The following is a 287335-nucleotide window of genomic DNA, read 5'->3' as shown; positions in this document are numbered from 1 at the left end:
CGAGTACATATATGTGGGTCCGTCCATAAGAGAACTTTCCGTCGTAAAAACTATAAAACTTAAGACTTGGGACAAATATAACGATTTAAAACCGAAAGAAGTTTTGAAAAAAGTGCCACTTCTCTGTTTTCTCAGTTTTGGCGTCAAAGCATTTTTGATTAATTGTAAACAGGTATTAAATACGAAGCTAATGCCGTTTTTAAAACTTTGCCACGCCTACGCTATCGCCTCTTTCTGCACCCACAAGACCATTTGAGGTTTCAGCTCTGCTGTCGGTATGAACGTACAGATTTAAAAGTTGAAACGCCTACTGGCATTGTTTATCTAAGAATGGGTATTCAATGGTCGAAGCACTCGACTGTAGCGTTCCTTCTTGCTTTATATATGTTTTTCGCTACGCAATTTAAGTGGTACAGCATTTAAGACCGTCGATTTGGAATTAAAATACACAGTAAAAAATACACAGAGAATGGCGCAAATCTATGTTAACAATATTTTTGTGGGTCGAATGGTCAATACCATCAGCATAAGTTGTCGTACTTCATTGGTACTTTCGACATTGCCACTTCTGACTTAAATTATAATACGCTCTGAAAAAGAATAAATATAATATAATAACATATTCGATGACTGCAAGGGTATCTTATATATAGCTTCCTTTTTTGTTTAATCACAACTCTTGTTTTCGTGATACTTAATATTTTATCCATAACCAACTGTTAACAGAAGGTTGTATAATTTAAATCGTATCTATTGCTCTCGGGGAACAAATTAAATTATTGTATAACAAATGTTTCGTCAATTTTCATGAATTCAAAACCATTGAGATGAAATAATGAAAATCCCAAAAAACAATCAAAGAGATACCCATACCCAACTCGCAACCCTGTCTATGGTCCCTTGTCCTGTTTCTTTTCTTCCACCAGAAATACAACCCTGGCCCTACAAATATATTTCGGTCTGCCCCTGACCCTTTTGTGTGTTTGACTTGGGGTTGGGGTTGGGGTTGTCGTCTATGGACGCGTGCGTGATTGTTGGTGAGCCACACACATTTGCGTCACTTCAGCATTAAAATGAAAAGTAGGCGTATCTCGTCTGATGAAGTTAAATTAGCGAACTCTTATTTTATCGGAGTTTCGAGATTTCTGCTTTTGGCAGTTGCGATATAATTTTTAAGTTCGGTGACTATCAGTACTTATCTTAGCTTCGCAGAAAGCGAATTCGGAGGTTGAACAGTTCAAAATTAATAGAATCTATTTAATTATTTTGTTTAAGGAAAATTTAGTTTTTTTTATAATGTAAGATCTGTAATAAACAGAGCTTTATTACTTTTAAAACGAATGCAATAATAAAAAAAAGCAACACCGAACTAATTTAAGCAACAATGCGATGCGATGCGCCCTAACTTGTCCCATGGACGAAGACGATGACAATTACAATGAGGATTTAGCCGTGGCTGCGGTGGATGGTCGTCCTCATCAGGGGCAGACTGAGACTGAGGCACAAATCGCTTGGTTGTAGCCGGAGCTGCCACTTCACTGAGCAATTAGCTATCCGACCGGAAAAGGAAAAGGGGAGCTTCAGCTTCAGCAGCAGCATCAAGCAGAAATGATCAAACTAAATTTGTGAGCTCTGAACCCCAGCTTTAGCAATTGGATTTAGTATTAACGTAAGAAGCTGTCAGTCCCTTTTTGTTACTCAAAACTCCGTCGGCAATATATGTATATTTTTCCTTTTATAAAATAGTCCATAGTTATATAAGATTTTTCGTAACAAAGTGATAAATGTGCTAAATACGTGAATATTCAATTATAAAGAAGTTATGAAGATTTTGTTTTAACGTCTCCGATTGTTCCTTTGGCAGCTATATAGTGTATTTTGCTCGACATTTGCGTTGAGTATATAAGCATAAGCATAGTTTATTATAATTTCAGACCTGATAGGGTATATATATTCTTAATCAGCATTTAAATCAATCTAGACAGGTACGTCCGTTCGTTTTCCCGTTGGTCCGTCTTCCTGTTTCTATATAATGATAATAAAATATATAATGATGATACATAATGATATAAAACGGAATGGGCAGGATCGGAAGACAATCTCGGATATCTCCCGTAGGAGAGACCGAAAAAACATCGCAAAAAAACTTATAACCCCGATGTTTTTTATCAAACGGGCATAGTTGATTTTTCGTTGATTGATTTCTAAAGACTCTTGAGTTTCGAACTGGATTTCAGAAAAACATATAGCTAGTTTTTTTTTTAATCAAACAAGCATGATTTTTCAAGTTTCTAGTTTTTATAGTCTAATGAGTCTTCAATTTCGGATTAATTTTCATAAAAATCGGACAAGTATATACATACATATATAGGTCTCGCAGGACAATTGTTGTAATAACCGCTCGGCATTTATGAATTTTGCTCGATATTAAGCCGTTCCTTCCGGTAATTGATATTAAAAAGTTATTTATATAAACCCGCAACCAAGGTATATAGCTGTCATAGAAAAAAAGTTTAACATTTAATGGAAAAATCACAAAACTAGAAATAAACTATAAGTAACTTTTTTTGTGAGATATAAACAAAAGAGGGTACATACATAATATTCTTAAAGGATTGGTGGATTCTATGCCGGATCGCCTTAACAAAGTTATAATACCAAAAGGAAAGCATATAAACTATTAAAATAACTAAAAAGATAAAAAATACTTACATAGATATTGATATTATAGGAAATACTGAAAATGTATATATACTTATTTCCTATGAACTATTATTAATTAATTCAGTTCTTTAATAAGTTGAAGAAAATAAAAGTTGGATTGATTTGTTTTGTTTAAATCGTTTTTTTGTTAAAAATATCAATGTACATATACTTATTTCCCTGAGGTACATGCCCTTATTGACGATTATGTTTTATAAAAATATTATATGGCCCTCGAGACAAAGCAACTAGCCCCCAGCCCCAGTTCCAGTCGCAAAACAACAAGTGTTGTTGACAGCCTCACTTTCCGCATTTCATTTTATGTCATTAGGTTTGGAGTCGCAGAAACCACATTGTGAAAAATAACAGCTGATTCCCCCTTCCTTTTTGGTTTTGAGCTCGACATGCTTGTTCAAATCGTCGACTGGAACTAAATTGTGACATTTGATAAGAATTTTTCAGATAAATCTCGATCACCCAGACATAGTGGTGGGCCAATGTGCCAAATGCTTTGGTATTACGACGGTATTTAGATACCCAAAAATTAATTTGCTCTAGGAACTTCGTTCGTATATTTGCCACCCTGTTTCACAGCCAATTGTTATATTTTAACATTTCTTGTCTACAAATCGTGCATGGGAGTTTTAGCACTTGTTTCGAATTAATAAGTTGTTTAGTAGCGAGTTAATCAATTTTATGTTATCACAAAAATGTTGCAAATGTTACAACGTCAGCAACAAGGTGATCTTTATAGTAGTCTTCTAACTATGCCGAATATTCCGTAAATCTTTATATCCTTGTAGAGGTGATCTTTATAGTACTCTTCTAACTATGCCGAATATTCCGAATATCTTTATACCCTTGTAGAGGGAACTAAAATAACAGTCAGAAGTCTGCAACGCAGGGAAGAAGACCTCCCGACATCTTCTGAAATTAATAGAAAAAAAAAAAAAAATATAGAGCATCGTTGTTTTTAATCATACAAGCATCATTTGTTGTATATTGTCGAATTGTTGTCGAATTAAGTTTCATGGAAATCGGATAGCTATATCATATAGTTGGCTTAGGAACAATCGGTGAAAATATAGATAGTTAATAGAAAAAGTCGATGTGTTTTATCCTAATGCAATTATGTATGATCGACATCTATGATGACTGAAAGGGTTTATAAGCTGCTGATATAATAGTTTGATCTCTACAAAAACAATTGTTCAATACCTATTATCTTAGCAATGTGATAATAAATATGAAATGAATAAATAAATGTCATCAAAGCTATGACATTTTTTTGGCAACCCCACCGCTAGGATAAGTCGCTACTGGCTTATCATCAGTACGATCGAAAACCAAAAGATAAATGAATCCTCTCCAAAAAAAACTGTAGAGGCTCTATGCTCCCGGGTGGAGTTAAAGAATGTAATTTTTTTTTTTTTTTTTTTTTTATTACTTCTGTGGTAGCTCAATGATAATGTGGTCTGGACCCGGTCTTAAAACTGCTTTACGTAAGGTATTTAATTGATTTTAGGGAAAAAGAAAAAAATATATTGACCTTAAGACAACCCGAAATTTAAAATGAAATCGCCTGTACGCCTGTACTTGTTCTACAATTTTCACACCACAAAGTATGAAATAAATTAACGATTCTTTCACACATTCCAGGAAAATCAGATTCGTCACCTTCACAATGCGCCGTGAAATTTTTGGCACACGCAATAGGAATGACAAAAAGTCGATTCGGGAATGTTTCCCTTTGAAGAACCCCAGCGAACTGAATGCCAGCACTGACATAATGCAAGATATACGGTGGAGGAGAACGTTTCGAGATTCGTTGGTGCGTGTGACTTCAAAAATCCTAAAAACGTGTCGGACAGGATGTTGAAGGCAAGTAAGCTCAGTGGTTGCTATTGGGGGTTGTTGGGATCTGTGTATGCTGTAAGTTGGTGGTTCGATTTCTGTGAATAATAGATGGATAAGTCTGTAAAAGCTACATGCACGCGAACGTATTTATTTTGCATACTTCTTTGTTTTTAATCTTACAACATGATGCACTTAAATTTCAGTGCATCTTTGATAAATGTATTGGGTGCAACTCAAATACTTAGACACTTTAATGCGGCAATCGAAAATTAGTATAGAAAATCTTTTAGTGAGGCTGATTTAGAATGCCTTACAGGGTAGGATAAGTCGCGTTCACCACAATTTAATGCTGCTGAAACCCTGAAATTTTTTTATTCATTTTTTTACAATAGATATAATTGAATTCGAAAAACTTAAATGTGATCATCTTAATATTTAAGACAAGATGTTTTTTGAAGCCAATAAATGCAGTTAGTTTACAAAGGATCCTCATAAGTAAGCATATGCATACGCAGACAGATGAATGCGTATGTATACACATCTAAGTTTAAACGAATTCTGTTTTATTTGCCACCGTTATTATCACAGAATTCATAAAGTTAAAGTTGCCTACGTTTTAATAACCAACCAACACTTCAACAAGATTTCTGAAGGGATGGGGTGGATTTCTTTCTTCAGTAGTCGTCTCTTTCTAACCGAACTCTTATTGGCCCGCACCCTTGCGATGTGCTTCTATTTCCTCATTCAGTTGATGTCTCTACAGCTATCTCACTCCGGGACATGGAAAACAACGGAACCTTGTGCTCTTGATGACTACTAAGTGAAGGAGACAGCCAGAGCCGGTCTGTCAAAATGGCTGGCCGATGTTTTCGCTGTTGCTCTTGCGAGTGTTTTTTCGCATGAGAGCTCATTAACGTTTCGCTTGGCTAAGTGCGCGCCTCGTCACTGAAACCAGTTAGTAAAAGAAATTTTCGTTAAAACTAAAACCAATAGCTATAGCTACGTCACGATTTGATTATTTTGAATGCAAATTATACCCAGATTAACAAACTAGGTCGCCTTTCGTGGCGCTGCCGCCGCGCTGCGGACTCGTACCTACGGAGGATTATATCGGGACCATCGAATAAACGTTTCAAATCCATTATAATATATTCGCTGCAATATTCGGTTCCAAATGTGCAAAGCAAAGCGCCTGAAGTGATAATTATTAAGCTGATAACCCATAAAAATGAGCTAAAAAAAAAGCTAAGAGCCCACCGATGTTGACGAACTAAGAATCAATAGATATGCATTGTAAAGTGATAGTCTACAGTTTGGTTAGTGTGTGAGGATAAAACTCACGTACATAAACACTAATTCGACGACGGATTCCTTCTTCTAATGATTCGACTTGCGCCTAACAAATTTTAAGCATATGTAGGTTTCCCATCGGCGTCATTGTGTAATAACCGATCCATCATGATGCTCACAACTGAACATATAATGCATGGGCACCCCCACTCTTCGGTGGGGCAAAGTGCCCTATTTGGGTGCTCGACGGCGGGTCACAGTGGCATTAATCAGCTGGGCGGTGTCTATGTCAACGGCCGGCCCCTGCCCGACTCAACGCGCCAGAAAATAGTCGAACTGGCTCACTCTGGGGCTCGTCCTTGTGATATTTCAAGAATACTACAAGTTTCCAACGGTTGCGTAAGCAAAATTTTGGGCAGGTGAGATGCAATACCTACTAAACAAATATATTTTCTATATCGAACAATACGGATGGGTCCACAAAACAAATAAAAAACAAAAAAAAAAAAACACTTTTTTAATGGCTTCTACTTGATGTTACAATATCGGGTACATTTTTGTAATTGAAAGTTAGTGTTTAATAAAGTTAAAAAAACCAATAATGTAATTTAACCATTAAAAATGCTGCATAGATTCGGCAAACCCAAGCAGTATAAACGGATAAACGCTGCAGTTAGAACTAAAATCTAAAAAGTTAAAACATTTTTAACAAAACTTCTTTAAGAAATACCGAACCCAACGACTATTTCTCACATGTTTATTCGTATATAATATTTAATATAATATTATAAAAGTTCACAAAGCTATTATAAATCAAAAGAACCTATAGTCCTAGCTGCTATTTTCATTAAATAGTCAACTAGGGATTTTTTTAAAAATCGGTTTATAGTTTTCTAACGAATCTTACAGTTCGAATTAATGTTCATAAAAATGTCATTGGAACATTTGTTAAAATTAAAAAAAATATATAGTGCAAAATCGTCATAGCTTCTATGTTGTTAGGCTTTCATTGATTTTGCTCGACATTAATGCCGAGCTTACAATACGAACAAATCTTGTTACTATATATTTTGTGTGAGTCTAGTCGTTTTTTCATTAACGTTCTAAGAAGAATTTAATTGAGATACAGTCGAATCCCGATAATTCGTACCCCGCTAAATCGAAAATCGAGATAATTCGTAAAAAATTCTGTTCCCTTGAAAAAAAAACCGTTGAAAAAAATCTCGATAAATCGAATTCCCGTCTCATTCGTAAAAAAAAGTGATCCCCTTGCCATTTCGAATTATCGGGACTCGACTGTATAATGTATTTTTACGCGTTTGTTCTGTTGAGAGTTTAGTCTGTGTTTTAGGTAACTAGACAATTTCGTTAGGCATGGGACAGAGTTAAGAGGTGATCCACATCCAGGTGTTTGTGATAAGGTTTGGTGAGACTTAATCTTCGTCAGATAAATTGTATTTGGCCATAGTAATCGGATGTATCTGTGTAAATCGTGTTGATGAAGTTTGTTTTCGATCATCCAAAGATAATTTTTGGAATAAAGAGTTTTTTATGAACTATGCAATTATGAATTAAATTATACAAAATTCGAATACGAAATTAGATATGGAAAAAATAATATTATATTATATTATATTGTTTGTGATTTTTTACCATGTATCAATTATTTTTGGAAAATAAAGATTATTATTATTACAGTTCTATAAAGTTACGAATTCAATTTTATAAGACAGACTAAAAATCCATAGAAAATTATTACAAACAAAATTATACCGTCGTTAATTTGAATAATTTTTTTTTTTTTTTTTTGAATACGACATAACTTATGAAATAAGTGGCGTAGCATTTTTGGCGATTTTCTCACCACGATCCAAATTGTGGTGATGAAAAACAACTATGCTATCATTTTATTTCCGTTGATTCTATATAGGTTTTCAATCTTTCCTATGAAATTAAAAAAAAAAATTTTTTTAATTCAAGGGTAGTTAAAAAACTTCATATTCTAAAAATGATTGTGGAATAAAAAACGATTATAATTTTTTTTATTATTCTTATGCATATTTTCCTATCTTTCCTATAGCAGCTATATACTATAGTTATCCGGCTTTAATCAAAATCGAAATCAATAGTAGTAAGAAAACCCCATCTGAAAGAAATGAAGTCGATTCAGATCGCGATGCTAATCAAGAATATATTATATATATCTTATGAGGTCTGAGGTGTCTCCTTCACTGCAATGTGAATCAATACAATGATTCAAAACAAGGGCAACATAGTTCTGGTAATTCCATTTGGCAGCTCCGTGAATGAGTTTACCAATTATACCAGACTTATGAAGTAAATAAAGATCTTGTACCACCTTTGAATATATACAGGAACTTCAGTTTTGGGTCCAGACGGACGCCAAGGTCATCAACATTATTGATTCTTGTCAACCCATGACCATATATATATAGTATATGTGGCTTTCTGTACTTTTCTTAAAACTACTTTCATTGTGTATTCATCATTAGATGCATGTCAAAACCCACTATTTTAGCTAACCCCATTAAGTAGGGGAGAGTGGTCCCATACCGACCGGTCGTACCATACCGACCCCCCCATGTTTCTCAGAGATGGCGATGCTAGCCGAATTGTCGGTAACTTCAGTGAAAAGCTGTTATAACACAGACATTTTGGAGATAGATAGCCAATTTGACTTCTTTTGTTTCACTGCAATTTTTCCGTTTGTTTTGTTTCAACGCCTGTGACATTCATTTTTTTTCTTTACTGAACTTGAGCTTAAATATTTTTAAAGTTTTTTTTCTCCGCTCAAAAATCGGAGGGTAAGGTTTTCTGATAGTTGATAGTCCTAGCTGTCATTCACGCTATTAGAACTACATCGCTCTTTGCGTCATTAGATAATGGCGAGCAGTTAATTAGAAAAGGTTGTGGTGGTCCGAAACCGACCGCGAAGTGATGGTCCGAAACCGACCCCCATTTATTGGCAGCTTAATATGTCATAGCGTATTTTTGAGGGAAAATATGAAAAAGTAAACAAGATTCAGTAAAGAAAAGTAACAGAAACATCAAAAACATCAGAAGAAAGCGAAGAGACAGTCATCAACGAGCGGCTTTCGAAAAACAACGCGAAAACAACGCGAAAACTTACTATGAGAAAGAGGACAACTCAGACTTCATCAATTGACTACAGTGCCCTTTATTTCATACATTAATTTTTATTTTCTGGAAAGAACCTTCAATATATTTCTTTATAAACGTCAAAATCATTAAATTTTATTTTATGTTATTAAATTTTTCTGTTAAGAAATAGGGGGTCGGTTTCGGACCACTACTTTTGAGTACGACCAAAAAGTGGAGTTTTATATATGCCTGAATATCTGACGCTTCAAAGCACCTACGCACTTACTAATCATTTAGATGTATAGTAAACTGATCCCTCTACATAGTACATTTTTGAACTGAGCTGAAAAATTGATTTTTCTCACCTTTATCGCCTTTGCCATTTAGGGGGTCGGTATCGGGCCACCCTCCCCTACCTTTACTCTTGATAAGCAATACCATCTGAATTGATCTGTCTGTATGTTTGTTTCTATGCAAACTAGTCTCTCAGTTTTCATTTTGCTGCAACTTTATAGCTGAAAATTATTTAAAATTAATAGAAAAATTGACATAGATTTCAAGTTGTTAGCCTTGTAGCATTGTGCTCCTTATCTATCAATTCGATACGAAAAAGTTATTTGTTTAAAGAATCTTTAACTATATCATACAGCTGCCTTAGAAATGAAAAATTATTTACAAACAGCAATATTTTACAATGGAAACATTGGTACTACAGACTTATACTGCAAGCAATTTAATCTTTTTTGTTATGTATACAATTTAAATGCAAAATTGACTTAGTTTTGAATATTAAAAACAATAAATGTTTAAAATAAAAAAAAAAATTTTATATTGCCTTAAAATACGGCTTTTTTTCGTTTCCCAAACCAACCAACTTTTCTAATATTCTTGTAATGCCTCAAATCTAGGTTAAAATTTGCCTGGGTTCCTTTTTACTTAATGCTAAATGTTTAAATTGCAGGCAAATGTGATACTTTTTGTGAACATTTTCTGGTCGTTTTATAGCCCTAAGTTGTAACTGCAAGGGTATAAAAGCTAAGGCTTGTCCAAATTGAACTAAATTCTGAATTTAAAAAAAAAATTGTTTTTCTTTTTAAAAAATAGAAAATGTTGTACATTCAAACTGTGGCTGTCACTTTTACGTGGAAAACCGCGGAATTACTCCACTTAAAGCAAAATAAATCTGTTTATGGAAAAGTCGACGTCTCAAAAACTATAAAAATATTGGAGTTAAACATGCATCCCAAAAAATTTTAAAAAAGTTGCCACATCAACTTAAATTTGTATCTGAGAAACAGGTGTTTGAAACTTTGACTTGCCTAGGTTAGGCCATACAAAGCCAAGACCTTTAGTTAGCCTTAGCTTCTATTAATTATTGATTATTTCATTACAAATTACAATAACGTCTTTATTATTAAAGAAATAATATTTAATTAAATATTGCAATTCTTACAAACCATACGAATAACCTATAAACATGTTTTTTATTTGCAGATATTACGAAACAGGATCAATTAAACCTCGAGCGATCGGTGGTTCTAAACCACGAGTAGCCACAACCCCTGTCGTACAAAAAATTGCTGACTATAAACGCGAGTGTCCCAGCATATTTGCGTGGGAAATCCGAGATCGACTGCTGTCGGAACAAGTTTGCAATAGTGATAACATTCCAAGTGTAAGTTTTTATTTTTTCAACATAACAATAACGATTTTGTGTATGAATATTCTAGAACATTTGCAGTTTGTGTGTTTTTATAAGTTTCCAAAGCAGTGAAGGAACAACTCAGGAATTAGAAATATTTTTATATAATATATACCTCTCTCTCTTATATATAATATGTATATACCTTTCAATTGTAAAGCTACCTAGCTGTGACTTTTCCAAAAGTCTTATTGCTATTGCAGGTAGTATAAAGTAAGAACGGCTACCAATATACATTTTTAGAAGGTTACTTTTAACTCTTGAACCCTTAATAATTTTATAATTTTCAATATAAACTTTAGGGGAAAAAAAACCAATTGAAAACCAGAAAGGAAGCTTGGTCTCACCGAAGCTTATCTGCCATCAGTAAAACATTAAATCTACAAAACCACCACAGCATAACGGTAAAATTACTTCTCTAGTTATGTGGACTATTTCATTGGTTTATGAAATTACTTTTTTTGACTCATGGTGTGGAAAACTTAATAACATAAACATAAAGCCATAGTCTGGAACATTGCCCTTTCAAAACGCAATGGAGCATTGTCGTTTGCCATCTTTGCATTTTCAATTAAATTGGAAATATTTATCTTGCTGAAACTTTCCCAAAAGGTGTGGAGTTATTGCACGCAGTATATAAGTCGGAACGGGCCAGATCGGCCGACTATATCGGATAGCTCCTATACGAGAGAATGAAATAAAAAATTCTCACGCAGTTGTTTTTTATCAGATCGACTTGAATTCTGCAAGATGGCGTTTTCTAACTGTTATTGAATTTCGGATTAAATTTGATAAAAATCGAATAACTCTATCATATAGCTGTCATAGGAGAGATCGAAAAATATATATAGAATTAATGGAAATAAATTTGATAACATCGTTGTTTTTTAACCCACGAGCATGATTTTTTGAATATCAAGTTTTTTAACAACCCTTATATTGAGAAAAAAGTTTCATAAAAATCGGACAACTATATCTTATAGCTGCCATAGGAAAGATCGAAAAATCTATATAGAAATAACGGAAATAAAATTGTAACATCGTTGGATTTTATTAGATAAGCATGATTTTTGGAATATAAAGGTTTCTTACGACTCTTGAATTACGAATTAAATTTGATCAAAATCGGACAACTATATCATATAGCACCCATACGATCTATAGTCGAAAATATGGAAAATGAATAGAAAAATCGTCTTAGCTTCAATGTTGTTTACCCTTTATGTATTTTGTTCGACATATTTGATGACTGCAAGGGTATATAAGCTTCGGATTGCCGAAGCTAGCTTCCTTTCTTGTTTTTTTTAATACGACGCAAAAAAAAAGAACCTTCTGCACTCCACCTGGGAGTAAAGGGCCTCACAACTTGTGGAGGATTCATTAATCTTTGGTGTTTTCGATCGAACTGGTGATTAGTCGGAAGCAACTTATTCTAGTGGTGGGGCTGCCACCTGGCGCCATCTAGGAGTGGCGAAAAGTTTTATGGTCGTGTCCATAGTACCCGGGCGGACACCATGAGCGGAGTCGATATAAAAGGATTCTAATGTAATTGGAAATAAACTAGTTTTTGGTATAAAATTGTTTCCTAAGTTTTTATTAATAGCAGGCCCAGAAGGAGTTCGTCAAAACGCAATTTTGGAGGCGGGGGTCTGTAATAGTTGGGGGCTGGACTTTTGCCACTTCCGAAACAAAGTATTGAAAGAATGTTAGCTTGGGTATCAACATATCGCCAAATAAAGATTTGGCAACATCAAATATTATATCTTAAAAGAATTTTTAAATGGAAAAAACTTAAGACGCTGCTACTTTGCTTAACTTTTAACCGTTATTAACTTTAAAATTATTAATAATAATTAATTCTATGAACCAATATACTTGTCAAACTGACCCAAGCGGTGTATCGCGAGAAGTTGGACACTGTATTAAGGGAAAAAGTTAAATATTAGTAAGCGGAAACTACGAAGGACCTAAATATGTGCTAAAAATGGAGAGGCAGAGAGTCAGTTTTAAATATTATAGAATACAGTCACTTACAGTCGCAAAATAGTACTCTGAAAGATCATATTTATATCTACATTAATTTAAAGAAAGAGCGTGAGTTTCTTTTATTTTATGTACATACTATCATTTAAGTTGAGGCGGCGATATGAATACTCGCTATGTATACTCTGCATTTCGGATAATAATATCCCATAACTGAATAAATTGAATGGTAACATCCTAGGTTAGTAAGTCTAAGCAGTCAGTCACATGCTTTATTCATCAGGTTCGAAATTTAACACGACAATTTAAGTTCAACAAGCGCTATTTTTTTACAGGACGATTTACATTTAGCGTAAAAGTGGCAACTTGTGGATTAACTTGACAAAAAGTCATCGACTTGAATTCAGAGCGGTTTAAATTTAGTTATTAAAGGCCATCAAATTGTAAAGTATCTCATATCGGATCTCTGGCCCATTTTTATTGAATTTGGCTCTTTTTTGCTAATAGCGATACAAAATATTTTAAATTTGAAAAAAACGAATTCATTTTTTTATTTATGCATTTTTTGTGCAATTATAAAAGTGATTAATGTCTGAAATCCAAAAGTGCCAGATCGAAACTAAATTGTTCCGCTGGTAAGGTAGCTCTGATCATATTATACCTATGTCAGAATGACTTAAATTACCAAGTAATCCTTAGTTGCATTGCAGAAAAATGTGTTGTGATGTTTTTTTTTATTTTTTATATGACTTTTTTATGATACAAGTTAAACAAAGAAAATTAAAAAAAATAATAAATACAAATTTGGCTCTTTTTTATTCAAATTGGCTCATTTTTAATCTTTTTTTGGCTCATTAAAAATTTTTGAAATGGCAACCGTGATGTTAGTACAGAGGTCTGAACTGATCGGTCCAGGCAAATATAAATCGTATAGCTCCCATAGGAGAGATCAGTGGCGTATCTAAGGTAACTGGCGTCTGGGGCAAAGCAGAATTTGCGCCCCTCAACCCCTCTGCCCTCTGAACGTGAATAAAATGAATAACATTTAAAGTTTTTTATGTATTTGAAGGTTTATCAATTATCTTATGCTCTATAAAATATTACTTATGAAACAAAATTTTTTTGGCTGTGCTGGATTTTCTAGGTTTGATCCAGAAACCGAAGGATTATGGCTTTTCATGTAATTCAACATGAAATTTTTTGACAAGCCTTCGGTCAATTGTTTGTCCCTTTATATAAACAAGAAAGGAAGCTAGCTTCGGCAAGCCGAAGCTTATTCAGTGGCTCACAGCTTTTTTGACCCACCTTATATATTCAAATTTAAGTGAGAATAACTTTTAAGCTAAAGCAGGTATTATAGGAATAACAAAGAACTTAAATTTCATTAAAATATCAAAAGGTTTTATAATTATTCAACTAACAAGAAAGGAAGCTAGCTTCGGCAATCCGAAGCGTATACCCTTGCAGTTATCAAATATGTCGAACAAAACGCATAAAGGCTAGACAACATCGAAGCTAAGACGATTTTTCTATTCATTTTCCATATTTTCGACTATAGATCATATGGGAGCTATATGATATAGTTGTCCGATTTTGATCAAATTTAATTCGTAATTCAAGAGTCGTAAGAAAACTCTATATTCCAAAAATCATGCTTGTCTGATAAAAACAACGATGTTATAATTTTATTTCCATTATTTCTATATAGATTTTTCGATCTTTCCTATGGGAGCTATAAGATATAGATGACCAATTTTTATGAAACTTTTTTCCCAATTTTATATCGTTGTTAAAAAACTTGATATTCAAAAAATCATGCTCGTGGGATAAAAAACAACGATGTTATCAATTTTTTTCCATTAATTCTATATATCATTTTCGATCTCTCCTATGCCAGCTATATGATAGAGTTATCCGATTTTGTTTAAATTTAATCCGAAATTCAATAACAGTTAGAAAACGCCATCTTGAAGAAATCAAGTCGATCTGATCAAAAACAACAGAGTGAGAATTTTTTATTTCATTCTCTTGTATTGGAGCTATCCGATATAGTCGGCCGATCCGGCCCGTTCCGACTTATATACTGCGTGCAACAACTACACAACTTTTGGGAAAGTTTCAGCACGATAGCTTTAAAACTGAGAGACTAGTTTGCGCGGAAACGGACAGACGGACAGACGTACATACATATTTCGGTTCTGCTCGTGATGCTGATCAAGAATATATAAACTTTATGGGGTCTGAGGTGTCTCCTTCACTGCGTTGCCAACTTCTGACTGAAATTATAATACCCTTTTGCTCTGCAAGGGTATAAAAAGAAACAAGAAAGGAAGCTAGCTTCGGCAAGCCGAAGCTTATATACCCTTGCAGTTACTAAATATGTCGAACAAAATACATAAAAGCTAAAGAGCATCGAAGCTATGAGGATTTTTCTATTAATTTTCCATATTGTTCATATGACAGCTATATAATATAGTCGTCCGATTTTAATGAAATTTAATTTGTAACTCAAGACTCATTAGAAAACTCTATATCCCAAAAATCATTTATTGTCTGATGAAAAACAACGAGGTTATAATTATATTTCCGTTATTTCTATATAGATTTTTCGATCTTTCCTATGGCAGCTCTATGATATAGTACTCCGATTTTTATGAAATTTTTTTCTCAACTTAAGAGTATTTAAAAAACTTTATGTTCCAAAAATCATGCTCGTGGCATTTAAAACAACGACATTATAATTTTTTTCCATTATTTATATATATATACAGTGGTGGCCATAAGCATTTTGTCAAAATAAAAGTGAAATATACTCGAAACCTGAACTTGCTTCTTTTAACTTTTGGTATCAATGGAAAGGTAATTCAAATGCCTTTTGAATGATACCATACTTTTCTCAACTCATTCGATATTTATTGAACAGGGCCATTTTTAAAAAAAGTCAAAAAAAAACTTTTTCCCTCGGCTTCAAAACTAAAATTTTTGGATGCAAAAAGTTTCTTTAATCAAAAATAATAGGAACTGCAAAAAGAATTTTTCAAAAATAATTTTTCTTCTATTTTTTATGATTTTTTGAAAATGACTAGAAATACGCATTTCAGCCATATTTTTCTCTTTTCCATACAAACTTTTTCCGACATTGTCACCATCAAAAAATCATAAAAAATAGAAGAAAAATTATTTTTGAAAAATTCTTTTTGCAGTTCCTATTATTTTTGATTAAAGAAACTTTTTGCATCCAAAAATTTTAGTTTTGAAGCCGAGGGAAAAAGATTTTTTTTGACTTTTTTTAAAAATGGCCCTGTTCAATAAATATCGAATGAGTTGAGAAAAGTATGGTATCATTCAAAAGGCATTTGAATTACCTTTCCATTGATACCAAAAGTTAAAAGAAGCAAGTTCAGGTTTCGAGTATATTTCACTTTTATTTTGACAAAATACTTATGGCCACCATTGTATTTTGATCTCTCCTATGGCAGCTATATGATAGAGTTATCCGATTTTGATCAAATTTAATCCGAAATTCAATAGCAGTTAGAAAACGCCATCTGGATGGAATCAAGCCGATCTGATCAAAAACAACGGTGTAAAATTTGTTTATTTCATTCTCTTGTATGGGGGCTATCCGATATAGTCGCCCGATCCGGCTCGTTCCGACATATATACTGCGTGCAACAACTACACAACTTTTGGGAAAGTTTCAGCGAGATAGCTTTAAAACTGAGAGACTAGTTTGCGCGGAAACGGACAGACGGACAGACGGACAGACGGACAGACGGACAGACGGACAGACGGACAGACGTACATACATATTTCGATTCAGATGGTGATGCTGATCAAGAATATATATACTTTATGGGGTCTGAGGTGTCTCCTTCACTGCGTTGCAAACTTCTGACTGAAATTATAATACCCTTTGCTCTGCAAGGGTATAAAAATACTGCAGTTTTCTATGGCACAGCTTGTTTCATTTCATATAATTTTTTATTTTTATTCTACCGAATTCAAAGTTCTACGACACTTTGGAGCAAATTGGCTTTAATATTTCAAGATATGCCGACATACAGGCCCTACCTCAGCCATGCTCACCTGTAGTCGGTGTATTCTTGCTTTGGAGCCCAGTATTTAGCTTAGGCCAAACATATGTGGCTCCATCAGACCCGGAATAGTTTCATAAATTTGGACTCGTCTGCAAAAACAACGTTGTTCACGCCAAAATTGCTGAGTCCTTGTTCAAGCGGTCCTTGGCAAATTTTAGCCGCGCAATTCATCCGTTGAAACCTTGGGGTTTCGGAGAACCCGTCAAACTATTTCGGGATGGCTTGACTTGCCCAACCAATTCTCCAGTTTTCTTTTCATGAAAGTCACTTTTTATAATGACGGATTACGTCCTCCCGCTTTTCCTTTGTTGTAAAGTGGGCCCACTATCTATACCTTATGTAGGTTTTCTTCCGAATCAACTTCTAAAAGTCGGCAAATATGACGGCGAAGTTAGCTTCCTTTCTTTGAATGTTATTTTAATATACATACATACAAATGTATGTATGCTTCAGGATTTAATTCTTTTTGTATTTCTGTTATTTGATGTTCTTTGATGTTTTTGTGTAAAAGTATAACAGGCAGGCATTGCATAATGGCAATGGCATGTACCTATATATATGCAAAATAAAAACACAAATAATTAAAGAAGTGTTTGGCCCATGGTTGACGCACGTGCAGGCACTTAAGTGAAATGCCAAAGTGGCATTTTCCATGTTTGTTAATGACGCTGTGCACATTTAAGCATTACCGTTTTAAAAAAATTCTCTTTTTTTAAAGATAATTTGAGAAAGCCAAAAATAAATTTCTGGTCAAACATACCAAGAAGGTCGAGTGACTTTGACCCAACAAATTTTTAAAACAAGAAAGGAAGCTAACTTCTGCAAACTGAAGCCTTGCAGCCATCAAATATTTCGGACAAAATCGAAGCGACGTCGATTTTTTTATGATGTACTCGTATATACTCGATACCAAAAATTATGCTTGTCCGATGAAAAGCAACGATGTTAGGGAATTTTTTCCGTAATACCATATATGATATAGTTGTCGGCTTTTTATGAATATCGTTATGCATAAACATACTTTTCGATCTTACCGACTGCAGCTATATGATATAGTCATCCTATTTTGATCAAATTTAATTGCAAATTCAACAAGAAAGGAAGCTAGCTTTGGCAAGCCGAAGCTTATATACCCTTGCAGTCATCAAATACGTCAAACAAAATACATAAAGGCTAACAACATCGAAGCTATGACGACTTTTCTATTAATTTTCCATATTTTCGACTATAGATGAAACTTTTTTCTCAAGGGTTGTTAAAAAACTTGATATTCAAAAAATCATGCTCGTGGGAAAAAAACAGCGATATATATATATTTTTCGATCTCTCCTATGGCAGATATAAGATCCGATTTTAATAAAATTTAATCAGAAATTCAATAGAAGTTTGAAAACGCTATCTTGAAGAAATCAAGTCGATCTGATCAAAAACAACGGCGTTAGAATTTTGTATTTCAATTTCTTGTATGGGAGCTATCCGATATAGTCGGCCGATCCGGCCCGTTCCGATTTATATACTGCGTGCAATAACTACACACATTTTGGGAAAGTTTCAGCAAGATAGCTTTAAAACTAAGAGACTAGTTTGCGTAGAAACGGACAAACGGACAGATGGACAGATGGACAGATGGACAGATGGACAGACGGACAAACGTACAGACGTATTTCGATTCAGATTGCTGATCAAGAATATATATTCTACTTTTGGGAAGGTTTCGGAAAGATAACTTTTAAAATGAGACCCAAGTTTTCATAGAAACGGACAGACGGACGGATGGACAGACGGACAGACGTTCTCCGATTCTGCTCGTGATGCTGATCAAGAATATATATACTTTATGGGGTCTCTGCAAGGGTATAAAAACATAAATTCACTGTACACTCTTCAAAGGGTATTCTGTGGCGCTGGTACCAAAATCGATAATATAATGAGTAAACTTTAGTAGTCGAATGTGTATATATATCTTTCTCTCTCTCAGAAGCGGATTGGCTGGAATAGTGGTTAACCAATCGAGTGGCAGTTAGGGTGCAAGAGGGTTGGTTTAAAAGTGCCGTGGGCATAGGGTTCGCTTAGAACAACTGAATAAAAGAGCTTATTTTCCGTCACATCTCGGCTTGGTTCCATCCTAGAGCGTTGGACGCTCCAGGATCGTTGCCAGTATATTCTAGGACTCAAAAGTCTCGTTCTCGCATGCGTCAGAGTACAACACGATGTTTCGGTGTAATTATGTTTTAGTACAGACACAAAATGAATTATAATTTTGTACTTGTGTAAGCGCTTTCCCATGTAGGTGCGTATATACGTGTGTTTATGTATTTTATTGTACACAGTGAACTGGAATTAATTGCAGGTTTCATCCATTAACCGAGTATTGCGCAACCTGGCCTCACAGAAGGAGCAGCAGGCGCAGCAGCAAAACGAATCTGTTTATGAAAAGCTTCGCATGTTCAATGGCCAAACAGGGGGCTGGGCGTGGTACCCGAGCAATACAACGACGGCACATTTGGCCCTGCCACCAGCAGCTTCAGTTGTGTCGACTCCAGCAAACTTATCAGGACAAGTTAACCGAGACGATGTTCAAAAACGTGGCAAGTAGAAATTTATACATTTTTTGCACTACTTCAAGGGTTCTGTGGTAGCCACAGATGGTACAGCATTTTGGATTGAATATTCTAGATGTAAACTTAAACAGGTCCTCGACTGTTGGACTGTGGGACGATGATGTCTTTGAGAGTATAACTCTCATCTGTCTAACGGTTATTTGACAGTTGAGGCACTCGACAGGTCCACCAATTTTGATACAAACATTTCTGTAAATATATATATTTCTGTTTACCAACACTAGGCTAATTGAGTTGAGCATATGATTTTTTCCTATTGTAAAAACGCTCCTTACAGCGTAAGCGATATTGTGTACTGCTTTATTTATTATTTGCTCTTAGTTTTTTTATGACAGCTATTTACTCATTCAATAATTCATAGAAATAACTTTTAAAAATATAATATCCTAACAAATTGCCAAACAACGTGCTAACTGCACGAATGTTTAACAACGTCAAAGAAATCACGGTTCTTTATAATTTCTCCGATTGCTCCTATAGCCGCTATGTAACACATACAATTAAAAATTATTTAAAACTTAATTTGAAAGAAATCCTGCCGAAGCTTATATCCCCTTACAGACATCAAATATTTCGAACACAATAAATCTTATCTTATAATTTGTAAAAAATACGTTAAAAATTCTAATTTCCAAGTACATATGTATATAATGGAAAAAAAAAACGATTTTATCATTTTTTTTCCGTTACAAAAACGATTTTATCATTTTTTTTCCGTTACTCCTATATAGATACATATTTAAATCTTTCCTATGCCGCTATATGATGTAGCTGTCCGATTTTTATGAAATATTAATTAATATGAAATATTATTATTAATTTTTTTGTCATTATTCATAACAAGAATAAAAAAAAAACACGTATTCATTTTTGTTTCATTTTTTATACCCTTGCAGAGCAAAAGGGTATTATAATTTCAGTCAGAAGTCTGCAACGCAGTGAAGGAGACACCTCAGACCCCATAAAGTATATATATTCTTGATCAGCATCACGAGTAGAATCGGAATACGTCTGTACGTCTGTCCGTCTGTCCATCTGTCCGTCTGTCCATCTGTCCGTCTGTCCGTTTCCGCGCAAACTAGTCTCTCAGTTTTAAAGCTATCTTGATTAAACTTTCCCAAAATGTGTGTAGTTATTGCACGCAGTATATAAGTCAGGAGCGGATACAGGTATCTGCCTGGGGGGGGCGATCAAAATTTTTTTTAAATAATGCAAGTAGCAGGGGTAAATAATCAAAAATTATACGCAGTTTTATTCAAAAAACACTGTACAAATAAATTAATTAATTTTAATCTAAATGGCGAATTCCATTTTTCTTTTCCCTCTTTTTAAAAACTTTTCTATAACTCTCTCGATGTCAATACTGATTTCGGAATGCGTATGTAGCAATGCTAGGCCAATTAGTCTTAGGAGGAGGGATAGATAAGGGAAGAAGTAGGGCAAGGAAGGACTGGCGACACGCTGTAACACGCAGGTTTCCGAAGTTCACGCCAGTTCACTCGGTTTACGCGTTTTCTGAGGAGTGATCGCCCCTATCCCCCCCCCCCCTGTATCCGCCACTGATATAAGTCGGAACGGGCAGAATCGGCCGACTATATCGAGCTATCCGATACGAGAGAATGAAATGAAAAATTTTCAAGCCGTTGTTTTTCATCAGATCGACTTCAATTCTTCAAGATGGCGTTTTCTAACTATTATTGAATTTCGGATTAAATTTGATCAAAATCGGATAACTCTTTCATATAGCTGCCATAGGAGAGATCGAAAATTATATATAGAATTAATGGAAGTAAATTGATAACATCGTTGTTTTTATCCCACGAGCATGATTTTTGAATATCAAGTTTTTAACAACGTTTATATTGAGAAAAAAGTTTTATAAAATCTATATCTATAGCTAATCTATCTATATCTATATCTATAATCTAATCATCTATATCTTATAGCTGCCATAGGAAAGATCGAAAAATCTGTATAGAAATAATGGAAATAAAATTATAACATCGTGGTTTTTCACCAGACAAGTATGATTTTTGGCATATAGAGTTTTCTTACGACTCTTGGATTACGAATTAAATTTGATCAAAATCGGACAACCATGTGATCTGTAGTCAAAAATCTGGAAAACGAATAGAAAAATCGTCTTAGCTTCGATGTTGTCTAGCCTTTATGCGTTTTGTTCGACATATTTGATGACTGTAAGGGTAAATAAGCTTCGGCTTGCCGAAGCTAGCTTCCTTTCTTGTTTTTCGATCTTTCCTATCAGAAAACACCTGCGATCCCTTATAGGGTATTGATTAGGATCATTAGACGAGATGTTTTATTGAAAGAAGGTAGTTTCTAGTTATTTGAACGTAGCGCATGTTCGTTATTTTTTACCGACCGCTGTATTATGTGTACAACAAATTTATGTTGTGTTTTTCCAAACTAAACTACATATATTTTCAAGCACAAAAAAAAACGAATTATTTAATCTTTAAAAGCAATATATAATATAAACCATACCAATTGGTAAACAGCGATATGCTCCGAGTTTTGATGTCGGTCAACTAGTTGCAAAATCCGCCAACTGCTGGAAGAGGGGTAATAATGTCAAAGCTGGAATTGCCCTCTTCAGAAATTGTTTTATATAGCTGTGCTTGTATTAAAATAAAGGGGCCTCTGTTAAGTAAAATTCAACCCCCTTTAGTGCACAATCAAACAATTGCAAGTATTTTGTCACAGATGATCAAACATCACGACAAACAAATAGTTAATTTGTTGGTCATTTGACGATTGCCATTAAGTCCCATTGAATCAGCTATTCAGCTCCATGTACGGATGCTTAGGATTGTTTTTGTTATTCTTCAATCAATAAACAGAGCTAACATATGTCTCCATTGCCAGCAAATATCCCTTTTATATCATTCAATTTAATCTAGTTGCGTCCCTTTTACATGAATACAACTCCAAGCAAGCATTCAAACAACAAATATTTATGGGCATAGAAATCTATGGAAGAACTATCTAAGAAGTGTTAGTCTCATCATCTAAGTACCAGCTCAGAACCGAATACCAAGTTTGCATAAGAAAGGGGAGCTGGGCAGACACTATGTACTGTTATTACGAGATCGACTCTCCCGGTTATACATATAAAGATTATACATATACCTAACTAGGGAACTAGTGAACACAAATTGGGCGAACCTGGACCCAAAAGATATTTGATATTCTTCATAACCCGTTGAATAAAATAGTAACTTTTATTATAACAAAAACAATCATTCTTAAAAGAGTCGAAGATTTCTGCACCCCAACAAAAATGTTTTTGAAAGCAAACTCTTATGTTACTGTGTGTGGCAAAGTAATTAAAATAACCATAATTTTCCTATGTTTTGTAATGTTTTTACCATTTTTAGTACATTTCTCTTAACGTGTGAAAAAAATTTGCATACTTCCTAAAAATAATTAAAACTACATATAATATAACAGATAGAATTTAGATTAAATTTACAGATTTATTTACAAAGTCTTATTTGGTTAAAACACTTACTTCGCCGATTAATTCCTTTTTATAATTTTAACATTTCAAGATCTGAGGCTCTAAATTAGCAAAGTGGCTATTAAAAAACTTTTAAAACAAAATTTTAAAAAGCTTACAATATTGATTTTTTACAATAACTACAGAAAATAATTTACCTTCACTACCTGGCTAACATTTGTGGAACGACAAAGATACTCTGATACTAAGATATTCTGAGGTGTCCTCAATAAATAAACAAGAAAGAAAAAATCGAAGTTTGCTTAGTGTTAAAAAATTGAGTCAAATTCGTTTTGGTAGGCAAAAAATATAAAAATATAAATATAAAATATTCGGATGGGGTAATCATCCGTTGTGAAACACTAAACACAAAACCAACCATATTTAATTATGAATATAATAATAAGTAAATCAAATAAATAAAATTAAACTATTTTTTCAGACTTGCAATATTCAGCAGACGTTTCGCATCCAAACTCGCACGATAGCACATCGGATGGCAATTCTGAACACAATTCATCTGGAGATGAAGACTCGCAAATGCGTTTGCGTTTAAAAAGAAAGTTGCAGCGCAATCGGACTTCATTTTCAAATGAACAAATCGACAGTCTTGAAAAAGGTAACATATACTTAAAGCTTAACCGAAATATATCAAAACTTAAGTAGTTTTCTCAACTCAAACTAAGGTTTGCATAATATGAAAACCACTAAAATTGAGTTAAAATGCTAGGGTAGCGTGTGTTTGTCAATGTGATAAGGTAGTAACTCACTTTAAATGCGATTTTTGGTATGTCCGTCGGACTAAAACTATCCTATGTCCTATGGTTCTCACCTTGTGGCGAAAAAAATCGATTTTTTTGGCTTTTCGTATAGATATATGTTATCAATTAATTACCTATCCATCTATTGTATTTTAAAATTTATTTGTTGTACATTACAGAATTTGAACGAACTCACTACCCGGATGTATTTGCGCGAGAAAGACTTGCAGATAAAATTGGTTTGCCAGAGGCACGTATTCAGGTTTGTCTTTCAGTTTCGTTTAATTATTTTCTGTTTGTAGCCTTATGTTGGAAAAGAATTTTTTGGCTTAATTTGTTTTTATAAAATAACGAAAAATGTTGATGTTTATTATGAAATGTAAATGTAATATAAAATTTGAAAGGTGAATGAATGAATCACATTACTTATATTATAGAATCTGAAATTCAATTTCAATATAGGGTAAGATGGGGTAAAACCGCCAAAAATGTATATTTGACGATGTCAAACTATCATTTATAAAATGATCAATGAACCAAACCATATTTCTGAAAGTTTAATCCCTTGGCTACATAATTCATTTAGAAAGTTTTTATGTAGCTTTTATTTTAAAACAATTGTGATCGTTCAGAAGAAAAGTTAAAAACGGCGGTTTTACCCCACCCAGTGGGATAAAAACGCCATTCTGGTTTCAGTGTAGTTAAGTACCCAAATAATGTCAATAACAAGTAGATTATTATCATAAAATATTGAAATCTTAGATATTGATACCTAATAGAAGAAAATCTTCAATTTCAAAATTTCCAACATGTGGATTCAGAAGTTTTTTAATTATAAACTATATCCATTGAAATGTTGCAAAAACTTTTTATTTAACAATTTCAACAATCAATTTACAATTATTAAGTGCCTAGTGAATTTCCAAAGTGTCGGCTTCAATATTATAGAAAAGTAAAATATTATGAAGTTTAAAAAATTAAAAATTCTGAGCAATACCTTTCCGCGGCGTTTTTACCCCACGCGCCAATTTTTTGTCGAGGTTACTTAGTTTGTACAATTTTGGAAATATTGGCTAACTTGATACATGTACATCAGTATCAAGGTTCGTTCTATAAGCGGACACTTACCTCTTTTTTTTCAAGCCGTTCATTTACACTTAATTGAGCAATGTTAATAACAACAAGAAAGGAAGCTAGCTTCGGCAAGCCGAAGCTTATATACCCTTGCAGTCATCAAATATTTCGAACAGAATACACAAAGGCTAAACAACATCGAAGCTACGACGACTTTTCTATTAACTTTCCATATTTTTTACTATTGTTCATATGGCAGCTATATGATATAGTCGTCCGATTTTGATCAATTTATTATCAATTTATTTTCATTAATTCTATATATATTTTTCTATCTTTCATATGGCAGCTATATGATAGAGTTGTCCGATTTTGATAAAATTTAATCCGAAATTTAATAGTAGTTAGAAAATGCCATATGGAAGAATTCAAGTCGATCTGATAAATAACAACGGAGTAAGATTTTTTTATTTCATTCTCTTGTATTGGAGCTATCCGATATAGTCGGCCGATCCGGCCCGATCCGACTTATATACTGCGTGCAATAGCTACACAACTTTTGGGAAAGTTTCAACAAGATAGCTTTAAAACTGAGAGACTAGTTTACATAGAAACAGACAGACGGACAGACGGACCGACGGACAGACGGACAGACGTACATACATATTTCGATTCAGATGGTGATGCTGATCAAGAATATATATACTTTATGGGGTCTAAGGTGTCTCCTTCACTGCGTTGCAAACTTCTGACTGAAATTATAATACCCTTTTGCTCTGCAAGGGTATAAAAATTTTTTGCTGCCGTCGAGTGAAACAAAAATGAAGCAATAGAAATTGTCACGACAAAGCTGCAGTATTCCGACCGACTTCAAAAACCGCACGTTATCGATCAGAATCTACATTATCAACGGTTACTCGTTTCGGCGCTTCATTTGAATTTGAAAATTTTTTCAATGTCCGGATCGGGCGACTATATCGGATAGCTCCCATACGAGAGATAGAAAAAAAATTATCATGCCAAATGGTGTTTTTAACATCGACTTGTTTAACTTCTCTTGAATCGATCCTTAAATCCTTAAAATTTCACAAAAATCGGACAACTATATCATATAGCTGCCATAGGAAAGATCGAAAAATCTATATAGAATTAATGTAAAATTAACGTAAAAAAAATACATCGTTGTTTTTCATTGGACAATCATTATTTCTGAAATACAGAATTTTTTTTAAAGACTCTTGAATTTCGAATTAAATTTCATAAAAATCGGACAACTATATCATATGTATATGTAGTTGTCATATGAAAATTTATAGAAAAATCGTCACAGATTCGATGTTGTTTAGCCTTTAAGTATTTTGTTCGACATAAAGAAAATCAATTTGTTGATATAGATTTGCAATGCGTAATTTAAAAGTTTGGACTCGCCGAGCATTTTTGTTCTGCTGAAGATACATGCATAACCGATTGAGTGATAGAGAGTTTTCTCTATAAAGTTTATAACGAAACAAATTAAAAAAACCCTTACAGTCTAATGAACCTATTAGGTTGGTCACGCAGTCGAGTCTGAAGGCAGACACACACCCTTTGTTTGTGGTTTTTCTTGTAACATCACTCAAGGAAACTGAATAAAGCTAACTCAGACTGAGGCGTGAAGACAAAAGGGTGCAAGCGGATTACAATACTTTTATGCTTTAATAATTTTTCACCATGACATTTATTGCTGAAAGTTATTGTCGCAGCTCCCTCTTCAGCTGACATGTTTCCCTTTGGTCCTTTAGTCCATTGCAAATCGCCCCCGTCAGTAGTGCTCAGCTCATTGAGAAAAATCGCAATGAGTTTCAAGTATTTTTACAGTCAAATTGTTTTTTTTCACTTAAACAAACAGTCAAGGGCGTAACGATGAATATTTCATCTCGGACGACAAAAGCATTTTGTAATAAAAAGCACCATAGCCGCAGGGGTGAATATAAACTTCGAGGGATGACTTTCCTGGAGTTAAAACGCTTAGCAATTTCGTTACGTAACAGAGTTATCAAAATCAATAGGCTTAGCAAATGAACTTTGTGAGCTGAAACAGTTGTAATGACTTAGAACCGCATCGTAAAGTCCACTTGGGTATTATTTTACTTAAAAAGAAAAGCTCAAAACTGATCAAACATTTTTTGCACTGCTCAGATTGGACGTGTATATCATACACCTCATATAAGCCAGAACAAGAGTCTTAAAAAATCACTATCTGGAGGAAACCATGCCAATATGATAAAAAAAAAAAGTGTTATAGTGGGGTTTGAGGTGTCTCCTTTAATTCGTTGCAGGTGTAGGAAAAATCCAAAAGTCTAGATAAACTTAATGGCATAAAACAACATTTTTCGGACATATAATTTATGACAACTGTTGAAATACGAATAAGAATGAGAATATTAAGTTTTTTTATCGAAACTGATATTTCTGTTTTTTATTAAAACTATATTTTAGTTCCGTGTGTTTCCTATGCTTCGTCTTAATCAAAAAATAAATTAATAAATTTAATATTCGAAATTTTAAAAACAGGTTTGGTTCTCGAACCGACGTGCCAAATGGCGCCGAGAGGAGAAGATGCGGACTCAGAGACGGTCGGCCGATAATGTGTGCAGCAGTGGTCGTGCTCCCACGGCAAATAATTCTTCAAGTACGGCTGCATCCTCCTCCGTCGCCACGTCGAACAACTCGACACCCGGAATCGCCAGTTCCGCCATAAATGGGTCGGAGCGAGCATCGTCGGCTATTCTGAGCAATAGTCTTCCCGAGGCACCTACCGGACCAACCGTAAGAAGATTTCTTGTTGATCTTGGGTTAAAATTATATATTTTAAAAAATTTACTTAAAAGGTTCTGGGGGAGACGCTAGTGCGGCGCACACGAGTTCTGAAAGCCCACCTCTACAGGCTGTGGCACCGCGGCTTCCCTTGAACAATGGCTTCAACACCATGTACTCATCTATCCCGCAACCCATAGCTACGATGGCGGAAAATTACAAGTAAGATTCCCAAAGTAATTATAGTTAATGGTTGGATGTACCCAAGTAAAGTTGGTATAGGGAGGTAATAGTATTCAGTCTGAGGTTTGCAAGGCAGTAGAGGAAATACCTCAAACCTTATAAAGTATACACATATTCTTGATGTTCATTACTCCGAAACTATTCACCGTTTTACCTGAAATTTTCAGATAATATTCTCAAATATATATATATTCAAAATAGGCAAAAAATTTTGATTTTTTCAAAATTCCAACTGGATAAAATCCCTAATTTAAGTAATCGTCTCTCGACGTCGCGGCACTACTTATGTGAATCTTGCGGGTTAAATGTAGTCACAACAAAATTATTTTTGAATAATTTGTCAACACTATTGTGCTTCTTACCTCTTGCGGTCAATTTCTTTGTATTTATTATTTTTGCAGCAAATTCAAATCCAGTTGATTTTTGGACACATCTTTTTACTATTGAGAATGCCCCTCTACGATAAGAAAAAATTAAATTAAATAATATTGAATGTATTCTTCAGTTAATTTTCACTTACTTTCCGAGCTTTTCTTTGATGTCGTAATTGGCAGCACTGAAATGTTTCTATATTTATACCCTTGCAGAGCAAAAGGGTATTATAATTTCAGTCAGAAGTTTGCAACGCAGTGAAGGAGACACCTCAGACCCCATAAAGTATATATATTTTTGATCAGCATCACCATCTGAATGCAAATCCGTCTGTACGTCTGTCTGTCTGTCTGTCTGTCCTCCTGTCGGTTTCTATGTAAACTAGTCTCTTAGCTTTAAAGATATCTGGCTGAAACTTTCCCAAAAGTTGTCTAGTTGTTGCACGCAGTATATAGGTCGGAACGAGCCAGATCGGCCGACTATATCGGATAGCTCCCATACGAGAGAATGAAATTAAAAATTCTTACTCCGTTGTTTTTGATCAGATCGACTTGATTCCTTCCAGATGGCGTTTTCTAACCACTATTAAATTTCGGATTAAATTTTATCAAAATCGGATAACTCTATCATATAGCTGCCATAGGAGAGATCAGAAAATATATATAATGGAAAAAAAATTATACGTCGTTGTTTTTAATCCCACGAGCATGATTTTGCCATAGGAAAGATCCATAGGAAAGATCGAAAAATCTATATAGAAATAACGGAAATAAAATTATTACCTCGATGTTTTTCATCAGACAATCATGATTTTTGGAATATAGAGTTTTCTTATGAGTCTTGAGTTACAAATTAAATTTTATCAAAATCGGACGACTATATCATATAGCGGTCATATAAACAATATGGAAAATTAATAGAAAAATCGTCATAGATTTGATGCTGTTTAGCCTTTTTGTATTTTGTTCGACATATTTAATGACTGCAAGGGTATATAAGCTTCGGCTTGCCGAAGCTAGCTTCCTTTCTTGTTTTATGCATATTTGCATATGTTAGTTGTATAGTTATAATATACAAACTCACTGACTATTTTTTCCCTGCTTCTCAAAGTCTTGACTTTAAGTGACTAAAATTTGGGATGCATTTATACCCTGCAGTTCTGGCTGTCACCCGGTGTCTTTTGGCATTCAAGCAATCAATGTGTAGGAAAGGAAAAGGGATATTCCTAAGTTTCCCCCTCTTTCTCACTCTTCGAATACGATGTCGTTGCTTGGCAACGACGGCGGCCCGACACCAAATTTGTCTTCTATTCTTTCGTTTTTCTAATTGCACTGTTGTCATTCTCCGTTAGAAACAAAAAATTTGTTTTCGATGGAAAATACGGCTAAGGGGCGCTCGACTTATGTATACTCTTTTGATGTTAAAGTTCTTAAAATATTAAATATAATATATATATAAAGTTATATACAGATATAATATATTTTATATATACAACATTATTTAAATTATTGAACCAGGATAACCATAACATAACATTGATTGCAAATATAGATATAATATAACTCGCGTGTCATTTATGGTCGGTTATACCGAAAAAAGAAGGGTATACTAAAAGGGTGCAAAATAAAATTGAACTGCTCATTCTTTTGCGTTGTGCGTTGACAGTAAGTTGTGAAATTACTTAATTTGCGCAACGGGCAGCGGAATTGTTTAAAAATCATGTAAGTGTCGTTAATATTACAAAAATATTATGTCTTTTACTACAAACTTATTTAAATCTTTTTAGGATTCAGCCTGTATGTACGATAAATTCGTTTGAAAGGTAAGTTTGCTTTAAATTAAAAAAATTAATACATATATAATATGTAATAATAAAAAAATTTTTACCATAGATGGACGCAAAACAACCGATGTCCTGCAAATATTCCACATAAATGGTAAACAAAAACGTTCTAATTTCATATTATTTATGTACTTATCTCTTATGTTTCAAAATAAGATTAATTAATAAAATAAAAAAAAATATATATATATTGTTTTTCATATGAATTTGGGGATGACATTTTAGACATTGGGCTAGATGACAACATCGCCTCCACGTCAGCAACGAAAGCATCAATAGCTTATACGAATTTTCTCCATACAAAATTCGTATAAGCCATCGATGCCACGTTCGATGAATCGGACAAAATGGTCATCGAGAGCGGCATGCATGTCAAATCCTTAAATGCTATACAAGAGCTTTATATGAAATGGCACCAGTGCGGCTCCAGGTGCTTCGGACACTCGCATCAGTGGGTAGTCGTACATGTCATCCACGACAAGGCACTTTTGGAACTGCAGGGTATATGTTGCTTATGTTTACGATCAATAGAAGACAAACATTCACATGTGCACAATATTTGGACTTAAAAGGATTCCAGATAGCAATTACGGCCGGCGTTTTCCCGCTTTTATTAACGATAATCACGTTTAGAAACCGAAATCTTCTCAGCTATTACACTTAAATAACTTGCAACTTGAATTTTATTGAATATAATAAACAAAACTGTTTTTATACGAGCTATTTCTGAATTTGGTTAACCGTTAACCGACGTTCCATAGAGATGCTAGAGAGCAGTGCTGCCAACTTTTGTCCAGCAAAAAAAGCTGTTTTTGACGGAAAGAATGGACGAAAAAGCTAAAAAAAAAAAATGTTAAATATATGATTATATAAAAAAAAAACAAAAACATTTTTTGAATACATTTCGATGGACCAAACTATTTAATTTAAACTGTTAAAATTAAAATAATGGAAGTTATTAATTTGGGTATTTTTTTGACAGACTAAAATTGCAACTGCGTTGCAAACTTCTGACTGCAATTATAATACCCTTTGCTCTGCAAGGGTATAAAAATACACCATTTTTGAAAAGAATTTAAATTTGAAATTATATTATCGTATTGAACGTTATTTGTAATTCTTATTGTTGTTAACAGCTCATCCTTAGGATCGATGACACCATCATGCTTACAGCAACGAGACGGCTATCCCTACATGTTTCACGATCCATTATCATTAGGATCCCCATACGTACCGCCCCATCACCGAAATGCAGCCTGCAATCCTGCCGCTGCGCATCAACAGCCACCTCAGCATGGTGTTTATACCAACAGTTCTCCAATGCCATCTTCAAACACAGGTATAGTGTGCCCAAACTTTCTTCAAGCACATATAACGGCAATTCTTTCCCAGGTGTGATTTCCGCTGGCGTGTCGGTGCCTGTCCAAATTTCAACGCAAAACGTATCTGACCTTACCGGAAGTAATTACTGGCCACGTCTTCAGTGATCTTCAATATTTCATTTGCCATCGGATCTTCTGTCAAAGGCGACTGCCGCTGCAATCGCTGCCGCACATGCAACTGAAAAGAAGCAAAAACACCAAAAATCACATTCAGTTGTTAGTATGCAAACAACAAGTAGCAAAAACAACCCACCTAGTTTGAAAAGTCAAACAATGTGCTGTTCGTATTTAAACATGAACAACGGGGCAGGGAAGGATGTTGATGTTGTCATAGGCCAAGGTCTCCTAGTTCCCATTAATACACGTATTTCAACCCAATCGGAATTGTTTAGTTGCCCCAATGCGAGTTACCATCGGGGTTTTCAAATTATTTAAAAGAGCAAATAAACGAGCCATACCCGATTTATCGTACATTCAAAAAGAAAAAAATCACAAAGCAACTACAAATTTAAAAACTGCATCAATTGCCAAAAATGTTTGAAAACTTTTTCTACAGTTTTATAATTTTTTTTTTTTTTTTTATCCTCATTATAAACTTTTAATTTATTCCTAAACAAAAAATAGTAACACAAGCATACGCAATAAAAGAATACATTTTTGATGATCAATCAAGGCAAATGCCAAGCATGCAGACTGAGAAGGAAATCGGCTTTTTAAACCATTTAATAAGAATAAATTGAATGATAATTAAACTATCTGTTTTAGTCTGGATTAAAAAACTGATTCTTTATTCTTTTAAGTTTTGTAACAATTGCAATTTACCTACATATCCGCTAGTATCTGGAGAACGGAATTCTTAACATCTATTTAATGTTCGTTTTTGGAATAGGGAAAATTAATTTCTTCACTCTTATCAACTACCAAAAATAGATTCCAAAAATCAAAGAAATTTTATCAATAATTTTTAAATTACACTCAAATTTATTAAAGCCTGAATCACCAGGGTTTTATCTTTAATTAATCTAAAAGCGGGACTGTGACAACGGAAAATAAGGCAAAGGGAATGGCCGGAAGTTCCATATATGAACGGAAAATAAAGACCAAAGAGCAGCGAATAGTTCGACGAACATATAATGCAAAGGTCAATATATTTTTAGTTAGTAGTTTGCATATATGTACATATATTCTTGATCAGCATCACCAGCTGAGTTAATCTAGATACTCGTCTGTCTGTTTTTACGGAAATACTCTATGCGTTTCAGTCACAAAGCTATCTCGCTAAAACTTTTCCAAAATTCATTTAGCTTTTGCAGGTAGTATATCGGAATCGGAAGTCTATATTATATAGCCCCCATATTGAAGATCTCAAAAATAATAGGAAAAAAATTACTATATCTTTGCTTTGAACCTGTTTAAGAATTCCTTCAACTGACTTACTTTTCAACAAATTCGGTATCCTTTTCCTGTACGCTTTTGGCTTTTATAATTTCATTTCATTTGTTCATTTTTATCGACACCCAAATTGCGAATCAAAATTTTTTTTAAATTCGGAAGATTATATGATATAGTTGCCGTGTAAAAATCGTCTAATTACAAAAAATCAATAGAAAAACTAGACGACTTTGATAATGCAAACAAGTCATGCGTTTATATCGATATTTAACAATTTGTTTCGGTAGGAAATTTAAAAGAGTTTTTTCTAAAAGGATCGCACTACCTTTTTATATAGTTGCCATATATAATTTTGATATATAATATTATAAGAAGTTACGGGGATACATTTTCTGCAGTCCGATATTTCCAATAAATCGTTTAACGTTTCTTTGGCTTTGCAGTTTAATTCCAATATCATAACTTCTATAATATCCAAGCTCTCGACGTTCTTTGGGATTTTTGAAAACATAATGCATTAATGTGAAATTCATCGAGGCTATGATTTGTATCCAAACTTTGTACCATTTTTATATATATGTATACATATTTATATACTTATTTATACCCTTGCAGTGCACAGGATATTATAATTTCAGTCAGAACTTTGTCTATGACGACTAGCCGTGTGATGCTGGTTAAAATATGGATGCTTCATATAGAAGAAATATTCTTCGCTGCCTTTTACACCCTAATTAAAATTCAGCAAGTGTGTAAAAAACAATTATATTGACAGATCGTAATACATGCACATATAACTATTTACTAATATTGTAAAGAACTTTTAAAAAACACACTGTAGGTGTTATAGCAATTTATTTTACTGAATGTCTCGATTTGAAATAAATAAAATGGTAACATGTTTTGTAAATTTTTAATATTTTTGAAATCCATTAAAATTTTCAGAAGCCCATAAGGGAATACTGTTATATATATATATGGTTTACAGAAATATCAAATTCTTAAGTAATTGCTAAATAGTTATTATCATTTGTATACTGTTTGTAAGAGAAATCTTAAGTTATGCATTTAAATATAAAAACGTAAAATCGAAAATAATTGCAACGAACTTGATTCCAGTTAACGAAGAACGCCAACATCTCATCCAGATAAATACACCACCCCAACAAAAAGCCTTCAGGTTTATATAATACAATTCCGTATATATGGTTCAAATTTATATTAAAAACAAACTAATGTAATATTTTAGAATATACAGATGTGTCTGATGTTCTTAAGAAAGATTTAATAAAATCGTACATCAATGTAAAAGTGTTGTTTTATACCCTTTCAGAGGATATTATTACTTTGGTCTAAAAGTTGCATAAAGTATAGATCTTCTCATCAGCAACATCGTCTGAATCCTCATCAGCAACATTGTCTGCTTCTCTAAAACAAGTATCTCAGTTGTAAATCTATATCTGTATCTATAGGACGACTATATCGAACAGCTCCCATAGGATTACGCCGCTGTTTTTTTATTGGCATAATTTCTTCCGGTCGAATGTCTTTATCATATAGCTGCCATAAGAATGATCGAAAACCTTACAGAGTTAATGGAAAAACATAAAATTACCATAATGGGAAAAAAATATGACGTTGATTGAAAATTTGTGAGGTCATCACCCCACTCAAAACTGTTTCTCCGGCCCTGCATATAGAGTATATCGAAGAAAAACGAAGAGAAATCCCGCCTTTACCACGGCCCAATTAAATCAGTTTCTATTTAAATAGATAAATAATAACTCTCCCAAATACTTCCCAAGTTAAGCATTTTCCAACTTAATGTAACAACTACTTAAATAATTATGAGATTATCATAAATAAATCTTTTCAGATTGGTACTTACCCAGTTAGCTCCTCGATCTGCACTGCAATCTTTTATCTTCTTGACGTAAGATAATCACCGCAACCACTTTATTCGCAACATTTACACTTAACACTTTACCCTGAAATTAAATAAGAAAAAAAATAATAATAAATAATTTGTAACAAATAATAATAGTTAGAATAAATTTGTTAGTAAAAAAGGTATTAGTAAAAAAGGTATTAGTAAAAAAGGTATTAGTAAAAAAGGTATTAGTAAAAAAGGTATTTACCTCGTTGGGTTATTGATTCACTGCATCTTGAAGTACACTCCAAGTAGAAAGGTATAGTCATCACCTGTAATGAGAAGAAGCATTCCAAAATATTAGTTAAATTATTTTATACAAATCGGTTGTTTAAAAAATACACACCCCAATGAGGTGATGCACTGCATCCTGGAGTGGAGTTCAATAGAAGATCACGCCATTCATAATTGATCCTGCAGCCTGTTGTCCAGTCCATTTATGTGGTGTCAGCATACTATATATCTCCGGTAACCGCATTCTTACAACTATTCTTACTATATATATTTATATTATATGTCCCTACTTGTTTACAATTATTAATTGTGTTTGATTTTCATGTACTTCAAGTTCAATATTTGATAAAATTTACCTTTCAAATTTCTTTCATGTTCTTGAAAACTTTCAGATCTTTATCTGTTGCTTTTAGTTTCTTTGTCAAAATATTTATGATTTCTTAAAATATATAACTTAATTATTTATTGTCTAAAGGATGTGCTCACTGCGTAATAACCTTGGTGCAGTGCATCCTGATGTCGAACTTCAAGTTACAAGTTGGATGGTGTCACCAATTATTTTCTGCAATCAGCCAAATACACAACCAAAAACCTGAAAAAAAATATAAAAAAAATTGAATTAATTAACTGCATTTTTTTACAAAAGCCACGTCATCACATAATTAAAAAAAAACTGCAACTCACCTTTTCCGGTTTGGATGCCCTGCATCCTGGAGTCCACTACATGCAGGAAGGGATCGGGCACCTTTAAGTTCATGCCAAGTCAGGTCATGATGCAGTGGGTCAGGTCACATGCAGGAACGGATCGGGCACCTTTAAGTTCATGCCAAGTCAGGTCATGATGCATGATGCAAGTCAGGTCCTAGGAGGAGTCGACCCATGATGCACTGCATCCGAGAGTGGACTCCAGTAGGAGGAGTCGACCCATGGTGCACTGCATCCGGGAGTGGACTCCAGTAGGAGGAGTTGGCCAGATACTCTCTCCCACTCTGGAACCACGTCACTAACACACTAACACACACGCACACACACACACTTCCAGAGACCGAAAAAAGTTTCTTAGAGAAACTGCCGGTCATCCCGGAGAACTGAGAAATTGGCCAAAATCAAGGGGTATCCCACCACGAATCAGCCAGAACCACTTGGGAATTATAGGTGCAAGGAAACGAAAAAAATAATTATTTATCATTGTAGCTGACGTGGCCATATTAATTTAATTAACATTTACATTATATTAAATGAACATTATTTTAACATTATATTAATATTAAATGGATTTTAATTAACATTTTACATTTAAAATAGTTTTTTTTACCTGTTGCATTTTGATTGATTGGTGTTGTTGTTTTATTAAAATAGCTTTTAAAAAATATATTCTGTTCAATTCAGGATCCATCATATATCGTGCCACAAACAACTTCATTTGCGACCACCGTGGAAAGCACAACTCAAACGGGGTATATTGAAAATTTGTGAGGTCATCACCCCACTCAAAACTGTTTCTCCGGCCCTGGTAAGAACTCCTGATGCTCCACGCCATGGCCACGATATCGCTTTATATACCCTTGCAGTCGATCAAAATGCATAAGGGCGATATGCCTCTTGTAAATCGAATAAAAATTAAACAAGAAAGGAAGCTAGCTTCGGCAAGCCGAAGCTTATATACCCTTGCAGTCATCAAATATGTCGAACAAAACGCATAAAGGCTAGACAACATCGAAGCTAAGACGATTTTTCTATTTATTTCCCATATTTTTGACTCTAGATCATATGGGAGCTATACGATATAGGTGTCCGATTTTGATCAAATTTAATTCGTAATTCAAGAGTCGTAAGAAAACTCTATACTCCAAAAATCATACTTGTCTGATGAAAAACAACGATATTATAATTTTATTTCCATTATTTCTATATAGATTTTTCGATCTTTCCTATGGCAGCTATAAGATATAGATGACCGATTTTTATGAAACTTTTTTTCCAATATAAACGTTGTTAAAAAACTTGATATTCAAAAAATCATGCTCGTGGGATAAAAAACAACGATGTTATCAATTTATTTCCATTAATTCTATATATAATTTTCGATCTCTCCTATGGCAGCTATATGATAGAGTTATCCGATTTTGATCAAATTTAATCCGAAATTCAATAACAGTTAGAAAACGCCATCTTGAAGAATTCAAGTCGATCTGATTAAAAACAACGGCGTGAGAATTTTTTATTTCATTCTCTCATATGGGAGCTATCCGATATAGTCAGCCGATCCGGCTCGTTCCGACTTATATACTGCGTGCAATAACTACACACCTTTTGGGAAAGTTTCATCAAGATAGCTTCAAAACTGAGAGACTAGTTTGCGCGGAAACGGACAGACGGACAGACGGACAGATGGACAGACGTACATGCACATTTGGATTCTGATCGTGATGCTGATCAAGAATATATATACTTTATGGGGTCTGAGGTGTCTCCTTCACTGCGTTGCAAACTTCTGACTGAAATTATAATACCCTTTTGCTCTGCAAGGGTATAAAAAGTTATGCGCCTAAAAGTGCTGGGATCTGATAATTTTTCTGCAAATCCATTTTGTGCAAATTTCGAAAGGGGCGAAAAAATAGAAAATCCGATTTTTCAAAAATTAAAAGTGGGGAGCCCATAAAAATTTTGAAAAAATTTATTTTCTGAAGAAGCTTGCAAAATTGTTGAACGATATTCGCTGCAATTTGTTGTTCAGTCCCAATATTACAGCTCTTCGAACCCCAAAAACCCCTCCGTAAATCCGCCACTGTATAAAACCCTCTGCAGGGGTAGAAATTAGAAATTGTACGATTTCATAGCAAGTTAGTTGAAAATGTTAATATTAAAAACAGTTTTCGTCTTAGTTTACAATTGTATATTTTTTCAAATATATTACACGCACGTATACACACATAGATTTAAATACCATAGTTATTTTTATAAATGTTACTTAAAGTATACAGATAGTAAGACTGACGCAACGTTTTGCTACCAGAGTTAGACCGACATTCTTAAGTATAAATTTATTTATTTTATATATGTATGTATACCCTTGCAAAATATTTAGAGCCATTAAAACCAGATGTTAGATTTTCATCTTAAAAATTCTTTTTATGAAAATAATATAATATACTTCAACGTTCGACTTAGCTTATTGAATATATGATTTTTTGCATCACCTTTATTATTATATGTTATAATTCAGTACACTTATACGCAACCCCTAGTCTTTGTAATTTTATTTATTTTTTTAAATACTTATTTAAAAGAATCCTTTACCATAGGCTTCTAGCAACATAATGTGTTTTGTAATCAACATATTTGCAGGCCAAATATAAACATCAATAATTATACTTTTATTAAAAAATAAAACTTTTTTTCTAAAATTTCCTGCATTTTTAAATTAGTTAGGATATGTTTATTATGCTGAGCTATTTCAATCAAAAAGTTTTTTAATATTCGTTTAACACTAAAACAATTCATTTATGATTTTTTCTGCACAACCATAATTACTCATATGGTACGTGATAAAAACAATGCAAAAAATTGGTATTTACTTGTTAAATCTTAAATGAAAAGCAAGAATGGAAGCTAACTTCGGCAATCGAAGCTAATATACCCTTGCAGTCATCGAATATATCGAAAAAAATACATAAACAATAAGAAGCTATGCCGATTTTTCTACTCATATGACAGCTATACGTCCGATTTTTATGAAATGTAATTCGAAATTCGTCAAATTTCTTCCTAGATACTTTAAAAAAAATCAAAAAAGAAGGATTACTACGGCATTCAAAACCTTTAAAACTTTTGCAACTATAAAATATCTTTTGTAACAGGGACTAGTTAAAATAATAATTTTTAGAATTGTCCATTTATTACTTTTACTGGCAGTTCTATGACAGGATATAGTATTACTGGTGTAAAATATGTGGTGAAGACGAATGGCACATTGGACATTTTCGGAAAGCTAGACCGCTGAGAAGGAACCCTAAAGTTTTTTTTAAACCACTTAAATACTTAACCAATATTATTTAAAATAAAACGGCCCGAACAACACAAGAAAATTTAAAAATTTTTTAAATAAAAAAACCGATATAAGATTCATTTTTGATAGCCACAACCTCATCGGTGGTTTTGAAGCCTAATCTTATTATTCTTTATAGGAAATTCTCAAAAAATGAAAAAAAGTCTTGTTATACGATACGATTCCTTGGAATTTATGCTAAATCACTCCGACAATATAAATTTGCTTTTTAGTATATTACGTAGATCATTTTGTTGAAATAGTGCCACCATATATGGGTCTGTCATAAACGTATTTAAAATGTTTGTACTAACTTTCGTTTTAATTATGAAGTCGTACGCAAATTGTTAAATGTTCTTGTTATAAAAGGTTTATAATTATTTCAGTTGTGATTGGCAGGTCATCATTTAATTATTCCGCTTGCCAAATTCTTGTTTCAACAATTATTTTGAAAACTTTTTTATAAAACTATTTATATAACTTGCTGAATCAAAGCAAATTTAGTATAAATATTATACACTTTGGGGAAACTTAACCAACATATTGAAATTCGAAAAACCGAAAAGAGGTCTATAGTTACGGTTGTTTTTTTTCCGTTTGGAAAAGCGTGCTTAGATTTTCACTTTAAATACCACTGCCCTAAAGGATGAGCTGAAGAAAATTGGTCGTGAAGTAATTTAAGTCAATACAATAACGCAAGGAGTGTTTTACTTTTTAATTTCTATACATTTCTTGAACTTTCCAAAATCGTTCATCAGTTTTTATTACTTTACAAAGACTATTTCCCAAAAGTTAAAAAATAAGTTTAAAAGATTATTTTAAACAAAACAAACGATAGAGCTATCATTTTAGTTACTTGGTGTTAACTTGTCTTGCAATTTTTTAATTAATTATTATTATTTTTTTTTTAATTGTAGTTTATGTGATAGACAGTTAGCTATTTGATTTTATTAGGCAAATATATTATACACCTATATAAAAAAAAATAAAATAACTTGGTATAAAAAAATTAATAAAAAAAATTTATACAAAGCACTCTCCATATAGCTTTGCAAGGGTATTATCGTCGGCTATCCGAAGTTTGTATTTGGAATGATTACTGGGGGTAAGCGATTTGGTGGGAATTTTTGTGCATAGTATTCGAATGTTAAAATTCTTTTTCGCGCTAGCGGTATTCAGCTATATAGCTTGGTACAAATTTGGATGTCGGGTGTATGTATGATGACACATAACCATTATGCTTTCAGCGTAATCGAATAAGTATGTACAAGTAATCTATTAATAGTGTTTATATTGTTATTATTTTTATAATTTATACATACATACACAGATATTTGAAATATAGTCTAAAACATTTATGTACTATAATTGTATTCTTTTATTATCATAAGTAATATTAGTATTAAATTGACCAGATAAAATGCTGAATAAAAAAATATTTACCACATATACCGACTTTTTATTGTTATCAAATCGAACATAATCATGTTTACTTTAAGAAACTCTTTAAGTACTACATTGTTTTATTGATGCTTTTTACAGTAGTACAATTATTAAAAACATTCACATAAGTTCAATCACGACGAGAAATAAGTTGTAAAATAGAAAAGACAAATAATACAGCATAATTACGATACAAAAGATAAGTCATGAACTTTTTTTATTGCAAAGGTATGAACTAATATTAAATAGTTTATAAAACATAAGGTTTGGCTTTACAATTTTTACAAAAATTAATATAGATTTTGATGTGATTTTGGTGGGTTTACAGTGAGATAACTTTCTAGCAAAATTACAAATGCAAACGGGACCATAAAAGTTTAAAAAATACTTACAAGACCAATTACCTTAACGTTTATGAAATGACAATATTATTGTTTATGTGTATATTAAGAGTTAGTTTACAGTTTCTTTTGAATATAGGAGATAACCGAGATAGCGTTTCCCGTTACAATTAAACTTACATTTAAAGTGTGCTTACTTTATCGTGTTTATAGGAATGTAAATTATAACCATGAACTAAACATCCCTAAAATTTAACATAGGTACAAAACTATATAAATATTGATAATAAGATTTATTTTATGTTAAAATTAAAATCAGTCAGTCGATTTTTTAGTTATATTACTTTATCTTGAATATTAAATCTAAGATCATTAAACTTATATCATATACATACATACAATACCATTCTAGTTACATTAAATGAGCAAATACGACATTTACAAATGATTTTCGTAAATCTGCATCTGGAAGAAAAAAAAGATTTATTATAACCATTTGTTCAATTTTTTTGTGTTCTAAAAAAAATTATAACAAGCTAAAATAATCCTTGGTTTATACATACTCAAAAGTAAAGTAAAGTAAGTTTGGCAAGCTAAAGTTTTAAAACTTCTGTAGACACTCAAACTACATGATCTGGCGATCTTTTTTTTTTAATTAAAATTTGTTTAAATTTTAACATTTCAACTTATGCTTAGTATCGGTAAACGTACACAGAAGAAGGCAGACGGACATAGAGCATAAACAACTCTTACAAAAGGAAAAAAAGAGGTGGGTTAGCATTCAGATTCAGTTTCTGACCAATAAGCTGGCAGAAACTAGTATCTTAGATAAATTTCCTCCCTTAGGCACGAAAAAGAAAAATGTACAGAGAAAATATTTGGCCACGAAAGATAAATAAACTAAAATGTTGATCCTTTTGAATAGACGAAATCACCATGGATACAGATTTTTCAAAGCAGGGAAATGGTATCTTACATAAGTATGTATCTTGAGAATCTTCAACTGTAAGAGTATTTCTATAGCTTTTATAGCCCTAAAACTAAAAATTTAATTTCCAAAAAAAAAAAAAAAAATATTAAAAATATGTTAGTTGTCAAAAAAGTGAGCAAAAGTAAAAGTAAATTGTCAGTTAAGTTATATATATAATTTAAACGTACAGCTTTAAACAAGACTTTTTAGATTCCAAAAAATACATTATATTGGCTGGTAAATTAAGACGTTCCTTTTTAATGGATCATGATTTAATAAACTGGAAGCTTATAATTAAGTCCACTTGTAATTTGTTCTTCAGCTCTTATTCTGCCGACATAATATTGTGGACTTGCTCTAATTTAAATGCCAATCTCTGTTTTTGCGAAAATTCATCCTCCTCCAGGGTGACAGTAAGCTGTTCGTTATACTTAACAGCATATGTGTACAGCTCATGTAGAGCACAATTTGTATTAAATTCTGTTGTGTGCAACTGAAATAGAAGAATGTAAAATCGTATTAACTTCATTTACTATAATATAATCATCTTTGCACTAACCCTTGATTCTTCTGCAAGCATGGCATTCATGTCCTGATCTGATATTGGGGACATATCTCGAATATCTCTATAATAGCGATCGACCCATTTTCGGTACTCTGGTATATCTTTAGCATATAAAAGTTTTGAGCTTGGTGAGTCTTTACCTAAAATATAAATGAAAAGTAAAATGTTTGTCATTTTAGTTAAATTGTTTTAAATTATAGCTGAAATTGCTTAATATATTTACCCAATCGATGGTCAGAGGTTGAACAAGAGTCCATAAATGTTTGAGCTACAACTGACAAGCAGGAATCCACTATATTCGACTTATGTATGTCAAAGACAAAATTTGGATTTTTAATTAAGTTTACCCAAAACCTGGAAATTCAAAAAAATAAGCATTTTTATAACCGTGTAGTTCAGAAGAAAAAAAATACTAACCGCAATGGTAAGCTGTTACTTTTCCAAGTATGCACAACTTCTGGATCAGTTATGCCATGCAACTGAGCTTGATCGTCAAGAAAGTCGAACATGTATTTTATAGCTAATGGCAGGGCCGATCCACGGTGCGCGGTACTAAATATTGTTTCAAAAAGATCATCTACAAATTTTTGAAGTGTGCCCTTGGTAGCCAATAATCGGGTTAAGTAAATCTCAGATACCAATTTGTTAACCCGTTCTCCTTCTTTCTGCATATCACTGTCGTGGTGTTTAACGAGATGCCAGTATCTTAGGCCGTTATCATGCATATCATTGTTAAGAGGGCTGCCGGCGCGGCTAAATGTCGGAGAGGAGGAGGTGTATTTCGATATATTTAGAGTTTCATACCTAAGATTGGTAATAGAATATTTGAATTTCTTGTTGGGAAATGTATATGACTTTTATGCAAAAAATATCTTACTTGTGAGATTTCTCATTTTTATCCGACAATATACTGAAGTTATAAATGGAGCTTTGCTTTGGTACTAAGCTTAGCCCAGCACCATCTGGAACATTGTAGTGTTGCAAAGTGTTAAGTTTCTTCCATTCACTTTCCGTTTTCGATGTTACATCCTCATCGTACAAAATCACCCGACCTGAATTGCCGGTACGCCACTCTAGAGTATAAAATATTTATTACACATTAATCCGTTTACCATAGGTTTTATTGATTTGAATTTTGCCAGCAATTTATGCAGCGCTACTTACCTAGATCTAAGTCATCCTTGCGAGGCCTTTGGCTAGATGGAATATTTTTATAAATTGTTTCCAAGCATTTTTCCTTTACTTGTCCAATTGTATCGCAGTCTAAAACCTTTACAGATACGTTTTCGGTTTGAGATGGCATCATATCCAAGTTATTGCAAAACATGGGCTGCTGTATAATGCTGGCATAGACGTTCATTGGTCGAAAATCAATAGACTGGCGAATAAGTTTTTCTTCACTAAGCGAGTATCTTGCCTCATGCGTACAAGCATCGACAGGACCCTTGTCAACTTGTCCTTTAACAGCACGAAAAAGCATGTATAAAGGCTCCCCAGCACACTCCTTCAAAAACTTGTAAAGAAGAAAGGTAAACCAGGCACTTAACATTTTTTCTGCCACACTTTCAGTTCGTCGTAACAAGAGCTTCGGATGACTCTTTCCTTCTATGCATTTTTCAATCAAGTCTCCCAATAAGGTTTTCAATATGTCTGTACAGTATTCTAGTTTTGACTGTAGTGTGACCATTATTAATGAGGCCACATTTACTCGTTCTCGCATAGAAAAGTATCGATTTGATTCCAGCGTTCGAATAAAAAGTAGTAGGAAAGTTTTATTCATTATAAGCTGTCCGAAAATACGCAAGCCCTTTTCTTTGCGTAGAAGCTCAGGTCGTTCCCATTGCAACACTATGTGATCTTCGTGATTGGGAAATAGAATCTTCATTGCATATGATCGATAATCCAAAAACGGAATGCCTCCAGACGTAAGATCTCCTGTAAGGTCAGTCATCTCTGTTTGAAGTTCGGCAAATGCCTCTTTACATTCAGCTGCGACCCGCAACTCTAAAATGTCCATCTGTTCCTGCATGTTTCGAAGCACCCGGTTAGATTCAGAGCTCTTCTTTTTGTATGCCACGAGCAGAGCAACAAAAATCAACAGTAAGATAACAATGGTAGCTATTACAGCGAAAATTACATTTTCTCCCCAATCCAAAATGATATTTGATGACTCGTAGCTAAGTATACCAATACGATACTCTAGCGAAGTTCCTATACGAACAATAACTTCTGGTCCATTAATACTTTTAATTGCTGCTGCTTCAGGTGGGGGTCTGCATGTTAGCTGTTGTCTTGAAAGAGACGTAATATTACAAAAACCATTTCCAATTTTAACTTCCACATCAGTCTCCTTGCAAGCACGATCTAAATTTCGACCATTTATAGTTAAGTATTCGCTTTTAAAATACTTAACTCTTTCTTCAAATACAAAATACTCGGGATTCGGATAGAGTTCAAAATGGTTGTTGTGAACCTTTGATAAATTTTGTACACGCAACACATTATCCATTAGAAAGCCATATTCAAGAAGCATTGGTCTTTCCGCCTCAATAATGTTGCTATCGACTTCAATTACTGGAGATGTACATTCCATTTCTGTATCCGATTGCACCCTGCATGGGCTTGCATATAGCTCACCATTATATACCACATAAATGTTGGGAGTTTGTATACTTGTGAATTGGGTACCAGTTACTGAAATGCGAATTCCTCCAGCCGGTATTCCTTTTGGTACTTTTATTTGCCCACTTGGCCCTGAACTAACGTGTTCAACTGTTGGGTCCAGAACGTATTTGAAGTTGTAATCATTAAATTCTCGGGGGCCATTATCAAACGACATTTTCAGCCTTCCTTCGATTATACCTGGGGAAGGGGACGTCCGACATATGGCTTGTGAAGATTCTGTACTCAGTATTTTGCACGGCAAATGATCGTTAATGGATGCTTGTATACGAGAACCGGCATTTAAGTGCTTTCCAGTTATATGTATTTCAGTTCCGCCCGAGGTAGGGCCAAATTTTGGATTAAAATCCAAAATTTTCGGATCAACAAACTCATAGTCCTCCTTAGACTCACCGCGATAGTCTCCGATTTGTACCACAATTTTGCCATTTCTGTACATTTGCTCCCCAGGGCTATCCACTGTACACACTATTTGTTTCGTGTCGATGTAAAATTGTGGAAATGGCATACAGTTTATGCCAGCTATTCGAACACCAGAATAAATGTCGTTATAATTTTTTCCCAAATTAATGCCACGTATTGTTATGTTCGTTCCTCCTTCCCATGGACCCGTTTTTGGTTCAAACGTATGAATCTCAGGATTAGGACAGATTTCACTGCGATTTAACCAATCGGTTTTTCCTTCCTTGTTCTTGTTACATTGTTCTTCAACTTCGCATGTATTCGTAGACGAACACCATCCGCAATTGTACTTTTCGGCAAGAGCCAGACAAATACCACAGCTGTCAGCCATTTCCCGACATCGATAAATAACCACTAAAAATTTTGAAAGAAAAATATTAATAAATACAAAAAGCTTTATATTTGAACTTACCATGTATGTTATGAGGATTATCAAGAGGCTTAGAACCACCCCATATTACCGCGAAAGTTGCCGTCAAATTTGGCGATCTTGAAGTATACTGAAATTCCATGCTATCGCAGTAAATTGTGTCACCCAACAATTGAGCATTCAAGCTCGTTACACGTCCCTCGATGTTAAATTGACAAACAAATCGAGTTTGAACTATAAACTGTCCAATTATATGAACTTTCACTTTTATGGATTTGCTTGTGCCACCAGCAACGAGTACTTCACTTCCATCACCTGTGGCGTTGATCGTTGGACAAAATCCAGGACCCGATCTATAACTTGGACCTATCCGGCTGACCCCTGTTACCAAAATATCATTGCGACAATTCTCAGCAGTGTCGTGAGTGCATCGGTGTGCCTCAACACACCAATCACAGGGAAATTCTGAGGACACACAACGAGTACACGACGAATGTGTGCTACAATCGAAAAATGTAAAATCTGTGGACACTAAGTCGGGGCCATTTCTGGTGCGTACAGATAATTTTGCTGTAAAATGATGTTTTCCTTGCTCAATTTGGGGCAGCATATCAGTCCGAGGTGTTGTGCAGTTTACACCATTTCTTTTTTTGTAGCATTAGTGAAGAGCGCTTTATCCTCTGTAGTAAAAGCGCAAATTAAATTCTCCTTTAGCTGCGGTAAGTGATCTATAATAAGCTCCAAGGTTCGTGCGGTAGTCCGTTGCAGCTGGTGAGGCACAACACTTGTTATTGTAGTGCATTTCCCAGTTTTATAGCTGACCCAATATAGAGGGTCGTTGGCGTCGTCCTGGCAGTTGGAACGAGGGCTACATTTGTTCTCCAATGAACACCACCCACAATATGGGTCTCTAGCGCCTAAGCACTCCCCACATGTCTTATAATCAGAGCAATCAAAAACCTTTACCTTGGAAACTTTAGTCTCAGACATAACATACATAAAAAGGTTTTGGTTGTCAAACTGCATATCCTGATTAATGGCTGAGCCCAAGTCTACAGCAAAACTAGCATACTCATTTGCAATTGATAATGATTCAACTACAACTTTCTTAAGGTATCCATCTGTTGTGCCCACAAAGACAACAGTATATCCGCTTGTGCTCGTAGCAGCTACTGAAGTTAGTTTTGTGTTGAACATAGCCACCGGAACTGAAGTAATGGGATTTTCTCCTCCTAGGGGTGAATTTACATCTAGTCCACAGAAATCCTCTCCAATTGTTTGCAGTTTCTGAAAAAATATTAATTAAAATTGAAACACTTTAGGTGCATTTGCATCTTACGCAAATCTTCATATTTTTCACGTTTATCAGAAGAACGTCACAGTTATTTTTAGAATATAGAGTTTTCTAATTACTCTTGAATTTCGAATTAAATTCCGATATAGTAGCCCGATCCGGCCCGTTCCAACTTACATACTGCGTGCAATAACTACAGAACTTTTGGTAAAGTTTTTTTTTTAAGTTTTTTAAGATTCAACTAGAAGAGATAAATTCTCTTCCTGAACACAATCAATTTTGTCTCGTTTTAATAGGACGTTAAGTTTTTCTGTTCCGCCGATAAAAAAAAACGACGAGATATCGCTCACTACTATTTCTGTAACTCCGAAAATAATTTGTATTTGTTTCTGAAATTTTAGGGACACATTCTTGGATAGTTTACAAAACATTTATGCAAAAAAATCGATTTTTTTTAGCCTCTAAAGAGTGCTTTCCCCTTAAAGTTTCTAAGATTTTTTTTTGCCCGAAGATGGAAGTACAAATTACAGACGATAAAAAAATGTACTTATGTTTCATAGTATTTTTATACATATATATATTTAGATATTTAAATAAATAGTAAATTAGCTTTTTACAACATGGAGACATTTAGTTCTTACTCACCGTTAAAACACATGGCATGCTGGGCGATATAAAGTCCAGTCCTCTCATTCCATTGCCGTTGAAACAGGACTTTATGTTTTGCATAAATTTACGTCGGATGGACTTTAATGAGTATATGCAAAGGGCAGAATTATTAGTTGGTGTGTTTCCATCGCCCTTTGAGAAAACAGCAAAAAGAACATCATCTTGAATGGATATACCCAGGCTTTGAGCCAAATCAGAGCTGGGTTTGCCCAAAAAACCAGCCTGAACCAAGTTGAATTTAGTGCCACCCTGGGCATCGCTAATACACTCAACTGGAATTTCGGTGTACGAATAATAGTTTGAGTCTTCCTGGCATATTCGCACCAGCTTGGTTATATACTCTTTGGGGGAAGAATGGTGACTGTGCTTCAACTGTGTGGTAAGGAAGTATGAAAACCGTTCAGAACTAAATCCATAAACGTAGTTCACAAAATAGGTTTCACGAGCGTAAGAATTGATAAAGGTTCTCGTTCCTGTTGTAACCGCCGAGGAGGCAATCTGGAACATTTTCGTCTTTTCAAGGGAGCGTGATGCAACGGCAGGAATTTCACTTCGGTATGGCGAGTTATTTGTGTAGGTTACTCCAACATACATTACGTTTGTGACTGGGTGCTGTGGAGGTCCTGGTGCTATAAACGCCACGGTCGAGGAATTGGCATCGTTTGCAACGACCGCATCAGGCACTTCGTGCTCAATTATACTGACATTCTGAAGATTACGCACTGTGCACGTGCCCTGAAATAATGATCCACAGGCAATGAGTCGAGAAGTTGCACGATCTATGAGCAGGACTTTATTATAATTATCCGTCGGACTGCGAACAGCATTTAACGGGCAGTCGAGTATGCTGCACTCCACCGAATCATTTTGAGGTCCCGTTATCACCTTTTCGGAAAGCTCCAAATCAGGCGATAACTGATACAATCGATTAACACCACCGACAAAGACTCGTCCGGTAATTGTGTCCACTAAAAGGTGATTTAATTTCGTATCAAACTTAGCTACGTTTGTGATTGTGGTACTAAGGTTTTTTGGCTCTTTCATTGTCACATTTGCATCAGACAAATAAATGGGATCATTTTGCGTAAAAGTCTTGTCAGACCAAATATTTGCTGCCAGTGTCTGAGAGCCTGCACTTGAGTACAGCCAGTAGTCATATTTATCTCCCAGTGTTGCTATCAGCAGCAAACTAAGAATATAATTCATCTCCAAATTCGCTCCTTCAACAGGGCGATCCGATCTCCTAAATTTAGTTAAATTTTTTTCGTTGATCGTTTGTGTCACTTAAATGAATACAGTGTTATAAAATGACTCAGGATTTTGTTTAAATTGGTGAGGCATTCCTGGGATTTAAAGTATTCGATTTATAAGACTTCCTTTACAGAATTGTAGCAATATTTTTAACTGGTGTAATTAAAAGCATTGTTGGATCTGAAAATAAAAGCAAATTAGTAACTCGTTTTTTTTAAAGATTTTTTAACGGTAACGGCCTAAAAAATAAGTGATTTTTGGGAATTTACGAAGAAGTCTTGGCTTATCTGGAACTGCCCGCATGTCATTATAACGCCAGCACAGTCTTCAGATTTAAATGTGATCGAAAATGTATGGGATATATTGGACACAGCTATAAGGAAGAGGAAGATTTCGACCAAAAACGATATGAAAACTGTTCTTATGGAAGAATGGCTAAAAATTCCAGTGGAAACCACAAAACAGTTAGTTTGCTCCATGGAAAATCGTCTCAAAGCTGTCCTGAACCAGAACGAAGGACATACAAAATTTTAGCTGTTAAATTACTAATAATAAGTTAAGTAGGAATCTGCTGCACGAAATAAGCTGCGGCATGGAAAAAGCCTGTACATTTTGTTTTTGTTAAATATTTTTTTTTTTTTTATGATTAAGAAAATCGATTTCGTTCAATAAATAAGTTAATATTCCATATTAAAATCCTGCATTTTAATTTCTCTGATATCTTTCTTAGTTTAGCAGGAATAACAGTTATAACTTTTTTTAGGTAACTGCACGAAATAAGCTGCGAGCCCTGCATCTTTCAACAAATACAATAACGGGTAAATTTTTGTTTTTCAATTTAGGCTTCTTTTTGATAAATTTGCCTTAAAAATATTAGATATCGATAAAAAAAAAAAACTATTATCACGATTTTTTCCCAATGTTGTATCTAGGTATGTATACCGTTAATGGGTGCAAATGTTAATCTAGAGAATCTTAAAACACTTTAAACTCTTGTTTTTAATATACAACGATGCACACACATACGTGCATACATACATGGCTACATGTACATACAGATGGCTATGTTACAGGAGTCACAGTCCACACATTTTTCTTTTCGTACATACATATATTTGTATGTACCACGCCCCTTACAATAATAAATTCCAGTAAAACGAATTTACAAATGCAATTTATGTAAAGATTTTGGGTTATTCGTTAATTGATTTTTAGATGAAAGAAGATCAATACTTAAAAGTATAATATATAGTTCAGTTCACTTAATACTTAATACTTATTAATATTCACAAATGCCACTAAACACAATGCTTTACAAACCTAATTTTGTTGAACATAATATAATGAAAACCGCAAATATACAAATTCACAAAAGTTAAATTTGCGTTTGAAATTTCTAAAATAATTATTTAACAAAGGAGACTCCAAGATGTTTTAAAGCGGGGTCGGATTTTGATTCTGTATGTATATCTGAATTGTTGGGCGAGAAGAACATATTTTGTTCTAATCCAGAAGCACTCCTTACAATACTCTTGGAAATAAAACATTCGATAAGTACCAATTCATAAAAAACTCTTGACACAACTTCTTTTTATTTTTTTATAACACTAAACATTATTTTCCACATTATTGTATGAAAATATTATCGATAATACGATGCTCGATAAGTGACAATTAGAGATGGGGGTTGAAGTAACGATAGACCTTATGGATTTTTAAGGCCAATAAATAGTCTGTTCAGACAAGCGGCGCAACTGCAGGTAATTGTTTACAAGTGCGGTGCACGGTAAATACAGCTTAAAAAAATAAAGTAAAATATGGAAACGATGTGTTTTTTATTAAAACTTCGAAATCCGTTGGCGGAGATTGAAAATTATGCACCGTTTTTTTGTTATTAACAATAAAAGATGCGATTTGTAGTACAAATTCGGATCTGAGTGACCGTATTTGCATGTGATGTGCCGATTATTAGAGTCGTCTGGTGGCGGAAGTATGTATAAAGTATGTATAAAAATGCTGACTTAACTCTCTCGGGCATTGTTGTATCCATGGTACAATTATACAAGGTAGTCCCGTCGGCTGCTTCACTCCCCTATTGGACACTACAATGAGTGCGAGAGAGAGGTTGTTTTCTCATAAGTGCGAAAGAAACAGAAACAGAGTGTGTTGTTTAACCCATATACTGTGCATAGGGTTTTAAAAGACTGTTATATGACAATGAGTATTAATTGTTCCGTAATTTTTGGTTTTTACCCAGAACTGCCCTTTAGGACTCGCTCCCATAGTGTTACCCTTTCAAAAAATTTCTGTGCAATATTACATGTTACGCATTGTATGTGCTTGCTGCAATAATTGCAACAAGTATTTTTCATAAGCACACAAGGGTTAATGTTTTCAGAAAAATTTCGTCCGCGCACAACCTCTCTCTACGAAAACCCGAGCGTACTGGTCGATAGGGGAGTGAACCCGAACAATTCTGCAGCCGACGGGACTACCTTGTATAATTGTACCATGGTTGTATCAGTGTGTGATTGATTAAAATAACATTTTATCTCTTTTTGATCCCCATTCTATTATAAATAACATAGTTCAACTGTTTATAGAATACCCATAATTTATTTTTAAACGCATGAAAAAAGTTTTAGTATTTTATTGAGTTGAGATGGTGTATTTTAAAAGTTCGTCTAGGGTCACACTGAATGCGTATATTCAGTACACATACTTCCACAACTTAGTCCGGGAAAAATGTTCGCGTTACGTGCTGCTTCTAAAGCCGATAAGAATTTGCTGCCATTTTTGGGGCAATTGTGTAAGTAGCATAAAAGTAATGGACATACTTGGGCGAAACTAGGTTGAAATGCATAAAGGCGAACAATATAAAAGTCGTTTTTCAAAATAATTTACCCGATGACGAACATAACCTAGACTTGCGAGATGGTGTTACGAATGAAGAAAACTTATTACATAACTTCAATTTTTAGTAATTTAAGGTTACTTAAATGTTATAACATATACGTGAGCAAGTTCTAATTATATTAAACAAAATTTTGAATTAAAAGAAATGATTATCATGTTATTTGTGTGAAAAAATGTACTCTAAATCAAATTTCTATATTGTTACATATGTATGTATGTATGTTAAAGTCTTTTTGAAATAGAAAAGAAATTTATTGGAATACGCGGTTTTAAATGTTTTGAAATCCTTTGCACTTTAAAATACCTTATAATTTAGTAAAATAAAAAAAAACGGTATTCTTCGAGCAGTCCAAAAAAATTTGGTATTGTTTGCATCATTATTTTATTAATATAGCAAATTTCTATTAGCAATCCAATGTTATTTTGATCAGATCGTATTCAATATTTTTAAACCAAAATAAATATGAAATATTTTAAACCTTTATAACGCATGTTCTCCGTTTTTAGCTCGTGGCCATGCTGCAAAGGCTGCTAAGGCTGCGGCTGCCGCCAATGGAAAGATCGTGGCCGTAATTGGTGCTGTGGTTGACGTGCAGTTCGATGATAACTTGCCACCGATTTTAAACGCACTGGAAGTTGACAATCGGTCTCCTCGATTGGTACTGGAAGTGGCTCAGCACTTGGGAGAAAATACCGTACGCACCATTGCTATGGACGGTACTGAGGGCTTGGTTCGTGGACAAAAGGTTCTCGATACTGGGTACCCAATCCGTATTCCAGTTGGTGCTGAAACCTTGGGCCGCATCATTAATGTTATTGGTAAATAATAATTTTGAAGCCATATAAGACCATTCTTACCTTTTTATAAAACAGGCGAACCCATCGATGAGCGCGGCCCAATTGAAACCGACAAGACCGCTGCTATTCACGCCGAGGCTCCTGAATTTGTTCAGATGTCCGTTGAGCAGGAGATTCTTGTCACTGGAATCAAAGTGGTTGATCTCTTGGCTCCTTATGCCAAAGGCGGTAAAATCGGTCTGTTTGGCGGAGCTGGCGTCGGCAAAACTGTGCTGATTATGGAGCTGATTAACAACGTGGCTAAGGCTCACGGTGGATACTCCGTTTTCGCGGGGGTCGGCGAACGCACCCGCGAAGGAAACGATTTGTACAATGAAATGATTGAGGGTGGCGTAATTTCCCTTAAGGACAAAACGTCCAAGGTGGCTCTGGTTTACGGACAAATGAACGAGCCCCCAGGTGCCCGTGCCCGTGTTGCTCTGACTGGATTGACCGTTGCTGAGTATTTCCGTGATCAAGAAGGACAAGATGTCTTACTTTTCATCGACAACATTTTCCGGTTCACTCAAGCTGGCTCTGAGGTGTCCGCGTTGCTGGGTCGTATTCCTTCAGCCGTCGGTTACCAACCAACTTTGGCCACTGACATGGGTTCTATGCAGGAGCGTATTACCACCACTAAAAAGGGATCCATTACTTCTGTACAGGCTATTTATGTGCCAGCTGATGACTTGACCGATCCTGCTCCAGCCACCACTTTCGCTCATTTGGACGCAACCACTGTCCTGTCGCGTGCGATTGCAGAGTTGGGTATCTACCCTGCTGTGGATCCCCTTGATTCCACATCTCGAATCATGGACCCTAACATCATCGGACAAGAGCATTATAACGTTGCCCGTGGCGTACAGAAAATCCTGCAGGACTACAAGTCCCTTCAGGATATTATTGCCATCCTGGGCATGGACGAGTTGTCGGAGGAAGACAAGCTTACAGTGGCACGCGCTCGCAAGATTCAGCGTTTCTTGTCGCAGCCATTCCAAGTTGCTGAAGTTTTCACTGGTCATGCTGGTAAACTTGTTCCGCTTGAACAAACCATTAAGGGCTTCTCACAGATTCTATCTGGGGAATACGACCATCTCCCTGAAGTGGCGTTCTACATGGTTGGCCCAATCGAAGAAGTCGTGGAGAAAGCTGACCGTCTAGCAAAGGAAGCTGCCTAAATTGTAATATTGGCCAGTTCTTCAAAGCCGTAGTACTAGCAATTAATCAATTAAATTATGCATTGAATTGTAATGAAGTTTGTAACATCAACTTTGGAATCTACACGCGAGAAGAACTCAATAAAATCTATTTAAACCTTAAAGCCCTTTCATTTTTGATTTAACATCCTTGGAACACCTTAGTTTAAACAAGATCCATTTTTCACTATTTTAGGAACTCGCTAGTTATCCGCGGTAATATCGAAATAAGATAATTTGAAAAGTCCAAACATTTTAAGGGGTTATATCCAGTTGCGAGGCCAAAAAAATGAACTTTTTTGAAAATTATTTTTGGAGAGGCTATTTATTGTATGTATACGTGTTGTATATGAAAAGATGGGTAATTTTTTCTAGTTTTAGAATACATTTTTAACAAAAAAAATTTTTGGACTCCGTCGGTCCTGTAGAGGATCTCCCGAGGGTCCACTTTAAAAAAGGGTTTTGCGGTGAGGAAAATATCTCCGGTCCAAATGATCAGAAATACAAAAAACCAGAAGGATTACGTAAAGAATAGACAAATGCTGGTAATGAGACTTGGGATTTTCAAAATTTTGATTTTTGACAAAATGGCGGCTTCCCAAACATAAAACTTTGTTTTTGGCACAAAAATTTCAACTTTGAAGTGGCTAAAAAAATCGAAATTTTTGTCGGAGCCAAAATTCCAAGTCTCATTACCTGAAAAAAATATCTAAGAAGAGAATGTGAAAGTTTCAAGTCAATCGGTCAAGCCGTCTCTGAGAAATTTTCCTCACCGACTTTGAAGACATAGTTTCGAGAAAAACGCATTTAAAGTTTTGGCTACTAGTTGAACTACATGGGAGACGTCTTTACAAATACACTGATTACTCCAATACTATTTACCGGAATACTTTGAAATTTTCAGATATTCTTCTTAGATATATATACATTCAAAATAGGCAAAAAAAAATTTTCAATTTTTTCAAAATCGCAACTGGATATAACCCCTTAAGGCAAATAAAATAACATGGACTTGCTAAAAACGCCTTTTGAAGGCTGAGAACTGTGCCTTGCCATAATTTCTAAAGAAATAGTTAAGATACTTTAGTCAAAGATCATTTCTGTTCACACATTTCAGTAATTATTTTTTAAATGAACCCCTAGCTTTCTTTCTTGTTTTTTTGTTAAAGAACAGGGGCGGACGCAGGGGTCCGGATTTTTTTTTTTTACGTCTGACCCTGTTAAAGTACCTTTCTATTTCCTAAAGAAGAAAGTTCGATAGTGATGACCAGGTTTACCTGGAGCCAAAAAAGACAATGCTATACTATACAACCAAAATCCAACCTGGAAATGTAGAAAAAGCTATTCAATGCTGATCGACATCTTAACGATCTGTAGGTTGTTGTTTGGGATGAATTTGAAAGATATTTGTGTTATTATTTTATTCTCTTAGATTTTCAACAAACACCTCCCATAGTTCCTCGAGGAATAAAGTCATTTATTTTTTGAAAAAAAATTATTGAAATTTAATTTTTTTAAAGTTGATGCACCAACGAACAAAAACCTGTAACTTTATGATGGTCTAAAATTGAGCAATTAATGTTTATATTGGTGGTACCAAACTCTAGGGCAAGCGGAAGCTACAAGATCTATTGATCTATGAACTTAATTACCTCAATTTAACTTCAATTTTTTCACCAAAAATCTGATCTGATATTGTCACCTGCAGAGGGTATTATAATTTTGGTCAAAAGTCTTGCAACGCAGTGATATATATGGGTGATTCCATATCAGATTTACAGTCCATATTGGGAAATTCGATGAGATATTTTTTTCATGTTCTTTATCGAAAATAAATCGACACGTATTTTTTATATGGCTCAGAAAATTTTTTGACAAAGTTATGATTTTTTGAATTTTTGATAAACTGCCTTTTTTTGATGACAGTCGCGTTTTACAGCCCCAATAACTCGAAAACCGTACGTCGCAGGAAAAAATCTATAGGAAGTAAAAATTTCATCCTTCCTTCTTCTTTGCAAAACTTTCGTGAAAAATTTTTTTAAACAATTTTTCACCACAAAAAGTTCAAATGTTTATAACAAATTAATTTTTCTCCAACTTGGACCATTTTGATTTTTGTTTTTTTTTCACAGTAAATCCTTCAAATTCTTCTGATGAACATACTAAAATTTCAGAATGGTATCAAAATTAGTTTTTGAGTTATAGAATTAAATAGCATTAAAAATTCATTTTATTGACCCTTACTATGCGCGCGCGAAGCGAATTGACGCTCGTTAGAGTCGTTGGTCGGCGCACGCCCTGAGACCGAGCGCGCGGACCGTGCATGATAATCTTTAAAATTCTTTAACTCAAAATCTACTTTTGATACCATTCTGAAATTTTAGTATGTTCATCAGAAGTATACAGAAATACTGTGAAAAAAAATCAAAATGGTCCAAGTTGGAGAAAAATAAATTTGTTATAAACATTTGAACTTTTTGTGGTGAAAAATTGTTTAAAAAAATTTTTCAAGAAAGTTTTGCAAAGAAGAAGGAAGGATGAAATTTTTACTTCCTATAGATTTTTTCCTGCGGCGTACGGTTTTCGAGTTATTGGGGCTGTAAAACGCGACTGTCATCAAAAAAAGGCAGTTTATCAAAAATTCAAAAAATCATAACTTTGTCAAAAAATTTTCTGAGCCATATAAAAAAATACGTGTCGATTTATTTTCGATAAAGAACATGAAAAAAAATATCTCATCGAATTTCCCAATATGGACTGTAAATCTGATATGGAATCACCCATATATATATTTTTGATCTGCATCACGATAAAATTTCGGGTATTACGACGTTCGTATTCAAACCAAAGGAGGACACTATCAGTAAATTTTTATAATCATTTTTATTAAGTATTTATTTGTATTTAATAAATCATATAAATTGAATATTTTATTTAATGGTTGGATTTATTAAATTGTGTTGTGGACTTTGCAATATGGGCTTTAAATTGCGTTAAGCTTTTAATTTGCTTAAAATATAAGTGATATTCACTAAAAAAACAAATTGTAGATCCAAGTTCTATTCCTTGTTTCATTCATATTAGTTTTGGATTTAAATTCTCAAGAATATAACATGGTTAACTTATTAGTTATAGTTCTAGCGGCCTTTACACGATTGATCAATATAATTCTTCAAAATCCTTTTTTTCCTGTTTAGTAAATAATAAACATTTTTTTCATAAATTAGAGGTTTGCAATCAAGAAGTTTTTATAAAGAAATTTAGGCGCACCAATAAAAATGTTTAATAACGTTTATTAAAAAATAGTTGTGGACCTTTAGATGAAATCTAAATAATCTGTGCCAAAGTATTTTAATGTATTTCATTTCACATTGTTTATACATATATGAGCAGGGAAAAGTTGTAGTAGTTATACGATGATACAGTCTCATACACACAATAGATTTTTGCATTTATGCTTAGAAAAACGGATATGGAGTTAAGACATACATAAGATTATTTATTTATAAGCGGCTTAACCTAAAAACCTTTAATTTATATAATTTTTGTAAAGAGGAAAATAACGAGAACTGCTGTTTATTACTTGTGCCTTTTATTAAGGGATGAATAATTTTCGATTTTGTTTTTATTACCTTTGCATTGCAAAATGGCTATTTTTAATAGAATGCTTAAAAATAAAGTATACAAAATTATAGCGGAAATAGTTTGATATAATGTGTATATATATATAACCATTATGTTGCGTATTTGATTGCACACATTTAGTAAGTTATTTTTAGGTACATATATCCCAAGCATTATTTTGACTGTGCCACCGCCTAAACCACTTTAAATAACTAGAACAAATACTCCAACGTTATTGTATGACAAGTTATTTAAATATAAATTTTAAAAAAACTTATAAGTTTTTTAGCGTTGTCATTTTTGTCAATTTCTTTGTGTTTGATTTTAATGTGGCACCCACAATAAATATAAAACGCGGTTGTAGTTGGATGTAGCACTGTTACAATTTTTGCTTGTAACATTATTAAATTTAATATATTAATAATGTTAATATATTTGCTTGCACAGTCAAAATCCTATTCTTGGGACACCTGTATATACCTTTAAGAGAGTATATGTAGACAGAGCGGCAAAGTAGATGTATATAGTTTTCATCTACCATTTTTTTTTTTTGTATTCCCACACTCTCAATTAATTCAGCTTAATTTTTAAAAATTCAATTAGCTAATTTTTTACTTGGATTATAAATACTTAATCTTTCGAAAATTTTAAATGCTACATTGTAATTACCTAATGCTTTACAGTTAGTTCGTTAATGCTAACTTGAGTATTTTGTATTTGCATGTATCCACACAATTTAGTAAGCTTTTTTATGTGTGAATTGTTTTACGAACGAGAACAAGCTTCAAGGACTTCACAAACCAATGATTATTCGTATCCTAGTAGGTTATACATGCTTTAAATTTTTTGCAATTATTGTGAGAATATTAAGTAAAGTGTTTGGAATTTTATCTTTTGTATTCCATTAGATACAAGGATTCAAATTTAATTTTAAGATTCGTATCAATAAAGGTTAAATAATAATCTCTTTTTTTCTTTCTCTTGACAACATTTAAAATGTACAATCTTATGGATTGGTACGACATCAAATATTCCACGTACCAATATTATTTAAATTGTTTTATTTTTGTGTGTTACTCTTTGTAATTTATAGTGTTTTATATCTGTTGGATATCTGAAATGCGGTATACGCTTTTTATTTTTTATTGTATATTTTAACAAAGAATATCTGGGGACATAAAACACTTAATAAAAAACCAAGAAAATCTGAAATTCGCACTAACAACTTTATTTGCAAAAAGATTTTTTCGCCCACTAAATATGAATATAGCACTTTCATTTACATGTGCATAATGACAGTTTATATCCCATTGACTGACGGCCACTACTTTTGTGGTATAAAATCGAATGTGGTGGCTCCGCTTATCTTAGCAGATGCACTTCGATGGAAGTGCACATTCTGCCATTTGTTGTCGCGTTTATGCCAGACGCGAGTTTCCTCAGATTGATGGGTGTGTGCGTGTCCTTGCCTGCAAATTCAGAGAAAACAATTTTAAGCAGTGTTGGAGAGTTGGGCATCGCCTTCTAACGGTAAAGTTCTCCATACTTACTTATCAATATATTGTGTAAGTCTGACATAGGCAATGCAAGCGGATTCTTCGCCCAATAAGTGCACATGAGGATTTAATATGGTTGTATTAATGGCTTTGCAGTTCTTACCAAGGACTAAAATTGCAGGTAATTAAATTGATGTTTTGGAATACATTAGAGTAGATTAACGCTCACCATTTTCGAAGTAGAACTTGTGAAAATCAATTCCTTCAACAAGGTTCCCTAATGCTTCTGGCTCAAAGGCAGTTAGGTGCGGATCACATATTTTGCTAAAAAAAATTGTAAAAGTGTATTAATAATACTGTAATTTTAGCATATTTAGCATACTATTAGCAAATATTCTAGTTCAGAATCTTATTTATTTATATTATATTTTAAACTTACGTGTATCCGTCAAAGTCGCCACTGTTAATCGCTTCTATTAACTGCTCAGTAATCTTTATTATTTCTTGTCGTCTAGCTGCTGATAGAAAAACGTGTATTTAGTTTATTTAGTGTGTAATCATTTAAGACATCTTTATAAAAGAAGATGAAATTTGCTGTCTTCATTAGGGCTAATGAGCATAATAGCCTTGCAATGGGAAAAGGGCAGTTAACCACTTAAATATACTTTCCTAAGACAACCCAATGCTGTTTATTAAAAACGTATAGGGTTTCAAACCCGAAAAATGTATAATATGAAAAATTTATTTAGGCACTTACAATTAAATACGAAACTTTTTAAGACTATAATGATTTACTACTATTAAACGACCAACAAACTATATGGAAGTTATAGAATAACAATAAAAATCAACGACAAAAAAACAAGTAAAACGCTAGCTTCGGCAAGCCGAAGCTTATATACCCTTGCAGTTATCGAATATAATATGGTCGTCCGAATTGTATTTGAAATTCAAAAGTCATGAGAAAACTCTACACATATTTTAAAAATTTAGCTTTTCTGATGGAAAACAACGATGTTATCATTTTTATACCCTTGCAGAGCAAAGGGTATTATAATTTCAGTCAGAAGTTTGCAACGCAGTGAAGGAGGCACCTCAGACCCTATAAAGTATATATATTTTTGATCAGCATGACGTTCTGAATCGAAATCCGTTTGTACGTCTGTCCGTCTGTCCGTCTGTCCGTCGGTCCGTCGGTCCGTCTGTCCGTCTGTCCGTCTGTCCGTCTGTCTGTTTCTATGTAAACTAGTCTCTCAGTTTTGAAGCTATCTTGCTGAAACTTTCTCAAAAGTTGTGTAGTTATTGCACGCAGTATATAAGTCGGAATGGGCCGGATCGGCCGACTATATCGGATAGCTCCCATACGAGGGAATGAAATGAAAAATTCTCACTCCGTTGTTTTTCATCAAATCGACTTGAATTCTTCAAGATGGCGTTTTCTAACTGTTATTGAATTTCGGATTAAATTTGAACAAAATCGGATAACTCTATCATATAGCTGCCATAGGAGAGATCGAAAAATATATATAGAATTAATGGAAATAAATTGATAGCATCGTTGTTTTTTATCCCATTAGCATGATTTTTTGAGTATCAAGTTTTTTAACTAGCCTTGATTTATAAAAAAAATTTCATAAAAATCGGACAACTATATCATATAGCTGCCATAGGAAAGATCGAAAAATCTATATAGAATCAACGGAAATAAAATGATAACATCGTTATTTCTCATCAGAAAATCATGATTTTTGGAATATAGAGTTTTCTAACGACTCTTGAATAACAAATAAAATTGCATCGAATTCGGACGACTATGTCATATAGATGCCATATGAACAATAGTCAAAAATATGGAAAATTAATAGAAAAGTCGTCGTAGCTTCGATGTTGTTTAGCCTTTGTGTATTCTGTTCGAAATATTTGATGACTGCAAGGGTATATAAGCTTCGGCTTGCCGAAGCTAGCTTCCTTTCTTGTTTATCCGTTAATTCTATATAGATTTTTCGGTTTTTCCTATGGCAGCTATAGTATATAGTTGTCCGATTTTTATGAAACTTTTTTCTCAATATAAGGGTATAAAAGCTTCGGCTTGCCGAAGCTAGCTTTCTTTCTTGTTCATCATAGCTTCGATGTTGTTATGCATTCAGGTACTAAACTCGAAATTTAACCATTTGTTGAGAACTACAAACTTGAGTTTTAGTAATACTAAGCAGCTGTGTACTATGAAAAACATTGAATTACGAGGACATTTATTGTTTGTTCTTTTTAGCCGCAACCTCTTAAGAATTAAAAAAAATTTGAGTGATTGTTTTTAATTTTTATTTGTATTTCCGTTTAGTAAAGGGTTATGTTGTTTTTTTTAAAAACTTTGTAACAAAACTTGACGAATTCCTCAGATTATTCGATCTAACCATTTTTGCTGAGATCTTAAGAACCCTAAGAGCTAAAATTTTGGAATAAAAATGTAGATTCCCCTATTTGTACGCAGCAGAAAAACAGAAAAATAAAAAAAGCTTTGTCCTAAATAACGTCGGTATCTTGAAAACTATAAAAGCTTCATTAAGCAATTTCCTCGCCCAAAAAACATCTGTAGTATTAATTCGCAGCAAAATTAGTTTTTAAAAATTTGCAGCGACCACTTTTACATACACAATCCGCCCCATTATTTAAAGGAACTTCAAAATCATGGAATCTTTAGGAGGTAAATACTAACTTGCGATGCCTAATCTAATTGTTCGTTTCAGTAACTGATATTTGACTGGAAACTGGTATAGTAGATATATGTAGGTCAAAAAAGATTCGTTTTTACCCAGACAGGAAACTTTTTGATCAATTTTTTAACATTTATACATATTATAAGAAATGATTGTCAGATCTCATGTACTTTACCAATCTTAACGTTCTTATTTAGAAGACTTAGTTGTAAAAATAGGTTTCGTTCGATTTCTAAAGAAATATATGCATACTTATTTAAAAAAAAAAAAATGTAAAGGGAGTGTCAAAATGAAAAGTAAAGTAAGGGATTTCTTGAAGTGATACTCATGAGAAAAGTGCTAGTAACTTGCATATTTAGCTTGTTGCATATGTTTTTAAAATGTTCAGCATGCATTTATACAAGTAAAAGTACGACTTTGAGTTGGTAATTTACAAAAACAGATTATTTTTGGTGTGTGTTTATGTTTAGGTTTCCATTTTATTAAAGATTCTATTAGCGAAAATGAATTATGACTGCATCAATCACTTTTAGACCATTTACTCTGAGTAGTTTAAATTGTCTATACAAAACCTCGACCAATTTTTTCTCTTAAAACTGAAAACTTTTTTTGGCATACATACATACCTGACGAGCACTGCGAGTTCCCTGTAATTTGCTGGCAAGTTTTTGCAGGACACAGTATCCTTAAATCTAAAACGCACATTTTGAATTTGCTTACAAATCAATGCTTTAAACAAATCAAGTTTTTGATTAAATAATCATCAAGGGTCTTTGTGATGTGATTAATGAAAACTATTTTCTATTTTTTAAGAAAACGGGATGCATGTTTGAAGCCTGCCAAGTGTGCAAGAAATGTTTATGAGCGAAGTAAATATAAAAAGATGAAATAGGGCTGCCTTTACAATATGTAGGAAAGCTCTTTCAAAGAATGCAACATATGCAGCCATTGCACACCCACGTGTCCATTTTATATAAAAGAACCCCAAAAAAAAAAATAGAACACGACTTTAAAAAATTTGGGATTTGGGAAAAAGAAGAATGACCTACATACATACTTACCAAGAAGTTTGTTTGTTTGTTCCCTTGAATTATTTTGGAGCGGACATTTAATTTCCTATTTACCTTAAGGACCCTGAATCCTACTTATATTAGTATTATGCAATCCTTAGCGGAAAGCAGTTTTCTATATATTAGCCTTACAGCAGGACTGAAACCATTTTTTTTTTTGTATCAATTACACTTCTTAAATGCAAAAAAAAAACAGCATTGTAAATTATGTGTGTTAATACATATCTCTCTCTCTCTCTTTTACAATTGCTAGGTCCCACAAGGACTAGCTTTTGTAATCCCGTTATCTTAAAATTAAGAAAACGATACGCATGTGTGTGTGCCAACCGCATGTACCCAGCGGGAAAGTGCGAAGGAGGTTTTAAGAGTACTGGAAAACCTGCTTCTTTTTTTATTACAAATAATAAAAACTGGATAGAGCAACATAAAGCTTTGTAGTTTTGTTTTAAATAAAGATAGGCTAACTTTTGTGAAAATTATTTCTGTTTTTACGAACAAGTCTGCAGAAACGTTAATGTACAGTTAAAATAACATCGTAAATAGAATAAAACGTTAATGTAATTACAGTAGTCCGTGTGTATTTTAGAGTTGCCAGAGTTTTAGAGTTTTGCGGCTTATAGCGTGGAAGCGTGCATTCCAAATTTTGTAAAGTTTCTTATATTTAGATATTTAAATTCTTTATATAGATTGTAGGTCTTTCCTATTACAGCTATATTACATAGTCGTCCGATCCCAGTCTTTAGGTTTATATACTAGGGACTTAGCTAGTTATAAACTGAGAGACTAGTTTCCGTAATATCAGACAGACGAACAGACTGGCATGTCAAAATAAAAAAAAAAAATTATGAAACCCTCTGCAATGCTATAACCAGTGTTATATGTATATAAAATTAAAATTACAACAATTTCTGATCCCTTAGCAGGTAATTCTCCATATATTTGTATTTTGTAAAAGTGAAGGTCCTTTAGATACATGCGCACATACATAGTAAAAAACAATGCTACGAAACAAACATATTATAGTCCCGGATTGAGGATGTATCTCATTTTGTATAACAATTATAAGTATAATTTATTAAACGACAAGACATTATACATATTTTTAAAATTAGTTTTTCTACTGTTGCCCTTAGCTCTTAGTAGGTTTTTTTATTTAGTTAAACTAAAAAAAATTAGTTTGTATTAAAAATGTATATATTTCAAGCTATATTCGAAGGCATTTCTGTTCAAGAGATTTTTAAATTAATGTTTTTCACTATATCGGTCGTATAATTTATATAGCAGCTACATTGTGACGTCACATATCTTGTACAGTAAACGATCTTTTTCTATTCATAAATTGTGATATATGTACATCATTCTAAAATATAAACTGTTGTTGGGATTTTATTTATAAAAATAGTAATTTAGATATTTTGCAAAGGTTGCTATCGCAAGTTGATCCACACGGTTAGTCAAATACGTCAAAGTAGAAAAAAAAAATGTGGTTTTCTAAAGATCTGTTTAAGTACAAATAAGTTAATAATATAGCGGTAACAGCGATATGGATCTATATATCATATTTTCGGTTTGTGGTTTTAGGGATTTAAGTTTCCGTTATTAGACTAAAAAAATACGTGGAATCTTAAATAGATGACCGTAAATGTTAATAATAATCCCATATGATTTTTTTAGATAAATATTTTTTAGATAAATATAACTCAAAATGTAAAAATAAGAATCTCCGAAGCCTATTTATGCAAAGAGTTTAGCTAAACGTTTAAAAAATCCAAAAGGACTTAATCCTTTTTCAGTTTTAAAAAGTTTTCCCTTTAGTTGTACAAAATTGTTTTACTGTTCCCTTGATTTAAAATGGTTTTCATAATATAACTACATTATTAACTGTTTACTACTCGGCTGACTCAAAAAACGACTTATAAAATTGTATTACACATACTTAAGTTCCTTATACCTAGGATTATATCATTATGATATATTGTTGCATTCAAGTTTCAATCCAAATGCAGAAGACTCAAAGCTGAAATAAAGATCAAAATAAAACTTTTGGAAAACAAAAGCAAACTTTTAAAGAAGAAGTTGATTTTTTAATATCGTTTAGGGTTGCACGCTGGCAAGAAAACTTGGTTCTACATATAAAAAGACATACGCAATTAAGTTTATAGTAAATAATTTGGCTGGCTGCCGAGCTTTTTATCGGAAAAAGGTCATGATGGTGAAAATGTGTGAAATATGTTGGTATGTAATGCTTCTTATAGAACTAAGCAAACAATAAACCTGGTTGTACCAACAAAAAAATGCATTTTGACATTTACCTTCAGGCTCTTTTGAAATGACTGTGGTACTGCGATCAACGATTCCTTTTTTATCTTCTAGGAGAAATAAAAACAAAATTTACAAAAATGTCTTGTTTAAAAATGCAAATGTTCCATTAGTTCCTACTGGTTTCCTACTCAGTTTGGTTTTTGATTAAAATGATTTAAATAAAACACAATATTGTGTTATTCTTAGGGATCTTTAAAGTAGCCGTGGTTAAGTTAAATCAAAATAAAAAAGGGAAAGAAAGCTAGCTGCGGCGATCCAAAGCTAATATACCCATGCTGTTAAAAGTTCTTTAAAACGTCAGACTTATTTTAATCCCTACCATTAATTATCCATGTCCAATTTTGAAGTACATATTTATTATTTTAGGGGCGACTAAAACGACTATTCTCTTTTAAAGTTTTTCAGGTTGATGTAATGTCAGCTGTATTATCATACAGACTATATCTAGTCTCCCGATTTTAATGAAATATGAATTCGTAATTCAAAAATCGATAGCCGAGATATCCTATGTTTCAAAAATCGTTGCCGTACGATAAAAGCAGTGCTGCTATATTTTCAATAATTTAGTTGACTCTCCTAGTTCGTAGTTTGTAAATTTAATATCCTCAAAATCATGCTTTTGTGATAAAAAACAATTTTAACATTAATTTTTAATTATACCCTTGGAAAGGGTTGCAAACTTCTGACTGAACCCCTTTGCAAGAGTATAAAAAACGCTAGGCCCTGAATTTTTAACATTTCTCTAACAAAGTAAAATCCCAGTTTATGTAAAATATTTTTTAGCTATGAAAATTAACCTATTCTTAGGTGTATTTTAGTAACCAATTCATTTTGGTATTTATAGAATCATATTGATAACAGAAATCGTGCAACAGTACATGAATTTAACTTTTATAAAAGGAATAAAAATAGAAAAATGTATCAAAGGTAAATCAAAATGTTGAATTCTAAAACATTTACAAAATTAAAATTTTGCTTAAAGATATTAAAGATGCTTTAATAAACTGTTGTCCTTAGTATATGTGGAGAAAAATAAAAAATTTTATTTGTATTTCTGAACTTACTTATTTAAAATTAAGTGTGGATGACATATTTAAAAAAGACATGCAAGCATAAGAAAAAAATGTGTTTTTTTTGGAACACAAAAAAAAATTAAACGAATAACAGAACGTAAATAACTCCATTTTTGCCCAACTACCAAAGTTAGAAGTTTTAATAAAATTCATGACTTTCGTCCTCTTATAAGCTTCATGTAAAATAATGAAAATGTATCTTTACGAATTGATTACAATACTTTAAATACTAAAATAGCCCAGTTCTATGTCTTGGTGAAAGGCTTAGGCGGTTGGACATGGTCCCTGTCTTATAATTAGTCTCGAGCAAAGATATTCAAATTGGCGAAATTTAAACTATATTAGTTTACTATAATACCAAATGTGAAATCTATTATTAATTCAAATATTTACCTTTTATATCATCGTCTTCAAGGGTGGTACTTGAAGAATCAGTAGACTCCTTAACTTGAGATCCATCGCCTTTTTTGGTAATCATACTTCTGCCTGTAAAATACAAAAGTAGATTTTCATTAAAAATACAAAAGGCTTTATTACTAAATCAATATTTATACATATTAACATTTCCTTTAACTCGTTTTATAGGCTTTTGATCAAAACCGTCATTGTATATACTGTAGTCTAGATTAATATGTAAAACAAGTCCTTTAAAAAACGGAAAGACATCAAATTAAACAAAAAATAAATAAAAACAAGAAAGGAAGCTAGCTTCGGCAGGCCGAATTTTTATTTTATTATTATTTTTTTTTAAAGATTTTTTTCTTCTAAATATTACTTACTCGAAAAATTTCTGGTGGCCAACATTGTCGTAAGTATTGCTCCCTTTAGTTTGCGGCGTGCATTAAACTTCTTCAGACAGTCTACGGTTTCTTGGCGGTGCACAACGGAAGCAACACGTTCTCTTTGCTGCAAGTACGGGTATAATATATATATTTTATATATATATAATATATTCCATATTTTCTTTTGTAATTACTTAATTTTTTGTCTCAACTTACACAAATCCATGGGTGTTTTAAAGCCTCGGAAGCTGTTATTCGTTTATTTGGATTTACCGTTAGCATTTGATTAATAAGGTTTTTCGCTTCTGGTGTGACCGTATCCCATTCTGGTGATGGGTACTAAAATAATATTGAAATAAAAACTTTTTGAAAAATAATACACCTAGATAAATCTTTTAAAATATCTTACATCATAAGCTCCTGCCTTAATCTGCGAGTATAATCGGTGTTGATCTTCATCCCAGAATGGTGGATAGCCGACAAGAAGAATGTAAAGAATAACTCCTGTGAAAAAAAAAACTGAATTAGTTGCTGAATTCAGTAGTTGACAGTAGATTGTCAAGCAATAAATACACTTAGTACAAAAATTATAGTTGCTTACCACATGCCCATATATCTACTGATTTGCCATAAGGCTCCTTTTTCAATACCTCTGGCGACAGATATCCTGGAGTGCCAGCAAATCCAAACCAAGCCTGATGATCGCCTTGAACTTCAATGGCTAGACCAAAGTCAGCGAGTTTCACTGCTGCACCCTTTGCCTTACTAGCTAATAGTAAATTCTCTGGTTTTAGATCTCGATGCACCACACCATTTTGGTGGCAGTGATTGACCGATTCCAATATTTGTTGAATACAATGTGATGCATCAGCCTCTGAATAAAATTCGCGTGCAACAATATCTTCGAAAAGTTCACCACCAGTTACACTGCAAATGTATGTATTGTATTGATCGTAAAATTTTGTGGATGGTTGCTTAATTTAATTTATGTACTATTTTGATTAACAAAAGCTTTAGAAACTCATTTATCATTAACAAGTGTTCATTTTTGTATTCATACATATGCATGAATAATCTGAGGGAAAAGGATGAAGTATGAATCTCAATAAACAATAGTCAAGTCATTGCAACATTTATGAGCGTTTGTTAGAAATTCATAACATAGACATTTTTTAAAATAGAAAACTGTAATATTTTAGAAAAACGTTTATGAATTTTATTGCTTACAGATCAAAAACAAGGTAGTGATAGTTTTCCTCCTGTATACTGTCATGCAATCGAACTGAAATAAAAAAGTTCAACAATAAATTATTTTTAGTAGGACCTCGAGGTTATCATTTTTTCTATTAGAGTATAATATATAAATTCTATGTAATATTATTAATATTTATTCTTGAGTTATTAAAATATTATAATTTATACATATAATATATATTTATAATATATAAAGTATGTATTTTAACTTGTTCAACTGTTGGAGTAGAACACATATCTATTTTAAAGTTTTTTTTTATTTTTATTTTCTATTACAACCAGACCCAATTCAGAGTGAAGCCTCATTCACGATTAGCACATCCCAAATACTAATAAAATGAGTTTTTTTCAGTTATAACCGATTCGAAATTTTTAGTGATAACCACTCATTCATCAAGAAAAACTGTAGTTAATATTTAAAAAAATTTTATTTATTTTAATTTTTCGAAATATATTTTATATTGGTTATTTATACTACCTTTTGAAAATGCAAATCATAACATACCTATATTAGGATGGTGTAGTTTTCTGCAGATCCTTGCTTCCCGTTCCAGTTTTTGAAAGTCTTGAAAGTATTTAAGATTAGGTTTAAAGTAAAATTAATAGGTTTGTATACCAGCAGTAAAGAAATGTGTTATAAGCAACGGAAATTTTCATTGAAACCCTTCTTTAAAAACATAGTATAAATATTAAAAGTTAAAATTTTTATGTAGTGAGGAAGATATCTCTGACCGAAGGAATAGTCAAAATTTTGATTTTGGACGCAATGGCTTCCCAAAAACAAACATTTTTTTGAATAATTTGTGAACACATGATGTGATACACAATGTACTAATGCAATGCAACAATTTATGACAATAGATACTAGATAACGCTGTGCTTCTTACCTCTTGCGGTCAATTTCTTTGTATTTATAATTTTTGCAGCAAATTCAAATCCAGTGGATTTTTGGACACATCTTTTTACTATTGAGAATGCCCCTCTACGATAAGAAAAAATTATTAATAATATTGAATGTATTCTTCAGTTTATTTTCACTTACTTTCCGAGCTCTTCTTTGATGTCGTAATTGTCCGAAAAACGCGTACAGGCTGCTGGTGCAGCCATCGCGATGGCACACTTAAGAAAATCTATTGCGACTGTAAATCCTTAACAAGTCTGCAGAAGTGGCTTCTTTGGAGTTATAACGTCTTCTTTCTGAATTTATTAAATATATATATAAAAATTTAGTTAGTAAAAGGTAAGGTTTGTGTCCTTACTGTACTGTTGTGTCCGTACAGTACTGAAATGTTCCTATATTTTTATGTACAAATATATGTACATAGTTGCATATGTTAGTTGCATAGTTATAAATTATAACTTATAATATACAAACTCACTGACTATCTTTTTCCTGCTTCTCAAAGTCTTGACTTTAAGTGACTAAAATTTGGGATGCATTTATATATGTTGCTTATGTTTACGATCAATAGAAGACAAACATTCACAGGTGCACAATATTTGGACTTAAAAGGATTCCAGATAGCAATTAAGGCCGGCGTTTTCCAGCTTTCATTAACGATAATCACATTAAGAAACCAAAATCTTCTCAGCTGTTACATTTAAATAACTTGCAACTTGAATTTTATTGAATATAATAAACAAAACAGTTTTTATACCAGTTATTTCTGAATTTGGTTAACCGACGCCGCTCTACACGAACTTCCATAGAGATGCTAGAGAGCAGTGCTGCCAACTTTTTTCCAGCAAAAAAGCTGTTTTTGACGGAAAGAATGGACAAAAAAGCTAAAAAAAATTGTTAAATATATGATTATATATAAAAAAAAAAAAAAAACATTTTTTGAACACATTTAGATGGACCAAACTATTAAATTTAAACTGTTAAAATTAAAATAATGGAAGTTATTAATTTGGGTATTTTTTCCACAGACTAAAATTTTATGTTACATGAAAATGATAAATGATGACAAAGGAAGAAAATCATGAAATCTGAGCCTAATACAGTACAGTACTCAGATAGACGAAAAATTTCAAGAATGTTAGGTTGGTTAGGCTTTTGAATCTTTATGAACAGAATTTAAAATTAAACTTTTTTAAGAACTTGCAATTGAGAAAACCCGTACAATTTTGTTAAATTGACTGCAGAGATTCAGTTCCCAAGGCAACACCCTCTTATATACTTTTTTAAAAAGAAAAATAAGCAACAATGTGCATTTGTAATTTAATTAATTAATTTCTTTGCACACAGGCAAATTCATTTTATCAAGGAAATTCAGAATATCGTATTTTACACTACCGTGTAGATATTCTCTTTTGTTTTTTCGGGTCTAGTCAGTTAGCAAATTGTTACATATGTATATACATATATCCTGCATCAAAGGTATATATTGAATCCCGTTAGTTAAATATGTTTATTAAATATTTGAAACAAAAATATGGTGATTGATAGTAGGACCATGTTACATATTCATAACAAAAACCAGGTGATCGAGAAAAATACTAGAATAGTGAAAGGCCTTGCCAACAATAAGAAATGAACAGCTGATGAACACTTGTTAGGTTCTAAAAACAAGATTAAAACAATCGTTTGTAGTTTGTGAAGGATTCAAGTTTTGGCGCTCAAAATAGATGGAAGTAATCACTAACTCCAAAGAATAGCCTGAAGGTACATATAATTTGTGGAGGATTGTCCAGTTATATGGGAAATGGCGGAAGAATTGCCATTAACGTCTCTGGTTTTCACCTTTTTTTGTTGTAAGTTTTCAAATTTATTTGAATTTCGTAAACACATGATTAATAGTCAACCCACAGTACATGCATTGCCGAGGAAATCGAAAAACTGGATCACACTGGAAGGTTTCAATTTTTTAGCATGGCAAACATGTTTTTCAATCAGCGTACCAGGAACTTAAATTGAACATACATATGTAGATGGTGGACAAATTTTGTCGGCGCTGTTTTGCAATATGGTACTAAAAAAAACTAAGGATGTCTCACGAAAAGGACTGAAATTCTATCCAGGTATTTTGCATCTATTAAATTTTTAAGCTTTATCATCAGCGGAAATAAACCAAACTCTCAAACTAAAATAACAAAACAGTTAATTTAAGCAAAAAATAAGACCATAAATTAAAGTATGTGAAGTGTTCTTATGTTACAGCTCATTAAACAGTTTCCCTTTATATATGTTTAAAAAATATGAAATATCAAAATGTGTGGTTTTTTTGCAATACCAAAAACACTGTTGGTAAAACCATATTCAAAAAGATTTTTTACTGAACGTACAGTTGCGATTGGAATTGTATTAATTTTAATAGAACACAATACACTATATACTCATGGCTTAAAAGTTCCGTTAGTTGTTCCTATAAGATAATACATTATTTGTTAACATCTTGCATTTTGAACTCGATTCTAAGCAACTAAAACAAATATGCTGGTTATGTTGTCCAGGGCTTAAAAATGAATTTTTAAGGTTTAAGGGAAGCTTGAAAGAAATGTGAGTTTGCTTGTACCGGACACTGCTTTGAGCTTTTGGTGCCAATCGATACAAATCTTCAGCTGAGAATAGTTCGCTTCCAAACAATTTATTTCTGTTAGGGTCCTACAAACAGTTTCTCGAGCACTAGTTAGGGTCCGAATTAGTATTCTGCCTGATAATGCCAGCAATTCATATAGGTTTTAGATGTACATTTCACATTTCACCTCACTTAGAAGCACTAATACACAATTAATGTGGTGTATAGTTCAAGTATATAGCTTCGATTATTAAAAAAGTTGATTTTTTCAGAAAAAAAAACCTCGTAGGCCATATGCTGATATGGTTTTAAATGAGTTTTTTATCGACTTGTCACTTTAATTTATTTTCTTTTAAAAGTATTTTATTTGGTTACTTAAGTAACTCACTTGATAGGTTAAAAACATTTTCTTTTACCAAAGAGTAGATAAAATCATATTAAATTGTAACAACTTCTAATAATTTTCTTTAATTTGAAGAAAAGCGACAGGTGGGTTTTCTTGATAATAATATTCCACTTCATCTTAAAATCTTGCCTAGGAGAATGTATCTGGGGACAGTGCCAGACATGTACATAAATATGTATCCTTTGGAGACTTTATATACTGGAGCTTTTTTTGATTGAGCTTAATGATAAAACGCCCCTCCCCATTTTACAAGGATATGCCTGTTTATTTAGTAAAACTTGTTGCAAATAATCTACCTTTGCAAAAAATATGAGTTTTTATGCCAGATACAAAACTATTTGCAGCAACTTTAAGAGCTTTATTATCAACGGACAACGGATAATATTGTATATATACAAGGCTGCCGTAAGACTGAATATATTATAAAATAAATTTTTTATTAACATAAAGATAAGCATAACCTTTTGATATAAAGATATAATAATACTTAATATTGCTATTGTGTAAATGTATGAGTACACACATATGCACATAAATGGATACATACAAATGTTGACTAAAGGACCTACAAAGCTTGGAGGAATGTACTTTTTAACTTAATTAAACCTGGTGCACCCTTTTGTATGCGCAAAATTGCTTTACTACACATACCTATGTATGTAGTGCACAATTATGTACATAAAAAATAAAAAATTAAATCGAAAAAGAATCTTTTTGAATCATTGTTGACCCAGAATTGTATCTGAAGATTAATATACTGGTGTAGATATGTGTTTATGCACATATATATATATATATATATATCTATCTAATATATATATATAAAATGTATATATATATATATATAAATGTATATGTATATATACATATGTGTAAATAATATTTTTATCAATGGTATACCTATTTTATTTGTCAATATACGCAATCACCAAAATCAATGTTTTCAACGATTTTGCATCCCAAGAGATATGTCTGAATTTTTCGATATCTTTTGGAATGACAATATGGTAAATTAAAGTTCCGAAATACACATAAAAATATCTATATATAAGTATATATATATATATGTTTTTAACGAACTGGGAGAACACGACGCGTTCGACTCAGATATAGAAATTTTTAGAACGTCTGTTTGCTTGAAAATCGAATTCAATACTGACTAACAAGATTTTGCGGTCGCGTTTGATTCGATGAAGTCCCGAAACGAAAAGCTTTTTGCCGACTTTTCTCAGACTGTCGTTCGATAAAAACTCATGCTCACGAATGCCTTATTCGATGTAGACCATGCCCAGGAGTCTGCGCACTGAAATGAACGTGTATCAGTATCCCGAACTATCTCAACATTGGACAATAATTTGGTTGCACGAAGTATGTTTAACAACAATGCTCTAATAGATTGTTTACAAATGCTATTGCATTTATATTACTTCAATAAATCTATTCGCACTTTGCTAACCTGGTTGGCAATCATTGAAATAAAATAATCATCTTGTTTTTTTAACAAAACTATATTACTTTGCTTTTCCCGCTTGCCTATTCTTGAAAAAAAAGTAGAAACAACAATAAAACAAAACGTTTAAGAACTGAGGGCCGGCTGTATACAAAATAGGAATTTAAAAACAAAAACTGATGTAAAATTTAATTTTATATTTGGTGTTTCTACTATGACTGGTACTAATAAAAAAGTTGTTAAAGGACAACAAGAAAGGAATATAGCCTTCGAAAGCGGAAGCTTACATATATACCCTTGAAGTTAAATGTCGAACCATTAATACTATTGTATTTATCATACAAACATACTTACAATGTTTGCTATTAGGTAAACTAAATGAAACACCCCAAGTTCTATATGTTGAAAACAAAAGTTATTTTTTTTTGTGGTAGGAACCACAAGACAAAAAGACTGTGTGATATCATTAGACAGATAAACAACTTTTATGGGCGTGACTACTTTTTGAAAACTTTTGCTGCGAACTTATCACTAAAATCATCTACTAGTTAAGTCCCAAATTCCTCGACTTGTTGGTGTTTTTACCCATTTTGCAGAGTATATATATTTTTTGGTTTGATTTGAATTTGTTTACCTTTTTTTGTGAGAAGCTGAAAACTTAAAAAAATTCACAATGTCCAAATAGTTTTAAATACATTTGGTCCCAAGGAAAGGGGTACCATCATAAGGCAGCCTTCTTTTTTCTAACTCAATTTAATGAACTAGCGGATTTGATTGAAATCAATACCTCATTGCTCCCTTTGTTTCAGAGTGTTACGGAGCCGCAGTTAAAGTGGACAAATTACTTAACATTGGGAGTCCTTTCTCAACCAAGCCATCTGGCTGTTGGAAAATTTGCAATGAGCTCATGTATTCAGCAAGCCTTTTGGAAAAGGTTCAGGATGTAAATATATAATTTTTCAAAAAATTGTCTTCAACATATATTTCGATTTTTATATATGGTATAATCAATATAGTCAGCCGATCCGGCCCGTTCAGCAAGATGGGGGCTGAGGTGTCTCCTTCACTGACTGAAGTTCTAATATCCTTTGCTCCGCAAGGGTATAACATATAACATATTTCCAACCCGTTACCCTTTAAAAAGGACGCCATAGTTATGTTAATGAAATTCTAAGATGCTATGCGTTTTTTTTTTACCAAAACTCTAAAACTACATGATTATCTTTAAATACATATTTGAATATTAAAAAAAGTTAATATGCAGAATATGTGTGTTGTTCGCTAATTAAGTTTCCGATGTCATGCGGTTTGTCAGGGCCTGAACACGTTGGGCATTGCAGCTTTTGCACAGAACGTGATCATCTAAGGGATAACATCCGCGTCCTTCAGCTTCTGATGACAGTAAGAGCCCGCAGTCCTATTATTTCAAATAAATATTTTCAATATAAATATTATTTCAATATAAATATAAATATGTTCAAAAGTTAGAACATGTATTGTTTGCTTTGTAGAACAAAAAATATAAGGTTACCTCGCATTTATAGCACTCTAGATGAAAACTTCGATCTAATGCCACCACTCTGATCGTTTCTTCTTGTCCTGGATCTGGCATAATTGGTTGCTTGCAGACACAACACCGAGGAGCAAATTTTCTTCGATTTAAAACAATTAGTATAAGGCCGCAACAACCAACTTATTTACTTACTTATGAAAATCTGTAATGCAATAGTTTTGATTAGTGGCATCTACTGTAAATAGTAACCCATCTAGGCTTTTACCACACACAATGCATGTGAAGCATTGTGGATGGTAGGGCTTGCCAGTAGCTCTGAGAATTCTCTCCAAAATAGGCTCCATGCAAACTGAGCATTTTTCAAGTGTTTGCAAATAATCAAATTCACAATATGGCTTGTTCTCTAACGCATAAAATGGTTTGCCCTGCAAGTTAATTTGGCATTCCGTGCATGTAAAGCATGATATGTGGTATATTTGATCCATAGCCGTACACCCACTGCTTTCTCCAAGGACACGAGATTTGCATTTAACGCACCTACCTAAAAACAGAATATTAACATTTTTATTGAAACGTATTTGTATATACTATTAACTTACCATAGTTTTCAAGTTCTTGTATTGATTCAGGAGCTATTGAGATGTAGTTACTTAGACCTTGCCCTGTATTTTTTTGAGTGCTTTCTGTGAAACAATCTGCTTTACCGAGAGCATATAACGACTTGCTTGCCTCGATGGGATTCATAATACTCAAATTTGAAGAAGTTCTTGGCATAATATTATCGTTAGCGTATGAACCATATGGGTTACAACTTTCTCGAGGCATCATATCTCCGGCAGGGCGAGGGTTGATGGGCTCATATATGGAATCATAAGTAGAAGAGCTCTGTAATAAAAAACACATGGAACATATTATGGTTTTCGGCACTTAACTACTTTTCCTAAATTCCTCCGAAACTCTGACGAGCATGATTATAAAATATAGAGCTCATATAGTTCACAGACAGGCGTACTTATAGATTGACTTAATTTTCAAAAATTTTTAATTTCCGAGATCTCGACGTTCCTACGGACGAACAGACGTATATATATATACTTTACAGGGTCGTATGTGCTACATATACTCTATTTCAACAAATGCAGTTTACCTTTTACTCTATGAGTTCCGGGAAGAAATTTGTATGTCAGAACTAACCAACACTAATTCTAAAATTCTGGTAATAATATTCACTTTTGATGAGCCCATTATAATTAGATCATCACGAACAGAGAGATGTTGATAGTCCTGCTGAATGTTGTAAATGGAAGCCAGAGAATAGGCACCATAGGAGGGAATGAACGACGCCACGATAAGCACTGTAACCGAAACTTGGTCAAAAGGTAGTCTTTATGCAGAAGACTAATCAATAAGAAGCGACGAAGAGTCTCTTCTCTTTACAAAACATTTAAATAATTTGTAGTCGAAGGACTCTGACCGGTCATGCCCTCTGACACAAGCCCAGCATTTGATAATTAGTTAGCTAAGCACCACCAAAAGCTGCAGACAAATCACAGAAGCTCAATAAACTCGCTAAAAGATATTCAAAACCAGATTTTAACTGAAACTGTTTCGTCCAACTCGGAATAACGTGATTACTTGTTTGGAAGACTGATTTCAAGTCGTTTATTGATCGGTAAAAAATAGTTCTCGAGCCGAAGATAAAAGTCTTCGCACTCTACAAAGAGAGATACAAGTTCTGCATTTCGCGAAAAGGAAAATTAACAAAGCTGATAAGGACGTCCAAATGGTTGAAGTGTTTTTCTGCCCACAGCCTTTGCAAACTCAATTAAAAAGTTTTGTCATTGTACAATGCGAAAAAGGTTTGAGAATTCGTGCTAAAAAAAATGTAATCCAAGGCATTGAGGCATTATTAATATCTGAAAATAATAGAAAACTCAACAAGTAAAAAAAAAAAAATTTAAGGAAATTCCCAGCTTAGTTTTTTTAATGACGTTATAGAAGTATTCTATACCTTAATTGTTGCACTATTTCGCAGCGCATACTGATTAGCATATATTTGTAATAAAGAACTTGGTACTTCTTTATTTTGCACAGAATCAATTTGTTTGTTAAAGGCGCTAGTCGAGGCTCGTCGAAGCTCGCTATATGAAGAGCTCACAGCGCTTTCGGGGCTAGGAGGTGGCGGAACGTCGTCCTCTACATTGTTCTCTAAAGATAAGTTAGTGCAGACGGAAAGCATCTGTTGAGGCGAACTCAAGGTAGGACGAAAATGTTTGACATCTACATAAATTTATTATTAGTTCATTTTCGAATGTCTTAATTAATGTTTACGTACCTTTATGAATGCTTAAATAGGTATTTCTTGAATCCTTCGGGAAAAGTTTCGAGTTCTCTGTATTGTTAGGCATGGTCTCTAAGAAGCTGATCGCAGATTTTTCAGGCTGGCTCTGTACTCCTAAAAGACCTTTTTTTTCCATTTGAAGTTTGTGGTAGGCCAGAGCTTCTAATTGTTGTTCTAGTATTGCTGGATTGTCCAATGTGGTTTTATTATTCATTTGAATTTCAGACTTTTCCCAATCAGTACTGGCGGGCTTCCTAAGGGGAATTGGCCCATTTATTGTCTTATCCACTCCCATTAAGGGCTGGGAATATAGAGGTTCCCGTGAACAAGAAACCTGCTTACTTGATGGAACCTGTAACCAATATATATATTAATAGTAAAATGTTATTCTAAACAATAATAACTGATTTATCTAAATTAAATACTGAATCGAAGCGTTATACGTGTCTGTGTATTATCAGTTTCATTGAAGTGCTCTTTGGTAAACCACATTTTTTGTTCTTGGTCTGAACGCATGGCGAACTGGAAAGTTCCATCGTTTGAAGTCAAACGGAAGATCAGTCGGAATCATTGGTATTCCAGGAATACAAACATTTTCACCTGCGCACTTCCCGTTAATAATGTCCTGTTAACTTTTGGAAATTAACTGTAACAATTAGATCATTTGTTCTCTTACGTTGACAGTGCTTGCCACGTGTTCTTCTACTATTTGATTTAATCGACGGAATAGGGATGCTCGGAATAGGATGATCATGATGGAATTGCAGAACCTAATGCTCGCGATGGCACTTGCAAAACAGACATATCGTCTGTTGCGTCCGTTAAGATCTTACAATCCATTAAAACTTTGCATTCAATTATCAAACTTCCTAAAATCAAGTCAGTCTGTAATAAAATCACTATTATTTCCGTATCGTATCTTGACACGAAGCTCAGGCTAATAGGTAACATAGTGGAGGAATGCAATGGGGTATTCCACACGGTAAAGAATTTCTCCATAACACCAGGGGCTACATTTTGCCAGCTGGCGCTAAAAAGACGTGAGCCCAGGAGCTCCACGCTGAAAGCACCGGACATTGCGAGATCTAGCAAAGCGATCTGCATCCCGTTACCTACGTTGACGAAACTCGATTTGTCAATCATGACACAACCCGGAAAAGGGCTCCAGGAGTAGCCGATTCGCCCAACATGAACATCACAATAGAACAACATCCTTAGCCTTCCATACCTTCGCCGTTTGAGTGAGCGCAACTTGAAACATATTTAAAAGGTTTGGGGAGAATGTCAACCACTATCGGTCACATCAGATGGTGCAAATTGCAGGAGCAATATGTTGCGCGTTGATCTGCGTTGGCTTGACCTATCGCGAAGTCACCCAAGGCAGGAGATCTGCGGTCCAACTAAGAGAGCTGATCTCCCAAATAGGGTCGGCCGAGGGCGGGTCAAGATTTCGACCATCGGAAAATGGAAAATTTTGAATGGGGTTGTACCAAGGATGCGATTACAAACGTTTCGAGGTATGCCTCTTTGGAATCAGAGTGAAATTGACAAAGTTATGGGTTCTGGAAGTCAGGTTTTGGGTAACTAAATTGAAAACTATCGGACACTTGGAAAAATCTGACTCGAACAGGTTTCCTTTGTTTCCCAGCTATATTTTTAAGTAAATTAATACATTAGTACGTAAGTTAAGGTGTGCATAGGTACCTGCGGCATTTCGAAATTTTTCTTCGACGGCTTTGGAGGTACAGATGGAGCAATTTTTTTATTCAGAGATTCGCATTGTTTTTGTCGTAGTTTTCCGACCAACTCTGAAACTTTTCCATGGTCGATGCATCCATACGCCGAACTAGTATGTTTCTCATCTTTTAAAACCAAGAACTCTTTTAGTTGCTCATCCAAGGACTCCATTGCAACTATCAACAAAAACATAACAAATATATATACTAAAAAATATACTAATACTAATTATAATATTCTGTCTTACCTATGTTATGGTCGATTTTTTCACGCCTCTAACGCTTTCTTTCGTGCGTATACTGTCTTGAATATATACAAATATCAACACACCATGAAATTATCGATCAATACTATGACTGTCACAAAACGTTCGTGAAATAGCGTGTATTTTAGAACGGTGGAAAGGAACACGAAGGTTTTAATATCTAGTTCTATCTATCTATCTATATACAATTTCATTAAAATATTATACACAGTTAACGGCTTTTCGCTTTTTTAAATTTCAGAAAATAAATTTTTTTTTGAAATTTTTATGGTTTCCTCCCTTACGTTTTTTGCAAAATCGGATTTTCCATTTTTTTCGCACCTTTTTTTGGTAAAACCTGCATAAAATGGCCAAAAATTTGTGAGGTCATCTCCCCACTCAAAACTGTTTCTCCGGCCCTGCATATAGAGTATATCGAAGAAAAACGAATAGAAATCCCGCCTTTACCACGGCCCAATTAAATCAGTTTATATTTAAATAGATAGATAGTAACTCTCCCAAATACTTCCCAAGTTAAGCATTTTCCAACTTAATGTAACAACTACTTAAATAATTATGATATATCTTTTCAGATTGGTACTTACTCAGTTAGCTCCTTGATCTGCACTGCAATCTTTCGTCTTCTTGAAGTAAGATAATCACCGCAACCACTTTATTCGCAACATTTACACTTAACACTTTACCCTGAAATTAAATAAAAAAACAAACAAAATATAATAAATAATTTGTTACAAATAATAATAGTTAGAATTATTTTGTTAGTAAAAAAGGTATTTACCTCTTTGGGTTTTTTATTCACTGCATCTTGAAGTTCACTCCAAGAAGAAAGGAATAGTCATCACCTGTAATGAAAAGAAAATTTGAAAATATGTATTAGTTTAATTATTTTATACAAATCGATTGTTTAAAAAAATACATACCCCAATGAGGTGATGCACTGCATCCTGGAGTGGAGTTCAATAAGATAACCACTGCAACCACTTTATCCGCAACATGTACACTTTACACTTTACCCTGAAATTAAATAAGAAAAAAAAAATAATAAATAATTTGTAACAAATAGTAATAGTTAGAATAAATTTGTTAGTAAAAAGGTATTTACCTCTTTGGGTTATTGATTCACTGCATCTTGAAGTACACTCCAAGTAGAAAGGTATAGTCATCACCTGGTATGAAAAGAAGCATTCCAAAATATTAGTTAAATTATTTTATACAAATCGGTTGTTTAAAAAATACATACCCCAATGAGGTGATGCACTGCATCCTGGAGTGGAGTTCAATAGAAGATCACGCCATTCATAATTGATCCTGCAGCCTGTTGTCCAGTCCATTTTTGTGGTGTCAGCATACTATATATCTCCGGTAACCGCATTCTTACAACTATTCTTACTATATATATTTATATTATATGTCCCTACTTGTTTACAATTATTAATTGTGTTTGATTTTCATGTACTTCAAGTTCAATATTTGATAAAATTTACTTTTAAAATTTCTTTCATGTTCTTTAAAACTTTCAGATCTGTTGCTTTTAGTTTCTTTGTCAAAATATATATGATTTCTTAAAATATATAACTTAATTATTTATTGTCTAAAGGATGTACTCACTGCGTAATAACCTTGGTGCAGTGCATCCTGATGTCGAACTTAAAGTTACAAGTTGGATGGTGTCACCAATTATTTTCTGCAATCATCCAAATACACAACCAAAAACCTGAAAAAAATATAAAAAAAAATTGAATTAATTAACTGCATTTTTTTTTACAAAAGCCACGTCATCACATAATTAAAAAAAAACTGCAACTCACCTTTTCCGGTTTGGATGCCCTGCATTCTGGAGTCCACTACATGCAGGAAGGGATCGGGCACCTTTAAGTTCATGCCAAGTCAGGTCATGATGCAGTGCATCCTAGGAGGAGTCGACCCATGGTCCACTGCATCCGGGAGTGGACTCCAGTAGGAGGAGTCGACCCAAGATGCACTGCATCCGGGAGTGGACTCCAGTAGGAGGAGTCGACCCATGATGCACTGCATCCGGGAGTGGACTCCAGTAGGAGGAGTCGACCCATGGTGCACTGCATCCGGGAGTGGACTCCAGTAGGAGGAGGAGTTGGCCAGATACTCTCTCCCACTCTGGAACCACGACACTAACACACACGCACACACACACACTTCCAGAGACCGGAAAAAGTTTCTTAGAGAAACTGCCGGTCATCCCGGAGAAATGAGAAATTGGCCAAAATCAAGGGGTATCCCACTACGAATCTGCCAGAACCACTTGGGAATTATATTTTAACATTAAATTAACATTATATTAATATTAAATGGATTTTAATTAACATTTTACATTTAAAATAGTTTTTTTACCTGTTGCATTTTGATTGATTGGTGTTGTTGTCCGTTTTTTTCGTCCGGATATCCGTCGAGGTATCTGAAATCTATAAAACTTAGAATATTGGAATTTATATGTAAATTCCTGTTATAAGGAACACTTTTGTATAAAGAACACTTTTGAATAGGGCCACAGACCCAAAGAAATTTAAAACGAGTGGAGGTTCAAAAGATTTGCCGGTACGAAAATTATTTGTCTCATACGATACTGAAATGTATGTTTTTGTCAACCTTATAATCATTGTGTTTTCCCAGGAAACCATGGAAAAATTAGTTACAGCAAGTTATAGCTTTCCACTGGGATGATAACATTTTTTAAGAATACGAGCACTCATACAGATGTGCATGGGTTTATACTTAATAACAGATCCTATTTTTCAAATCTTTTTGGTTGTATAAATTCAGCAGCTACATGCATATGTTAATTTGTGATTTTCTTGATCTTAACTAACCAAAAGGAAATCATCATTATAAAAGTAACATTCTTTCGAACTGTAATTTTTTCTGTCTACATACAGCCAGTAATTTTGCGTGCCTATCGAGCAGGGGTTTGCTTTCAAGCCACATTTAGAGATTAAAGTTCTTATCAGGCATTAACTGCAATTCATGACTTATAAAGCATCTTTATCAAATGTTCGGGGTTCGCTTTCAAACATACTTATATGTATATTTTCAAACTACATAAACAATAAAATATGTATTTAATTTATATATGCATAAATATTAAATATTTTTTGATTAATATAATAACAATATATTTTATATATGTGTACGTGCATATATATAAATACATACCAGCTATCCGAAAATGTAGGTCAATAAAAAAAAATTTAACATAAAATACAATGTGTTACATATTTACTTTGCTTATGCAGAGTAATATATTTTTAAATTAAATGTTTGTACATAGATTACTACAGGTACTTGTCTGAAAAACACAACGGAAATTTCTTCTTTGCACTAAAAGTTTTACAACGATGACAACATATTAAACAGAACAATATTAAATCATGAACACAATATATACATTGTACACATGGGTCTATAGATTAAGTCTATGTACTATAATAATTTTCATATACACAAATGAGCGAGAGAAAGTTCTAAGCTGGGATCGAAAGTGTCGAAGTCCGATGATTACGAGATAACACCAAGTACTTGGCTCCAGTCTCAGCACCCTTCGCTAGTGATAAAGAATTGTTCGCTCACATTTCTTTTGTTGTGTGTTTATTTACATGGCATACTATTAAATATATTTAAATACCATGTACCGCGACTATGTACTATATGTTCGTACATATGTGTACTCAATGTGTGAGTTCTTGAATTATTCGAGGTATTTAAAGTGAGTGTTTTCACTTATTCCTGCTTAATTCGTAGTCGGCGGTCATCATATTCGTAACGAGTTCAATTTGCGGTCGGTTTACATAGTTATCAGTAAAAAAAATAGAGTGAATAACTACCAGTGCTGTTGAGGTAAAATTGGAAATTTTGCACTAGACAAAAAATTATTTGCCAAGGTTTTTACGAATTGTGTTGTTCGCTTTTCCTAGGAAATCCCTAAGGGGCCAACGCAATGGCTAAACTAAAGCACAATTGCGTTTTTATTGGAATCCTTTTGTATGTGTTATTAATTGAAGCTGCTAATGCCGGTAAGTTTTATAGTATGTAAATACGACCGGAAGCAAATACGGATATATTACACTGTGCGACAAAAAAATGTTTAAGTTGATTTTTTCTTATTTTTCACTTCTACTAGTCAAAATAAGAATATAAGTTTTTGGATTTGTTAATATCAATAGCCAATCAGCTTCTACGCACACTCAAATGTCCCAAAAACGCGTGTTTTTGCATATTTCACAGCCTTATAATCACATATTGGGAAAATATTTTTTCACTGTTATAAGCGTTTTATGCAAGTTCAATATCTATTAATTAAAATATATTAATATACCGTTAGGCTTTTATAAAAATGCTTTAAAATTTTTTTAACCCAGCTCTATACTCTTGGCGACTACGTATGGAACTTGTAACGCGAGGATACCTTTAAAAAAGCCAAAAAAAATCAGGAAAAAACGTCACTTTTAAAAAAAATAATAGTTTATTGAAAGTACAAAAAAAAAAAAAAAAATTTTGTGTTAATTATTTTCATAATAATAATTTCATAAAATTTATCATAAAAAAAGAAATCCTATCACTTAGAAGGTGGCATAGATATTTTTGTGCATAATTTATGCATCTTAACCGAAAACAATCAAAAAAGTAACTTAAACAAACATTTCGTTAAATTTTGTCGCACAGTGTTATATATATATATACATATATATATATACTTAAATCTTGATTTTGATCGACAAGAATAAAAATTGACTATTAAAGTTAGAGCTAAGTCCTGTGGAAAGTCGAACTTTTTACTATCTTTTATAACATAGTTGTTCCAATAAGCATTTTGTTGTATATTAATTTAATCGGAGAGTCTTTACCACAATACTGGTTGCTATTGGAGATATTATTTATTTTTTTCGTAGAATATTAACTTCTTGTACAAAACTTAATTTTTTATTAAAAAACAAGAAGGCAAGCTAGCTTTGGCAAACCGTAGCTTATATACCCTTGCAGTCATCAAATAAGTCAAACAAAAAACATAAAAGCTAAACAACATCGAAGCTTTGACAATTTTTCTATTAATTTTCCATATTTTCGACTATTGTTCATACGACAGCTATATGATATAGTTGTCCGATTTTGATAAAATTTAATTTGCAATTCAAGAGTCGATAGTCTGTCTTGTCTGATTAAAAAAAATCGATGTTAAAATTTTATTTCCGTTATTTCTGTATAGATTTTTCGATCTTTCCTATGGAAGCTATATGATAACGCTGTCGGATTTTAATGAAATTTTTTTCTCGATTCAAGGGTTATTAAAAAACTCAATATTTTGAAAATAATGCTCTTGGCCTTTAAAACAACGACGTTATAATTTATTTTTCCATTATTTATTGTTTTTTTTTGTTTTGATCTTTCCTATGAGAGCTATATGATACAGTTTAATCCTAAATTCAATAGTAGTTAGAAAACGCCACTTGGAAGACCTATTTCGATTCTGAAGTTTTTATAAAATTTTATTTGCGAATCAGGGATAGTTAAGAAACTCGATTTTCCAAAATTCATGTCCTTGGGACAAAAAACAACGTCAGTATATTTTTTTTCCATAATTTATATATATATTTTTCGATCATTCCTTTGGCAGGTAAATGATAAATTATTCCGATTTTGATAAAATTTGATTCGATTTTTCAATCTCTCTTATGGCTATCCGATATAGTCGGATATAGTCACTGCTTTGCAAACTTCTGGCCTAATTTATAATACCCTTTGCTCTGCAAGGGTAAAACAACGGAGTAATTATTATTATTAGGTGGCACTACAACCCGATTCGGGGTTTGGCTGGCCTCAGCGCCTCCATCCAGGCGCCTCTGCTCTTCCAATCGGAAATACCCAGTGAAGTCAGGTTCTCTCTCAGTATGGGAGATGGGAGGAATGAGCTTAAAAGATAGACTTTGATTTAATGCCACATAAAGATATTTAAACAACTAAATACTTAAAATGTATGTCTTTTTTATTTTTGACACAGAAAACATTTGCAATGCAGGATGCCCAACATGTAAGTGCCGAAAAATACAAAAATTAATTTTTTCTTATTAGTTGATGTTGATGATGATTTTTATAGCTGATAATGGACTATTAAAATACACTCCTGGAAACTTCTATGAATACTCCTTTGACAGTATTTTAACTGTTGGGTTGAGTAGCGGTGTTCTAAGTGAGTCTGATGATACCAGTCTCAAAGTAACCGGATCCGCCAAAGTTTTTTCGAAAGGAAACTGTGGATACACGTTACAGCTTAGTGCTGTAAAAGTATCAAATACAAAAGAGTCTGTTGAGAAGAAAATTTTGAACAGCATCCAGAAACCTGTGCATTTTACACTAGTAAGCGGAATTTTGGATCCACAAATTTGCTCGGACCCCAGCGACTCAAATTACTCTCTGAACATAAAGCGTGCGTTTGTTTCATTGCTGCAGTCAGGAGAAAAGGCGGAAAATGAGGTTGATGTGTTTGGCCAGTGCCCTACGCATACCTCAACGTCTAATGTTGGCAATGCGAACATTATTACAAAGGTGCGCAATTTAAACAGCTGTACACACCGCGAGCAGATCAACAGTGGGCTGGTGTTCGGAAGGGTAAATGAAAAGGCCGGTGTCAAGTCAAATCTGCTTCTGCAGGCAAATTACATAAAGGAGTCGAGGATTGTGAACAGTCTTATTGAAAATGTTCAGTTGACAGAAACATACAAGTTCATTGGAACTACCAAAGGAAATTCGGATGTCAATGCAAAGGTGGTCACAACAATTACTCTTAAAAATCCAACTGGAAGCAATGCAACGCCGCCGTCAACCGGATCCACTGTTAAAAGCGTTATATTCCAAAACCCAGAAACATACTCTGCAAAAAATATTAACGCGCTAAAAGCAGTATTATCTGATTTAGTGGACTCAACTGGCGATTATGTGAAAAAAGAAAGCGCCAAAAAGTTTGTGGAGTTCATAAGGTTGCTCCGTCAATCGGATAGTGATACTCTATTGGAACTGGCTGCATTTCCACACCCAAACAAAGTCTTGGCGCGCAAGGTATATTTGGATGGCCTTTTCCGAACCAGCACCGCTGAGTCAGCTAGAGTTATTTTGAAACAGCTTGCTAAGTTTAATGATAAGGAGAAGTTACTGGCAATACTATCCCTAAACTTAGTCAAAAATGTTGACAAAGAAACTCTTAATCAAGCGGCTGCTCAGCTGTCACCCAGCGCGCCTAAGGAACTCTACCTATCTGTTGGTAGCTTGGTTTCTAAATTTTGTGCAGGAAAGAATTGTCAGGGACCAGAATTCGAGGCTATTTCTAAAAAATTCTCGGATGGCCTTAAGCACTGCAAGCCAAACACTAAAAAGGAAGAAGAGCGCATTGTATATATTTTAAAGGGAATAGGAAACGCAAAGAGCTTGGGTGGCAATACGGCTGCTTCCCTCAGTGAGTGTGCCTCTACAGGCCGAGCCAATCGGATACGCGTAGCAGCCTTGCAGGCGTTTTCAACTGTGGAATGCGATAAGACACTACAAACCAAATCGCTGGAATTACTTAAGAACCATAACGAAGATTCTGAGTTACGAATTGAAGCTTATCTTGCGGCAATATCGTGTCCCAATGCAGAGGTAGCTAACCAAATTGCAGAAATAGTTAATTCGGAGACCGTTAACCAGGTCGGTGGCTTCATTTCATCGAATTTAAAAGCCATCAGGGATTCGACAGATGCCGCACGTGAGAACCAAAGGTACCATTTGGCCAACATTCGAGTGACTAAAAAATTCCCAACGGACTACAGACGCTATAGTTTCAACAATGAGGTTTCCTACAAAATTGATCATCTTGGCATTGGAGCGAGCTCGGATTACAAATTAATATATTCGCAACATGGTTTCTTGCCCAGATCATCTCGTCTCAATGTAACTACTGAAATTTTTGGCACTAATTTTAACGTATTTGAGGCAAGCCTTCGGCAAGAAAATGTTGAGAATGTTTTGGAATACTATCTGGGGCCTAAAGGTTTGCTAAACAAAGACTTTGACGAAATTGTAAAGCTTATTGAAGGTGGAAACAACGGAGCTGCTGGACCTGCTGGTGGTCGAGCAAGACGCTCGGTTATTGACGATGCTGCAAAGACTTCAAAGAAATATAAAACGTATGGAAGTAAAAATGACCACGATATTAATTTGGATATATCATTAAAACTTTTTGGTTCAGAATTAGCGTTTTTGAGCCTTGGTGATAACATACCGGGCACATTGGATGACATTATAAATTACTTCTCAGTTTCGTTTGAAAATGCCAAACAAAAATTATCTTCATTTGAACAACAATTTTCCGGTCACTACCTATTTCTTGATACAGACCTCGCATATCCAACTAGCATTGGAGTACCTCTAGAGCTCGTAGCTCAGGGCTTTGCAGCTACCAAACTTGATCTGGCTGTAAATCTTGACATCAATGCAATTCTGGAACAGAACTGGCAGAAAGCAAAATATAGGTTGAAAGTGGTCCCTAGTGTTGATGTCATCGTTAACCTTCAAGTAGGATTCAATGCCCAAGTGTTGTCCACTGGCCTCCGTGTGGTATCAACTGCACACTCTGCGACAGGCAACGATGTAACCGTGTCAGTTATTAAGGATGGTGATGGTTTCAATGCCGATATCGAGCTGCCTCGTGAAAAACTTGAGCTGGTTAATATTAAAATCGAGACAGAACTGTATGTGGCCGAGCAAGATAAGCAGAGAGCAGTTGCCCTGAAGGGAAACAAGAAAAATAAGAATTCCCCACCCACCGAGATGTGCTTTAGTCAACTGGAATTCATTGGCTTAAATATATGCCTTGAGAGTTCGACGAGCTTAAGTGAACTTCAAACTGGCAATGAAAGAGAAGTAGCTGTTGCAGACCAATTTCATTTCTCTAAACCATTTATTTTCGCCATACACCTTAAGGCCGAACGCAAATTTACATTCTCCGGAATTCATACAAATGAGCCTTCCGGCAGCCAGAAGTGGAAGTTAGACTATTCCACTCCTGGGTCAAAAGTTTCTCATGATACAAGTGTTGGTTTCGAACTGGGATCTAAGCCAAAATCCTTTGCAAGATTATATTTCGACAATTCTCAATACCACTTTGCAGTCGAAGCTGGAATAAACAATGACAATAAAGAATTAGTTTTATACGGTCAATACGAACAAAATAAAGACATTAAAAAAAGTAAAATTGGCCTCAGCAAGAATGGAAATGTATATCAACCTTTAATCCAAATACAGGACAATAATGGCATCTCAAACAGTTTAAATGGGTATCGAGCTGATGGAAAAATCACGGTTCAAAAAATCGGTGATAAACTAGAAAGATATAACTTTGATAACTTCCAAGTTTCTAACGCGAATAACGACCGCATAGTTGTCAATGGGTGGACAGATGTTGGTCAAAGTTCTTTTAATTCTGAGCTTCGTATCGCGTCGGACCAACAATCGTTTTTGATAAAGGGAAATATTAAAGTTGAAAATGGTCAGTATGCCGCAGGTTTCTTTATAAATGACGAAAAAACTCCAGAAAATATCTATGGCAGCTCCGTACACTTAACAGTCGCTGACCAGTCGTATGCTCTTAAGGCAAATGGCAAAGCTGCTTCTTGGGCAATTAGCAGTGATATTGGATTTGATTTCCAAAAGGATAGTAACTCCAAATTACGTACAGGATCATATGCGCAAAGTATAGAGGCTCAGCATAAAGGCAAGCAAGTGGGAGCAGTAAAGATTAAGTCTTCTTTTGACATTGATAAATTGGATTTCGATGTAGAACTATTACGAGAACAAAAAGTTGGTTCTCTTAAAGTTAAATACAACAAAAATCAGCGACACGTACAAGACTATTCCCTAGAGGCAACTGCAACTCTTAACAAGCACTCTATCGATGTCGTATCCAAGTGCGATTTCAACGGCAATGTTTTTGTAGTCGACAATGCTGTAACAACCAGTTGGGGAACGTTATTATCTGCCAAGGGTGAATTGGGCCAACGCTTCACGGCGCAAGATATCCGGATTGACCTTCAAGGCCAAATTCAAATAAGCGGAAAGGACAAATCTTCTCAATGGTTACTGAAGGTCATTGGCACACCAGATAAAACCAACAGCGAGCTCAAGATAAGCCAAGATACGACAGAGCTTGTCAAATTTACCAGTGAATCCCAGCATCCCCAGGAAAAAATATCAGCGGCTAAGATTAACCTTATTGTGAAAAATCTATTAACTGCTAAGAGCGAGTTTCGGGTAGCAAAGAATGGAAAGGGAGATTTAACAGCCACATTTGAGACCCAGAAGACTGAGCCGAAGCACAAGCTCGAATTGGAATCCAAATTTCACGTCCAGGCTCCTAAGTACGATTTGGACACGACACTAACGCTTGATGGAGAGAAAAAAATACATTTGAAGTCTGAAAACGTTATAGAAAAGTTAAAGTTCTCAACCAAAAGTATTGGCGAGTCGAAGGACAAAAAATTAGTTTTCGAGGCTAATGGCAGTGTTAAGGGCGAATTGCGCACAAATGGAGAAGTACAAGGTGCATTTACATTAACCACTCCTGATGGGCGAATTATCGATGGCAGTGTCAATCGTAAGGTTACAACAAACGCCAAAACCGGTCTAACTCAAGGAAATATGGATGCCCAGATTAGTGACACTCCACCTGGCAGTAACAAAAAGCGATCAATTGTACTTAAGGGAAAGCTTGATCGACTGAATTCCAAAACCAAAGAATTTTCAGCCAACAGTAATTTGTTGTACACGGCATTGGATGGAGAAAAGTCTGAGCTGAACCTTCAAATTAAGCAGCAACCTAATGGTGAATCTAAGAATTTAGATTTTAACCTCAAAGCTAATGGAAATCCACTAAGTCAACCCGTTGAAGTCGCCATCACAGTGGGCGAGTTTAGTGCGCAGGGTGTTGTACTTAATATTAAAACCAAATACGGAGAGCTTTTTTTCAGTTAGCGCAAATGGAAATTACAATAACCATCAAGGCCAACCGACTTCATACAATTTGCAAACTAACATTGAAATTCCAAAGTCGGCTCTAAAGTTTGTGGAAGTTAAGAGTCATGGAAAACTACTAAAACCATCAAAGGGAAATGACAATGGCGCTTACAATCTTGAGTTTTTCGTGGAATCCAAAACTGGGCAGGGACAATTTGCTCGCGTCAACACAGTATGGAACGGCACACCAAATGATGGAAGTTATGAATTTGAAAGTCAAGTAAATAGTATGGAGTCTCCATTTAAATTAAATGGCAACTATAAGCGTGAGCAAACTGGAAGCCTGAAAGAAGGTGACCTTCACGGTAAGCAAAAGTATGTTTTTAACGCTCAGTACGGAAAACAATACCTGAAGACGGATGCATCCCTTTCTTATGGTGTCGAGAACGTTGATATAGTATACGTAATGGATTCCAGCTTCGAATCAGCTAAGGACATCAATATAAACATCCGCACTATTAAGTCTAACGATGATTCAACTTACGTGGTGACCGTTCAAGCAAAACAGGCTGATAAGGCGTACGGCTTGGATACAAAGCTCTACAACTCCGAATACAAAAAAGGTGTTGACATTCGTGTGGATTTATTAAAAGAAAAGCCTATTATAATTAGTAGCATTGCCGAATTATTAGGAGAGAGAAAAGGGAAGATTGCTTTGGAAGTACAAAACTTGGCAGAATTCGATATCAAGTTAAACAGCGAAGCTTCTTACGTTAACATTGATGATTTCTATGTTGTTGGCAGCTGGAGCTCAAAGAAATTAAAACTCGATGGTTATGAGCTTGAGGCACGAGCACAGGGTAAAAATATTAAAATTCAATTGAAAAATGTGAGTGGCGTTATATTCTCAGGTACAGCCACATATGCGCTTAAAAAAGAACTAAATAAAGCTATTATTGACGGTCAAGGCCAAGTGCAGTATCAAGGCAAATCCCATTCTGGCAATTTTAAGTTGACACGGCAACAATTTGATGCCAATACGGATAAGGAAATTGGTTTTTCATATACATTTAATGGTAACTTTGGATCCAAGAATGGCGTATCTACAATTAAAATAACAAACAAAGAATTCAACACCAAGTTTTCCATTTGCGAAGAGAAAAAGCAGTGCACAAACATACAAGTGCAATCACTGGTAGGCGTAGATGAACAAAAACTAGAAGATGAGGAACGTTCAACCCTTATTCTTGTCGATCTACGTGAGCTTGGATATCCATATGAGTTTCAACTAAAATCCCAGGGTACTCGCCAAGGATTTAAATACCAATACCATTTGGATAGCTTCATTATTACCGGCAACAATTTTAAGTACCAACTCACTGCCAACATTCAGCCCACGTCGTCTGCTGTTGAATTAATACTTCCAAAGCGTCAAATTTCGTTTGAAACCGCGCAGCGAATTCCAACGGATGGCAACATTTTTGGCCACTATGAGCAATCAGTTGCATTCTTTATTGATAAATTGCAAAGGCCCGATGATGTTGTCCGCATTTCTGCTATTTTAGATGTATCGGGCACCGAGCGTATCGCACTTAACGCCAATGGCCAACTCAAATTAGAACACCCGACTATTCGTCCATTGAGTATTTCTGGACGACTTAATGGTAATTTAGATGAACAAGTGGCAAACACAGAATTTATATTTGACATTTTCCGATTGCCGGAACAGAAGGTCATAGCAAACAGCGAGTTGCGCAATTTGCGATCCAAAAATGGTTTTAACATTGCATCTACAACAGCTGTAAAGTCTTCAGGACTTCAGTTCCAATACCAAGTAAAGAGCAGCGCAAAACTAAATACTGAAGGCCAAGAATACAGTCTTAACTTCGAAGTTAATGACGGTGAAAATAACTTAAAGGCGCTATCCTTCATTAATAAAGAAAAATTAGAAATCTCTTTGACTGAATCGAATAAGCAGCTTATACAAATAGTGGGAGACTTTAATAGGCAAAAACAGAATGCCAAATTTAGTACCAGAGTCCAAGTTTCTAATGGGAATCCCATAGAAATTACAAGTGAGATTCAAACAACTTCAGCTAAAATTGCACTTAAGCGAAAGGATTTCTTTGATGGCAAAGCAGAAATAAAATTGGGCAAGGAACTTAAATTTGATGTTTCTGGTAACAACAAGGAATTACTAAATGGGCGTGTGGCCTTAGATGCAACCAACTTGCTCCAGACTAACTATGTGGTAGATGAAGAAAACGTGAACGCCTTCTTGGTAAGAACAACAATTTTTGAAGTGATTTTTTATATTTAACGTTTCTAAATATATTTTTTCTAGGCTAACGTTAAAACGGAATTGGATAAAGACACTGAATTAATTGCTACAAATATTAAGGAAAGATTTGAGAAACTACGAAATGGCGCAGACAAAAATATTAAACTGGCGAAGGAGGCTTCTCCCGATTTTTCAAAGCTAAATGGTAAATTACTCGAAAATGCAAAGGGACTTCTTCAAGAGCTGAAAGCAGATCCGTTAATCGCACCGATTATTGATGGCTTGTGAGTAAACAAGGCTATTCTTTGATAAGCCAAAAAAAAATTAATTTTTTTATTTTAATTTATAAATAATTTTTTTTTAGATACAATCTTTTTGAGAAAATCGCTGCCTTAACTGATGACTTAAGCCAGACAATAACAAAAACACTCGAAAAGGCCCACAAGTCATTTGTTGAGATCTACGAAAAATTAAAGTCTTTGTGGAATGACTCCCTTCTTAAAGCATGGGAAGATTTTGTTTTAACTGCAACCAAACTATTTGGTCAGCTTCAGAAGGAGATAATAGAGGAATACACAAAGGCCCTTAAAATTCTTCTTTCCACGCTGGAGAAGTATGGACCAGCTCTGAAGAACTATAGCAAAGCGATAGCCGAAGCTTTGAAACCAATCAACGACGCAGTTCAAGAAGTAATAAAAGTTTTGGTTAATGCTACTGAAGGAATAATCAAGGAATTTAATGAGTATGCTAAAACGCTTCCATCATTCGAAAGTCTTCGTACTGAGTTCAATGACAAAGTTAAGCAACTTAAGCTTCTTGAAAAGGGTGTACAGTTTTTGAACAGTCTGTTTGAGCAGATTAACATTTTGCCGCAAACTCAGGAGACCACCGAATTCCTACAAAAACTGCACGATTACTTAGACGCAAAACTTAAGCAACAAAAAATAAATGATGAAAAGTCGCTAGAAGAACTTATTAAGCTTGGAATAAGAGCAATTCGCTCCATTTGGATCTCGATTAAAAGCACTGCTCCTGGACCTTCTGCATATGCGGTTGATTTCCAAACATGGTTTGGCCCTATTGCACATTCTTTGGAATCCTTATCTGTTTTGCCAACTCTACTTTCATTCCGTTCCAGTGTCATAAACTATATTTTGAATGAAAATTGGGATGAGGTATTCACAAAGAATTTGTTAAGTTCGTGGATATTCTTTAATGACTTCGAACTGCGTGGCCACGTCGTAGACGGGCAGCATATTTTCACATTCGATGGCCAACATTTCGCTTATCCTGGAAACTGCAAGTATATCCTGGCTCAGGACAGCGTGGACAACAACTTCACAATAATTGGTCAGATTACAAATGGAAAGCTTCGCGGTATCACACTTGCTGATCGGGATGGAAACTTTGTCGAGGTGGCAGATAATCTTGCGCTAAAGATAAATGGAAATTCTGCCGAATACCCACAGAACTTGTTAGGAATTCACGCATGGCGTAAATTTTACACCGTTCATTTGCATTCGGAATATGGAGTGAGTGTTGTGTGCACCACAGATCTAAAGGTTTGCAATTTCAACATAAACGGATTCTTCACGAGTAAGACGCGGGGTCTTCTTGGCAACGGCAATGCTGAGCCATACGATGACTTCTTGCGCATTGATGGTACAATAGCCCCAGACTCGGCGGCACTCGGCAACGATTATGGAGTTGGAAAATGCGCAGCAGTTGCATTTAACAGCGACCAAGTCAATGTCCAGAAACGCGATGAAATTTGTAGCGAGTTGTTTGGCGTTGAATCACCACTTGCTTTCCACTTTATTTCGGTGGACTCTAGACCTTATCGCAAGGCGTGTGATGTTGCTCTAGCAAAGGTGGCTGAAAAGGACAAAGAGGCAACTGCGTGTACGTTCGCCTTGGCTTACGGGTCTGCTGTGAGGCAGCTCAAGAAATGGGTTCTATTACCCCCACGATGCATAAAGTGCGCTGGTGCTGTTGGCCAGCGCGATCTTGGAGATGAGTTCACTGTCAAGTTACCAAATAACAAGGCAGACGTTGTTTTCGTCGTTGATATCAACGTGACTCCCGTCGTTCTCTCCAATCTAATAGCGCCTGCAATCTCCGATATACGTGAGTCACTAAGGAGCCGTGGTTTTACAGACGTCCAAGTCGGAGTTGTTGTGTTTGATGAGTCTAAGCGATATCCTGCTCTCCTTACAAGCGATAATGGTAAAATCAACTACAAGGGAAATCTTGCCGATATCAAGCTAAATGGAATAGATAATTTCTGTGACAATTGCGTTGAACAAATTATAACTGAAAAACGTATTCTCGACATTTACAATGACATCAAGGAGATTTTAAAGGGCATTGCTCCTCAAGCCGATGAAAAGGCCTTCCAATTGGCGTTGGATTATCCATTCCGTGCTGGTGCTGCAAAAAGCATTATTGGAGTGCGAAGTGATTCTCTAGAATATAAAAATTGGGTAAGCAAAACTTATATATTTCTTTTTTATAAGTTAAAATTAATTTTTATTCTTGCCTCACTTCTAGTGGAAATTTGTTCGAGCTCAATTGACTGGATCCGTTACGAAGTTTGATGGAGCGCTTCTTCATCTTATTGCCCCAGTCAAGGCACTGGCTTTGGAGGGAGTTCCAGTCGAAAAACTAGTTGGTAGGAATTTACGACGTCGGCACTTAGTATCAGTGACTCTTATAATTTATTTTTACAGGCTTCAACTCACGTTTGGTAGCTACATTAGATGGAAAAGACAACAAAAGACGATCCAAGTTGCAATTCGATAATGACATGGGCATTGACTTTGTTTTGAACAACGGTGGCTGGGTATTTGCAACACAAAACTTTGAAAAACTAAAAGCACCGGATCAGAAGAAAATGTTAAGTCAGATTACATCATCGCTGGCAGATACACTTTTTAAGACCGAGATCGTTAGTGAGTGTCGCTGTCTGCCAGTTCATGGATTGTTCGGCCAACATAAATGTTCTATCAAGTCATCGACTTTTGTTGCGACCAAAAAACCAAAATCTGCCTGATACAAGTTTTCTACAAGTTTCTACAAGTTTCTTTTAAATTAAATTCTAATTTGTTACGAAAATTTGTCCCATAACATAGGTCAACTAAATATTTTAATAAATATGTGTTGTATTAAACGCTTGATTTGAAGTTTTCCATTTAAATTTATGGATAAGTTATTATATTTAAGTACTTATACAGAAAAGTGAGTTGCGCGGGATCTTTAATCTTTTAAAGAGCAGCAGAGATTCTGTAAGTTCTCTAGCGAATCTAGGTTGAAACCAATAAGGGGTTTGACTTCACGATATTTATTGATCGGAAGATTTTAGTCTCGAGCCGATGACTAATGTCTTGACACTCTACAAAGAGAGAGATGCATGTTGCAAAAATAAATTTATTACAGGAATATTGCAAATATGAAATATTGAACTTTCTCTGCTCGTTAAAAGGTGGAACTGCTTTCAAGCACCATATTGGATTGGCATTGAAATCGGCGTCGCATAAGTTCTCTGCAAGTGCTGACCTCTTAATTATTTCATTAGTCAGCACCAAAGGATAGGAATCCAATCAATGAGTTTGTGGTAGTGTTCATTTATGAAATTTTAATACCCTTTTGCCCTGCAAGGGTATAAAAAGTTCTGAAAGCTCACATCCAGAGGCTTCTTTAGAAAACTTATCTTGAACTCCAGTTTAGTTGAGATCGGGAAGTTAAGAAATATACACTTGAATTGAGCGGTCGAGGTTGAGAGTTTGAGTTGTAAAAGAGGAAAACTAAGAAGTTGTTAAAGAAAAGCGCGAAGAAAATTTAAATTATTTAAACGTTAAGAATATCCGGAATTATAATGAATAAACATTTGTAGGCAACTCGTAAAAGGTATAGCCCTACACCTGTATCGTATGATATTTTCCAATAATTTTTATCATTTCTTTAACTTTTATGAGTAGTTCAAAGTTTTCATTGAAATACATTTTTAATATTTATTATCGAAACGAATTGATATATAACGAACAAAATGCGTTAAGGCTTACCGACATCGAAGACATAATATGACAATTTTTCTATTTCGTTTCTATAATTTTACTGACACTTTTTAACTTTCAATAAAAATTGTGTAAAAAATGTTAGTTTAATCCAGCTAAAAGCAATTTTTTCTGCTAATTCCATTTTTCTTCGAGTATTCCCATTACATTTTGAAACTTTAGTTTAAAACTCAAGATATACAAAAAATCTACATTTTTGAGTTAATTCTATATTTAATTCCTTACATTTACTTAATAGACAAATGTATTTTAAATGTTTGAAAATGTACTATTTTGAAAAGCAAATTACGATTTTGAAATATGTTCTTTGTTGTTATGTAAGTGCACTACAATAAAAGCGGAATTTATCATATTTTAAGATATATTAGTGATAGTTTGTTTCGTCATTCTTTAAGTTATACATGTTCATTTAATTTAGGCACTTTTATAATTTCGGGCTTTTTCGTAAATATACAAATATTGTCAACAGCCTATTTAAAAATACCATACAAATGAGTCTAATCTATGTCCATAACACATCATTATCATTATCATTTTGATTTAATAAAATTTAATGTATCATTATACTTTTAATTAAATTCTCGTACTGGGATTCAAGATGACGGAGGACATTAAGCCTACCGGACGGAAAATATAAAATGTAAAGGCAGATATTGAGCAAGCTGCGAAGTAGAATTTTTTGTTAATATTTGATTTACGTAATATGTGCTAATTACTTACGCTAAGGGCAACCGCACTCATCGACAACCATTTTTGGCAAGTCCCTTTTAATGATTCCATCATCTCCGTAGTATATTAAAGACATACTGGAGAATTTTATTGGGGCGCAACACGGTCGCATGCCATTCAAAAGGCCCATTTTTCGATACTCTTCTATAAAATGAGCATGAAATGTTTGAAATGTATCTGGTGTCCTAAACGATCCTGTGCAATCGCCCCTACAATAGTTGGCAAAGTATCCCCTGGGCGCAATAATCCAGTCATCCCAACCGAGTGCTTTGAAGGATACATAGAAAGACTCCTTGCAGCATTGTCCACTCTGAGCACCGCCACAATCCACAGCTCGCCTCCTCACACGTTTTGTTCTCGACGAATCCGTATAAAGTACGAGAAATGGTCGATTCGGATTCGAATTTATTTCTGATGTGTTATCTCTTAGTCTCGCAGTTTGAAATAGGTGCAATGAGTAGCGACCACCGCATCCAGTGCAGTCAATCAATAGTCGTAGCTTCTCATTGCTACTATGGCCGTACCAGTTACGAATTGTTTCGGTTAAATCAAATTTTTGCCATCCTAAGCGTTTGGTGTTCACTTCGAAGGAAGCCCGGAACATGATTGCCTTGTCTATTCCCTAATAGTAAACTTCATTAACATCCTCATTCGAAAAATAACATTAACTTAGTATTACCTTCTCCGTAATATTTATTGCAGTTGATAATTGAAATACCCACACTTTTATCCTATGATGAGGCTTATTGGCCCGCCATTTCCGTTTGGTATTGAGCAAGTGATCTTCCTCTAATTTGTTCGCTTTTTCCATCCATAAGCTGTGTGGCTTATCTATCCGCAAGTGAATCTGCGCGCTCCGTATGGATAGTTTTTGGTTAGGAACTCGGCGGTTTTGGGGCGAAAATTCAAGTATTCGGTATTGTCGAAATTGTGTTCCTTCAAATAAAATGTAAATTGATTTATAAATGTTATTAGATAATTGACCAAAATGAAGTGAGTTGTCTGCTTCACTGCGTTACAAACTTGTGACTGAAAATATAATACCCTTTGCTCTGCAAGGGTACAAAAATAAAAATAAAAATAGTAAAAAGTTATTTCTATTAACTTTAAAAAACTAATTAAAAATTTGACAAGCCCAGAGTAGCACACTTTCATAATAGCGACTTACAATAGGAAAAACATTCTCGACATTTGTAATAACAGGAAGGGTATATATAAGCATGAGCTTACCCAAAATGGTAACATTCTTGATTACATTTTTTTACTGCATTCGAAGTGCCTTGTTCGACGCAAGATACTTACCTTCTTCTGCAAATGTAATTATTTCCTGAGTATTGCCAAAAAAATCTTCGTGATCAATATTTTCCTGGTCATAAACAACCGATTCATAAGGCAGCTTTTGTTTATCGTCCTCTACATTCGCTAGGACTGGCTGATAACCAAGGTTTGAGCTACTTCCATGGTACTGACTGTTATCTGGAGTCGGAGCACTGTAATCATAAATATAATTATGAGCGTTGCGCCGTATTTCACCATTTATGCCATTTTGGGCGCTACTATCACTACTACGATTTATATCTATCAGATATGTCGATTTTTTAAACGCATTTGCAACCATTTGCTGCTGTTTTCTGCTCTTTTCATTATGGTATCCATTTTTCTGCATTTTGGTCAAACTCTGGGGCTGGTCTTGAACTTGAGTTGTATACTTCGACGCAAAACGAGAGATACTTTTCAATTCACCTTTCCTTGGCCATTCTTTTAGGTAGTCATTTTTCAAGTCGTCCTGCTGAATTTGTGTTTTTTTTTCGTCCGCAGGACGGCTTTTAAAAACTTTTTCATACACAAAGCTCTTAGTTGTGTTGAATGTATAATCAAGCTGGGATCGATATTGATAATGATTGCGATCTTGATCACTACTGGAGATGCTTTCGCGATGACGGTTAAACATGTGCATTCCGGGTAGAGCTAACGTCCGTGGTCTGGAATTACTCTCAAATGCATTGTTGATCATCATTTGACCACCATCTGCGCGATATATTGTCTCCCAAATAAATTGCTTAGATAGTGGGTGTGAAACATTTGGCTTCTGGCTAAGACCAAGTTTCGTTAAAATTTGCCGTTTTATCGACTCCAAACGAATCTTGTCGCTGGACTCAATGTGATTGTGAAGTTCACTGTTTTTGTTGTTGAAGTAATTGTTGGTATGGTATTTGTTGTAGATGTTGTAGTCTGTGTGTGGGTTATCTGTGTAAATGTGACAATTGTAGAGTGTTATGTAAGTTAAACAGTTTGTATTTTTATACAGGTATTGTATGGGGAGTATTTTTGATTCTAACTTAATATTCAGAAAATGTAATTGAATGTTAGTCTGAGTAGTGGGTTCTAGAAGTTTAGTCACTCGACTTTTCTTTCTTGTTATTATAATTTCAGTCAGATGCTTTCAACGCTGGGAAAGCCGAAATTGTAAGAGACCCAACGACTAACTAAGTTCGCCATGCTAAACGAGCAACCTAGCTCGTTTATCCTAATTAGATTAGAGTTATTTCAATCGACAGAAAATTAAGCTATTAGTTTTTTTTTAATATCTGTCAGGCTGTCTTCTTTATTGATTCTTTACGAAAACCGTTCAGAATATCTTTAAAACATTTAAACATTTTATCTTACCTTTGTCGTTGTAAAAGCTAAGTTTGCCTCCTTCGTCGCACAAAGTGCATCCCTTATGAGTATCCAAATTTGAAGCATAGTAATTGCTGCTGCTTATTCCATTGCAGTTTATGAGTTTTACTTCAAACCAAACAAGTCCTATAAGAAGCCAAATAAGATTGGTCCTGTTGCGTTTGATCTTCAAGCAGTTACGCATTGAATTTTGTGTCGATAGCCAAGGCGACGTTAAATCCCTTAAAGGCGACATTATAACGCTTCTTTCTGATTGACTCAGAAGTTTTTCTTCTGCCACCATGGCGTAACTTAATCCATAGTTCGTCTCTAACGATTGGCATGTCCCAATGCTGAGGCTTAGTTGCTGTCGAAATAAGCTGTCTTTATTTGGTGCCAGTTGACCAGTTCGTCGGTATTTATCTGGCTTTCGATGGATTTTTTGCCGCGTGTTGCTAACTGAGTTACTGTGCCGGCGCCGTCTCCGCCTTCGTCGACGGCGTCTTCTTCGCTGACGTTTGCGATTACGACTTTTGCAAAACATTTTGTCGAGATCGTTTGATTTCACCTGCTGATCGTTGCTTATGTGGAAAGACTCGTACCCATAAAATAACTTTAGTTTTACTTCCGAACTGTTGTTGGAAGTTTCGGTTGGCGTCGCAGATACGGATACTTGCACCGATCTGTCATTCGTGCGATTTCCATCCGAAACACCAGACTGGTTGAGCAGCGAGAAAATATCGAGAAGAATACAGCTTGTCAGAAGCGTTGCTAATGCAGTTGTCCAGCGTACAAGCACCAAAATGGCTCCCAGTAGCTTTGATCCGCTTAAAACTTCGGAGTCAGAGACTTTGCTGCGTGCTAGAGCCGGATGGGGAAATGATTTTCGGTAGCCACAGCTGTTGCAGCAGTTGAAGCTAAAGCAGCAGCAGCACTTTACAACGACGATACAGCATCCCTGGCGACAGCATAGACATTGGCAATTGAAGAAGCATCTGTTGCCCTTAAGGGGTTGCTCAGAGTGCGTGTGAGGGTCAAAGGAAAACCGCATCGTTGATATTTGTCACACAAGTAGCACTGGCAGTGTCCCTTGGTGTCACTTGGTAGTGACAGTTTTACAGATACGGTAAGCAATCCAATCCAATCCATCGAACATATTTCTCGCTGGGGATGCCTGTATTCATTTTCGAGCCTGAGAAATCAAATTTATTGTGAGTTCCTTATTTCAATTAAATTAAAAACTAAACTTAATTTATCTGTGCTCAAACACTGACAGCCATTTCATGATTACCTGATTAAAGATATTTAAAAAAAAACTGATTTTCATTAAGCTTCCAACAAGAGCAAAAAAAAAGAAAAGAAAGGAAGCTAACTTCGGCAAGCCGAGGATCGGGCGACTATATAGGATAGCTCCCATACAAGAGATTGAAATACAAAATTCTAACGCCGTCGTTTTTGATGAGATCGACTTGATTTCTTCCACATTGCGTTTTCTAACTACTATTGAATTTCGGATTAAATTTTTTCGAAATCGGATAACTTATCACTTGTTAACAACGCAGTAATAACGATTTTTCTACTTATTTTTTCATATTTTCACCGATTGCTCCTATGACAGCTATACGATATAGTCGTCTGATTTTCATGAAATTTAATTAAATTATTTATTATGGGCCAAAACATAAGAAAAATTCAAATGATGCTGTTGGTTAAAGAATTTAAAAAAAATGTGAAATGTTAATTAAAATTCATATAATGTTAATAAAATGTTCATTTAATGTTAATTTAATATAATGTAAATGTAATGTTAACTTAATGTTAATTAAATTAATATGGCCACGTCATCGACATCAATAATTTTAAATTTTTAACGTTTTCTTGCACCTATAATTCCCAACTCGTTCTGGCTGATTCGTAGTGGGATACCCCTTGATTTTGGCCAATTTCTCAAGTTCTCCGGGATAACCGGCAGTTTCTCTAAGAAACTCTCTCAGGTCTCTAGAAGTGTGTGTGTGTGCGTGTGAGTTGGTGAAGAGGGAGTATCCGGCCGACTCCTCCTACTGGAGTCCACTCCCGGATGCAGTGCATCAAGGGTCGACTCCTTCTACTGGAGTCCACTCCCGGATGCAGTGCATCATGGGTCGACTCCTCCTACTGGAGTCCACTCCCGGATGCAGTGCATCATAGCCTGACTTGGCATGAACTTGAAAGTGGCGGATACCTTCCTGCATGAAGTGGACTCCAGGATGCAGTGCATCAAAACCTTAAGAGGTGGGTAGAAGTTTTTTTTTTAAGCAAGTGATGACGTGGTCTTTTGTAAATGTAATGCAATTATTTATTTTAATATGTTAATTAAATTAATATGGCCACGTCATCGACATCAATCATTTTAAATTTTTAACGTTTTCTTCTTCGACTCCTCCTACTGGAGTCCACTCCCGGATGCAGTGCATCAAGGGTCGACTCCTCCTACTGGATTCCACTCCCGGATGCAGTGCATCAAAACCCGAAGAGGTGGGTAGCAGTTTTTTTTATTAAGCAAGTGATGACGTGGTCTTTGTACATGTAATGCAATTATTTTATTAAATATTATTTTATTTTTTTTTATTTTTTTTTTATTTTTTTTCAGGTTTTTGGTTGTGTGTTTGGCTGCTTGCAGAAAATAATTGCTGACACCATCTTACTTGTAACTTGGAGTAGGATATTCGGATGTAGTGCACCAAGTTTTTTTCGCAGTGAGTACATCAATTAGACAGTATATAATTAAGTTATTAATTTTAAGATCAATCAAGAGCAACAGATAAATTTCTGAAATTATTCAAGAAAAATAAGAAAGAAATTCAAAAGGTGATTTTGTTCAAATAATGAACTTGAAGTACTCCTAAATCAAACACAATTAATTATCTAAAACAACTAAAGTCATCTTATGATAATATATATAGTAAGAATAGTTGTAAGAATGTGGTTACCGAAGATATATGCTGATACCACCAAAATGGACTGGAGAACAGGCTGCAAGATCAAGGATTAATGGCGTGATCTTCTATTGAACTTCACTCCAGGATGCAGTGCATCAACTCATTGGGGTATGTATTTCTTAAATTTAGATTGCAGTGCGTTAAAGTTTAAAAGAGAAACGGCTGGATTGTGCTGCGCAAGTGGAAAAGTCAAACTGGAAAAGTGTTAAATCACCATCTTTCTATACTTCCATATATTTGAAAAATGTTGCAATATTGACTTTTATGTTGTTAAATTGTGTTGACCAGCGAAGCGGACACAGGACCTCTAGTATTAAATAATTTGACTAATATTTTGAAGCCCTTCTCTTCATTTTTAAATAATTAATTTGTATTAAATAATTGAACTAATATTTTGAAATCCTTCTTTTCATTACAGGTGATGACTATACCTTCCTTCTTGGAGTGAACTTCAAGATGCAGTGAACCAATAACCCAAGGAGGTAAATATCTTTTTTACTAACAAATTGATTCTAACTATTATTATTTAACAAATTATTTATTATAAATTTTTTCTATTTAAATTCAGGGTGAAGTGTTAATGGTGCGGATAAAGTGGTTGCAGTGATTATCTTATTGAGCTCCACCCCAGAATGCAGTGCATCAACTCATTTGGGTATGTATTTTTTTAAACAATCGATTTGTATAAAATAATTAAACTAATACATATTTTCAAATTTTCTTTTCATTACAGGTGATGACTATACCTTCCTTCTTGGAGTGAACTTCAAGATGCAGTGAATCAATAACCCAAAGAGGTAAATACCTTTTTTACTAACAAATAAATACTAACTCTTACTGTAACAAAGGTTTTGCAACAAATTACTTATTTTATTTTATGTTTCTTATTTAATTTCAGGTTAAAGTGTAAAGTGTAAATTTTGTGGATAAAGTGGTTGCAGTTATTATATTACTTCAAGAAGGCGAAAGATTGCAGTGCGCCAAGGCTTTTCGCAGTGAGTACATGAATTAGATTGTAAATAATTAAGTTATTTATTTTAAGATGCCAAATACGATTTAAGGATGGTTAGCTTTTTGAAATCAAGAGCTAAAGTTAAAGATCTGAAAGTATTCAAGAACATGAAAGAAATTCAAAAATTAATTTTTATCAAATACTGAACTTGAAGTACATAAAAATCAAACACAATCAATAATTTCAAACAAGAAGGGCCATATTATATTGTCATGCTCGTGGATAAAAAACAACAAAGTTATGATTATTTTGTCATTATTTCTATATATATTTTTTGATCTTTCCTATGGCAGCTATATGATAGAGTTATCCGATTTTGATAAAATTTAATCCAAAATTCAATAGTAATTAGAAAACGCCATCTGGAAGAAATCAAGTCAATTCGATGAAAAACAACGGCGTAATATTTTTTTTCCCTTTATTTTTTTGACCTCTTGTATGGGAGCTATCCGATATAGTCGGCTGATCCGGCTCGTTCCGACTTATATACTGCGTGCAATAACTACACAACTTTTCGGAAAGTTTCAGCACTATAGCTTTAAAACTGAGAGACTAGTTTACATAGAAACAGACAGACGGATTTCGATTCAGATCGTGATGCTGATCAAGAATATATATACTTTATGGGGTCTGAGGTGTCTCCTTCACTGCGTTGCAAACTTCTGACTGAAATTATAATGCCCTTTGCTCTGCAAGGGTATAATGAATAGAAAAATCATCTTAGCTTTGATGTTCTTTAACCTTTGTGCATTTTGTTCGACATATTTGATGACTGCAAGGGTAGCTTCCTTTCTTGTTTTTTTTTAGATCGAAACATTAAATTATATATTATTTTTGACTTTGTAACACATAATAAATTGTTCCTCCGTAAAAAATTGTTTATAATACAAAATACAATGCGGAAAAGCTTCAATTCACGCAGCTTAGTTATAATTTAAAGCTTTTGAGCTGAATGGCTCTACATAAAATTAAGTTAAAACAGAATCGGCGAACAAAAACAGGACTTCAGGTGCCTCCAAGGAGTCAACTACCATACAAATATCCCCCACAGACACGCCTGTCCTAACCAAAGCATATAATAAACATAAAAAATACATACAACAGAAGAAGTCGAGACCAGACGACGCCAATTGGCTACTTACAAGTGCGGCGGAGTCAGCGGAAATTATAGTATCAAATATCATGTGTTTCTGCATTGTAAAACTATTGTGTTTTACAAAAAATTAAACCTTGTTGCTATTAGACGGATTATTCACGAATTTGGAAAATCTATTATTTATTTTTTGGATCCAAAAACGAGTTTTTACAATTACAACATATCAAAATGTTTTACGTGTTTAAAAAAATTTTTGTTTTAGCAAGGAAACAATATTTTGTACCTTCGACGGTTCCTCAATGACATAGCATTCTTAAGCAGGCGCACCATGCAGCTTGAAGCTTTTAAAGCTTTTTTGGCGTTGCCCCATTGCTGGGATAATACGTTATTTGTGCTTTTAAAAATTTTTAAAAAATATATAAAAATGCTATTAGTTCTTATTTACAAACGAGCTATGAATATTTTTCAAGGGACCGACGAGTTTTCGTCGTTATATCCGGAAGACGCACTAAGCAAAAGGATATAAGTGTATAAGTCTGTCTGGGGACCAATCAAGCCATCGAGTTTTCGTCGCAATACCCGGACGGACACTATAAGCGGAGTCGTTATAACAGGATTCTACTGTATTTGTAAAAAATTCAAAATTGTTAAAAAATATTTAAAAAAATATTCTTTTTTCAACTGCCACCGTTTATGTTTTTTATGTTTCAGATCAATAATGCACGCCAGGACACCCTCCTTTTTATGAAGCGCTTCAGCGCTTAAAAAACCGGGCCAAATGCATGGCTCTTCTACAGTAGAATACTCCCTTAATGAACTCCTTATATAATTTGTATTATCAAACAAGTAGAAGCTTCTAAGAAATTTAAATTGAATTTTTTAGTAGTTGGACTAATGGCTAACTCGATAGATGGCCCAATACAGTGAAGCTAGGCTATAAGTAATTATTTATCGATAGCAAGAAATGTGTGCATCGATATAAGTGTCTCATATCTAATACAGTGGCAACTTTTAGAAGTGACCACCACTTGGTCCGATTACTTGAGCGGACATTTCAAAAATACAGTCTAAAATGACTGCTACAACCCAAATATTATTTGGCTTTTTCTGCTAAAATATTAAGTTTACATTAATAATATAAAGTGTTTTTTTTTAAGGGTGATATATGCAGACATGCAGAATAGTGAAAAACCCAAAAAAAAAAAAAAACAGCATTGTCTAAAAATCGGTCTTATGACTGTAACCTAATTATGTATATAGCCTAGGAGTAATGTATATTTTATTTTTATTTGATTATCAGTTTTTGTTTTTAATTGTTTATATTAGCCTTTCTACGGGTTTTGTCTGAGCTAGACTGCGGTAGGATTGTTTTTTTTTTTTTTTAATTTTTTGGTTTTAATTTCGCTTTGGAAGATGGAATTTTTTTATTGATTGCGCATAGGACTGGCGAACGTTTACTAGAGTTGATTTCAGTACGATGGCAGATCGACTTAATTTTCCTGTTTTTTTCTTCTATCTGAGTACTTCAATAAACAAAATGTGTCACCCACCATTCTCGCTTTTGCTCTTTCTTATATTATATGTAGTTGAATTACGTATTTCGTCGATCTGGGTGCGCTAGGCTGCTTTTACGAAAGTCTTTTTCATTCTTTTCGATTTGCCTGATTTTTGTATCTAGCTGCCATTAAACAATTTTCCATGATTGCTGGGACATTGAAGATACATTTTATTTAGATTTCATTCAAATTGGATTACTGTATCTAGCTGCCTTAGAAAAGATAAGATACTCAGATGTATGTGTAGTGCCTGAATTTGTTAAGGTGTCTGTATTGGCTCCAGATATGTGAGCTTTAAAGTGGGCGTGGCACTTACTTTAAAATTAACTATTTAAACCTGTAGGTTAAATCCCAATATCTCCGAATTTTTTCAGGATATTGACGTTCAAACAGGAAGGTGATGACGCTTCCTGAGGCTGGTGGACGTGAAAGTGGCCGTGGCAAATTAAAATAAAAAGCGGTTTTCTGCGTTTTTAGAAGTAAAATCAAAATATATCAATATCAAATATATTGTAACGTAAAAACTGCGAGCATACATAGATATTTTCTCGATTTGTTGATTGTTTTGTGGGCGTAATTTATCAAACTTGGACTGCGTACGAACAAAAAGTACATATCTACATTTTGAATTTCAATATTTGAGTTCCTATAATTGGCGAGAGCTCGACTTTTATACGGACGAATAGATGAGAGATAGACAGACATAGATTGACTCGTCGGTTGATCCTGATCAAGAATATACATACTTTATGGGGTGGCAAGTGCTTTCTTCAGCTTATTACACTCTATAAATGCAGTATTACTCTACAAGTCCCGTCTTTGTGGAACAAAAACTTTAATAACGTTTTTTTATTGGACAAGGATGATTTTTAAAATATCCAGTTTGTTAACTACGGTTGAATCAAAAATATTTCATGAAAATCTGATTATTCCATATAGCAGCGATCTATATAGAACTAATAGTGTTTTTGACAACTCATGAATTTCAAAAATTTCATAGAAACATTTTATTATATACTACTACCTAGCCGTATCGGGCATTATTTTATTTTCATGATTATCCAAATAAATATTAATTTAATGTACTTTGCCTAAAAGAAAAAAAATGAAAAATTATTAAAATATAAACTTGGAATTTCTAAACTGTAGATGGTAACAATCGCGAAGTAAATTTCCCCGTGCAACAAAATTTTGAAAATGATTATCAAACTCTCTGCAAGGGTATGCCAACAAAAATAGTTAGTAGTATAAATAAGCAGTATATAACATCAGAAACAACAAAGGCTGTTCCAGTACCTAAAGTTAGCAGTCAACAACAACCAAAAGAAACGGCGGAAAAGCTGTCTCGGTTGGCCTGCAGACCGTGAAAAGCCACGAGCCACGATTGAAATACCGAATTTCATACCAAAAACACATGAATACCGATTGTTCATATCAAGACCTATAAAATTCATAAAAAATGCTTGTACGTATATACATAGGCATGTGCTTTAATAATAGTTACCAAAGACAGACGTATTTTTATGTACACTTTGTTCGGTCAAATATCATAGTACATCATTTGGCAGAAGCAAGTAATTTAAAAAAATGTTTAAAAATTTATTTAAATCTATAAAATCAGATAGCAATAATTTGAAAAATTAATCCAGCTAAATTCATTACTTTTTTTATGTACTTGCACTTTTGAATTTTTGAATGCACCTTTGATTTCAAAGATTCAAGATCATTGAACTTTTCGCAAGTGTGTTCGCGCCAGCTTTGTTATAACACACATTTTAACCACATTACATAAAAGTCTAAAGAACGAATTTAAAAAACAGAGGGTAGGTTTTCATATGCAGCAGTCCGGTCTAACAGGTGTTCCATATATAAAGCGCGCGTATTGTCGGTATCTGGAGTTTTCTCCGTTTGAGGAAAACTAAGGGATGGGAGATATATAAAGAGGTTAAAATATAAAAAAATATTTACATGTATGCAACTACTTACAAGCAAAGTCAGAAAAACAGTACTATTCGTCTCTACTATTAAATGTTGCTTATAGAAACATCGATTAATTGGGATAATTATTTGTAGAATAGGTAAATTTTTGAAAGAATATTAAACAAACCCATGACGCAGGCCTTCTTACCAGTGTTTTGAGTTTCTAGTTTCTTAAACTAATAGCTTCAAGCTCTAGATTCTGAAACGCTCGAGTGATCTCTCCTCTCCCTTCCGTGTAGTTTGCAACGGTAGTAGAAAATTGCTTGGCACGCGCCGTTTTCGCTTTGCTAGCTGGATACTGGGTAGCTGGATACTGGGTACAAACAACTTGTGTTAGGCCGGCTCAGTGATACCAATTTTAGAGTCCTTTCCTATATTCCCCTATACTGACTCTCGCATGACTGATAACTCTGTAAAACTCTGTAAAACTTATTTGTATTTGGCTAATCCTTAAAAGTATAATACTCTATTTAAAAGAAAGAAAAGAATACTACTCTACGAACGCATATTGAACATTTTACAATTTAAATTAGTGCCGACTCTACTTATATTAATTACTGTTTTTATAATTCACTACATACCTAAAAACTGGTATTGTATATACCATATATACGAATGCGTTCGTATATAGGAATTTGTCGCTCTGGTCAACCTGTAGAATGCAGGTCACTCAAAGTTAAAACCAAAAAGGGGGTTGATTGTCTACGTGAACAGTCCCCCTTTCGTTCGACAAAATATTCTTTCCAGTCCTACAGTAGAACCCCTATGGTAGGTTTTAACGCTCAGTATGCAATTTAACTTCCTCAAATTTTTTATTTGATTTAGGTAATAATCTTTAATAAAGTCCGATCTTAATGATACAAATAGTCGGAAATCGAAAATAAAGACAAAATAAAAATATTATGAATATTATTATAAATATTAAATTAATTTTAGTAGGCGTGTTCATCACTTTTATCATCCGGGAGTTGGATCCTAAAGTTCCGATCAGGGATATATGTAAATACCCTATGAGGTCGCAAGAGTTTTTTTTACCTATTACTGAAATATTTTATAGACAGATTTCTACGCAAGTAACTACACAGTGTTTCTCATGCTTTTTGAAAATGCCTTTAAGTGTATATTTTTATAACAAGTATTTTTATAAATTTGTTATATAATATCACCATATAAAAAAATATTTTTCTTAAATTTCCAAAAATAGTTTATACATTTAGTAATTATAAAATATAGTGTGCTGATTATTGAAACTCTCCATGGCTTTGTTTTTTTCACCAGTGGTTATTAAATTTGAATTTAAATATCCTCTTAAAATTCAATATCCTCTGCCTGTCTGTTTGTTAGATTTTATTAAAAAATTTGTCTACAAGTTTAGTCCATTTGCACTTTTATAGGAAGCTTTCTTTTCTCATATAATACAATTTATATGTACATATATCTATATGTATACCTAACAATGCGGTTTGAAAGTTTTGCTAGATTTTTGGGTATGTTTTGCTCTCAAGTAGCTGTGGCAGTGCTATCATAACATTGACTTATGGACGTCTGCCTACAAGCCTACAAAAGTAGATTATTAGTAAAAACTTCTTGCCTATTTGAACACTTTGAAGAACGTTCAAAGCAAAAAGAGGAATTGCTTTGTACTCTTTCACTCTACTTGTTTTTTTCTACTTGGTTCGCTCTCTGTGTCGTCCCACTCATTCCATATAGAATGATCGTATTTCAAGTCCAGCTTTTGGATCCGACCAGCACGATATGTCTCCCCATTAGTCGACAGTCGGTTTGAGCGCGAATGGAACCGACCAACCGTAAAGCCGTCTTGGGCCAGGTTTTGAGCGAGACTCAAAAACACATAAGCCAAGCCACTAGAAACCCGCTCAGAAAGGTGGTCGCTGGGGTTTGAGCGGTGTACGATCGGCTTCCGCCGTCCATTGCCATTCAACAATTTAGTTTCGCTCGAGATCTCTTGGCGTGCGCTTCAAGATCCACCTGAAAATTGTGTTACTCCGTTGCCTCGTAGCCCACAGGTGGAACGCGGTGTCTCTATTCTGCCAAGTGCTGTTTTGGATAGAAGTACTTAAAAAAAATACAATACTTTGAGTGATACTGCGAGTGTACTTTCGGAATCTATAGCTGTGATTTTAAATTCGTTTTCCAAGAAACTCTAATACAATTGGCGCACCAATGTTGTTGTCATCCTGAGCAAATAAACTGATATAAAGAGATTCAGTAAGTAAACTAAAAAATCCCACTGTTAAATAAATGTAACTTAGCTTTTTTTTTTAAATATTTACATTTTATGATTTTATGCTCTATGCTAAGCCGAACTTCACCTGAAATTTACCCACGATCCTGACCTTGAGCTTCTAATTGTCTTAGCAAAGTTTTCTGACTCGCCACGCCATTATTCCGTTGAAGTGTGTGAAAATGCGTTTATTTTTCCCACTTTTATTTTTCTGAATTGATTGTGAAATTAAAAAGAACAAAGTGTAGAAACCCAAGTGACCTTGTAGCAGGACTGGCATGGCCGACCATGACTTTTTTTCTTAATTCTTATTTCCATTTACATAAAATTTGAAATTTTTAAGTTGGTATTTAACACAGGATGTTTTTTTTAGTAAAAAGCAACTTTATAATCAATAATTTTAATAATAATTTTTTATGCGTACAAGTTTTTTTAATGGTCTGAATATGTTGTTGTATAAAGATGCACAAAGATGGGTTTCGAATTAATTAGTAGTGAAAATAAAAGCATAAATAATTTATATAGAAATTCTTGGAAATATAATTCTGTAAGCTCATAAAAAAAGGGCTTATAGAAATCAATAAGCAATAACTTTATACTCCAAATAAATGTATGCCTAAAAGAAAAACAGATGGCCTAGACAAACTCTGGCATGAGTCTACACTGTGCACTCACCCGGCCTTGTCTGGTTTGATCCTCCAACTACTTGAACCTGTAGGGGAGAGATAGTCCCGAAAAGGTCAATTAACAACAGGTGAATGAGTGCTAGCAACCACGTTTGCGCGGCCTGAACCTTCTGGCGGGTCTGTAGAAGCGGGAAGGCAGAACACATTGCTGGACAAAGGAGCAAGGTAGCTGGTGACGACTTCGTTTCACTTCACGATTAAAAGAGCGGGAAACGCCGCTGCCTGCTGTCGCGCATATCAAAGCCCATAACCCCATGAGCAATTGTTTTTGTGTATACAATAGCAAATGCCCTAAGCAGCATTGAAGGTTAGTTTTCTGGACTGTTTTTAGTTAGACCGGCACTCTATAAACTCTATAAATGCGCTACACTACAAAATTCTTTACTTATTTTAATTAAAACTAAAATCTGACTGTGCTGTTTAATAGAATTTATGGACTTGACTTTTTGTGAAATATACGAACGTTAAAGAACAACGAAACTATACAAATTTTCTACTTAACACTGCTTAAATGTGTTTTGAAGAGTATGTAACACCTTGAACGAAGAACTATATATATCTGCTCTCTGTATGGATGTCGAGATCTTCAAAAAGTTGTCACACCTAAGGAAGTTGTTTATTCGAGTGTCGGGCATCTCCAAGTCCAGCATTGCCTCTTGTTTTTATTCTGGTACTTGCTCTGGCAGCAGCTAAAGAATATACCTATTCCGATCCCGGTCCGACATGCCATATACACTGCACTAGCATAAATTCTTTTAGTAAAGTTTCAGCGAGCTAAATGAGACTCATGGCTATTGGCTGTATCGGGTGATACTGATCAATAATATTTAGGCCCCATTTGCCTCTTTTGGAAACTTCTGACTGAAAATTGAATAACCATTTTACTAAAAATAATTCAACTTTTAGATCTCAAATTGAAGCAAAGCCTTTTTAAATTTTAAATTTCTAAATGATAGTTTTAAGTTACTTTAAGCATATATAATATATATGTTAAATTTCGATTCAATGTGACTAGGGCAATAATAAATAAGCAATAGCTTGTAGCCTGGGAAAATAATAAAATAAATAATAATAATAATAATATTTGATGACTTCGAGTCATATAAGCCGAATCCAGCTTCCTTTCTTATTGTATTCATATTTTCAATGGAAGCTTTACAATATAGTTATCCGATTTTAATACAATTTAATTCAAAATTAAAAAGTAGTTAAAAAACACCATCTGAAAAAAATCAAGTCGATACGATCAAAAACAACGGCGTGATAATTTTTGCCCGTTACTTTTCCGATCTCTCTTATGGGAGCTATGCGATATAGTCACCCGATCCGACATATATACTGCGTCGAATAACTACACAACTTTTGGTATATGGTGATGCTGATCAAGAATATAAAGATGTACTTTATGGGGTCTAAGATGTCTCCTTCACTGCGATGCAAACTTTTGACTGAAATTATACTTCCTTCTGCAAGGGCATAATGGGAAATGGACAAGTCTTTTATTATTAACTATGTGTAAAAAATGTAGGACCAACATTTTTCTGTATATCAATTACTCTCTTTCAAGGCTCTGATGCTCATAATGGATATTCAGACATCACATCTTGGCCATGGGCTTGGGACACTCTCACATCAGCTTCCCCACCGAATTATCCACCAGCCGCAGGTTCTGCACAGTGCCCAAGAACAATCACTGAATTCCAGCACAGGGCAGCATGATCACGACCATCAGCAATTGCAACACCATCATCTATCGCTGCAACAACATCAGGCCAGTCCACCGACATTACACACCTTGCAGAGCACATCGACTGGTGATAACCTGAGCATTGGCATAAACTCAAATCAAAATCAGCATGACCAGCAGCAACATGCCGGAAGCAACTTGTATGCAGCTTCACAGATGGAAGACAAGTCGAAAGGTAATCATAATTTATGTTATTGCGGGTAGCAGGACAATCATATATTGAAGAAAAAAGGTATTGGTTATTTCCCCATGGAATAGTATATTACTTATATATATCTATGTGGGACTATTAAAAAATGTAATCTTACATTAACATAAACGAATACAAATAGACTGAATTTTTAATCTATTAACATGTTTAGCCGAGAACTGCTTAAGTAAAGGATGTTAGTCTAAGGCAATCCAAGCGTCTAAGGTAATCCAAACTGAAGAACAATAGCCTTTGCTTCCGAAGGAGGTGGAGGACAGTACAACGAGCTTCAAGAGCCGTGCACTCGGGACGCGATCCCCCAGCCATGCTTTTGTCATTGAAACCAGAAGTCGCAGAAATCTATTCTTCCTGCATTCATGTTGAATTGTATGAAAGCTGAGGAATTTCAAATTAAATGAAATGATGTTTTCTCCAAGTCACGGAATGTTTGGAATAAGGAAATTCTACATGTCCTCCCTTTCAGCGTTCCACGATTTCTTATCTGCGAACTTAAATATAATAACTACATTTGCTTTCGGTTAATAAAACTAAAACTGATGTTAGGCATATGAATATGTACATATATGCAGAGGTTGGGATATGCTAGTCATCTTGTTGAATAAAATTAATCAATATAACCATCATGTGATAAATACATCATAACATAACCAGCAAGACATGTTGATATTAACTCGCGTGGTGAGGGTAATCTAGAGTATAAAGTGTTTCCTTTACTGAGTTACACTTTCTAACTGAAATTATCCTTTGCAATAGCAAAAATGTTTATCATTTTATATGTATTCTATGTATGTCTTTCTATTCTTTTTTTTATCTATTCTCTACCAGCCAACAAGTTTGACGAATATTCGAATAGGATTTTGAGCAGCATATCAGGTGGTGCTACGCCGCCGTCTGCTGGTAATTTTATGTCACAGGCCCAAAGTGTCGAATGGATGACTGCTATGAATGATGTGCAAAACGGGGCAGGTACCACAAATCAACGCATACCTGTATTTGAATCTATATTAAAATGCAAAATATGATCTCCTATCTTTTCAGAAGACTCACACAGCTCGCAAGGCAGCATTTCTGGCGATGGTAAGCTAAATACTTAACTACAATTACTGCGTGACCAGGCGGGTACGCACCCAATCTCCCACGTAGGAATTCACACCCATTTTCGCTTTGACAACATTCTCTCACAATACTAAGTGACCGCCATCAGATCAATTTTCTGCGGCTTTGTAGGAATTGGCTCAAGTAACTTGGTACCTAATTGAAAAAATGTGCTTTGACCACAAAGCTGCTTCCTGGCTGCGACAGAACTCTTTTTGTTTCTTTTATTTATTTTGTTTGGTCAGGGAGATGGTCATTGGAAACTGGGAAACTGGGCGCTGCCCCTCACTGTTTCCTCGGCGACGATCGAAACTCTAGTGCTGATTCACAGGTGGATCACACAATGCGGTGTAGATTTCAACGTCCACATAATCAGAACGTACAAAAAGTTATATGTGCTGAACATTGTTCCCATTTTAAGCCACAAGTGCAGAGGAAGCTAAAAAGTTCGTCATTACTAGTTTTATTAAAAAGGAAAGGAAGTATTCCACGTACTTTTGTTTTTACCCCGGTCCCTATAAGACCCTTTAAAACAGGTCATAACATCAATGTTCTGCTATTAAATCGCAGTTGTTATAAAGTAGCTACCATTACAGAAAGGCCGATAACATATATTGCTGCCGAGCGCAACTCAGAATTTTCTTTTAAGGAAAATAGGACAGAGTTTTAAACTTATGGTTTTGCTTATCATTCAATAAATCTAATTAAAATCAACCAATTCCCAAAACATAAGCTTGCATCTGCTAAAAAAAAGTCATAATAGCTTTTTGTAGGGTTGGTGTGCTATGGTCAAATGAAAGATACATTATAAAAAAAATCTCGGCGATGCTCTTTTGGAGAAAAGTAACAGTTGTGCCATTTATTTAGTTGGTTGTATGATGACTACTGATGCTTAAGGGGTTACATGGGTTTCCCTGTTTTAAAAAATCGATTTTTTATATTGTTGAATTCTACAACATGTCTTCTAGACATGTCCATAAATTTCGATCCGAGAAACAGTGTTTAAGATCGAGACAAAATAAAGTACGCGCTCCAGGAAAATTTTTCTCTAAGCTGTATTTTTAAAGCCGGTTGTCAAGATTTCTCAAGAGACTCACCTGATCCTAATAAAATGTATATATTGAGATTTATAACGACCCTTAAACTTCGAATTTCATTTCATACAAATAATAATAATTGAAATAAATCTGTTTACGTAATATTTGAACGGCCCCTAACATCATTGTCTTTTATCATAAAAGCATGATTTTTTGGATATACCATAGAGTTTTCTAATGACTTTTGAATTTTGAATTAAATTTCAGGAAACAATTGTTGAAAATATAGAAAATTAATAGAAAAATCGTCGACATTGTTTAGCTTTTTATGCATATTGCTCTACATTTGTGTTTACTGCAAGGGCATATAAGATTCGGCTCGCTGATATCTCTATATTATCTATCAATCTAAATACAGTTGAATCCGCTTATAGCGACTTTATACCCGGAAGACGCACTAAGCAAAAGGATATAAGTGTATAAGTCTGTCTGGGGACCAATCAAGGCATCGAGTTTTCGTCGCAACATATATATATATATGTACATATATATATTAAATATATATAATAAATATATATTTAAATAATTTGTGTATATGAAGGGAATGTGCATTCAGTTTAATTACAAGGTAATGTAGATTTCGACAATATCTACATTTCTTACTACATTTTCTACAACCCAAAAAAATCTAAAAAGTATGCAACATTATAAACAACTTTGAAGCTAATGGACTGGACCTGTTTTTAAAATATCAAATTTTTAAATTAATTAAAAATCATGCTTTTATTTTAAAAGCAGGATAGGAAGATAGCTTCGGCGAGCCACTGTGTCCGCTTCGCTGGTCAACACAATTTAACAACATAAAAGTCAATGTTGCAACATTTTTCAAATATATGGAAGTATAGAAAGATGGTGATTTAACACTTTTCCAGTTTGACTTTTCCACTTGCGCAGCACAATCCAGCGTTTCTCTTTTGAACTTTAACGCACTGCAATATCGGTATATAGTCGCCATTGGTCCAATATCTAAATTTTCATTATCACTGTAGTTCGCAGTGGGGTCATATTGGAATGCCAAGCGATTGCATGATGCCAATGATCTCCATGTGCTCATTTGTCTTTCTTCGCTTAAGTTTTGTGAATATACTGGCTGCTGGCTTGGATGTCTGCGGCCAATGTTTGCACGTCGTCCTCTAAGCATTTTGGACTATGGACAGAGTGGTGAATTTATCCTCAAATGCACGATCCACATAATTTTCACAGTTCAACTTAAATTGAATAAAAATCCTTTTTTTTTAACAATTTCACAGTGAACACAAAAATTGAGTTAAAATGCTATGGGAACGTGTTTGTCAGTGTGATGAGGTAGCAACTCACTTTATATGCGACAATATTGCAATTTTCTTACGGATCCCTAGTTTTTTTTTAAATAAATTATAGCCTATTTAACTCCACTATAATATATGTAGCTTTCTATCGGCGAAAGAATTTTTGAAATCGGACCAGTAGTTCCGGAGCCTATTCGCTGCAAACAAACAAACAAACAAACAAACAAACAAATTTTTATATTAGTGTAGATTATCGACTTTTCCTATATGAGCTATATGATATAGTCATCATATTTTCATGAAATATACACAATTTAAAATTCATGTCAATTTGGTAAAATTTACCTCCCTTATATAGGAGCTTTCCCTTACTGTCGCCCGTTTTATGGAGATAAAACTATCTTAAAACTGGGACTAGTATCTCATGTTATTAAAAATCATTACATAGAAACACACAGACCAGGAGCGGACGCAGGTGGGGTGTCCGGGGGGTCCGGACCCCCCCCAAAATTTTTTTCTGCGTCCGCCCCTGACACAGACGGACAGACGTCTGTCCGTACATGTTTGGTAGTGATGCTAATTATCCATTTCTGATGAAAGACAACGCTGTTATAATTTTATTTTCGCCAATTCAATATTTCCTATGGCAGCTATATGATGTACTTGTCCGATTTTTATGAAAGGGCAGACGTATGTATTTCGATTCTGATCGTGAGGTGTCTGAGGTGACTCCATCACAACGTTGCAAACTTGTGACTGAAAATATAATACTCTCTGCAAGGGTATAACAACGATGGTATATTTTTTGTTCCACTAATTTATATCGATTTTTTTATCTTTCCATAGGTTTCTATATTGTTATGGTTTTTTTTTTCCGATTTTTCCTATGGGAGCTGTTGTTATAATAGGTTGGTTTGCGAAGAAACAGGCAGACGTTTGACTTATTTGACATGCAGCATAGTGATGTAATAAACATATATATTTGCATTGTGGAAAATATAGGACTTGTTTTTAAATATTGGAAAAAGATGAACATTTTTTTTAAAATGCAGTGAACAGTTTTCGCCGTGCCAGTGGGGGGGGGCGTTGTAACCCCACCCTTTAAGTGAGTGAAAGAGATGTCGAAATACACTTGAGTAGTAGGCAGAAAAGGTGTGCTGTGATTGGTGCCGCTGCAAACTGATGCCACCCTTCGTTGCGGCCATTGGTGGATTTCGAGGTTGCCCAATTCTATGGTTCTTTTCGTGTTCCGGTTTATGATAGTCGCAGGCAGAGTTGACACGCGTGTAAAATTAAAATGTGCCATGCATATGGTTAAAAAGTTGAAGCCAGAGGTTAATTTATGTTTAAAAGTCATCTTGTCTGTGGATAAGTGGTTTTTAAAACACAGAAGCTAGATTTTTTGACTGTTGTGCATCGCATGCACGGCCATAAGTTTAATTGATTTGGAGCCTTGGCCACCTCGCCTTATATCGTCTGATATAAGCCGCAAACACTGCCTAAAAATAAAGTCCCTTGCATCCATCTAAATGCTTTCATACTCTGAGCCTGAGCGATGGGATTGGCCGTTACAAGAGCAGCCACCCAATATTATCGTCTGTGGCGATGCTACGGCTTTGCCGGTCTCTCGGCATTGGTCTGTCTTCATTGGCTGCCTGCAGTAAGATGAAAACGGCTGCCAAGAGCCAGCACCAACCGTTACGAGTGGGCTGTGCGATGGCATAGTGAGGGTAAAAGGGACCGCGTGCTTGAAAGGACATGAAAACGCCCGCGCCTTCCCGCACTGAGCAGAGATAGGAATAAGCAAAAATAGTAGAAGTAGATAAGAATAAGGAAACCGTGCGCAGAATCTCTGCGGCTGGCAGCAAACAGTCCGGAAAAAATGGTTAGCAATATTTTACGGCACACAAAACGAAAGAGAAAACACACTTTTAAATAAAAAAAAAAAAAAAAATAATGTCAACGGTTGAAAATGAAGCTCAGGCCAACAGGATAAGCCACAGCAACGCGAGTGCTCGGTCTACTCTACTTATGCAAAGAAGTAGACAAGCGAAAATCAAACCGTATCTTTAGATCCCAGCTGATAGCCAGTGCTTTTCCAGAACGTCAATCAGAACTCCATTGTCGCAATCGGAGGCTGTATCGGCATCGATTACAGGTTCGGTTTACCGTTACGGTTTGCGGTTGCGGTGCGGTACGTGTGCAACGTTTACAGTTAAAGCTTACCTCTCAACCAAATTCGAATAAAATGGTGCTTAAAAAGATTGCAAAATAGTGATTGTGTCCAAATTCGGGTCGAAAAACGGAGTACAACACAACAACTGCATACGACACTAATCCTCCTTAAAATGGACCTATCCACAGCCTATCGCTACAACCAGAACATGATGGAATACTATACATGTAATACCCTGCTATAGATATAAAAAGACTCAACAAATTGTTTCGCTAGTGCTCCATGAACATTACTCATTAAACGTAATTAGCAAAGTCGCATAAAATATAGGGCAGAGTGTCAATATGGGACATAAATTGTTCAAATCGCAAACCTTTACTATTTAAAATAGTAATCTGCGTCGAAAAGGAAGTTTAAGTTTGTCCCCCTGTCTAATTTTCAGTACAAATTTCTCTCAGTTTAAAAGCTAATTCGGAGAAACTTTCCCAACATTTTTACCAGACTGCTATGCTGACAGTATATAGATTGCAAAAAGATTTTTTTTTTTTAAACGGTGTTTACAGATTGTTGTATTATTTATTTTCTAAATTATTTTATTTATTTTAGTTTATTATCAGTATATCAGAACTATTGAATCGAATCGTTCCGAAATTTGTACTGCATATATACTAAAAACTGCACAACCTTTGGTAAAGATTCAGCGAGATATACTGAGATATTTATAAATTTGTTTTTCTGAGTTGTAAAGATCCTTATTGTTGTAATCTATTTTCATTTACAATTTTTGAACTGACGACACCAGCAGCTGGAATTTAAAAAGTGTGTTACTGAACCCCTGCTCAGCAGGATAACGACTGCAATAGAAATTTAAACAAGAGACAATTGTTTTGTGCTCAACTGTCATATAATACTGTTTGTATTCTATTCACTTAAATCAGAAGAATGCGTCATTGTTGTCTTGTGCCTTATAAATCAAGTCCTCGAAGCTCAAACAATCACTGTGGCTCTTTAGCCACGACGGTCCGAACAACAGAATGTGTATACCAATTAAAAGTCATACTTTTCAATAAGAGATCTGTACACGAATTGCTAGTTGTCAAGTAAAACAGTGTACTTTAGTTGTTAAGAAGTATATTACAGGTCATAAGAAACACTTTATACCCCATGTCGTAAATAGATTCCTGATTAGAATCATCAGCCGAGTTTATCTAGCCCAGTTTGTCGGTCCCTCTGTCTGTCCGTCCGTATGAATGTCAGATCTCGGGAAATATCTGGGATAAAATATTGAAATGAAACATGTTTACAACCTTATTGTGCCACGCCCCTTTGTAATCTCACTAGCCCACTGCTGTGACACCCACAGCTTTAATAGCACCACATATTATATTTGGCTGATGTTTTCGATTCAAGTACCTATATATCATCAAATTGGGTTTCTTCAGAAGGTTTGCTTTTAAAATCTTGCAGAGGGATTACAATTTCAGTCAAAAGTTTGAAACGCAGTAAAGAAGACATCTCAAACACCAATAATTAATCGTCTGTCCGTCTGTCGGTAAATCATTATCGTGGTATAAAAAACAACGATGGTATCATTATACCCTTGCAGAGCAAAGGGTAATACCCTTTACCCTAATTTTGGCCAGAAGTTTGCAACGCAGTGAAGGAGACACCTTAGACCCCATAAAGTATATATATTCTTGATCAGCATCACCATCTGAATCGAAATACGTCTGTACGTCTGTCCGTTTGTCCGTCTGTCCGTTTCTGCCAGAACTAGTCTCTTAGTTTTAAAGCTATCTTGCTGAAACTTTCCCAAAAGGTGTGTAGTTATTGCACGCAGTATATAAATCGGAACGGGCCGGATCGGGCGACTATATCGGATAGCTCCCATACAAGAAATTAAAATACCAAATTCTAACGCCGTTGTTTTTGATCAGATCGACTTGATTTCTTCCACATGGCGTTTTCTAGTTACTATTGAATTTCGGGTTAAATTTTATCGAAATCGGATAACTCTATCATATAGCTGCCATAGGAGAGATCAAAAAATATATATAGAATTAATGGAAATTAATTGATAACGTCATTGTTTTTCATCACACGACTATTATTTTTTGAGTATCAAGGTTTTTAACTAGCCTTGATTCATAAAAAAAATTTCATAAAAATCGTACAATTATATCATATAGCTGCCATAGGAAAGATCGAAAAATTTATATAGAAATAACGGAAATAAAATGATAACATCGTTATTTCTCATCAGAAAATCATGATTTTTGGAATATAGAGTTTTCTAACGACTCTTGAATAACAAATAAAATTGCATCAAAATCGGACGACTATATCATATAGCTCCCATATAATCTATAGTCGAAAATATGGAAAACAAGAAAGGAAGCTAGCTTCGGCAAGCCAAAGCTTATATACCCTTGCAGTCATCAAATATGTCGAACAAAACTCATAAAGGCTAGACAACATCGAAGCTAAGACGATTTTTCTATTCATTTTCCATATTTTTGACTTTAGATCATATGGGAGCTATACGATATAGTTGTCCGATTTTGATCAAATTTAATTCGTAATTCAAGAGTCGTAAGAAAACTCTATATTCCAAAAATCATACTTGTCTGATGAAAACCAACGATGTTATAATTTTATTTCCATTATTTCTATATAGATTTTTCGATCTTTCCTATGGCAGCCATAAGATATAGATGACCGATTTTAATGAAACTTTTTTCTCAATATAAACGTTGTTGAAAAACTTTATATTCAAAAAATCATGCTCGTCGGATTTAAAACAACGATGTTATCAATTTATTTCCATTAATTCTATATATAATTTTCGATCTCTCCTATGGCAGCTATATGATAGAGTTATCCGATTTTGATCAAATTTAATCCGAAATTCAATAACAGTTAGAAAACGCCATCTTGAAGAATTCAAGTCGATCTGATCAAAAACAACGGAGTAAGAATTTTTTATTTCATTCTCTCGTATGGGAGCTATCCGATATAGTCGCCCGATCCGGCCCGTTCCGATTTATATACTGCGTGCAATAACTACACACATTTTGGGAAAGTTTCAGCGAGATAGCTTTAAAACTGAGAAACTAGTTTAGGCAGAAACGGACAGACGGACAGACGGACAGACGGACAGACGGACAGACGTACAGACGTATTCCGATTCTACTCGTGATGCTGATCAAGAATATATATACTTTATGGGGTCTGAGGTGTCTCCTTCACTGCGTTGCAAACTTCTGGCCAAAATTATAATACCCTTTGCTCTGCAAGGGTATAATGAATAGAATAATCGTCATAGCTTCGATGTTGTTTAGCCTTTATGCATTGTGTTCGCTATATTTGAAGACTGCAAGCTTCCATTCTTGTTTTACGTTAATTTCCGTTAATTCTATATAGATCTTTCGATCTTTCCTATAAAACAGCAAAGCTGTGATAGTTTTATGTCAAAATAATAAAGAACATCGGCGTGATCGTTTGTTTATCGTTATTCTTTGGATCCTTCTTGTTGTTATAGTCGTTATAGTCGTCTAATCCGACTAATATACTGCGTGCAATAGCTACGCAACTTCAGTAATATTTGATCAAAGTAGCCTTAAGACTGGGAGACTTATTTACTTGCAAAACGGAGGGACGGACAGTATTTCGATTCCGATCGTGTGGTCTGAGTTTACGACCCCATAAAGTATTAATATTTTTGTTTAGGATCATAAGACGAGCGCTATGTCTCTCTGCCTCTCTGTCCGTCTGTCGGTCCAGACTCCAAGAACAATAAGATATAATTTGTACACACACCGTTGTTATTCACTTTACGCCTGCCAACTTTTGGGGCGTGCCTGCCTTTAAAATCAAGAGTAGCTCAAAAATACCATATACAAAAAGCATTTTGCTGAAGTAAAAAAACACCTTTATTTTGTTTTAAACTATCTGCAATAGCTATAAGACTTTTGGTAAAATTTCAGCGAGACAGCTCCAAAAATAAAATGACAGACGTATGTGTCTAGATCGAATTTGACAGCGATCAACCACAACTTTTAATTCATAGGGTACACAAATGGTAGAATATCACAGTGCCAAATATGTACACAAGCATTTTAGTTCGGTCGTGTTTTTTATAAAATTATTTTCGTGTTAATTACACTAAAATAAAATATATGTACAAACATTTAAAGGAGGACTGTATAAAGTGTAAAAGGGAGAATAGCTGAGTCTGCGAAATAATTAAGGAGACCGCAGTGATGTATAGTAAATGAAGCGGAAACTGCTGTTTTCCTTTGCCGCATGTTCATCATTAGTTGTTTTCTTTTCAATCTTTATCGTTGCCTCGTCTCTTTGCGTTTGCTCAGATTAATACCGATTCGATGGCACTGCCCTGGTCTGTCCAACACAATAGCTCGCTGTACATTAAAAAATGTTTGCTTCCTTGAAACAGGTCATGGAGGAGTGAATCAGTTAGGTGGCGTATTCGTGAACGGACGCCCACTGCCCGATGTCGTTCGACAACGCATTGTGGAGCTGGCCCACAATGGGGTCCGCCCATGTGACATATCCCGCCAGTTGCGCGTGAGTCATGGATGTGTGTCTAAGATTCTATCAAGGTAATTAGCCACAGAACATCGGTTTTCTTTAAGGATACACAAAACTGATCTAATAATCTTTCCAGATATTATGAGACTGGTAGCTTTAAGGCCGGCGTTATAGGAGGATCCAAGCCAAAGGTGGCCACTCCGCCGGTAGTAGATGCAATAGCTAATTATAAACGCGAAAACCCCACAATGTTTGCTTGGGAGATCCGAGATCGGCTCTTGGCAGAAGCTATATGCTCTCAGGATAATGTTCCCAGCGTTTCCTCAATAAACCGGTAAGTAAAAACTATCAAAAATACGAATCCCAATCGAGCCCAAACCCATCAGAGTGGGATGGAACGGACCTGCGCACATCCGCTGAAAGTACTCCCAAGTTTGTTTGCTGTCGTGCTGTTAACATCCGCATCCGTTTCCGCCACAGCAATACTCGGTCGGAGCACAGCAGAGTGCTGCACTGCGACTTTATATTTTAGCGAACCTCTCATCTAATCAAAATATCTAAGTAGTTTTTAGCGTTCATAATTGTGGCACAATGCTTGACACACGACCACAAAGAAAGCCACTTTCCTCTCGGCCATCCGGTGTGGCTTTATTGCCGACAACATCATTATAGAGTCTGTCCCTGCCACGTGTCAGTTCCGATGTAAACACTGCTGAGCAATGTGACTCTGACTTACGCATTTCCCCTTTTCACCATAATTTATGTTGGTGATACTGGGTTTTCGAAGAGCAGCTGCGTAAGCCTTAAAGAACAAATTAGGTTTATTTCGGGAGGTTAATTTAGTCCAAGAGTTTGCAACGCATTGAAAAGCATCACGATGTGAATCGAAATACGTCTGTCCGTCTGTCTGTTTCTATGTAAACTAGTCTTATGATATATCATAGGACCATAGGAAAGATCGAAAAATACATATATATAAATAATGGCAAAAAAAATTATAACGTCGTTCTTTTTATACCTGAAGCATGATTTTTAGAACATCGAGTTTTATTACTAATCGTCGATCGAGATTCCAAAAATTAAAAATCGGGCAACTATATCATATAGCTGCCAAAAATCTATATCGAATTAACGGTAAGGAAATGATAACATCGTTGTGTTTCATCAGACAAACATCATTTTTGGAATATAGTGTTTTCTCAAGACTCGTATAGCAGTCATATGAATAATATACGAAAATCCGACTTATATACTGCGTGCAATACCTACACAACTTTAGTAATATTTTAGATAGCCTTAAAACTAAGAATTTACTTACAAACGGACAGTCGGACCGACGGAGAGACTTACTGGCGCTGCCATAAGGAAGATTGAAAAAATTATCACGCCGTTATTTTGATGCTCGATATCATGATTTGATTTCTTCCAGATGGTGTTCTCTATCTACTATTGATTTTAATTTTATTAAAATCTGATACAAAAAATCCACATAGAATAAACGGAAAAATGATAACAGCGTTGTTTTTCATCAGACAAACATGATTTTTGGAATATAAAGTTTTCTAATGACTCTTAAATTTCGAAATAAATTTCACGACTATATCATATAGCTGCCACGTGAATAATTGTCGAATATATGGAAAATTTAGTCTAGTTTAGCCTTAATGTAATTTTTTTGTTTTCAATATATGTTATGATATTTTAGTTGGTTTTATTTGAATTTTTATTTTTATGCAAAGTCTAATATCCACTGATTTTTGAATATCAAATGCTTGCCAACTTTGTTCTGTCCCCCCATGTTAAGAAAAAACATTAAATTATAATTTGAGTTTTCAACCACACACGACACGTGCAGCCATTCGTAATCAATTCGATTCGTATTACCACTGGGTCCTTGGATACTTAGCCAACGCCAAAGTTGACATGTGACCGATGATAATGCAAAAGTCGCGGCGACCAGGGGTAATTCATGGTATAATCAGCAGGAACATTTCATAATGCGACAATGTGTGATGTGATGGCACTTCAGCGATGATTAGGGTGGTGATTCAATCGAATCAAAATTGAGCGTACGACGCTGGGAGGACTTGCCATATACTGATTCCCAGGAGACTGACACTTAATAAAGTGACTTTCATAGCACTCAACCAATTTTAGTTCACAGCCCTCCGCTCGAGTACATCCCAGTGTATACAACAGAACCTGTGGCGGGTAGTACTGCTCTCACATCCCAAACATATGTCTCAATTGTGTGCACTGTCCAAATATCCAATTGCTCATCCCGTCTTCAAACTTTCCTAAAAAAATGGAAAATCTGAGACTGTCGTCATCAGGGCTTGTTTTGGGCGGAATTGACTTCTGTTTTTCCAACCCTCTGTGGCATTATGTTCCCCTAACACATTTAAAAGCAACCTGCCAAATGTACTTAAATCCCGCATAAGGGGACTCCAGGTAGTTAAAGAATTCTTCCACGGCGTAATTGGTACACAAAAAGGGTGCTTTTAATTATCGTTTTATTCGTATGACAGCAATATATATATATATAGAAACCGCTGCCACAAGATCAACAAGATATATACCCTTGCAGTAATCTAATATATGTCGAACCAAATACAAAGAGGTTTCTATCAAGTTTCTGTATTTTCAACGATTGTTCATATGAAAGCTCTATGATATAGTCGTCTGATCTTTTCTATGGTAGCTATATGATATAGTTGTTCCATTTTTATGAATTTTTTTCTGGATTTAAGGGTATTTAAGAAACTCGATCTTTCCAAAATCATGTTGGTGGGATAAACAACAACGACGTTATTATTATTTTTAATTTTTAATAATATACCTAAATATTTTCGATCTTTCCTATGGTAGCTATATGAGATAGTTGTCCGATTTCTATACAATTTTTTTATCCGTTATCCGATTTTATCCGATGTTATCTGCAGAGCAAAGGGTAATATAATTTAGGCCAGAAGTTTGCAACGCTGTGAAGCAGACACCTCAGACCCCATAAAGTATATATATTCTTTATCAGCATCACGACCTGAATCCAAATACGTCTGTTCGTCTGTCCGTCTCTCAGTTTTAAATCAATCTTGCTGAAACTTTGTCAAAAGTTGTGTAGTTATGGCACGCAGTATTTAATTTTTTCAATCTGTCGTATGGGAGCTATCCGATATAGTCGCCCGATCCACCCCGTTCCGACTTGTATAAAAACCGACACTCTTGTTAAAATATTGTTCTTTGTAATGACTAAACTCCGATTTTAATACGCTGTTTTATATTTTGGAACTTCAGGATTGTGAGGAACAAGGCTGCTGAGAAAGCCAAGCATGTTCACCATCACCAGCAGCATCATGTGCCACAGAGTCTCGGTGGGGCACATGTTGCCACCGAAAGCCTCGACAGCAGCACGGGAACGAACGGGGAACCACAAGCACCGAGTGGCGGAACAAGCAATAGCAGTGTTAATTCCACAAACACAAACGCAAACACAAACGCTTCTGCGGCGGCGATGGGGCACGCATCAATACCGCCGACATCAGGCACCGACGCTGTTCAAGTCGCAGTCGGCCACCTCAGTAACAACGTCAATGACACCAGCAATGGAAATATCAACTCAACGACTGAACAACGAACGACTGGATATAGCATAAACGGAATTTTAGGTATTCAACATGGACAGCATTCTCACAACAACAACAACAGCAGTAGTGTTAACAACAACAACAACAACAACACTGATCCAAACTGTAAACGCAAAAGAATCCAATCTCACGGTAAGTTTTTTTATAAACCGTTAAAACCAGGGCTGTGAACCGCTGTGGAGCTTAATACTCCGTATTTTCACGAAAAAATTGTTTCAAAAACGACAAAACAAAAAATTATATTTAACGCGCTTGTTGTGTTGCTTTTGAACTTCTCTAGTTTTAAAAAACTATTTTATTGTTTCTATACATGGAAAAAATATCTCATTTCGAAGCATAGTAATCTATATATATAAAAGCAAGTTGTGTTAGTTACACCACTTATAACTTAAGAACGGCTGAAAATTGGTAGGAAGGTAGCTTAGAGCCCGGAATAGGGCGTAGGGTACTTTTTATTCCGATCGACATACCAAAAATCGCATATAAACTGAGTTATTACCTCATCACACTGACAAGCACACACAACCATAGCATTTGAACTCAATTTTTTTAAAGTGAATTGAAGTTATTTGTGATTTTGGTGAATTGAAGTGAAGTGAAGTTTTTCGTGGTTTTAGAGAATTGAAGTGAAGTGAAGTTTAATTAATAATGCCGCAACTAAGACGATCGAATCTTTCCCGACAAAGCCGTAATTCAAGAAGACTACAAAATACTGTAAATGAAAGGACTGAAGGGGAACAAAACATTGCACGTGAACAGCGCCGCGTTTGTATGGGTCGACTTCGTGATTCTCAATAAGAAGAACAAAGTGAGGCAACCCGTAACACGGCTCGGTTGACAATGCAGAATCGTCGAGCTTACAACAGAGGTCAAGAAATAGATAATTTGCGACGCAAAAGATACTTATCAAGTGCTGATTTGAATCGAGCAGTGTTTCAATACGATTGCATCACTGATTACAGCGTTTGCATTGGGCAAATGGACGTTGTTTGCAAGTATTGCGGTGCGTTGAAGTTTTACGTAGAAACGCCTGGATTATGCTGCTTTAATGGTAAAGTGAAATTGCCATTGTTGACTCTCCACCTGAGCCGTTGTATTCACTGCTTTGTGGTGAAACACAAGAATCACGCCACTTTCCTGCAAATACTCGAAAATACAATGGTTGTTTCCAAATAACGTCATTTGGGGCAGATATTATCGAAGAACGAGGATTAAATCCGACATTTAAGGTTTTTTTTTTTGGTATTACATAGAATTTAGTTAAAGAATAACTTACTTTATCTTAGATACAAGGGCAGATTCACCAGCGAATTGGATCATTTATATCTTTCGAAGATACACAAAAAAAAAATTTTTTAAATATATTTCATGGGCAACATGGAAGAACAACTTGATCGACGCCTAGGGATCAATACAGGAATGAAGCGAGCAATTGTCAGGTTGTTTAAGAGTGCTTTAGAGCGCATGCTAAATAATGGCTAAAAAGTTGTCATAAAAGCAGATAAAGGACCATCTGGAACACACGAAAGGACATTTAATGCTCCAACAATAGACGAAGTCGCCATCCTGATTGTGAACAATTTGATGAATGAGGAGATACATTATCGGGTTTTACTCTTGATCGAAGATATGTGTTACCTCATGTGCGGTAATAATTAATCAGGTTAGAATGCCAGCGCCAAATCGTGAATGAATTTAATCGAGAATTAGAACGGGAACGTGTATATGATCACCAGAAATTAAATTTATTAGTTCAAGCGAGTGTACCCCAGTTGAATTCCCAACAGAAGAAAGTTTATGTTACTTTAATGAAGGCAATCGATGAAGAAAATGGTGGTTTATATTTAGTAGATGCCCCTGGTGGAACTGGCAAGACATTCCTCATGTCATTAGCTTTAGCAACTGTTCGGGCGAGATCCAACATAGCTGTTGCAGTTGCTTCTTCGGGAATAGCAGCCATATTGTTAGAAGGATGCCAAACGGCTCATTCAGCATTAAAATTACAGTTAAATCTTCAAATTATTGAAGAACCAACGTGTAATATTGCAAAACACTCGGAAATGGCCAAAGTTTTAATGGTATCGAAATAAAATTTTTCCTTTTCATATATAAAACAAAAAAAAATTTTCTTTATCTTTTAAACACCAAACGAAGTTTTACCTAAAACTATCGCCATCGCTGGGTTTACTAGTAGAAATTAAAAACAAAATAACATGTTCATCTTAAATAAACTTACAAAATATAGATGTATTTGAAAACCCCTTCATTGCCTTCCACTACTGGAAGAACCAGATTCGCGAACCGGAAGTACAGTTTGCGAACCGGAAGTACAGTTTGCGGGTAGGTTCAAACTCTAAGTCGAACCGCTTCTGAAATAACGCAGTGAATTGGTCAAATTTACAATACCCCAGAAGGGTACACAAATTAATTAAGCAATACCTGGAATAGGAATAACCTAAAGGTTTATTAAATATCGAGTTGCACCGGTTTTTTTTCGAAATTTCCCAAACCAATGTTATATTAATATTGTGTTAATTACGGTTTTTGTCATATTCATTTTTCGAAAGCCAAACACGCATAGAAAACAAAATCGAAACAAAACCATTTTACAGGGCTCTCCTTTTCGTCGGAGATTTAAAACATAGTGAAATTCTCAAGCCGTTGTTTTTGATCATATCGACTTGATTTCTTGATTGATGTTTTTTAACTACTATTGAATATTAAATAAAATTTGATCAAAATCGGATAACTCAATCATAAGAAAACCGAAGAAAAGGACGAAAAATATATATATATAAATAATGCAAAAAAATTATAACATCGTTGTTTTTCATCAGATAAGATTTTTGTAGTATAAAGTTTTCTAACGACTCTTGAATTACGAATTAAATTTGATCAAAATCTGACAAATATATCATATAGCTCCCATAAAATCTATAGTCGAAAATATGTAAAATCTATAGAAAACTCGTCTTCGCTTTGATGTTGTTTAGCCTTTATGCATTTTGTATATAAGGTGATTGACGTGTACTGTAAAGTAAATATATATTTATTAATTTTAGCTTAAACTTCAAGGGTTTTGAAGAATCTAGTTGATAAAATTACATGTTGAGTTTTTTAAATCATATCTTAACAGGACTGCACAGTTTTGTCATAGAACGGGTAATAAAAAGCCGTATAAAAATCAGAAAATGGCCCTCAGCTCATTTCTTTTGAAGCCTGCCTAAAATTGCTATTTAAATCCCTTAGGGACTTAACTGCTGTTCACTTGTGGCAAATTTGTACAAATAATAGATCAATGGACGAGAAGAAGTGCCCTTTAATGCCTCTAGGGGGTGGTTACCATTCGACCCATTTATATGTGAACCCCTGTGAGCAAAAGCAAACGTATACACACACCAAAACACTTTTAATTCACATTCATCTTTAAAAATGTTTTTCAGTGGAAATATGATGAGTTTGGAAATATATTTTTAATTCGAAAGGGCCCCCACAGCTTCGCCTGCGAGGATTAAGTTTAAAAATTTCGCCAATAGATCGGAAATATTATATAGCTTATGCTTGACGTTGTATTTGATATTTATAAGAATGTAAATTTCTCCATTTCACATCGACATAAAGGTAGTTTTAAAATTTTTTTTAACAAAAAAAAATAAAGCGAAAAATGATTTTAATCATTTATTTATTTTAACTGACCTTGTTCCTCGAGGAACCTCGGAAATAAATTGATAACATCGCTGTTTTTTATCCCACGAGCATGATTTTATGAATATCAAGTTTTTTAACAACCCTTAAATTGAAAAAAAGTTTCATAAAAATCGGACTACTATATTTTATAGCTGCCATAGGGAAGATCAAAAAATCTATATAGAAATAACGGAATTAAAATTATAACATTGTTGTTTTTCATCTGACAAGCATGATTTTTGGAATATATATAGCTGCCATATGATCTATAGTCGAAAATATGGAAAATTAATAGACAAATTGTCATAGCTTCGATGTTGTTTAGCCTTTATGTATTTTGTTTGACATAGCTTCGGCTTGCCGTAGCTAGATTCCTTTCTTGTTAAATTTACAATAACGAAAAAATGTACCAACACGCAAACGCACTTAAGCGGCACGTGACAAACATTGGGCATGGCAGTAAACAAGCAAGAACGAAACAATTTTTTTTCAATCGGTTATGATATAAACATAAACTTATTAACATTTAACCTTCTTTCTTTTAGACGAAAACCGTGACACAAATGTGAATTCCGAAGACGATGTAAAGCGGCAGCGTACGGGATACTGTGGCGATCAACTTTACCCTAATGTAAGTCTATAATCCAAATTACCAAACATTTTAATAGGCGAAAGCAAAACGGGAGCCTTGTCAATTCACTCCCGCAAAGCAACCCTTTGTGCGGAGTAAGGAATATATTTATACCCTTGCAGAACAAAAGGGTATTATAATTTCAGCCAGAAGTTTGCAACGCAGTAAAGGAGGCACCTCAGACCCTATAAAGTATATATATTCTTGATCGTCTGTCCGTCTGTCTGTCTGCCCGTCTGTCCGTTTCTCTTTAAACTAGTCTCTCAGTTTTAAAGCTATTTTGCTGAAACATTCCCAAAAGGTGTGTAGTTATTGCACGCAGTATATAATTCGGAACGGGCCGGATCGGGCGACTATATCGGATTGCTCCCGTACAAGAGGTAAAAAAAAATTACGGAAAAAAAATAGTTACGCCGTTGTTTTTCAATGAGACGACTTTATGTCTTCCAAATGGTGTTTTTTAACTACTATTCAATTTCGGATTAAATATTATCAAAATCGGATAACTCAATCATATAGCTGCCATAGGACAGATCGAAAAATATATAATACTAGAGGGCCTGTGTCCGCTTCGCTGGTCAACACAATTTAACAACATAAAAGTCAATGTTGCAACATTTTTCAAATATATGGAAGTATAGAAAGATGGTGATTTAACACTTTTCCAGTTTGACTTTTCCACTTGCGCAGCACAATCCAGCGTTTCTCTTTTGAACTTTAACGCACTGCAATATCGGTATATAGTCGCCATTGGTCCAATATCTAAATTTTCATTATCACTGTAGTTCGCAGTGGGGTCATATTGGAATGCCAAGCGATTGCATGATGCCAATGATCTCCATGTGCTCATTTGTCTTTCTTCGCTTAAGTTTTGTGAATATACTGGCTGCTGGCTTGGATGTCTGCGTCCAATGTTTGCACGTCGTCCTATAAACATTTTGGACTATGGACAGAGTGGTGAATTTATCCTTAAATGCACGATCCACATCATTTTCACAGTTCAACTTAAATTGAATAAAAATTCCTTTTTTTAACAATTTCACAGTGAACACAAAAATTGAGTTAAAACTCAGCAACTCACTTTATATGCGACAATATTGCAATTTTCTTACGGATCCCTAGTTTTTTTCAAAATAAATTATAGCCTATTTAACTCCACGATAATATAGCTTTCTATCGGTGAAAGAATTTTTTAGATCGGACCAGTAGTTCAGGAGCCTATTCCCTGCAAACAAACAAACAAACAAACAAACAAACAAACAAACAAACAAACAAACAAATTTTACCTCTTTATAATATTAGTATAGATATACAATTAATAGAAATAAATTGATAGATTGTCTCCTTCACTGCCTTACAAACTTCTGACTGAAATTATAATAGCCTTTGCTCTGCAAGGGTATAAAAATATAACATTTTTCTTCAGACAATCATAATTTTTGGAACATAAAGTTTTCTAATGACTCTCGGATTTCGAATCAAATTTTATAAAAATCGGAGGACTATATCGTAAAGCTGTCATGTGAACAATCGTTGAAAATATGGAAAATGTTTAGCCCTTCTGTATTTTCGACATATTTTATGAATGCAAAAGTATATAAGCTTCGCCTCACCGAAGTTAATTTCATTTCTTGTTATTGTAGTTATTTGGAAAAACTGAACGCGTTCTTTCTTTATTTTTTTTAAGATTTGGTCCGGCAAATGGTGTATAAAAGATGAGCACAAGCTTCTTGCCGAGTTAGGCAATTTGTCAACAGGAGCCGGAAATTGTACAGCATCTTATTATGAGGCTTCTAATGGATTTGCAACCAACTCTATATCAGGATCTGGCTCTACGCCATCCGGCTCCGACACGTCTATGCTGTATGATAGTATTGCAACGATTTCTCAAGCTCAAGGCTCAATTTATACACAGACAATTGGGCCATCAATTGGTAAGACATCCTCCTTCTATAGATACAATATTTTGTTGTGTTTTTTTTTGTAATTAAATTTAATTTTGTTTTTATTACATTTTGTTTTATTATATTTTGACACATTTATTTTGAAAATGGTACATCCTTTTATTTTCCCTTGTTTACCTAAATGATGTAGCAAGCAGTTCGCTTACCCCTTTGGTCCCTATAAGCATGCATGATATGAAGCTTAGTGCAAGTTCAATACAGGAACAGACAATCCCTCCTTTTTTCACAGGTAAGAAAATATAATTGCTTTTGCATAGTTTTTTTTAGAAAAGCACATCCATAGATCCATAACACGTCTTTGAAAAGGTAACAAATGTTGTTTGCTTTTTGGCTTGCATTGCAATTTTATTAGAAACCAAAGTAGCACAACAAAAAACGCTACAAAAATCGAAATTATATTACCTGTAAATTAAAAGTGCATTATTTTTTAATCTAAATGACACTTGAGTAGGAAAACCTTCGGTTAAGTAGAAACGCGCGTTTTTTGAAATGTGTATACCCGATTGTCGTAGATTAAAATACTTTCTTTTTGTGTATAAGTATGTAACAGGCCAAAGAAAGCTTTATCCACTAGATAAAAAATCAGATCAGGATTATCGTACGAGTTACGAGTCACTCCACTATTGCGTTCTCCCTTGTTTTAAAATATGTGTATATATTTTTCAATTATATTAGCCTAATAAATTTGAAATACAGTTTGTGTTGTGACTTCTCTATAACAACAAAAAACATGAAACAAATATAATATTGCTTCAGCGAGCTTATATAAACTCCAAGTAAAAACATAAGTCTAAAAAACGACTCAAATCCTAATATTGTAGATTTAAGAAAACCCTTTAGAAAGCCCTTTTATTGTGCCATTAAACGTAAGCACAATAAAGCCCTCTAACCCGGAAAGTCTCTGGCGCCTACAGTTTTAATGTTACAATAGGCTTTTTTTATTTTTTAAATTTTAAATTAGAGCTAGGGATTTGGGATTAGTCATACACTGTCAACAGCTAATTGTCTGTCTGTCTGTCTGTCTGCCTGTGGGAACAGTGGCGGATTTACCATATAGGCAACATAGGCAGCTGCCTAGGGCGGCAAATTTTTAGGGGCGGAAAATTTCGACTGTTAACACTACATAAAATACTACTTTTTAATAGACACAAAAAATTTGTACTCTAAGGTCTTCAACTTTAACATATTGTTCAATATACTTCTTTTCGCTGCCGCGAACACGCGGAAATTCAAACGCACAATCATTATAACCGAAAATTACCGTGCGTTTGAATTTCCCGCGCGTTCGCGGCAGCCATCGAGTAGTTCGAGTAGTTCGACCTTTGCTGAAAAAAGCCAAATTTCAATGTGGAAATTCATGCAACCGTGTAACACAAGGTCAATAAAACAATGATATAAAGGTGAAAATTAGGCTGCAGTCTAGGGCGGCAAAATCAAAACTGCCTAGGGCGGCAAATTGTCTTAATCCGCCCCTGTGTGGGAATATATTTTGCCGGGGCATAACAATTCTCAATTAATAATATGGTGTGCACAAACAAATTTTACAGTGGCTGTGAAGACATGAGACCAATACCTTTTTGTTTTATTGCGTACATACCAGCTCTTGCATTCGACGGAAACTACTCATCAATGACCAGCTTGGAAAACGGCTCCAGTTCTTCAGTGGGACAAGGAATCATTGCAGTGCCAGAAGGCACTGATCCGGCAAACCTTTGCTTAATTAGTGATAGGGTTTCACAAGACCACGCAGAAAATAATAGTATCCGAGTGAAAGAGTCCAAGACCCACAGTGATGGAGTCAGACCAGACGAAAATAAGGAATCTGAAAAAGATAACTCCAATTCGGAAACCAATGACCATATTCTTTTGCCGCACTTAAATCGTATTCCGGAAGACCAACTGATAAGAGGAAGTAGACGTCCTCATTTAAACACAATAGCGCACCCATCCTCTCTGATACTTCTGCAGCCTAGCGGAGGAGCCTCGTCAGTTAATGATAACCAGTCTAACGAAAGATTAGACGTGGACCCCAACCTGCGAAATAATGTAGGCCTTTACTCAACGCCCACAGTGCTACCAAGTTTTAATCACTACTCTGCAGGCAAGTCAAAAATATCTGCGTACACCAATACGATCATCAGCAAAGTTTTTCAAACTTTCTCGGAAATGCACTTCAATATTTTGCACACAACCGGTGTTGGGTCCTTTAGAGTTAAATACAAGTAAAAACAATAAAAAATAAAGAAAGAAAGCTAGCTTCTTTCGGCGAGCGGAAGTTCGTAAGCCCTCGCCTTCATACTTAATCTATAGTAAAAATATTTTTCTCTATTATTTCCTATTGTAAGTTGACACCGATAAAGTGAACTACATAGTTAGTCCCTAGTTCTGCGTTACGATACTATAGCTTGATCTTAATAAAAATAACACTTAATATAAATTGTCGGAGCGAATGTCGGAGCCCCAACCCACCTTGTCTTCCACTTTTGAGCTATACATACATGAAATAATGTTTTCTATTGGTGTACTAAGATCCAATTTTTAAGAAACATAACGCACCAGAAGGGTATTCATTGTGGTCAATATTCAGGTATAGTTCCAGGGCCCTGTTTCAAATAACTTAACTTTTGTATGAATAATAGATGGCGGAAGACTACTAACATCAATTTAAGAACCCTTTTATAAGAAGAAAACCTTGGAACGCGATTTGCAAAAAATAACCGAGACTCTTAAAAAAACATAAGAACAATTTGTCGCCAAGGCACTCAAAGCTTATAACTTAGAGGCTCAGATTTCAAGACCAACAATCTGACCATTTTCGAAGACAAACACGTTTTGGCGTGTAGGATGATGTACACGAAATCTATCATTTCAATGGTGCACAAATGGCAGCTTTTTGATACATTCCAAATTTGCATGACATTAAATTTTCAATTTGGCAGTACTAGTAAATCTCGAGAAATTTAAATTGTTCCTTCGAACAACACTAGCTCGTGCTCTCCAAATATGAATTTATCATTAAATAGCGCCATCTGTGGGTTGTTAGTGCATGGATTGTTAATAGCTTTGTAAAAATTTCGAGTAAAATGTAAAAAAAGCAATAGATGACTTAGAAAAAAACAAAAAAATTAAGCTAGAGTTTTTTTTTTCAATTTGCATTAAAATTTCTGTTTTTATTTTTGTTTTGGCCTTTTATTTTGTAAAATAATCTTAATTTAAAACTTCTTCTGTAAAACATTTACTTTACTTTCAGGTTGTAGCTCGGTGGTTCCCAGTACGGATTACGCCTATAACCCCGCCTACACACAATATGGTGGGACATATGGATCCTATGGATATGGGACTAGCGGCGGCTTGATAAGTACGTAAGAATATTTTACCAAACCACGTTTAAAAACTGCTACACTAAACAGTAGAAATACCACAAAAGAGCGATAACTCGGTACTCAACTGGACTTTGTATTGGGTGAACGCTACTGAATTAGTTCTTAGCCGACAATTTTCATGATTACTTCCTTTTTAGTTTATTTTTATTTAACGTTTTACATTTTGATTTTATTCCAGATTCATCCTATTACTATGAGGGCGGACAAACTCAGTCTTCGTTGACACAAGACCTCCGTTCACCTTTAGCTGCAACCCGAGCGAACTCTCTAGCGTCGGCTGCTTCGCCAGGAAGCGGAAGTGCGTGCACAAAATCCGAATCATCAGACATTTTTCTTGTTTAGTTGAAACCATATCTCAACTTATCCAACTTGTTTGGCTAATATTTTTATTTAAGAGAATAATGAAATGGGCATTTCGACATAAATACAATGCCAGCAAAACGGTTACAAATCCTATCCCTTTTTTAATTTTTCCAAAAATTAAGGATTTAACCAGAAAGTTTCCAAATTCTATTTTTGTTTTTGGTTTTCTGTTTAAAAATAAAAACGGGTCCTTGCAATAATAATAAAAGTCTATTAAAACAAACATACCCATGCTCAGCTATATCTTGACCAGATAAAAAAAATAATTACAAAATTGTTAAATTTTACAAAATTTATGAAAAAATTGCATTTAACAATTACTTTAAGTTATACATACAGCAAGATTTAAAAAACGAGTAATGGTTGTTAAGACAAACTTTTAAAACAACAAGCGAATATAAAATTACTCACTTACATCCGAAACCAAAATGCCCATAAAGGCGATAATCAACCAAAAACATAAAACAAAAGTTTTAAAAACTTTTACACTATTTATTTTTATTTAATATTCTTCAAGCGACAACCCACAAATTAGTGTATGTAAAAATGTATATAAATAAGTGACTAACATGTAATTAGGCGTAAGCTGATAAATGCACTGCGTTTAGATATTTTTGTCTTAAATATTAAGTTAAACCAAAACTTTGCTAAAAACTGTATCTTGTGTAAATAACGACTAACATATGTCGAAAAATTACCGCATGTTTTCTAATTATTTAACAAAGAACACAGTTTATTTTGTTTTGTATTTGTATTTACCTCAAGAACTCGTACTTAAATCTATTTGCTCGATTTAATATCGGCTTAACGAATATAACTGATTACAAAAAAGTATGATCATCGGCTCGTCTATTTGTAAACGGAGAAACGTAGACATTTAAACCAATTTAATTCTAATATGAATATTTGTCTGAATATGTTTGTTTTGTATTCAACTTGAACAAGAAAGGAAGCTAGCTATGGTAAGCCCATGTTGATCTACCCTTGCAGTCATCACAAATCAATAGTAACAAGATTTGTATACCCTTGCAGACGGTTTTAGAATTTCAGTAAAAATAGCTGTCATAGGAACAATCTGTGAAAATATGGAAAATTTAATAGAAAAGCCGTAATTACTTCGATGTTGTTTGTCCTTTAGGCATTTTGATCTACATTTTTGATGAGTGCAATGATATATAGGCTTCGGCTCGCTGAAGCTTCCTTCGTTGTTGTTCCCTTACAACGTCAGCGATAAAGTTTAGTCGAATTTTTTGTATTAATTTTCTCAATTCTATAACAGCTAATGATATAGTAGACCGATCTTTATATAAATTACTTTTTAATACCTGTTATTGTAATGAATTTCTAAATGTCATTTAAAATTCCCGCTGCAAGGGTATAAAACGGTGTGGTGATCACAGTGCAAAAAATAGTATCTTAAATCGTTTAATATGAAACACAACCGAAGCCAAAAATTCAATAGTAAAATTTTATAACTCAAAAATTAATCCCAGGTATAAATTTCTTTTATTTTTGTTTGAACTATCGTAACCGTCATGTTAGTTATTGAGCAGTTAAAGTAAAAAAGTTTTAAAACTATGTTTTCATTTTTTTATTGGCATGCCAATTTATTGGCTTTGAGTTATGGAAAGCCTTGACTATTTAAATAGATTATTTATGTAACAAACCAAAAAAGATGTTTGACTCGTCCTCTAAACTTGTTTTAGGTTTAAAATAACAATTATTTACCACTTTACCAAATTATATACCTACTTATTTTAAGTTTTATTGATTTTTATGTATTATAAATGAAAGCTATAGAAAATTTCTTTAAAACCCTTAAATAATCGCATTTGAAGTGGAAAAAAATGTGGCGGAAGAAATACCTAAATATTTTAATTATTTTTAAAAACTACTGCTTAGCTTGTACTGTTTTAAAATACTCCAGACTTCAAAACCAATATTAAGTTGTAGCTTAATACTTAGAGTTAGAAATTTAGTCTTAAAATAAATTTAGGTAAACGTTAAGAATTAAGAAAGCACAAACCAAATTTTAACTTATTTAAAATAAAAATGTCTGTGACCAAACATCGTTGCAATATTTTTTGGCTTCTTTATTTGGTAGTAAAATTGATTTTTGTTAGTCACTTTTTTCCAGTTTATTAATTTGGAAAAGCAATTAATGAAACAGATGATACATGCAAACAAGATTAGAAGCTGGCTTTGGGAGCCGAAGCTTATATAACAGGCATCACAAATCTATTTTTTTTTTATATGCTTTGCTTTGTTTATTGAATCTTTTCCTTACGAAACTAACAATATGTGTACTATATATGTATTTTAGGGGTTGCTGTTCAATTTGCAGGTTGGTCCTGAAATCCTTTATTTGCACATCCTTCCGTGGTGGTGTTGAGATCCTGGCTGCTGTGACGAGTAGCCCTTCCAAGGTAGCGTGGTGGCCGGTAATTTCTGGGCTTTGAAGAAGGGTCATCAATAATGGAGAGTGGTCTGATGAGAGATCCGGTAGGGCCTTGGCGCTTATTAGGATGCGTGGAATGTTTTTTGTCACCGCGAAGTCCAACTTATTTCTCACATTTATAAGTGTATTATAAAGTTGCGTTCCCTTGGGAGCTATGAAACGATTCCAAAGTGAGTTGTAGAAATCCATGTATTATTGTAAAACGAGGTTGTCGCTTTCTGACTGCACTTTCATGGACGTGGATTGCAAGTAATTTGTTGCAATCCTTTGCTGAAAATGGTGTTTTATGCGTTCTCTAATAAAGATGCCGGTGCCGCCGTGCGCGATGATTTCTGCGGCAGAAGGTATAACCCCGTATATGGAAGTTATCTGTAGTTTGCCATGTGCAGTATGTCCTGGTGTGTCCAAACTACTGAATATTTGTGCATTGTACTGGACCGTTCCGTTTGTGTGGTTCTTCCACTATGATCCTTCTATGCAGTAAGAACTGCAGCTTCTAGATCGGATGGACTTCATTTTTTATTGGGGTTTCGCTATCTGGCTTGAGCTCAACCTTGAAAAGTGGTTGCGGCTTTTTTTTCATGATTTGTTGTGTATTTACTCAGTACTGCAAATTTAAAAGACTACGTTTTCTCGTCTGTTAAGATTATATTTTGGGGTCCAAAAGGTTAAAGTTGTTACTAAGTTGTGTCAAATGTTTTTTTAGGATCATGATTGATAATCTACAAAACCAAATATCTAGTAAGTGATATTTTGCCAGCTGCTAAAAGCATACAAAACAAGAAAGGAAGCTAGCATCGGCAAGCCGAAACTTATATACCCTTGCAGTCGCTCAAAATGCATAAGGGCGATATGCCACTTGTAAATCGAATAAAAATTAGAAAAGTTATGCGCCAAAAAGGGCTGGGATCTGATAATTTTTCTGCAAATCCATTTTGTGCAAATTTTGAAAGGGGCGAAAAAATAGAAAATCCGATTTTGCAAAAAATGTAAGGGGGGAGTCCATGAAAATTTCAAAAAAATTTATTTTCTGACATTTTTGGTGCGGGCGATATGACACTTTCAAAAAGTGACGGAACGCCCGCGGGCGCTATGACACTGGGCGTTATGCCATGCACCCGTTTATACCATCGGAATCAGAATTTTATTACGAATTCAACGATGTATGCCATTCCACATTTGGAAGAATATTTCCTGAGATATTGCTAAAAAACTGGATTTTTTGAGTCATTTTATGTAGTTTTGGGCAAAAAAAAAACTTTTTTCGCACCGCTTGCAGAATTAAAATTCGTCCGTAATTGCTGAACATGTTGCACACTTGTGCTGCAAAAGAAACCCCGACCGAACAAGAGTTATAAAAACTATGCTTTTTCTTTTCAGGAATCAACGAGAGCAGCTGGAGCCTGGGCGCCTTCCCTGCCTCCCTGGCACATAAAACCAAATTTGGGCCAGATCCACAGCAGAGCAGGTCAGCGAGGGCTTCTACTTCTCCACTACTCTCTTTCCGGAACTTATTCGCCGACGATCATTACTGGACGAGCAGAGCGAGGAGCAGATATTAGTTTTATGATAAGAAAATTTATTTGAATTGTACAAACCTAAATGTATAATGTTTAATAATAATATTAAATAATAATAAGATATAATACTCACATAAGGAACTTACTTATAATAATAAAAACTATACTATAAGTTAAGATAAACATATAGTAGGAAACTTAGCTATTATTGTATTATGGCTGAATTATTGAATATAATAAAAACTAACTAATGAAATTATTGACTGTTTTAATGTGGTAGGCGGGTGGGGAATTTGAAATACCAGGCAGCCCCCTAATTGTAGCAGAAAGCTTCTGTCAGTAAGCAATTATTTGGTATTGATTTTGGCTGAAAATGAAATATGTACCAGGCAGCCCCCTAATTGTAGCAGAAAGCTTCTGTCAGTAAGCAATTATTATACCCTTGCAGAGCAAAAGGGTATTATAATTTCAGTCAGAAGTTTGCAACGCAGTGAAGGAGACACCTCAGACCCCCTAAAGTATATATATTCTTGATCAGCATGACGATCTGAATCGAAATACGTCTGTACGTCTGTCCGTCTGTCCGTCTGTCCTCCTGTCGGTTTCTATGTAAACTAGTCTCTCAGTTTTAAAGCTATCTGGCTGAAACTTTCCCAAAAGTTGTGTAGTTGTTGCACGCAGTATATAAGTCGGAACGGGCCGGATCGGGCGACTATATCGGATAGCTCCCATACGAGAGAATGGAATAAAAAATTCTTACTCCGTTGTTTTTGATCAGATCGACTTGATTCCTTCCAGAAGGCGTTTTCTAACTGCTGTTGAATTTCGGATTAAATTGTATCAAAATCGGATAACTCTATCTTATAGCTGCCATAGAAGAGACCAAAAAATATATATATAAATAATGGAAAAATAAATTATTATGTCGTTGTTTTTAATGCCACGAGCATGATTTTTGGAACATCAAGTTTTTCAAATACTCTTCAATCGAGAAAAAAAATTTCATAAAAATCGGAGTACTATATCATATAGCTTCCATAGGAAAGATCGAAAAATCTATACAGAAATAACGGAAATATAATTATTACCTCGTTGTTTTTCATCAGACAATCATGGTTTTTGGAATATAGAGTTTTCCAATGAGTCTTGAGTTACAAATTAAATTTCATCAAAAAAATATAGCTGTCATATGAACAATATGGAAATCGTCATAGATTCGATGCTGTTTAGCCTTTTTGTATTTTGTTAGACATATTTATTGGGATGGGATGGCTTTCATTCATACAGAGTAAAGTTTTCAGATCGCGGTCAACTTGGTGGCCGCCAGTGCGATCTCTCTTTTTTGGAATGATTGCAAGTTGACACACAGTCTCCTCGTGGCACCTCCTGGGTAGCTATCTTAGCATCCGCTAGATAGTGAGCTAATGTGTGCAGCGATGTCACCCGGACGTTAAACGGTTGAGCGCAGGGTTTGGAACCCGCCTCGTAAAAAAAGAAGCCCAGTGAAGACCAAAGGGAAAGCCTCGGATAGGATCCCCCTTATGTTGACGACCACCGCAAAACGAAAAAAGACTACGATTTAAGGATATGCACCTGGAATGTCCGAACCCTTAATTGGGAAGGTGCCTCTATCCAACTGGCGGATGCCCTCGAAAAATTAATGGCTGACATTACCGCCATCCAGGAAATGAGATGGACAGGACAAGGTTGCTCCAAGCGAGCAAACTGCGATATCTACTACAGCTGCCATGCGGAGAGGCGCGAATTTGGATGCGGATTTGTAGTAAGCCGGAGACTTCGCCACCACGTCTCCAACTTCACCCCAGTGAGTGAACGACTGGCTACAATCCGCGTCAAAGCTAGGTTTTTCAATCTAAGCATAATGTGCGCGCACGCCCCGACGGAGGAGAAGGACGATGCTGTAAAGGATGCATTCTACGACTCGAGGACACATATGACCGCTGCCCAGACCTTGACGTGAAGATTATCCTCGGGGACTTCAACGCAAATTGACCCCACCGTCGGTCAATTCAGCCTCCATGAGACCACCTCGAACAACGGTCTCAGACTGATTGACTTCGCCGCGGCGCGAAATATGGTAGTGAGTAGCACCAGATTTCGGCACCTCGACATCCACAAGGCCACATGGCTGTCCCCTGATCAAAAGATGCGCAACCAGATTGATCACGTTGTGATAGACGGAAGGCATGCCTCAAGTGTGATGGACGTGCGTACGTTTCGTGGAGTCAACATTGACTCGGACCACTATCTTGTCGCAGCCAAGATACGCATGCGGCTATGCCGAGCGAAAAACATACGCCCCATCACGCAACGAAAGCTTGACGTCACTAGGCTGCTATCACAACGGACAGCAATGGCCTACTCCACTCACCTCTCGGAACTGCTCCACCAACCTATCCCTCTCCCTTTTGACGCCGGCGGACTCTGGGCGCACATTTCCCACTCCATGCGAGCTGCTGCTGAATCAACCATTAGGTTCCAGCGCCCACCCACACGGAACCAATGGTATGACGAGGAGGGTCGCGTCGCAGCTGCAGCAAAAAACGCCGCCCACAGAAAAACGCTGCAGTCTGGCGCAACGCGAGCTACGTGTGAACGTTACAGGGCGAAAAGGAAGGAAGAGAGGCTACTTTTCTCAGCGTCCTTTGTCCTGTACTGAAGAAAGGTGACCCGACGATATGCGCCAACTACCGGGGAATCAGCCTGATTACCATCTCATACAAGGTTCTATCGAGCGTAATATGTGAGCGACTGAAGCCGTATACCAGCACACTGATTGGACCTTATCAGTGCGGCTTCAGACCTGGTAAGTCCACCATAGACCAGATCTTCACATTACGCCAAATCCTGGAAAAAACCCACGAGAATAACATCGACACACACCATCTCTTTGTCGATTATAAAGCTGCATTCGATAGCCCAACGAGGGAACGCCTATATGCCACCATGTCTGAGTTCGGTATTCCTGCAAAGCTAATACGGCTTTGCAGAATGACATTGAGCAGTACCATCGGCTCTGTCAAGGTAGGAACGAACCTCTCCGAACCTTTTAATACCGTTCGAGGTTTCAGACAAGGCGACCCCCTATCGTGCGATCTGTTCAACTTCGTGATGGAAGGGGTACTGCGGAAAGCCGGTGTACATCGATCTGGCACTATTTTTTATAAAAGTGTCCAGCTCCTTGCGTATGCCGATGATATTGACATCATTGGCCGCAGCAAGCGTGATGTCACTGCTGCATTTTCGGCTATCGAAAAAGAGTCGGCAAAAGTGGGTTTGGCGGTAAACGAGGGCAAGACGAAGTATATGCTGTCTACAAGCAGGGAGGCGCGGCGCCTAGACTCCCATGTGGTAGCGGACAGCTATACCTTCGAAGTGGTCAAGGAGTTCACGTACCTTGGCACTGCCATTAACACCAATAATGACGTCAGCCTGGAGATCAAGCGAAGAATCACACTTGCCAATAGGTGCTACTTTGGTCTGAGTAAGCAAATGTGCAATAGAGACCTCTCTCGCCGAACAAAACTAACACTCTACAAGACACTCATCCTACCCGTGCTTTTATATGGCGCAGAAGCATGGGTAATATCACTGACGGATGCAGCAGCGCTTGGAGTGTTCGAGAGAAAAATTCTTCGCAAGATCTTTGGTCCCGTTCGGATTGGGGACGACTTTCGCATTCGGATGAACCACGAGCTGTACGAGTTGTACGACGACGTGGACGTGGTCCGGCGCATCACGATACAACGTCTGCGCTGGCTCGGCCACGTTGTGCGTATGGATAAAGAATCTCCAGCTCAGAAGGTGTTTGAAGCGAGGGTCGACTATGGGCGACGACGAAGGGGACGACCAAAGCTCCGATGGAAGGACCAAGTGGAGGAGAACCTGACTGCACTGGGTATTTCCGATTGGAGGAGGCGCGCGAGGAGCAGAGGCGCCTGGAGGGAGACGCTGAGGTCGGCCAAAACCCGAATCGGGTTGTAGTGCCACCTAATAATAATAATAATAATTTATTGACTGCAAGGGTATATTAGCTTCGGCTTGCCGAAGCTAGCTTCTTTTCTTGTTTGGTATTGATTTTGGCTGAAAATGAAATACCAGGCAGCCCCTAATTTTAGCAGAAAGCTTCTGTGAGAAAGCAATTATTTGGTATTGATTTTGGCTGAAAATGAAATACAAGGCAGCCCCTTAATTGTAGCAGAAAGCTTCTGTCAGCAAGCAATTATTTGGTATTGATTTTGGCTGAAAATGAAATACCAGGCAGCCCCCTAATTGTAGCAGAAAGCTTCTGTCAGTAAGCAATTATTTGGTATTGATGTTGGCTGAAAATGCAGCTCCCTAATTGTAGCAGAAAGCTTCTGTCAGTAAGCAATTATTTGGTATTGATGTTGGCTGAAAATGCAGCTCCCTAATTGTAGCAGAAAGCTTCTGTCAGTAAGCAATTATTTGGTATTGATTTTGGCTGAAAATGAAATACCAGGCAGCCCCCTAATTGTAGCAGAAAGCTTCTGTCAGTAAGCAATTATTTGGTATTGATTTTGGCTGAAAATGAAATACCAGGCAGCCCCCTAATTGTAGCAGAAAGCTTCGGTCAGTAAGCAATTATTTGGTATTGATTTTGGCTGAAAATGAAATACCAGACAGCCCCCTAATTGTAGCAGAAAGCTACTGTCAGTAAGCAATTATTTGGTATTGATTTTGGCTGAAAATGCAGCCCCCTAATTGTAGCAGAAAGCTTCTGTCAGTAAGCAATTATTTGGTATTGATTTTGGCTGAAAATGAAATACCAGGCAGCCCCCTAATTGTAGCAGAAAGCTTCTGTCAGAAAGCAATTATTTGGTATTGATTTTGGCTGAAAATGAAATACCAGGCAGCCCAATAATTGTAGCAGAAAGCTTCTGTCAGTAAGCAATTATTTGGTATTGATTTTGGTTGAAAATGAAATACCAGGCAGCCCCCTAATTGTAGCAGAAAGCTTCTGTCAGTAAGCAATTATTTGGTATTGATTTTGGCTGAAAATGAAATACCAGGCAGCCCCTAATTGTAGCAGAAAGCTTCTGTCAGTAAGCAATTATTTGGTATTGATTTTGGCTGAAAATGCAGCCCCCTAATTGTAGCAGAAAACTTCTGTCAGTAAGCAATTATTTGGTATTGATTTTGGCTGAAAATGAAATACCAGGCAGCCCCCTAATTGTAGCAGAAAGCTTCTGTCAGTAAGCAATTATTTGGTATTGATTTTGGCTGAAAATGAAATACCAGGCAGCCCCCTAATTGTAGCAGACAGCTTCTGTCAGTAAGAAATACGAAATAATTGCAATACCAAATAATTGCTTACTGACAGAAGCTTTCTGCTACAATTAGGGGCTGCCTGGTATTTCATTTTCAGCCAAAATCAATACCAAATAATTGCTTACTGACAGAAGCTTTCTGCTACAATTAGGGGGCTGCCTGGTATTTCATTTTCAGCCAAAATCAATACCAAATAATTGCTTACTGACAGAAGCTTTCTGCTACAATTAGGGGCTGCCTGGTATTTCATTTTCAGCCAAAATCAATACCAAATAATTGCTTACTGACAGAAGTTTTCTGCTACAATTAGGGGGCTGCATTTTCAGCCAAAATCAAGGCGCCCAGGCTCCAGCTGCTCTCGTTGATTGCTGAAAAGAAAAAGCATAGTTTTTATAACTCTTGTTCGGTCGGGGTTTCTTTTGCAGCACAAGTGTGCAACATGTTCAGCAATTACGGACGAATTTTAATTCTGCAAGCGGTGCGAAAAAAGTTTTTTTTTGCCCAAAACTACATAAAATGACTCAAAAAATTCCAGTTTTTTAGCAATATCTCCGGAAATATTCTTCCAAATGTGGAATGGCATACATCGTTGAATTCGTAATAAAATTCTGATAAACGGGTGCATGGCATAACGCCCAGTGTCATAGCGCCCGCGGGCGTTCCGCCACTTTTTGAAAGTGTCATATCGCCCGCGGGCGCTGTCATTTTTCTTGTGGGCCTTATGACACTATGAGAAGTGCATTAACGCCCGAACCTAATAATAATGAAATACCTTGTTTAAATGGGTGCATGTAAGTGCGGATCAGAAGAGATCCAAGAGCCGGGTACAGAGCGAATCGACTCAGGAGGGAGCAGCCCGAACCTAATAGTTATGAAATACGTTGTATAAATAGCCGCCCAGCATAATTTATCGTGAGAATCGAGTGCTCAATAGCGTAAGAAGCGCCGCAGGCAAAAATTGTTTTACATAAAAATCGCGCGATTTTTATGTAAAACAATTTTTGCTTGCGCTTTTAATAAAGTAAATTTAAATACAAAATTGTGTTAACATGCCATTTATTTCATTTAAACATGATTGATAAACTTTGATTTGGCTGTCTACTATTTGCCTGCAATATGGGCAGAGCAATAGAGACTTCGCCGCTTTCATTTTCATCACTTTGTAGCACTCAAAACATATTTTGAAGTGGCTACAAGGTAATAGTACCACATCACGCGGAGTGTCAAGGCAAATTATACATTTAAGAACTTCAACCATTTGACTGAAGTGTAAAGTATTGTCCTCATCTTCATCTTCAGTATTATCTGAGCATGACTGCTCTTCAAATGTGGTGTCCCACCTAATCAAATCCTTTTTTGATTAATTAGGCTGCCAAAAAACTCGTTTTGCAAGTTTTAAGAAATTGAGGGCGTTATGACACAGGTTGCAAATGTCATAAAGCCCACGGGCGCTGTGACATTTTCGGTGCGGGCGATATGACACTTTCAGAAGTGTCAGAACGCCCGCGGGCGCTATGACACTGGGCGTTATGACATGCACCCGAAAGAAAACACCTTCCCCGTCAAGATAAAATCGTTTTTGGCCATTTTATGCAGGTTTTACCGAAAACAAGAGTCATCAAATATGTCGAAAATGCATAAAGGTTAAACAACATCCAAAGCTAAGACGATTTTTCTATTCATTTTCCATGGTCCTCGGATGATAATTCCAATGCTTTACAACCCTTAGGCCAAAATGAATTCATTGACGGTCTACTTGACATACCTCTGTGTCAGGTAAACCATGTTCGAAATTCTTTAGATCGCTTACTTGATTTGTGCCTCGTCTCAAATCCTGAAAGTGTTGTTCTTTCTAGAGCTACTCCACTTACGCTGCCTGAAGATCCATATCACCCTGCTTTCGAGGTGACTATCGACATTGGTATAACAGTAAAAAATAATGCTTTAAAGTCAGCCAAGCGAATTCATTGTTTTCGCAAGGCTAACTTTCTGAGACTTAATCATCTTATATCTGGCAATGACTGGTCCGATCTCTATTCCTGCAATAATATGGAAGACGCCATTACAATTTTTTATTCGGCAATCAAACTGTTTTTTAACTCGTGTGTTCCGCTATATAACCCGTCAACATCCCATAAACCACCTTGGTTTAGTAAGGAGTTAACACACCTTAGGAATGTAAAGTCCAGACTTTATAAAAAATATAAAATTTCAGGTTGTCAGTCTGTTTTTGGAAAATACATAAGAGCTCGGTCAAACTTTACCGTGCTTAACGCTCAGTGTTACAAAAATTATTTAGTCCGTTGCAGGTCCCAGTTCTTACGGGATCCCAAACAGTTCTATAATTTTGTCAACACTAAGCGCAGATCATGTTCCTTTCCGCCTTCGCTTTCGTTTGAAAGTAGGACGGCTAACACTGATCAGGCAATAGCCGATCTGTTTGCCCAATTCTTTCAAACAACTTACTCAACAGTGTCTCATTCAAGTGAGCAATATTTATACGCAATACCTAAGTCGAACCTAATATTTCGTCCCACCTTAAACGAAAGCTCCCTACTTTTGGATCTTCAACGTGTTACACCAGTTTACTCCCCAGGTCCTGACGGGATTCCTGGGTGCGTTCTTAAACACTGTGCAAATGCATTGTGTAAACCCCTTCTCAAGCTGTTTACCCTATCCCTACAAACTTGTCAGTTTCCCCTCATTTGGAAGGAGTCATTTGTCATTCCCCTTCATAAAAAGGGAAGCAAGTCGGATGCTTGCAATTATAGAGGTATTTCTAAATTGTCAGCAATTCCAAAGCTTTTCGAACGTGCAGTAACCCCCCACTTGCAGCACCTTTGTAGATCAATCATATCTCCATGCCAACACGGATTTATGAAACGCAGGTCTACCACAACAAATCTTCTAGAGCTCACATCCTTCGTGATAGATGGCTTTAAAAATAATTTCCAAACTGATGTCATTTACACAGACTTCAGTAAAGCATTTGACTCTGTAAATCACTTCCTAATGATTCGCAAACTTGACATGATGGGGTTTCCAGCAGATCTGTTAAGTTGGATCTTTAGTTATCTCAGTGGCCGAACTCAAAGAGTCCTTTTCAAAAATTCCTTAAGCGGTCTCCTCAGAGTTACCTCTGGTGTACCACAAGGAAGCCATCTGGGACCATTACTTTTCACTTTGTTCATTAATGATCTTCCATCGATCATTACGCATTCCCGCGTACTTATGTACGCGGACGACGTAAAACTCTGTCTGCAGTATAATGATTGCTCCCGTCATTTAAGCCTTCAGGCAGACCTAAACAATTTTCAAAACTGGTGTCACGACAATTTACTAAAATTAAACAGCTCCAAATGCAAGCTGATGACGTTCTGTCGGGTCAATCCGCATAACGTCACCTATTCGCTAAGTGGTGGTGCCTTGGAAAGAATAGCGCTTGTTGACGATCTTGGCGTCCTATTGGACCCCAAACTTAAATTCCCTCTGCATATTTCGAGCATGGTTAATAAAGCTAGGGGAATGCTTGGATTTATTAAACGATGGTCGAAGGAATTTGAGGATCCTTACGTTACCAAGGCTTTATTTATATCGTTGGTCCGGCCAATCCTCGAGTATGGGGCACCCGTTTGGAGTCCTCAATACGGAGTACATGCTGATCGCATTGAATCAGTACAAAAAAAACTTTTTAATTTTTGCACTACGCCGCCTTAACTGGAATGCAAACCTATTCCTACCCTCATATTCGCATAGATTGCTCCTCATTAACCTGCCCTCCCTTACTAACCGTAGAACGATGCTTGGTACTGTATTTATTCATAACCTTATACGTGGTGATATTGACTGTCCTAATTTGCTGAGTAGACTAAATTTCTCGGTACCAAGTAGATTAACTAGAAATTATGTTCCTTTAGTTTTAAATCAGTGTAGACGTAATTATAACGTGCATGAGCCTTTCAGAGTACTTTGTTCTGACTACAATAGACTTTTTCCTATTTTATCCTCTTCTGACTCTCTGCAGCTCCTTAAGCAATTAGTTTTAACATTTCTGGCACAAAATTAGATTGCTAAATTTAAACTTAAATTAAATTTAAATTTTTCTTCGTTTTTAATTTTTTTTCTTAATTAACATCGCGTCAAATTTAACTTTTCTTTCGCGTCAAAATTATCGCGAATCGTTCCGTACGTTACACGGCGGTCGCCCCTCGGTCGGTTGGGCGGGAAAGTGGGCCGTGGGACTACGCGCGTAATAAAAAAAAAAAAAAAAAAAAAAAAAAAAAAATATTTTCGACTATAGATCATATGGGAGCTATATGATATAGTTGTCCGATTTTGATCAAAAAATCGCGCGATTTTTATGTAAAACAATTTTTGCTTGCGCTTTTAATAAAGTAAATTTAAATACAAAATTGTGTTATTATTATTATTAGGGGGGGGGGAAAAGGTTACCTCGACCCAACTGGATCTATTGTACCCCCTATCTGAGCTTAGAGCTCACCCATCAACCCGGCTCCTTCGATAAGGTTAAGGAGCTTTATCGGGTCGATGCTTCCAGAGGTCCCAAGTGTAAGGAACCTGGACCCGAGGGTTCTGCTCCTCAGGCTACTTAGTGCTGGGCAATCTGATATTATGTGTATTGAGGTTTCATCCTCGTTATCACAGAATCTGCATATTTTCCTGTTTGTAATCCCTATATTAAATAGGTGTCTCCTTAGTTTACAGTGTCCGGTTAGTAAACCGGTAACTATCCTAAGTGATCTCTTCCCTAGTAGTATAAGTTTCTTAAACCTCTTCATGTCATAATTGACGATGAGGGTTTTGGCTTGTCTTTGGCCTGTGGTGTCTACCCAGCAGGCTTGCCTCATATGTACCTCTTCTGTTCTTAGGTAATCTTTGACTGTGTGTCTGCCTATGCCACAGTAAGGCTCGGGTCCTATAAGGGGTCTTTCCGCCCCTAGTTTTGCTAGCCTGTCGGCTAGTTCATTCCCGGATATGTCTTTGTGTCCTGGAATCCATCTTAATGACAGCCTGTTGTTGCTGCCCAGAAGGGTCAGCTTTGTCCTTACTTCTCGTACCAGCTTCGAAGTGATTCTATTGCTGCATAGTGCAGTAATTGCCACTCGACTGTCCGAGAGGATCGCAATGTCCTTGTTTGTGTACCCACGCTTCATATTGAGCTCTGCACACCGTCCTATGGCGCAAACTTCAGCTTGGAATATGCTGGTGTATTGGCCTAACGATTCATGGTATTTTATTCGTGGTCCTACTACTCCAAGGCCAGTGCCTTGGTGTGTTAAAGACCCGTCCGTATACCATGCTATAGTGTGACTCGCCATGGAGTGTACTTCCTTCATGGTGGTCCATTCTTTCTTGTTGCTCAGATGAGCAGAGAAATTCTTTTCAAAGATGAATTCTACTGTCATTTCGTCCCTGGGGTGTGAGCTCAGGGGAAGTTCGACTAGTAGTTTTGCTGCATCCCTAGAACTGAGGATGCGGTCACTGCAATTCCCACAAGAAGTGATTCTTAGTAGGGTGGCCTTCCGCTGTAACTCTACTACGCAGTGTAGCGGAGTGAGTTCCATGAGAACTTCCAGTGCCGCAGTGGGGCAGGTTCTCATTGCTCCTGTCATACATATGCATGCCAGTCTTTGCAGCCTTTGGAGCTGTTTCTGTGCGGTAACGAGCCTAGCTCGTTTACCCCAGGCTACTGACCCATATGTGAGTATTGGCCTCACAATTATAAGGTATAACCATCTGATAATTTGGGGTGAGGTCCCCCAAGATTTCCCTGCAATTTTCCGACAGGTGAAGAGAGCCCTGAGGCACTTATCCACTGTCTTTTGCATATGGGTTGCAAACGTTAGCCTTCTGTCGAAGGTAACTCCGAGGTACTTAACTTCCCGGCTTATTGCTACGGGAGTACCTAGTAGTATGATTTGTCTCATCTTCTTCAGTTTGTACTTCTTTGTAAAAGGAACAATGACTGTTTTTGCGGGGTTGAGGTTAAGCCCAACTTCCCTGCACCAGTCGAGCGTTATCTTGAGTCCGAGTTGGACAATATCGCAAAGCGTTTCTTCAAATTTCCCTTTGGCTACTATTACTATGTCATCGGCATAGCCCTGACATTGTATTCCTCTGTCGGCGAGTTTCTTTAGTAGTTCATCTACTAGTAGGCTCCACAGTAAAGGAGACAAGACTCCACCTTGCGGACATCCTCTGCTTGTGGCAACGGTCATTGTGCTGTTGCCAATGGTCGCCATTGCCTGCCTGGAGCTTAACAAGGCTCCAATCCACCTTCTTGTTGTCGCGTCTATATTCCTTCTGGCGAGGGCCGCTAAGACAGCATCATGCGACGCATTGTCAAAGGCTCCCTCTATATCCAAAAAGGCGCAGATTGCAACTTCTTTGTTGTCTACTACCCCTTCAAGAGTGTGACAAAGTTGGTACAGTGCAGTGTCTGTTGAACGACCTGCCCTGTATGCGTGCTGCGTGGGTTGCAGCGGACAGTCCTTAAGAACTGTGCTCCTAATGTGGTAGTCTACCAGCTTTTCCAACGTTTTAAGGCAAAACGAGGTTAAGCTGATAGGTCTGAAGGACTTTGGGTTGGTGATGTCTTTCTTCCCTGCTTTGGGGATGAAGACCACCCTAGCTCTACGCCACGCATTTGGGATGTGTCCAATTGCTAGGCTGCTTAGCATCAGTCTCCTTAAGCGGGTTAGGAGTAAATCCAGTCCCTGCTGCAGGAATGATGGAGAGATACCATCCAGACCAGGTGACTTAAATGGCTGGAAGGTCCCAATTGCCCATTTAAGTCTCTCCGGAGAGACTAGAGACTTGGCAATTGCCCAGTCCTCAGCGCTTGGTCTGAAGTGTCTTGGAGTGGACGGTGCCTCCATTGGGTTGAACGTATCTTCCGCCAGGGGTGAGCTCCCGGGGAAGTGTGTTTTAAAGAGTAAAGCTAGTTTATCCCTGTCGTCGGAAGTGTAAGCGTTGTCACATTTCCTCAGGGCTAGGTTACTTTCTGGTGCAACTTTGGCCATAGCCTTGTGCAATCTTGCCCCTTCATGGGCTGTGCTGATTGCCTCACAGAAGTCTCTGTAGTTCTTCCGTTTGGCCTTCCTGATCTCTTTGTTGTAGAGCGTCAGGCTGTGTCTATATTGTCTCCAGTTATCCTCGCTCGTTTTTGCTCTGTTGAAGAGCCGGCGGGTGGAGATTCTGAGCCGTTCCAGGTTGTCGTTCCACCATGGGGCGTCTCGAGCTGCTTTCCGTCTGCCAAGAGGGCAACTGTCCTCAAAAGCATTGGTTATCTTCTTGCAGAGGTTATCCACTGCCTGATCTAATTCTAAGGAATGTCTGGGTATACCTGACGGTTCGTTAGAGAGATCGAGCTCAAGAGAGGACTTGAACCGATCCCAGTTTGTCTTCTTGGGATTCCTTTTGGGGGCGTCCCTAGCGGTGTTGCAGTCTAATTCAAATCTAATGATTCGGTGATCCGACATTGATTCCTCTGGCGACACATGCCAGTTCTTAATAAGTCCTAGAGACCTGCTCATCAGGGTTAAGTCTAGGACCTCTTCTCTTACTCTAGTAATGAATGTCGGTGTGGACCCGACATTACCGATTTCTAGGTTACTATTTACTATAAATTCTATTAGCTGCTCACCTCTGTTGTTGACGTCGGTGCTTCCCCATATCACGTGATGTGCATTGGCGTCACACCCGATGATTAGGGGCATCTTCTTCCTCCTGCAGCATTCCACGAGCCCGATGATTTCCGGTGGTGGGCATGCTGCATCCCCAGCAAAATACGCCGATGCTATGGCGATCGCTGGTAGTCTTCCTGCGCCGCTCACAGTTACTGCGACACAGTCCCTGCTTAGGAACTCTGAAAAGATATTATAGTTGATATCTTTTCTTATTAATATGCATGCTCTGGGGTGTGCACCCCGTTGGTCACATATTACCTTTGATTCCTTGGTGTACAGGCCTTTAATGCCCTGATTGCACCAAGGCTCCTGTATGGGAGCTAGCCCGAGATGTTGGTTGGTGAACAACCTGGCCAGGACGGCTGATGCCGCCTTGGCTCGGTGTAGGTTCACCTGGGCTAGCCTCGTGCTGCTGTGTGCAGCCATCATTGGAGCGGATGCTCCATCTTTGGTGAAGGGGGCGGGTGTTCCCCTCCACTACCATCCGTCAGAGTGACTTCGGCCTCCATATCGTCGTTACTGTCGGAGGGCGTAGGATGCTCCTTATCCTCATTCCTCTCAACTGTAACGGCGCTAGGGTCCTCTTCTGTGCCCATAGGCTCCTGTGGCTCGTCGAGGGATTCATCGACCTCCACTTTGCCATCTGGGGGACCAGAGGGCGCTCCTTCCGTTGCGGCCACCTTTGCTGCCTTTCTCAGCCCACTCACCGAGACGGTACCGAACCTAAAGTTGAGCTGATGCCCTCTAGCTACGATCTCGTCTCGGGTGAGCTGGTCGATCCCGATGACAAGGAGTGCTCCGCCTCCATCGTTCCTCCGGGAGACCACTCTCCAGGCGTCCGTCTCCAGCCTGTTCTGGCGCCCGAGCAACATGAGGAGTTCCTCATTCTCTCTTTCCGCGCTTCTGGGGCAGAAGACCGTGACGTTATATGCCGCGGGGATATCTTCTCCCACCTTGGTTTCTAGGGGCACGCCCTTCCACGTCCTGAGCAAGGGCACAACGGCCCTCAGCCAGTCCGCTGAGTCCTGATCCAGGCAGTCGATTATGAGGTATCCTACCCTGAAGTGGATGTCCCTAAATGCAACTGCCGTGTCCCATGCCGACGTGATTATGTCGTCCATGATGGCCTCCTCCAACTCGGACAGCTCATCGCGGCTCAGGTGCACCTGTGGGAACTCCGCAGGTAACACCGCCACTCTGACACTCTTGGCAGCCTCCTTTGGCCGCCGCCTTTGAGGTACAAGGCTCCTCAAGCTTTGGGCAGGAGGGAGTTGCCTTGACCTCATTAGTGCCCTCTGACTTCGACCTTTTAGGGGTGTCTGTCGGAGGGGTGAGGGTGCTGTTACCCCGCTTGCTGGCAGGTGCACTACTTGGGGCCGCTGGTCGTGGCTCCTTTGCCTTCCTCAATGCCTCGTCAGGTGACATGCCCTGCTTGAGGTATCTGAGGTACCATTTAGCTTTGGACCCCGGCAGGCCTCTCCTGTTGGGGTCGTCTATGCCTCCAGGTTGTCCTCTGGCTGGGAGGACATCCTTCTTCGCGGCAGGCCTGGTCCTCTGTCCAGCCGCGGGGGGTGGGCGAGCCAGCCGGGATGGTCCTGCTGGTCGCGCACGTTCCCGGACTGGAACAGTTGACCGTTGTGGGGGATGTCCCACATCTTGCGTTCCAGACGCACTCCTGGCGGTGGCTGCGCTCCTGGGTGGGGATGGTCCCACCTGTGGTCGCTCCCCGTCGAGGAGTTGATTTTCGAAGTGTCTTGCGACACTCGAGGCAGGGATGTCCTGCGGTAGCTTGTTTGTATTAATATTCTTCCTCATAGTGGATCCCACGAGTTGCGGAGAAAGTAAGGTCCACCCGGGCAGAGATCCGCCATACCCGGGTAAGGCGCGGTTAGGACAGGCGGTCGCCACTTGCCTGAACCCTCCGTGAGAGACTGGGCTAGTTGTTTATCCGGGCCCCCAGCCAGGCTGACTATCGGCACGGGTCGGATGACACCTTAGTCCGGCACCGGAGTGAGATTGTGGGAAGGGAAGTTGGTAGGTAATTGTGAGGGAAGAGGGGTGTGTGAGGCTACAATTTAAAGACGGCCAAACAAGCGTCTTATCAGTACACCGACTCCGGTGTACCCGCTGTTTGTCCGGGGTTGCTTATTAGCTTGCGCTTATTCACAACTAACCTTGCGAAGAAGGCCGTTCGCTATCCGCAACCTGCGACCCGCCTGGTGGCCTCAGCTAAGCCCCCCTTTGAACATCTCACTAGTTCGCAGGGAACAGGACAAAATTGTGTTAACATGCCATTTATTTCATTTAAACATGATTGATAAACTTTGATTTGGCTGTCTACTATTTGCCTGCAATATGGGCAGAGCAATAGAGACTTCGCCGCTTTCATTTTCATCACTTTGTAGCACTCAAAACATATTTTGAAGTGGCTACAAGGTAATAGTACCACATCACGCGGAGTGTCAAGGCAAATTATACATTTAAGAACTTCAACCATTTGACTGAAGTGTAAAGTATTGTCCTCATCTTCATCTTCAGTATTATCTGAGCATGACTGCTCTTCAAATGTGGTGTCCCACCTAATCAAATCCTTTTTTGATTAATTAGGCTGCCAAAAAACTCGTTTTGCAAGTTTTAAGAAATTGAGGGCGTTATGACACAGGTTGCAAATGTCATAAAGCCCACGGGCGCTGTGACATTTTCGGTGCGGGCGATATGACACTTTCAGAAGTGTCAGAACGCCCGCGGGCGCTATGACACTGGGCGTTATGACATGCACCCGAAAGAAAACACCTTCCCCGTCAAGATAAAATCGTTTTTGGCCATTTTATGCAGGTTTTACCGAAAACAAGAGTCATCAAATATGTCGAAAATGCATAAAGGTTAAACAACATCCAAAGCTAAGACGATTTTTCTATTCATTTTCCATATTTTCGACTATAGATCATATGGGAGCTATATGATATAGTTGTCCGATTTTGATCAAATTTAATTCATAATTCTAGAGTCGTAAGAAAACTCTATATTCATACTTGTCTGATGAAAAACAACGATGTTATAATTTTATTTTCGTTATTTTTATATAGATTTTTCGATCTTTTCTATGGCAGCTATAAGATATAGTTGTCCGATTTTTATGAAACTTTTTTCTCAGTATAAGAGTTGTTGAAAAATTTGATATTCAAAAAATCATGCTCGTGGGATAAAAAAAACAACGATGTTATCAATTTATTTCCATTAATTCTATATATATTTTTAGAACTCTCCTATGGCAGCTATATGATAGTTATCCGATTTTGATCAAATTAATCCGAAATTCAATACCAGTTCGAAAACGCCATCTTGAAGAAATCAAGTCGATGTGATCAAAAACAACGGCGTGAGAATTTTTTATTTCATTCTCTCGTATGGGAGCTATCCGATATAGTCGGCCGATCCGGCCCGTTCCGACTTATATACTGCGTGCAATAACTACACACATTTTGGGAAAGTTTCAGCAAGATAGCTTTAAAACTGAGAGACTAGTTTGCGCGAAACGGGCAGACGGACAAACAAAAAGGACAGATGGACAGACGGACAGACGTATTCCGATTCTACTCGTGATGGGGTCTGAGGTGTCTCCTTCACTGCGTTGCAAACTTCTGACTGAAATTATAATACCCTTTTGCTCTGCAAGGGTATGAAAAAACTTCCCGTAACCATTAAAAAGTTTTTTATTTTAAAATTAAATAATTTTTTTAGCAACTAAAAAATATGTTTTTATTAGTACATTATTTTTAAGTTTAAGAATTTAGCCTGCATGTTCAAACAAAAATAAAACTATTACGTTTTTCGATATGTTTCTTAATCTAAGTTTTAAATTTGTAAAATAAGAAATTATTAACAACTTTTGCTTTATTAAAAAACTTATACGGTTTGGCTATTTCGATTCCCTTTGGAATTTTCTGTAATTTTATTTTAAGCTTAAGTTATGGGGACGGAGAAACCTCCTTCTATGCATTAGCGACAGGATGCAGTTGAAGTTTGACAGACATGTGCATAATACATTTTTAAGTGAGGGTGGGTACACAATAAATTAATAGGTCTTATCTTATATATGTCTATATGCTTTTATTATGGATCTAGCGACGCTGATTATATAATAATTGTACTATACCTTAGCTATAATTTGTGATTACGCTAATATTACATGTTCATGCATATGGTTTGTTTCGCGCGTCCCCTGACTTAATTTTTACAATCATACAACTGCAACATAATCATTTTTCAAATTTTTATAAATGCGCGTCCTTACAGTTATGTGTGCATGCATGCATTTCCGGACTGTCATTTCAACCGATTAAACTGTTGAATAATTGTTGATTTAGTAGGTTATATTTTAAAAGCACATTTACATATATTAGTTCCAGTTTTTTAAAACATTTACTGTTGAAAAATGTTGGTATTATCCCATTCAAGCTGATTGATGTGAGCAAAGCCGTCCTTTAAAGCTGAAGAAAATACATTTCAAATAAAATTTATCATAAAATGTGAATAGTTACTGTACCTTCTTCATCTTCCGAGTCAGAATTTTCTGATTCCGAGCTATCCTCAGATGCTGCATCTGCTTGCAATGGATTTATAGTTATAGTCAAAGCTGAATCATCCCATACTAGGCCATCATCAACAATCTATAAAATGTATAATTAATTATTTGTAATGTTTTATTTTTACACTGGTCATCCGTGTTATAATATCAACTGTTCCAAGCCATCCATAATCCATGAACTTTCTTATCAAATAAAAAAATCATGTTTAGTAAGTTTTTTTCTATATTTATATATTTTTGTGCTACCAAGAAGTTCGTACCAACATTTTTATACCCTTGCAGAGCAAAGGGTATTATAATTTCAGTCAGAAGTTTGCAACGCAGTGAAGGAGACACCTCAGACCCCATAAAGTATATATATTCTTGATCAGCATCACCATCTGAATTGAAATATGTATGTACGTCTGTCCGTCTGTCTGTCTGTCCTCCTGTCGGTTTCTATGTAAACTAGTCTCTCAGTTTTAAAGCTATCTTGCTGAAACTTTCCCAAAAGTTGTGTAGTTATTGCACGCAGTATATAAGTCGGAACGGGCCGGATCGGGCGACTATATCGGATAGCTCCCATACAAGAGAATGAAATAAAAAAATTTTACACCGTTGTTTTTGATCAGATCGACTTGATTCCTTCCAGATGGCGTTTACTAACTGCTATTGAATTTCGGATTAAATTTTATCAAAATCGGATAACTCTATCATATAGCTGCCATAGGAGAGATCAAAATATATATATATAAATAATGGAAAAAAAATTATAATGTCTTTGTTTTTAATGCCACGAGCATGATTTTTGGAACATAAAGTTTTTTAAATACTCTTAAGTTGAGGAAAAAATTTCATATAAATCGGAGTACTATATCATAGAGCTGCCATAGGAAAGATCGAAAAATCTATATAGAAATAACGGAAATATAATTATAACCTCGTTGTGTTTCATCAGACAATAATGATTTTTGGAATATAGAGTTTTCTAATGAGTCTTGAGTTACAAATTAAATTTCATTAAAATCGGACGACTATATTATATAGCTGTCATATGAACAATATGGAAAATTAATAGAAAAATCCTCAAAGCTTCGATGCTCTTTAGCTTTTTTTTTTTTTTCTATTAATTTTACATATTTTTGACTATTGTTTATATTGCAGCTATATGATATAGTTTTGATGAAATTTCATACGTAAATCAAAAGTCGTTAGAAAACTCTATATTCCAAAACTCATGTTTGGCCGATGAAAAACAACGATATCATAACGTTGTATCCGTTATTTCTATATAGAATTTTAGATCTTTCCTATGGCAGCTATATGATAACGTTGTCGGAGTTTAGTGAAATTTTTTCTCGATTCAAGGGTTATTGAAAAACCGTCATTTTGAAAATCATGCTCGCGGGATTAAAAACAACGATGTTATAATTTTTGTTCCATTTTTTATATTTAAATTTTTTTATCTTTTCTATGCCAGCTATGTGATAGAGTTATCCGATTTTGATAAAATTGTATCCGAAATTCAATAGTGGTTAGGAAACGCCATATGGAAGAAATCAAGTCGACTTATATACTGCGTGGAATAACTACACACCTTTTAGGAAAGTTTCAGCAAGATTGCTTTAAAACTAAGAGACTAGTTTGGGCAGAAACGGACAGGAGGACAGACGGACGGACGGACAGACGTACAGACGTACAGACGTATTTCGATTCAGGTCGTGATGCTGATCAAGAATATATATACTTTATGGGGTCTGAGGTGTCTCCTTGACTGCGTTGCAAACTTCTGGCCAAAATTATAATACCCTTTTGCTCTGCAAGGGTATAAAAACAAATTAATAAATGTATAAGTGAAGCATTTAAAGGGGGATCTAAATAAATATAATTTTAATATGAACTTGTGCTTAAAATTTATTTTTTCTTTTTTCTTACTATTTACTTAAAGTTTAAGTACTATACAAACTATTTGTACTTACTTTTGGACATGGTTGGTGACGATCAGTATATTTTTGGTTGTTTTTTAAACGTGCAATAGATACGCCGCAAAGCAAAACAGCCAGAAATACACTCACAATAACTATTAGCATTGTAAGGTGAGAACCTTCGGCTTAAATTGTTTAAAAGTTTGTAAGTTAAATGATTATTTTTTATACTATAACTATATCTTGCTTGCCTTAATTGTCAATTCAAACTTACCTTTGTGTACGAACGAACGTACGTGAGATTTCGGTTCTTGCACATCGTTTGTATGCATTAAGGAATATGAATATACCTTTGAATCTAAAGATCAAAATAGAAAAATGAAGTACTTCTTATGTCTGTCTCATAAAACTTTCGTTATCTAAACTCACCAGTGGCCTGATTTTCGTTCTGGTTTGTTGAACCACCATTCGTGGGATAAATTGTTTCCGTGTTGGTATTGCCAACACCGTTGAGGTTGGATAAAGCCGACGAAGGTGTCAAATTTGTAGACTTAAACAACGTCTGTTTAGGATGCAGTACAGTGAGTGTAAGGGTGTATTCCGCACTTTTGTACTCTGAGCTAAGCTGAGCACAAGATAACTTAAAAACTCGATTGAGATAATAAGCCGGTTTCTTATTACTGTAGACAAGGGATCGTAACACATTTAAATAATTGTGTATGTTGTCCCTTCCTATCATTTCCACACCATCTTTATTTATATTTGTCTTTATATCCATTGTAGATGATAATGAATCATCGCCGTCTATTTGAATGTCTTCATGGTCCGGATTTAAAGAGGGAAACACAACAACGCTGCAGGAGTCCATATGATTTTTCTCCTCCCTTTTTCCGCTGTTTTTGGATAGCGCGTTAATGTAAATATTATCCAAAATATGAACGCCAAATTTAATTTCTTGATATGATACCAATTTATTTGAAGTTCCTGGAAATGATTAATTTTTTTTTATTAAAACTGGTTAGAATTGATGTTGGGTATTATTGCGAATTGACACAAAAACAAACAAAATAGGAAACTAGCTTCGGCAAGCCGAAGCTTATATACCCTTACAGACTTTGGTTACTGCAAGGGTATATAAGCTTCGGTTTAAAGTTTAGTTTAGTTTAGTTTAAAGTGTCACTTACCAGATATTGTTATTTTAGTGGAATATGATTGTCGATTTTGATCAAAGTTTTCCATCTGCAGGATTGAAATATACATATTAATGATATTTTTCATACATTTATTGCCAAATATTTATTTACCGACGTCGATCCTGCATCAATATTGGTACTCAGTGAAACCATTGGTTCGTTAACCATAATATAGGTCTCAATTGGCGGCAGGTGGAGAGAACTTTCATTTCCGCACGTTAGAGCTGTACGGACTTCAATATTACGACGACCTACTGTGGGGTTATGTTTAACATTGATATACTGTATTTTGCGCATCAATTGTTCAATATCGTGTTTTGATTTGGCTTCAACATAGATTTCGTTCATTTGAATGTTTGCTTGGATTTGAGTGTTTACAGGTTCCGAACTCTTTTTTGGGCTTTGCATTTGCTTAGGTGATAATAAGTGCTCAGCACAGGTGGTTCCGCATTTAATGTCTTCAGAAGTCAAAACACCGTTCAGGCTGACTTTAACCTCGGAAATGTCCCCATTAAAACCATGTTTTAAACGATTTTCCAAACTTTGGTAGCAAGCTCCGATAGCTAATGATGTATTAACTCCATGCGCAGCGTGTAAGGGCCAATCGTCGATTACTTCTGGGTTGCTGTGGCGATCCTCAACGGAACTCTCGAAACGGACGCCATCAATGAATAAATCTACCTTAGCCGGGTCTTCAACGTTAAGAACATAATGGTGCCATTCGTTGTCGCACACTTCAGGGATTTTCCAACGCCATTCAGCAGGACTGAATATGTTCAAATCACCTTCATTGAAGTTTTTTCTTAGTAAAAGAATAAGTCGACAATTCCGAACAAACAATGCCATATGATGGCGGTTCATTTTGTGGTCATCAGCACTGCAGATAATATGCTCCTTAACATGTTTATTAACCACACCTTGACTATTATGGCGAAACATTGTAAGAATACTAAAAGCACGAGTTGAGAAATCGTAATGGTCAACCACAGTGTCTGGAACCACTACTCCTGTGGACCCATCGAAGTGAAAAATGGATTCTGTACCTTCGTCATAACTTAACTCTTTAGTCCAATCTGCACCATGCGGCAAAAGATCCTTCATTTTTTTACTTGAAGTGCAATTCGTCATGTCCCGATCGCATCCGAAGGAGATGTGTTTTGTCTGAAAATGTATGTAGGTAAACGGTTTAACATTCAGAAATGCTTGAGTTTTTACAAGTTATCAGAATTTTACTTCTCAAACCTAAAGAAAAAAAAATTAGATATATTATAAAAGCTTTGGCTCGCCGAGGCTAGCTTCCTTTCTTGTTTTTTTATACATCCAATCGGAACTACCCGTTGAAGTCGTCGTTCCGACTTATATACTTTTGGCAAAGTTTCAGCAAGATAGCTTTAAAATTGAGACACTAGGTTTACATAGAAACAAGAATATGCATATTAACGATATGGGGTCTGAGGTGTGTTCACCTTCACTGCGTTGAAAATTTCTGACCGAAATTTGAATATCCTTTGCGAGGGTTTTTAGAATTTTTTTGTTTTTATTTTATGGTCGTAAATGGATAGAGGCACTAACCGAAAACATAGAAAAATGTATATTAATATACAATTTATTTAATCTTGGGCCAAAAACAATGAGAATCTATTTAGACTAAGCCTAATTTAAGAAATTAAACTCAAAACTTACCTTAAGTGTTATTGATGCATGAATACTTAGGTCTTTATTCTTGCAAGAAATATCGCACAAATCCAGACGAGCATTTGGAAACAATTGTAGGCTTTCAGTGCTACCGGACTAAGAATAAATAATTTAAAAGTCATATTTGTATAAGGCTCTTTGACGAAAAATACTTACGGTATAATCGATACGTTCTGGCATACTTAAAAACTTTGTTTCACACACCCGACGCACCTTGATGCTGACCATTATTGCTGCAGATTCTTTCATTGCGCAGTCATAAGCAACAACGGATAGGATGTGGTTATGTGAGGCCTTGTGGGAAAGAGGTTCTGTGTTCTTGATTGAGCCCTCGTTATCAATTGAAAACGGTTCATCATTATTAAGTATCTCATATTTGCAAACATCGCCATAAAGTGGAGTACAGTCCTTATCGGATGCTTCTACTCGCAAAATCTCGTTGTAAAGACGACCCTCGTCCACTTCAGTTACATACGACGGCTCTAAAAATGTTGGTGCATACTCATTTATGTCAATCACAGTAATATGCACATTGGCTGTGTTTGAAGGGGTTCCATCGCAATACACCGCAACGATTTCAAAGTGATAGCTTTTACGCTTTTCGCAATTTAATGTCCGTCGTGCTTTTAAAATTCCTAGGTTATTGACTAATTCAATCTGAAATAAAAATGTGCGACAACACTAGAGTGTATACCGAATATTAAACTTACCTCAAATGGAATTTCGTGATATGGCTTTTTGAGAATGTGAAAGTTACAAATTTTCTCTTCATCCACTTTAATTAGCGGAGTTATTTCCACAAGTGTTTCATTTTCTCGAATCAACCCATGGTACGACTTTTCTAATATAATTTCTAAAAAGATATAAAAATAACTACGTATTAAAAGGAAATACTACTTAATAGTATCCTAAAAGGTCAAAATGTATACCCGTTACTTGCGACTTATCGAACGGTCGGACGAGTCTATTTCTGTTTATCCGCATTTTTAATCATTTCTTTTTTAGCTTTTCTTGCTTTAAAAACGGACATACAAAAATAGATTCACACATCTGATTTCAAAAAATATGCATAAGTGCACTTTATGCGGTCGAAAGTGCTTTAATCCACCTTTTACATACTATTTAACTAATACAGAAAACTTTTCCCTCTACAAGTAACAGGAATAAATAGCTTTTGTTTTAGCGTTTACATGTATAAATTTATTATTAGTTTTCGCTACACCTCACGTTTGTCAAAATTGTTAAACTAATAATTCTTAGAGTAATGATAGGAGTACCAACCTTTTTGAGTTAAATATTCATCTTCATTTTCACTAGAGGTTAGAACTCCAGAAGCCAGCATTGCAAGCAAAACTACTGCGAGGAAAGTGCAGCCCAAATGTTTATATACCGTCATGGTTGCAGACGCGATTTTTTAAAAGGCGAAGGATGTATATTATTTTTATCTAAAAATAAAAAATTTTGTTTAACATGTTAAAAATGTAATACAAAGTGTTTTTGTTGATCAAGTGTACAATATTGATTATTAGAAATAAGAATCGAATAATTCGGAAGGCAAGCGGGCCTGGAGTCACGTTTGGGGCTTTGAGTGAAAAAAACATTTTCAAGTAGTAAAGATTTATTTTTTTTCTTATGGTATTCTACAAAACAGTGTTTATTCGCTGTGCAGCGTAAATGCAGATTGCATTTCGTGCATATTCATGAGAAAATGGAGACTGGCTTGCCCATTGCGGTGAAGATGCATTGTTGGTATTGATTGGACAACCCGGTAAGTTTTTGTTCTTATATGTCATCAGCTCTGCGGCTAGAGATTTCTCCGAGACGGCTTGACCGATTGACTAGAATTTTCACACGCTCTTCTTAGATATTTCAAGTAATGAAAAGTTTTTAGTATTTTTGATAATTTTGATCAGAGATATCTTCCTCACCGCAAAACTCCTTTTTAAAGTGGACCCTCAGGAATATCCTCTACAGCAGTATTTCCCTAAGTGTGGGTCGCGGGTAGATTTTTGGTGGGTACTAATTGCCATATAGATCTTTAAATTTTTTGTGTAGATGGGTCGCGGTCCCGACAAGTTTGGGAAACACTGCTCTACAGGATCGACGGAATCCAATATTGTTTTTTTCGATTTTTCGCCTATTAGGGGATTTTAGGCCTGACAGGGCAATTTTTTTAACTACTATCGAATTTCGAAATAAATTTTATCAAAATCGGATGACGACTCGTATATCATATAGCTACCATAGGAAAGATCGAAAAATCTGTATAGAATTAACGAAAATTAACGATAAAAATGATAACATCGTCTTTTTCCGTCAGATAAGCATTTTTTTGCGGCGAAATGAGTAATTATATTTTACCGACCTTAATTACATGTTATTGTTCAACTTTTGAAGAGTATTAGAAAAAAAAATTATTGAAAAATATTAAGAAGTAAGCCTGTGCCGGTTAATCTTCCGAAGCGCCTAAAGAGAAAGTTGTTTTGCGGTGAACACCATAGGACGTTAACGAATCGGCTCGAAGCTAGCTTTTCTATGGGAGCTATCCGATATACTCGTCCGATCCAGTCCGTTCCGACTTACTATATGCATACCGTGTGCAATAACTACACAACTTTTGGTAGTTTCAGCCAGATAGCTTTAAAACAGTGAGGCGGACAGATGTAGGTACATGTTTAGATCTATTTAGGTAGTGATGCTGATCAAAAATAAATATATGTATGTATGTATTTAAATATCTGTAGTTGATGGGGTCTGTAGTGACTCCTCCACTGTGTTGCAAACTTCTTCAAAGGTATAAAAATAAAACTAGCTTCGGCTAGCCTAAGCTTACATATGTATGTATATATGTATGTATGTAGATACATATATACCCTTGCAGTTAGAACTTCTCCCTAACAAGATATTTCTTTATAATGATATACAAACATTAAATCAAATGTTGGCAAGTAGTAGTTTTTCACTAAAAGCAGGTACCGATTGAGTTCTCTCAACTTCCAAGAGATTTGTCAAAGTAAGCATGCGAACATGTCTAGTAGTTTAGCATTTTATAAATAAACTACTGTTCAGTAGTCAGTTATAAAATAATTATAATCCACCTTCGGTAAAATCACAAAAGTTTTGGTTTTATACTGTTTATTACAAATTTATAAAATTAAAACAAAAATCTTCTTGTATCTACATACATACAACTAACACACATATAGTCATATGTAAATACTGCGACATATGCATGTTTGTATCCATGAGATACACATTCTGCAATGGATGTACTCAATTTTCTATCTTTCTTTAGCAATAGTTAAACTCAAACTCGTACATGGTGCTTTGTTTACTGCATTATGTTCATACTCTAGTTAAACCTCAACAACGGTTTTAACATCTATAAGATACATATATTTAGTACACTCAATAATAAGTATCTTTGAGATAAAAATCGATATTACTTGTCTAACCGAAATTCTTACTTCTTTGACAGTAAAAATGCGCCCAGTTACGTTATAATAAACACTATAGAGTTAACTACAGTTTTTTTTCACTATCCTGGTTATGTTTATCCGACATTTTTAAATAATTGTGGACAAACTATGAATGCTGAAAATTGACTAAAATATACCAACATTTTACAGGGCTGCGTAATAAAAGCGAGATACTTTTCTGAAGATTTTGGTCAGTTAATTCCTGTTAGATTCTTCACATTGGAAGGATAGTCCAGAGAAAAACAACGTTCGCGCTAAAATAATATCTAGTACTGTTTTATTTACAGTTGTGCCTTCTTTTTCCTAAAAGTATGTTTGCGTAATTGTGTAAAATAACACGGTTACACAGTGTTATCGAATTCTAGCAAGATAAGGGTGCAATTGTGAACTATGTTATCGAGATTACACACTAGCGCGTTTTTTTTGTTAGTATATACAGTAGAATCCGGTTATAGCGTCTTTCAAGGGACCAACGATTTTTCGTCGTTATACCCGGAAATTTTCAACATTTTTATGGGCTCCCCCCTTACATTTTTTGCAAAATCGGATTTTCCATTTTTTCGTACCTTTTTTTCGGTAAAACCTGCATAAAATGGCCAAAAACGATTTTATCTTGACGGGGAAGATGTTTTCTTTCAAGTTGCATACCAGCTTTTTTAAATTTCAGAAAATAACATTTTTCGAAATTTTCATGGGGGAGTCCTTACACTTTTTGCAAAATCGGATTTTCTATTTTTTCGCCCCTTTCAAAATTTGCACAAAATGGATCTGCAGAAAAATTATCAGATCCCAGCACTTTTAGGCGCATAACTTTTCTAATTTTTATTCGATTTACAAGTGGCATATCGCCCTTATGCATTTTGATCGAATGCAAGGGTATATAACCTGCGGCTTGCCGAAGCTAGCTTCCTTTCTTGTTTTTTTTTAAGTTCAGCGCTCTACTTAGTATACAAATATTCTTTAATATTTCCTTTTGCAAAATCTGCTGTCATTTCTTTGTATTTTATTTTAATTTTCGAGTTGTTCGAGTTGTCTGGAAAAATAGTAGTCTTTGGGTTATCGGTATGTAATTTTAACTGTCTTCTTGTGCACAGTGTACTGTTGCATCTACACTGTAGGCTGCTTCTGCTAACAATTTTTTCTTTTACTTTCGCTTAAGATAAAGCGTCGGCTACATAGTTTTCTTTTTCCGGTAAATATTTAATTTCGTAATCAAATTCATTTAATTTAATTTTCCATTTTTCTAGTTCCATATTTGGTTCTTTTATTAGCCATGCTAATGGACGGACAGACGTACAGACGTATTTCGATTCAGATGGTGATGCTGATCAAGAATATACTCGTATATACTTTATGGGGTCTGAGGTGTCTGCTTCACTGCGTTGCAAACTTCTGACTGAAATTATAGTACCCTTTTGCCCTGCAAGGGTATAAAAATGTTATCCTCGGTGATCCGAGGCTAATATGCCCTACTGGCGAAGTTTTAAAAGTTTAAATAAATAAAATTAAAATACATATTATATTTAATGGAAATTTATTTGAGCTTAGCGAATCCTGCAAAGGAATTGCTGGGGAAATTAATTCGAACTTCCATAGGAATTCATTTTTTGGTAACTCCTGGCCACGTCCACACCCTTTATACAACTTCATCGCCCTGTTGTATTGATTCCTGGGCCTTCCCCAAAGAATGCCCCAGGATCCCTGGGAGAAGGGTATTGAATGGAGGACCAGATTTGGAATTATACCGCCAATATAAGTCAAAGCTCAAGCACTTTTTGGCTTCCTAAAGCTTAAAGCGAATAGCTTTTAAAAGGGCTTTTCACAATTTTTTTGGTAATGGGGTTGGTTCTTCTATATTTTCTTTTTAGTCGTGTCTAATCCGTAGCCTTTACCAGTAAATGTTTACGTTTCATGTGTTGAACAATATTATTTGTATCAACACGTTCAGTATTATTGTTTTTCAGTTACGGAATGTGTGTCTTATGTTGCTAAGCCATAACAAAAAATGGTAAGGTACCCTTTACACCCCCTATTTCATATTAATACTTTTATAATGATTAGATACGAAAAAAACGCGGTACCATAATTACAAACAACATAATAGACCAAAGTACTCTTAACAGGGTATGTTTTTCATGCATAATATTATCACTTGTCTTAATTGCAAAAGCGTTGCCGCCAGTGATACGCGTTGGTAAGTTATAAGTCGATATTAAAATTGTTTTGGCTATCATACACAATTCGTTGCTCTACTAGGTGCCATATTTACCGAGGATGAGCGTGAAAGCAGTATAGAATCAGCATTTAAGTATGCAATATACCGTATCAACAAGGAAAAAACTCTTCTTCCCCATACACAGCTTGTATACGACATTGAATATGTACCGCGAGATGACTCCTTTCGCACCACTAAAAAAGTTTGCCGGCAGTTGGAAGCAGGAGTCCAAGCAATCTTTGGACCAACAGATACTCTTCTTGCTGGTCATGTGCAATCCATATGCGAAGCTTATGATATACCCCACATCGAATTCCGAATTGATCTTGAATATAATTCTAAAGAATTTTCAATCAATTTGTATCCATCGCATACTCTTTTAACTCTAGCATATAGAGATATAATGGTGTACCTAAACTGGACGAAAGTGGCTATTGTTTATGAAGAAGATTATGGTAATTTAAAAGTACTGTAGACTAAGATACTATTTTTAGAGTACAAGGGATTGTTCTATTCGTTAAAAGTAAATCGAAATAATATTATTGAACGATTTATTTTTTTTTTTAATTTTATGGTAACTACTCGAATACTCTGTGTTGACAACATTTTGTTTTTTAAAACTTGTATTAAAGATAGCCCTTGGTAAGTGACGCATGAATATTTTTCAATATTAAAAAGGGCTTATACGCGTATTTAATGTTCTTTCATTCCTTATTAACATCTCGAAAACAAAGGTAAATATATGGATTTTCTTCTTTTTTTTAGGTCTCTTTAATCTGATGCACTCCTCCACTGATACAAAAGCAGAAATGTATATTAGGCAAGCAAGCCCAGAGTCCTATCGGCAAGTCTTACGAGCAATCCGCCAAAAGGAAATTTACAAAATAATAGTGGATACAAACCCGTCTCACATAACAACTTTTTTTAAATCCGTAAGAAAACTTTATTATTTCACTTAATAATAAATTTTAAGGGTTTTTGTCGTTTAAAAAATACTAATAATAGTTTACGTAACGCATTTTTTAGGCTAATTTTGACCCGAGTGTAACAAGTCTCCCCCAGTGTAACAAATCATAACGTTTCGGCCGAATCTTATATCCGAAGATTTAATATATTTTAGATATTGTATATATTAAGTAGTCCTTGCTGGTATTTACACCAAAATCCTAATTATATCAAACATTTTTTACTGTATATTTTCAGATTTTACAATTGCAAATGAATGATCATAGATACCATTATATGTTTACAACATTCGTAAGTACATTATGATGAATCTTGTTAAACTAATAAATCTTAAAATCGTAATGCTAAAATATACACTACATTTTTGTAAATGCTAAAAAATCGTCCTAAATAATATCACCAAAAATAAATTCTAATCGATTTGTGGCCTGCGGTCCCCTTGTAAAAAACTAAACGCACGAGTAGGTTTATATTATATAATATAATTTTCTATCTTTTTTATGGCAGTTATTGTATTTGGGATTCTTAGAATTATTATTTAAAATTTTTATGACAAATCTGATTGTAAATGCATATTAAGTTCGGCTTCTCAAAGAAATTTTTAATCTTAAAATATTCTTTTTTTCCGATAATTATAATAATGTATTTTTTCAGGACCTGGAGACATATGACTTAGAGGATTTTAGATACAATAGCGTAAATATAACAGCGTTTCGATTAGTCGATGTAGATAGCAAGAGATATCTCGATGTTATCGACCAAATGCAAAAACTACAACACAACGGACTAGAAAACATTAACGGAATTCCCTACATAAAGGTAAAAAAATATAATTATTTTTTTTAAACAAAACTTTTAATTTGTTCCTTTCTTTTTAGACAGATTCTGCTTTAATGTTTGATTCGGTGTACGCCTTTGCGTCTGGGTTGCACTTCTTAAGTTCTGATAGTCCCCCAAATGTATCCATTAAAAACATTTCGTGCACTTCCGATCAAACATGGGATGATGGAATTTCATTGTATAATCAAATCAATGCCGTAAGTATATACTGTATCAATCTTTAATACATTTGACATTCGAGCAGAAGAAAAGATAGGTTCTTTCAGTCGCCGAAATTATACTAATACAGGGTGACACAAAATTATTTTGAATCTTTAATTGATGAATAAAAGAACAAATTATTGCAACAGGTAAAAACGGTTGGTTGTTTTCAAAACTAGATAAAATTATTATCTATTATTAATTGAACTTATTTCAAATTATTTATTTTTAGGCTATTACCGACGGGTTAACTGGAAATGTAGATTTTGTGGAAGGTCGTCGAAACAAATTCAAGCTTGATATTCTAAAATTAAAGCAAGAAAACATTCAAAAGGTCGGATACTGGAAGCCCTATGCCGGTGTTAACATTTCAGACCCAACTGCATTCTACGATTCTAATATCGCCAATATAACATTGGTTGTTATGACCAGAGAGGTTGGTATAAATAAAAAATGTACTACTAAATATGTTTATAAATATTTGATGACTGCAAGGGTATATGAGCTTCGGCTTGCCGAAGCTAGCTTCCTTTCTTGTTATATTATTAACATTTTTTTAGGAGCGCCCGTATGTTATGGTTAGAGAGGATAAAAATCTTACGGGAAATTTTAGGTTCGAAGGATTTTGTATTGATCTTCTCAAAGCAATCGCTCAACAAGTTGGATTTCAATATAAAATAGAACTAGTTCCCGATAATATGTACGGAGTTTACATACCCGAGACAAATTCATGGAATGGCATTGTTCAAGAATTAATGGAAAGGGCAAGTATAGACCTTTTTATCCTTTATGATAGCTTCATCATTGGATGAAGTTAAACCCCTGATAACTAATAATTTATTATAATAAACAAAAAATAATATATCTTAGCGAGCTGATCTTGCTGTAGCTTCAATGACGATAAACTACGCTCGAGAGAGTGTAATAGATTTTACAAAACCATTTATGAATTTGGGCATCGGAATATTGTTCAAGGTAAGACCTGTTTCATATTTCCTTTTTTATATTAAAAAACGTAGTTAAGGAATTTGCATTCTTGTAGACACTTATTTTAAAATTCCCTTCACCTATGTGGGTAAATTTAATAGGTGCCGACAAGCCAACCCACACGACTGTTCTCCTTTATGAACCCTTTGGCAATCGAGATATGGCTTTATGTGCTAGCTGCTTATATATTAGTTTCCTTCGCGCTCTTTGTGATGGCTCGGTTTTCTCCATATGAGTGGAAAAACCCACACCCATGTTACAAGGAAACGGATATAGTGGAAAATCAATTTTCCATATCAAACAGTTTTTGGTTTATAACAGGAACATTTTTACGCCAAGGATCTGGACTTAATCCGAAGGTATTCACTAATGCTATCTTATATTGTTAGGATTATTTATACTAATGTTGTGCTTGTCTTTTCCTTATGTTTTTAAGACTGGAATAACAAAGTTCAATATAATCATTTTTATTGTATTTCAGATTTCAGATCGAGCTCAGACAAAATTTTTTTCGTTTATGAATCCACTTGCGGTTGAAATTTGGTTTTATATTGCGTTTGGATACATTTTTGTATCAATCTGCATTTGGATTGTTGCTCGGTTATCACCGATTGAATGGGTTAATTCAAAACCACCCTGTTCAATGGCTTGTGATCACATATTGCACGAAATTCAAAAAGAAAGTTTCTTTAGCGAGCAGTTGGAATTGAGGAAGAGCAAAAAAATGTCCGAAAACGAATTGAGTTCACATTGCATAATGAGCAAACCAAATGACTACATTGAAGATGATGATCCTATATGTGGACATGCTATGAACCCTTTACCACTATCTGACGATGTACAGGAAGATGGCTCGGACGATAACACAGTGGATTTAATTCGAATACATAACAATTTTACTTTAAAAAATTGTTTTTGGTTTGCTATTGGAGCCCTTATGCAGCAAGGTTCTGACTTATATCCTAGGGTACGATTAAAAAACATTCTAAAAAAAATAATGCATTAAAGGGGCAAGAATGAACAGAGCAGCCAAAAAAATTGTCCATTTGAATTACGGTGCTAGACTACTGATTTTATTATAGAAGGGATTATGTTAGTTTAATCCCCGCAGCCTTAAATTCATAAACACCAAAAATCACTTTAAGGTAGCCATAGAAAAAAATCTCGTTTCAAAAGATGTTCAAATGATATTTTCTTATAAATACTTAATTTTTAACTGCAATGCTATACAAGCTTTGGTTCTCCGCCGAGGCTAGCATTTTTATAGCTTACAGCCTGAAAAGTATTATAACTACTTTTACGATAACTTTTGTTTTTTGACATTTATTTTTATTTTAGGCAACATCTACTCGCATTGTTGGTGGATGTTGGTTTTTTTTCTGTCTAATAATTATATCGTCGTACACTGCCAACTTAGCTGCATTTTTAACTGTCGAACGGATGATCTCGCCTATAGAAAGCGCTTCTGACTTGGCGGAGCAAACAGAAATATCATATGGCACTTTGGAAGGTGGTTCAACAATGACATTTTTTAGGGTAAATATATCTGAAAGTGAAGAAAAGTAAAGTCCTATTTAAGTATTTCATATTTTAGGACTCAAAAATCGGTATATATCAAAAAATGTGGCGCTATATGGAGAATCGTAAAGGAGCTGTATTTGTTAAAACCTACGAAGACGGAATAAAACGTGTAATGGAAGGAAGCTATGCGTTTTTAATGGAATCAACCATGCTAGATTATGCCGTTCAACGTGATTGTAATCTAACCCAAATAGGCGGCCTGCTAGATTCAAAAGGCTACGGTATCGCAACGCCTAAAGGATCCCCTTGGAGGGATAAAATTTCACTTGCTATTTTGGAGCTTCAAGAAAAAGGCATAATTCAGATATTATATGACAAATGGTGGAAAAACACAGGAGACGTTTGCAACAGAGATGATAAAAGCAAGGAATCAAAGGCCAATGCGCTTGGAGTAGAAAATATTGGTACGAGTTTTTGTATGGTTTTCATTAAAAAAATTTCTTCCCTACAGCACATATTTGAACAACCTTAATAGATTGCCCTTTATATTTCCCTTTAACTTTGAAACAATCATTTTCAATTATACAAAAATATCTCCGCGCTATCTGCTCAATTTGCCATTCATTTTTATAGCCAAGCAGACGGTGTTAGTTTCAGTTTTTTATTTTTGAAACACAAATTCCATGTTTTTTTTTTAAACTTCCTTTCATGGAAAAACTCTAAACTACTTGGTTTTGTTTGAGTGTACGGATACTGTCGGTTAGCACATATTCAGAGACTGATCGCGGCGGACGTTTTGTGATTTGACATACTTGTTGGGTTTGATTTTAGTCGATTTGTAGAACTAGAAGTAAGCAAAATGTTGCCGGAATAAACGAAAAAACAGTTTTTTTATTATAAGCGAGATTTTCTTTTCCTGTTTTAGGTGGCGTATTTGTTGTCCTTCTTTGCGGACTTGCCCTTGCTGTTGTTGTGGCTATATTCGAGTTTTGCTGGAATTCCCGAAAAAATTTGAATACCGATAATCAGTCACTGTGTTCAGAAATGGCACAGGAGCTTCGATTTGCAATGCACTGCCATGGATCAAAATCAAAGCACAGGCCACGAAAACGGAATTGCCAAAAATGCGCTTCTGGACCAACATATGTTCCGAGTAATACGAGTACGCCAAATATGAGCGTGCACTATAATTATTTTAATTAAATTATTTATTGTTTTAATTCTACAGCTTAAAATAAAAAAACATGTAAAATCAGTTTGCTGAATTTTGTGTATTTTCAAATTAGAATAATTTGGTTTAGAGAGTCGGATTGCACTATTTCGATCAACTATATTTGACGTTGATGCACCATGTTCAGCATAAAAACGGGATCGTGAAAGTTGAGGGGAAAAGATAAACCAAGAAAGGAAGCTAGCTTCGGCAAGCCGAAGCTTATATACACTTGCCGAAGCTTATATGCACTTGTAAATCGAATAATTAGAAAAATTATGCGCCTAAAAGTGCTGGGATCTGATAATTTTTCTGCAGATCCATTTTGTGCAAATTTTGAAAGGGGCGAAAAAATAGAAAATCCGATTTTGCAAAAAATGTAAGGGGGGAATCCATGAAAATTTCGAAAAAAATTATTTTCTGAAATTTAAAAGAGCTGGTATGCAACTTTGTTATAGCTCTAGAAACATGAAAGAAAACACCTTCCCCGTCAAGATAAAATCGTTTTTGGCCATTTTTAAAATGAATAGCACCGGGTTTATAGCGTTCTATGCTATATGTCAGGAATTTGTTTATGTACGATCATATTATATATAATTTTATTTTGTCAGAATATATATAATATACAGCATATTTTACAATAATTTTTTTATTTAATCATGTGTTAATTTTCGATTTCTTAAACACCAACCATGCGTAGACAACTTTAGGACTTTTAATTGAATTAAACTTAGCATATTCTTATGTCATCTTTGTATATAATTTTATATTATACTTATATTATACAATTCTACATTATTGTCGCAGAGCTTACAAATATGTTTTTATTGTATTTGTTACAAGCACTAAAAACACGTACACGAAAGCTAAAAATTCCAGCGTAAAACAGCACATATTAATGAATGTCGATGATAGATTTTTTTGTTGTCTGGTGCGACAAGTTGCAAATAATTTTTTAGGCAAACATAATTAACAGAGCCGATTAACAAGTTGCAAAGGATTGGTATATGAAGAAGTATATATAAAACACCATTTTTGAAGTTTAAAAAGTATTTGACAGATATGTAAAAGCAGGGCTGTGAAGCCAAGTAATTTTGGCTGCGGAACTGTGCTTATGGTGGAACAAATTTCAGATTTGAACTGTGGTTTCAAATTATAATCATTTTTTTAAACCATTTTAAGACAACAACAAGATGTTCTAACTTTAACTTAACATGTGTATTAAATTACTTCCTTGAAAAAGAGATCTTTATTTTTTTGATTGTTCCGGTTGGGTCCATACAAAACATAAATTACAGATTCGGTTTAGGGCTCGGTGGAAAGGGTTAAGCTTCGGACTAATTCATAGCCCTGTCTATAAATTGGTATGATGAACTGGGATATTAACAAAAATACTGATATTAAACACTAAGCTAGCACTGGGCCGAACTTTTCAACCGAATATCAACCTACATACATACATATGATTCTTAATATAATTTTTTGTATATACAAGTTAATAGTTTATAAAGCAAAACAATATATTTTTTGTTAAAAAGTTATATAATAGTTCGATATGTTAAATATTTGATGCGTTATCGCATTTGCTTGATCTTTTCTAGTAAGCTAGTTTACACCAAATTAAAACACGACAAATTACAAATAAACATTTGTAGCACGTCGCACTTAGACTAAATTTAATATAAAAAAATGATATTTAGGATTGGACACGCAGGCACGTGCATCTGAGTAATAATAATAATAAGTAAAATGACATGTATATTATGTAGAGATTTCACGATCAAAAATTGCTATAATCACTTTTTATTCAATTTTATTAGCTTAGTGGTGATTGGTAAAGTTTTAGCTTAAACTTAGTCATGGAGCACATTAACTATAATATTTCAATATTTTTTAATGATTGAAGTGTGGGTAAGTGGAGTGTAATGATTTATTTGTAGCCAACCTTTTTTTATGCACCCAGTCTAGGCTTCGGGTTGGTATTATTATTATTATCACTTTTTGTTTCCGAAAAGTGATCTCTACTTAAAGATCGTGATATGTTTTCAGTTGTTTAGTAAACTTTGGTTTTATATATTTTTTTATTTAGGTACTTCCGCAAAATTGAAATTCTTTATCACTAAAGATTTCTCGGAATTTAAACTGACTGTATAAGCCAATTACATCTTACTTGAAATTGATTGTTATTGGTTGGAAGCATTTCGTTGGAGAAATTATAAACGTAAAACAACTAAGCGCGTAAATGTTTTCTTAAATTTTTCATTGAGTTACAGAACTATTGTACTTTCCATCAAATTTTTAAGATAAGAATTGGTGGCCGGTATAACTTTAATTGTTAGCATCTTTACTTTTTTATATTTACTGTTTTATAATTTAAATGAAATTAGCTACACCAATATTTAAAAAATTGAACAGGAAAAGTTTTCAAAATGATATAGAAAAAAATGTTTTTTTTTTTGTTGCGTCAAAGAGATACAAATTTCGTAAATTCGAATATCATTAAAACAAGGCATTTCATAACAATGTACATATTAAAATAATTTAAAATACCACAGCTTAATTTTAAAGTGGAATCCTTTTTTTAATTTTAAAGTGGAATCCTTTTTTTCAAAGTATTTTCAGAATTTTACCATTAATAATTTCTTAAAATACAAAAGAATACAATAATTTGTGATTCGTGAAAATGTATTTACATTTCTGTAAGTTTTAAAACAATTTGAATAATAATGGTTTTAAAAAAATTTAGTTCCACGTTAAAACCAAACCGAAACTTGATAAATAATCTGAACTGTCTTTGTTAGCAAGGCATAATTTTGTTGGTATGCTACATTTCTCATGTTAAATTGTATAGTATGTACAATATAGATTTTATTAGAAACGAAAAAAAGTACGGGGACAAAGTTGAAATAAGTGAGTTTTTAATAGTTATTGAAGTCGTACAATCCCAGTTCAAATTCATTACTGTTAGGTTTTTTCTCAATTAACATCTTTAAATTGTCGACGTTTTCTACATTTTTAACATAGTTGTCAAATTGTGGTCCAATAAAATTTTCAGGTGTTTCCAGATGGTGCCTTAACTCTTTTTCTTTATTTTGTGTAGAGGTTTCTAAAGGCCATTTTGTTAATCCTCGTACGTAGCGCTGAAAATTGTCATTTACTGGCGGCTTTTTAAGAGAAAACAAAATATTAGTTTTGTTTATAAGGGGTAAATATGTATTACATTTTTAATTGAAACAATCAACCAGACATGGTGAAAACTTCGGCAAGCCGAAACTATTGTATACTTGCAGTTAAAAATTGAAATCTAGAAAAAAAGCCTTGTTTATGATTCAGGGTCTGATACTTACAATGTCAGCAGAAAGCTTTGGTGTTTCTTTAAACATAGAATGACAATAAATGGAATTTAAAACACAGCATTCTCTTAAGTATCCGTTAATTCCCGGCAGCTCAAATAACATACTACATGACATAGCGAGAAGGAAAAGCTATTGCTAAAGTTTTATCGGAATTGCTTTAAATCTAAGTGACTTATTGGCGAAGAAACGGAGAGACTGACTGAATTGCAAGGCTGTATTGACTCGTCTGGTAATGCTGACCAAGAAATTAATGCTCTATCGGACCGAAACGGTTTTCTTAACTGCTTTGCAAACATCTGATAAAAATGAAAAAACCCTGTGCAAGGGTAAATAGGAATCGTTTTATTTATCATTTACCTCTTTGAAAAGTGATCGATTTCGTTCTCTAAAGTGAGATTTTCGAATAGGGTATGTTCTTGGAATACCAATAATGGAATAGTCTCTTTCGGGAACATCACTAGAAAATAGTTCAGTTGCTGGCAACTTTATGCGAGCTGCTCGATTTGCTTGACTAATGCCGTTTTTCCCAAAAAGTAATGCTTTTATTTCTTTATTGGCTTGACTTTCTTTTTTATTGTAGGATGGTGAATTGCCAATTCGACGTGTAGTGGCTTTAATGCCACTCTTATGTCCATTTTTATTATTTTTATCACTTTGAAAATTTTGTTCATTTAGAATTGACATTCGGTTTATGTCACTTAATTGGTAACTGTTTCCGTCAGGGCTTCGATTTTCATCCATTAATATAGAATCAGAACTCCCTAATTGAGGAACATAATTGGCTAGTATGCTGAAAATGAAATAATTTAAGTAAAAAAAAAATTTTGTTAATGTCTTGTGTTTTACTACGCTTACTTTTTTCCGTTAGCAATTTCTTTGAGTGCAGCCGCGCGCGCCGCCAACTCTTCATCTCTTCGTTGCTCTGTTAACTCCTTAGCTCTCTCAGTCCATATAAGTTCCTTAAGCTTTTGAAAACTACCTTGTATAGCAACAGAATTTTGACTTTCTTTCGCATTAACTCTAGTACCATTTGGGACACCCATGTATCGATTTTTACTTGACCTACGTGATGACAAAGAAGCTCCCTGTTGTGGTCGCGTCTCAGCTCCATAATATCGATTTTGACTTGAACTAGGACCACTAGATCCAAATTCAACCAATCTCTGATGGTGTTCAAATGGAATCCGTTGGGGCGTATTTGGCTCTCGGCTAACAACTCGGCCAAAAACAGGAGATCTCGCTCTTTCCTTGGCGCTCATCCTTAGTCTAGTAAATGATAGGAAAAAAATTATGAAGTTAACAACTATTAAGAAGCGAGTGCTGTTTCCACTATTAAATACCACTCCTTTGATTACATTATAAAGGCAAACTTTCCTTTATCTGTTATAAAATTGCACCATTCAAACTGTGTGCGCCACAATTACTTGCCGCAAATTGGTAATAGCGTGCACGTTAAATTTAATAGTAACCTTTCTTTGCGATTTTGTTAGTACAATTATTTTCTTGATCCCAATAAACACTTTATTAATTATATAAATATGCCTTGATATTTCGATATTCGTGGGTAACAAAAAGTTAAATTTTCAAGAAAAAGTATATGTATACCTACATATGTATATTATCAAAATCGGATAACTCTATCATACAGCTGCCATAGGAAAGATCGAAAAATATATACATATATACAACTAATTTATGCTCTGAGGTGTCTCTTTGACTGAGTTGCAAGCATCTTATTGATTCATTATACCTTCTGCAGGGTTACAAGAATAAAATCAAAAATTGACGTGGAGCGATTCATGATGTTAGGTAGACAAATGGCTGACAGGAAATGAAATTTAATGAAAGGGCCATATATATAAATTATATCGTTGGATATTTGGACCTAAGAAAAATTAAATTAAATTATGTCATTATTACTTTATCTTTGCAAACACATTTGCTTAGTTTTTTCGACACCTTATCTGCGAAAAACGCGTTTGGTTTTAATAGTTACTTAAAGGTATGTTTAAGAGTGAGTTTTTTTCAGTTTTTGAATGAGAAAAATACTTACGACCCCAAAAATTGCGAGTTTAAAAAAAGAGGTTCCCAGACATTATAGGTGAAGGGATCCCGATACGTTGGTATTTCATTCGTAATTTCTGCCGCTCGGGACTGCCTTTTTGAAAATCTAAAATCACATTAAAAACATACGTTTTTCACAAATGGTTGAGGTGTTATTCTGCAAAACTTACATCCACATAGCGCGAAGCTGTTCGCATGTTGGCTCCTGTGAGTTTAGTGAAAATGTTTTCGGTACAAACACTTCTCCACCGATATGTGATGATTCTGTTTCAGTTTTCACTCCATTGTTACTATTTAAATTTCTTTCCCGACTTCGAGTGGCGAGGTAATTTGCACTTCCTAGCCTTATGGTTGCCAATATTACCAATACATAAAATTGAATACACGTGATCTGTAACAATAAAAGGTAAGTGAATTATTTTTTTATTAGCAGTTCAAAATTATTATGTTCTTCCTTAGTACATGATATACATTAAACATCCCATCATATACATATATATCAATAATGGTTTTTGATTGAGCCAAAACTTTTCTTTTTATACTTTGGTTGTTTATTTTGAATCTTCTCTTGCGAGACTAACAAAATTTGGTAAAATCTTAATGTACTACATTATTGTAACAGTTTGTTAAACTATATTTATGTTAGACTGTCCTAATAATGGTCGCTGGATGGGACGCTCGTTATTGGATAGCTCCAATACGAGAGAATGAAATTAAAAATGTTCACGCCTTTGTTTTTGATCAGATCGACATGATTTCTTCCAGGTGGCGTTTCCTAACTACTATTGAATTTCGGAATAAATTTGATCAAAATCGGATATCTCTATCATATACATAGCTACCACAGGAGAGATCAAAAAAATATAAATAAATAAAAAAAAAAGGTACGAAAAAATGAAAAATCCGATTTTGCAAAAAATGTAAGGGGGAGCCCATAAAAATTTCGAAAAAAATTTATTAAGTCTTTTCATTATAAATTATGCTGAATTCTTTTCACTTTGACATTTGGACGTCAATTCCATCCAGAGCAGCCAACCTGAAAACTTAATTTGAATTTAAATTTTGTATGTTGCTTTGCGCCAAAACCACTTATTAAATACATTTTCCCTTCTTTTTGTATACATACCAATATGCAACTGCAACCCATTTTTGAACTGTGAATTTAGAATCCCGGAGTTGGCACCAAATATTAAAACGCCTTCCGTGCTTGCATCAGATTGATATGTATTAAAATACGTGGTGGTAGCCTCTGTTTTTTTGGAAAAAATTTAAACGATATATGTATAAGAAAGTATTCAATTTGATAAAAAATGCTTATTATATATGCTACTCATGCCAATAAAAATAACATAACCATTGCAAATCATAATATATCTTTTAAAAGTTTTTTTGAAATTTTTTGTTTGGGAATTTTAGGATGTGTTTAAATTTAATTCGAAAAATTCCTAAAAGTTCTCGACTTGTGTCGAACAACAGAACAATTAACGTATCAATATCCGATTAATATTTGTTAAAAGAAACCCTCATAACAAATAAGCAACATTTATTTAGATCTTAATAACAGCTGTTTTGTACTTTAATTAAATCAATTGAATACGCAATGTTTAAATCGAAGTTTAAGTTAGGTCAGTTGATTTTATTATAGAATAATTATTTTGAGAATAGAACTTCCACATCACTCCTCCTATTAAAGTAATATTATTTAAACATCCAGAAAGAGATCATGGACTTTACTGTCGTTATACATATTCGGTATAGCTTAAATTGTTATACTGCTGGAATTGTTAAAAAGGTTAAAATCTCGCGAGGCGTCGCCTTATAAGTTTAAGGTCCATAAGGTTCCAATTTTAAAACATTTAAACATAACCTTTTTAAAAAAGGTTAAAAAAGGATTGACCTCAAAATCACTGTGGGAGACCTCTTGCGTAATTACTTACTCATCAATAATTAAATCCTCTTTACTTAAGAAATTCATTTAGCATACACACTTGTATATGTAGCTCCCAAAAAAGAAATAAAGAAAAATAAAAAAAAAAACTAGCTTTGGCGAGCTGGAGTTTATATACCCTTGCAGACATCACCAATGTCAAGCCAAAACGGATAAAGGTTAAACAATATCGAAGCTATGGTATAACAATTTTTACACATTGTTTATATTCTCGCCGATTGTTTCTATAACAGCTATACGATATAGCTATTCGATTTTCATCAAATTGGATTCAAGAAACATTGGAAAACTCTGTATCCAAAAAAACATGCATATATGAAAAAACCATGGTGTTATAATTTCGATCCCATCATTTATAGTTTTTGTTTAATATTTCATAGGCCAGATACGGTATAATAGTCAGATCCCACCATCTATAGTTTTTGCTTGACATTTCATAGGCCAGATATGGTATAATAGTAAGATTTTCAAGAAACTTTGTTTTTAGATAATCGTAGTTTAAAAACTCTATATTTCAAAAACCATACTTGTGTAAGGTTAAATTATATCGACTTTTCGATCTTTCCCATGACAACATGATAAAGTCATCCGAATTTTATAAAAAGTAACTTGAAATTCAAGAGACCTAAAAACACTATCTGGAATTAATTGATTGATTAAAAACAACGGCGTAATTTTTTTCCTCATTATTTTTAGATCTCTCTTAAGGGAGCTATTCGGTATATTCATCCGATCGGCCCGTTCCGACTTATATACTGCGTGCAAAACCTTCCCATATTTTTGTAAACTATCAGCAGGAAGCTTTAAAACTATAAGACTAGCTGCAGATCCAGAATATATACTCTTTGGGGGGTCTAAGATGTCTCCTGGCTTTAAAAACTTCGGACTGAAATTATAATACCCTCTGCAAGGGTATAAAAATCTCCAAAAGGTGGCGAAATAAGGACTATGTGACTCATAATTTGATCTAACACTACTCGATAAAGGTTATGTTTATTTTACAAAAGTCAACTTAATCTGTAATTATGTACCATTGGATTGAATTTTCTTTGAAATTAAACTTATTACTGTGCATTTTAAAGTGCAGGTGGAGTGCTTGTAAAGAATTTATTAATAGTGCAAATAGCTTGAAAAAGTGCAAATTCTCTTGTGTCTTCTTTAATTTTTCATTTACTTTTTCCGTCTTTTATTATGTTTTCCAATTTTGCAATAATGCATTTCAAGAAAAATGCGTTTTTTCGTCCAAGAATTAAAATAACGGAGGCACTTTGGATTCCATGATTTACAAAAAATCCTCGTGTCACAAGAAAGTCTCATCCCGCTGAAAAACACTGCAGTTTAAAATATCTAAGATTGGTGTGTACATAAAGAGTATTCGTATTTAACTCACTGACATTTAAAATTTTACAAATTAAATTATTACTATTAATTTTACCTTTAATTCCAGTTCGTTTTTCACCCTTGCCAACTATGTCCACCTTGATAAATGTAGATGCATATAATTAGTTTGTTTTAGTTTTTATGGAGATATTTTATGAAGTAAGATCAGATATCATCTTATTTCATTTTCCGCTACAATTTTAGCACATTCTTGTGCTTAGCTTAAAACCTGAAGAAAACTGTATACATATAGGTATATTTTATGAATGAACCGTCTGTTCATATATACAATTTTTCTTGAGAACATTACACACTTTGTCCTGCGCAGAAAGATATTGGCTACATTGTTAAAGCTCTATTAAGTTGAGACAGGTACTTTTTAAAGCTTAACTTCTTGTATATATGCTAAATAAAATGTTATTGAAAAAAACAAGTATAAATATTTGTTTGAATGGTGTAATATTGGTTTAAAATTTAACACATATAAATATTTTTCAAACTTAGGTCTCGATATGTTTAAATGACTTTCTATTTAATGACTTTAATTACCGTATTTAATTACAAGCGATTTTTATTTACAAGAAATAGATTCGTGTTCGACTGTTTCACTTACACGTTTCGATACCCAGCGTAAACTGAACTAAAATAATGTTGACTTATAACGAATGCAACTTACAACGTATCTGGAGGATAACTAAAGCTTTGAGCTTACGCCTCCTGACAAGCAGAAAGCTATTTGTAAGGGTGGACCCTAACATGGTAGTATAAGTATTAGGTAGTCTCGTCGGGTTGTCTCCGTCCGTCAATAATCATCGCAATGAGTGCGAGTGAAAAAATGGTTTATTTAGTAAGTGCGAAAGAAGCAGCAATTATCTTTGGGGAGCTTCCTTTCTTAATTCTCCATATTTTACATGTTTTTCCTTAATTATTATTAATAATAAAATAATTAAAATACTTATGTCGCAAGCTTTTAAGCATTGTATGCCAAGCCCTTTTTACCGCGAAACTCTCTGGCACAAAAGTATCACGATCTGAATCGAAATACGTCTGTACGTCTGTCCGTCTTTCTTTTGATTTTCAAAACATGGAGTTTTATAATAACCCTTGATTTGAGAAAAAAATTTCATTAAAATCCGACAACGTTATTATATAGCTGCCATACGAGCGATCGAAAAATTTATATAGAAATACGGGAAATAAAATTATAACATCCTTGTTTTTCATCATCAAGCATGATTTTTTGGAATATAGAGTTCTCTAACTACTCTTGAATTACATATTAAATTTCATCAAAATCGGACAAATATATCATATAGCTGCCATACGAACAACAGTCAAATTAACAGGCAAATTAATAGAAAAATTTTAATAGTTTCGATGTTGTGTAGCCCTTATGCATTTTGATTGACATATTTGATGACTGCATGGGTATATAAGCTCCGGCTTTGCTTCAAGTAGCTTTTATCTACAAATATGAGTGTCTTTCACGACACAATTGTACAAAAGTTTAGTTCGTTTTACTTGTAACACGTTATTAGCATGAATTGAAACAAAAAAAATGAGTGAAAATATCAAAGTTGTAGTTCGATGTCGTCCCATGAATCGAAGTGAAATTGAAAGTAAATGTGAAGTAAGCGTTTATATATTAACAATATTTGTTGTTTTTAATTTTGGTTTCTCTGTACATATACTGCAACCATATCATGACTAATTATTGATTTTGTAATCATTTACCTAGGAAAGTTAAAATACATGTGTTTGATTTAAGCAAATTCTAGGGTTCACCAAAAAAAATTGTAGTCGACTGCTCAGAATATTCGCATATGTCTTATAGACGAATTTCATTGACTCATTTTATCACATTTTGTATGTTGGTGCTAGGACCCCAACCTTTTTAATAATCAGATAATAAACCTATAAACTTATACACTAAATAAAAAATTAAACAATTTAACCTCCTTTTTTTTTTTTTTTTTTAATTTCAGAACATTGTTGAATTTAATAAATATGCCGTTTCAGTAAGAAACACTTCTACTCTTTTTTCTCCGAAAAAGATGTTTATATTTGATAGTGCTTATGATATGATCACAAAAACTGAAGTGATTTATAACGAAATGTGCTACTCACTTGTAGAAAGTACTCTCGAAGGATACAATGGAACTATTTTTGCTTACGGCCAGACAGGTTGTGGAAAAACACATACAATGCAGGTAATAATGGTTAAATATGCAGTAGAGAACTTGACACCATTATTTTGATAAAAAATCAAAAAAAAAAAATAAATAAATAAGCACGAAAAGATAAATCATAAATGCCAATGTCGCTTAAATAGTAAGTCTACATTTTTTAGATAGCAAAACATATAAAAAAAAGAAAAGAAGCTAGAACAACGAAACGATGTTCCTATATTTTCGATGATTGTTCATATGACAGCTTCATGATATAGTCGTTCGATACTCTATGAAATAAGTTAAATGTTTTGAACGTTTTCAATTTTATTAAGCATTCAATGCTTATATATATGATATGATATAGAGTATATCGAAGAAAAACGAAGAGAAATCCCGCCTTTACCACGGCCCAATTAAATCAGTTTCTATTTAAATAGATAGATAGTAACTCTCCCAAATACTTCCCAAGTTAAGCATTTTCCAAATTAATGTAACAACTACTTAAATAATTATGAGATTATCATAAATAAATCTTTTCAGATTGGTACTTACTCAGTTAGCTCCTTGATCTGCACTGCAAACTTTCGTCTTCTTGGAGTAAGATAATCACCGCAACCACTTTATTCGCAACATTTACACTTAACACTTTACCCTGAAATTAAATAAAAAAACAAACAAAATATAATAAATATTTTGTTACAAATAATAATAGTTAGAATTATTTTGTTAGTAAAAAAGGTATTTACCTCTTTGGGTTTTTTATTCACTGCATCTTGAAGTTCACTCCAAGCAGAAAGGAATAGTCATCACCTGTAATGAAAAGAAAATTTGAAAATATGTATTAGTTAAATTATTTTATACAAATCGATTGTTTAAAAAAATACATACCCAAATGAGTTGATGCACTGCATCCTGGAGTGGAGTTCAATAAGATAACCACTGCAACCACTTTATCCGCAACATGTACACTTTACACTTTAACCTGAAATTAAATAAGAAAAAACAAGAAAGGAAGCTAGCTTCGGCAAGCCGAAGCTTATATACCCTTGCAGTCATCAAATATGTAAAAAAAAATACATAAAGGCTAACCGACATCGAAGCTATGGCAATTTTTGTATTAATTTTCCATATTTTCGACTATAGATCATATGGCAGCTATATGATATAGTTGTCCGATTTTGATCAAATTTAATTCGTAATTAGAGTCGTTAGAAAACTTTATATTCCAAAAATCATGCTTGTCAGATGAAAAACAACGAAGTTATAATTTTAATTCCGTTATTTCTTCATAGATTTTTTTATCTTCCCTATGGCAGCTATAAAATATAGTAGTCCGATTTTTATGAAACTTTTTTTCAATTTAAGGGTTGTTAAAAAACTTGATATTCAAAAAATCATGCTCGTGGGATAAAAAACAGCGATGTTATCAATTTATTTCCATTAATTATATATATATTGTTCGATCTCTCCTATGGCAGCTATATGATAGTGTTATCCGATTTTGATAAAATTTAATCCGAAATTCAATAGTAGTTAGAAACTGCTATCTTGAAGAATTCAAGTCGATCTGATCAAAAACATCGGCGTTAGAATTTTGTAGTTCAATTTCTTGTATGGGAGCTATCCTATATAGTCGCCCGAACCGGCCCGTTCCGACTTATAGGTATACTGCGTGTAACAACTACACAACATTTGGGAAAGTTTCAGCAAGATAGCTTTAAAACTGAGAGACTAGTTTGCGCGGAAACGGACAGACGGACAGACGGACAGATGGACAGACGGACAGACGTACAGGCGTTTTCCGATGCTCGTGATGCTGATCAAGAATATATATACTTTATGGGGTCTGAGGTGTCTCCTTCACTGCGTTGCAAACTTCTGACTGAAATTATAATACCCTTTTGCTCTGCAAGGGTATAAAAATAATAATAAATAATTTGTAACAAATAATAATAGTTAGAATAAATTTGTTAGTAAAAAAGGTATTAGTAAAAAGGTATTTACCTCTTTGGGTTATTGATTCACTGCATCTTGAAGTACGTTCCAAGTAGAAAGGTATAGTCATCACCTGTAATGAAAAGAAGCATTCCAAAATATTAGTTAAATTATTTTATACAAATCAGTTGTTTAAAAAATACATACCCCAATGAGGTGATGCACTGCATCCTGGAGTGGAGTTCAATAGAAGATCACGCCATTCATAATTGATCCTGCAGCCTGTTGTCCAGTCCATTTATGTGGTGTCAGCATACTATATATCTCCGGTAACCGCATTCTTACAACTATTCTTACTATATATATTTATATTATATGTCCCTACTTGTTTACAATTATTAATTGTGTTTGATTTTCATGTACTTCAAGTTCAATATTTGATAAAATTTACCTTTAAAATTTCTTTCATGTTCTTGAAAACTTTCAGATCTTTATCTGTTGCTTTTAGTTTCTTTGTCAAAATATTTATGATTTTTTAAAATATATAACTTAATTATTTATTGTCTAAAGGATGTACTCACTGCGTAATAACCTTGGTGCAGTGCATCCTGATGTCGAACTTAAAGTTACAAGTTGGATGGTGTCACCAATTATTTTCTGCAATCAGCCAAATACACAACCAAAAACCTGATAAAAAAATATAAAAAAAATTGAATTAATTAACTGCATTTTTTTTACAAAAGCCACGTCATCACATAATTAAAAAAAACTGCAACTCACCTTTTCCGGTTTGGATGCCCTGCATCCTGGAGTCCACTACATGCAGGAAGGGATCGGGCACCTTTAAGTTCATGCCAAGTCAGGTCATGATGCAGTGCATCCTAGGAGGAGTCGACCCATGGTGCACTGCATCCGGGAGTGAACTCCAGTAGGAGGAGTCGACCCAAGATGCACTGCATCCGGGAGTGGACTCCAGTAGGAGGAGTCGACCCATGATGCACTGCATCCGGGAGTGGACTCCAGTAGGAGGAGTCGACCCATGGTGCACTGCATCCGGCAGTGGACTCCAGTAGGAGGAGTTGGCCAGATACTCTCTCCCACTCTGGAACCACGTCACTAACACACACGCACACACACACACTTCCAGATCTCGGAAGGGGTGTTCCCCAAGTGCTGGAAGAGACAGGACTTAGTTTTAATCCCAAAGGGAGGTAAAGTGCCTGAAAAAACAATAAGCGTTTTTATTGCCGAAACGAAAAACTTTGCAATTGCAGTGGTTAATTCTTTTGCGATTGGTTTTATTTAAGGCGAAGACGAAACGAGATCGAGGCGAAAGTTACGCAGTGCGTACGACAGGGAGTTCAATTTTCAACTAACTTTTAATTCCATCAAATTCTCTTACATGCTAACCTACGATACTGAGCGGGAGAGCGGCGGCCGAATTCGCCTGAGCGATAAAGCTTTATTACGCCCCGCTCCCCGCTTTACATAGACAATACGAGAGAAATCTCCAAAGACCGCCCCCTCTGAAGGGACGACGTCCTTCAGGACAACGTTGAAAGAAGCGCCAGCCGATGGATGGCTCGCCTGAAGGTTCCCTCTGCCGTCTTGATGTCCGCCACTCGGACCTTCCCGTCAGCGCCGACGTGCACCGCTACTACGCGCCCGATCCTCCACTGCTGGGGCGGCAGATTGTCCTTGCCGACGACGACGAGAGCTCCCACGACGACGTTTTGGACCTCCTGGTTCCACTTTTGCCTCGTCTGCAGGCTGGAGACGTACTCCCGGGACCATCGCTGCCAGAACCTGTGCCTGAGCGACGAGACACTGCGCCATCTTCGCAAGCAGGTCGGGCTGATCTGGTCCGGGAGTGCCGACGGTGGTGGAGCGACCAGCGGGCCGCCGATCAGGAGATGTCCGGGTGTTAGGGCTTCGCCGTCGCTGGGGTCGCTGCTTAGCGCTCCGATGGGCCTCGAGTTTAGCACCGCCTCCACGCTGGCGAGAGAGTTCCAAGCTCCTCCGCGGTCAAGAGGTCGTGGCCGACCGTCCGAAGGAACAGGTGCTTTGCAGACTTCACACCTGCTTCCCATAGACCGCCGAAGTGAGGTGCTCTGGGCGGTATGAACGCAAACTCGCATCCTTTTTTTGACGCAAATGCTTCGATACCACCCCCCTGCTCCTCCAGACGGGCCCGGAACTCTTTCAGGTGCCGATCCGCGCCGACGAAGTTGGTCGCGTTGTCGCACCACACCTTCTCCGGAATCCCGCGACGACTCACGAACCTTTGGAAAGCCAATAGAAATGCTTCAGTGGTAAGGTCAGACACTAACTCTAAGTGGACCGCTTTGGACGCAAAACACACAAACAAGGCCAAATATGACTTGTACGGTGGTTTACCACGGATGCGATACGTTGTGCTAAATGGCCCACAAAAATCGACGCCACAGATATTAAAAGGGCGGAGAGCTCGGAGTCTGTCTGATGGCAAGTTCCCCATAATTTGCGTCAAGAGCTGCGGCTTGCATCGAAAGCAGCGCATGCACGAACGAACTGTTCGGCGACATACGTCTTGAGCATTGACCAACCAGACTTTCTCTCGCAGGAGACTCACAAGAGCTCGAGGACCAGCGTGACAATTTGTAACGTGCAGATACGACATGTAGGTTTTAACAAACTGTGAGCTTTTTGTTAGCAACAACGGAAATTTGGCTTCGTACGGGATAGGAGCATTCAATAACCGACCACCAACTCGCAATAATGTCGAAGAGCACCAATCTGATTTATTTTCCTGCACAAAGGGATTTAGTTTTTGAATTTGCGTTGATACCGGTTTCTTTTTCCGAATTTTGCCTATGTCGTCACTGAATTCGTGAGATTGGATGACTTCTACAATTTTCTCGAACGCAAAATTCAATTCTCTTGGCGTAATGCTTTTTTCGAAAGGCTGTACAACTTTCTTACACCTCCGAAGAAATCTTAAAACCCACACGAAAACTCTCAGCAGCTTCAGGTGCGACGAAAAGGACTCGATTTTCTGAAGCAGGTAGTTGGGCTCTGGTGTGACAACAAGAGTTAACGCCGACTTGCGTAACTCACTCGACACAACTTCTGAAGGAAGTTCGAAATGCTGATTTACAGGCCAACTACTTTCTGTGTCGAGCAAAAATGACGGCCCAGCGAACCAAATGGACGTTAAAAGATCTTCAACGTCACATCCTCGAGACACTATATCCGCTGGGTTAACTTTCGTGGGAACGTGTCGCCAAATTGCATTCTCCGACCACTCTTGAATCTCAGCTACTCGGTTTGAGACGAAAACGGACAACGACGAAGGATGAGTTTTGATCCAATGCAGAGTGATCTCAGAGTCGGTCCATAGGACCACCTTTTTGATAGGGCAATTTAGTAATGGCCTTACACGATTAAGAAGATCTGCTAGAAGGTGAGCTGCACACAGCTCAAGGCGAGGCAAAGTTTTCGTCTTGAGGGGAGCTACTTTGGATTTGGCAGTCAGTAATGACACTTTTAAACCTTCAGCAGTTTGAGTGCGAACGTAGATGCACGCTCCATATGCTCGCATGGAAGCGTCAGCAAAACCGTGTATTTCAATCGGGACTTGCGGATCTGTATGAACGAATCGCGATACCTTGACTTTGGGCAGTTGCAGCAGAGTTGCTTTGAAGGCTTCCCACGACGTTTGTAGCTGCATCGGTAGCGACTCGTCCCAATCTAATTTTCGAAGCCACAGCTCCTGTAGAAGCATCTTTGCCTTCGTGACCAAAGGACACAGCAGGCCCAGTGGATCGAAAAGTCTCGCAGTCACGGAGAGTATGTTTCGTTTTGTCGGACGAAGATCCTGGAAAGAGTCATCCAACCGGAATTGGAAGTAATCTTTACCAGGTAACCAAACCACTCCAAGGGTTTCAGTCACATCTGAGTCAGCCAATAATGGCATGATAGCGCTGTCAAATGCGGAGATCTCTGGGCAGTTCGAAAGCCACTTTGCCAATTCGAAACCTGCCTCTTGCAAAACCTGAGAAACTTCCTCACGAAGGCTTTGCAGGTTCTCAACGCATCCGGCGCCTGTCAACAAATCGTCAACATAAAAATCATTCTGAATGACCTTTGCGGCATTTGGATACTTAGCTTGCGCCATCTCTCCAAGCCGCATTAAACACCGGATTGCCATGAAGGGTGCTGGCGATGTTCCGTATGTCACGGTATTTAATCTAAAGATCTTCAGAGACTCAGAAGGATCTCGTCTCCACACTATGAGCTGATAGTTTCGGTCAGCTTCGTCCACCATCACTTGGCGATACATCTTTTTAATGTCCGCTGCAAGGGCGAACCTGTGCATTCTGAACCGAAGTAGCGTCGAATACAGCTCCTCTTGAATAGTGGGGCCTACCATCAAGATATCATTCAACGCAACCTGCGTCGATGTGCGGCTTGAGGCATCGAACACCACTCTCAACTTGGTTGAGGTGCTTTGAGGCCGCAGCACGCATTGGTGCGGAATAAAATAGTGTGGACCATCTGGAATTATATTATCAGTAGAAGACATATGGCCCATTGACGCATATTCCTCCATGAAATCCAGATACATTTTTTTTAAGGAAGGATCTTTGGACAATCTCTTTTTCAGCGACAAAAATCTACGTTTCGCAACTTCATACGAAGAACCAAGAGAATTCGGGTCAGATTTGAACGGCAGACGAACGGAAATTTCCCAGACGACAGTCTTTGAGTATTCTTCTCAAAGTGTTGTTTACAAAGTTGCTGCTCAGGAGTATGGACTTTAGCCTTAGGCGGCAAGTCCACCACAGACCAAAATTTCTGCAGGGTTGTGTCGATTGACTCCAACGCTTCTTCCTGGCAGCTGAGATGTACCGAATTTTCTGCCTTAATTTTGGTTTCCGAGGTACATCTCCCTGACACTATCCAGCCGAGAACAGTTTTTTGTAAGATGGGAAGTTCAGGCCCCTGCTTTATCTGGCCGACTGACAGAATTTCAAAAAATGAATCTGCGCCGATAAGCATGTCTATTTTTTGGGGCTTGAAGAAGAATGGATCTGCCAAATTAATATTTTCAGGCACCCTCCACCCGCTGGTGTTCACCGCTTGATCCGGATGATAACCAGAAATATTTTTTAAGATATAAAAATCGGACGACAACTGGCTGCTCCCTACTCGCGACTTCACTATTGTATGTATCTTCTTTGTTGCTTGGGCATTAGTTTGACCAATGCCCCGCAAGCTCATACACACATCCTCTCTTTTAATTTGTAGTCTCTGAGCGAGCTCGTCGGTCACAAAATTTATTTGTGAACCAGAGTCAAGCAACGCTCGAGCCACAACAAATTCGCCACTTTTCGATACTACGCTCACGATAGCTGTGGCAAGAATAACTCTATCCGAAGCAGTCGCATGCAAAACATGTGAAGTGGATGGAGTCTCTTGCATGAGCGTGGGCTGAGGAGGAGGCGGCAACGCGAGATTTGTTTTAGGCGAGTATATGTGCAGCAAAGTGTGGTGTGAAGATTTGCACACCCTGCACCTGTTCGATTTGCATTTCTTGACCGTGTGACCCTTGCGAAGGCAGTTAATGCATAAGGGCACTTTCTTGGCAAAATCGAACCTCTGCTGCACTGTTAGAGCTGCGAAAGAAGCGCAGTTTCCTACTTGATGCTCTGCTGATGTGCAAAACACACATAAAGAAGAGTCGTCCCTGGCAGCGATCAATGAAAAACTTTTATTTCCACTCTTCTTCGGAAAAGTCTGGCTTGGCTGAACATTTTTCGGCTTGGAAGCCTCTTCGGCGACCATGTGTTGGTATCACCTGTCCAGAGCCGACTCACATTCGTTCCAAAGCGGAAGCGAAGTATAGTCCAACTGTTCTTCCCACTTTCTCTTTGTTCCTGCATCGACCTTGCTCATGATTAAATGAATGAGGATGGCATTCGTTATACGTTTGTCATCCCCAATGGACAGCAACGAGTCATACAGAGCTCTGACTGTGTCGATCAGGTTTCTCAAGGCTGTAGCTGATGGCTGGGACATTTTTGGCAGATTAAAAAGTGTCGATATATTGTCGAAGAAAATCAGACAATCATTATCGTACACCCGCTTCAGGCTAGCCAGGGCCTTGGGATAGTTGGCTGCGGTGACTTGAAATGCCCTGACTGTGCCTAAAGCGTCTCCAGCTAGACACGATATCAAATGGTTAAATTTTTCAATATCGTGCAGAGTGTCATCTTTGTCCACAAACGTTTCGAAAAGGATTATAAAATTTTTAAATTCGGAGTGCTTTCCGCTAAATGTTGGAAGAGACACGCTCGGCAGGCGGCATTGGGGAGTGCGCCTTGCCGGTGGAGCGGATTCATCGACGCTCGTACGCCTGCTTTTATTTATTAGAGAAATTAGCAGAGACTTGGCCAATACTGCGGTCTCTTCCAAATCTTCCCGAAACATATCCTCTGGGTCTCTCGCTTCGATTTGATTCTGAATTGTCGAAGCATTTTCAATGTGCGAACTTAATATTTCCAAACGACATTCTAATTCGACTGGATTCAAAGATAATCTACCCTCTTCCAAATATTGTTGAGTTCGGGATATACTTCGCATAATTCCGTCTCGTTTATTTTTAAGCGCTTCGATTTCTTTGTTGCTCATTGTGATTTATTATTTGATTAAATTTGGTTTGAAATCGAAAGGCTGGGAATTAATCTCTATTCAAATAACAAAAATCAAAATAAAAAATTTTAATTTATTTTTTATTATTTAAACAGAAATAAAAAAAAACAAACGAGTGGTATATGCCGAACGTCTACACTGTAGGGGATTTGTCGAATAAATTAACAAAGTCGTTTAGAATAATATTAATTAATTTATTAATTCCGTACGGAACTAATAAACCCCACGCACAAATTGTAGAGGAGCACACGCTCAGCGCAAACACCGAAAACACAGCGATAACACCAAAAACGCTTGCAATAGCCAGCGACCGAAAACGAAAAGCGCGAAAGCGAGATCAAAAAACACTGGCAGCGCTGCGTGGGTGAGAGTGCGTGTGTGTGTATGTCTGTATTTAGCTGGCGGCTCACTCTTTGGAAATGCCGACTAGCGGAAAATGATGCACTGACCGATATATAAGGGCAACGAATATATAAGCGGGATGCAGAAGCGCGGGAAATGGCGCTAAGGCTTGGGAAAATGGCGGAAAAGCGCGGCAAATTTGGTAATGAAAAATGCGCGCACAGGTTTTTTCCGCAATTTTCTTTGCACAATAGTTCACTGGATGCACTATTAAAATCACTTTATTTTCGGCCTTAATTTTTAACCCTAAATTGGTGCTCACTACGACGAAATTGGTGGAATTAATTTGCACTTATTGGGTCAACGACGAATTTAATTTTATAGGTCCAAAGCGATTCACTTAATTCAATATTTATAGCAACATAAAATATAAAATATAAGCAATATAATATAAATATTTATGAATGTGTCGGGTCATAAATTATGGTAGTCAGTGTATAAGGAATCAAATCAAGTGTAACGATTCTTCTCGCTGCACTCTAACGATGGTTTGTTAGTGCGCTTTAGTCTACCTTTTCACCAGGTGTTCAGAATAGTTCAGTGTGAACATCTTGCTTGAGGTTATAGGTTTGGAAAAGGGTTACGCACTAGGCGATTGTCGTGCGTGTATGCTTGAGCCACTGCGAGAGACAGAGATGCCAGTATGTGCACTAGAACATTGGTGACAGTGCAGTTTTTCGAAATTCTGGGGCAGTCTAAAACAGGCAGTGGTGCGCTCAAGTCTATTCGCCATCTACAACCGTCTAAAAATTGTCAAAAGACATGGACAAGGAGAATCTTAACCCGACAAATGTATAATATTCGAATTAAAATTGTTAGTGCATGCGAAATCAAATTTTTTGGTTAGAATATTTAAACAGAAATAAAAAAAAACAAACGAGTGGTATATGCCGACCGTCTACACTGTAGGGGATTTGTCGAATAAATTAACAAAGTCGTTTAGAATAATATTAATTAATTTATTAATTCCGTACGGAACTAATAAACCCCACGCACAAATTGTAGAGGAGCACACGCTCAGCGCAAACACCGAAAACACAGCGATAACACCAAAAACGCTTGCAATAGCCAGCGACCGAAAACGAAAAGCGCGAAAGCGAGATCAAAAAACACTGGCAGCGCTGCGTGGGTGAGAGTGCGTGTGTGTGTATGTCTGTATTTAGCTGGCGGCTCACTCTTTGGAAATGCCGACTAGCGGAAAATGATGCACTGACCGATATATAAGGGCAACGAATATATAAGCGGGATGCAGAAGCGCGGGAAATGGCGCTAAGGCTTGGGAAAATGGCGGAAAAGCGCGGCAAATTTGGTAATGAAAAATGCGCGCACAGGTTTTTTCCGCAATTTTCTTTGCACAATAGTTCACTGGATGCACTATTAAAATCACTTTATTTTCGGCCTTAATTTTTATACCCTTGCAGAGCAAAGGGTATTATAATTTTGGCCAGAAGTTTGCAACGCAGTGAAGGAGACACCTCAGACCCCATAAAGTATATATATTCTTGCTCAGCATCACGAGTAGAATCGGAATACGTCTGTACGTCTGTCCGTCTGTCCGTCTGTCCGTCTGTCCGTCTGTCCGTTTCTGCCTAAACTAGTCTCTCAGTTTTAAAGCTATCTCGCTGAAACTTTCCCAAAATGTGTGTAGTTATTGCACGCAGTATATAAGTCGGAACGGGCCGGATCGGCCGACTATATCGGATAGCTCCCATACGAGAGAATGAAATAAAAAATTCTTACTCCGTTGTTTTTGATCAGATCGACTTGAATTCTTCAAGATGGCGTTTTCTAACTGTTATTGAATTTCGGATTAAATTTGATCAAAATCGGATAACTCTATCATATAGCTGCCATAGGAGAGATCGAAAATTATATATAGAATTAATGGAAATAAATTGATAACATCGTTGTTTTTTATCCCACGAGCATGATTTTTTGAATATAAAGTTTTTTAACAATGTTTATATTGAGAAAAAAGTTTCATAAAAATCGGTCATCTATATCTTATAGCTGCCATAGGAAAGATCGAAAAATCTATATAGAAATAATGGAAATAAAATTATAACATCGTTGTTTTTCATCAGACAAGTATGATTTTTGGAATATAGAGTTTTCTTACGACTCTTGAATTACGAATTAAATTTGATTAAAATCGGACAACTATATCGTATAGCTCCCATATGATCTATAGTCAAAAATATGGAAAATGAATAGAAAAATCGTCTTCGCTTCGATGTTGTCTAGCCTTTATGAGTTTTGTTCGACATATTTGATGACTGCAAGGGTATATAAGCTTCGGCTTGCCGAAGCTAGCTTCTTTTCTTGTTAACCCTAAATTGGTGCTCACTACGACGAAATTGGTGGAATTAATTTGCACTTATTGGGTCAACGACGAATTTAATTTTATAGGTCCAAAGCGATTCACTTAATTCAATATTTATAGCAACATAAAATATAAAATATAAGCAATATAATATAAATATTTATGAATGTGTCGGGTCATAAATTATGGTAGTCAGTGTATAAGGAATCAAATCAAGTGTAACGATTCTTCTCGCTGCACTCTAACGATGGTTTGTTAGTGCGCTTTAGTCTACCTTTTCACCAGGTGTTCAGAATAGTTCGGTGTGAACATCTTGCTTGAGGTTATAGGTTTGGAAAAGGGTTACGCACTAGGCGATTGTCGTGCGTGTATGCTTGAGCCACTGCGAGAGACAGAGATGCCAGTATGTGCACTAGAACATTGGTGACAGTGCAGTTTTTCGAAATTCTGGGGCAGTCTAAAACAGGCAGTGGTGCGCTCAAGTCTATTCGCCATCTACAACCGTCTAAAAATTGTCAAAAGACATGGACAAGGAGAATCTTAACCCGACAAATGTATAATATTCGAATTAAAATTGTTAGTGCATGCGAAATCAAATTTTTTGGTTAGAATGCTCATTATCTACCGATTTTACACGAATGCAAAAAGTTGAAAGATTGGCCGAACACAATTTTAACAAAACGCCACAAATTAACTTTCAACTTTTTACACTCTATACCTGGCTGGCCGATTCGGTCTGATCAGCGACTTCCCTTTTCGGATCCATTGCCTCGACGTAGGGTGTGCAAATTGCGTAATCAGTTCCAGCGGCGACGACGAAAAGGCCTTTGGCAGCAATCAAACAAATCCAGCGGCAACAAAAGGGCTTCTTGGCAGCAACAACAATCTTCTCCAGCGGCAGCGACGAAAAGGCAGCAACAAGTCCAACGACGACAAATAATTATTTATTGGCACTTTTGCACTTTATTTAAGCCGCCGCGGAGAATTGTTTTTGGTTTTTGATTGTTTGTTACACACCAAAAAAAATGCGAAAAAAAGAAATAAAAAAAGGTAAAAAAATTTTTTAAGTTAAACCGTTTTATGTAAAACATGTACTAAATGTACTAAAAGCCTAATAATAATATAAAATAGATACAGACGTGGGAATTATAAACATATGCTTAGACTAGACTAAAATAAAACCGTGGGGCAAACAAACATTTTAATCAACGATTGTACACAATTGACTTGCCCCACGGTTTTATTTTAGTCTAGTCTAAGCATATGTTTATAATTCCCACGTCTGTATCTATTTTATATTATTATTAGGCTTTTAGTACATTTAGTACATGTTTTACATAAAACGGTTTAACTTAAAATTTTTTTACCATTTTTTATTTTCTAGTTTTTAGTTTTTATTTCGCATTTTTATTTATTTTTTTTTTCGAAGTTAACTCCACAGGTAAGTATGTTAATGCAGCAGCGTTGTACCGAACTGTACGAACTTGATTAGGATAACAACGTTTGGTACAAATATCACAAACATGTATATGTCGGATCAAATGAAACGGGGCCTACTTTATTCTCTTGGTCAGAGTAGGTGAAGCGGGGCCTTCTTTAATGTGAAGCATGGACTATTAAAAAGGAAGTTAGAAATTGAGTGAAAGCATGGCAGAGCGGGACAGATTTAGACTGCTGCCAAGTGAGGTCTGTTCGTTAAGCGCTGACATACATGCCAGAAAGAGAGGACTAACAATGTATAAGAATTGAGTAGAAATTGGAAATTTGGAAAGAAGACTCTTGGGAAGTCACTGACTTGGGAGTTCAGAAAGCGCCTGGCAAACGAACAGAACTTGCTGCTGAGGATTCTAGTTAATGAAATGGAAAAGACAAACGACCCTCCGACATATGTATACATGTTGTGTTAATAGCCTTCTCGAATGCCTGCAGATTATAAGCTCTGCTCTGTGTTTTTGATGCTTTTTGTTCGTCGTTTCTGTAATCGACCATTTCTATCAACTTCACTTTCTTTAGCTCGTTTTGCTTTATAATTTTCTTTCGCTTTTTGAAACCTTCGTTTACGCTGTGTTGCAGTTTCTTTCATAATTATTATTATTATTTAGCTTACCCCGTTTGTTGTCAGATTGATCTGAATTAATCTGATGTGTTTGTCAGTGACAATGATAGCCATGTTGATGGGATTGATAAAACCTAAGTTATCCGCCATTTTGCAGAGGCCGCCATCTTGAATTTTAATTTTATTTAGTACATTGTATTCTACTTGTGGAGACCTTTCATTTGATACCCATATTGATGGGATTGATAGAACCTACGTTATCCGCCATTTTGCGGCCGACATCTTGGATTTACAATGTTATTGACATTACTATATTGTATTGTCATCGGAACTGAAGGTGTGTACCAAATTTCAGATCAATCTGACAACAGGAGGGTACTTACATTTCAATTTCTAATTTTGACCCTAGGGTGAGCTAAATAAAACAGTTTAAAAACCAACTGCTGATCACGTCGGGGTCACCATGAAAAAACAATAAGCGTTTTTATTGCCGAAACGAAAAACTTTGCAATTGCAGTGGTTAATTCTTTTGCGATTGGTTTTATTTAAGTCGAAGACGAAACGAGATCGAGGCGAAAGTTACGCAGTGCGTACGACAGGGAGTTCAATTTTCAACTAACTTTTAATTCCATCAAATTCTCTTACATGCTAACCTACGATACTGAGCGGGAGAGCGGCGGCCGAATTCGCCTGAGCGATAACGCTTTATTACGCCCCGCTCCCCGCTTTACATAGACAATACGAGAGAAATCTCCAAACAGTGCCTGAAGACCCCTCAGGATTCCGACCGATCTGCTTGCTAGACACCGCTGGCAAAGCTCTAGAACGGGTCATATGTTCCCGACTAGAGGCCTCAATCAGCAGCACAGGAGGGCTCTCTGACTCCCAATTCGGCTTCAGGAAAGCTCGCTCTACCAAGCAAGCCATCCAAGAAGTCGTAAACTTGGCCGCTAGAGCGATCGAAGGTAAACGGTGGCGGTGGGGCACCAAGGAGGACTGCCTGGTGGTGACGCTAGACGTCAAAAATGCTTTCAATTCGGCGAGCTGGGCAAGGATTATAGAATGCTTGGTCAAAAACAGCATAGATCCAACCCTAACACGAATTATAGGAAGTTACCTTAGCCAGCGTGTGCTACGATACGAGACCAATGACGGACCTAAAACATATAGAGTTACGGGAGGAGTTCCGCAGGGATCGGTCCTTGGGCCGACGCTGTGGAACCTGATGTATGACGGGATCCTCCGTTTGAGCCTCCCATCCGGTTTAAAGATGATCGGATTCGCAGACGATGTTGCCATTGTAGCAGTAGCCAAACATACGCACGAGCTGGGGGCTATTACTAACGAGGCGATAAGGCAGGCGAGCGAATGGCTGGTAAATGCCGGTCTTAGCCTCGCAGAGCACAAGACGGAGGCGGTGCTCATAAGCTCCAGAAAGGTAGTAGAGAGCGTAACTCTCACAGTGGGTGGCACAGCCATCAGATCTCGGCCTCACCTCCGATATCTAGGAATAATCCTGGATCATAAGCTCTCCTTCAAGGAACACCTGAAATACACAGCCCAGAAGGCCTCGATAGCCTGTTCAGCACTGGCCCGTATCATGCCAAACACGAGAGGGGCCAAAGAGCTGCGTAGACGGCTACTGAGCAGTGTTGTAAGGTCGATAACGACCTATGCGACACCAATTTGGGCAGACGCCACAGCGAATAAGACCTACACAAAAGAGGTTAGAGCGGTCTACAGAACCTGTGCCCTGAGGATCGTCAGCGCGTTTCGTACGGTCTCAGGATTTGCAGCCGAAGTTCTGGCCGGTATGATGCCATTTGACGTAGGCATACGCGAGCTCGCATGTGCACACGAGCTTTCCCCAGAGGAAAACAGAAGAGATCCCTTGCCGAGTGGCAGCGAAGATGGCAATGCTCCGTTAGGGGCAGATGGACGCACAAACTCATCCCACGGCTTGACGCGTGGGTAGACAGGGCGCACGGGCAGGTGAACTACTACCTGACCCAATTTCTAAGCGGCCACGGCTGCTTTAGAGCGTACCTCCAACGCTTCGGGCACGCGGAAGACCCGTCCTGCCCAAGATGTGGCACTAGTTGCCCAGAAGATGCCGAGCACGTCATCTTCACCTGCCCAAGGTTTTCCGGGCAGAGGGACGATCTGGAAAGACAGTGCGGCGAGCCGCTGATTCCAGAGAACCTGGTCAGCAACATGCTGGCAAGCGTCGCAAACTGGGATGCAGCGGCAAAAATGGCAAACAGCGTAATGAAGGAGCTGAGACGCGAGGAGCAAGTCTTAGGAAGGAGCCACTAGGGCTATACTCCTCCCCGAGGTAATACCAAACGGTTGTTCCGGGGGGGCAGTGAGAAGCACACAGAAACAGTCCTGGTTTCACAAGGGCCACTTGAGTGTACTGCGGTACGCCAACGTCTATGTAAAGGAAAAAAAAAAAAAAAAAAGACCGGAAAAAGTTTCTTAGAGAAACTGCCGGTCATCCCGGAGAACTAAGAAATTGGCCAAAATCAAGGGGTATCCCACTACGAATCTGCCAGAACCACTTGGGAATTATAGGTACAAGAAAACGAAAAAAATAATTAATTATCATTGTCGCTGACGTGGCCATATTAATTTAATTAACATTTAGTTAACATTACATTTACATTATATTAAATTAACATTATTTCAACATTAAATTAACATTATATTAATACTAAATGGATTTTAATTAACATTTTACATTTAAAATAGTTTTTTTTACCTGTTGCATTTTGATTGATTGGTGTTGTTGTTTTATTAAAATAGCTTTTAAAAAATATATCCTCACATTTATTTAATCACTTTATTTGAACATTGGCATTCCCCTTAATCTACTATTTGTATGCCCTCGCAGAGGGTTCTAATTTAATTAATATAGATTGCTTTCAAATATTTAAAGATTTAATATACATCTTAGCTTTCAGAGTTCTGAACTGGGTTAAGCACATTAGCTTGCCGGCAAAAGCTCCTGGGTGTGGAATTCAACACCGCAAAATGCTTGACTTATAGAAAAAAATTTATTTACATGCATTATTATCAGTGTAATGTATGATTTGGAATGATTTTGAAACAAAATGGGTGGGGGGGGATGGGAAATTTGTGAGGTCATCACCCCACTCAAAACTGTTTCTCCGGCCCTGAAGCATTGTATTGTGTTTATATATTTTTCACGAAATATAATATATATTTTAAATTTTATTTCTTTGTTTTGAACAAGGGCGACAGCAAAAACACGTGCAAGGGAATAATTCCAAAATGTTTCGATCATATATTTGAAGCAATATCTATGGCAACAAATGTTAGATATTTGGTTTTGATAAGCTACTTGGAAATTTACAATGAAAATATTCGCGACCTGCTCATAAGAAACAAAGGAACAAATATAATAAATCATTCTTTAAAGGAAATACCAGGTATTGGTGTCTCAGTACCAACGTTGTCCACGTATCCCGTTACTAACGCTCAGCAATGTTATGATTGGTTAAACTTCGGAAACGAAAACCGTGTTACAGGAGCGACATTAATGAACGAAAAAAGTTCCCGATCGCACACTATATTTACCATCACTTTGGAGCAATCCCCTTTTTTTACTAATATTATATCGGAAGACAACTTTGTAGGAATACGTCGAGGAAAACTAAGCTTAGTTGACTTAGCAGGTTCAGAGCGAGCACGTAAGACTGGGGCTCAAGGAGATCGACTTAAGGAAGCGTCGAAAATTAATTTATCACTTTCTGCATTGGGGAACGTAATTTCGTCTTTGGTTGAAGGTAAAGCGAAGCATGTACCCTTTAGGGACTCAAAACTGACACGACTGCTTCAGGTAAATGTTTAAATAATCGAATAAATTTATATTTATTCACGCCTGAACTCTTTTTTTAGGATTCCCTAGGTGGTAACACAAAAACCCTTATGATATCGTGTATATCACCTTCAGAAAAAAATTATGACGAAACTATATCTACACTTCGTTATGCAAGTAGAGCGAAAAACATATCAAATAAACCAAAAATTAATGAAGACCCTAAGGATGCAAAACTACGAGAGTACCAAAATGAAATACTTCATTTAAAAAAAATGCTTGAAGAAACTCAACAAAAAGTAGTTTACGGAAAAGAAAAAAAAATCGATTTAAACGACATTCCTATAAATAACCTAGATATTCTAACTCTAGTTCCTAAGAGAGATGCCGAAGTTATTGAAATAGATAATGAAGCGCGCGAATCATCCAAAATATATAACTCCTCAAAAACGCCTATTTACTTACCTTTCCAATCAAAAGAAGAGATTCAACTGCAGGCAAGGAGTCGCATCGGTTTCATTAAACGCACTTTAATTGGAGGTGAACGTGTTAACGATTTGAAACTTAAAGAACAGCATAAGGTCAGAAGATTTGCTGCACAGCGCCATTTAAGTGCCATTGCCTACGCATTAAGCAGAGTAAAATCCGAGGATCGCGATCTTCTGCAGGGGCATTATGCTAATATCACTCAGGAAATAAGTACTAAAAACGATTATATCAGAAAGTGTAAGGAAAAAATTAAAATGCTTGAAATGGAAGTTTCTGATTTAAATTCCGAGTTTGAGTTGGATAGGGAGGACTATTTGGACGAAATTCGATTTCTTGGACGCCAAGTAAAGTTTTATCAACAACTGATTTATAAATATCAGCCAGTTTTTCTTAAAAACGACAAAAATTGGTAAGAGTCTAACTTAATTAACTTAGAGTCTTAGAGTTCTTAGTTTAGAGATTTAATTTATTATTATACAATATTATATTTGACATTCCAGGTCACCGGATATTCTTTTAAAAAATTCGTTGTGGAACGATGAGCTTAAAGTTTGGAGGATTCCAGAGATTGATGATTTAAAACTTCCTCCGGCTTCACAAAGATCAGGACTTAATCGAGTTCACAGTTCAATTTTATATATTAACCGTAATGTGACCCAAAAAACTAAGCCATCTGAAGAAAAAGTAAGTTTAGGTTTTTATATTTTAGGGGTTCACTTATTAAGAGATTACTGGGTCGCGAGCTGCAAAAAAACTTACTGTTTTTGACATTTTTTAATTAAAAGAAAAATTTTAATTTTTTTTGTACTTGTTTATTATTATTTTTTTTTTCTAAAAGACCAATATGTCAAGAATATTGTTTAAAAATGTTCAGACAATTTCAGGTTTTTAATTACCGAATTTGGAAGTATTTTGACGTACAAAAATACTTTAAATCGTTTTTCCCGAAAACGTTACTTTTATGTCGGAAAACATCAGAACTCAATATCTACTGAACCGATCCTTTTGAATATTTCAACACTATTTCTTTACATAAATCAACAGGTAAACAGAAAGTTTTTTTTACCCTGACTGACGTACAGACGTATTTCAATTCAGATGGTGATAATGATCAAGAATATATAGGTATACTTTATGGGGTCTGAGGTGTCTCATATCTGATATGAAGGGCCACGCCCGTTTTTGTAATATTTTTAGTCTATGATTGTATTTCTTATTACCTTTAAAATGTTTTTTACCTAAGTAAAATAGTTTTATTTTAGCTTATTACTTAAATTTTTTCTTTAAGGAAAGAAATTCCAATCTTCAAGACAGTTACTTTAGAACAGGACATCCTAAAACAAAGGAATTCGGAAGAGGTTCATTGCGGCTTAATGGCATTTACTCATAATAAGTAAATAAATTACTTGGATACTATTAAAACTATTGTTAATTTAATGAAGCAAATGTTTCCGGTCTCATCTCAAATAATAGCGATTTTGACTGGCCACCGAGATCGCCGGATTTGACTCCTCCTGACTTTTTCTTGTTGGGTTACTTGAAAAGTAAGGTTCACCCCAACAAACCTCAATCCCCCGCACGACTTAAGACCAACATACGCAACGAAATCGCTGGTATTGACCCGGAAACACTCAAAAAATGGAAAATGCCGAAAAACGGGCAGATTTGTGCAAAGCAGCCGGCGGTGGCCACTTACCAGATACTGTTTTAAAAAAGTGACAAAACAAATTGTGCATACAGATTTAAATAAAATGAACGATCGTACACACAAAAATCTGTTTTCCTTTCTTTTTTTTTAAAAAAACTTCAATAACCACAAGATGGCGCTCCCTGTACGACCGCGGCATCCAGCAAGATAAGTCAGAAAGAACAAAATAATGACATCGTTGCGGGTGATAAAAAGCCATTCTTAATAGTTTTGCTGAAGTTTCTTTTTCTTACACCTGCAGTGTCCTTTTGATGGTCCAGTACAACGAAGAGATAGCAAGATAGCTTTAAAAACAGACAAGAGGACAGACGGCCAGACATACAGAAGTATTTCGATTTAGGTCGTGATGCTGATCAAGACTATATATAGGTACTAAGAATTAATAATATTTCAATAAAATCAAAAAATTTATGTTTTAAGTCCAGATTTTATTTAAGTTTACATATTACATTAAAAACCTCTTTTAATTAAAAATATAATATATGCCCCATTATTCTGTCTTTCAATCTTAATCAAATTTGACAAGAGCAGTTTTTGATTTTTGTCTGCTCACCGAACTTGATTTAGATAGAATTAGATTTGGGGTCGATCTAAACTTTCAGTCTGCATACACCACAAAGGGAACGCTGTTTTCTGAAACACTATCCTGTAGCTCTACCTTAATATAGTTTGTAGAATTATCTTCACTTTGACTGCTTGACTCAAGGTTTAAACAACCACCTTTGCGCGAAATGCTAGTTCTCCTACACAAAAAAATTTGAAATGTAAAATATATCTGATTTAATGTTTATAAAAACTTACTTTGCTTTTGCATGCGTTAATATATGAGATTTTAAGTTTGTAGATTGAGCAAACTTTTTATTGCAGGCATCGAATGGACAAACAAATGGTCTATCTCCAGTATGTATTCTTACATGTGTTCTGTAAATAAAAAACAAGCTTGTATGAAATAAAATTTTGTTTTGGACTTTGTAGAGTAGTTAAAACTAGCGAGCAAAGAAAAACATTACGTTTTAAAATGGTAATACAGTCGAGTCCCGATAATTCGAAATGGCAAGGGGATCACTTTTTTTACGAATTAGACGGGAATTCGATTTATCGATATTTCTATTTAACGGGGCTCAAAAATGAAAAATTCGAATAAACGGGGTTTTTACATTTCACATCATGTTTACATATGTATTTAACTTTATTAAAATTAAACAAACATTATAAGTATGAACATTCATTTGTACGTTTTTCAAATTAAAGGAAAATTAAAAAATAACAAAATTATAACAGCGAGAGAAACACAAAATTCATAATGCATAGGCGACATAAAGGCGGAATAGCTGTCTGCAAAATCTAACGGTGCTTTAACTGAAAAAATTTCGCATCGCATTACGATTTATAAGAGGTTACGAAACAAAATTACGATTTATAAGAGGTTCAAAGTTCTTTGCTCTGCGAAAAATACTACGAATTAACGAGGGGACCAAAATGTATGGAATTTTAACGAATTAACGAGTTTTTTTCAAGGGGACAGAATTTTTTACGAATTATCGCGATTTTCGATTTAGCGAGGTACGAATTAACGGGATTCGACTGTATAAGATTAAATACTTTACCTTAAGTTGAAGTCTAGTGAAAATCGTTTTCCACAGCCCTCGAATGTACACTGAAACGGTTTCTCTCCCGTGTGAACCAACTGATGTCTTTTAAGCTTTGAACTTTCCACGAAGGCTTTTCCACATTCTGCGCACACATGAACACGAGGACCGTGAGTATGTAAATGTTTCCGCATAGCAGACGAGTCTCTGAAGTTTTTATGGCAACCTTTATGCGGGCACGCTATTTTTTTTTCATTTAAACAGGCTCCTGTGACATCGGAAATATTAAAACTTAAATCAGGGCTTCCAGTCGATCCTAAATGTGCAAACAAGATTTATAAAACCAATTTGTAAACTATTTTTTTTTAGTTTTTACCCGTGTTGTCGATGTATGGTAATTGAGATGGTGTTATTGAATTATCAATTTCCTGCGCTTCCTGTGTGTCCAAACCGAAGTGGGTTGTGTTAGTAGAAATACGCAGACCACTAGAATTGTGACTGTTTAAAATTCTATGATCTTCAATTGACATGGAGGCAGTTTCGTTCACCAACTGTATATTAGTGGAATCCGAAATCAAAATTGAATCATTGAAGCTTAAAGTAGATTTAGTCGGTATATTAGTGGAAAGGTTATTTTCTTGAGGCAAAACTATTTTCTCCTTTGTTAGCTGTTCTAAAAGTGGAACGGAGCTTAACGGTGGCTGCATTCCAAGAGGCTGATGTTCATGGGCAAATAATAAAGATTCAACCTGCTGGAAGTCTTTATTTTGTTGGGATTCGGCACTATCAAAATCAATGTCGTTTTCTTTCAAAAATTCAGATTCTCCAGGATTTTGGTCTGAACCGGAGTATTCATCATCTGATATCCCGGATGCCCACATTGTAACACTGAATTCGCCTTCCATGGTTTTAATTTGAACAAGCTTTTGTTCCCACCGTCTTGATTTTCCGGTTGAGGATAGCATTGTTGTATTTGAAGCTATAAACGGTGAACTGTTGTCGTCCGTACAAAACTTTTCTATGGGGGTCTCACTGTTTAGAAAGTTTATTTCCGCGTCTTTTAAAATGTCTTGAGTTTCGCCATAGTTGGTATTTTTATAAAAATTGATATTCATTTCATATCCTGTGATATTTTTTCTTTTGGAAATATAAATACACATGAATAAATGTATATACAAATAACAAGAATTTACTCACTTTTTAGAGAAAGTTATATTTTCAGGAGCTTTCCGATTTAGTTGTACAAGAAGATTGTTAGAAATATCACTTTTTCCAGACTGTTTCAATGATTCAAAAACTTTACTTTTTTGTAAGGTTGTGCGCCCTTTATGGAAAAGACCATCTGCAAAAAAAATGTGTTTAAAAAAAGTTTTAATAAACTTAAAGTAGTGTTCGACTTAGTCAAAAAAGCCCTTTCGACCGTACATATGTTTGTCCCGAAAAATGTACTGTGGTTCACACCTCAAAGGTCCGTTGCCCAATATCTGTAAAAAATAATTCAATCAATGGGTCTCAAATACAAGATCAAATTCCGTAAAATTTGTTAAGCGATGAAGCGCACTTCTGGTTAAATGGCAACGTCAACAAAAGAAACTGTCGCACCTGAAGTAAAGCTAATTCTCAGGTGAATGTCGAAACACCGTTACATCAAGAAAAACTGACTGTTTGGTGCGCTTTATGGGCAGGTGGAATCATTGGTCCGCACTTCTTCAAAAACTATGATAGCCAGTACGTTTCAGTTAATGGTGATCGGTATGGAGCCATGTTTTCTAACTTTTTCATTCCTGAATTAAAAAACCAAGATGTCCTACAGCTGTGGTTCCAACAAAGCGGCGCGACATGTAACTCAGCTTACCTATGACATAATCGATTTATTGAAAGACACGTTTGGTAACCACCTTTTACGTTTCGGACATGTGAATTTACCTCCCAGATCTTGTAAATTAGGACCGCTAGACTACTTTCTGTGGGGCTATGTAAAGTCGTTGGTCTATGCCAGTGGCGTAGCGTGCCTTGTCGGGGCCCCGTATAAAAAATTTTTTGGGGGCCCTTATATGGAGGTAAAGATTTTTCACAAAAGAAAACAAGAAAGGAAGCTAGCTTCGGCAAACCGAAGCTTTTATACCTTTGCAGTCATATGTCGAAAAAAATACATAACGGCTAAAGAACATCGAAGCTAAGACGATTTTTCTATTCATTTTCTATATTTTCGACTATTGTTCAAATGACGGCTATATGATATACTCGTCCGATTTTGATGAAATAATTCGGTATTCAAGAGTCGTTAGAAAACTCTATATTCCAAAAATCATGGTTGTCTGATGAAAAACAACGATGTTACAATTTTATTTCCGTTATTTCTATATTGATTTTTCGATCTTTCCTCTGGCAGCTATAAGATATAGTTGTCCGATTTTTATGAAACTTTTTTCTCAATATAAGAGTTTTTAAAAACTTGATATTCAAAAAATCATGCTTGTGGGATAAAAAACAACGATGTTATCAATTTATTTCCATTAATTCTATATATATTTTTCGATCGCTCCTATGACGGCTATATGATAGAGTTATCCGATTTTGATCAAATTTAATCCGAAATTCAAAAACAGTTAGAAAACGCCATCTTGAAGAAATCAAGTCGATCTGATCAAAAACAACGGTCTGAGAATTTTTTATTTCCTTCTCTCGTATGGGAGCTATCCGATATAGTCGGCCGATCCGGCCCGTTTCGACTTATATACTGCGTGCAATAACTACACACCTTTTGGAAAAGTTTCAGCAAGATAGCTTTAAAACTGAGAGACTAGTTCACATAGAAACAGACGGACGGACAGACGTACAGACGTATTCTGATTCTACTCGTGATGCTGATCAAGAATATATATACTTTATGGGGTCTGAGGTGTCTCCTTCACTGCGTTGCAAACTTCTGACTGAAATTATAATACCCTTTTGCTCTGCAAGGGTATACAAAATATTGTGAGAAGAAATATTTATTTATCACATTATTTACCCATTTTACAAATAAAAGTCAAATTTTAAATATTCACTCTTACACACTTTGGGGGCCCCCTTGGCCCGGGGGCCCCGTATAATTGATACGGCATATACGGCGGTAGCTACGCCCCTGGTCTATGCGGATAAGCCACAAACGTTTAAATATTTAGAAGACAACATAAGCCATGTTATTGCCGATACACGCCCACAAATCTTGTAGTCATCGAAAATTGGACGCCCAGATTGGACTACATCCAAACCAGCCGTTGCGGTCAACTTCCAGAAATCATATTTCAAATGTAATGCCACAAGATTAACTTTCGTATAAATACAATAAATGTCAATCGAATAATCCATCGTGTTTTATTGCAATTTAAAGTCTATACCTCAAAAAAAAAAAAAACCCGTAATATGATATATGTAGTCGTATAGATCGATTGAGATGGTGATGCTGACCATGAATATATATGTTGGTATACTTTGATGGGTATGCAATTTTCCCATTACTATGTTTCAATCTTCTGAATGTATCTCTAAATTTGTATAAACATATGCTTATTATCCTTATCCCTAAAAAGTACTAGATGTGTTTTATAAAATCTTTTTTAATAATAATAACGTTCGGCAAAGCATATTAAAGACATTTCGCTTTGTGTGAATGAGAAAAGGTAAATTTCATAGTTGTCAATGGAAGAACCTTTAATACAAAGCGAGTTTGCCAATTTCATAAGTGTTTGTTAAGATAAATTAAACTCACCACTGCCTGTAGCTTGCGCGTTAATTTTTTGAGTGCCTTTTGAGCCAACTACATCTTCCTCGGATTCCTCTTTTTGAAGTATGCCATATCGTTCGTATGCCATATTTGCAATGTTTTGATTCATTGCAAGGTTTAGTTAGTAATCATTTTATTTGCATGCAAAGATGCAGGCACATCTGTTAGGTATGTATTTGTTGTATATTCAACTTTCTGAATGTTGTATTTCCTGAGGCTTAGTTTTTGGATCTAAAAAAAATTGAGGTGCATGTGTATATTGCATGAAGTTTTAAAATTAGCGCAGACCAATATTTACAAATGTATCCATACATGTCTTTTTAACGTGCAGTTATAAAGGCGTTCCGTTTTATGTAAAATGAAAATAACCGAAAATATAGGGAATTCTTTTTAGTTTAACTTACTTCGATCATCTGTTTTTCACAAACACAATGAAAACAGGATATATTGTTGTTAATTTCCACGATTTTTTTTAAATTAATAAGTTTATTGTCGTTTATCTAGTTTCTGTGCTACAAAAATAAAATAAAAACAACCCAACTTATTCTTATAAAACCGATAACAGATGCCCCAAAATATTGATAATGATATTAACGCCTACTGAAATCACTGAAAATACACGATTTCCACTGACAGCATTTACCGTTTTAGTACTAGATGCAAAAATACAAGATTAAAGTTCCGCTCGGCCTTTTTTATCGGATAATTTGTTCCCACAAATCACAACACATAATTCAAAAAATATTTTAAAAGAATAACTAATACATAGCTGAGTACCATTATTTGAGGTAAAATTGCGCTTTAGCGGCTTTTGCTAAAAATGGTCTAGGAATTTTTTTTTTTTAATGGATACCTTGGGGCCTAAACATTAATAAAAAAGTGGCGGAAAGCTTAAATTTTAATTATTTATGTGTTAAAATTGCAATTATTACAGCCGCGAGGCAACCCGTTTTAGAACATTGCCATGTTTTTCTAGCGAAAAACTTTACCGTTGAGAATGCGTTGTGGATGAAGAGTGCTGCAATTGTGTGAAAATTTAAAAACAAAAGAAATTAAACAATTTTACCATGTCAGGCACTGCCAATTTTACTACTGAACGCTGTAAAGGTTGCGAAATGACTCAGAGTGATTTTATAGTACTGAGTGAATACCCAGAAAAGCTATGGCCAGTTGCTTTTTTGCTATTTTTACAAATAAATACTTAGAAATCAAGCTTTCCGCCACTTTTTTATTAATGTTTAGGCCCCAAGGTATCCATTAAAAAAAAAAAAAAATTCCTAGACCATTTTTAGCAAAAGCCGCTAAAGCGCAATTTTACCTTATTTGAAATTAAATGTTTACGGTGTTAGGTTGTCAGGCTATTTTATTAAAAAACCTGAATCCAGCTAAATTTTGCAATGGCAATGGCAATCGGTAAAACCTGCATAAAATGGCCAAAAACGATTTTATCTTGACGGGGAAGGTGTTTTCTTTCATGTTTCTAGAGCTATAACAAAGTTGCATACCAGCTTTTTTAAATTTCAGAAAATAAATTTTTTCGAAATTTTCATGGATTCCCCCTTACACTTTTTGCAAAATCGGATTTTCCATTTTTTCGCACCTTTTTTCGGTAAAACCTGCATAAAATGGCCAAAAACGATTTTATCTTGACGGGGAAGGTGTTTTCTTTCATGTTTCTAGAGCTATAACAAAGTTGCATACCAGCCTTTTTAAATTTCAGAAAATAAATTTTTTCGAAATTTTCATGGATTCCCCCCTTACACTTTTTGCAAAATCGGATTTTCCATTTTTTCGTATCTTTTTTTTGGTAAAACCTGCATAAAATGGCCAAAAACGATTTTATCTTGACGGGAAAGGTGCTTTCTTTCATGTTTTTAGAGCTTTAACAAAGTTGCATACCAGCTTTTTTAAATTTCAGAAAATAAATTTTTTCGAAATTTTCATGGACTCCCCCTTACATTTTTTGCAAAATCGGATTTTCCATTTTTTCGTACCTTTTTTTCGGTAAATATATAAATATATAATATACATAATATTGATGTCTGCAAGGGTATATAGGCTTCCTTCCTCGTTTTGTTTAATAATTTTCTAAGATAAAAGACGGTATATTATGCAAGTGACTAGTTTATAAAAGATGTTTAGTTTACCCCGCGCTAAAAATAGATACATTATTCGAGTGCCAAGCTTTGAAACACTTTTCGAAAAAGCTTTTACTCATTTAAAATTAACTCAACTTGGAATATTTTTTATATCTGTCGAAATCTGACAAAACTTGAGACTCTTAGCATGTACATGGGGCCAGTCTATATTGTTCGCTCTTCAACTCCTGATCGTCGATCGTTAGTACTAATAATTATTTAGTAAATATTTATTAGTGTTAAGGAAATTATTTATAAGCTGCATAAAAATAAATCGTGTTAGTGCAAGACATGCTGAAAAACAAAAATATATTTACTTTTTGCAACCACAGCATGTTCAAGTCCAATCAAAAGCTATAGAACTCGTCATTTGAACCGCGTGTGTGTGTATCCATTATTTTGAAAAAAATGCATGCCAACGTTTACTATATAATAGGCTAAACTATAGAAATCGTGAACTGCGTGTGTATCCATTTTTTGTACAAAAAATGCATGCCTATGGGTACACAGAAAAGCTTCCTTATTATATAAACATTTCAGGTAAAGAGTTGTTGTGTCCTAAATTTTTATTTGTTCCCCAAAGTAAGTTACTATATGCACAATAATTGTTTTCTGCAAGAGGTTTAACGTTTGTAATTTTTTAATTTGTAGTCTTAAAATATACATTTATTTTTGTACAAATATTTAAATTGATACCAACTATTTTAAAAATATTCATTCCTAGAAATGATGTACCAACTTCTTCCAACTTCTTGCAGAGCGGTAACCAGCCAACGCTGTCGCGGGCTCATGCCGGCAATTCAAAATATTTACACCCCTGCTGTCTCCTCCTGTCTGTTTCTATCTAAACTTGTCTCTCAGTTTTAAAGCTATCTGGCTGAATCTTTACCAAAAGTTGTTCTATCTTTCCTATGCCATTGCTATGGCAGCTATATGATAATGTTGTCGGATTTTAACGAAATTAATAATAGAAAAAACGTCTGTTTTTTATATTCTGTTTTTTATATTCGTCAAGATTATTTATTTTTCCGCATTACATTTCATTACACTACACTTCTCTACATTTTCAGTACCAAGTCATATGTTCGGTACCTTGTAGCTGTCACTCTATAATTTTAAATTACGTATATCCATTTATATCAAGGTCCTAGCACTTAAACTTTTAAATATTTTTTCTATTTCAGAACAAACATCAACTTATTCTGTAAATCAAGATATTATTTTTGACCAAAACAACGACAGGCATGGAAACTCCAAACTCGAAGGACATAATATTAACCTCTGAAAATGGGTTGCCTTCAAAAAAAGTGAAATCAAAAAGATCAAAAAACCATGAATATGATAATGAAAATATTAATATGGTACGAAAAGTGTATACTTACATAGTAGTATTTATTTACCATAATAGTGAAGCTAGTTTTCTTTCTTGTTTACCTGTACAATAAAGAAAACTAGCTTCGGCAACTCAAAGCTTGTATACCGTCACCGGGTATAATAAATCTTCTTAAATCTTTGGCAAAAATGATAGAAAATCATTTGCTCAATATAAACAAAATTGGAAATGTCACACTTTAAAATTTTTTAAAACGAATTCTCTTTATATTGAAGAAGGCGGCGTTTGCACCAAATTATTTTGTATTGTTTATGGTCTAAACAAAATTATTTTCATTTTCTTGTGGTACAAATCATTTCCGATGTAAAGTCAATCAATCAAATAAAAAAATTAAGTATTGTATAATATTATAGTATAAAATTTTTATTTAAAAAAAATTGTTTTTAGTTTAATTTACTTGCTAAAAGTATAAGTAACAATATAAGCACAATTCAGTATCCTTTTAAAATCTGCCTCAATTATAATAAGTCCAAACTCAAGTTTTGTTTTTGGTTGTTTCTAGAAAAAAAGTTTTAGCAAATTTGATGATCTTCAAAAACGTAATCTTATCCATGTACGTTCACAAAATTCAAAAAAAGCACAAGAACTTTTTCAAGTAAGTATTATAATTTTTTTTTAACTTATCCCATTACATTTACAAATAGCAGCTTATAATACTTATTTATTTAAATAAAATTACTAAAAAATCGTATCGTTTTCTTTTTTAAGGCTTCAAAACCTGAGCAGCTTGACAGCTGCCGTCAGTGCAAGAAACCAGTATACAAAATGGAGGAAATCGTCCTTCAGTTTAAGTCGGGGGCAACCTTTTTTCATAAACAATGCCTACGTTGCACGGACTGTGGAAAACAACTAAAGTTGGTATTATATTATTAATCACCCTACTTAAAATTTTCCGGAGTCGCCTAAGGCTTTCACTTCAATAAAAAATAAAAATAATATTTTTCGAAAATTCCAGAGTGGCCTAACCCTTTAAAATATACTAAAATGATATTCCCTTTAAAAACTGACTTCTTTTTTATTCAGCTTTCATAAATATGAGAAGATTTAAAAAAAAATCCCAAGCTAGAGAAGTGTTTATACATTTTATAGCTGAAGTTGTTGAAATCGAGAAGCTTCGGATTGCCGGAGCTACCTTAATTTATTGTTAAAAACTGGAACACTTTACTTTTGTGTTGAATTATCGCCCACAGACCTGATAACTATAACGTGCACGACGAAAGCCTATACTGTCCTGTGCACTTTAAATTAATATTTGCACCAAAGACTGTTTATGAAGAAATAATCCCACGAAAGCCTGAGCTCATAGTACGAGAAAACCAACCAATTGAATTACCACCGGATGTCGCAAGAGGTAAGTAGAAATTTTAATTAATTTCAGTTAACACATACCGAGAGGAATTTTTTTTGTGTGTGGAGGAGATATTATAATTATACCCTTGAAGAGGCTAATATAATATATGTACCTACATATATAAATAATGCCAAATAGCTGCCAAAGGAAAGATCGAAAAATCTATATAGAATTAAGGAAATAAAATTATAACATCGTTGTTTTTCATCAGACAAGCATGATTTTTGGAAAATAGAGTTTTAGAACGACTCTTAAATTACGAATTAAAAAAATCAGACGACTATGTCTTATAGCTGTCATATAAACAATAGTTAAAAATATGGATAATTAATAGAAAAATCGTCATAATTGTTGTTGTATGTAATTTCTTCGACATATTTGATGACTGCAAGGGTATAAAAGCTTCGACTTGCCGAAGCTGGCTTTCTTTCTTGTTTCAATTTAAAATTAAAGACAAAAAATATTCATTTTACTATAGAAAATCATAAAACTAGTTCATTTTGTTTTCTAAAATATTGCAGCATCCGATAAACCAAATTATGGACTTGACGAACTTCACCAACTTAATGTGCGGTCTAAGTTTAAAGTATTCGAAAATAACAATCCAATTGAGGATTTGCAAGAACGTAAAAATCCGGCTTTTACAGTTAAGTCAATACGGTCTACACTTACCAAACTTCATAAGCTCGGGATACCTAACTCAGAGCTAGGTAAACTTGATGTCATTCACAAAAGCGATTATAGTGACCCAAACAGCGAGGACGATAGCGATATTGAGAGCTCAAAAAACGATATTGAAAGAGAAAGACCATTGGGCTTAGGAGAAGTTATGAACGAGATAAAATCAAAATTTGAGCAAGGGGAATACATGACAAAAGAAGAACGCCGCGAAGAAAGGAAGCAAGAAATACAGAACATACGATCTCGTTTATTTTTGGGCAAACAAGCTAAAATCAAAGAAATGTATCAACTGGCTGTTGCTGAGTCAGAACAGGGCACAACATCGGTCGGAAAGATCCCAGATATTAACACCATTAAGGCGACTCAAGAAATTAAAGACCGATTTGAGAATGGTGAGGTTTTCAAAGATAATAGAGTGCAATCAAAGGAATCAATTCTTGGAATGCAGGCAGATGCGGCTGTTTTTGAATCAGGTATCGGTAAAATAAGTAAAAATATATTTCAGATAAATACTATAATATCTATTTACTATGTATTGCTTTGCAGCTATAAGTAAAGCGTCACGTAGTATTTTCATGGAGCTTGATGCTAACACAACTTCCAGTTTATGCAGCAACCATGTACAAAATATTAGCCCTGATAAAAAAGTTGTGAGCCACAGCCAGCTGCGACAGGAGGTATGTCTTTAAATTAATGATGGAACTACTTTTTATTAAAATTAAAAAAAAAATAGAAATCCGATGTTGACGTAGTCAAGTCCGACTCAAAAGCAGAAGAAGTTAAAGTTGCCACTGAAGAGTTATCAGAACGTTTTAAGTTTTTCGAAACATATTCTCCGGCTGAAAATAAAAAGAAACAATTTCGCATGACACCACCACGAGAGGGTGTTGTTAAGATGCCTACTCCAGATTCCGACACAGATGTTTTAGAACAAACTTCCTCGTTTAATGACAACGTTTTGCAGCAAACCAAAACAACGTCAACCATCTTAAGTAAGTTTCGGGAAATAGAAAAACATAAAATTGATAACAGTAACGAGGAAAAAAAACCGAAACCATTGAAGTGTTTCACTCCTCCACCTGAAATCGGCAACCGTTTCAATGCATCCGATTCGGAGGAGGAAAGTGATAGCGACAGCGACGACGAAAATGTGCTTCCTGATCCATATTATAAGGATCAAGCGCTCTGCGAGGTAAGAAAATAATAAAAATAAGCTTATAACTTCTGAAATAACAACAATATGTATTTCAAAATATTCCGTACAACCAGACTATATAAATTTAAAAAAATTAGACCTACTCAAATTTTTGAAATGTACCTTTTTTAGTCATTATGGCGTTATTAAATTGAAAATTGTTAATAATTTCGTATACCCTTAAAGTAATTATAGTTATACATATTATAATTTTTTTTTTTATTTTGAAGCATATACAGACAGACTGATAGGTCTAAATCAACTGAGGTGGCGATGCTGATAAAGAATTACAGTAGAATCCTGTTATAACGACTCCGTTTATAGTGTCCGTCCGAGTTGTGCGACGAAAACTCGATGGTTTGGTTGGTCCCCATACAAACTTATATGAAAGGGCCTCCGCTTAGAGCGTTTCCGCTTTTAGCGACAAACCGCTTATAAGAATGAAATTTTTCAAGAAAATTGAAAAATTTAACCGGATATTGCGTCGTGCCGGAAAAAATACAGTGCCATAGTTCAATATTTAAGCATCAAAACACGCTGTTAGAAATGTATGTATGTATTTGTCAGTGATCGGGACCCTTGTTTGTGTGCGTAGCAGCGACACGAAGGATCTTGCACTGGCACAACTCTCTGTTAGTTTTAGCTGTCGCCTTAACAACGCTGCTGCGAGAGAGAGAGAGTCGAAGTGCAATGCCGACGTCACACTGTGTGTGCAGACCTCATAGCCTATTCCATGAGATGTCCCGTTATATTTCTAGTTTTTTCTGCTTTTTTCCGAGTAAAACTGAATGTTTCAATTTGCCAAATGCAATATGTGCAATAATAAGCTCATTCAGTTTTCAGTATTTAGAAAAGCCTATGTTTTTGAATTTAATTTATTAAATTTTTCGTTTTAATTAAAAAATTAATTTGATTTATTTTAAAAACCTATTACAAACACAGCAACCATAAAATAATAAAAAAAAAATTTTTTTTTCCTTCTTTTGCTTAGTGCGTCTTCCGGTTATAACGACGAAAAATGGTCGGTCCCTTGAAAGTCGTTATAACCGGATTCTACTGTAATATACTTTATGGGTCCCTTCTTTTCAAACTTCTGATTAATCATTGTTGTAAATGGACATCTCCTGATTTGCATTATTCACAACTATCCCAATGTATTCTGCTTATAAGATATATATTTAAATTCGTATCTTTTTATCGTTTAACAGGCTCAGAACGCCGCTCGTGCCAAGCTACTGCGGGAAAAGTTTGAAAAATGGCAAAGTAACGAAATTGAACGCGAGCTTAACGAAGGACGCGCTGAAGAAGCTTATTCCCAGCATATTTCAAACGAGTCAATTGAAAGTGCTAAAACGTAAGTTCCAAGGGCTTTAAAGACCAATAACCATGTTGTTTTCGTTTCAGAATTCGGGAACGCTTTGAAAATATGAAAACCTCTAGTCCTCGTCTGGAACACAAAACAAACCCCAGAATAAACCGCTTTGTTGTACGTGTAACAAATTGAATGAAGTAATTGAACTGATCGTTTTATTTTAGTAATTCGATGATTACGTTTAAATGACAAGTCGTTATGAAAGATTACCGTGTCTCGGAAAAAGAGGATCACCCGAAGCTTCAAAATAATACCTTATATTGTATATACCTTACTGAATTACATTTTTAATGTGGCAAATACAATACGATTATAATAATTTATTCTATAGCTTTATCCATAAAGTCCAAAAATCGTTTGGCATATTGTTCAGGGTCACATGTCGAAATACCGTCAACATTACTGCCGTATTTGACGGTTTTGGCTGCTTTAGCTGCCTGCAATAATTGAGTTAAATAAAAAAAACACGATTCTTTCTTAACTTAAAATTACCTGTTTTTTTACGCCATATTGAGTAAGAACGTCAATAATTGCTATAAAGTATATTTCGCGTTTCTCTGCAAGAAATTCACATGTTAAAATAAGTTAAACAGCTGTTTGAAACAATAATTTCAAACTATATATATAAATATAGATATATATATGTATATAAATTCAACGCGCGTTTCATTTCTATTCTTTCCGAACAATTTTGAAACAATCGATTGTTTTGAATGCCCAAAACGAATGATATTTTAAGAATATAAAAAATCGTTTATTATGATAAGTCATTGAGAGGACATTGGTGAGTCATCAATGTGCCCAGTGTTGATTATTTAATGAAAATAAATGAAATATTAAAATATGCTCAAACATGCACTTTCGATCAAAATATGCGCTAAGGAAATAAATATGCACAATATGCATGCAACATGAATTTGCATGACTATCCGAGCTCTAGTTATTACATAAAAACTATGCGCGCCACAGGTTGTAGCGCAATAGTGGGCGTCGTTAATATTTTGCACAAATAAATTTACATTGTTAATCCCGTGATCTCGACGTTCCTAAGGACGGACAGACAGAAATATATCGACACGTCTGATGATCCTGCTCAATATATAATATATATGTATAGATCCGAAAGAGCTTTCTTCGAACTACGAATAACTGGTAACAAATTTTCCATCCGAATTATAATAAATAATAATAATTTTAATTTAAAAACAAGAAAGAAAGCTAGCTTCGGTAAGCCGAAGCTTATATACCCTTGCAGTCATAAAATATTTCGAACAGAAAACAAACGAAAAAGTGGGGAACTTTTTTAAAACTCTTTCCGCCGCATATTTATTTGATATAAATGTGTAACCTTTGCAGGCGTAGAAGTGAGCGTGGGTAATGTTTGACAAATAAGAAGCTAGCTTTGGTGTGCCGAAGCTTGTGATTATACCATATTTTAAAGATTTTTTTTTCCTTGTAAGTCCAAGCCCAAGTCCAAAAAAGTAAGAACTTTTGGATTATTTTGAATTTTCCATTACTTTTTCATTTTCTTTGTCAGCAAAACGAAATAGTAGTCCCGTTTTTTTTCGTACTCTCCTATAAAAGCTATCCAATATAAGCGTCCGATCCGGCTCGTTCCAACTTGTAAACTCAGTTTATTAACTACACAACTTTTGGCAAAGTTATATCGATAAGCTAAAAAACTGTAAGACAATTTTAAATTGAAACGAAAATACAGACAGACGTTCATGTCTAGATAGATTCAGATCGTGATGCTGAACAAGAATATATACATTATACTTGTGACTGCAATTATTATACCCTCTGCAGGGTAAAAAAAAATTTTCGAATAAAGGCAAACCCTTGTAAATGATGCAAGTTAGTCCAAAGGAGGAAGGTATTTTGGTACTTTCAGAATACGAAGTCAAAATTGGGGGAAACCTTTCGTTGTTGCACTGCTAGTTGTTTAGGAAGATACTAATCTTGATTCAATTTTAAATACCAAAGAAATATTTTTTAACTACCCAATATATAAAATGAGCATCAGGCGGTGATTAAATAAATATTTTATCGCTCCACACAAAAATTTTACCTTCAATACTTGGAATGTCATATATATCAACTTCATAAACCACTTCTTTATACTGTGCTCCTCTAGGGGAATCAGGAGGCGTGTTATACGTCCAGCTTTAAAAAAAAAAATGCGAATAAATAACAATGTTAAATCAATTAATAATATTTTTACCGTTCGCCGCTATCGCATTCCTCGCTCTCGCTGTTTTCACTTCGACCGGTAACCGGAATATTATCGCCCTGTAAAGCTTCCTCCTCTGCGCGCACACAATCATGCACGCCAACCAACAATGAATAGTCCATGATGTGTAACTTGGTTAAAAGCTAAATTGAAAATTATTATAAGTAAATTATTATATTATTATAAGTAAATTATTATATTATTATAAGTAAATTATTATATTATTATAAGTAAATTATTATATTATTATAAGTAAATTATTATATTATTATAAGTAAATTATTATATTATTGTTTTTATATAACGTGGTTAACATTTGGGTTATGCTTACATCCACATCATTGTTTAGGGTATGCATCAGTTTCTCTTTAGCTTCTTTTCCAATGTCCAATCGGACTTTTTGTTTTATGAAATCATTATCCTTAAAAGTTGGCAATTGTTTTTCAAGTTCCTTCTCCGATGCTTCTCGATCCACAGTACTACCTTTCAGATCGAACTTTCTATAAAATAAATGATTTGTTATAGAAAGCCGTTACGCTGCTTTAACATTTTCCGTACTTGTGAATTGTCAAATGCGAGCTAAATACATTTCTCATTACAACGAAGTAATACTGTACGCTTTCCACAGTGATCCTATACATCCCCAAGTATTGCGGTAAAAGGGTTTTTCCATGTCTTTCCACAACGTACTGAAAATAGTGATTATGGGTATTTTCAAACAATAAATAATAAAGTTAACTCACCGGGTGATACTGCTTTAAAAACGCATGCATTCGCTCAATTTCTTCAGATGTTAAACTCTTTATTATGAAGAATTTATCGTAGCTCTGATAAAATTGTGCCCCTGATTTCCCAGACGAGTCTATTTGTATTGGTTGAGATCGAGTTAACGATTCGCGATAGTCAACATCATCAACCCCAAATCGTTCACGTAAATTCCGAAATACAAGGGGGCAATATTCTTTTACTTTAAAATGTGATGGCATGTTTTCTCTTTAACAGTTAATAACATCAAATAAATGTAAGCTGTTTAAATGGTGAATGTATTTTATTTAGTTATCTTACTTGTTGAATAGGTGATTATCCACCTTGATTTTTGAATAAGCACGAAAGTCATCGGGTAGCAGCATTACCGGTATGTTTACATGACTTAGTTCATTAATCTGTAATCAATTAAAAATTCTTGATCTTTTTAAAAGTAATTAAAATTTGTTAACGTACAGTGTGATTTATTCCCCACATGAACACACTTAAAATGGGTTCATTGGCCCTAAACAGTTTAACCTTTTGATGCTTAACTCTAAAATGCTTCTTTTTCAAAATGCGGGGTTGCGATGTCGAAGAAATCTTTTTATCCATTGTGTGGCTGGTGAATAAATCTTTAAATATAAAAAAGAATGTGCACACCTGTATTAATTTTCAAAACAGCAAAAATTTCAAAAACGAGCAAGTTTCGCAAAATCTAAGAAAATAAAAGGAAACGTAGCGTTTTACTCCTACTGTTAAATCCATAATGTATAAGACGAAAGTGAAATGAGCTGCCGTAGATACAATTTAAATTTACTAAAAACTTGTTAAAATCGTCTTAGCTTCTGATTTTTTTATGCTGACATTGTAAGTATGTAATACTAGGTACAAGATATACTGTTCCTTATAGATAGCTATCATAAGAACTGTTGAAACTTGTTTATAACGTGTACGAATTTTACATTCGTTATAGACTTAACTGTAGGAGTAAATAACTACATTTCCTTTTTTTATACCCTTGCAGAACAAAGGGTATTATAATTTTACTTGGAATTTGCAACGCAGTGATCAGAATCGCGATGATTTTTAAAGAATTAGTTTGAGATTTTTATATTTCTAACAGGAAAATGTAATGCTATTAATGTTGGACTTAATCGTTAAGCCGTAATCGAAAAAAATAAACTTATGAATGTATATTGATTTTCAAATTTAATTCGTCTAAATAAAACAATATGTATGTAGACTATACATATAGTAATAGCATAAGTAACAAGTCTGCAAACTTAGTTTTTTGAAATAATTTTGGTAAACATTTCGGACCCGGACAAATTTTTACTGTGGACCGCACTTATAAATAAATACTATTTTTGTATATATTTTTTTTAACTTACATACATACAAATGTACTTACATACTCCGCCTATCACAAGCCTTTAGGCCAGTGTTTCCCAAACTTGTCGGGACCGCGACCCACCTACACAAAAAATTTAAAGATCTATATGACAATTAGTACCCACAAAAAATCTACCCGCGACCCACCAGTGGGTCGCGACCCACACTTTGGGAAATACTGCTTTAGGCAGTAAGCTTAAAAGCTAAGGTTTTTACTTAAACGGATGCAAGTCAAAAGGACATGACCAAATCTAATCAGCTATGTACATATATACTTTATGGTGTGGGATTTTTGGTTTTACTACGTTGCACACTTTGGACTTCAATAACATTATTTGCAAGGGTATAGAGAAACTTGCACAAAGGATTAATGTTGTAAATACCACACTATACACAATGCGCTATTTAATTTTTATGTTGGAGAAATTTACATATGTATACATAAATAACTGAGTACAATAACATTTGAAAATATAAAAAAAATACTTAAAAAACAGCATACATAAGTATGAACATCAAATAATGAAATTTGTTTACTAGCTAACGCAATTAATGGTACAAACTTCATTGACATATGGATACCGATTTCCTACAAATATAATTATTCCACTTTCATATACAATAACATTTACCTTTTAAGTTGACAAATTTTTAAATCTGTATATCTTTTCGTATGGTGACTTACTTGCTTTTCATGAACAATTTATAGTTTACATAAATTTTTAGAACGAAAACTCTATCGATAATAACAGATATGTATTTGTTACGTGTATATCGATATTATAATTGTTTTTGTGTGAAAAGCGATATTGCCACCGGAAATATTATAACTTATATATTATATTGGAAAAATTTAAACTTGACTTAACTAATACATATTTGAAAATAAATTCGAAATTTTAAAGTCGTAGGAAAACACCTTCTGGAAAAAACCATTCCCGTATAATGAAAGACAATATGATAAAAAACAAAAAAAAATTTTCTGTTATTTTTTCTCTTTAATGGGAGCTATTATTAAGAAAAAAAATTACAAATATTAGCAACTAAGTAGCAAAACCACAATAAACAATATGTAAATACTAATAAAAATATATATCATATCATTAACCCAAAAAGGGCGAAGGCCTCGTTGCCTGTGCTTTACCATCTAAGTTAGTCTAGTTTTGTAAACTTCTCTATCTTTAATAATAAATAAATAAATAAATATTAAGAAAATAAAAGTAAAAATCTTAAAACTTGAAGTTCTCGAGGTAGTAACCGTGCAGTCTTGATAGTATCTAGAAGTATTTGTTTTTGGCAGGGGGCTATCTGGTCACCCTAGATGAGATCGATATAACACGGATACCTATAAAAACACAAATCAATAAAAGTTAATTTTTAATGTTCCTGTTTTTGTTGATTTTTTTAATTTGAAAGATAATTAACCCAAACCCAAATTTAAAATTTTTCATCCGATTAATTGCTGACATATGTACATATATCTTACCACTATTAAAAGCACGAGAGGCGTGCGATCACTTACTGTCATTTGTCACCACTATTCAAAGCTCTAGCCAAGTTATGAAATTTTGGGTATCAATTGATAGATCCGCCTGTTTAGCTGCAATGAGGCCTGCGTATATGCGTGGATTTAAGAAACAGAAAAACATTAAATTAATCTAATTTAGTCATCTCACAATACATGAGCATTGTTATTATATCGCCATTATGACGGAATCCGGAATTGATTTAGGCTTTGACATGGAGTTCGATTTAAATATAAGTTTGTTAAACGATAACGAAAATATGGATTATCTACCAAATGTGACTGTAACAAGCAGTTCCGAAAACATGGAATTCTACGAATTGAAATCATCTACTCGCTGTTTACGATCTGATGAAATGTAAGTAGTTTGAAAAGGCAGTTTTAGAAAATATTTTATATACATATATACAGCTTACGATCCGAATTTCATATTAGTATACATATATACATATATTTTCAAGATCGGTGTACATATGTAGATACACACATTTGAATGTGTACAAGCATGATGATATTATTTGAAGAGTGATTAGCGCTTTTTATAATCTTATCAGCAAACACTCATATAAACGTATATATGTATATAGATATGTGTGAAGAATAAATACATACACATGTGTATTACACATGTTATATGAAGAGCGAAGAACATCCGTGCTTATACATATATATATGTACATATGTATATGCATATAAATTTGCGGGTAGCAATTTTTAAGCCACAAATTAATATGTATCTATGGCCTTTACAAATGTACAAAATGTACATACATACATACATACATACACATATTAACCTATGAAAACAGTGGATGAGTACGATAGAAGAAAGTCTTATTCTAAAAGTTGAAACTTTATTCAAAGTAAGATTCATTCTTACTTTAAAAGAATTACATATGTACAAAATTATCCAAAATGTACCAGAACAACACCATCAGATGATTATGCTTACAAATTTAGATACATACATACATAATACTTATTTTATACAATGGCATTAAATGCAAAACATGATCTGTAAAATAAAATCTTAAGCACCCTGTATTTACATATGTACATACATACTATGTGGTTTGTATGTATGCTAAAATTTATATACTTCGCATAAGACAAACTTTCATACATATGAATGTTTGTTTACTCTTAAATTTAGAGTACATAGTATAAAGGGTATTTTAAATTGCAAGGTGGTATTCACTCCATGAACTATTTCTTGTTTTACCCTAAATTGTGTAAAATATAAATGTATACCCAAGTATATACCCTAAAATTTGTAAAATATTTTTCTCATAAAGATCTTATTGATCTTTATGTCTAAGATCAAACAATGCCTATATATGTATGCGCACATGACCATAAGTTATATTGTTTGTTGTCCACATTTTTCTATAGCATGATAGAACCGTGCAACCTCACATTTCTTGCATCATTTATTGGTATTATTTTGCAAACCAAGCGCAGAACAGGCCCTCTTTTCATATTTGCTAGCAAGATTCAAGATCAAGGATATTTTCAACTGTTTAAAATATGTTTACCTACTGGAGCAAAAAGGGCATAGCGAACAATGTTGAGGATAAAAATACAGACGAATTTGTGCCTCTGGGCGAAAAAAGGTCATCTTCTGAAAAGTCAAAAGTTGAAGAGGATAAGAGTATGCAGCCGCCTACTGAGAAACACCTTCTGGAGTTTCAAGATTTTCTTAGGCGTGTTCAGACCTTGCAAATGTCACATTTTGAGACTAATGAAACCGAAAATGTAATCGTAAATCAGTCCAATCTATGCAGTTCGACGGCGATTGAAGTCGGCGAGGAAGCCTCCACTATATCAGAGGCTGATAATATGGATATAGCATATCCTTCACCGGCACTGCGAGCAAGTGAATGTCAATATAGCCCTACGGCGACTACTAATATCAGGGTTACAGTTGGTATTGATAAAGATTTAGAAATGATTCTTGAGATGGATCCCAGTATTGTAGATTTAGGTGATATAAGCATTGCTGAAACTACAGAACCGCGTATATTGGGCTTACCTCCACTTTCTGGTGGGTAGGTATATTTGTATTATTTTTGGGAAGAACCAAACCATTCTATCACAGACTTGAGGAATTTAAGCTTCTATATTTATAATCAACAGACCTACGTTTAAAACTGTGACGCCCACCTCACGGACCCAGCTGAAACTTCAATTGCAACGGGAACAACATCAGCAACAACAAATGATGATCCAGCAACAGACATTGGATTCGGCAGACCCGAAAATGCACCTCGCGTTTGGCAATGGACAGGGCTCCATGGAATCGGAATTCAATGATAGTGGCGGTACAAGCGCATGTGGCAGTGGGTCTTCCAGTTTAGAACAAATGTCACAACTAGTCCAAATGGATAGTTTAATTAATCCTTCAAATGCAGTTAAACTTAAAGTTCCTCTACAAAGTATCGGTGTTGATGTGCCGCCCCAAGTGCTACAGGTATAAAAATCGTCCGTTTAAAAATAACAAAATATTGTATAAAATAAATTCCAGGTTAGTACAGTTCTTGAAAACCCGACTAGATATCACGTTATTCAAAAGCAAAAGAATCAAGTGAGACAGTATCTAAGTGAGTCCTTTAAGCCTTCTGATTGGATCTGTCATAGTAAAGACGTACGTATATTTTGACTATAATCTACAACTCTATTAAGCTTTTTTCAAACCATAGATAAAAATGGCAAATATTTCGGCTTCGACGGGTAATCTTCAGAGTTCATCATTAGAGAAGAGCAACACCCTTCCGTTGGAGCGTACAAACAGTTTTGGTTGCGACACAGGCATTAGTGAAAAAACGTCTGTGCAGTCAGACGATTTAATGCGTATCTCCCCCTTTGGTGGAAGTTTTTTAAGAACAGAAAACATACATCCTAAGGATCAAATTTCATTGCGAGGAATTGACCAAGTTTCTACAGAATCAGCAACTGAACAAAAGACCACCCAGATGGGATTCGTTAAAAATAATAGTCTAAATTCTTCTATAACTCGAACTTCCCCAGGAATGATGAATTCAATAAGGATTTCTAGCACAACAAGTTCTCTGCAATCTACTTCAGCACCCATTTCGCCGAGCTTGAGTTCTGTTGCAACAAGTGCTTCGGAGGTAAATAATTTTTAATTCTTTTTTTATGACAATCTTAAAAAAAGTGAAAAAAGTACATTGTTTTTTTTAGCTCGTACACCTTAAAAAACATTCAGGTCCAAATGTTTATCTATAATAGCGGTTAACAAGCACATTTTTAAAATCGTATAAACTTTCTTAGAACTCTCAAATTTTTATGAAATTATTATTTGAGAAAATCTTTTATTGAATAACTTTCCCATTTTCCTTTTCTTACCAAAGGGATTAACCAAAAACAAAATATGTTCATAAGATCCATAAACTGTTTATGAAAATACAAAACGGAACGCAATAGTCTTAAAAAAGGAATTAACCAACAAGAAAGGAAGCTAGCTTCGGCAAGCCGAAGATTATAAACCCTTTCAGGCTAAACAAGCTACGACGATTTTTCTATTAAATTTGAAATTATGATAGGCTAACTGCTATGCAAGGGTATAAAACGATTTTATTAATCCGTTAAACGAATGTAATCCCTTATTTTCCGAAAAAACTTTTAACTATAAAATAAAAAGCGTCGAAACATTTATGTTTTATTATTTCGTAATCCGATTTTTAAAACAGTTCTCAAAACCTCAAAAATATCCAAAGAACAGTAATGTTTAGTTTTTCTTTTTTGCATTTATTTCCTTGTGTATGGTATTGCCATAGGAAAAATTAAATCAACCATGATTGAGATCGAAAATTATTACAATAATATTCCTAGTTGACTGCTTATTCTTTATATATCCGTAAACGAAAAGTAAAGCTTTAAATTCTATAAAGCTTGAATTTTTTAAATTGCTAATAATATCCTCCCTTTTTTCAGTTACCGTCGTTTGACAGTGATGTAAGTATATTAAAAGCTATGAAAGGCCAAGCATTGAACATAGTGAATACGTATGTTTAGGTTTTAAAGTTGTTTTACTTATTGATCAAAAATTGTTTTTATTTTTGTTAAATAATTTCAAATAAGTTCGGTGCTGTAATAGGTTTTATGTGTGGCGCAAAACAAGAGAGATACAGATACTCGTTACTCCGATAAAGAGTCAGATGTACGGAGCCTGCACCGGCTTGTTGCTATTTACCTGATACATAATTTTTATCGAGTAAAATATGCCATTTTCCTTTACGCGTAATAGATATTATCAGCAATAGTTGCAAAAAAAGGCCAATTTTTGTATTTTCTTAAAACTTTTATTTTGGTTTACCTCATTCTAGTAAAGGCAAACATTTGGTAATGAAATACAAAAATGTATCGTATTTTTTATATCCTAAATGGGCAACTTACATATTTTCCATTTTTTTATACCCTTGCAGAGCAAAGGGTATATAAGCTTCGGCTTGTCGAAGCTAGCTTCATTTCTTGTTTTAAAATTCATTTTGTACTTATCAATTTTATTTGTTTTAGCCAGATGATATATTTGATGATATTCTGCAGCACGACTCTTTTAACTTTGACAAAAACTTTAACTCAGAGCTTTCAATTAAGCAGGAGCCCCAAAACTTAACCGACGCTGAAATAAATGCATTGGCAAAAGACAGGCAAAAGAAGGACAACCATAACATGAGTAAATTTCAAACAATTTAAATTTCTTTCCAACTTTTAGATTAATATTAGTGTTGACTAACTTTTAGTTGAGCGAAGAAGACGTTTCAATATAAACGACAGGATTAAAGAGCTTGGTACTCTTTTGCCAAAGGGCAGTGATGCCTTTTACGAAGTCGTACGAGATATTCGACCAAACAAAGGAACTATATTGAAGTCATCTGTTGACTATATAAAATGCTTGAAACATGAAGTGTCTCGCTTAAGACAAAATGAGTTTCGTCAACGTCAAGTGGAGTTGCAAAATCGAAAACTTATGTCTCGAATAAGGGTATGTTGAATTTTAAGAAGGCGGTTCTGCAACTTATTTTATGATTTTAAGGAGTTGGAAATACAGGCCAAGACCCACGGAATTTCCTTATCAGACTGCAATCTAACATCAGTGTCTGCGCCTACCCCAGCAAACACATTTCTTAAAAGTTCAAGTCTTTCTCCATCCGTTTCTCGAAGTCGTCGGTCACTTTTCGACCTACCTATTGAAAAAAAAGTAAGTTAGATACATAAATAAAATATTTTAAACTAATAACCTATATCATTTAAAAAGCCACACGTGATAAACAGTAGTGACGTAAATATGGAAATGAATCAGATTGACGAACTGTTAGAAGATTGCAAGCATCCGGTACAAGGAGGTGACCCAATGTTGTCTTCACATAGTAATTTGCAATCTACTCCACGAACGCCGACCGCACGAAAACTGAGTTGTTCTGGTTTTCCACCAAAGAGTATCACGGAGACTGATACAGAACTTTATAAAGCCAAGTCTAACTTAGATGACTCTTGTAGTACTTCATGCTTTATTCAGCACCAATTGACGACACACGAGAGTCGTTCAAATTGTTTTCATCATCCTAGTATACGGAAAATCCAAGGTTTACCCGATTCGGTTGAAAATTCTGAGTTCAGAGGAATTGAACATTGTGATGACAATCATGATCCATTACTGTCAGCTTCCCATAGGTCTTTCATCACAGTAGACGAAGATCAACATAGTTCTGTCGATATGTCGGCGGTCATGATAAACGACTCACTATCTTCATTGGTAGACGACAGAAACAGTGAGCCTATGCTGCTCACTCCTGACACGTTAGATATTGACTTATAAGTCAACAAAATTAAAATTGTTTATAGTTAATTTGTTTTATAATAAATGCTTGATAGTATTGCTTGAACTTATAGTTTCGGTGTTTTTTAAACAAATCGTAACAGTTTATAAGTAGTTAAAAATTTAGAATTTGTAAGTATGTTCTTAACCTTATCTTAAATCTTATATTTATAACCGGTCTAACCGATAAAATTACTTTATTGTTATTAAAGTTTTAAGAACACACAATTTGAGGGAAAAATAAAATTATGTTGATAAATTGAAACTTATCAACAATGAGTACTTAAAAGAAGGACATGGGAGTATATGTGAACTATTACTGGGGTGTTTATAACGAACCTAATTAACGGTGTTGATCTCTGTTTCCTGGGTGGTCTCAGCTCTTCTATATGTTTCCTGATTTCTTGCTGGCACTGTGCGTTGTCGTCTGCTTCTTCGTGCTACGTACTCTCATGTGCTCCGTGGTTTGCCGGGCTTACTACAATGTCGTGGAAGTATTTCTCTGTGGTGGATCTGCTGCTTGGACTCGTGCGCTTGATCCGGAGTGCTAACGCTTTGGTTTGGAGGTGCGTAGGACTTCGTCGGCTTCGGGAATACTCGCGTAATGGCACTACTCGCGTAGTGGCAAACTTTTGCTGACAATTTTTATTCGGTAGTTTGTGTACGTGATTAGCTCCTGATTAATTCAGTATCGTTTTCAAAGGTTTAGGTTGTTTACGTAAGCTCTGTGTGTTTTTCCTGAAACTGTATGTTTAATGTAAGCAATATCGTTGGATTAAGGGCTTAACACTGGCCTTTCATTTTGGTGCTTCAACTTTTGATAGATTTCATACCAGGTGACCTCGCATGGGATCTATTTCGCTCCTCGTTTTGTAGCAGGAGGATACTGTAAATTACACATTCCTATATTCAAAACGAAGTTTATTTTAGATATAATGGTTTGTTTTAGATATAATGTTTTTCCCTATAACCAAATTTGTGCAAGTAGATTGCACACCCAAAACAAATTTTCTTGGTGTCAAATTGTTCATTGCTGTTCGAAATTATCCCACTCCTTAATATAAGCGACTATTTAATAGTATGAAAAATAGTCGCTTTTTTTGTCCCTGTGTACGTTTAAATAAACAAAAACCTACAAGTAAGTTCCTGTCTGTTGCATTAGTTTTAAGTTCGATCGCCCCTCACACATAGAAACATATTCATGTGAGCTCGTATTAGCGCGACGCGTCTTTCAAATATAACACATATGTTCATACATAAGTGCAACAGGCTGGCGACGATTTGTAAGGACAAAAGAGAAGCAGCTCTTTGGCAGCCTCTCTTGCGCTCTCTTGGGCTTTCTTGGTGAACTTTTTTTTGTTTCGCGCATGGTACAACCATGGTATAATAAGTACAAGGTAGTCTCGTCGGCTTTTTTTCCCCCTATCGACACTACAATTAGAGCGAGAGAAAGAGTGTTTTCCTATGGGTTCGGGTCAATAGGGGGAAAAAACCCGAACGATTTTGCAGCCGACAACACTACCTTGTATAATTCTACCATGGGTACAACTATATAAGGTAGTCCCGTCGGTTTTTTCTTCCCCCTATCGACACTACAATTAGAGCGAGAGAATGAGTGTTTTCCTAAGAAAACCCGAGTGTTCGGGTCGATAGGGGGAAAAAACCCGAACGATTTTGCAGCCGACGAGACTACCTTGTATAATTCTACCATGGGTACAACTATATAAGGTAGTCCCGTCGGCTTTTTCTTCCCCCTATCGACACTACAATTAGAGCGAGAGAAAGAGTGTTTTCCTAAGAAAACCCGAGTGTTCGGGTCGATGGGGGAAAAAACCCGAACGATTTTGCAGCCGACGAGACTACCTTGTATAATTCTACCATGGGTACAACTATATAAGGTAGTCCCGTCGGCTTTTTCTTCCCCCTATCGACACTACAATTAGAGCGAGAGAAAGCGTGTTTTCCTACGGGCATGGTACAATTATACAAGGTAGTCCACTCGGCTTGCCGAAGTCGTTCGGGTTTGGTCCCTTATTTTCAGTGCGTCCCTGTTTGTCAAACTGAAGCACTATTTAGCCGTTTCACTCACACTCACTCATTCACTCACAAAGCTAAAATAGGGGACTATGGATTTTGCCGAGTGGACTACCTTGTATAATTGTATCATGCCTACGGGTTCGGGTCGATAGGGGAAAAAAACCTGAACGATTTTGCAGCCGACGAGACTACCTTGTATAATTCTACCATGGGTACAACTATACAAGGTAGTCCCGTCCATGGTACAATTATACAAGGTAGTCCCGTCGGCTGCAAAATCGTTCGGGTTCTTTCCCCCTATGGTTCAGTGCGCTCGGGATTTCGAAGTGAGAGGTTGTCCGCGGACGATTTTTTCTCAAAACGTTAACCCTTGTGTGCTTATGAAAAATAATTATTGCAGCAAGCACATACAATGCGTAACATGTAATATTGCACAAAAATTTTTTGAAAGGGTAAAAATATGGGAGCGAGTCCTAAAGGGCAGCTTTGGGTAAAAACCAAAAATTACGAAACAATTAATACTCATTGTCATATAACAGTCTTTTTAAACCCTGTGCACAGTATATGGGTTAAACAACACACTCTGTTTCTGTTTCTTTCGCACTTACGGGAAAACACCCTCTCATTCGCACTCATTGTAGTGCGCAATAGGGGGAAGAAAAAGCCGACGGGACTACCTTGTATAATTGTACCATGGTCCCGTCGGCTTTTTCTTCCCCCTATTGCGCACTACAATGAGTGCGAGTGAGAGGGTGAATTGTAGTGCGCAATAGGGGGAAAAAAAGCCGACGAGACTACCTTGTATAATTGTACCATGGGCCGAAGCATGGTACAATTATACAAGGTAGTCCCGTCGGGTGCAAAATCGTTCGGGTTTTTTCCCCCTATCGACCCGAACACTCGGGTTTTCTTAGGAAAACACTCTTTCTCTCGCTCTAATTGTAGTGTCGATAGGGGAAGAAAAAGCCGACGGGACTACCTTATATAGTTGTACCCATGGTAGAATTATACAAGGTAGTCTCGTCGGCTGCAAAATCGTTCGGGTTTTTTCCCCCTATTGACCCGAACCCATAGGAAAATACTCTTTCTCTCGCTCTAATTGTAGTGTCGATAGGGGGAAAAAAAGCCGACGAGACTACCTTGTACTTATTATACCATGGTTGTACCATGGGCCGAAGCAACAGTCGAAAATCGTCGGTCTTCGTGTCAACACATTCGTGTTGCTTTCCGTTCGGTAAAAAAAATCCACACGTACAAGTGCGGGTGTATGTGTATGCGGTGATCTTTCTTAAAATATTCTTTATTTTCTTGAACCATAAACACGAAATTTTTGCACAAACCTTTCACAAACAAATCTATGGAGGTGTACAATTAAAGAATTTAAGTTCAAATTAGTATTAAACTCAAAACAAGCGCAAGCCTTATGATATAGCAAATTTGCGAGTTTTATTGTGCTGTCGAAACTGAACGGACCCTTGCTGGTAAGTAAAATGACAGGCTAAACATAGCAAAAGCTTTGTAATTTTTATTTAATGATTCTAATGGAATGATTGACCGAATTCCCGATTTCCTATCTTAGTTTTACTTTTTGGATGTATTTGTGAGGGTTTTAATAATCGGTTAAAGCCGCCGAATATTTTGTGCAATAGTTAAAGTTCTAGTTGAAATTGACATTTTATTTTATTATTATTTTATGTTGATAAGAGAGAAACAGAAGGAATTCAGAAGTTATAAAAAAACTTTTTATACATGTACAAGTTTATTTATGGTCTAGTTTTCAGCATAGGACAATATACGAATTCTTACGTTACAATTTTATATCCATTAAATCCATATAAATTTATTTTTTAGCCAATTCAGCTGAAAGCCAATCAAGTCCTTCATACAGTCCATGACCCTGGGTAGCACAGGTGGCTTGAATAAACCACTAAAAAATAAAAAAGTAAATAATAGTCAAACATAAGTAATACAAATCTTATATACGTGGCGATTCCTTAATTGGTTCAGGCGTAACTTGTCCGTTAGCTCAGCAGCCGTCATTGCGTTCGGCAGGTCCTGTTTGTTAGCAAAGACTAACAACACTGCATCCCTAAGCTCATCTTCTTGGAGCTAAGACGAAAATTTCAGAAGATATATTCATGCATACATTTTTTTTAAATAGTGTCAATACCATGTTTTGCAGTTCTTTCTCGGCTTCATTAATACGATCCCGATCGTTGGAGTCCACAACAAAAATCAGTCCTTGCGTATTTTGGAAATAGTGACGCCACAATGGACGGATTTTGTCTTGGCCGCCCACATCCCAAACGGTAAAACATATATTTTTATATTCTACTGTTTCCACGTTAAATCCTATTGTTGGGATGGTAGTAACAATTTCTCCCAACTTAAGTTTGTATAATATAGTCGTTTTTCCGGCAGCATCCAAGCCAACTGAATAAAATTTGACAATTTTAATAGATTAATTATTTTTTGAAAAACAAATTTGATAAATGTGCGCTTACATACATTTGTGTGCATACGACTGTTTTTAAATAAAGGATAATTATGTCGGGCATCTCTATGCTATTTTAAACACCTACCCATAAGAATTCTCATTTGCTTTTTTCCAAAAAGACGTGTCAAAAGGCTTGATATTGTAAGTCCCATTTTTGTTTTATGAAGTGCCTTATTATATGGCCTTTTTCGTTTTGTAAATTGACGTGTAAACTAGTCATTCGTTAGGCAGGGTTGCATTACTCAGGGCGCACAAAAAGTGCAATAAAATCTTATATGGCTGGTTTGAAACACCGAAAAAGGAACATAAAATATGTCCCTTCTACTTTGCATACTATTTTCGGAATATAATTATCAGGGCTAACAGAGTTATGTTTTTAAATGAAAAAATATTTATTTCCATATTTTCGCCTTTTTTCCTATAAATCCATATTTTACACAATCACTTGAATAAATCCATATTTTGAACATCAAAGTGTCTGAAAACCTATAGAAAGATATGTTTGGCTCAAATATTATGATATTTCTGTCGTTTGCCTTATACTCGATAATAAATAATGTAAACAAAACTTCGTTGCGTCGTTAATCAATCAAAATATGTATCATCAAATGTAACAATTATGATGCAGTTTATATTTTAAGATTCAGTTTTTATTCCATATTTCATGCTTTCAGTTCTTATTCTTCAGGACATATCGCGAATGTTAGGAGGAAATCTCATTGATAGTTCTACAGAAGGTGACGATCTTATCCTGAATTTATCACCTGCTGAACTGAATGCATATGCAAATGCTCCTGTTACATCTTGCGATGTTGAGCGTTCATTTTCATCATATAAACACATATTGAGTGACAAACGCCGTAGTTTTGTTTTCGATTGAAAAAAAATACGAATACGAAAAAAACGAATAGTTTCAATTCAATTTTACCGCTCTGCGGGGCTTTTTGTCAACTTTTTCGTCCATATTTCGTCCATATTTCTCTATTTTTTCGTGCATAAATCCATACATATTTTTACGTTTTTAAGAACATAACTCTGTTAGCCCTGATAATTATTAACTTATTATTGTAACTATATATATTTATGTATATCCTATATTTAACCAAGGTGCTAAAATTAAAAAACTTTTGCCTTAACATGGTTACTATTGGGTTGGCAAGAAAGTCATGTCGTTTTTTTTCAATATTTTCAAAGATGATTTATTTATATCAGGGCTTATAATTAATCAATTATGTATTGGCCGTTTTGTTCGACCACTAATGACCATCTTTCGGGCAGCTGCATAATTCCGCGCTCGAAGAACTTTTGGTCTTTTCCAGCAAAGAATCGAGACAAGTCGTTTTCGACAGCCTCATCTGAATCAAAGTTTTTACCATTCAAAGAGTTTTGAAGAGAGCGGAACAAATGGTAATCTGAAGGTGCTAAGTCCGGACTATAAGGTGGATGTGGTAGCAATTCCCAATTCAGCTCCGTTAATTTTTTCCGAGTGACCAAAGATGTGTTGTCATGGTGAAAGACTATACCCTTGCGATTAGCTAGTGCCGGCTCCTTTTCTTTAATTTTTTCCGCCAAATTGGATAGCTGGCGACAGTACACATCTGAATTGGTGGTTTCATTCCGTCCCAGCAGCTCAAAGTGCACTACACCCTTCCAATTCCACCAAACAGACAGCAGAACTTTCCTCTGATGGATATCGGCATTTGATGTGGCTTGGGCTGGCTCATCTTTCTTGCTCCATGATCTTTTTTATTGGACATTATTGTAAACAACCCACTTTTCGTCGCCAGTAATGATCCGCTTCAAAAAAGGATCGTTTTTAATCCGTTGCAGCAGAGAATAGCAGATGTTGATACGCTTAGTTAGGTGAATTTCCTTTAAGTTATGCGGAACCCAAACATCGAGCTTGCTTACGTAGCCAAGTTTCTTCAAATGGTTTTCAACCGTTGTAGGCGACTCACTGAGCTTCTCTGACATCTCCCGCGTTGAATAACGCCGGTTTTCATCCAGCAAAGCCTGAATTTGTTCGTCAAAAACGGCCGATGGTCGACCAGAAAGTGGGGCGTCTTTAACTCCAAAATCTCCAAGCCTGAATTTGGCAAACCAGCGCTGACATTGGCGATCACTCATGGCATCTTTCCATACACTTCGCACAATTTTTCGCGAGCTTCGACCGTTTTTTTTTCCTTTTTGGAAGTAAAAAAGCAAAATATGCCGAAAATGCTCACTTTGGTCCTCCATGTTTAATTTGCTATAGCTTCCACAAATGTTATCGAATAATTACCAAATTTTCGTCGATAGTACCTAAGACAAAAAGCTTTAAAAATATACTAAAAAGTGTGACCCTGGTGCTCGATTAGTCGTAAATAAATTAGATTAAAAACGATTACTAAAAAAAACGACATGACTTTCTTGCCAACCCAATATATACATATAATTATAACTTGGTTTACAAATTTAAATACTCTACGCCCTCCATTGCTCTTTAAACTAAAAAAAATAATATTTAAAAGACATATAAAATATACAATCCTTTCGGTTTTTATTTATATGAAATAAAGTAAGTTCGCAACATTAAACCAAGTTTCCTAACATTTTTGTAAGCTTTACTTTCATAACGGATACAGGCGATTTGTTATTAAAATGCATAAATTTTATTTTACTTTGTGAGATCTCATCTTTCTACGTGCAATTTTATGCCAATACTAGAGCAACACAAATCAGAGCCAAGACGCATTTAGTTTATCACTTTAATGGCAGTGCGTTGTCAGATAATTAGATAACAACATACAGTACTGCTTCTAATCTTTTATATGGCATATTGCATATTGTCGATAATTGGCTACATATCATTTGACTTTACTTTTAACTTATTCGATTGAAGCGATACATTTGATTTTCCAATAATGTCAATAGATTTCTCCATCGTGTACGTGTTAGCTAGGTTAACTAAGGACTTCTCTGCAATGTCTATGGCCATTGAACTTGAACCAAACGCATAGCTGGTATCTGATGTTGCTAAATTTGGTGTAGTTGAGGCCGAGTATTCTCCCAAAACATCCAAGTTTGAGACAGGTTCCAATTGAGTCAATGAGTTTGAGGAGCTGTTTAACGAGCCGGAGATTTTTAACAATCCTGAAAAATATTTAAAAGTTGTCAAAGCTTCTTTTGTAAGGAATATTAAGTGGGCTTACGGATATTTTCGTTATTATTCATATGCGGTAAATATGAAAGTGAAGACGGATAAACTCTCTGTGCCCCAGCGTCCATTGTGCTTAGACCACTTACTCCTCCGGAGTCCGCAGAATGCGTTAAAGGTAAACGTGGTGACGAAACTGTTGTTTTTCTAAAGCTGTCCGCTAGAAGCTCGGTATTGATTAATGATGCTTTGGTTGCGCTTAAAGACCCGTCTGGAACTCCACCATGCTTAAGTCGAAGGCTGGAATGGCTGTTATCCCTTTTAATTGATAGAGCTATAGATGTGGCAGAAGTTGATGATGGCGTTACTTCGGTCGCGAAGTTCTTAGTTTGACCTGTGAGCAGAAATTTAGAGTATAGACCACAAGAATATCACTAAGTTTTACCTGTTACTGGGGATTGATTCCTACTACCACCGACACCACTAACCCCACCACAGCCACTTGAACTGCTTGGCGGTCTAGGTAAGCGTCGGCGAAGCCAGGGATGTTTTAGAGCCTCTGATGGTGTTAACCGTTTGTCTGCATCCCATTCCAAGCAGCCTCGCAAAAAATTAAGAAAGAGGGGATCTTTGCATCCATCCAGCGCCTTAGATAGACTCTTTGAGCATGGTGGGCCACGGGGCTTACCACGGCGTGACTGCCCACCAATTAGGACCACCATTCCATCGGACATGGTCCGGACAGTGCAATACCTTGGATACCCCTTGGGACTAAAAAATGACTTTGACCTTTTCGAGCTGGCTAATATATTCTTATTTGGCATTCCCAAGACTTCAATAATGCAGGCCAACTGGTCACTTTCATTTTCACCAGGGAACAAAGCGTGCCCTGATAGCAGCTCAGCTAGAATACAGCCCAAAGACCACATATCAATAGCTCTGCCATATTTAGCCCCCAAAATTACCTCAGGAGCACGATAAAAGCGTGACTGTATATATGTATATATACGCTGATTTTCAAAGCACGACGACCCAAAGTCTATTACCTTTAATAATAAAAAAACAGAATAAAATCGATTGATTTGTTTATGAATGACATTTTGACCAGGTTTATTTTTACGTCATCGCCAACCAAAATTTTATATACATTTGCAGAAAAAAATGAAATTTTTAAAACGACTGATTCATCGCACACTGTTAAATTACATAACAATCGGACGACTATACTATAAAGCTTTCATATGAACAATCGTCGAAAATACAGATTCTTCATAGAAAAATCGACATAACTTCGATGTTGTTTAGCCTCTATGTATCGGGTGTTTTTTTTTAGAGGTATAGAACTTTAAGTTGCAATAAAACCACGATGGATTATTCGATTGACATGAATTTTTTTTATTCGAAAGATAATCTTGTGGCAATTCATTTTATATATGATTTCTGGCATATGACCGCCACGGCTGGCTCAGATGTAGTCCAATCTGGACGTCCAATATCGATGACTTTTCCCAACATTTGCGGCCGTATATCGGCAATAACACGGCGAATGTTGTCTTCCAAATGGTCAAGCGTTTGTGGCTTATCCGCATAGACCAATGACTTTACATAGCCCCACAGAAAGTAGTCTAGTACTCACAGGTCCAAAACGTGAAATTAGGCGGTCACCAAACGTGTCTTTCAATAAATCGATCGACATCCGAGCCAGCCGTGGCGGTCATATGCCAGAAATCATATATAAAATGAATTGCCACAAGATTATCTTTCGAATAAAAAAAATTCATGTCAATCGAATAATCCATCGTGGTTTTATTGCAACTTAAAGTTCTATACCTCTAAAAAAAACACCCGATATTTGGTTCGACATATTTTATTACTGCAAGGGTATATAAGCTTCGGCTTACCAAAGCTAGCTTCATTTCTTGTTGAGGTTCAAATAAAAGAGAATTGAGTCCTGAATACAATAGCTTTGGTTCATACGTATGCATGCTTGATGCTTGCTAACTATTTCTTCTGTAACTCCGAAAATAATTAGAAAGTTTCTGAAATTTTAGGGACACCGTCTTGGATATTTAAGAAAGACATTTATGCGAAAAAAAATCGATTTTTTAAAGTCTTTAAAGCAGCTCCCCCTTAAATTGAAGTCTTCGGAGTTTCAAAAAGTTATATAACTGTTATTTAAATTTAGAAGCCGTTAAAATATACTATAAATAACTAATATAATAGGTCAGGTAAAAAGTAATCCATTATTTGAAGAATAGATGGCTCTATTTTTTGCAAATAAGGACAAGGGTTTTTATGAGTAAGGTTAAGCTCTACAAAACATAGAGTATTAAATTTGATATATACCGACTTACCTTTATACCAGAACGACCCTGTTGTTTCAATAACACATTTTCAGGTTTCATATCACAATGAATTATGTCATTTTTGTAAAGAGCATCCAAACACTGAAGCAACGAGTGCGCAAACTTTCTTACTAACTGCAAACTGAAGCCCTTAAATCCATTTTTCTTAATTAATTCGTAAAGGTTAATGCTGAGCAGCTCAAATGTAATGCAAGTATGATTGCGAAATGTGAAGTAGTCAAACATGTGTATAATGTTCATAGTATTATATCTGTCGTGACGACGCAAGTGATGAAGAATGCGTATTTCCTCTTGTGCCTGACGGTGAAAGCGCTTTTCATTGCGCACAATTTTTAAGGCAACATGTTCGTGAGTTTTGTGATCATAGGCTTTTATCACCTGTCCAAAGCTGCCCTTACCTATTATTTTAAGCATTTCATATCGATAAGCCACGTGATCATGTGGTACATGAATGTAAGCACCTTGCTCATTATCATAGTCGGAATTATTTGGACCATAAACTCCTGCGCGTTTTTTTGCATTTGCACCAATAAAATATATTTGCGGATAAGTGAGTATTTCCGTACGCTCGTAGGGAGTCAACTTATGCATATATAAAATCATTACTTGCTGTGGTGAAACGACGAGTACTTTAGGTTTCTCTTGCAACTCGCTTTTTTGTTGGCCTGACATTATAATTTGTTCGTGAAATGAGAAAGTGTCGTTTTCATTGACTGCAGTTTCGTTGAATAGACTGAGCGATTCACATTCTGGCTCCAATTGAGTTGTACAGTTTCCCGAAACAGTACATAAAAGTAAACCGGGGACATCGTTTTTTTTTGAAACTGCCGTTACATTGGGTAAGGTTATTCCTAAAAATAAAAAATTAAATCAAATGAAAATAGTTATAATTAAGTATTCCTGGTTACCTTGAATGGGTTCCAAAAGTTCACAACTATCGGAAGAGGTTATGTTGTTGCCATCTTCGCTGCAGTTGGCCAATTTATTTACCGGCTCCTTGGGCAACTCTTCTTTTCTCTCATGAAGCATTGCCGATGATTCATAATTACTTCTGAAATACTGCAACCCACTACCCCGACACGGGGGATGACTTGAATTGTGAGAGTTAGTTTGAGTAATACCAGCTTGTGTACAATTTTGGTTAATCATTGGAATTTTCAATTGAGGTAGTGATATTGAAGGTGAAAGTGCTCTTAAGGTTGGTGGGTTCTCCAAAGGACCTTTGATTAAGTTACTTTCGCTTGTGTACGTGCTAGTTTTGTTTAATGCGATGTCTTTACATTTTTGCTGAGAACCAACCATGCTGCTACGAATATGCTTATTATAGTAAAGTTTTAAACTGATAACTTAACGTCAACTAAATTGTATAGGAAATGCTGGGTATGTTTTATTTTTTTCTTTTATTTTGGCTGTACTCAGAGTAGCAAGGTATTTTGTTAGGACCTTGCATAAACAAGACTAAAGGAATTTCATTTTTGCCTTAATCCTTACATGATATTGACAAATCTGCTAGTTGAAACTTTCGATTTTATTTTTGTTTTAGTTCTTCGATTTTGAATCTAGCCAAGACCACTATATACAACAAATTTTCATTTTTAATTGAATTTGAATAATGTGTCGAGCTTTGCAATTCATTTGCAAACATGTTTATATATGTATTAGATGTAAATACAATATTTTTGATCCATCATATGTACTGGACATTAGACATTCATCGTTAACATTTTAAACAAGTAAATTTCTATAGACGATTTTTTTTCGGAAGTTTAAATACAGAGATACCTTTCATATGTTAAAAATGCGGATGTTATTATGCATTGTTGAACGTTTCTTTTTTTTTTTTTAGATATTCTTTCGAATCGTTTTGCATTAGTATTGACACTTGCGCTGCATATAGCCTGAAAAAAATATGAAATTAATGGTTAATCGGATAAATAAAAATATAGTACGTTCTATATGCAATGTGCACATTTCCAACTCGTTACCCAAGCAAGAGCTGCAATATTGAAAAAAATTTCTTAAGCTGTCTTTAATACCTCTGTATTCAATTCTACAATGTTGTCAACACTGGGTTTATGTGTGCATGCGCATATATACATATATACATACACCAAACGTTTACACAATTAAGCACAAACTCCAAAAAGTTTGACCAAAAAATAATAAAACATTCTGTTTTCTAAATATTTAGAAACATAAGTTGCTCTTTTTTTTCAAATTTAAGAAATACAAAACTATGAATTACTTTTAAAATTTATTTGAGTACACAATTTTTCATATCGAACAAAGGGAACAGCAGTGTGACCTTCTTTTCAATATTTAAATATACCAACCGGCTTTTAAAATTTTTTAATGCAAACCACTTCATTATACCTGATTCCAACGGTGAAAGATTCCATTCACTCTGTTGGGTCAGTAAGCTTTTTTACTAACCGTTACCTTGTGCCCAAGTAAATAAAAACGCACAAATTTTAGCTTAAATAATGCACTAATTTATTACTGGCACCAAGACCGTGTGTAAGCGAGTACAAATCGAATTACATGAAGCTTGCCGTGGACAAGGCCAGGAAGCGATAAGCGAAAAAGTGCAAAGGTAGTTAGCAATGACAATCAAAACAGTGTTGCCGCGCAGGGCAAATAGCAAAACAAAAGGAGAACATCGAGAATTTGGGTTGACGTTACGATTTGAAATTAGTGGTTTGATTTAGGCTGCGGCATGACCGAACACACTCTTCAACCGAAAACTTATAAAATTAGGCACTTATTTATTTTTTGATGACTTCCAAATGTTTGTGGCTCGCAAATATAATTTAAATACATATTTTCCTAATTGTTAACGAATCTACTTCTTCTTGATAAATAATGGAAGTTAAGATGTTTTAGTATTTTAGATAATTACAATTATTGAAATAAAATACATATATTTAAGAGGCATAAAATCTTCAAAATTATTTATTTTATTTTGCACATTTCTTTGCGGATCATGTTCTGAATCTTGTTAACATTCATTGACATTTCATTTAAGATTAACATTTTCGATTGAAACAAAAAAAATCGTTTTTTTCACTTGTTCCACATGAAAGGATAATAGGTGACAATTTTATTTGTACTATCGAAAACCGATAATAAATTAAGGGGTAGAAAAGTAACCGTTGAAGACTAATTTCTTCGTTGGGGGAATTTGTTGTTAATGTCCTTTAAATCCGTTTTTAACAAAAAGTCAAGTTGACAAGAATATGATTATAAAACCGTTCTGCTAATACTTCAAAAAAAGTACTGTGTTTATAATTGATAAGATCAATTTTCTTTGGTCATTATAACAGTACCATAACTTCCACCCCATTTTTACAGTTTGGCTGAAGTGCAATTTACTTACACTGAATGGTGTGGACTTCTCGGAAATTAGTTCTCGTGTAACAAAGTAAATGTGATAAGAACCTTTAAGAATAGTGCACTACCTAAAATTAAACTTTAAAGGTACCCAAACTGATAGTTGATTCATCTATAAGGAAAAACCAGCATTTTTGCCTTAACAGGTATTTATCAAACTATTATATTGACAGATACAAGTTGCTGGATGTGGGCTTGAATTAAAACATAAAAATAGTTTTGAATTGGTTATTAATATTTAATAAAAGTTATTTTTATGGTTTATTATGCTAAGGTATTGTTTTCTTATCTAGTATCACTTAAATTTTTATAATTAATTTGCTTTAAGGGTTAAACAAAACAACCACAACATTTCTAAAAAAAAAAAAGGGGCAACAATCCAAAGTCAAACTTAAAGTGTTTTAATGGCGTTGTCTTTTTGGAAAAGTTCGAGTCTAATAACTTCAAAGCTAGGGGATAAGATTCCGAGGAGCCTCCGATCGTTTAAAAATGATTATGATCCGTGTGTTATTCCTGAAATTATGACCTTTTTAAACTGTTGTATTAGAGAAGAGTAGAGTATTATAATTTCAGTTAGAACTTTGCAACCCATCGGTCTGCATGCGCGGCCGATCATTCGTTTACCATACAATACATACAATATTATAATTTATTTAACTTCAAAATAGATTTTTGTTTTATTTGATAAGTATGTATTTTAAAAGCTGATATCTAAAATCACAATATGGTTGAGTCTTAACATGCGTATTTGGTTTTTATTGCAGTGTCAAAAACTTACAGAATCCTGATCCAGGTATTTTTACAACATGATTGATCCTAGTTCAAGTGAAGAGGAAGGCGAAGATGACCCAATCGCTAACTCATCTTCAAAAGGACGTCTTACACAACCGGCTAAAGGTGTAGGTGCTGCTTCTATACCTGGTGGTTCTTCAGGTTCCGGTATTGGAGCAAATATTCCTGTATCTGGCTCTAATGGTGACTTGGCCATAAATAACAGACAACTAAATACTAGTTCTGTCGGTTATCGAAATGAAACAGGAAACACAAACTTAACGGCAGGAGTTGGAGTTTCATCTACCAGAAATGAGCAATTACATGGTAGCAAAGTTGATGGAGGGAATCTTGAGGTGCCTAACAATGGTATTACTAGGTTTGTATTATATCTTTGACTTAAATATTTTAAAATAACAGTTATTATTTTGAGAGGGTGGTAAAAAATTGATTTATTTTTTACATAAAATTTTGAATTTTTAAAAAGTGTTAAGAACACATTTCTTTGAAATTAAATAAATAAAACTCTGATTTTGTTGGTAAGCACGAGCTCATGTACAATTTTTAGTTACGTACGTCAAAAGTGTCACTATGCAACTTAAACTTTAACTATTCTTAATCGGCTTGATTTTTGTAAAAAAAAATCTTGTCAACTACGCATGTTACTAGTTGCCTTTTTAGTTTCGCTCGTTAAATATAAAGTGCGGTTATCTTAGTAAAGGTTTTGGTTCTACATCCAGATGTGTGAGTGAGCTTTAAGTTTCTTGTCTTAAAAAATCGTCGCTCGATCCGGCAAGACAAGAAACTTAAAAAAATTTATTCATGCTCAGCATCACGACCTGAATCTAAATACGTATGTATGTATGTCTGTCCGTTTGTCTGTCTAACGGTTTCTATTTAAACTAGTCTCTCAGTTTTAAAGCTGTCTTGCTGAAACTTTGGCAAAAGTTGTGACCGACTATGTCGGATAAATAGAGAACGGATAAACGGATCGATTTGATTTCTTGCAGATGGCGTTTTCTAACTGCTATAGAATTTCGTATTAAATTTTATCAAAATCAGATAACTCTATCATATAGCTGCCATAGGAGAGATAACATATATATATATAAATAATGGAAAAAAATATAACGGCGTTGTTTTTAATCTCACGAGCACGATTTTTGTAACCTCAAGTTTTTATACCCTTGCAGAGCAAAAGGGTATTATAATTTCAGTCAGAAGTTTGCAACGCAGTGAAGGAGACACCTCAGACCCCATAAAGTATATATATTCTTGATCAGCATCACCATCTGAATCCAAATCCGTCTGTACGTCTGTCCGTCTGTCCGTCTGTCTGTCTGTCCGTCTGTCCTCCTGTCGGTTTCTATGTAAACTAGTCTCTCAGTTTTAAAGCTATCTGGCTGAAACTTTCCCAAAAGTTGTCTAGTTGTTGCACGCAGTATATAGGTCGGAACGAGCCGGATCGGCCGACTATATCGGATAGCTCCCATACGAGAGAATGAAATTAAAAATTCTTACTCCGTTGTTTTTGATCAGATCGACTTAATTCCTTCCAGATGGCGTTTTCTAACCACTATTGAATTTCGGATTAAATTTTATCAAAATCGGATAACTCTAGCATATAGCTGCCATAGGAGAGATCAGAAAATATATATAAAAATAATGGAAAAAAAATTATAACGTCGTTGTTTTTAATCCCGCGAGCATGATTTTTGGAACATCAGGTTTTTCTAATACTCTTAAATCGAGAAAAAAATTTCATAAAAATCGGAGTAATATATCATATAGCTGCCATAGGAAAGATCGAAAAATCTATATAGAAATAACGGAAATAAAATTATTACCTCGATGTTTTTCATCAGACAATCATGATTTTTGGAATATAGAGTTTTCTTATGAGTCTTGAGTTACAAATTAAATTTTATCAAACTCGGACGACTATATCATATAGCTGTCATATGAACAATATGGAAAATTAATAGAAAAATAGTCATAGATTAGATGCTGTTTAGCCTTTTTGTATTTTGTTAGACATATTTAATGACTGCAAGGGTATATAAGCTTCGGCTTGCCAAATCTAGCTTCCTTTCTTGTTTTTAACACTTTAACATTTTTTATTTTAATCTAGTGGTATTTCACAAGAAACTTTAAGTCAAAGTATCGGATCATCAAGAGCTAACTCACTGCCACGACCATTGTCACCATCACCATCAATAACGAGCGAAAAGCCTGAAACTGGAGATCCGCACGTAAGTAAAATAGGGGAAAATAATAATAAACTTTCTTTTCGGCAATGGGGAATTCCTTACACTCTTGCAGTAGGGTTGGAAACACATTGCTAATATCGATACAATTAAAAAAATTAAAAAAGTTAAAGTCCAAGAATGCAGTTTTACAACAACTGACAACAAAAATACTTTGATTATGGCTTAACTTCTTTTAAACCGAAAGTTTATACCAAAATATACATAAATTATAAAAAAATGATAATTTTTTTGTCTGTGTTTTTATATTATAAAAACAGGGAAAACAAAAAATGCGATTCTTTTATTGATTAGATTACAAAAACATTTTTAATAACGTAAAAACCTTACGTCATAAGTGGGCTAAAATTATATTATCTGAAAGGGGTTTAAAACATGAAAATCGTAAATAAAAAAAAATTAAAAGTACATAAAAATATAATCATAAATTATAAGCAAAAGGCATTAATATTTAATTATTTTATAGGACAAACATGAACGCGAAGAAGAAGAGCGCAAACGGCGGATACAGCTGTATGTATTTATATCGCGCTGTATTTCATACCCGTTTAACGCAAAACAGCCGACGGACATGACTAAGCGGCAAACAAAAATAACAAAACAACAATTAGAAATTATAACTCAGCGATTCCAGGTAAAAGGACATAAACTAAAACATCAAACAAATTAACCGTTTTACAACTTACCAAAAAAACATTTTCTTATTTAATGGAAATTAATGGATTGTTTCACTCAAAAGTCCTTAAAAGTACCCTTGCAGAGCAAAAGCGTATTATAATTTCACTCAGAAGTTTGCAACGCATTGAAGGAGACACATCAGACCCCATAAAGTATATGTATGTATTCTTGATCAGCATCACGATCCGAGTCGAAATACGTCTGTTCGTCTGTCCTCCTGTTTGTTTCTACGCAAATTAGTCTCTCAGTTTTAAAGCTATCTTGCTGAAATTTTACCAAAAGTTTTACTATCTTTCCTATGCATAAGATATGCCATAGCTATGGCAGCTATATGATAATGTTGTCGGATTTTAACGAAATTTTTTTCTCGAATCAAGGGTTTTTAAAAACTCCATATTTTGAAAATCGTGCTCGTAGGATTTAAAACAACGACGTTATAATTTTTTTTCCATTTATATATATATTTTTCGATGGCAGGTATATGATAGAGTTATCAGATTTTGATAAAATTCATCCCGAAATTTAATAGTAGTTAGATCACTTCATCTGGAAGAAATCAGTCGATCTGATCAAAAACAACGGCGTGAGAATTTTTAAGGCTATATTAGTTGTTCAGAGGAGGTTAAAAATTATAAGCCTATTTTATTGCTCGTTAAAATAATTATGTCATCTAGTGTATGTCTTAATCTACATCAAGTAACCTTGCAAATGCAGAACATATTTTCAGTTGTTACCCAAAATTTGTTTAGTTGAATATGTTCATCCGGACTGGCAGTCAGATAGTTGGATAGACGTACTGTATGCAAAGCCGTTCGAGGGGTTTTTAGATAAAAAGCTAGATAAAGCTAAATCCAGTTTCAGTTTTTAGGATTTTCAGGATTTTTAAATCCTTGGCAATGCCATAAAGTAAATGGCAGATGGTGTTTTCAAAAGACTTTTTAATTTCGAAAAAAATTTACAAATATCAGGATGATTTTATAATAAAGCCTCCATAATAGTATAAAGGTAAAGCTAATATTTATAACACATTTTTGTTTTAGGCGTTTCTTAAAGGTGAAACACAAATTATGGCTGATGAAGCATTTCAAAATGCTGTGCAGAGCTATCATGACGTGTTTCTTAAATCAGAGCGAGTTTTAAAAATGGTCCAATCTGGAGCATCCTCACAACATGATTTTCGTGAAGTTTTCCGCAATAATATAGAAAAACGCGTCAGGTATTATGATCAACATATATTAATACCGACACTTAAATAAATAAACTTATTTTTAGATCTTTACCAGAAATCGATGGGCTTAGTAAGGAAACCGTGTTAACTTCTTGGATGGCTAAATTCGATATCATATTAAAAGGGTCTGGAGAAGAGGATTCCAAGCGACCGTCTCGAATGCAGCAATCACTAAACAGCGAGCTAATTCTTTCTAAAGAGCAATTATATGATATGTTTCAACAAATATTATTAGTTAAAAAATTTGAGCACCAAATTTTGTATAACGCCTTGATGGTAAACATTAATTACTGTATTCATCTTCAAGTTTTAAGGATTTTTAATTAATTTAAGCTGGACTCCGCTGATGAGCAAGCAGCAGCCATAAGGCGAGAATTAGACGGAAGAATGCAACGCGTAGGAGAAATGGAAAAGAATCGCAAACTTATGCCTAAATTTGTACTCAAAGAAATGGAGTCTCTTTACGTTGAGGAGCTTAAGTCATCAATAAATCTTCTAATGGCAAATCTTGAATCTCTTCCAGTATCAAAAGGAAACATGGATAGTAAATATGGACTTCAAAAACTAAAACGTTATAATCACAGGTTAATATTGATTTTATTTATAAATTATTCAAAGTGTAATACATACATAATCTGATTCTTCTACTCTTGCTTCTGGTATTGTATTACAGTACACCGTCATTTTTGTAAGTTATTATAATAAATATATAAAGTACTATTATTTTTAATTATTTATTACTAAAAAACAGTGCCGATATCAGTTGTTTTTTTTTATATATTTATATATATTTTAGATGTTAGAAAAACGTAGATACAATAATTTTAAGGAGCTTTTCAACGGCTACAAAGTTTTCTTCTTTTTCGTAGTACAATTTTTACAAACAAATGTTCCCGCCATGATAGTATAGCTATTGATCGATTTTGTTTTACAACAATTGAAATACGAATTTAATTTAATAAAAAACCAGACAACTATATTATGTAACTGTTAATAAAAAGGGTCGGTGGAACAGCAGCTAGAGCGCTGGTCTCCGATCCGGAAGGTCCGGGTTCGAATCCCTATTTTTTTAAAAAGCATGTTTGTGTTAAAAAAAACAGCATTACATATGGAGTTAAGATCTTTCCAATACGAATACATGCAGTGGCGGATTTACCATATAGGCAACATAGGCAGCTGCCTAGGGCGGCAAATTTTTAGGGGCGGCAAATTTCGACTGTTAACACTACATAAAATACTACTTTTGAAAATTAGGCTGCAGTCTAGGGCGGCAAAATCAAAACTGCCTAGGGCGGCAAATTGTCTTAATCCGCCCCTGGCTACATAATAAAGTTGTCCGGTTTTTGTGACAGTTTAGTAGTAGTTCGTAGTTATGTAGTTTAGAAGCTGCTTAAAAACACAATTAACAAAAAAATCATGCTTGTAAAATTAAAAACATTTTTTATTTTATAAAAAATTCTTATTTTATATTATATAATTTTTTGTGATTTCCCTACAAAAAAAAAAAAAAATTGATACTGCGATCCCACGGATCATTGTCTAAGCTAGAAGGGGACTCGGAGGACAGCTCCACTCAACTGACAAAGTTAGATGTTGTACTTACGTTTCAATTGGAAGTGATTGTTATGGAGGTAAAAGGGCTCAAATCTCTAGCTCCAAATCGAATTGTTTACTGCACAATGGAAGTGGAAAATGGCGAAAAGCTTCAAACGGATCAGGCGGAGGCATCAAAACCAATGTGAGAGAGAATGCCATTAATGTTTAAATGTACATATGTTTTTTTTTAAATAGGTGGGACACACAAGGCGATTTTACAACCACTCATCCTTTACCCATTGTCAAGGTTAAACTATACACAGAGAATCCGGGAATGCTGGCGCTAGAAGATAAGGAGCTAGGCAAAGTAACGCTTAAACCTACTCCACTTTCTTCTAAAGTAAGCGGCTTAACATAAACTGTATCGTACTTTATTTATTTAATTTTTATTATTTCAGTCACCTGAGTGGCATAGAATGATAATTCCGAAAAACCTTCCAGACCAAGATATTCGTATTAAAATAGCTTGCCGACTTGATAAACCCTTAAATATGAAACATTGTGGGTAAGTATAATGCAATTGTTCTTTAAGCGGTAAGGCCACTCTAGAATTTTCGATAAAAATCTTTTTTGTTTTTAATGTCTCCCGAAACCTCAAAAATAATGGAACTGTTAAATATCTAAGTACTTTTTTTTTTTTAATTACGGTTTTTATTTATCAAATCTTCTCTCAACGAGACTAACGACAAGTATTCAAATCTTAGCCTAATACATATAATTAATGAATTAAAATTAAGGTTTTTGAAATATCGGCCCAGCCATTTTTGCTGGGTGGGGAGATCTCTACGCCGGAGTCGTGTGTAGCTAGTGTTCCAGGTTAAAGCCTATTTGGATGAGCCTGAATAGTTCTCAGTATCTTTGATTGAGTTCTCTGGATCACTTCTAGGTTACTAACGCATGCGTTCCCCCATAAGTTTTTTGATTCTTCACAAACTGTATTTTTTGAGGTGGCCGGACTCGTGGATCCTCAAACGTCATCGCAAAAACGCTGCACATTTTGAAAGTAATCACTTCAAAAAATGTTGTAACTGGCAAAATAACAAAACCTCATATTTATAATCTTAATTTTTTAAGAGTGACCTAATATTTAACCAATGTCGAATTTATGAATTTTTTTGTATAACCTTTTAGGCATCTTTATGCGATCGGGAAATCGGTCTGGAAAAAGTGGAAAAGACGCTATTTTGTCTTAGTTCAAGTATCCCAATACACATTTGCCATGTGTAGTTATAAGGAGAAAAAATCGGAACCGTCAGAGATGATGCAGCTTGATGGATACACTGTGGATTACATAGAAGCAGCTAGTGGTATATTGCTTATAATTCCATTGATAAGAATGATTTATTTTAACAAACACATTTATGTTTAGCGAATCTGATGTTTGGAATTGATTTAAACGGAGGCCGTTATTTTTTTAACGCAGTTCGCGAAGGTGATAGTATTTCCTTCGCTTGCGATGATGAGAACGAATGCAGTCTATGGGTCATGGCCATGTATAGGGCGACCGGACAGTCTCATAAACCAACTCCCCCAATTACGCAAGACAAAAATTCAGCGTTGTCGAAGATTCAAGGTGGTAGGTATTCTTAAATTAAAACACATTTTTCTTAGCTTTGTTTGTTGTCGGCAATTGTAAAAATCTTTAAATAATAATTGTTGGCATTTGCTCAATTTTATCCTGCGGATAACTAGCAGATCAGTAATTTGACCAAACCCGCTTCACTTAAGATAAGAACCTCAAAAAGGGAAAATCGTTTATGTAACTGTGATATAATTATAAAATATACTCTGATATTACCCTATATAACGTTTACTCCCATTCAATGGAAGAGTTCTAAGCTAAAAGCCAAAGTATTAAGCTAAATTAGCCAATCTTGTTTATATCAATATGTTGTCAATTTCGCTTATTTGATGTACTTTGGCTTTATAAAATAGTGCTGGTTGTCCGCAGTGGTATTGGAAGCCCAAAAGCAAAATATTTCTTTTATATCTATGGCTGAATAGCTAATTATAGAAATTTTTTTACAGATGCAGACAAAGCTCGGAAACATGGAATGGAGGATTTCATAAGCACCGACCCTTGTACTTTTGACCATGCTTCACTTTTTAAAACATTACAAAACCTAACCTTGGAGTACAGGCTCAATGATCCATACGCTTCTCTGGTAAGCCTTCAATAATGCCCTTAAAGTTCAGCCGCATCAGTACTTTTTGAAGTGAAACTTCTTTGGGCGCATAAGGGTAAAATTTTTACTTACACTTATCAAACTGCCCTCTTTTTTTGAATTTTTTGTTAATTTTATGTGTAAGCTAGGCGGCTAAACTTGGAATAACAAAATGTAATCTTAAGAGTTTTTTAATACGTTTTTAGGGCTGGTTTAGTCCCGGACAAGTCTTTGTGCTGGACGAGTACTGCGCACGTTACGGTGTAAGAGGATGTTACCGTCATCTATGTTATCTTTCTGATTTATTGGACCGTGCTGAAAAGCAACACATGATCGACCCTACTTTAATTCACTATTCATTTGCGTTTTGCGCCAGCCATGTTCACGGAAATAGGTACTTTATAATCAAACTTTTAAGCTTCTAGTAATTAATTTAACTTATGTTTACAGACCGGATGGAGTGGGTAGCATAACTCATGAAGAGAAAGAAAAATTTTCTGAAATAAAGGAACGTCTTCGTCAGTTGCTGGAATTTCAAATAACTAACTTTAGATACTGCTTTCCTTTTGGTCGTCCAGAAGGTGCACTTAAAGCAACATTATCTTTACTTGAAAGAGTTCTAATGAAAGACATTGTTACTCCGGTACCACCAGAAGAAGTTCGTCAAATGATCAAAAAAAGCTTAGAGACTGCAGCACTTGTAAATTACACTCGTCTCTCCAGTAAGGCTAAAATTGAAGGTAAGAAATAAATGTTGTTATCAGGTCGTTTATTATATTTATTTAGTATTTAGTTGTTACATAATTACAGACCAAAAGACCTTTAATAATTTTTTTTAGTTGAGACTGATTTGGTCCATGAACAATTGTGTTGAAGCGAATTAATTGTATTCGGCTCGCCGAAGCTAGCTTTCTTTTTCGTTAACTAATTTATCATTTAATTATCCACAGAAGATTTGCGAGGAGAAGTTATTGTTCCGGCTCCAAAAAAGTTAGAGGACTTAATACACTTAGCAGAACTTTGTGTTGATTTGTTGCAGCAAAATGAAGAACATTATGGAGAAGTAAGTTTTTACCATTTTTTTAAATCATTTGTTTGCATATGTTACTATTTGCACAAATTATTTTAAACTATTTTTTCTTATCTATATGTGTATATACTTTTATAAAAATAAATGTATTTAATGTAATGTATGTGGCTGTTAGCGACAAATAATTATCTGAACGCAATTCAACACTTCATTTTTTTTTTTGGGCCTTGGTTTTTTTTTCCCCCGATGTATTAAGATTAATTAAATAGATAAGTATAATATCACCTCGTAGTGTAAATGAATGTCGTCTATATATGTGTTATGTCTGTCTATTTTTTACGTATAACCGTAGAGATCTGGGAAACTATAAGAAGGTAAAAAAAAACACAATCGCGGTCCTTTTATAAAAAAGTTGCAAAAAATTCGATATAGTTTTAAGGCAGACATTGGTTAAAAAACGTCTTAATTTTGCGCCAACTGACACATAAGAAAAACCCAGGCTCGGCTAATAAAGTTATAGTACTCCTTTTATTGCTGCTTAGCATGACAATGATAAACACAAACTATATTTTCCACAAAAAAACAATTTGGTAAAAGTTTGTATAATATTTTATAAATATATATGTATATGTATTATAACATATATTCGCAAAAGTAAAAGTTAAGTTTTGTGTATCTAGGATCTTCTATTTTCGGATTATTTTATGATGGACACATGACTGACATTTTTTCAAGAAAACAAGTTAACATTTGGTTGATTTTATGCGTTCACCATGAATCTTATTGTGTATACTCGAAATACACCCAGAAACTGCGATATTCTGTGGTACCCAACGTTTTAATGACACAGCTTTTGAATAATTCTCGCCAAGTGGAGAATACACAGCAAGCATTGGTTTTAAAAATTGGATATCGGATAGTCGAGGCACCGAAAATACCCTCGCAGGGGATTTTAGTCAGAAGTTTGCAACGCAGAGAAAAAAACACCTGAGTCGCCCGACCCGGCCCGTTTCGACTAATTCGAAATACTGCGTGCAATAACAGCACATCTTTTGGTAAAGTTTCAGCAAGATACCTTTAAAACTGAGAGACTAGTTTACATATAAACAGACAGGAGGACAGACGCACTGACGTATTTCGATTCGTGATGTTGATCAAGAATATATATACTTTATGGGGTCTGAGGTATCTCTTCACTGTGTTGCAAACTTGTAGTGTAGTTATTACACGCAGTATATAAGGCGGAACGGACCAGTTCGGCCAACTATATCGGATAGCTCCGATAGGACAACAGAATGAAATGAAAAATTCTCACGCCGTTGATTTTGATCAGATCGACTTGATTTCTTCCAGATGGGGTTTTCTAACTTCTATTGAATTTCTTTCTAGCTTCCTTTCTTGTTAAAACATTGACTTTCACCAACGTCTGTTAATGCATTTAAATGCAAGTACGATTGCTGAAATGTCTTTAGAAACCTTACTAAGGAAAATCTATGTAAACTCTTAAATTTAGGACCGGTTGTAATTTCTGGCGAAGAGCTCACATCAAATATTAACTGAAACTTCCAAAATCTTAAAAAAGTCATTAGATAGTTTTTGGAGTGAGCAATATAACTGCTAAAAATCTTATTAAATAACATTTCTTTAAAATCATTTAATGATGATGAATTGCACACAAATTTGGTTTTTCGTGTATTATATGGTGTATGGAAATGAGAAAAGTTAAGTTTAAACTAGGTACCTAATATAAACAAGTTATATTTATTATACAGCTATTGGCGACAATTTTAAATCTCAAATCTCAGAAGCACTGCGGGAAGTAACCACTCGTAAAATGAATGGGTAAAAACTGTGTAGCGAACAGAGTGAGAAATCTTTAAAAGGGGTTCGACTTATTTGCGTAGAAATAGGCAGAAGAACTTAAATTTATACAATCAATTTGAGCAACCGACTAGGTGTTGTGTTATTATACTACCTTACTAAGTTTAAAGAAGCTGAAATTCTTATTTTTGTTTTTCTTCGTTTATTGAATCGTGTCCAAAATAAACCAGTGGCAAACTCGAAAAAGTTGTAAGTACAACAGGTCGAGGGCATGTAGTACTATGTATTCCTGATCTCGATAATCAACCGAGTTGAACGTTGTCTGCCAGTGTATCTGTCCGTTCGTGTGAAATTTGGAATCTCGGAATCAAAAAATGTTGAAAATGTAGATTTTTCACGCCCACAAATTGCAAATAATCAATATTTCTATACAGTATAGTGTAACAGTAATTTGGTTTGATAATTTGGATTTTAGCGACAAAAACGAAGTAAGATGTACACGGCCACTTTTACGCTCCCAAACTGCGAAAAGTTTTCCACACCTAGGTATATTCTAACCAGCCTCTGGTGGGCTTTTTTGCCGTTCTGTCAATATGTACGTGAAGATATTCACAAAAATTGTATGCAATTATAACATTTGCCCGTCTTGGACAACATTTTTTTTTAATTTAATGACGTTATGAAACGATAAGTTTAGATGTATTGTATTATAAGTTCCAATTTAAACAGAAAAAATATTAAAGCTTCGCCTTTCAAAACTCTTTTCGTTCTTGTTGAAAATTGCCGTTTACTTTTAAAACTGAGATGCCACTTGGTATATTTTTGCATAATGTAAATGAAAGATCAAAGTACCATTTCATATAGATTCCAGCTCTGTGTTATGCCGGATTAAGTTGTTATTAAACTTTTGAAATAGCTTATAATACATTGACCAGTGTTCATAAATGTGCCCAAGTAAAAATATGGAGTTTACAGAACTAAAACAGGAATCAGGATTATGCATTTTCAGTTGCCAAATTTCGTACCAGGTCCAAAGTAAAATAGTGCATTATACTTTATTTGTTAATTAAAGCCTGGTATTTTACTTTTTTTTTAAATACTCATCAAAAGTTACAGCACATTGTGATTTTGAGACTTTATACCTTTTTTACAAATAAGTACCGACACATGTTTGTAATTACACCTATTTAACACCCTATGCCCGATTTATTTAGCTGCTTAAAATGGATAAAGAAAAATTGCGTAACGAAGATGGTGCTGTAGCAGGAAGCCGCAATGAAAGCGATGTTGATTTTACCGCCAATGCTGGACTCATTAACACATCCGAACTGGCTAGTGCAGCATCAGCTGATGGATCCTCATTTCGTTACTGTATGCCGACACATGCAGTATATACCTCCCCAGTACCGACGGCATGTATCGATGATAAGCATAAGTTCAAACACAATAGCAATTATTTCACATTAGATATTGGGGTTAGATTGTTTTGCAGATTCTGTTAATGAAATAAGTGAGAACAAATTGGGGCCGTATTTTTTTATGCAAACCGCGAAATCTGGGATAAAGATACTACCTGCAATAGCTACAAGACCTACAAGTATGTATCAGGTTGAAGGCCCCATAAAGTGTATATATTCTTGATCAGGATCATTATCATTATAACCATACGTTCGTCCGTATGACTTTTGAGATCTCGGGAACTAAATAGGCAAGAATATTGGAATCGAAATTTATCATTTTTGCTATTCAGACGCAGCACAGGTTTGTTAAATTTTGTGGCGCCCACAGTTGCTGTGTTACAAAAGTGTTGATCTTTTATCTGGTTTCTGCTCACAAAAACTCAGCGAATGCCGTTTTTCCAAATTTGCCACGGCCGCTTACATACATAAACCTGAGACCTGAGACCTTCAGACTTGCTGTGTAAATGGAAGTCGAGATTTTCAAAAGTTTGCATGGTGTATCTGATAGTCATGGCTCTCGTTCTCTGTTGTTTTTTAAAGCATGATTTTATGTACATACAGTAGAATCCTGTTATAATGACTCCGCTTATAGTGTCCGTCCGATGGTTTGGTTGGCTCTTGATCGACTCTTGATATAGAATTAAGATTTCATGAAAATCTAACTACTATATCATGTTGCTTACACAGAAAAAAATCAACTAGTTATTAAAAAATCATGACCATGGTCTTTCCTAAGGCAACTAAGTTTATGATATAGTCGTCCGATGTTTATGATCATACTAGTGGAGTCTGCTCCAATGCCCGCCTCCCGAACATTGCCGAACGACTGATCTCAGAGAACTACGACGTTCAGTCGTGTGTTGATGAGCGACCGAAGAGGCCTATGTCGCCTTGTATAGCGCGTACTCTGCAAATAACGAAAAATACGGAAATGCTACTCACACAAATCTGATGTAAATGCAATTCACAAATTTGTCAAAATCGAAATACAACCACATCCCCTTCACCAACCACTCTCTTCTTGGCTTGTCGTGTCGTACAGCAAAAGAATATACTGAATTTGTTGAAAAGTCTGCAACACTTTCGACCCCATAAAGTCTTGCTTTTATTACACCTTTCTATGTTATAATAATTTGGATGATATATAAGCTTGTCAAATATCTTTTTTCCACTTTTGTGCTTTTTATTTAATGTATGTTTAAAGCGTGTTATAGTGAACAGATTTCGAACAGAATGGAGTTCGCCATGGATATATTGTGTATCCGATAAAAGCTCCCAAGCTTCTATAGCTTCTGAGGAGTCATCAGCGAAGGGTTTGGTCTGGGGTTATTCTGTTGGAAGACTTCAACGGCCTTTTACCACGACTATTTTCACATTATATTGTCGTATTAGATCCATTTTTCGTCGCCAGTCACCATCTGCTGCAAGACAGGGTCTAGTTCGTTCTGTTTCAGCAGCCTATTGCAGGCGTTGATTCGGTCCAGAAGGTTCTTGCGTCAAATCACGCAGAGCTCAAATAGAGCTCCAGCAGAGATCCAGCCTGCCGCAGATGGTGTTAAATGGTTTGGTGACTAGCTCCCATCTCCTTGACGATGTCACGACATGCCACATGCCGGTCTAATTAGAAAAAGTTCATGATTTGATCGGTATTCGTCTAAGTTTTCACCGGCTGTGAATCGTCGAATTACGTCAATAACTGTTTATCGTAATATATAAAATATTAGGTTGTTTGGTAATGACATACCGGTTTTTACATTCAAATTTCGCGATTCGCTTGTGAAGTCAAATATAATCGTATCTGGCAATGCTGTATATCGTTTGAAAGGCATTGGCATCACCTTTAAAATTACATATAGTTTGTTTACATGAGCTTCCTCGTTAAAAAATTACAATCGATTGAAATGGAGTTCACAAACGCAGAAATTCGGGCAATTTGGAAATTTTATTTCGCACAGGGAAAAACTGCTGCGGAATTTCGCAGACAGATTATTGCTGTCTTAGGGGATAACAAACTTTCGATTCAAACCGCCGAACAGTGGTTTAGGCGATTCCGAAGTGGCAACTTTGATACCGGTTTTTTCGATCTGCATACTAGGCTTAAGCTTTTTAACTTACCTTTGCCCCATCATAACAAAAAAAAAATGCACAAATTTAGCATGGTCATTTACGAAGATGTTAAGACAAATTCAGTTTATTCTTCTAATGTTTTGCTAAACAAAGATGGTAGGATAAAGCTATCCGTTTCCCTGTAAATACTTTTTATCTTCATTTTCTTGTTGTACCATAATAAACTATTGCTTAAAATATGTTATCACTTTTGTGATGTTGTAATTGCATACTAAACTATACTTTCTACCTACACTCAACAAACATGTAATAGTAACTTTAGAGACTTGATAAATAACTCTGTATGTGTGCAACTATTTATTAATATTGTTCATTAACAATAATTTAATTTATTAATGCTGTACCTTAAAAAGATTAAATGTAACAATGATTAATAACAACACTTTTATTTTCTATAGGCTTTTGCATGGTTCAGCGACTTGCTGGTTGAACACGCGGAGATATTTTGGTCTCTCTTTGCAGTTGATATGGATAGAGTTTTATCAGAACAGGCTCCAGACACTTGGGATTCTTTCCCATTATTTCAAATTTTAAATGATTATTTAAGAGCTGATGGTAAGTTATTTCTTTCAAATTTCTTAATTTAATAACGACACGACTTTAACGTCGGGTTTTTAAGATCGTAAAATCTATATATAGTATGTATATGTATGTCAAAATTAAATTTTAAAATTCAAACGACTCTTGGCTTTTAAATTTAACTTCAGGAAAATCAGATGTCTGTATAGCTATTATGTATAGAAATGAAAAGAAAAACCGTTATATCTTTATGGGCTTAATTTTCTTTTAATTCGCACGTATCAATTGATTCCTGTTTGATTTAACTAACCGTAAACTTTTTGTATTTTTGGGTTGGGTAGGGGCTAGCTTGTCAGTAAGAGCTGGCGAAACAGAAACTGCAGTTGATGTGGTTGTTGTCGTCGTTAGTGTCGAAGACACCATTTTAAACGAGGTCATTGTGCTGGTCGTTCTTGCAATAAGCAGATCGTTGGTTATGTTGTAGGAGTCGGGGGACGGGCTTTGGGCACTCCACGGCTATTTTTGTGATGTGCCGCAGTGTTGCATTTCTTGTCGGTTCTGTTAACTCTTTCTTTTGTGACAAACTGTATTATCACTAATATAAGTAATTAGAACACTAAGTATTTTATCATTTCTAAAGGCAACATGAACACAAGTACCCATGCGAACCCACTGGGCGTCTTTTCGCGAAAAAGAGTTCGGCTCTTTACGATGTATTATATTTAGAGTTAAACGGCGGAGCGATATAAAAATACGTCTGTTGTCATTGACAGTTGGATTGAATTTGAATTTGTTTCTGAAATTTTAGCGAAACATTCTAGGATAGTTTAGAAGAAATATTTTTATTTATTTTTATTTTTTGAAGCTTCTAAAGAAATAGTCCCCTAAGCTTACCTTGTTTAAAATCATTATTAAATTGGCAATTTTTTTTGTTGCAGATAATTTGCGCAATGGACGCTTTCATCAGCACCTTCGCGACACTTTTGCACCATTAGTAGTGCGGTATGTAGATCTAATGGAATCTTCAATAGCACAGTCTATTCATAAGGGATTTGAAAAAGAGCGCTGGGAAAGTAAAGGGTAAGTAACCCTATTCTGTTCTTTGCTAAAAGAAAAAAAAAATATTTTTAAAATTATCAATAATGCAAGCACATGTTGCCAACATTATTCATAGTTAAAGTATATAATCATTGGCTATTTAATATTCCAAAACTATCTAAAATTCAAAACTGAACTCAGACTGGCAAGGTCGCATTATATATTTTGCATTCACACGTAGTGTTTGTGTTGTAATTATATTTTTATTCTATAAAACTTTAGGATTAACGCTGCTTTGAACCCTGCAGCACTAAACAATGCTGCCCAGGCGCTCAATACAGCAGCTCTCAACCCATCAATGCTTCTCGGCGGCAAAAAAGATCAAGTAAATTTTTATGTGCCGAAGTTACCAAAGCAATCAAATTCAACTGCGGCGAGCGACGATATGAGGTTTTTAAAAAAGTCAACCTATATATAGCAGTAGATTTTAAAATTGTCTGCATTTGGTTTTGCATTTTGTGTTCTGCCAAATTTTATGAATTGCCCAAAAAATTAAACTTGTCAGCAGTTAAATGCGTTTTGCAAGTTTACAAATATTAGCCAACATAACTACCAATAAAAATTGTAGTTTACTATTCACTTAAATTATTGAAAAAGATAACTATGTTCAATCATTCATTCTTAAACCTTTTTTAGTTTGTTTGATACCATAAAAAATATCATTAAAATGATTTGAATCTCCAATTAACATTTTAGGCATCGATATTTAAAATGTTTCTGATTGCTCTTTAGCAAGACGTATAATTTTGAATAATGTGTTGTATGATGCGTTTATTGTTTTGGTAAGCTTCTATTACATTCTAAAATTTCCCATAGAGATATTACCGAATATATATATTATATAAAATTTATTATATAATATAATATTAGATAATATTATATAATATTATAAAAGTCGCAGATTAAAATATGGTTGGATAAAAAAAATATTTAAGAAAAATATGATAAAACATCTCGATATTCAGTACATCCTAGTTATTAAACCTTTTTTAAAAGAAGTTTTTGAATGTGATTATTGGATCAAACCGATCACTACAAATAATATGTATAGTTTTTTTTTATAAATTTTATAGATTAAAATACCCAAACAGGTTGTCTTTATTTAAAGTTAAATGATGCCTTATTGCGGGTTAATTGCACAGGTGGACAAGATGAGTTATGAAAACAAAATTGCGCTTTTCTTCTTTTTACTTGTCTTCAAAAATGCTAACCAAAAACGAGCAATAAGAGCGCATGCTAATTTAAAACAAAGTTTATCCAGTTTAATAATTACTTATTACTTACTGGATTATTAGAATGCACTTTCTTTCATATGAGGCTAGCCTTTCTTATCCCATGAGCTTTTCTTTGAAAACCGGAATGCATGCTTATTAAATTATAAACTTACCCAGTTTAAAACCTTTACTTTAGCTAGTGGCTTCAATTCATATGATATGATGTAGCGAGCTCTTCTTATCCGCAACGATTTCTTTAAAAGCCTTTCCCGCTAGTTTTCTTTCGCGTCACTTATGGGGTAGTGCACGTACTTAGTTTCAAGGATATCTAGTTTGTTAATATAAATAACAAGAGAGAAAACTATATATAAACTTGTATACCCTTGAAAATATCAAATATTTCGAATAAAATATATAAAGGCTAAACAACATGGAAGCTATGACGATTTTTCTATTAGTTTATATATTGTTCATTTGACAGCTATATGATATAATCGTGCGATTTTTATGAAATTTAATTCAAAATTCAAGAGTCTTAAAAAAAAGGGGTGTGTCCAGCCTACGCACGACAGAAGTGAAACTTCTTCATCACTACTCATTTTTAAAATTGAAATTCTGTAGGAAACCGAATAAAAGCCTTTTTAGACGCTTAATTTTAGAGGTCTCGAAATGTGCTGGCGACTCTCAAAAGTTAACAAACCGATTGAGAAGAAGAAGAAGACAAATACATATCGATATGTGTTTTCATTTCTAGGTCAAATAAAATGGATAGAAATTATGGTGCCAATTAATATCTGTATGCAACCTGTTCGATTTGAATTCCTTTTGACATTCACACCTCTCACCCCTTTTTCAACAGCAACCGCATTCTATTTTTAGATTTTTAGGCTCTCAACTTTGTGCGAGCGCGCTGAGAGCGAGAAAGGATAGAGGAGGATAGAGACATCGTTCGTCAGCGGTTAGAAAGGGATGGGGATCCTCGCTTTTTCGTGACGGTCATGAATCGCGGTTTTACTCCGTCCCCGAAAATCCATAACGCGCCTAAAGAAGTTTCACTTCAAAACTTTACACTTCAAAAATCAAAAACCAACACACAAAAATAACGATAATCGAAAATACGTTGCCGACGAAATTTAAAAATTCACCTTCCTTTTCGAACACGCCTCGCATATGTTATTAATCTATATTACTATCTGAGTTGATATGGATACGTCAGTCTGTCGCTTGTAAGTCTGTCTATTTCTATGCAAAAAAGTTTTTCAAAACGTGCCAAAAAATTAGTTTTCCTTTGACAACTTATATTAAAAAAAATATTAATAAATAAGCCTGTGTCGATTAATTTTTATAATCTCTGTCAGAAGTTTGCAACGCAGTGATGGAGACACCACAGACCCCATAAGGTCTGTCCGTCTGTCCGTTTCCGCGCAAACTAGTCTCTCAGTTTTAAAGCTATCTTGCTGAAACTTTCCCAAAAGTTGTCGAGTTATTGCACGCAGTATATAAGTCGGAACGAGCCGGATCGGCCGACTATATCGAATAGCTCCCATACGAGAGATTGAAAAAAAATTCTCACTCCGTTGCTTTTGATCAGATCAACTTGATTTCTTCCAGATGGCGTTTTCTAACTACTATTGAATTTCGAATTAAATTTTATCAAAATCGGATAACTCTATCATATAGCTGCCATAGGAGGGATCCAAAAATATATATAGAATTAATTGAAATCAATTGATAACGTCATTGTTGTTCATCACACGACTATAATTTTTTGAGTATCAAGTTTTTTAACTAGCCTTGATTTATAAAAAAATTTCATAAAAATCGGACAACTATATCATATAGCTGCCATAGGAAAGATCGAAAAATCTATATAGAATTAACGGAAATAAAATGATAATATCGTTATTTCTTTTCAGAAAATCATGATTTTTGGAATATACAGTTTTCTAACGACACTTGAATAACAAATTATTTATTCATAATTCAAGAGTTATTAGAAAACTCTATATTCCAAAAATCATGCTTGTCTGATGAAAAACAACGATATTTTTTTTTTGTTAATTCTATATAGATTTTCCGATCTTTCCTATGGCAGCTATATGATCACGTTGTCGATTCAAGGCTTATTATAAAGCTCCATATTTTGAAAATAATGCTCGTGGGATTAAAAACAACTACGGTAAAATTTTTTTTCCATTGTATAAGGTCTAGTAAAAAGTAATTCATTACATATTTGAAGATAGATGGCTTTAGTGATCTGTATCTCGCATTGTATAAGTCCGATTTAATTTCAGTAAGTAGGAATTCGGCTTTCGTACTATAAAAGCTTCTTAGAAAAGTTTTGTGATCGATAACACAAACGCTTTAAAGGCTTGATAAATATGGAGACCGGCAAAGAAAAAAGTCGCTATATTTTACAATTTTTCTTTGACAAAGGCGAAAACGCAAGCCAGGCAGCTGAAAATGTTAATGGTGTATATGGCCCTAATACTGTAACTGCCAACCATACACAATTCTGGTTTCGTCGATTTCGTTCTGGGAATTTTGATTTTAAAGATGAGGCACTCTGCGGAAGGCCAGTCGTCAAAAATGCCGACAAAATAATGGAAATCGTTGAGTCTGACCAAACAGTATATCAGTTGCCCAGGAGCTAAACATTGCTCAAAGAACAGTTTGGAACCATTTAACAAAGGCAGGATACACAAAAAAGCTTGGTGTATGGGTGCCACATAAGCTATCAAAAAAAACCTTTTGGACCGAATTTCGATCTGCTGAATCGCAACAAAACCGACCCGTTTTTGAAGCGGATGGTGACTGGTGAAGAAAAGTGGGTCACTTACGACTACGTGAGGCGAAAACGATCGTGGTCGAACAAGGGTGAGCCGGCCCAGGCGGTGGCTAAGCCAGGATTGACGGCCAGAAAGGTTTTGCTGTGTGTTTGGTGGGATTTGCAAGGAATTATCTACTATGAGCTGCTCCCCTATGACCAAACACATAATTCGGTTTTGTACTGACAACAATTGGACCGTCTGAAGGAAGCAATTGCCCAGAAGCGCCCCGCTTCGGCCAATAGGAAAGGAATTGTTCTCCATCAGGACAACGCTAGACCACTCACATCAATAGCCACTCGCCAGAAGCTCCGAGAGCTTGGATGGGAGGTTCTTTTGCATCCACCTTATAGCCCGGACATCGCACCAAGTGACTACCACTTTTTCCCAACGATTTGGGTAGCGTAAAATAGCTACAAGAGAGGATTGTGAAAACCGAGTGGCTCAGTTTTTTGCAAATAAGGACGAAGGATTTTATGAGAGGGGTATCATGAAATTATCATCAAAATGACAATCGATCGTAGAAAAAAATGGTGCTTATTTGAAATAAATCGGTTAATTCTAACCATAAACAAGAAAAGAAGCTAGCTTCGGCAAGCCGAAGCTTATATACCCTTGCAGTCATCAAATATGTCAAACAAAATACATAAAGGCTAAACAACATCGAAGCTATGACAATTTTTCTATTAATTTTCCATATTTTGGACTATAGATCATATGGCAGCTGTATGATATAGTTGTCCGATTTTTATCAAATTTATTATATAATTAATGGAAATTAACGGAGACAAGAAAGGAAGCTGGCTTCGGCTTGCCGAATATCAAATACGTCGAACAAAATACACAAAGGCTAAACAACATCGAAACTATGACGATATTTTGTATAAATTTTTGCAAACTTTCGACTATTTTTTATGACAGCTATATGAGGCAATGGTCCGATTTTTATGAAATTTAATTTGAAATTCATTCTCTCCAATTGCAGCTATATGAAATAGTTATCCGATTTTGATAAAATTAAATTTGAAATTCGATAGTGGTTAAAAAACACCATATGGAAGAAATCAACTCAATGTGATTTAAAACAACGGTGTAAGAATTTTTTATTTTATTCTCTCGTATGGGAGCTATCCGATATAGTCGGCCGATCCCGCCCGTTCCGACTTATACTGCGTGCAACAACTACAATAACTTTCTCTTTAAACTAGTCTCTCAGTTTTAAAGCTATTTTGCTGAAACTTTACCAAAATTTGTGTAGTTTTTGCACGTCGGAACGGGCCGGATCGGGTGACTACATCGGATAGCTCCCATACGAGTGAATAAAATAAAAAATTCTCACGCCTTTGGTTTTGATCAGATCGACTTGATTTCTTCAATTTGATCAGAATCGGATAACTCTATCATATAGCTTCCAAAGGAGATATCGAAAAATATATATAGAATTAATGGAAATAAATTGTTTTTTATCCCACGAGCATGATTTTTTGAATATCAAGTTTTTTAACAACTCTTATATTAAGAAAAAGTTTCATAAAAATCGGACAACTATATCTTATAGCGGCCATAGGCTTTCCTATGGCTTTTCTATCGAAAAAATCCATATAGAAATAGCGGAAATAAAATTTTAACATCGTTGTTTTTCATCAGACAAGTATGGTTTTTGGAATGTAGAGTTTTCTACGACTCTTGAATTACGAATTTAATTTGATCAAAATCGGACAATTGTATCACATAGCTCCCATATGATCTGCAGTCGAAATTATGAAAATGAATAGAAAAATCGTTTTAGCTTCGATGTTGTTTAGCCTTTATGCATCTTGTTCGACATATTTGATGACTGCAAGGGTATATAAGCTTCGGCTTGCCGAAGCTAGCTGCATTTCTTGTTTGGTTTGAGATTGTCCTAAGTAGTTTATGTAAATTATGAAAGTAACATGTTTACAAATATCCTAACGATTTTTAATATAAAGTAGGTATTAGTAAGTATAAAAAAAAGTAAGTCAACACTTGGATGGTAAAGAATCTATATTTTTTTATTGTATAAAGCGATGTGTATGAAAAGTATGAAGCCAATTAAACGAATTATTTTTTACCTGCTTTTTTATTCCTATTTTTAATAACTCTGAATCAGTATTTTAAAATCAATAAAATATACTTATATATCTCAATTTTGCCGTTTTTTATGCTTAGAAACGGGTGTGCCACCTCCGAAGATTTATTTTGGAAATTAGATGCTCTACAGTCTTTCATAAGAGACCTACACTGGCCAGATGCAGAGTTTCGACAACACCTAGAACAGCGTCTAAAAATGATGGCCGTTGATATGATCGAGCAGTGTATACAAAGAACGGATTCGTCTTTTCAGTCATGGTTAAAAAAAAACATTGCGTTCATATCTACTGACTATATTTTACCTTCCGAAATGTGCGCTATGGTCAATGTGATATTAGATGCTAAAAATCAAAGCTTTAAATTAACTACTATTGACGGCATTGATTTGGTAAGTACTAATGTAAACTTGTGAAAGTGATTTACTACTTACATTATTCGTTCTGTACAGTATAAATTTCATGCGAAAATTGATGACCAAATTGATAAAGCGAATGTAGCTATGACACAAGGTCTAAGCGGAAAACTTATGTCAGTGCTAGAGTCGACTTTGTCAAAATTGGCACGATACGATGAAGGAAGCCTAATCGGCTCGATTCTTAGCTTTACTAATGTTTCGAGCTCAGGAAAAGACCTTGGACAAGGATACGTTAATTTCTTTAGAAACAATATGGATCAAATTCGCGGAAAGATTGGCGACGATTTATGGACCTTAAATTTTTTTGAACAGTGGTACTCGCAGCAGATCAATATGCTGTGTAACTGGCTGTCAGAACGGTTGGATCACGCTTTGCACTATGCTCAAGTTTCATCAATTTCCCTAATTATAAAGGTAATACTATTGAACTTTGTCTTGCAATTTGTTTTACACCTTAGCTAACAATAATTGTAGCTTATGTAAGGAGCGATTAATATTCGTATGGCCTTGCAGAAGGTACTCAAAATTCAGTCAGAAATTTGCAGAGCAGTAAGATGTCTCATCTGAACCCATATATATATATTAGGTTGTTTTGTAATGACCAGGGCTAACAGAGTTATGTTTTTAAATGAAAAAATATTTATTTCCATATTTTCGCCTTTTTTCTATAAATCCATATTTTACACAATCACTTGAATAAAATTATATTTTGAGCATTAAAGTGTCTGAAAACCTATAGAAAGATATGTTTGGCTCAAATATTATGAAATTTCTGTCGTTTGCCTTATACTCGATAATAAATAACGTAAACAAAACATCGTTGCGTCGTTAATCAATCAAAATATGTATCATCGAATGTAACATTTATGATGCAATTTATATTTAAAGATTCAGTTTTTATTCCATATTTCATGCTTTCAGTTCTTATTCTTCAGGACATATCGCGAATGTTAGCAGGAAATCTCATTGATAGTTCTACAGAATTCCTGAATTTATCACCAGCTGAACTGAATGCATATGCAAATGCTCCTGTTGCATCTTGCGATGTTGAGCGTTCATTTTCATCATATAAACACATATTGAGTGACAAACGCCGTAGTTTTGTTTTTACTAATCTGACACAACATGTCATATTGTTCTGCATTGATCTTTGAGACAAACGGCGCACTTTTGTTTGTAGCGATTTCTAATTGTTCATTGTCATAAAAAGTTAATATGATCCATATAATCGTCTACGTTTATCCATTTTTATACCTATATTTATCCCTTTTTTCGTCTATACTACCTATATTTATCCATATTTTTAAATTTTATTCCATATTTGTCAACTTTTTCGTCCATATTTCGTCCATATTTCTCTATTTTTTCGTCCATAAATCCATACATATTTTTACGTTTTTAAGAACATAACTATGTTAGCCCTGGTAATGACATACCGGTTTCTTTATTGATTTTTGACGACGATTTTAACACAGTTAGCATTGTCCGATTTAAGTGCTATATGTACCGTTGCCTTCGATGATTTTCTGCCATTTTGATGGTAACTTGTATATGCCTCTCCTAAAGAAGTCCTTGTCCCTACTGGCAAAAAACTCGGCGATTCGGATTTCACAATCCTCCCTTGAACTCAATTTCAGTCCATCGGAAAAATTTAGCATGGCCAAAAACAGATGGTAATCGCTTGGGGCAATGTCCGGACTATAAGGTGGATGCATTAACACTTCCCAACCAAGCTCCCATAGCTTGTGACGCGTCACCAAAGATTTATGAGGCCTGGCGTTGTCACGCCCTTACGATTCACCATGGCTTCTGTTCAAGTGCAATCTTCAATCGCTCCAGTTGTTCACAGTAGAGGTCAGAATTGATGGTTTGGCCATAGGGCAACACTTCATAATGGATAATTCTTCTGATATTCCACCATACACTCAGCATCACCTTCTGAGCCGTCAGTCCTGGCTTTGCCACCGTTTGAGACGACTCACCGTGCCTCGACCAGGATCTTTTAAGCTTTATGTTGTCATATGTGATCCATTTTTCATCACCAGTGACTAGCCGATCCAGAAATGAGTCGAGTTTATTACCGTGCAACAAAGATTCGCAGATTAATACACGGTCGAAAAGGTTTTTTTTGGGATAACTTGTAAGGAACCCAAACATCGAGCTTTTTTGTTACATTTTTCGACTTTAAATGCCTATGGACGGTTTCCGTGCTTAGTTGCAGCTCCTCTGCGATGGTTCTAATAGTCACATGACGATCTCGATCCACTATTTCCATGATTTTATCCGTATCAACGGTCACTGGTCGTCCGGAAGGCTTGGGTGTTTCGGTATCAAAATTGCCACTTCGGAATCGCCTAAACCACTGTTCTGCGATTTGAATCGAAAGTTTGTTATCTCCTAAGACAGCAATAATATGTCTGCGAGATTCCGCAGCAGTTTTTCCCTGTGCGAAATAAAATTTCAAATTTTTTAACGAGGAAGCTCATGTAAACAAACTATATGTCATTTCAAACGATATACAGCATTGCCAGATACGATTATATTTGACTTCACAAGCGAAGTGCGAAATTTGAATGTAAAAACCGGTATGTCATTACCAAACAACCTAATATTATTTATTTATGATTTTTTTTATATTACATATTATAAATAATATAAGTTTATTTTTTTAGTTTTTATTTTTTTGTGTTTAGAAAAATGACTTATTTTTTTCATATAGCATTTATTAATTAAGTAATTTTCAGTTTAGTTTTTTTCTAAAAAAATCTTGGCGCCCCAGTAGCTAAAATCAAATCTCCTGAAATATAATAAGTATGTATATGTTATATTTTTTATATTATTATTATATTTATTTATGTGCAAAAATCGTTTTAGCGCAACTCGGATGTTTTTTTTTTTTTACCGTAATCGGCATTTTGCGCACTTCGGACATTTATTTTTTATGTGCAAAAAGCGTTTCTGAGCAACTCGGACATTCTTTTTTATGTGTAAAAACGCGTTTTGCGGAACCCGGACAATTTTTTGCAATTTTTCTGCTAGCCAACATCGAAGCTGTGACGATTTTTCTATCTATTTTCCATATTTTTGTCTATAGATCATATGGCAGCTATATGATATAGTTGTCCGATTTTGATCAAATTTAATTCGTTATTAAAAAAAAAAAACTTTATATTCCAAAATGCATGCTTATCTGATGAAAAACAACGATTTTATAATTTTATTTCCGTTATTTCTATATAGATTTTTGTTGTTGTCCGATTTTTATGAAACTTTTTTTCTCAATTTTAGAGTTGTTAAAAAACTTGATATTAAAAAAATCATGCTTATCGGATAAAAAACCCCGATGTTGTTATCAATTTATTTCCATTAATTCTATATATATTTTTCGATCTCTCCTATGGCAGCTATATGATAGAGTTATCCGATTTTGATCAAATTTAATCCGAAATTCAATAGTAGTTAGAAAACGTCATCTTCAAGAAATCAAGTCGATCTGATCAACGGCGTAAGAATATTTTATTTCATTCTCTCCAATGGGAGAAAGTTTTCAGGAAGATAAAACTGAGAGACTAGTTTACATAGAAACAGACAGACGGACCGACGGACAGACATACAGACGGATTTCGATTCAGATCGTGATGCTGATCAAGAATATATATACTTTATGGGGTCTGAGGTGTCTCCATCACTGCGTTGCAAACTTCTTTGGATTTTTGGATGCAAAAAGTTTCTTTAAACAAAAATAATAGTAACTGCAAAAAGAATTTTTAAAAAATAATTTTTCTTCTATTTTTTATGGTTTTTTTGAAGGTGACAATGTCGGAAAAAATTTGTATGGAAAAGAGAAAAATATGGCTTAAATGCGTATTTCTATATCTATATATATATACAGTAATATCAACAAACTCGCATATCGCCTTTTGTTTTCATCATAAAAGCATGATTTTTCTCAAATGATATTTTTTAACGTTTCTTTACAATATCCAGGGACGGACATATATAGGAAAAAAAACCTTTAATTTTTTTCATCTGTGATGAATCTATACGTTTTATACTTTTGAGTTTTTAGATAGCTACCTTGTTTCCTGTTTCTGTTTTGTTTTTTTTTTACCTGTATCCAATACTTTTCCTCTATTTAAATTGTGCGAACTAGTCCGCACATTTTAAGAAGTGACATTTCTTCATTCTTCATTAAAAAGAAGTGTATTTTTTATTTTCACTTATCTACCAAACAAAAAAAAATCAAGAAAATCGGAGTTATTGCCATGTAAAGGGTTAAATCTGTTTTCATTTTTCACTTAGAAAATCTATTCAGACTTTGAACTGCAAGGTATATTGGAAGACAAGTTAAATTCTAAAGCATATCAGGCAGTCGCACAGCGTATGGCAACGGAGGAAGCAACATGTGCTTTAACAATGCCTGATGTTAGTGAAGATGAGTAAGTTAGTTTGTACATTAAAACAACAATTTATTGCAACATGCATCTTTTCTTATGCAGACCCTGTGATGAGATTCGAGAAGGAGACGAGGAAGACACCGGAGACGAATCTACCTCTAATATACCAAGGGGGTTACCAAAAACAAAAGTGGCAGCTGCTCAAGCTGCAGCTGTTACAAATGTGGTTGCCGGTCGCGTTGGAAATTTACTAGGAAAGGGCATTGGCGGACTTAGTTCAAAGCTAGGAAGTGGAAGTTGGTTTTAGTCGTTAAACAAGCTTTTTGTTCTGTAAGGGAATAATTTACTTAATTAATAATATTTATGATTCAGCTAGTTCAATTAATGTATTAAATCACACAATAATTTGAGATAAAAATACACGGCTTTCAAAAGAATATTATAAATTTATAATTAAGTTAAGGGTAATTAAAACAATAATTATTTAACTGAATTGCATTTTTGTATTCTTCAAAGGGAACTTATAAAGCTATTTTCTTATTTGCTATTTTGCCGTTCTATTTAAAAAGAGTTAATTACTTTTCCTATTCAAAAATATGTAACGTAATAAATATTAACTTAATCGAAACAAACTATAAACAAAAGGGCTTATCTGTTAATTTTTAATGGATATATCGATACGAATGATTTTTGCAAGTTATTACTGAAATCTGAGCTCTTGTTTCATACTTGATCTAACTTCAGAGGAATTACCTCTACGACATGTATTCTGCCATATTTATTGGCTTTTCACCTGACTAAAATAAAGACCATGTTAAACGTTCGAATATCAGCTACAATTTTGTTTTACCTATGCATGCGGCATAAAATTATGATACGATAGATAAATATATATTGCTATAGTGAATTTGTTATATTCTCTACTTACTACACCCTAATAATTCTAAGAGTAACATTTACCTTATATTCAGAAAATTACATCGCTGAGTTTCTACCTGTTAATAGACAAAATAATAAAATATAAAACACTTTCTTTTACATAATCTAAACATTTGTGCTTATTTTAAATTATTTGAATTTCTTAAGAAATAAAATAGGTTAAATTTTATCGCAGTCTGACTCCCCTTCAAGGGCTCTTGACTCGATCCAAAACCACTTGCTACGCCATCGGAGACACCGGCAGCGGAGTTGTTTTCATATATACATACATATATGCATACTCATATACTTGTGTGTCGATAAGAGAGAAAAGCATGATGCACACACCGACAGTCACCACGAAGCTTATATGTTCTTGATCAGCATCACGATATAAATCGAAATACGTCTGTTTGTCTGTCCCTTTCTATGTAAACTCGTCTCTCAATTTTAAAGTTATCTAGCTGAAATTTTAAAAAAAGTTGTGTAGTTATTGCACGCCCTGTATAAGTCGGAACGGGCCGGATCGGGCAACTATATCGGATAGCTACCATACGAGAGAACGAAAAAAATAACGGGAAGACAATTATCACGCAGTTTTTATACCCTTGCGGAGCAAAAGGGTATTATAATTTCAGTCAGAAGTTTGCAACGCAGTGAAGGAGACACCTCAGACCCCATAAAGTATATATATTCTTGATCGACATCACGAGCAGAATCGGAATACGTATGTCCGTCTGTCCGTTTCCGCGCAAACTAGTCTCCAGTTTGAAAGCTATCTCGCTGAAACTTTCCCAAAAGGTGTGTAGTTATTGCACGCAGTATATAAGTCGGAACGGCCCGGATCGGCCGACTATATCGGATAGCTCCCATACGAGAGAATGAAATAAAAAGTTCTCACGCCGTTCTTTTTGATCAGATCGACTTGATTTCTTCAAGATGGCGTTTTCGAACTGTTATTGAATTTCGAATTAAATTTGATCAAAATCGGATAACTCTATCATATAGCTGCCATAGGAGAGTTTGAAAAATATATATAGAATTAATGGAAATAAATTGATAACATCGTTGTTTTTTATCCCACGAGCAAGATTTTTTGAAAATCAAGCTTTTTACCAACTCTTATACTGAGAAAAAAAAATCATAAAATCGGACAACTATATCTTATAGCTGCCATAGAAAAGATCGAAAAATCTATATCGAAATAACGGAAATAAAATTACATATAACATCGTTGTTTTTCATCAGACAAGTATGATTTTTGGAATATAGAGTTTTCTTACGACTCTTGAATTATGAATTAAATTTGATCAAAATCGGACAACTATATCATATAGCTCCCATATGATCTATAGTCGAAAATATGGAAAATGAATAGAAAAATCGTCTTAGCTTTGATGTTGTTTAACCTTTATGCATTTTGTTCGACATATTTGATGACTCTTGTTTTCGGTTAAACCTGCATAAAATGGCCAAAAACGATTTTATCTTGACGGGGAAGGTGTTTTCTTTTATGTTTCTAGAGCTATAACAAAGTTGCATACCAGCTTTTTTAAATATTTTTTTTTTTATATTTTTTTCTAAAAGACCAATATGTTGAGAACATTGTGTAAAAATGTTAAGTAATTAAGAGTCAAACTATCGTAGTTACAGCGTTTTAACAGACCGAGTTTTGACGAATTTTGACGTATACAAGTACTTTAAATGCGTTCCCCGCGCAATTCCTCCGTCTATTTGTATTTTGTATTTTTATATATTTTTTTTCTAAAAGACCAATATGTTGAGAACATTGTGTAAAAATGTTAAGTAATTTAGAGTCAAACTAACGCAGTTACAGCGTTTTCAACGACCGAATGTGGTCGAATTTTTCGGTATAAAATCACTTTTTTTGCGCGCGCCACGCAATTTCGACCTCTTATTTATGTGTAAGATTTTTTTAATATTTTTATCTGATAGACCAATATGTTGAGCACATTGTGTAAAATTTTTGAGTAGGAGTCAAACTAACGGAGTTACAGCGTTTTCAACGACCGAATGTGGTCGAATTTTTCGGTATAAAATCACTTTTTTTGCGCGCGCCGCGCAATTTCGACCTCTTATTTATATGTAAAATTTTTTTAATATTTTTATCTGATAGACCAATATGTTGAGCACATTGGGTAAAATTTTTGAGTCTTTTAGAGTCAACTAACGGAGTTACAGCGTTTTCAACGACCGAATGTGGTCGAATTTTTCGGTATAAAATTACTTTTTTTGCGCGCGCCGCGCAATTACGACATCTTATTTATATGTAAAAATTTTTTAATATTTTTATTTGATAGACCAATATGTTGAGCACATTGTGTAAAATTTTTGAGTCTTTTAGAGTCAAACTAATGGAGTTACAGCGTTTTCAACGACCGAATGTGGTCGAATTTTTCGGTATAAAATCACTTTTTTTGCGCGCGCCGCGCAATTTCGACCTCTTATTTATATGTAAGATTTTTTTAATATTTTTATTTGATAGACCAATATGTTGAGCGCATTGCCACCTTTTTAGTGTGACCATAGTTTCAGGGCTGCCACCTTTTGAGAGCGGCCATAGTTTCAGAGCAGCCAGCTTCTGAGAGTAATCATAGTTTCAGAGCAGCCAGCTTTTGAGAGTGATCATAGTTTCAAAGCAGCCAGCTTTTGAGAGTGACCATAGTTTCAGAGCAGCCAGCTATTGAGAGTAACCATAGTTTCAGAGCAGCCAGCTTTTGAGAGTGACCATAGTTTCAGAGCAGACAGCTTTTCAGAGTGACCAGAGTTTCATAGCAGCCACCTTTTGAGAGCGACCAATAGTTTCATAGCAGCCACCTTTTGAGAGTGACCATTATTTTTTGAGCAGCCGCCTTTTGAGAGCGACTATAGTTTCAGAGCAGCCACCGCCGCGCAATTCGACCTCTTATTTATATCACAGTTCCCACTATTGAATCCCTCTATCTAATCTACTTGAGAAAAATCTTTTTTTTTTTTTTGTAATTGCCTTTGCCTGGACTCGAGCCCACGTCTTTTCGGTTCGTGGTCTTGCGCTTAAGCTGCTAGGCCATCGACCGCCCCCGACAGGCACTGCAATAAGGCGCAGTATAAAGTAATTTTGATAGTTGCCGGCAGGAGCGCATCGGCGGATGTGGCAAAAAGTGTAGCATACGCGTTGGGCGCGCGGTGAGTGCCAATTTGACACACTAGAAAGCGCCACCGTCGCGCGCGGTAGTACCAATTTGACACACTAGAGAGCGCCACTGTCGGGCGTTTTAGTACCACTTACGGACACTAGGTGGCGCCACTGTCGGGCATTTTAGTACCACTTTTGGCCACTAGGTGGCGCCACTGTCGGGCATTTTAGTACCACTTTTGGCCACTAGGTGGCGCCACTGTCGGGCATTTTAGTACCACTTTTGGCCACTAGGTGGCGCCACTGTCGGGCATTTTAGTACCACTTTTGGCCACTAGGTGGCGCCACTGTCGGGCATTTTAGTACCACTTTTGGCCACTAGGTGGCGCCACTGTCGGGCATTTTAGTACCACTTTTGGCCACTAGGTGGCGCCACTGTCGGGCATTTTAGTACCACTTTTGGCCACTAGGTGGCGCCACTGTCGGGCATTTTAGTACCACTTCCGGACACTAGGTGGCGCCACCTTCGGCTTGCAGTAGTGCCACTTTCGCCCACTAGGAAGCGCCACCGTCCCGCGATTTTTACTATTGCATACTTTTAGGCCCCCCGTTTAGTGTGACCGTATCCTAGGGTTGCCACCTGTTCGTAGGGTTGCCAGACCAGGCCATCATCCGCCTACTCCTGGAGGGCACCTGCTCATCCACTTTCTCCTGGAGGGCACCTGATCCTCCGGCGACACACTCGGGTGGAGGATGTGGACACTAGGATGAGGACAGGGTATTGGACTGCAGCTGTCTGAGGGGGCATCATGCACAGTTCCTACTATCGAATCCCTCTATCTAATCTACTTGAGAAAAATCTTTTTTTTTTTTTGTAATTGCCTTTGCCTGGACTCGAGCCCAGGTCTTTTCGGTTCGTGGTCTTGCGCTTAAGCTGCTAGGCCATCGACCGCCCCCGACAGGCACTGCAATAAGGCGCAGTATAAAGTAATTTTGATAGTTGCCGGCAGGAGCGCATCGGCGGATGTGGCAAAAAGTGTAGCATACGTGTTGGGCGCGCGGTGAGTGCCAATTTGACACACTAGAAAGCGCCACCGTCGCGCGCGGTAGTACCAATTTGACACACTAGAGAGCGCCACTGTCGGGCGTTTTAGTACCACTTACGGACACTAGGTGGCGCCACTGTCGGGCATTTTAGTACCACTTTTGGCCACTAGGTGGCGCCACTGTCGGGCATTTTAGTACCACTTTTGGCCACTAGGTGGCGCCACTGTCGGGCATTTTAGTACCACTTTTGGCCACTAGGTGGCGCCACTGTCGGGCATTTTAGTACCACTTTTGGCCACTAGGTGGCGCCACTGTCGGGCATTTTAGTACCACTTTTGGCCACTAGGTGGCGCCACTGTCGGGCATTTTAGTACCACTTTTGGCCACTAGGTGGCGCCACTGTCGGGCATTTTAGTACCACTTTTGGCCACTAGGTGGCGCCACTGTCGGGCATTTTAGTACCACTTTTGGCCACTAGGTGGCGCCACTGTCGGGCATTTTAGTACCACTTCCGGACACTAGGTGGCGCCACTGTCGGGCATTTTAGTACCACTTCCGGACACTAGGTGGCGCCACCTTCGGCTTGCAGTAGTGCCACTTTCGCCCACTAGGAAGCGCCACCGTCCCGCGATTTTTACTATTGCATACTTTTAGGCCCCCCGTTTAGTGTGACCGTATCCTAGGGTTGCCACCTGTTCGTAGGGTTGCCAGACCAGGCCATCATCCGCCTACTCCTGGAGGGCACCTGCTCATCCACTTTCTCCTGGAGGGCACCTGATCCTCCGGCGACACACTCGGGTGGAGGATGTGGACACTAGGATGAGGACAGGGTATTGGACTGCAGCTGTCTGAGGGGGCATCATGCACAGTTCCTACTATCGAATCCCTCTATCTAATCTACTTGAGAAAAATCTTTTTTTTTTTTTGTAATTGCCTTTGCCTGGACTCGAGCCCAGGTCTTTTCGGTTCGTGGTCTTGCGCTTAAGCTGCTAGGCCATCGACCGCCCCCGACAGGCACTGCAATAAGGCGCAGTATAAAGTAATTTTGATAGTTGCCGGCAGGAGCGCATCGGCGGATGTGGCAAAAAGTGTAGCATACGTGTTGGGCGCGCGGTGAGTGCCAATTTGACACACTAGAAAGCGCCACCGTCGCGCGCGGTAGTACCAATTTGACACACTAGAGAGCGCCACTGTCGGGCGTTTTAGTACCACTTACGGACACTAGGTGGCGCCACTGTCGGGCATTTTAGTACCACTTTTGGCCACTAGGTGGCGCCACTGTCGGGCATTTTAGTACCACTTTTGGCCACTAGGTGGCGCCACTGTCGGGCATTTTAGTACCACTTTTGGCCACTAGGTGGCGCCACTGTCGGGCATTTTAGTACCACTTTTGGCCACTAGGTGGCGCCACTGTCGGGCATTTTAGTACCACTTTTGGCCACTAGGTGGCGCCACTGTCGGGCATTTTAGTACCACTTTTGGCCACTAGGTGGCGCCACTGTCGGGCATTTTAGTACCACTTTTGGCCACTAGGTGGCGCCACTGTCGGGCATTTTAGTACCACTTCCGGACACTAGGTGGCGCCACCTTCGGCTTGCAGTAGTGCCACTTTCGCCCACTAGGAAGCGCCACCGTCCCGCGATTTTTACTATTGCATACTTTTAGGCCCCCCGTTTAGTGTGACCGTATCCTAGGGTTGCCACCTGTTCGTAGGGTTGCCAGACCAGGCCATCATCCGCCTACTCCTGGAGGGCACCTGCTCATCCACTTTCTCCTGGAGGGCACCTGATCCTCCGGCGACACACTCGGGTGGAGGATGTGGACACTAGGATGAGGACAGGGTATTGGACTGCAGCTGTCTGAGGGGGCATCATGCACAGTTCCTACTATCGAATCCCTCTATCTAATCTACTTGAGAAAAATCTTTTTTTTTTTTGTAATTGCCTTTGCCTGGACTCGAGCCCAGGTCTTTTCGGTTCGTGGTCTTGCGCTTAAGCTGCTAGGCCATCGACCGCCCCCGACAGGCACTGCAATAAGGCGCAGTATAAAGTAATTTTGATAGTTGCCGGCAGGAGCGCATCGGCGGATGTGGCAAAAAGTGTAGCATACGTGTTGGGCGCGCGGTGAGTGCCAATTTGACACACTAGAAAGCGCCACCGTCGCGCGCGGTAGTACCAATTTGACACACTAGAGAGCGCCACTGTCGGGCGTTTTAGTACCACTTACGGACACTAGGTGGCGCCACTGTCGGGCATTTTAGTACCACTTTTGGCCACTAGGTGGCGCCACTGTCGGGCATTTTAGTACCACTTTTGGCCACTAGGTGGCGCCACTGTCGGGCATTTTAGTACCACTTTTGGCCACTAGGTGGCGCCACTGTCGGGCATTTTAGTACCACTTTTGGCCACTAGGTGGCGCCACTGTCGGGCATTTTAGTACCACTTTTGGCCACTAGGTGGCGCCACTGTCGGGCATTTTAGTACCACTTTTGGCCACTAGGTGGCGCCACTGTCGGGCATTTTAGTACCACTTTTGGCCACTAGGTGGCGCCACTGTCGGGCATTTTAGTACCACTTTTGGCCACTAGGTGGCGCCACTGTCGGGCATTTTAGTACCACTTTTGGCCACTAGGTGGCGCCACTGTCGGGCATTTTAGTACCACTTTTGGCCACTAGGTGGCGCCACTGTCGGGCATTTTAGTACCACTTCCGGACACTAGGTGGCGCCACCTTCGGCTTGCAGTAGTGCCACTTTCGCCCACTAGGAAGCGCCACCGTCCCGCGATTTTTACTATTGCATACTTTTAGGCCCCCCGTTTAGTGTGACCGTATCCTAGGGTTGCCACCTGTTCGTAGGGTTGCCAGACCAGGCCATCATCCGCCTACTCCTGGAGGGCACCTGCTCATCCACTTTCTCCTGGAGGGCACCTGATCCTCCGGCGACACACTCGGGTGGAGGATGTGGACACTAGGATGAGGACAGGGTATTGGACTGCAGCTGTCTGAGGGGGCATCATGCACAGTTCCTACTATCGAATCCCTCTATCTAATCTACTTGAGAAAAATCTTTTTTTTTTTTGTAATTGCCTTTGCCTGGACTCGAGCCCAGGTCTTTTCGGTTCGTGGTCTTGCGCTTAAGCTGCTAGGCCATCGACCGCCCCCGACAGGCACTGCAATAAGGCGCAGTATAAAGTAATTTTGATAGTTGCCGGCAGGAGCGCATCGGCGGATGTGGCAAAAAGTGTAGCATACGTGTTGGGCGCGCGGTGAGTGCCAATTTGACACACTAGAAAGCGCCACCGTCGCGCGCGGTAGTACCAATTTGACACACTAGAGAGCGCCACTGTCGGGCGTTTTAGTACCACTTACGGACACTAGGTGGCGCCACTGTCGGGCATTTTAGTACCACTTTTGGCCACTAGGTGGCGCCACTGTCGGGCATTTTAGTACCACTTTTGGCCACTAGGTGGCGCCACTGTCGGGCATTTTAGTACCACTTTTGGCCACTAGGTGGCGCCACTGTCGGGCATTTTAGTACCACTTTTGGCCACTAGGTGGCGCCACTGTCGGGCATTTTAGTACCACTTTTGGCCACTAGGTGGCGCCACTGTCGGGCATTTTAGTACCACTTTTGGCCACTAGGTGGCGCCACTGTCGGGCATTTTAGTACCACTTTTGGCCACTAGGTGGCGCCACTGTCGGGCATTTTAGTACCACTTCCGGACACTAGGTGGCGCCACCTTCGGCTTGCAGTAGTGCCACTTTCGCCCACTAGGAAGCGCCACCGTCCCGCGATTTTTACTATTGCATACTTTTAGGCCCCCCGTTTAGTGTGACCGTATCCTAGGGTTGCCACCTGTTCGTAGGGTTGCCAGACCAGGCCATCATCCGCCTACTCCTGGAGGGCACCTGCTCATCCACTTTCTCCTGGAGGGCACCTGATCCTCCGGCGACACACTCGGGTGGAGGATGTGGACACTAGGATGAGGACAGGGTATTGGACTGCAGCTGTCTGAGGGGGCATCATGCACAGTTCCTACTATCGAATCCCTCTATCTAATCTACTTGAGAAAAATCTTTTTTTTTTTTTGTAATTGCCTTTGCCTGGACTCGAGCCCAGGTCTTTTCGGTTCGTGGTCTTGCGCTTAAGCTGCTAGGCCATCGACCGCCCCCGACAGGCACTGCAATAAGGCGCAGTATAAAGTAATTTTGATAGTTGCCGGCAGGAGCGCATCGGCGGATGTGGCAAAAAGTGTAGCATACGTGTTGGGCGCGCGGTGAGTGCCAATTTGACACACTAGAAAGCGCCACCGTCGCGCGCGGTAGTACCAATTTGACACACTAGAGAGCGCCACTGTCGGGCGTTTTAGTACCACTTACGGACACTAGGTGGCGCCACTGTCGGGCATTTTAGTACCACTTTTGGCCACTAGGTGGCGCCACTGTCGGGCATTTTAGTACCACTTTTGGCCACTAGGTGGCGCCACTGTCGGGCATTTTAGTACCACTTTTGGCCACTAGGTGGCGCCACTGTCGGGCATTTTAGTACCACTTTTGGCCACTAGGTGGCGCCACTGTCGGGCATTTTAGTACCACTTCCGGACACTAGGTGGCGCCACTGTCGGGCATTTTAGTACCACTTCCGGACACTAGGTGGCGCCACCTTCGGCTTGCAGTAGTGCCACTTTCGCCCACTAGGAAGCGCCACCGTCCCGCGATTTTTACTATTGCATACTTTTAGGCCCCCCGTTTAGTGTGACCGTATCCTAGGGTTGCCACCTGTTCGTAGGGTTGCCAGACCAGGCCATCATCCGCCTACTCCTGGAGGGCACCTGCTCATCCACTTTCTCCTGGAGGGCACCTGATCCTCCGGCGACACACTCGGGTGGAGGATGTGGACACTAGGATGAGGACAGGGTATTGGACTGCAGCTGTCTGAGGGGGCATCATGCACAGTTCCTACTATCGAATCCCTCTATCTAATCTACTTGAGAAAAATCTTTTTTTTTTTTTGTAATTGCCTTTGCCTGGACTCGAGCCCAGGTCTTTTCGGTTCGTGGTCTTGCGCTTAAGCTGCTAGGCCATCGACCGCCCCCGACAGGCACTGCAATAAGGCGCAGTATAAAGTAATTTTGATAGTTGCCGGCAGGAGCGCATCGGCGGATGTGGCAAAAAGTGTAGCATACGTGTTGGGCGCGCGGTGAGTGCCAATTTGACACACTAGAAAGCGCCACCGTCGCGCGCGGTAGTACCAATTTGACACACTAGAGAGCGCCACTGTCGGGCGTTTTAGTACCACTTACGGACACTAGGTGGCGCCACTGTCGGGCATTTTAGTACCACTTTTGGCCACTAGGTGGCGCCACTGTCGGGCATTTTAGTACCACTTTTGGCCACTAGGTGGCGCCACTGTCGGGCATTTTAGTACCACTTTTGGCCACTAGGTGGCGCCACTGTCGGGCATTTTAGTACCACTTTTGGCCACTAGGTGGCGCCACTGTCGGGCATTTTAGTACCACTTTTGGCCACTAGGTGGCGCCACTGTCGGGCATTTTAGTACCACTTTTGGCCACTAGGTGGCGCCACTGTCGGGCATTTTAGTACCACTTTTGGCCACTAGGTGGCGCCACTGTCGGGCATTTTAGTACCACTTTTGGCCACTAGGTGGCGCCACTGTCGGGCATTTTAGTACCACTTTTGGCCACTAGGTGGCGCCACTGTCGGGCATTTTAGTACCACTTTTGGCCACTAGGTGGCGCCACTGTCGGGCATTTTAGTACCACTTTTGGCCACTAGGTGGCGCCACTGTCGGGCATTTTAGTACCACTTCCGGACACTAGGTGGCGCCACTGTCGGGCATTTTAGTACCACTTCCGGACACTAGGTGGCGCCACCTTCGGCTTGCAGTAGTGCCACTTTCGCCCACTAGGAAGCGCCACCGTCCCGCGATTTTTACTATTGCATACTTTTAGGCCCCCCGTTTAGTGTGACCGTATCCTAGGGTTGCCACCTGTTCGTAGGGTTGCCAGACCAGGCCATCATCCGCCTACTCCTGGAGGGCACCTGCTCATCCACTTTCTCCTGGAGGGCACCTGATCCTCCGGCGACACACTCGGGTGGAGGATGTGGACACTAGGATGAGGACAGGGTATTGGACTGCAGCTGTCTGAGGGGGCATCATGCACAGTTCCTACTATCGAATCCCTCTATCTAATCTACTTGAGAAAAATCTTTTTTTTTTTTTGTAATTGCCTTTGCCTGGACTCGAGCCCAGGTCTTTTCGGTTCGTGGTCTTGCGCTTAAGCTGCTAGGCCATCGACCGCCCCCGACAGGCACTGCAATAAGGCGCAGTATAAAGTAATTTTGATAGTTGCCGGCAGGAGCGCATCGGCGGATGTGGCAAAAAGTGTAGCATACGCGTTGGGCGCGCGGTGAGTGCCAATTTGACACACTAGAAAGCGCCACCGTCGCGCGCGGTAGTACCAATTTGACACACTAGAGAGCGCCACTGTCGGGCGTTTTAGTACCACTTACGGACACTAGGTGGCGCCACTGTCGGGCATTTTAGTACCACTTTTGGCCACTAGGTGGCGCCACTGTCGGGCATTTTAGTACCACTTTTGGCCACTAGGTGGCGCCACTGTCGGGCATTTTAGTACCACTTTTGGCCACTAGGTGGCGCCACTGTCGGGCATTTTAGTACCACTTTTGGCCACTAGGTGGCGCCACTGTCGGGCATTTTAGTACCACTTTTGGCCACTAGGTGGCGCCACTGTCGGGCATTTTAGTACCACTTTTGGCCACTAGGTGGCGCCACTGTCGGGCATTTTAGTACCACTTTTGGCCACTAGGTGGCGCCACTGTCGGGCATTTTAGTACCACTTTTGGCCACTAGGTGGCGCCACTGTCGGGCATTTTAGTACCACTTTTGGCCACTAGGTGGCGCCACTGTCGGGCATTTTAGTACCACTTTTGGCCACTAGGTGGCGCCACTGTCGGGCATTTTAGTACCACTTTTGGCCACTAGGTGGCGCCACTGTCGGGCATTTTAGTACCACTTTTGGCCACTAGGTGGCGCCACTGTCGGGCATTTTAGTACCACTTTTGGCCACTAGGTGGCGCCACTGTCGGGCATTTTAGTACCACTTCCGGACACTAGGTGGCGCCACCTTCGGCTTGCAGTAGTGCCACTTTCGCCCACTAGGAAGCGCCACCGTCCCGCGATTTTTACTATTGCATACTTTTAGGCCCCCCGTTTAGTGTGACCGTATCCTAGGGTTGCCACCTGTTCGTAGGGTTGCCAGACCAGGCCATCATCCGCCTACTCCTGGAGGGCACCTGCTCATCCACTTTCTCCTGGAGGGCACCTGATCCTCCGGCGACACACTCGGGTGGAGGATGTGGACACTAGGATGAGGACAGGGTATTGGACTGCAGCTGTCTGAGGGGGCATCATGCACAGTTCCTACTATCGAATCCCTCTATCTAATCTACTTGAGAAAAATCTTTTTTTTTTTTTTGTAATTGCCTTTGCCTGGACTCGAGCCCAGGTCTTTTCGGTTCGTGGTCTTGCGCTTAAGCTGCTAGGCCATCGACCGCCCCCGACAGGCACTGCAATAAGGCGCAGTATAAAGTAATTTTGATAGTTGCCGGCAGGAGCGCATCGGCGGATGTGGCAAAAAGTGTAGCATACGCGTTGGGCGCGCGGTGAGTGCCAATTTGACACACTAGAAAGCGCCACCGTCGCGCGCGGTAGTACCAATTTGACACACTAGAGAGCGCCACTGTCGGGCGTTTTAGTACCACTTACGGACACTAGGTGGCGCCACTGTCGGGCATTTTAGTACCACTTTTGGCCACTAGGTGGCGCCACTGTCGGGCATTTTAGTACCACTTTTGGCCACTAGGTGGCGCCACTGTCGGGCATTTTAGTACCACTTTTGGCCACTAGGTGGCGCCACTGTCGGGCATTTTAGTACCACTTTTGGCCACTAGGTGGCGCCACTGTCGGGCATTTTAGTACCACTTTTGGCCACTAGGTGGCGCCACTGTCGGGCATTTTAGTACCACTTTTGGCCACTAGGTGGCGCCACTGTCGGGCATTTTAGTACCACTTTTGGCCACTAGGTGGCGCCACTGTCGGGCATTTTAGTACCACTTTTGGCCACTAGGTGGCGCCACTGTCGGGCATTTTAGTACCACTTTTGGCCACTAGGTGGCGCCACTGTCGGGCATTTTAGTACCACTTTTGGCCACTAGGTGGCGCCACTGTCGGGCATTTTAGTACCACTTCCGGACACTAGGTGGCGCCACCTTCGGCTTGCAGTAGTGCCACTTTCGCCCACTAGGAAGCGCCACCGTCCCGCGATTTTTACTATTGCATACTTTTAGGCCCCCCGTTTAGTGTGACCGTATCCTAGGGTTGCCACCTGTTCGTAGGGTTGCCAGACCAGGCCATCATCCGCCTACTCCTGGAGGGCACCTGCTCATCCACTTTCTCCTGGAGGGCACCTGATCCTCCGGCGACACACTCGGGTGGAGGATGTGGACACTAGGATGAGGACAGGGTATTGGACTGCAGCTGTCTGAGGGGGCATCATGCACAGTTCCTACTATCGAATCCCTCTATCTAATCTACTTGAGAAAAATCTTTTTTTTTTTTTGTAATTGCCTTTGCCTGGACTCGAGCCCAGGTCTTTTCGGTTCGTGGTCTTGCGCTTAAGCTGCTAGGCCATCGACCGCCCCCGACAGGCACTGCAATAAGGCGCAGTATAAAGTAATTTTGATAGTTGCCGGCAGGAGCGCATCGGCGGATGTGGCAAAAAGTGTAGCATACGTGTTGGGCGCGCGGTGAGTGCCAATTTGACACACTAGAAAGCGCCACCGTCGCGCGCGGTAGTACCAATTTGACACACTAGAGAGCGCCACTGTCGGGCGTTTTAGTACCACTTACGGACACTAGGTGGCGCCACTGTCGGGCATTTTAGTACCACTTTTGGCCACTAGGTGGCGCCACTGTCGGGCATTTTAGTACCACTTTTGGCCACTAGGTGGCGCCACTGTCGGGCATTTTAGTACCACTTTTGGCCACTAGGTGGCGCCACTGTCGGGCATTTTAGTACCACTTTGGCCACTAGGTGGCCCACTGTCGCATTTAGTACCACTTGGCCACAGTGGCGCCACGTCGGGCATTTAGTACCACTTGACAGGTGGCGCCACTGTCTTTCTAGCCTGGCCACTAGGTGGCGCCACTGTCGGGCATTTTAGTACCACTTTTGGCCACTAGGTGGCGCCACTGTCGGGCATTTAGTACCACTTTTGGCCACTAGGTGGCGCCACTGTCGGGCATTTTAGTACCACTTTTGGCCACTAGGTGGCGCCACTGTCGGGCATTTTAGTACCACTTTTGGCCACTAGGTGGCGCCACTGTCGGGCATTTTAGTACCACTTTTGGCCACTAGGTGGCGCCACTGTCGGGCATTTTAGTACCACTTCCGGACACTAGGTGGCGCCACCTTCGGCTTGCAGTAGTGCCACTTTCGCCCACTAGGAAGCGCCACCGTCCCGCGATTTTTACTATTGCATACTTTTAGGCCCCCGTTTAGTGTGACCGTATCCTAGGGTTGCCACCTGTTCGTAGGGTTGCCAGACCAGGCCATCATCCGCCTACTCCTGGAGGGCACCTGCTCATCCACTTTCTCCTGGAGGGCACCTGATCCTCCGGCGACACACTCGGGTGGAGGATGTGGACACTAGGATGAGGACAGGGTATTGGACTGCAGCTGTCTGAGGGGGCATCATGCACAGTTCCTACTATCGAATCCCTCCTATCTAATCTACTTGAGAAAAATCTTTTTTTTTTTGTAATTGCCTTTGCCTGGACTCGAGCCCAGGTCTTTTCGGTTCGTGGTCTTGCGCTTAGCTGCTAGGCCATCGACCGCCCCCGACAGGCACTGCAATAAGGCGCAGTATAAAGTAATTTTGATAGTTGCCGGCAGGAGCGCATCGGCGGATGTGGCAAAAAAGTCGTAACATACGCGTTGG

General features: G+C 36.0%; 19 protein-coding genes and 4 long non-coding RNA genes across 77 annotated transcripts; 11 read left to right on the top strand and 12 right to left on the bottom strand.

Moving 5' to 3' along the window:
* The first annotated feature begins 5457 nt into the window (after positions 1 to 5457).
* On the top strand, positions 5458 to 34073 carry LOC108095029 (paired box protein Pax-6). Of its 4 annotated transcripts, none has more exons than XM_043207612.1 (9): positions 5459 to 6269; positions 10468 to 10648; positions 19109 to 19346; positions 23342 to 23518; positions 23840 to 23910; positions 27288 to 27513; positions 27605 to 27752; positions 31125 to 31327; positions 31381 to 34073. In XM_043207612.1, the coding sequence occupies exons 1-9, from the start codon at positions 6019 to 6021 to the stop codon at positions 31473 to 31475; spliced, it is 1590 nt and encodes a 529-aa protein (XP_043063547.1). In that variant the 5' UTR covers positions 5459 to 6018; the 3' UTR covers positions 31476 to 34073. The 4 variants fall into 4 exon arrangements, 2 of the variants coding, with proteins under 2 accessions (XP_043063547.1, XP_043063546.1); XM_043207611.1 differs by having other exon boundaries at positions 5460 to 6269; positions 23840 to 23922; positions 27288 to 27546; positions 27608 to 27752; XR_006245339.1 differs by lacking the exon at positions 31381 to 34073 and having other exon boundaries at positions 5458 to 6269; positions 27288 to 27542; positions 31125 to 31232.
* A 7810-nt stretch (positions 34074 to 41883) lies between these two features.
* On the bottom strand, positions 41884 to 50677 carry LOC108095023 (plexin-A2). Its single transcript, XM_017195890.2, is given in 10 exon segments — positions 41884 to 42221; positions 42288 to 42433; positions 42517 to 42647; positions 42711 to 43097; positions 43171 to 43366; positions 43458 to 45791; positions 45850 to 46461; positions 46464 to 47094; positions 47747 to 49201; positions 50342 to 50677. Coding segments are annotated over 9 exon segments (5835 nt in total). The 5' UTR covers positions 48977 to 49201; positions 50342 to 50677; the 3' UTR covers positions 41884 to 42053.
* A 1034-nt stretch (positions 50678 to 51711) lies between these two features.
* On the top strand, positions 51712 to 54095 carry LOC108095042 (ATP synthase subunit beta, mitochondrial). The gene is made up of 3 exons (XM_017195936.1): positions 51712 to 51830; positions 52445 to 52756; positions 52811 to 54095. The coding sequence occupies exons 1-3, from the start codon at positions 51767 to 51769 to the stop codon at positions 53950 to 53952; spliced, it is 1518 nt and encodes a 505-aa protein (XP_017051425.1). The 5' UTR covers positions 51712 to 51766; the 3' UTR covers positions 53953 to 54095.
* Positions 54096 to 58801: 4706 nt separating this feature from the next.
* Positions 58802 to 73377, bottom strand: LOC108095014 (calcium/calmodulin-dependent protein kinase type II alpha chain). Of its 9 annotated transcripts, none has more exons than XM_017195859.2 (16): positions 73130 to 73375; positions 69348 to 69502; positions 69193 to 69287; positions 68811 to 68870; positions 68279 to 68333; positions 67653 to 67978; positions 67461 to 67555; positions 67268 to 67390; positions 67049 to 67175; positions 66663 to 66755; positions 65187 to 65243; positions 62431 to 62496; positions 59530 to 59608; positions 59320 to 59414; positions 59145 to 59259; positions 58802 to 59063 (listed from the first exon to the last, which is right to left on the bottom strand). In XM_017195859.2, exons 2-16 carry the CDS (start codon positions 69410 to 69412, stop codon positions 58919 to 58921), a joined length of 1596 nt encoding a protein of 531 aa, XP_017051348.1. In that variant the 5' UTR covers positions 69413 to 69502; positions 73130 to 73375; the 3' UTR covers positions 58802 to 58918. The 9 variants fall into 9 exon arrangements, with proteins under 9 accessions (XP_017051348.1, XP_017051352.1, XP_017051356.1 ...); XM_017195863.2 differs by having other exon boundaries at positions 59530 to 59605; XM_017195867.2 differs by lacking the exon at positions 65187 to 65243 and having other exon boundaries at positions 59530 to 59605.
* LOC108095015 lies at positions 70839 to 80157 on the top strand. Its single transcript, XR_001771589.2, has 3 exons — positions 70839 to 71059; positions 71117 to 71326; positions 80108 to 80157. It is a non-coding gene; the product is annotated as an uncharacterized LOC108095015 (long non-coding RNA).
* On the bottom strand, positions 74834 to 79626 carry LOC108095013 (lipoma-preferred partner). 2 transcript variants are annotated; one of them, XM_017195856.1, is made up of 8 exons: positions 79518 to 79626; positions 79238 to 79446; positions 77528 to 77885; positions 77204 to 77472; positions 75792 to 76077; positions 75385 to 75733; positions 75211 to 75331; positions 74834 to 75096 (listed from the first exon to the last, which is right to left on the bottom strand). In XM_017195856.1, exons 2-8 carry the CDS (start codon positions 79439 to 79441, stop codon positions 74965 to 74967), a joined length of 1719 nt encoding a protein of 572 aa, XP_017051345.1. In that variant the 5' UTR covers positions 79442 to 79446; positions 79518 to 79626; the 3' UTR covers positions 74834 to 74964. The 2 variants fall into 2 exon arrangements, with proteins under 2 accessions (XP_017051345.1, XP_017051347.1); XM_017195858.2 differs by lacking the exons at positions 74834 to 75096; positions 75211 to 75331; positions 75385 to 75733; positions 77204 to 77472 and having other exon boundaries at positions 75974 to 76077.
* A 1616-nt stretch (positions 80158 to 81773) lies between the features above and the next one.
* Positions 81774 to 82404, bottom strand: LOC108095011. 2 transcript variants are annotated; one of them, XR_001771587.1, is made up of 3 exons: positions 82158 to 82404; positions 81903 to 81973; positions 81774 to 81812 (listed from the first exon to the last, which is right to left on the bottom strand). It is a non-coding gene; the product is annotated as an uncharacterized LOC108095011 (long non-coding RNA). The 2 variants fall into 2 exon arrangements; XR_001771588.1 differs by having other exon boundaries at positions 81903 to 81966.
* Positions 82405 to 83289: 885 nt separating this feature from the next.
* On the top strand, positions 83290 to 95999 carry LOC108095008 (apolipophorins). The gene is given in 9 exon segments (XM_017195853.2): positions 83290 to 83402; positions 83480 to 83578; positions 85561 to 85590; positions 85657 to 90548; positions 90550 to 92823; positions 92887 to 93107; positions 93188 to 95306; positions 95374 to 95494; positions 95553 to 95999. Coding segments are annotated over 8 exon segments (10056 nt in total). The 5' UTR covers positions 83290 to 83402; positions 83480 to 83502; the 3' UTR covers positions 95876 to 95999.
* Positions 96000 to 96823: 824 nt separating this feature from the next.
* Positions 96824 to 105653, bottom strand: LOC108095009 (inhibin beta chain). 5 transcript variants are annotated; one of them, XM_043207622.1, is made up of 7 exons: positions 105416 to 105653; positions 104215 to 104362; positions 100293 to 101475; positions 98928 to 99872; positions 98305 to 98561; positions 97617 to 98247; positions 96824 to 97558 (listed from the first exon to the last, which is right to left on the bottom strand). In XM_043207622.1, exons 3-6 carry the CDS (start codon positions 101332 to 101334, stop codon positions 97618 to 97620), a joined length of 2874 nt encoding a protein of 957 aa, XP_043063557.1. In that variant the 5' UTR covers positions 101335 to 101475; positions 104215 to 104362; positions 105416 to 105653; the 3' UTR covers positions 96824 to 97558; position 97617. The 5 variants fall into 5 exon arrangements, with proteins under 5 accessions (XP_043063557.1, XP_043063559.1, XP_043063558.1 ...); XM_043207624.1 differs by lacking the exon at positions 98928 to 99872; XM_043207623.1 differs by lacking the exon at positions 104215 to 104362.
* A 4582-nt stretch (positions 105654 to 110235) lies between these two features.
* LOC108095036 lies at positions 110236 to 111405 on the bottom strand. 6 transcript variants are annotated; one of them, XR_001771598.1, is made up of 4 exons: positions 111200 to 111405; positions 111024 to 111143; positions 110563 to 110963; positions 110236 to 110462 (listed from the first exon to the last, which is right to left on the bottom strand). It is a non-coding gene; the product is annotated as an uncharacterized LOC108095036 (long non-coding RNA). The 6 variants fall into 6 exon arrangements; XR_001771601.1 differs by having other exon boundaries at positions 111024 to 111116; XR_001771599.1 differs by having other exon boundaries at positions 110550 to 110963; positions 111024 to 111156; positions 111239 to 111405.
* LOC108095035 (paired box protein Pax-2a) lies at positions 111028 to 139714 on the top strand. 6 transcript variants are annotated; one of them, XM_017195918.1, is made up of 13 exons: positions 111028 to 111134; positions 113404 to 113758; positions 114620 to 114760; positions 114833 to 114871; positions 123887 to 124052; positions 124118 to 124315; positions 127276 to 127757; positions 131858 to 131943; positions 133631 to 133877; positions 134038 to 134136; positions 135508 to 136008; positions 137158 to 137265; positions 137469 to 139714. In XM_017195918.1, exons 2-13 carry the CDS (start codon positions 113410 to 113412, stop codon positions 137630 to 137632), a joined length of 2580 nt encoding a protein of 859 aa, XP_017051407.1. In that variant the 5' UTR covers positions 111028 to 111134; positions 113404 to 113409; the 3' UTR covers positions 137633 to 139714. The 6 variants fall into 6 exon arrangements, with proteins under 6 accessions (XP_017051407.1, XP_017051409.1, XP_017051411.1 ...); XM_017195920.1 differs by lacking the exon at positions 135508 to 136008; XM_017195922.1 differs by lacking the exons at positions 134038 to 134136; positions 135508 to 136008.
* Positions 139715 to 159005: 19291 nt separating this feature from the next.
* LOC108101721 (calsyntenin-1) lies at positions 159006 to 167630 on the bottom strand. Its single transcript, XM_017206171.2, has 12 exons — positions 167498 to 167630; positions 165312 to 165475; positions 164741 to 164883; positions 164187 to 164687; positions 164019 to 164126; positions 162447 to 163496; positions 162327 to 162381; positions 161572 to 162126; positions 161417 to 161500; positions 161197 to 161327; positions 159197 to 159320; positions 159006 to 159140 (listed from the first exon to the last, which is right to left on the bottom strand). Exons 2-12 carry the CDS (start codon positions 165424 to 165426, stop codon positions 159073 to 159075), a joined length of 2934 nt encoding a protein of 977 aa, XP_017061660.1. The 5' UTR covers positions 165427 to 165475; positions 167498 to 167630; the 3' UTR covers positions 159006 to 159072.
* A 1729-nt stretch (positions 167631 to 169359) lies between these two features.
* LOC108101722 (glutamate receptor ionotropic, kainate 2) lies at positions 169360 to 175494 on the top strand. 4 transcript variants are annotated; one of them, XM_017206172.2, is made up of 15 exons: positions 169360 to 169517; positions 169571 to 169703; positions 169766 to 170179; positions 170490 to 170656; positions 170928 to 170981; positions 171345 to 171509; positions 171569 to 171727; positions 171964 to 172167; positions 172292 to 172495; positions 172602 to 172706; positions 172820 to 173077; positions 173200 to 173685; positions 174057 to 174254; positions 174313 to 174703; positions 175165 to 175494. In XM_017206172.2, the coding sequence occupies exons 1-15, from the start codon at positions 169515 to 169517 to the stop codon at positions 175440 to 175442; spliced, it is 3219 nt and encodes a 1072-aa protein (XP_017061661.1). In that variant the 5' UTR covers positions 169360 to 169514; the 3' UTR covers positions 175443 to 175494. The 4 variants fall into 4 exon arrangements, with proteins under 4 accessions (XP_017061661.1, XP_017061662.1, XP_017061663.1 ...); XM_017206173.2 differs by lacking the exon at positions 173200 to 173685; XM_017206174.2 differs by lacking the exons at positions 172820 to 173077; positions 173200 to 173685.
* Positions 175495 to 176032: 538 nt separating this feature from the next.
* Positions 176033 to 187007, bottom strand: LOC108101719. 6 transcript variants are annotated; one of them, XM_017206163.2, is made up of 9 exons: positions 184747 to 184835; positions 184253 to 184295; positions 183992 to 184148; positions 181996 to 182118; positions 181040 to 181260; positions 180859 to 180975; positions 179661 to 180071; positions 179163 to 179595; positions 176033 to 178613 (listed from the first exon to the last, which is right to left on the bottom strand). In XM_017206163.2, the coding sequence occupies exons 4-9, from the start codon at positions 182014 to 182016 to the stop codon at positions 178368 to 178370; spliced, it is 1449 nt and encodes a 482-aa protein (XP_017061652.1). In that variant the 5' UTR covers positions 182017 to 182118; positions 183992 to 184148; positions 184253 to 184295; positions 184747 to 184835; the 3' UTR covers positions 176033 to 178367. The 6 variants fall into 6 exon arrangements, with proteins under 6 accessions (XP_017061652.1, XP_017061653.1, XP_017061654.1 ...); XM_017206164.2 differs by having other exon boundaries at positions 183992 to 184138; XM_017206165.2 differs by lacking the exon at positions 183992 to 184148.
* LOC108101720 lies at positions 185570 to 187014 on the top strand. The gene is made up of 3 exons (XR_006245349.1): positions 185570 to 185827; positions 186183 to 186407; positions 186909 to 187014. It is a non-coding gene; the product is annotated as an uncharacterized LOC108101720 (long non-coding RNA).
* Positions 187015 to 203000: 15986 nt separating this feature from the next.
* On the top strand, positions 203001 to 206129 carry LOC108101976 (osmotic avoidance abnormal protein 3). 2 transcript variants are annotated; one of them, XM_043207633.1, is made up of 5 exons: positions 203001 to 203639; positions 203699 to 204516; positions 204608 to 204791; positions 205396 to 205500; positions 205581 to 206129. In XM_043207633.1, the coding sequence occupies exons 1-4, from the start codon at positions 203103 to 203105 to the stop codon at positions 205495 to 205497; spliced, it is 1641 nt and encodes a 546-aa protein (XP_043063568.1). In that variant the 5' UTR covers positions 203001 to 203102; the 3' UTR covers positions 205498 to 205500; positions 205581 to 206129. The 2 variants fall into 2 exon arrangements, with proteins under 2 accessions (XP_043063568.1, XP_043063567.1); XM_043207632.1 differs by having other exon boundaries at positions 205396 to 206129.
* A 93-nt stretch (positions 206130 to 206222) lies between these two features.
* Positions 206223 to 211739, bottom strand: LOC108101975 (polycomb protein PHO). 3 transcript variants are annotated; one of them, XM_043207635.1, is made up of 8 exons: positions 211578 to 211738; positions 211159 to 211404; positions 208830 to 208888; positions 208602 to 208746; positions 207781 to 208541; positions 207423 to 207720; positions 206617 to 206736; positions 206223 to 206558 (listed from the first exon to the last, which is right to left on the bottom strand). In XM_043207635.1, the coding sequence occupies exons 5-8, from the start codon at positions 208517 to 208519 to the stop codon at positions 206414 to 206416; spliced, it is 1302 nt and encodes a 433-aa protein (XP_043063570.1). In that variant the 5' UTR covers positions 208520 to 208541; positions 208602 to 208746; positions 208830 to 208888; positions 211159 to 211404; positions 211578 to 211738; the 3' UTR covers positions 206223 to 206413. The 3 variants fall into 3 exon arrangements, with proteins under 3 accessions (XP_043063570.1, XP_017062058.2, XP_043063569.1); XM_017206569.2 differs by lacking the exon at positions 208830 to 208888 and having other exon boundaries at positions 211578 to 211739; XM_043207634.1 differs by lacking the exon at positions 208830 to 208888 and having other exon boundaries at positions 211472 to 211588.
* A 1689-nt stretch (positions 211740 to 213428) lies between these two features.
* On the top strand, positions 213429 to 219626 carry LOC108101971. 3 transcript variants are annotated; one of them, XM_017206562.2, is made up of 11 exons: positions 213429 to 213512; positions 214496 to 214672; positions 215207 to 215299; positions 215413 to 215558; positions 215895 to 216055; positions 216577 to 217209; positions 217283 to 217413; positions 217470 to 217928; positions 219140 to 219285; positions 219336 to 219417; positions 219468 to 219626. In XM_017206562.2, exons 2-11 carry the CDS (start codon positions 214556 to 214558, stop codon positions 219468 to 219470), a joined length of 1971 nt encoding a protein of 656 aa, XP_017062051.1. In that variant the 5' UTR covers positions 213429 to 213512; positions 214496 to 214555; the 3' UTR covers positions 219471 to 219626. The 3 variants fall into 3 exon arrangements, with proteins under 3 accessions (XP_017062051.1, XP_017062049.1, XP_017062050.1); XM_017206560.2 differs by having other exon boundaries at positions 219336 to 219626; XM_017206561.2 differs by lacking the exon at positions 213429 to 213512 and adding an exon at positions 213516 to 213533 and having other exon boundaries at positions 219336 to 219626.
* Positions 219545 to 224435, bottom strand: LOC108101972 (phosphatidylinositol 5-phosphate 4-kinase type-2 alpha). 4 transcript variants are annotated; one of them, XM_017206563.1, is made up of 10 exons: positions 224308 to 224435; positions 222758 to 222915; positions 222602 to 222699; positions 222280 to 222529; positions 222095 to 222225; positions 221868 to 222036; positions 221528 to 221679; positions 221375 to 221469; positions 219796 to 219860; positions 219545 to 219740 (listed from the first exon to the last, which is right to left on the bottom strand). In XM_017206563.1, exons 2-10 carry the CDS (start codon positions 222893 to 222895, stop codon positions 219624 to 219626), a joined length of 1215 nt encoding a protein of 404 aa, XP_017062052.1. In that variant the 5' UTR covers positions 222896 to 222915; positions 224308 to 224435; the 3' UTR covers positions 219545 to 219623. The 4 variants fall into 4 exon arrangements, with proteins under 4 accessions (XP_017062052.1, XP_017062053.1, XP_017062054.1 ...); XM_017206564.1 differs by having other exon boundaries at positions 224361 to 224431; XM_017206565.2 differs by lacking the exon at positions 222758 to 222915 and having other exon boundaries at positions 224308 to 224404.
* A 788-nt stretch (positions 224436 to 225223) lies between these two features.
* Positions 225224 to 231112, top strand: LOC108101978 (microphthalmia-associated transcription factor). 4 transcript variants are annotated; one of them, XM_043207617.1, is made up of 9 exons: positions 225228 to 225558; positions 227337 to 227670; positions 227725 to 227844; positions 227900 to 228331; positions 229155 to 229175; positions 229737 to 229896; positions 229964 to 230205; positions 230257 to 230421; positions 230479 to 231112. In XM_043207617.1, the coding sequence occupies exons 1-9, from the start codon at positions 225383 to 225385 to the stop codon at positions 231037 to 231039; spliced, it is 2211 nt and encodes a 736-aa protein (XP_043063552.1). In that variant the 5' UTR covers positions 225228 to 225382; the 3' UTR covers positions 231040 to 231112. The 4 variants fall into 4 exon arrangements, 3 of the variants coding, with proteins under 3 accessions (XP_043063553.1, XP_043063552.1, XP_043063554.1); XM_043207618.1 differs by lacking the exon at positions 229155 to 229175 and having other exon boundaries at positions 225227 to 225558; XM_043207619.1 differs by lacking the exons at positions 225228 to 225558; positions 229155 to 229175 and adding an exon at positions 226691 to 227248.
* A 3684-nt stretch (positions 231113 to 234796) lies between these two features.
* On the bottom strand, positions 234797 to 235801 carry LOC108101979 (ADP-ribosylation factor 2). The gene is made up of 4 exons (XM_017206574.2): positions 235659 to 235801; positions 235247 to 235509; positions 235060 to 235185; positions 234797 to 235003 (listed from the first exon to the last, which is right to left on the bottom strand). The coding sequence occupies exons 1-4, from the start codon at positions 235723 to 235725 to the stop codon at positions 234917 to 234919; spliced, it is 543 nt and encodes a 180-aa protein (XP_017062063.1). The 5' UTR covers positions 235726 to 235801; the 3' UTR covers positions 234797 to 234916.
* Positions 235802 to 238095: 2294 nt separating this feature from the next.
* On the bottom strand, positions 238096 to 243387 carry LOC108101973 (putative dual specificity tyrosine-phosphorylation-regulated kinase 3 homolog). Of its 2 annotated transcripts, none has more exons than XM_017206568.2 (6): positions 243321 to 243387; positions 241984 to 242973; positions 241064 to 241926; positions 239155 to 239755; positions 238765 to 239103; positions 238096 to 238705 (listed from the first exon to the last, which is right to left on the bottom strand). In XM_017206568.2, the coding sequence occupies exons 2-6, from the start codon at positions 242375 to 242377 to the stop codon at positions 238413 to 238415; spliced, it is 2490 nt and encodes an 829-aa protein (XP_017062057.1). In that variant the 5' UTR covers positions 242378 to 242973; positions 243321 to 243387; the 3' UTR covers positions 238096 to 238412. The 2 variants fall into 2 exon arrangements, with proteins under 2 accessions (XP_017062057.1, XP_017062056.1); XM_017206567.2 differs by having other exon boundaries at positions 243112 to 243374.
* Positions 243388 to 244203: 816 nt separating this feature from the next.
* Positions 244204 to 273234, top strand: LOC108101969 (calcium-dependent secretion activator). Of its 8 annotated transcripts, XM_017206554.2 has the most exons (26): positions 244204 to 244348; positions 244427 to 244496; positions 244553 to 244611; positions 245230 to 245615; positions 247368 to 247488; positions 247970 to 248137; positions 249222 to 249397; positions 249454 to 249685; positions 249743 to 249993; positions 250083 to 250097; positions 250917 to 251147; positions 251201 to 251345; positions 251404 to 251510; positions 252137 to 252312; positions 252375 to 252581; positions 253034 to 253170; positions 253377 to 253564; positions 253621 to 253910; positions 254121 to 254233; positions 257236 to 257433; positions 260007 to 260163; positions 261066 to 261207; positions 267458 to 267767; positions 267828 to 268208; positions 272097 to 272233; positions 272294 to 273234. In XM_017206554.2, the coding sequence occupies exons 4-26, from the start codon at positions 245272 to 245274 to the stop codon at positions 272496 to 272498; spliced, it is 4431 nt and encodes a 1476-aa protein (XP_017062043.1). In that variant the 5' UTR covers positions 244204 to 244348; positions 244427 to 244496; positions 244553 to 244611; positions 245230 to 245271; the 3' UTR covers positions 272499 to 273234. The 8 variants fall into 8 exon arrangements, with proteins under 8 accessions (XP_017062043.1, XP_017062042.1, XP_017062048.1 ...); XM_017206553.2 differs by having other exon boundaries at positions 244204 to 244496; XM_017206559.2 differs by adding an exon at positions 261448 to 261615 and having other exon boundaries at positions 244204 to 244611.
* Positions 273235 to 287335: the final 14101 nt, after the last annotated feature.

The sequence above is a fragment of the Drosophila ficusphila genome, unplaced genomic scaffold (assembly GCF_018152265.1).
Source record: "Drosophila ficusphila isolate 14025-0441.05 unplaced genomic scaffold, ASM1815226v1 contig_220, whole genome shotgun sequence".
Classification (NCBI taxonomy): domain Eukaryota; kingdom Metazoa; phylum Arthropoda; class Insecta; order Diptera; family Drosophilidae; genus Drosophila; species Drosophila ficusphila.
This window is presented reverse-complemented; position numbering and strand designations above follow the sequence as displayed.

Coding starts and splice junctions, on each gene's coding strand:
- LOC108101719 (XM_017206168.2), bottom strand. CDS start 182,016: ATGGGTTGCAGTTGCATATTG. Junction 181,261..181,995: donor TGGGTTGCAGTTGCATATTG/GTATGTATACAA, acceptor TTATTGTTACAG/ATCACGTGTATTCAATTTTA. Junction 180,072..180,858: donor AACTCGCAATTTTTGGGGTC/GTAAGTATTTTT, acceptor ATCATTTACTAG/ACTAAGGATGAGCGCCAAGG.
- LOC108101972 (XM_017206563.1), bottom strand. CDS start 222,895: ATGGATAAAAAGATTTCTTCGACATCGCAACCCCGCATTTTGAAAAAG. Junction 222,037..222,094: donor TCGCATTTGACAATTCACAA/GTACGGAAAATG, acceptor TTTATTTTATAG/AAAGTTCGATCTGAAAGGTA. Junction 221,680..221,867: donor CCCTAAACAATGATGTGGAT/GTAAGCATAACC, acceptor TTTTCAATTTAG/CTTTTAACCAAGTTACACAT.
- LOC108101971 (XM_017206560.2), top strand. CDS start 214,556: ATGGAAACTCCAAACTCGAAGGACATAATATTAACCTCTGAAAATGGG. Junction 215,559..215,894: donor GACTGTGGAAAACAACTAAA/GTTGGTATTATA, acceptor TATCGCCCACAG/ACCTGATAACTATAACGTGC. Junction 219,286..219,335: donor TCAATTGAAAGTGCTAAAAC/GTAAGTTCCAAG, acceptor TTTTCGTTTCAG/AATTCGGGAACGCTTTGAAA.
- LOC108095013 (XM_017195856.1), bottom strand. CDS start 79,441: ATGGAGTCCTTGGATGAGCAACTAAAAGAGTTCTTGGTTTTAAAAGAT. Junction 77,886..79,237: donor AAAATTTCGAAATGCCGCAG/GTACCTATGCAC, acceptor TATTGGTTACAG/GTTCCATCAAGTAAGCAGGT. Junction 75,332..75,384: donor TGCATTACAGATTTTCATAA/GTAAGTAAATAA, acceptor TTTAAATCGAAG/AAAATTTGCTCCTCGGTGTT.
- LOC108101973 (XM_017206568.2), bottom strand. CDS start 242,377: ATGGTTGGTTCTCAGCAAAAATGTAAAGACATCGCATTAAACAAAACT. Junction 239,104..239,154: donor GAATCAATCCCCAGTAACAG/GTAAAACTTAGT, acceptor TTCTGCTCACAG/GTCAAACTAAGAACTTCGCG. Junction 238,706..238,764: donor GAATAATAACGAAAATATCC/GTAAGCCCACTT, acceptor AATATTTTTCAG/GATTGTTAAAAATCTCCGGC.
- LOC108101975 (XM_017206569.2), bottom strand. CDS start 211,282: ATGAATCAAAACATTGCAAATATGGCATACGAACGATATGGCATACTT. Junction 208,747..211,158: donor CGCGCAAGCTACAGGCAGTG/GTGAGTTTAATT, acceptor TTTTTTTTGCAG/ATGGTCTTTTCCATAAAGGG. Junction 206,559..206,616: donor TTAACGCATGCAAAAGCAAA/GTAAGTTTTTAT, acceptor TTTTTTGTGTAG/GAGAACTAGCATTTCGCGCA.
- LOC108095014 (XM_017195859.2), bottom strand. CDS start 69,412: ATGGCTGCACCAGCAGCCTGTACGCGTTTTTCGGACAATTACGACATC. Junction 69,288..69,347: donor ATCAAAGAAGAGCTCGGAAA/GTAAGTGAAAAT, acceptor TTCTTATCGTAG/AGGGGCATTCTCAATAGTAA. Junction 66,756..67,048: donor GGCCACCAGAAATTTTTCGA/GTAAGTAATATT, acceptor TGTATTTTACAG/GCAGAAGTATGATTACCAAA.
- LOC108101722 (XM_017206172.2), top strand. Junction 169,704..169,765: donor GCCGCCAGTGATACGCGTTG/GTAAGTTATAAG, acceptor TTGCTCTACTAG/GTGCCATATTTACCGAGGAT. Junction 170,657..170,927: donor TAACAACTTTTTTTAAATCC/GTAAGAAAACTT, acceptor GTATATTTTCAG/ATTTTACAATTGCAAATGAA.
- LOC108095029 (XM_043207611.1), top strand. CDS start 6,019: ATGATGCTCACAACTGAACATATAATGCATGGGCACCCCCACTCTTCG. Junction 27,547..27,607: donor ACCTACCGGACCAACCGTAA/GAAGATTTCTTG, acceptor ACTTAAAAGGTT/CTGGGGGAGACGCTAGTGCG. Junction 31,328..31,380: donor AATGCCATCTTCAAACACAG/GTATAGTGTGCC, acceptor ATTCTTTCCCAG/GTGTGATTTCCGCTGGCGTG.
- LOC108095009 (XM_043207622.1), bottom strand. CDS start 101,334: ATGCGGTTTTCCTTTGACCCTCACACGCACTCTGAGCAACCCCTTAAG. Junction 99,873..100,292: donor TAGCTTTTACAACGACAAAG/GTAAGATAAAAT, acceptor ACATTTACACAG/ATAACCCACACACAGACTAC. Junction 98,248..98,304: donor CAATAAATATTACGGAGAAG/GTAATACTAAGT, acceptor GTTTACTATTAG/GGAATAGACAAGGCAATCAT.
- LOC108095042 (XM_017195936.1), top strand. CDS start 51,767: ATGTTCGCGTTACGTGCTGCTTCTAAAGCCGATAAGAATTTGCTGCCA. Junction 51,831..52,444: donor GCCATTTTTGGGGCAATTGT/GTAAGTAGCATA, acceptor CTCCGTTTTTAG/CTCGTGGCCATGCTGCAAAG. Junction 52,757..52,810: donor CCGCATCATTAATGTTATTG/GTAAATAATAAT, acceptor TTTATAAAACAG/GCGAACCCATCGATGAGCGC.
- LOC108101969 (XM_017206559.2), top strand. CDS start 245,272: ATGATTGATCCTAGTTCAAGTGAAGAGGAAGGCGAAGATGACCCAATC. Junction 257,434..260,006: donor ATACCTCCCCAGTACCGACG/GCATGTATCGAT, acceptor TATTTTCTATAG/GCTTTTGCATGGTTCAGCGA. Junction 260,164..261,065: donor TGATTATTTAAGAGCTGATG/GTAAGTTATTTC, acceptor TTTTTGTTGCAG/ATAATTTGCGCAATGGACGC.
- LOC108101979 (XM_017206574.2), bottom strand. CDS start 235,725: ATGGGACTTACAATATCAAGCCTTTTGACACGTCTTTTTGGAAAAAAG. Junction 235,510..235,658: donor GCAAATGAGAATTCTTATGG/GTAGGTGTTTAA, acceptor AATTTTATTCAG/TTGGCTTGGATGCTGCCGGA. Junction 235,186..235,246: donor AGAAAGAACTGCAAAACATG/GTATTGACACTA, acceptor TTTTCGTCTTAG/CTCCAAGAAGATGAGCTTAG.
- LOC108101721 (XM_017206171.2), bottom strand. CDS start 165,426: ATGACGGTATATAAACATTTGGGCTGCACTTTCCTCGCAGTAGTTTTG. Junction 164,127..164,186: donor CAGAACGTATCGATTATACC/GTAAGTATTTTT, acceptor ATTTATTCTTAG/TCCGGTAGCACTGAAAGCCT. Junction 161,328..161,416: donor ACGTTCGTTCGTACACAAAG/GTAAGTTTGAAT, acceptor AAACAATTTAAG/CCGAAGGTTCTCACCTTACA.
- LOC108101978 (XM_043207619.1), top strand. CDS start 226,728: ATGTTTACCTACTGGAGCAAAAAGGGCATAGCGAACAATGTTGAGGAT. Junction 227,249..227,336: donor TTACCTCCACTTTCTGGTGG/GTAGGTATATTT, acceptor TATAATCAACAG/ACCTACGTTTAAAACTGTGA. Junction 230,206..230,256: donor AACTTATGTCTCGAATAAGG/GTATGTTGAATT, acceptor TATGATTTTAAG/GAGTTGGAAATACAGGCCAA.
- LOC108101976 (XM_043207633.1), top strand. CDS start 203,103: ATGGCAACAAATGTTAGATATTTGGTTTTGATAAGCTACTTGGAAATT. Junction 203,640..203,698: donor AACTGACACGACTGCTTCAG/GTAAATGTTTAA, acceptor CTCTTTTTTTAG/GATTCCCTAGGTGGTAACAC. Junction 204,792..205,395: donor CTAAGCCATCTGAAGAAAAA/GTAAGTTTAGGT, acceptor TTTTTCTTTAAG/GAAAGAAATTCCAATCTTCA.
- LOC108095035 (XM_017195918.1), top strand. CDS start 113,410: ATGCTCATAATGGATATTCAGACATCACATCTTGGCCATGGGCTTGGG. Junction 124,316..127,275: donor AGCGTTTCCTCAATAAACCG/GTAAGTAAAAAC, acceptor TTGGAACTTCAG/GATTGTGAGGAACAAGGCTG. Junction 136,009..137,157: donor TTTTAATCACTACTCTGCAG/GCAAGTCAAAAA, acceptor CTTTACTTTCAG/GTTGTAGCTCGGTGGTTCCC.